The 288,358-nt window shown below is 30.6% G+C and overlaps 4 protein-coding genes and 1 long non-coding RNA gene across 6 annotated transcripts; 2 read left to right on the forward strand and 3 right to left on the reverse strand.

Moving 5' to 3' along the window:
• Positions 1-66,619: 66,619 nt before the first annotated feature.
• Positions 66,620-69,037, reverse strand: LOC113557212. The gene is made up of 2 exons (XM_026962597.1): positions 68,048-69,037; positions 66,620-67,917 (listed from the first exon to the last, which is right to left on the reverse strand). Exon 2 carries the CDS (start codon positions 67,904-67,906, stop codon positions 66,671-66,673), a length of 1,236 nt encoding a protein of 411 aa, XP_026818398.1. The 5' UTR covers positions 67,907-67,917; positions 68,048-69,037; the 3' UTR covers positions 66,620-66,670.
• A 10,568-nt stretch (positions 69,038-79,605) lies between these two features.
• On the reverse strand, positions 79,606-81,120 carry LOC113559003 (FAD-linked sulfhydryl oxidase ALR-like). Its single transcript, XM_026964592.1, has 3 exons — positions 81,084-81,120; positions 79,881-80,028; positions 79,606-79,768 (listed from the first exon to the last, which is right to left on the reverse strand). Exons 1-3 carry the CDS (start codon positions 81,118-81,120, stop codon positions 79,606-79,608), a joined length of 348 nt encoding a protein of 115 aa, XP_026820393.1.
• A 4,347-nt stretch (positions 81,121-85,467) lies between these two features.
• LOC113556321 (ras-related protein Rap1) lies at positions 85,468-95,118 on the forward strand. Of its 2 annotated transcripts, none has more exons than XM_026961188.1 (5): positions 85,468-85,850; positions 90,272-90,510; positions 92,909-93,037; positions 93,126-93,278; positions 94,108-95,118. In XM_026961188.1, exons 2-5 carry the CDS (start codon positions 90,328-90,330, stop codon positions 94,195-94,197), a joined length of 555 nt encoding a protein of 184 aa, XP_026816989.1. In that variant the 5' UTR covers positions 85,468-85,850; positions 90,272-90,327; the 3' UTR covers positions 94,198-95,118. The 2 variants fall into 2 exon arrangements, with proteins under 2 accessions (XP_026816989.1, XP_026816990.1); XM_026961189.1 differs by lacking the exon at positions 85,468-85,850 and adding an exon at positions 86,286-86,428.
• A 4,671-nt stretch (positions 95,119-99,789) lies between these two features.
• On the forward strand, positions 99,790-102,725 carry LOC113558638. The gene is made up of 3 exons (XR_003405674.1): positions 99,790-100,223; positions 101,825-101,879; positions 101,961-102,725. It is a non-coding gene; the product is annotated as an uncharacterized LOC113558638 (long non-coding RNA).
• A 19,165-nt stretch (positions 102,726-121,890) lies between these two features.
• Positions 121,891-199,541, reverse strand: LOC113556410 (sal-like protein 1). Its single transcript, XM_026961333.1, has 8 exons — positions 198,619-199,541; positions 136,848-139,640; positions 135,786-136,091; positions 131,974-132,110; positions 124,999-125,797; positions 124,262-124,407; positions 123,966-124,151; positions 121,891-123,522 (listed from the first exon to the last, which is right to left on the reverse strand). Exons 1-8 carry the CDS (start codon positions 198,767-198,769, stop codon positions 123,184-123,186), a joined length of 4,857 nt encoding a protein of 1,618 aa, XP_026817134.1. The 5' UTR covers positions 198,770-199,541; the 3' UTR covers positions 121,891-123,183.
• Between the last annotated feature and the right edge of the window lie 88,817 nt (positions 199,542-288,358).

Below are 288,358 nucleotides of genomic sequence, written 5' to 3' on the forward strand. Positions count from 1 at the left end.
TTTAACAAATTTGTCTAGTAAAAAAAATAGGTCATGTAAAGCACAATATGTAAAATAAAAATAAAAATAAATTAATATTCAATATCAGGTTACCTACCTATTATCGTTCATAAAGCATTTTAAATATTTTTTTTTTAATTTAACAATGTACTCAAACCAGTTAAAAAGTAAAAAATGTATGTACCTTAACCACCATTAATTCATTGCTTGAACTTTTACTAAACTTATTAATTAATTATTATATTAATTGAAACTCGGGTAACCACCGAATCAAGTAAAATATAACCTAAGTTTAGTTTAACCACATGTACTATAAAACCATGTTAATACGTATGAACTTTTGTACCCACTATAATATCAACTGTTTATACGATTCGTTTTTTACGCAGAGCTTTTATGAACGTTTAAACCGTAATTTATATTTAACCTACGGGTTTAATGTAAATTTCACGTAATTAAAAATACCATTTAGAAGGTTTATATTACCTGGGCAGGTACCTAATTGTTTTTTAATTTAGACGCTACACCACAAGAATTATGGGATCCGGTAAAACTCACGAAACTCATACCGCCGCATCGACCGCAGTATATATAAGTAAGTCGTTCAATTGCAAAAGGTCTCATGTCCAAAAAAATACAATATTATACGTTATAAACGAAAAACGATTATTTTTATTTTTTTTTTAATATTCTAATAAGAGACGTTGATTTGTTTTCGTTGTTTTTACCGCACGGCCCCATCAGTAAAATGTTAAGCCCGAAATCATAGCATACATATACTCGTCGTTCATGAACGCACGTTCATACTTAGTGAACGATACGTAAACGTCATTCGTTTTTTTTTTCAAATAAAACGTGAACGTGAACGACGTTTATATTTTTAATGAATTTTTTTAATTAGATTTTAAGACGTTCAATTAATTTAACATTTAATAAATATAAATATGAAATATGTGTTTTCTCATTATAATTCCTATGATATTTATTTGATTGCAACTCAAATGACATGTCACATATTAAAAATATAATTCAGATACCTTATAAATTGTACATGCTCTAATCTAAATTGTATTTTTATTTCTGAGTTGAGTCGTATATGTTTACGGGTTTTTATGTTAACTGCAGGTTAATGATTCATAAAAAAAAAATTAAAAAATTAAACGAACGACCCGTGAACGCGTTCATTTTGTGAAAGAACGTGAACGTGAACGCGTTCGTTTGAAAAAACACGAACGTGAACGTGAACCAGTTCCTTTTTTAAGGACTGAACGTGAACGAATTCATTTTTTAAGTGAACGTTCCGAACACTGCATAGACTATGGGCGTGTATACTATGGATATACCTACTTATAAGTTATGATTACCTATATATATATAATATAAATTATATGCGTAATACGGCATATACTTATCACTGCTGCCATACTTATATCTGCAGATCATTCGGATTGCGGATCGTGCGCGAGTGTTATCAACGAGTAAAATATTATGTAGGTACCCATTATTATTATTATTATTATATTATTCTCCGGTAATGTACAGTGCCGGCCACTCGAAATGCCGCCGCGTGGTCACACTCGACCCCCTGCAGATGACATGTGAAATCAAAGGGATTTCGCGGGAACTCGTTGCTTTTGATTAATCATATCGGGTTGTACCGGATGCGGTAAAACAATCGGATTAAAATTTGAAAAACATAAATATAAAACCGGCAGTACAATTAATTATCCGTCGGACCCGAAACCGATTGCTCGTCGCGCAATACAGTCATCGTCCCTCACTCGACATTATAACGGCACAACGCAAACATTAACAACCGTAGTATTATACATGCGTACACATAATATAAATATTATATAATAGCGTGTTACGATTGCGCTGCTCATTATATTATTATTATGGTATTATTACGGTTTACAAAGTACCACGGATGTATGGGGTACTGCAATATTATATGATAATGTCAATAAACAGGAATTTTCCCTGCCATTAAAATTATAATGAATTTAATCCAAAATCGTTTTTACGTTATAATGTTACATTAAATGATAAATACTATGCTTTGGAGTAGTAGTTGTATTATAATTTAACGCGAATTCGAGAATAGTTAATGCATAAAGTACATATTATTATATCGGGTAGTAGATATCGTTTGTTGCACTAAAAACACTATAGGTAAGTAAGCGTTGAAAAAAAAATACAATCAGAATCATTCATTTATTGAATATGTGCACTTTAAGTTTTATTTTAACGCCGTTGAATCACAGAGTAGTAGAGAAACACAAATATAACTTACATATTTTAGAAATAAATCACAGTGCTAAGAATTGAGAATGAAATGAGTTATCGACTCTAATAATCGTAATATAAATTCACGAATCCATCTCACTTTTTAAACATTTTAATTTTCATGACCAACTCATGCCTTACAAACTACGTCATGTTTTAATTTTCTCATAGTCGGCCGCCATTTGATACGTCGTACTCATATTAATCACTATTGAAAGACAACTAGTTTTATTTTTCAATAAATGTGACGAATGTATAAAAGAAAATTCTTGGGGAAATTTGAGAAATATAATAAATAAAATATATTAATAATAAAATAAAAGTAATGTTTTCAGCAAAAATTAAATTAACTAATAATAAAATAAATTCCTTTAATAGCAACGTCAAAAAACATTTTATAAAATATACGCTTTTCTGTAGGTTGCTAAAACGTCAGAACTGTTATTTTGTATGCATTTATTTATCGTTAAATTCAAATTTAACACATACCTAACAGCTAACAGTGATTTACTCAATGTCGAGGTACACAGCTTTCTGTACAGTAGAGCGGCTACGGTAATCGGCCAAAAAGTGCGGGGACAAAATGTCCATATTAAAAAAAGTTGAACAAAAATTCTGGGTTTAGTTTTTATTGTTGGACAAAAAGTCCGAAAATACAAAATATTTTATGCGATTAATATTTATTTTAAAAATTTAAAAGTATTTGTACACATATTATATTATTATCTTTATACATTTCATATTTTCATTTATAATAATTATTTAATTCATGATTAATTTTAATAGGTACGTAGATAAAAATATTAATATAAATTACATTTTTTTGGACAATGGCCTATGTGGTTTAAGAATTCTTCAATTATAAACTCATTTTTAGACATTTTAGTACATAAATCTTATAATCTTATACTTTTTACTGATCCGTGTTTTTTTTGTTTCTGGTCTCAAGTCATGTACATAGCTATTTTTGCCATATCTACTCCCACTTCCTCTCTAAATTTAATTATCAGCTTCCAAATTGTTGGATGACTATGCCCGATTAAATGCACAAACCTATTGTTACAGCTTTCACAAATATTATTTGTGCGGTGTCTGCAGTGTAATGTAGTCTCGTGTACGTTCCATGTTTCCGGCGGATACAATGGTTTATTTCGTCTAAATTATGAAACCCCGACTTTTCTGTATGTTCCAGCAACAAATGTCGCATCAAAATAATCAATTATATCTATATCATCAAGTGTACAAATTGATTTTGAGTACTCCATGTCTTCGGTCACTTTTTGTACCGGCAAAAAAGCTAAGCCATCGATCATACCACAATAATGGCTAAAGTTGTTATCATTATGATATTTATTTTGCAATCCTAACTCTTGTAGTTTTCTATGTGTGCTTTGACACAAATGATAAAAACAACCTTGTATTGTCAAGTGTTCACCAATAGCGGTTTTTGCTGCGTGGATAACAGATTGTTCAAAGTCCATATTTTGAAGTAAACAAAATATTGGTGTTATAAATTGATCATATATTTTTTATTCTAATGACATATAATTGTAAAAAAAATTCGGAACTCAATTTAAAGTTTCCGTCGCAGAACCACGTATCCGCCTCTGATAAATTAACTAACCCTTCATCCAAGGAAAAAATTATTATTCGCTCATTCGATTCCAGACCATCATCATAAAGTAATAACCGTTCGTCTTTGTACATTGTCCATTCATTATTAATTATAAGTTCTGACAACCATGATGGTTTTTTGGGATTACCTTTATTTTTTTGACGTCGTGACGTTCTTTTTGTTGTTTCTTCATTTGAAAAAGATATTAAAGCATGTTCTGGTACCTGATTTATAACTTCTGCGAAAATGTATGAAGGAGTTGACGTTGTTGTTGCAACACGTTTTAACATTCGAGATTTGGCTTTTTCGACTATTTCTAAATTCTCATCACCAGCATGCGAATGTCCAGTCTAGATATTATGAACAGTAGCACAGTAACTGACGGAGTCAATAGTCGGCAAATTCGATATATGCACATTGTTGATAATCGTCATTCGTCGATAACGGAAGGAAGCATAATATAATAATAATATATAAATTAGTATAATAATATGTGTACAAAAATAATGAAATTTTTAAATATTAATTATATAAGATAATTTGTATTTTCGGACTTTTTGTCTGACTATAAGAATGTGCTTGGACTTTTTTTCCGACTATAAAAACTGAACCCGGACTTTTTGTTCAACTTTTTTCAAAACAGACTTTTTGTCGCCGGACTTTTCGTCCGGGATTCAGCGGCTACTTAGGTACTTTCCCTTTTCATAATAATTAGTTCCGTGCTATTGTATATCTTGTTTCTATGAGTGAAATTACATATGCATATAATATAGTATACTGCGTAGAAAGACGGTCTTAAAATTGATAATAAATTAATACGCAGATTTTTAAAATTTAAAATACGAAAAATGATATCTAAAAAATTTGATTTTCGATATTCTAGTTTTTAACGAAATCGATTTGGCATTTTTCTTGTACTCGTAACTATAGATAATAAATTAACCATTTTACAAACTTATTTTACAAAATTGCAAATTATAAAACCAATTATTAATAATAGTCAAGTATACTGTTTAAACGTATCTATTCCTTTTAAGAATATTTTAATAACCTTATTAAGGCAATCACAATTTTTAAAGCCGGTGATTGTTATACAAGCTAAATTTTGTATGTTCTATAACTGTAAATAGATATTATCTATGTTTAAAAAATGATATTAGATCATTTTTTTCAACTTTGAGATATTAACATTTATAAAACTAATTGTATTACGTTTTAATTAATACTCGTATTAATATTAAAATATTTCGAAAATTTAAGCTTTTTTATAACTAGGAAATTTAACGGTAGACACTTTCGTGTTCAAACGGCAATTTTTATTGACAGTTTATTATTTATTAATATTCATAGAGATAAACGTCAATCGAATTTACACAAATAAAATAGTATAATACATAAAAGTGATATGGATAACAATAGTGGAACAAAATTACCAAGTTAATAGTTTTTAAGGACAAATATTAACATCAATAAACGATTTGAAAATTGTATTACCAAAAAATCGAAGAGTAAAAAAAAATAATAATAAAAATAAACAACAACACTTATTTATTTATTTCAATTAGGTATAGGCACAATACTAATCGCGGGCCCGTTGAACGTTTATACGAGTACCTATTGGGTTTGCGTGTCGTTATCTTCTTCGTGGATAACACATAGGTATACCGAGCCATCGAAACTTCAATAAAAACGGTGCAGAGTCACGCTTTATAAACGAAAACTTATCGTGCATTCCACTCGTGTACAATTATTTTATATTATTTGGGGTAGGTGGATACATTACGGCTCATAAGTTATAAGTAGTAATAACCAATCTATGAAACGATCGAATATGTATCTACCTAACGACTCGCGTTTCGACGGTAAGTATTATTATTTCGATAGCGATGCGACAGGCGATAGCGCACAATATCAAAAGCGCGATGACGCGTAATACAATGCGGCGAACATTAACAAGTTTAGAAGTTGTTTTTAAATCTAAAGTGTATATTTTTTCTGTATTACTTTCGATTTAAACAGTTTGTTTAAACTTTCGAAGGCGTATGGTTGCCCGCAAAAGTGTTCGCGGGAAAGATAATAACAATAGAATAAAAAATAGCGACGTGAAACCGCGATTATATATATTTCTCTTTTAGAATCATTTCCAGCTTAAAATAATGTATACGAGGCGATAACTTTAAGACAAAACATTCAATACAACATTATTCGAGACAGTTTTGTTACACAATGTTAGGTGTTTAGTATTTTAGAATGATTTACCTACTATATAGTCGAGTTACATAAAACGTTAATAAATAATGGTTCACAAGGTGTAATGTACAAATGGATCACTAAATCATGGTTGAGGAACTATAAAACTCGCTGTTGATTCAAAATATGTTCAGTGTTTGTATATGCGATAGGATTTTTTTAAATACTCGAAAAACCGAAAATTTTACGCAAAACCAGTTTTTGACAAAATCAAAATGACGTATTTGTTATTGTAATTCAAAAATGAATAATTGTGCAAACTTTACATTTTCACAAAATATTTGTATTACTGTACCTAGTATTGTTTCGATATGATACAGATTAAAAAATATTTTAGCTCGTTTTATACAATTTAAAAATATAAAGGTTTATTTGATTTTTTTTTACTTTTTATGTTTATTTTAATTGTATGTATATGATAAAATTTTCGTTTGTGAGAAAAAAGCTTGGAGATCCCAAATAACTTTTTCTTAGAGCAATATTGAAAATATATAAGCACAATTTTTGTTTTATAAGTGTGTGAAGTTGTTTCATGATTTCAACATTTTCATCAAAAATTTATATTTTTTAATTTCAAATTAATACTAGCTAGCGTAATAATCTATGGAATAATATTATAATTATTTTATAATATATTATACCTATACGATATATTTTTTTTCTTATAATAAGTTCAACCTACCGATTACTTGTGCCTTGTGGAAAAATAAATTAATAACAATATAAATATATAATGAAATATTATTTAGAAATATAAACTGACAAACTATCTCTACTCACAATAGTTTTCCATAAACAACGATTTATCCATGAATTCAAGTTCAACAATGCATAGAACTACAATCGCGTCCTAGATTGTATTTAACAGGCAAGTTATGTCCGAATCAAAAATGTCAAAAACAGGCATAGCAGTCTACTCGAGTCCAAATACGTATACTTTTTTTATAATCATGTTATATTCAAAACATTTAAATATTTTATTCATTCCCATACAGCGGAGCAACTATTGTTTGGTACTGAATAACTTTATATAAGAAATAATTAATAGGTGTAAGAGATATAAGATAGGCGTGCAACGGCTAAAAATAACTGGTAATACATTACTCGGTAGATTCGTTAAGGAAAAAAATATTAGTTACAAATTGTACGTAGAAATAATATTATCTTCTCTAACTTGTTTCAAAATCAAAAATACGTTTTATAATTTAAAAACGTCAAATACGAAAATATAATTGCGTGTGTGTGTAACTAAATACTGAAATACTTTAAACTGTTCAAAAATATTTTGATAGTAATATAAATAAATAATGATGATTTATGAACGAATCGGTGTTAAAATAATCACTCTAAACATGATACAGTCGAAACGGCTCTCTACATTCAATAATTCGAGACGATCCGTGATTCGTAGGTATAGATAGTAAAATGTGCTCGATTCCTATTGAATAACTCGTGGTAATAATTGAAATAAAACAGCAAAAATACAATGTAGAAACACCTCAGTAATTTGAAGTAAAATATAAGGCACAAATCAAATACCATTCTCCACCAATACCAAAAATAATCAAAAGTCAATTATATCTATAATTCCGTTGTGGTCCGATCGCAGCAGTTTACCCAATTTATTTACTTAAAGGTTTTTCGGGGGCATTAATAATATATCTATTATCTACAAAGCAAATAGTATGCGTACCTACTGACTTACCTTAGGAATGTACGCAATGTAATAATATATTAAACTTAGGTCAAGGAAAAAAAAAGCAAAAAGAAACGTTTAACCTCGGGAGACCCTATTAACCACGGGTTTTCCGTGACGCACTCTTCGCCGCCGCTAATGACACTGCCGTTATATTGTTACGTCTCTTTTATTATATACACTCTTTATTTTTTCTTACGGATGTTTCCGCATTCGGTCCGTCCCACTCGTGCGACCCTCGCCCCTAAGTCACAAAGGCATAATACATACGTATTTCATACTGGATATCTCACCGCAATGGTCTATCCCCACGAAAACTTTTTCCAAATCGTTTTTTTTTTTTTATTATTATTATTAATCTAATTTATTAATAACTAAATTGATATTTCTGCTGATCGGATGATTACGTTTATTCTATTGCTTTAAATATTACGTGGTGCAAAAACATATTATAAAGGTTAGTTTTATATGAAAATAGTAAATACCCCCCTATAGGCCCTAATTGAGATGTCGTTAAGTATAACTTGTCTCAATGGTAAGTACATTAAGTATATACAATAGTACAAGACTATTTGAGTATACAGAGCGAAAACAAATTTGAAAAAAATAACTAAGCTCAATAAAACAGTTTTGTTTAATAATTTTTTTAAGAACTAATTTTATTTTAATTTAATAATTAATTTATATTTAAATAATTTTTTCTCTGATTTTTTTCCTGTTTTTCCTGACTTTTTTTCTTAATATCGTTTAAATGTAAGTACCTAAATAAATAAAAGTAATTAATTTCCACTATGTCGTACTTACAATTTACTTATAGAAGTAATAGAATCTAAGGAGTTTGAAACAATAATAAATTATGTAAGTAGTAGGTGTACTGATGCTTGCATATAATATACGAATTTTGAATATGCACAACTCAATTAATACTAAAAATGGGTTAATAACGGCGTAAAATTAATTTTGCTTAAAGAAAACCTGTGCAACAAACTTCAACCTACTTTAAATCACAAACGTTTTAAAATATTTTCCCGAGAAACAAAAAAAAAAACATTCAACTATAGTGTGATGTACACATACATAATAAATACTTAATAACAGTAAATGTAATGTTGGTGTTTTATATTTTAAAAAGAAAAATTGATATTTCTTTTTTTATTAGAAATAAAAGGAATTATCAAATTTATCGAAATACATTTCAACAATATATTTCAATATACATCGAGCACCTGTTCAGGTTGTTGTTCTTTGCGTTGCAGCTGGTTTTTAATTTATCCAAGCTAAGGCCTAGGGCTGTCTGGTGTTATAAGTATCTGGAGTTTTTAATTACGGTTCCAAGTCCAATCATATAAATGCTTAAAGTAGTTAATTCTTTGATCACTATGACGTCTTATATTTTGAACATTGTTTTTTTATCACTTTATTATTTGTTTGTCTTATATACACACACAGACGACCAACTCTACGATTCCAAACAACGCGGTATTCACTATAAAATCGGAATCGAAAAAAAAACCGCAAAAAGGTTTCTGCGGCTGACCGGAAGTATATACATGTGTCGTTTTCGCGCAATTAAGTACTGCGTGGGCCCGCCCACAAAAGCCGCAAACGACACACGAGTACTCACCACACATTTTTGATTACCATCGCCACTATCGTGATCATTAGATATATAATATAGTTTTTATAAATTGCGTACGCGATATTATGCATAGAAACACCGGCACACGCATTAACGAGGCGCACGCGGGCCCCGGGGCGCAATATTATTGAACGTTGTCGCGGCGGCGGCGCGTCGTCGTCCCGCGTTTTATTTTTTCGACACGGCGGTCCGCCCCCGCACGATTACCAGTGAAACGGGCCAGTTAACGAGTCACATGTGCACTAGGTTTGTATACAAAATAATATGCGTGTCTATTGTGTGTTCACGTGGCACTGTTTGACTCGCACACGCCGGTGGGTGCAACATTTTAGTTTAAATATAATACATAAACAGTTGTAGGTATTAAGTCAAAAGTTATTATTTTTTTCGATATGAAAACTTGATTATGTGATGTTAGCTTCTGATGCTAACTATGGGCACTTGATTAGGGCTCTGGAAATCAACAAATCGATATATTGTTAAAATGTACAAGCTACTGAAAAAAAAAAAAACAATAACAATAATAATTCACGATGTTTTGATTATAATTTAATATTTCTATTTGCCCCCAATTATAATAATTTATAACTAATATAATTGTTACCATTTAAAAAAATAAATTTGATTCTGTTTTTAGTACAACAGTGGGTTTAAAAATTATTTGAAATTGTGATAAACAATTTGTCTGTTAAAATAAAGAATAACGTCTAATCAGTGACGTACGCAGGATCTTACAATGGAGGGGGGGCTTGAAAATAAATAATTACTCAGTTGTAACAGGCTCATTGGCTTAAAAATTAAAATAGTTGCTTTTTTATTTCTTACTTAAATTAAGCATAAAATAAACAAAAAATACAGTGAAAACTCTTTATAACGAATCTGAAGGGACCAAGAGATTTCTTTCGTTAAAGAGAGTTTTCGTAATAGAGAGGGTTTAAAAAAAAATAAAATTGTTGTTAGAAATTACGACGATAATAAAATGAATATATTCGATATTGATAATTATGATATTATCACGATATTAAAAGTAGATAATGAAAGAATGTAATCGTTCTTGGAAATTTCGGCATTTTTTCCGATTATTTTTATAATTTATAATACTTAACAGGTGTTATGAAACATAAAATATTGTTTCGTTATTGAGAGTAACTATACGTTATAGAGAATGAATTTTTTTTAATGACATTAATTTTAAGTAAGTTATGATCTTTTTGAAACTGTACATTTTAAAATGATCATAACTGTTAGATCCTTGCAGTTAACAATTGCTTGTGAAAGATCTTTTTCTATAATGCGAAGAGTGAAGAATTGGCTTCTCTAACAAGCATGCAATAAAATCTAGCTTCAACATGTATTGAAAGAGAAATTACCAATAACATGAATACTGAAAACATTTTAAATAAGTTTGCATTAACTAATAATAGAAAAATTAATTTATTATAACAATAGATGAGTATTATGATATTATATGCTATACTACATTAAAAATGTTTTTTTGTATAATAATTTTGTTAATCACAAATAATGGGGGAGGGGCTCTCATGTCGTAGGTACTATAGGTTTTAGCACTCCCATACATTTTACCCTAGTTGCGCCCATGGCTTACGTTATATAGAGTTTTTCGTTGTAAAGAGTTTTCACTGTGTATGAAAAAAATAACATAAATAATGGACAATAAAATACATTTTTATTTAGTCCAGTCTAATAATTGTAGTGGTTTAGGTGATGTTTTTGAAAATTGTTGTAGAACTTCCAAATCGGTCAGTTTTTTTTTTTTTATAGAAATTTGCTACAGCTAATTCATTCAGACGTTTTCCGTCATGGTTGTAATCACAGACTAAGATACAATACCTATTAATACCTGTATAATATTTATTAATATTTTAGTCCGTGGTTCTAATAAACGGGTAAATACACGCTTTGAGATACTATATTAAATCGTTGGTAGATTTAAAAATAAAAATAATAATAAGGGCAATAAGAGGGGGGCTTCAGCCCGTTAGCCCTCTCCCCCGCGTATGCACTGCGTCTAATATTGATTTTTTTTTAAACGTATGGTCCAAACATTTATTTTTACCTCCAATAGGAATATTTTTAATTTTGGTTGTTGCTAATTCTTACATGACGTAGTCTTACATACAATCGTTCCATAACGACCCTTTCATCTGCAAAATAATTAATATATTGCAATATTTATTTATAATTTATTTTTTTTAAACAGTGGTGAGAATCGCCAGGCATGTATATTATTATATAGTTTTTACAGGTATAGCATACTTATAGGTGGTAGCAACGATGTAGGCGGATTGCTCGATAGCCGTCTCCTATCGTTTGAAAATGAAAATCGGAACGAACAGAATGGGTTTTGTACATGATAGACGTTGGTAATAATTGCACGAAGCTACTTTGAATTGAATTTTGAGTATTTTTTTCTTTTATAGGATTTTTGGCCCATTATTGGATACCATTCATTAATATGAGCATTAGGTTTGGCAAGGGGCCTATAGTTATTTATCTTGGTTTATTTACTACATGCTAAATTCAAATGATTTGAATAAATAATATTAATATTTTTATAACTATATTTTGAAATGTTTATGCTTTCGAACCATGATAAAAAAACAACAAATTATCTACATTTTCATAGTTAAAAGTTCACATCGCAGGACGATTACGTTACAGTACGATATGCATGTTGTTATCTGTAATAGCTACCTATAATAGGTATTCGATTAAAATATACGCGAGAAAATAATAATTTAGATTTAATGTAATCAATTATAATACTGTAAGTGTACTTGTATAGTACATAGCTGTTTCATGCCCATGTGCGTGTGTTCGCACGCGCGTATTGTTACATTGATGTGTATATTTGTTAGTCGTAGTTGTCGTATTTGAATTGCTCATTTAAGCCTACGGGAAAAAACAAAAGGTACGAGAAAAAAAAGGTATTAGGCATATATTATACGTCTATATTGGTGACGAGGATAAAAGGCAAAAAACCCAATAGCACCGATTATGTCATCGCCATCGATGGGAGTCGGGAGGCGGCCAACTACGTGTGACGACGGGTCGAGGTGCAACGCGCATATGTGTGCACCGTCAACAGTACATAATAATATATTATAATACTATACAAACAGTGTTTATGTGCACATATTTTATTTTTTTTTATATATATAAACACAAAGGGGACAAGATAATTACACGTGTTATACATATTTACTGGAACGCCGCCGAGGGGCATTTTCAATAAGCGCAAGTGTGTGCGTACGCGCGTGTCGGTGTGCGTTTTTTCCGCGATTACACCCTCTCGCGGGCGGCGATAAATCGACATCACTCTCCACCGTGTAATACGACGACGAATGTGCGGTCGTCTCGGCGCGCGCGTCAACCCCTCGTGCCGATTACCGCAAACCCACGACGAGCGCTGTTTGTGTGTTCGTTTGTTACAAAATAAATAAAAAAAAAAAAAAAATGATAAATAATAATGATCACGACGAGAGTAGCAAAAAAAAACGAAAAGCAGTAGGTAGATCGTACTTTTTGTGTACCATATATATGTATAGGACCGCCGAGCGCTTCACTTCACCGCGGAGGTTTGCGCTCCGCAGCGCTATAGGTCCTCCGGGAACTTGACTATTGAACATATATGCACAGCGATTACATATATTATCGTTATTTGTGCATGTCGGCGGGAGGGCCAATTTCGGGCGCGGGTCCGGACGGGAAAACGATCTACATTATAATACTTGTAAGTTATTATAACGTACAATATTGACATTGCAGCGAAGAGCTGCAAACATGTTGTACGAATCGCAGTCATTTATATACACGTTTACATTGCACGGGTTTTATTAAGCCTACTCTACTGTATAATACTGTACGCGTCTCGCCATATGTCCGCAACAAGCCAAACAAACGCGCCATACTCGCGCCCGCGAGCTAGCGTTTTGAAAACGGCGATAGAGCCCAACGAGTCGCTTCGGGACTGTAAGCGGCCTCGGGGCGAGTCTACGGACGGATATAACATTACCGTTCACCGTGTGTTCTATAACATCGTTCGGAACCAATCGAACGCATACAAAATCCGCAAGCCATCTGACGTTTTCGCTGTATCAAATCGTCTACCTCATCCCGGATATGGCGGATACATATGACTACACCACTCAATAGACACACACAAGCACTATTAAATCTTAAATAGTCGTTTTTGGCATTACGGGACATTTCAAATTTATTTTGTATTCATTGGCTGTTTTATTCAACAATATTATTATTTGAATTTTTAATTAGTTACCGTTAATAAATTATTAAAAATTAATAATAATAAAAAAAAGAACATTTTCTAGTGAATAAACAAATTATTAATCCTATATAATGAACATCGAATACCTATAATGAATGAACAAACTAATTGTTTTGCTCAAAATGTAATAATTATGTTTTAAATTGTCATTCATGGTTAAGCTATGTAAAATAAATTGATAGTGGTACCACATACACATTACCTTAAAAATATTGAAAAATATTTATACGATCTATAATTAAATGTATTTAATTTTTTTTTATTTATAAAATTTATTATATAAATAACGATTTATACAATCAAAACAATATATTATTTTATAATACCTAAAATACAGTAAATTCAACAATTGTTATAATGATTATTTAAAAACAAATAATTTCTATTTTTCACTAATTATAATAATATTTAAACCATCTGTTTTTAACTATGTTACGCGTGTATAAGACAGATGAGACAACACATGTAGATATAGCGTCCTCTTAAGCATTAAAAAACATCAACAAACCAATATCGAATAGACTTTTCGGTTACTACAGCTCTATATTTTGAAATTATTTCAGTGTTTTGTTTTGCAATTTGCTGACATCTTTCAAGAAATAAATTTAACCACTTAATACCAAGGCAATCATCTGTGTAGGGATCAAGCTTATTTGATTTTTTTAAGATTTTTTTTTAATTCAATCTTCTAAAGTTTCTAGCAGTATTAGAAACCCTACTCTTCCTTTAACCAAAATCTATTCAACAGTTCTATTTTCCACAATATCTGATAACACAGTTGAAGTACCCATTTTCCGATACATAGGTACTTTCTTATTTATTTTATTGCTTAACGTATATTTGGGAATAACTATTTCTCCGTGAACTTTATTTAAAGTTTTTTCTTTATTTTCTATAGAAACAAGTTACTTCAAGTAACAGCACTAATAAAATCAGCGTTAGTTTATTTGATTTAAGAATATTATTTTTATTATTATTTTCAGCGTTATTGTAATAACTCAAAATATTGTAATTTAAACTGTATTAAGACGCTTAATAAATTATATTAATTCGCAACTATTGTTAAATTATATTCAATTCTTAAATGTAATTTAAATTAAATTAAGAAATAATATTTATTTTTAGTTTATCTATCGACACAACAAAATAATTTGAAATCCAATAAATGAACAGTTGTTCTTTCATTAGTTAAATACATTTCATTAAAATCAGTAATGAGTACCATCAAAACGCATAAATTCAGTTATTAGAATTTACCGGAACCTAAAAAATCTGATTATACAGCTTATATTCAATCAATAACAATTAAACACTAATTGAGTCCTATAAACTTTAAATTTTGTTCTAATATCAAAATCAAAAAAAAAAGATAAGAACTTTATCATGCCAACACAATATTATGAATGTTCTAGTCGTTTTATGTATTATAAATAATAAATATATAATATGGTGTACATGTACTTGCACTAGTTTTCTTAATAATACAATATAAAGTATAATTTGCTCATTCACTGGTAAATTCCATTCATAAGAGATTGGGAAACAGAGTCTTGAGAAGCTAGGTACGCATACGTAATATCGATGGGAAAATTGAATCCGATTAACCCGAATAATATATTCGCGTGGACCGAATGCGGTAAATTAAATAGTGAGAATACCGAAAACTTATTAATTATATTAGATTTATGTATGTTATGTTTTGTCATCTGGCTACCTTAAAAATAGTTGTCTTATGCTTAGGACTACCGACGACAGAGAATCGATGACAAAATTATAAAAATTGTGACCTGTGATGTTGTAGCTTATACTTAAAAATTATAAATGTTGCAAAAAAATTAAAAAGTTTATGGGAAACTTCAAACTATAGAGTAAATCTTTGAAATACTTCGTGATATTTCATAGGTAACGCAAATAAACTATTTAAAATTTAATTTAAATTTATTTAAGACTAAGTTCACTTAAAACTTCAAATAGTTTTAACACAATGGTGAGGCTTATATAAGTGTAGGTAGTAATGTAATACATGTTTTACTCAGATAACGATTTACTAAATCTGGTACCTATAAAGCGGGGGTGGCCAAACGCCGACTTCCATCATAGACTTTTGCAGCTCACATCTTATTGTAAAATTTTTACAAAAAAATTTATTTAATATGAATTTATGTATATTAATATTTATGTATGACCTTTTTATTCATTTTGGCTCTTCCATATTTATTAATATATTTGGTGGCTCGCGAGTCTCTTCTCGCTGGCCATCTCTGCTATATAGTCATATAGGTATCTATTACCTAAATTAAGGAGGTATTATACATGTAAACATAAAATATAATGTTTTATAGGACCTCGCGCATCACTCTAACAACTTAATACGCCTACGTTTACAGTGCTTCTAACAATAAATATTCGTTATTGTCTGACAGTATTAATATTTTCAAAAAAATATTATTTTTGATGACTTTAAATTATTTAAAAAAAAAAAAACAATTTCTAAAAACGTTAATATTTTTTCGAGATTATGAATTTTTACTGTTAAAAAAAATCACCATGTGCATGGTTACACACCACCACACCGGGCACTTTCACGTAATCTATTGTTGAGAGAAATGGAAAACCGTCTATTGTAAACAATTCAGTATTGTATAGTACTTGAATAAAACATTTGAGTGAAAGTATATTCAAATACTTTCCGGGTTCTAAAATACATATTTTAAATACTTTTTGAAAAGTGCTTGGACGTGAATACGTTAATATTTTAAATACTTTCTCAAAGTATTTAAAAACAAAATCTTATTTTTAAATATTTTTTTTAATATTATTATAACGAATAAATTACTATTTTATTTATATGGCATAAATATGGTTTATAGATAATAATATAAATTTGCTAAAAGTATTTTAATTTATACATTAGTCAGGCAGAACCCTCATAAATTTAATTAATTTAATTCCAAATGTTACTATAAATGTAAAAAAAACTATAGTTTAATTTTAAGATTTTGTAAACATAATTAAATTGAAAATACCTTCAATAATATTTCTTACAATATTTTTTACTGTTGACATATATTTTTGTAAGTTTGACTCAGTGAAACATTGTAACCTAACTTATATGCATTTTAAAATGATTAAAAATGGGTAATTTACACCATATCATATGATGTATATTATAAAATTATCTTTATAATTAATAAATATCCAATATAAATACCAAAAACATTTCATTCAGATGTTTTTAAAATTTAAAAAGGTAGGCAAGTGGACACCACTCTGCTGTACATTAAGTATTGAGTAGGTCACTATAGGGCCTATGGGTGTATTAAATTCAATGATCTGTCATTGAATACGAAAAATAATTTTGAGCAAAGACAGTCTATATAGTTAAGTATATTTAGTGATATGTTTTTTTATACATAGCTATTAAAGCCATTTATTTTACTTTTATAGTACTTAACGGTAGATTGATATAATTTTTTCTTAGATAATATAATAACAGTTATTATATACGGGTAAATATTATCCAATATTGTACAAATTTGAACTTCAAATGCTCATAAAAAATGATTTTTCTTTCTTGTAGAATTTTTTATATAGGTTAAAATACTTATTATGCAACTTGTATTTAATTTTCAAATCTTAGGTGTAAATAAAAAATTGTTGATTTATTTCTAACAACAAAATAACGCATTTTTCGAGATTTTCGCAAATTTTGTCCAAAATTCTAAGTTTAAATGTTTATAAAAAAATTATTGTAACTATAAATTGAATACCCTCAAACATTTTTTTTAAGGGACAATTTACTTTGTGATTACTTACAGACATATGAAAAAATACAGTGCGCTGACATCCTTATAAGTTATAACTAACATTAAACAGACTAAAAAATCTAAAAACAAGGCCAATAAATCCCATATTAACTAAATGGTCTGGATGGACAATTTTTATTTTATTTTATTTTATAAGTAATGATATTAAACATCTAATTACAATCATAATAACATATTATTTGTTTATTCAACATAAAATTGTGCCTGAATTATAATATAACTATATAGTATATATTATACATATATAAATAAAGGAGGTATAGGTACGAATTGAATTTTAAAACATCCGTTTTTTCAAAAACCTAGTTTAAAAGTGTAGATTCCTAACGATTTTTTTTTATTTCATTCATATATTCAAATGGTTGAGAGTTAAGAGGACCTACTTTTCTATAGTCCAATCAAATTAAATTTTTACAAATATTTAGCACACTGCCATTTGAAAGATTTGTACTGCTACGGTTTACTTGAAAAATTTAATTTTCCATGAGTGGGGCTGGACAATTGTTTCTCTCGCCTAACCCGCGAAAAAACTACTTTTTTTTTTAACGACTATAAATTATAATATACAACTTTTACTTTTAATTTTTATGATTATTCACGCAAACCAATACAATTTTTGAATGACGTATTTACTGGGAGAATCACAGGATTTGTCCCGGTTCTATTGAAAAATCATAAATACCTACAGCATCCACCATCGGATACAATACTTAAGTTTTGTTTTGTTTCCTTATTACTACACATAAAATAAAAACTTTTACATAATTTCGCGAGCCCGATTCACAGAACTAATAATTTCAATTGTTAAGCAGTTTTCAGATTAAATAAGTTGAGATGGTTAAAAAAATGGCTTCATAACAGGAGTGCTGTAATTGTGGTGTACAATATTAGTTTCGAAACTAACTTAAAACGTACTTACAACTTGGCATACTGTTCACTCGTAGTATCAATTACTAACAGCATGATACAATGATACATGTTATCATTAAGCAAAGCATATTTATTAATACATATTTTTAAATGTAACAACTTTTGTATCTACTGTAATATGGTATAATTATTTACGCAATTTGTTTACACGCAAAGTTAATGATTATTTTAATGAACGGTAATTTATTTTTTAAACTTAGCTAATGTATTATTACATTGTGTACTATTAAGAACATTTTTTATTACCGAGAAGAATAGAGGTATACCTCCTAATTATTTTTTAATTCAGACGCTACGCCACAAGAATAATAATATACTGTTAACATCGTGGGACTTTTAAACCGCCGTATAGTCATAGTAGGTACCGAAAGCCGATTAAACAGAACTTAATTACTCAAACGTTTAACAAATAAAAGCGAGAATGTGTTTTTAACGAGTAGAAATATTTTTAAAACATTGACAAACATTATTAAAAATAACCTATTATTTTTTGGAGCACTAACAATAAAAAATATTTATAGATAGTATGACCATTTGACATTTATTCAGCCATTTAAGAGCATTTTAGCATATTTTATATTTTTAGGAAACATATTTCATCAGCCACACTCCATGCAACCAAAGTTGCACAAACACGACTTAAATAATATGATTAAATCGCGATATCTTCATCTCCATCGCCACAACGTCGATCGATTGTAATAGAATATACTCGTACACAGCGTTAGATTCGCGACCCCGTCGGAATATATAGAAATTCTGATTGAAAGTCGAACTGCATATTATACGTGTAAGTATTTCTGTACTCGAGCGTAATATCAATATTAATATTATTATTATGTCGTCTACTTACAAGTGCGCGTTAAATCGTATAATGGAAAAACACGGAAACCGACGACGTATTTTGTAAGCGGCGCACGAAAATTGGACGGATGTTTATTATCGTTGTGGGTAGGTGGTAGGTACGTATATATATATATAGTATTTTATGTGTGTGCCTCGTGTGTGCGCGCGTATTGTTCTATGGGGGAGAGACTGCGCGTAGTATATTTCTATATATATTTCGGGCAAATCGAAAACATTACATTATTATCGTTCGTCTGCGCGCGGGTCGGCAATATTGACGACAATATTGAAATACAATAACAATAATAATATGTACAAAAGTATATCTGCCGTTATAATAATAATAATAATAAGATGATGATGATGTTATGTCATATGCGCCGTATAGTCGAAATGATTAGCAGTCGCCCCGTTCGCGCGCGCGCATACACTCGTTTGCGCACGGTAGTCGTAATGAGCCGCCGCCGCCGCCGTCACCGCACGTCAAAAATAATCGCATTTACCCGATTAAGTGCGTTGGCCCGAGGGATTGGGCCCGCGCGGAGAGCGACGTATATGCGGGTGGAGGAGGGAGAAGAAGAAGAAAATAAGGGTCGAAATTCTATTTAACCGCAACGGGCGACGGGACCGCGCATTAAAATATTTCGTTTCTGGTGATGAAGTGTCCCGAGGGTCCACTCGCGTGTGATATGTTTTTATCGTCATCGTCGACCTGAGACGGGAATCGGAACCGGAATCGGAGAGTCGCAGTCGTCGCCTCGCCTATACGCCCGTACACACCTCTTTTGTCCGCCCCCGCAAACCCTTCGCGGTCGCTGCTGACGTGACACACGTACGACGAGGGCGCGCGCGCGCGCGTGTGTGTGTGTGTGACGGAGGATTGGGGGAGGAGGGTATTGTCATCGTGTCCATTATTATGTTTTTTTTTCAGTCTGTTTTCAGACCGCTTTTTTTTTTATTTTAATTAAAACCCCGGCACTCGACCGCGTGTTTGTGTGAGCTAAAAAGGACAATTATTGTCATTATTTTCAATCCTATATATATATATATGTGTGTGTGTGTGTGTGTGTGTGTGTACACCGAGTATATAGACGTTGTACCGGGCGGACCGACGTGAATCGACAACGGAAGTGATTAAAAAAAATAAATAAATAAAAACATAATAAAAATAAAACCACGCGTCTCATAATATAGAGCACAAAAAACGCACGCCGAACTGGATTGGGAACATCATTGTAGTATATGCCGCGGAAGTGGTTGAAAAAAAGAACGATTTGTCGCCACCGTTTTTCTCTTAGTAATTTATATACCAATTGTAGTGCACGTTTCGTACCGTAATATTTTATATATATACTTTTACGTTAATACACACCTTCGATGATATAGCTGCTATGACAAGACTGAAGGGAACGTATGACACGCGCGCGACAGCTGCATCGGTGATCGAACTGTAGTGTAACGATAAGTCCTAGGTGGGATGACGACGAGTTCAAAAATATATTACCGGTATATATACATAGTGTTATTTATTGTATTGAAATACAAGACTTGTTGCAGTATTTTGGCGGATTTTTCAAGTACGGGTACTTATTAGATCATAGTAATAGCACTTATTGGTACCTACTTGGTGAAAAGTTATAAATATACTTTTAATACCTACCCAATTGATTTCTAAGGTTATAGTTACTTGCCGTCGCCAACATTGAAGAGTAAAGTTACGAGTCAATTTTTATACGAGCGTATCATACAGAATTACTTTTAATATTCTATAAAATGTTCATTATTGTTGAACCAAAAAATAATGTGCCCGAGTGATCGATTCGGGATCATCGTTCTCGTTTGTTATCATCAGTTGTTTTTTCATTTGATGCTCCGTCGATAACTTTTTGTTTTTCATTAACTAAAACTATTATTAAATTTATTTATGACGTAATCATCATTATTCATATTTTCATATCTGAATTACAGTGTTGCTTTAAAAAATTTAATTCATTATTTATTTATCTTATTTTTTTGATTTAACTAATAATACGACTTCATTATTTACTACCCGAGTATTTTCCAAAACAAACTAATTAGCATTAATTTACGAATAAATAAAATTAGTTTATAGTTAGTCACTTACTGAATAAATAAAATAATTAGACTTTCCTCTACATATAAAAATATAACTTAAACCCCTCCCCCCCCATTAACCACCACCATCAGAGGAAAATAATTACTCGAAACTTATTAGGTAGGTAGTATATATCTTTTCGACTATCTATAGTTCTTTACTGTTGATCAAATGTTCACTTTGTGATAGTACCTATTATGTATATGCGAATAGATCAACTATATTTTGGTGCTAGTTATTACAATAGGCCGCGCAGAAAAATTAATTAAAACAACTTCAATGATTAAAAATTACTTTACAAAAATGATCATTTCTCATAAGATAATTGTATTTTAGTTATTATTTATTTTTCTCGAACATTTGAAATATAAAGACGTTTATAATATAACGTCTGAAAATAGAGGTTTTAAAATTAAAGTTCAATCCGATTTGCATAAAACCTTCAACTTAAAAATAAAAATAAATGATCGAAATCTGACTGGTTCGTGAAAACGGTGTCCGAGCTTTTTAAATAAGGTAACTGAAGCAAATATTTGTGTTAAAAATGCCTGTATAATAACGCTTCATCTCATTTAAATGTAATACCTATTATATTGTGCAAGATTGAAATGGCATGAAAAAACGGTGTCGTACAATATTCCGTAGAGATGTATAGCTCTGTAATTAAGAAATTGATGATATGTAAATGCATATTTTTATTAGAATAAACTGTTTAAAGTTTGATAGTAAATTTTGACGATTTAAATTGTTCTTTTTAAAATGATGCCTATTTTTGTACATATTTTACTAGTTTGTAAATATATTGGAAAATATTTTTTAAATTTTTAGACAACCAATGAAATAATGATAAACAGACAGCATTTAAAAAATATATAATTACCTTAGATCTTCAGATATCAGTGGATATCATACAATCAAATATACACCGATAATAAATAAGACGGTTTAAAAATATTAATAAGCAACTATTTTAACATTCTAGCATAATTTATAATTAAATATTAGACTGCAGGATTTGAATAAGAATAATTACCCAAAACTAATGTTTTTCAGGTCATCATATTTTTTTGTACTTTATATTCATTTTTTTTATAATTATATTTAATATATTTTACAATATTGTACAAAAATACTATATGTAGTTAAAAAACGAAAATATTATATGAATTGTAATTTCATATAAATTTATTTACATTACATATACTATATAAATCTATTCCAGAGCTAAAATTTATCATCGGTTTTTGCCAGTTTAAAATTATAATATATTCCAAGTTGAAAGATTGTATTAGACAGCGAAAACCGATTACCACTTGGAAAACCTATTGCCTTAATCATTGGATAGCTCATATAGTGAAGGAATTATGTGAATCTCTTGTTGTCTGTTTAAATTATTACCATCGTAAGACATTGTAAATAAAAAATAATTATTTACTTTTGTTTGTAAAATACAACGGGTGTTATATACCTAATATTTTCAATTATACAAACATGGATCAAGGTAAGAGGGCGTTCCTTCCGCCCTTTCTAAATACGCCACTGCATTTTGTAAGTATAAAATGGCTTTATTAAATATCTTAAACTATATGCATATCGATAATAAGTAATTATAGTGGTTACTATTAAATTAATTTGTTAAATTTTAAGATATTCCTATTCCAATTATGTTAGAGTTATTATACGTCCTGGAACACGGGAACTCGTCACTTGCTTATAATTTCAGTGTAGGTTATCCCATTGTACCTATAGAATATCCCTGTAATTTGTAGATAGAATACTGTAGTCCAAAATTCTTAATTATTTTTATTCAAACATTTAATTCCACGATCAACATAATCATTACTGCATAAAATTCTTTTTAGAATTTTTCCTGTATATACCATCGATTGGAGCTTGGAGTTGATGTATTAGTAAGAAAACATAATTCGATATTAATACCCTGCAATTCTATACCATTCCTAATCACAATAAAAATTTAATAAAAAGATATTTTCACTAATTTTTTCAGTGGACTAAAGGACGCTCAATCATCTCAAGTATATACATTTTGAATATTCGATAATACATCTATAGTATAGGTACATTTTTTTAAATTTTAAATCTGAACTCTTGAATGATAAATTGAGTTGATTTAAATTAGGTATATAATAAAATAATATAAAATTACAATATTCATTATTATACATATATTTTATATATATTATAACAATTTAAAAATGGCTAACATTTATTTTCCGTTATAGTGTGTTTTTTTATTCAAAATTATTGTTTAATCAGATGTATGTGTTTTCAGTTATTAGTACGAATTACGTATAACGTAAATATATTAATATATAATGGCATAATGCACACGTTAAATTTAATTTATTATACAAATAAGTAGTAATATATAATAAAAATTAAACTACTATAAAAGTAAAAATAAAACCAATATGATCCACAATCCAGTACTTGCACATATTGCATATATTCACACCAGCTACTTACAGTTTTTCCAATTATATCAAACGGTATATATAATGCACTGACGCAGTACCTATATATTTTATTGGCAGTATATTTAAATCCGCAAAAATCAATCTACCCGCAACAAATATTCGTCGGTAAATAATTAGTTTTTTTTTCTTTTTGAATAATTTCACGCGTAAATTAATGGGTTTCTCGCAGAAAACGTAAAGTTGTCTGTGAGCTCAATCTTTTCCTCGTTTTTTTTTTTTTTTAACATGTTTTCGGACGGTTCCGTATACCCAATAACGATTTGCCAACAGGGAATCCATCCCTTCTTTTTATTAAACTCTTGTGCACAAACAACAATATATATATATATATACATCAAACATATTATATAAAACTACCTCGGAAAAGAAATGTAATTTGTTTTGTTTGCATATGATTGAAATGTTTAAATAATTAAAAAAAAATAAATTTATTAAAACTAAGAGATTACACGGCGATTGCTAACTATTGTCGATTATTTAAAAATATCGTTTGTGATCTAGATTTTTTTATCCATTCGTACAAAAGATGAGTTCTTATTGAAGAATACCTATATACAGGAATTGAGAATCTTTCTTCGTCGTTTTAATTATAATTAATGCTAAATGTTCTTTTCGTATTTATTATTAGCTTTAATTATATATTTATGTATATAATAGATAAGGTAATAATCTTAAATTCTCAACATATAAATTATCTCGAAAAATACTAACAATTTTGAAAATATTTTTTGATATTATTTTAATCTTTTTGTAATAGTAAGTGTACTCTTAATTTATTTACTTAATTTATGATACTTTAATATCATAAATATTTTTTAAATTTTTTAATTTTTTGAATAAAAACATACATTATGAATATTATATTCTAAAGCAAAATATTTTTCTGAAAATATTGGTACATAAAAATCTAATGTTTATTGAGTAATTAATTAGTTGAAACATAACCAGTTTAAAAAACAAAGCTGTGCACCAACATTACGTAGAATATTCCCGAGACTTATCTATACTACTCCACTTCGTTTATCAATACTTTTAATATTAATAACTTTATACCTTAAAAATGTAAGCATCTAAATTCTGCAGAAAAAAAAAATCTCTACTTTGGAATATGAAATTAAAAATAAATGTCATTTAAAAAAATAAAAACTTAAAAAAATTGTGACAATAAACATTTAAAAAAAAATGTTATTTTGTTACGAAATGACAACCTTTGCAAATACCATGGATAAGAGATAAATAAAATAATAAATAATAAAATAAAACAATAATTTATAATAAATCGAGTTTCAATTAATTAACCCATTAATTATATTATTATTATTAATTATAACCATTAGTGTGGAATAAAAATATAATAAAAGCTTTTAAAAACTTTTTATCTATTACGATTTATGAGCTTTTTTATATTAAATGTTTATAAACTGTTTATAATGAAATATTTTTATTTATATAAATTTGGATTTAATCTAATATAATTTGAGTTAAAGACAAAATTGTCTTTTACCACCTATTTATTAAAATTCGGCATAAAAAACTTATATGAAATGTACACAATCAATTATTATAGTCACAGATGTTTTAAAGAATAATTATACAACTCGTCAATGAGCAAAAACGCTCTTTATTATTTTAATATGTCGATCGAACTAATTGCGAATTCATCATGCACATTAGTTTTTAACAAAATCTTGAACATATCCTGAACTGAATACTGAATGGGATTATTATTAGTATTTAAACTAAAAATAACAATACATCACTGAGTTCAGATAACTACATTACTACACCCGTACACCGCGTGATCCTTGTTAAATATAATGACTAATAATGAGACAATTGCCCATCGACTTGGTATCTCTACAGTCTAAACTTCAATTTGTTTGATACTTTATTTGTACACACTACTATCTACAGTGATTCAAATAGTCACGTGTCGTTTAGCTTAAAATAAAAAATGACATTTAATGTTTTAAAATATTTTGATTTTGTGATAAGTATTTGTGACACATATTTTAAAGATCATTTTTAAAAGATTTTTCCTATGTATGTTATGTATCTATAGGTAGGTCGAAAGTGTATAATATAATAGTGTGTATTAAAACACTATTGATTTATTATTTTCAATAATTTAATACAATTGTACATATAAATGTACATATAAATGTACAATCAATACAAGATTTTAAACTCGTGTTCATCACTAGAGACAGAAAAAAACAACTGGATATAAATTTAAAGATAAAAAAAGCTAATAAAGCTATCACCTTACGTCCATGCTTAATCACGATTAGATATAATATATAATGTATACCATTTGAACGTTGACAAATTATAAACCCTAAAATTAAATATTAATCGTTATTTGTATATTTGATTCATCTTTTACTAATAAATATATCGTATTTAGACTCCGTAGCGATGTTTGATTATAGAACTGTTTAGAAGGACACGTGGCTACGATTTCATGCACCCTTTCACCCCCAATCTAACAATTCTAACACAATATTTGTACGGTATGTATAAGTTTAAAAAATGTCTAAATATTTCTTGCAGTTTACCTTTATTTTCAATTGAAAATCGAACAAGAGTATTGTGATACAAGAGGACTCCACTGCACTGCCAACACCGGATTTGTTGAATCCGGCTTACAATCGGCGCGACATAACAAATACGTAAAAGTATGAACCACTTTTTATAACACTGCAATCTTGACCATTTCAAATCTAAGCGAGTCAATAAAAATCTAATCTGCGGGGCTGTTTATTTGTATCGACATAGTATAAACGATCCGCCACTGATTGATATACTTACTACATTTAATGTTATTATATTTTATATTACGTCGATGGCGATGGGCAACAACTGTCGCCGTCGGTCTGTCGGCGTGAATGGTTGATGTTTATTGTTCGCGTGATCATCGCGTGCACCCATAGTGTGTCGTACGCTTCGCGGTTTATAAACCCTCGTCTCCATTATATTGCCGTCATTATATACAGATAGACGTCGACTGGAATCACGTCAAAACCAATTCAGGTAGCGTAAACACTCTACAATAAAACGTACATATACACGCACATGTGTGCGTTTCACACAAGAACACAAGGAGCGTTCCTTCGGAATAAACGACCGAAACGGGATCGCTCTCCCAAAAATAATATCCCTGAAGAGGGTTCATCAAAGTATATAAAATATATATGTAGGTGGTGTGTCGTTGACAAGTTCGCATTCAACGCCGCGTAGAGGATATTATTATTATAATATTATTATATTATAATTAAACGGTCCGTCTCGGATCACTCGACGAGCCCCCGCCTGTCTGCGAGTATTGTGACAAGAGTTTGCTCACATAATATTATTGTGGTCGCGTCCGTAACCTAGGAATTAATTCGTTTTGGATACGGTCCATCTTCGCCAAAATACAATTTATTTTTTTTTTCGGATCGTCCATTTGCGCCGAATTCACCTGCATTGTACAGTAATTTTACATGATAGTAATTGATTATTATTGTCATGTGAAAACATTGTACAACATCAGTAAATTTGATGCAGGACGGATGGAAAAAACGTACCTTTTTTTATTTTGGCACAAATGGGCGATGTCCCATATCCTTGTAATAAAAAAAAAAATTGTTTCTTTGTAAACCTTAGTGCAAATAAGGCTGCAATAAATATTTACGTTCATCCCAATCTCCCGTGACGGAAGAGCGTGCAAAAAAAATGTATTATAATTTATTTGCCCATGAAAAGGATTCATCTTAAATATTCTTTAACGCATAATAATATACACGATATAGATATTACACTATCATAGAATGCGTTATTTTTTAAGATAATTAATCAAATATTTAATGAATAATTTCTACGTAGAACTAAAGACTAAATGTAGCTTTTTTTTTTGTAAATTATCAATATCCTGGGTTTTATCATTTAAAAAAAAATAAATTCTATTTAAATTGATGAAATTGTTTATACTTGTTGACATTAAGTAAATAATGAATAAACTGGAATGAGTGGAACGTGCTTCACACTCATACTATAGGTTTGATTAAATATATATAGACAAGCATTTATGGAGTTAAGTGTTTGTATCTACAATTTCAAAATTTCAAATTGGCAGCGTATAGCTAATTATTTCTTAATTTAATTAAATCGCAGGAATTTGACTATTTTTATGTATCTAGTGCTATATATTATATGAATATAATAAGCACTCAAATGGAGTGCTGATAAAATAATTATGAAAACGTTTGTTAAACAATAATGTATATATCAGGCGCGTCTCCAAGGGAGGGGGGATTTTAATATATAAAAATTACTCTTATTGTCAACAAAATAATAATGATCAAAATTGTATATAATAAAAATAAATAGGTTCTCCCCCCTCCATTGAAAACTGTCTTGGGACGCCCACCCCTGATATATATATATATATATATATATATATATATATTATAATATAATAATTGATTATGTTACGAATATTGTAACATTTTTTATGTCTTTTGAAACGTCTTAGAAATCTAAGCCAATATAACGAATTTGTTTTGGGTAGCCAAGAAGCAAAATACAAAATTATTGACTATTAAAAGTTTCTGTACTATTTTGCTATTTTTAATACGAGATCGATGTCAAGGACCAAGGATATATTACAAAAAAAAATTGCTTATTGTATCCTGAGTACAACATACTACTCGTACAATATATATAAACGTCTTGAATCAAGACCCTTGACAAATAACTAACAATTATTATTTATATTACAGTTGAAATACCAATCATGTCGTAACACGATAGATTTCTGCAGATTAATCATAATATTATTATTATTACTAATATCGTCATTTCCGGAATTTTTCCTACTATATATGCAACACAGTATTACCACTTACCACAATATCGCCGTATCGGCACGCGTATCGCCGTCGAAAACGGCCACTGCACGACCTCCCGCGTGATATAATATCTATAGGTAGTGTACACAATAGGTCCGTGTTTAAAAACATGGTGGAAACGATGTGTTTCCTATTCTGTTTTTGTTTTCATTATTTATTTATTCTTTTATTTTTTTACAACGCCACACGCACGTACGCGATAAACATCTCACGTATTCGTTTTAACAGTCCGTTTAGTCGTCGTTATAATAATATGAACGTGACCTCGTCGGGCTCACGTTCAGGATATATATATATTTATAACTGTATAGCGTTAAGGTTTCGAGTATTGAAACGACGCTTATTGCTATCGCGCTGCTTCAATAATTAACACGTAACCTTTATCGAGTGCTATGGTTGTATGTAATATAATATATAGTATACGGTTTAAAAGTTTTCCACGTCTATATTAGAAGGTAGTAGGTACCGAGGTACCTCGAGGTTGCTTGTGCTCAACTATCCGCATACTTTTCTGTACACTATAAAGCCTGCAGGATATCAATGTCTAAAAAAAAAAATGCATATATGTGACTAAAAAATAAAATAATAAATCACTTCAAATTTAAAAAAGCGATAGAAAATGTGTGGGTATAAAATAAAATTTATAAGCTCCAAATTAATAAAATATATAAATTAAATTAATTCGTCGTCGGACACCTATGATAAAATCTAGATAATATAGCATTAATAATATTTTTGTCTTTCTACATCTATATATTTTATGATTTACTGATATTTAAATAAGCTTTACTATATAAGAAGAATACAATACATATTTCCAATGACTACCCAGCATGTTTGAAAATAATATACAGTGCTCGAATTGTGGTGGTGGTTGTGGCGGTGCGCAAGGGGAAGGAGCTCGCTACTATTTATTTTTTCACAGGAACGGGAGAACGGCACGAACTTATGTCCAAAATAATTTTTTATTAAAATGTGGATTTCAATTAATAATATAACGAATTTCATAATTTTTAGTATCAAAATTATTTTTGATAATAGTTTATTAATTTATTATTATTATTATTATTATTATCACGTCTATGTATATTTTTTTGTAGTTTGTTTATTAATTAATTATAATATCACACTGTTCTTTGCCTATAATTTATAGTAGGTAAGAACATATATATTCTGTGGATTAGTATGAAAGTAGAATTTAAATTACTGTGTTACTTAAAAGTGATATTCAAAATATAAGTAAGGTTGGCAGGGGGACAGAGCCCCCCGCGGGTCTGTATTAGGTAATTGTGCACTTGGAACACAGTTTTTAAATCATTTGATTGAGCTCCTCTACTTAATTTTTCCCAATTCGAGCACTGTATAAAACACTTAGGTGTATCGTCCTTATTAAATATATAAATATTTTGTTCAACTCATTAAGGTTGAATTTTCGACGGTAAGCTCTTCTCAATTTTTCTTCAACGAAAAATAATGTTTTTCACTTCTGTTTCGAAAAGACCAACACTTGCCTCAATGACGTTTGTAGAAAAAAAAATCGATGGGTGCAATTTTAATATTATGATTCACGCAAGTCTAAAAATTTAACAAGCATCAAACCATTTAAATTAATTTAAGGACACGATTGTTTGTCAAGCCAAGGATGGTTCTTATTCCTTTTTTTCAATGACTTCAATAATTTCACTATAGCCTGGAGTAATTTAATTATATCTATAGTATATTTTTATTAATATACCTATATAAGCTATACACAGAATCATCAAAACAATGAAATACTTGGTCGCCAAAGATGTCGTGCATGTTAAAAATATCTCTGTGGAAAATTGGTAAATCCAATTATTTTAATGTGAGTTTTCTTTTCTTAATTTATAATTCTGATCGAATTGAAAAATTAAAAAAAAATATTGATTCAGCTTATTAAATAATATTTTCTTTAATCATATTTTTCAAGCTATTAAAAATATATGTTAAAATAAGTAAAACTTTGACAAGGTAGAGCAGATTAAGTTAAAATCAAATTGGAATAATACTATACAAAATACAAATTTACAAATGTGTAATAATATGTTATAATTACTGAACAAATTAATGGTAAACGAACCACTAGTTTTCAAACCATTAAATAATTTTAAATTGTATTGAAAGGTAAAGATAATGAATAGGTCACTTTATACAATTTAAAAAAATGTATTATTTATTTATTCTCTTAAAATCCGCAAACAATCTAAATTAATTAAACCGAATAAAATTTGTTTTAATTTTTCTAACATATTGTTATTTTCACAAATATGAAAAACTTAATTTCACAAACTTCATCATTTTTACTCAATTTTATTTTAATACTTTTTGAACTTAAAATTGGATTTTTTCAAATGTTTCGGAGGAAAAATAAAATTTTAACATATTGATTTTCAATATGCTTTTAAAATTTTTACAGAATTTTATGGACATAAACTCTATTGCTACACATTAAACATTTATTCTCTATGGCGTAATATTTGATATTGGAATTCCGTCGAAAGCTAAATGTTATGCGATACACAATTAAGTACAATAATACACAATAATGCATGAACAAGCCTATAATATTGTATAGGTACAAAGAAAAAAATTACTCTAAGGCATAAACTCTTTAGTTTTGCGCATTTTTTTTCGACCCAGTATGCATTTGACGGCAGATGACAAGTAATATACGGATTAAATTCAAACTTCTTAAACACTCCACTTTTGTGTTTGACGCACCCTATTGCGGTAATCCTGTTTTGCACCAAGTGCCAGACAGTCAAAAACAACGTTTAGTAAGAAGGCGAAAAGTTCAAGTCAAAGAAATTGAGCAGTATTTTCGATAATAGAACCATCGAAACTTACAAATAAAGCAGTAATAGGTATATAAGCAATGTGTAATATTGTATTTATTGTTTATATTACTATAATGGAAGTAACGATTTTATATGTATAATTATATACATATAAAACGTAGAGACATCATGTTATAGATTATAATTTATTCAAACACTATTTTTTATTCTCTTCTCGATAATAAATAATTAATTATCTATTAACTAGCAGCCCCTATTATTGTTTATAAATAATTGTATTACATATTTTATTGTGCCTAAATCAAAATTATGTAAAGACGTTGGGTGCTTTTAAATCATTGTAATGTGAAAAAAAATTGCTTGCTTACAGCTTACATTAAAATCTTTCATTTTTTTTTTTATCAATTACAGTATTGAACTGAGGTAGTCACTTTATTTTTATTTTGAAAACGTATAAAATATACTTATGAAATAAAAAAAATGTACACGATTTTATGTAGGATATTTGATTTAAAAATTAATAATTTATCTAAGAGTGGTCATTTCATTATCCTTCTTATTCTGATTTGTTTCCTAGAAAACATCTTCATATTAATATTGTTCAAACTTACAAGACATATTTTATATTATACTTTTATACAATACCTAATTTTTATGTATACTTGAACACACCCCATACATTTGTTTAAAATTCGTCAAAATCGCAAAAAATGAATAACTGTTTTTTTAGTAAGAAATTCATAAAAAATTTTCTTATATATTAATATAATTGAATTAAAATCTAATATGGCCCATTTGACACTTTATGTACAGCAGAGCAGTATCTATTTTCCCGTCTTTATTATTATTATTCCATATAAATAATACATTTTTTTTAAATATAAAATGAATATAATTATAATGATGAGTGTTTAAAGATATTAATATTTTGGTGATAATTATTGATGTAATGGTGTGTGTTAATAATTAATTTTAATATTTTACCAATAATATAAAAGCTTTCTAGTTAGTACTTCCTTAAATTCAACTAAAAATGTCATTTTTAATTGACTTCAATTCTGACCACCTCCACTTTTACAAATAAATTGTCACCATTGTCAACACTCCGCATTTTTAATTGGTTTAACTGCTCGCGTACACTAAACTGTAGACAAATGTTTAGACCTATTCATATATTTTGCATTAAATAAGAACATTTTTGGCTACAACGGAGACCCCACAAAATGCTCAAATAGGGGGGGGTCTTCTTTCTTCGTTAAATGTAAGTGGGTGTGGCGGGCGGGTCCCATTAATATACTCTAAATTGAACACAACGCTTAATTTTCCACTATGTACTTTACTTGAGAATGTATTTTTACTTTATCTTTATTATTTTATTATCTTTACTCTATTATTAGTTAAACTTTAATGTAACATAGATATGTAGCAAAATTTAATGTCACTTTCAATGGACACAGATGCCGTTAAAAATTTGTTTAATAAAAAAAAAATGTTAAGATCCATATTATTATAATAACCATCCACAAGCCACAACGCTAACAACGGAAAGACTGTGTTATTGTAGTACCTGTAATATTATAGGTACTACTTATATTGTTTTATATAGGTATAAATTATGGGCGCATTGTCAGTTATTATTTATAGGACAGATAGATGTAAACGCGGATCGTACATAATATTTCCGGTATAATGTTATATGTATGTAAGAAAGCTTTAAAATACCTGTTTGTGCGCGAAACTACGACGTATATTATTATTTGGAGTTGTACAAAATGATATATACCTAGGTACGTTAGCTACGATCACAAATGAACGTCTGCCGAACAAACGAATGAACAAACAATGTTCTATAAAGTCAACCGCCTCCTACTCATCCACCGCCCATCACAACGACCACGTTCATAATTTTTGCTCTTGGGTAATCGATGCAAGCGACTGCGCGACAAAATATAATAATATAATATTTTTTCAGCGCTGCGCTGCCTTTCACGCACCGCCAGCAGAGGATAGGAGGAGTTTCATGCCACCGCCTCCGCATCGGTGTGCGCCGCGTTCTCTCTTACGCAAGCCGACCGGGGTTCTCTCCTTAGCACCCCCTCCTCTTACCAACACACACACACATACAAACCCCAATATGACCTCCCCATCGCGCCACTCGTTGACGTCGAACCCTGATATCTCCGTACCCCCGACGTTCACCGCCGACCACGATGTAAAAACACTCCCGACCGGAGGTCGGATCGGATAGCGCGATTGAACACGTTACGCGAAAAAATATCATTATTATATGTACAACATTATTGTTCGTACAATAATACAGTATATAACAATATGACGTATCACAATATATCGTGAAGGTATACCTCTATAGCTGCGATGGCATTCCGACCGTTCGAGATGACGCGACGAGAACGCGATTTTCAAAAAAAAAAAAAATGAAAACAAATTCTACGGGTATTATGCTATAATATAATGTATATAATCTATACCTGTTTAGCTATACAAAAATGTAAAATCCACGTACATAATGTTATGACATATAGTACCTTGTACCGTTGTCGTCGATGTATGGAATATTATTATTTTCTTAACGGCCTGGTCGAGAACTCTTGAATTATATCAGCTGTACGCGTCGACACTCGACAGAGTTGAACGATAATAATTAGTTAGATACGTCATGCATCAAAGTTATGTAACAGAATTACATTGATTGTAACTCGTGACTTTAAATCAGTTAATTATGTAATTTTCAAGTAATTTCTGTATAAATTATTAACATTTTTATTGTTGTCGATATGAAAATTATTTTTTTTTTTTTAAATGTCGACGTAGTTCTTGCATACGTGGATTATAAAACTGAAACAGCATTTTATATAATTTCATCATAAGTCATATTTACTGTACTAGATGTATTTATTTTTCTTTACATTCAATCTTCGCTTTACAAATTTACAAAAATAAATATTAATTGTTAAGTACCTATTATAATAAAATTGTTAGATGTATCTTATTTTATAATTTATAAGATTTGTAATATTGGTCTTTAAGTTTTAAATATTACTACCCTATAATGTAAGTGTTGCTATCCATACTTCGTGTCAATATAATGGATATAATAAAGTTTGGCATTTGATGTATTATATATTTTATCTATATATAATAGACCAAATGACATGCTCAAATCATGCATATTAGCTATTACATTTTATAATTAATGTTGTAATACACTAATACTTATATTAATTATAATGTACTAATACATTTTATAGTTGTAAGTTTATAATCAATATAATACATATCTCTCTTGATTCCGTGGTTGCAAGCAAATATCCATTATTTTTTTGAAAAAATAAACATAAATAATTGAGTGATTATTAACTTTTAACTTAAAATCCATCTAAGTTTTTGTAAGTGCCACTTGTAACATACTGTTACATATTTCCAATATATCTTATGTATCTTGTCATCTTGATACATAATTTAGGCGTAAATTATAATTTCAACCAGTTATATAACAAATTAAATCCACCACTAACTGTCAAGTGGAAGATCGTATACTCAGTAAAAGAATATGTTTCTCTGAAATTTATATTAAATTAACTTTCACGTTTAATGCTAAATTACAACATTTGCATAGTACGTATTAAACAATATGTTCCTATATTGTAGTAGTCAAAATGTATGTAAACGAGTCTGTACAATTTGTACATTTTACCAAGATTTAAAATTGAAATGTACAAAACCCAAATACATAAGCATATATTCTAGCTGTATATATTATATATATCTACGTATAAGGTTTGTAAATTAAAATGTTTGTGTAGAGATTGAACCACGAGAAATGTACTTATTTTTTATGCAATGCAAAATGAGTTCACAGAATTTTGACATACAGTGTAGTAGTGAACTCACATGTATATATGATATACATTCAAGTACGATGCTAATTTAAATTTACACAGAAATCTGTATTCACCTATTTTCAAAATGAACTTCCATATAATATGTGAATGCCGCTGTGTCTATATATTTTATACACAGCATTTTATGTTGTGATTAAAATTTAACAACGTTCTTTAAATCATTGTGTAAAATATACACATATTATGGCGTTGTACGACGTACAATATATATTATGTACCTATAGTAATAATCGTAGTACATATTATTATTGTGTAGGACGCTCCATCCGTAGTAATTGTTATAACCGTCTTACAAACGCACAATGACTGTATGCATTATACATTGCTGCAAATTTACGCGTTCAGTAGAAACCATTTAGTTTTGTTAGTTTTGATATCAGAAAAATTGACTTATTATGTCAAACTTAATAATCATTATAAAAAGTCTTTAAAAGAGCATTATCGATTGTTCTCGATTCGGTTCTGTTCGGATAATATTAAAATTAAATGATGGTTTCCGCTAAACGTTAATTTTCAGCGTCCTATATTTAAAATATGTAAGTTATGCGTGTTTAAGACTAAGACGACAATTGACAACACTCGATACAAGTATAACATCCTCACAGTATAAAATATATTATGACTATTATTATTATTATTATGCATGGTAGGTTACACACAATAATGTAAAAAATTTAAAATACTGTTAAATTGTCATCACAGTTATGCCCGAATTATAAAGGGAGAGAGTTAAAATTATTGGATTCAAAAGAGAAATTCTGTTTATTTTTTCAAATTTAAAATATACTTACTTTTCATAAAATATATCAAAGACAAATTTTCCCTGTACTATATAATGGGTATTGCACTATTTCCGTATTGGTATAGTTACTAACTAGTTATATATTAGTTACCTACCGCAAAAAGCAAATAAACGTTCGTATTTACAAGTAAATAGAAAGTGATCAAACGTTTTAATGTTGATATGAAATATGCGATAAACCGAAGTTTCTAAAGACTCAATTTATATAGTTACAGATAATTATCAGGCAGTTGCGTATCCCACACGAGTATTTAAGAAATAAGGAGTAGAACTTATATGCATAAGGCACAACATCTACTTATTTGTAATGATCGATATGACTTCGTTTGAAATGTTTCAACTTACCAACTTGTAGTAAAACTAATCTATGTTGTTTCTATTAATATTTTGTTTTAACATAATACAGAATATAACGTTTCTGTTTAATTTAAGCTACCTACTATAGATAAAATGAATACCATCATAATTTTGAACTAAAATATTGAACACAATATTATCTGTACTAAAATAAAGTTTTCCAAATTCTATAAAATAAAATTATTACTGTACGAATACCGAATTACCGCAATATCACATGTATATGAGTTGGTATTTGATATATTGTAATAAATTAAATACATTTTAATTTAGCATTTTAATGGATGTATATCAGTGAAGTTGTTTGTCCTTAAGTAATACACTAATACACACTTATACTTTTACCAATTATTTTTCTGGTTAATAAAAACGTTTTCCATTAATTTTTAAAGCTCTATGTAAACATTTTATTATTAATATATAAACAATATTTATTTTAATTTTTAATGTACAAAATTATGAAAATTGTTATCATAAAAATGTAACTGTAAATTATGTTAAATATAAATACTTATGACTATTCGTCTTTACGAATTATTTTAGCAATGACTAAACAAATTTACATTGAACTTTTAATGATATATATTAAAAAAGTAAAAATACTCATTATAATAATACGTTTTAAATTCTCAAAAGGTCTCAAAAAAAAAAAAATAAATAAATAAATAAATAAATAATAAAATGTAAAATAAATATTATTATAATTTATAAGGTACATCTATACATATAAAGAGGCATACAAATAATACCGCTGTGAAATCGTATTTTTATACTTTAAAGAATAAATAATCAAATGAAAACTCGTTGGTCAACTCAAGAAAGATTTTCGGTTCACTGAATATAAATAAATAGATATAAGATTATGCTCAAGTATGAATATCTTTCTATAGGTACTATTATACCCTTGCCTCAAACAATGAAAAAACCATTTGTCCTACACAAACCACTGCAAACCGCAGTAATGTATAAGAAATAGGTAGGTATTTGAATTTGGACCTTATATACTATATTATATGATGGCGAGATCGCAGCATGCCAGCATACAATAGCCAAACTTAATCTTATTACAATACAACTGTAAAATCTATCTCGAGCGATCTAACTTAAGACCTTTTTATGTATTGTTATATCGCTGTGCATTGGGTTATACGATATAATTAATGATAATAATTGGATCTAAATTTGTAAATTTTCAACGAAAAATAATAAAATTTAAGATATTTAGAATCTAATATAGATATATTTAAATATAAATATGTTTAACAATGAAAACTTCCTACGTACAACTGTTCAACTTTTTATAACATCGTTATATTATGTTCTATACTTCTATAAATACAATGTTTTTATGTTTCTATAATTCATACTTAAACCTATTTGGGTAAATATTTTTCTCGGACAATGAAGTGTTACCGACATTAATAACAACAATAATGGTTTTTTATTGAACATGTTTATTATTTTGGCCAATTGATCATAATTATATAAATCAGATACACACAAAATATGAGTACACCTATTTGTATTTATAATAAAATAAATAAATACATACTGATAATAATATCTAAAGAAAAAATCATGTCAGTGTACTAGAGAAATTAAAAAAGAAGAAAACAAGAATAATTTTTTATTTAATTTTAGTAATTATTTTAAAACTTGCATAAATTACGGGATATAAATATTTTAATTGTTTAATTAATAAAAATTAATTTAATTATTGGTAGACAAGTTTAGTTATATTATAATTTTTTTATTGAAAATATTAAATAATAGTTTGATATATTATGTAAGTATATCAAAATAATTATATTTTTTGTTAGTTTTTATATCATAATATTTTACATAAGTATTCAAATAATAATATTATTTAAATTTAAACTATAAATTATTTTATTAAAAAGGTAACATTTAGTAATTCACTGTAATTTGAATGACTGTGAATGCATTGATTGGTTATACGTAATATGTATCAATCAATACTGATATTATTTCTTAACATAAAATAACTTCTAAAGAAGTGTATAAGTCAATGCGACCAATATTACAATGTCCAAACAAGGATAAGTACAGGGCTGTATTTTTTTCCCTATCAATTAGACCCCACAATCAATTATCAGTCTAGACACTGAAAGGTCTTAATTAAGGCTTGTATTGAAGTTCAAAAGATAAATATTACATTCAACTATATTTTATTCATAAATAGGTAGATATATATTTTATAATTCAATTCTCGTGTTATTTAGACCACTGGATAAAAAATCGCCGCGACCATTATAAACAGAAAGAAGACAATAAATAAAAAAAAGTTCTCTGTTACAGGAAATCAATTGAAACAACCATAATTCATCGTAATTAATAAGTTTAAAATATATGTATATATTTTTTTGTTTTAATTTTGTATTTATTACAATATTATATTTTGTTATTAGTTTTAAACTTTCAAACTCTTGTTTCTCTACAGTTTTACACAATCAATTTAGTAAAATAAATTAAATAAAGCATTTTCAACTGTATTTATGTACTCGTATATTGTATATGTATATATATATATTGTATATATATTATATACAATTATTATATTTTATTATATTATATTATATATTATATTATTATTATATAATATATATGTATACGTACATATTTAAGATAAAAATTTATTAGTTGGTTGTTATATGATTCTTTCGATACATAAAATATTATATATTCATATACTACAAAGTACGCCTTTTCTAATGTCTCTTAAAATTATAAACTTTTATTTTTTTAACATTCCTTTTAATATCAAAATATGTATTTAATTATATTTTAAGTATAAAGTGTTTCGTGGTGCTTTGAAAAGAACTTTTTTGAAAGTTTGAAGTATTAAAATAAAGCACAGAACGAACAGCACTTAAGAAAATATAGCTGCACTGTTTATTGGTCCGTAGTTATGCTGCTATCGTTTATCATAACATTATCTAGACATTTATTATTAAAGTAAAAGTAAAAAATAGTTTCAAATTAAATTAAATTTTATCTATTATTTATTATGGATTGTGTTATTTATTGAAATATTAGTTTTAATAAATATATAAGACTATAAGACAATTTTAATTTTTAAATAGGCACAAAATAAATATTTTATATCTACAAGGCTTCATAATCCTAAGCATAGTATAATTATTTATATAATATATTATTATACTACTATATTATTCATATTATAAATAGTATATATTTTTTTTATTATTTTAAATACAAGGCCTCGACTACATTGGTCATTGGACGCTTATTAGAGTGTTATATTCTACGGGATTTTAATACATTATGTAATAGAAAAAAAATGAATTAATATAATTTGAAATTAAAAGAGAACATGTGTACATTTTGATTTAGTTCTAATTATATGGCTTTGTATAAATTGGTATGTTTGATAAATCTCAGCAACTTGTAGATGTTTAGAGGTTCGATATTGAGACATTCGAAGAGGTTGTTAAAATAAACGATTGGAGCAAGACCAACGGTTTTAATTTTGTTCCAACAAATCAAAATGTATAGTTTTTACGAAGAATACCAAAAATAAAACTTAAAAATATAATTATACCCATAGTCAGAATGATTTTCGACTAAAAATCTGAACTGAAACAAATACATTTCTATAATCAAATCAAATACTTCGAAAACTATTAACGTCATAGAATTGTTAACGAACGACAAATTGGGGGCACAAAATAAAATCCTACTAAATGTATACAAAGCAATCATTAAATCTAAATTATCTACAGTAGTGCAAAAAAACCTGTTTTAGACAAACTTGAGACCACACGAAACATAAACTTACGCCTAATAACAAGTGTACTCAAAAGCAGTCTGATCAAAAGTCTGCTATGCATTTTGGAGAAAAAATCTTTAGAAAAAGACGTCAATTACTTGAACTCAAGTACCTACGCTATCAAAATATCCTCATACCACGACAACCCAATCTATAGAACTCTATAATATTTTCAGTCGTTTATTTTTCATCTGAAGTTCACAATTCGAGTGCCCATATTAGGTGGCTTTTTTTAACCTTGTTAATATACATTTATATTGGGACCAAACCATTTTGACCATATTAAGCGGTGCCCACATTAAGCGGAATCCACTGTATAGTATACCTATTGTATTCTTATAGCCATATAGAGCGTAATCATTTATTGTAATTTCTTCTTTACAATAAATTATTATTATTATATAGTATAGTAGATGTATACAGTCTTGAATAAAATTTGTTAAAACTTTTAATATATTTTATTAGCAGACCAAGTTTACAAAGTATGCGGTCTCACGGGATGATATTTTTTTGTGGAAGGCAGCAAGTTTGTATTGAATAGTTGTTTTTATATTTTATAAAAAATGAAAAGCGATATTCTGTAACCGTTTAAAACAGCCTAACCTGTGTTACCACATTACATGAATTTTTACTATAAAGATTGAAATTATGAAAAATATTGTAAGACTTAAAAGATAAATTAATTTATGAACCAACTACTTTATTTTTGTTCTCATCAAATTACATGTTTTGATGGAAAGAAAACTACATTATTCTTACTACTATATACAGATAATTAATAAACTTAGTTAGAAAGATCAATACTCAAATATTAAAATTACCCTTCGAATATTTGTGTTTACTCCGCCCACTATCTACCACCAAACGTTGGTTTTCCTATTTGAAGAGAGTAAATTATTATTTAGTTTCAACTACATTTTAAAAGCAAATAAATCCAAATTAATTATCTGTACGCCATAAAATATGACATAACGTCTAAACTATACATGAATATATATAAATGTATATATATATGTATGAAGAATTATAATATTAGAAATTAGGTAACAATTACTAACTAAATTATATGATAATTAAATAGTTTTCGTATATTATTTTTAGTTAAAAGCATAATGTCTAATTTTAATTTTAGTTAATAAAAATAAATAATACATATATTTAAATTGAAACATTTTAGATTCTGAGCTAAGCAATGAATGAATCAATTTTATAATTATGTGTATTTTTCTGTGTAGGTATGTATAGAAGATAAGTAGTTGAAAAAATACTTCGATTTTAAACTTTGAAAGTGGTTTTTGATAGCAAACTGGATCTTGTTTGTATTTTATAAATTTCAAAATTATAAATTCCAATATTTTTCAAAATAATCGAGAAAACAAACAAGCAGTTTAAAATTGCTTTATTTAAAAAAAAAAAAACTGGAATTTTCACACACAACTAGTTTACTTAAACGAATAAGCGTAGATAATTGAAATATCCTTCCATTTATATTTTATTTTTATCACAAAATTCAATAATTTTCCCCGGGTCTAAATGCTTGAAAATAATTCCAACCATAAATTTTCTTATAGGCTATAGCTATATACAAATATTCAAAACAAATATGCATTATCAATCTTTATAAGCATTTTAAGTTCAAATTTCAACAAAATTCGTCAAAATAAATATTTTAAAATTGTTTTGCTGTTGAAAATGTATGAAATTTGTTTCATAGCTAAGGCTTAAAAATATATAAATAAGCAATATTTTTTTATAGACATTTTAAGTTTACATTTAGATGAAAATGTACATTATTCAAAGTATTATGAATGGTGATCATTAATTTGTTGATATTAGAAAAAATTGTTTATGTGGACTTAAAACTTTTTCATATATTATTATATTTTAAATACACAATGACATGTTTTCGTCAAAAATTAATTTAACCTAATATACTATTAAATTAGTAGTTTAGTAGTACTAATAGTAAAATAAATTAATTTAATATCAATATCAAAACACATAACATGAAATACAATTTATTTAAATTTAAATTTAACACATCCCTCACCTTTACCCTACCCGACACCTACTGTACAGCAGAACAGCCACAATCGTATTTTTTTAAATTTAATTTATAAAAAAAGTAAATAATTAAAAAAATACAAAATACTGAGGAAATATTTTGTTTTACAAAAGTTATTTTTATTTTAGATATATGTGTGGCAAATTAAATTTAGCATACTCTATAAATTATAAAGATAAGTTAACCAAATCCCAAAGACGCCTCTATGCAATCAAGTCTTAATTAGTTTTCCAAATATTTGTTACCTACTTGTTTAAATATACCATGACAAAAATTATCCACTTGTACAATTAGTTGTCAAATATTTTTTATTACACAGCTATGTAATAGCCATATAGTTATACATACATAAGAATACATCTCCTCGAGGAACATAATATATAATATACAAGTTAAAAGAAAATTATTTGATACAACATTATATTTTCGAATTTAGTACAGTTTATTTATGTTATTAAGTATACAATTAACTAAAATTTAATAGATATTATGTTTTACTGTACCTACTTACAACATAATATAATTTAGAATAACGAGTTAATTGCATAACAAAGTTATCTATTTGTAGATGTTAAGTACCCAACACTAAATGGTCTAAATGACCCTACTAAACCCGACTTGAAATTGTTAACTTAATTGTTAAATAATTTTAATTATTTCCATTTATTTAATAGTAAATAACAACATTCGTTAGGTAATAAAAACTAAAATTCAAATTAGTGAGTTTTTGCGTGGAAATGCGTCCATATAAATGAAAACTGTGGGTGATATTGTGAAAGTATATTATAAGTAAGTATAGGTATATATTACGATATCGCGTATAATATAGAATAAATTACTCTTGTAAACACTTACCGACTAAAACACGTGGACAGAATGTGAATGTACAAAACCGTACGGTGTAGCGATAAAACGCGACGCGTCGCGGTCAACAGATACTTTTATAGAGGAGATGGTACCTGTACGGAGACGAATTGTACGGAGACGGCGACGACTTTGACGGCTGCCGCGATTTTGGCGCGCAAACGAAATCGAACGCGGTCGTCGATCATTTCCCGGTGTTTATATTATTATTATTATTATTATAGTACACAGTAGCGGTTACCGGACGTGAAATAATAATAATTATTATTACAACAACAATTTAGTTGCAAAAAACTACCAATATTACGTAGTTAAAATGCCATCATCGTCGTCGTCGTCCTCGCGACGAGCGTCGATCTGCACGCGTCCGGAATAGAGACGCCGCGGCGTTGACGGTGCGTTTATTATCGTGTCTACTCGTCGCCGGCACGCGAAGTCGTCGTAATCGCGTCGGCGGCGTTTTAGTTATTGCGTGGGGGTGGCGACAACGACGGCGCAACAGCAGCAACCGGAGGCGGTTCGATTATGCGTGTTCTAGTGTGTAGGTGAGTGTGTGTAAAGTATATCGTCCGCCCCTGTAACATAATGGGTAAGTGCGGAGAAGGGGTGGACCGATAGGGCTGAGGGGGAGGAGAGGAAGAGAAATAAGAAGGAAAAAGACTCACCAGCGTGCGTACGAAGAGACGATATTATTATTATTATTATTAATGCGAGAGAGAAGGGTAAAAGCCAAAATCGCGCATCGACCCCCGGCACGGCGGCGGCGAGTTTTGTTTTCTTGTTTACACCGTCGTCGTCTACATAACTACCTATATATATGCTAAGCTCTGCAGCGCGCGTGCACCCTACGCCACCTCAACCCGCCGAGCTGTAGACCGGAAATATCTTCGTAAGCGGCTAAAACGAGCGCGGAGGCGGCGACCTCTTCCGGTCTCCCGGCCCGATCGTGCGGAAGAAGGTGACGGTGGCGGAAATAATCAATTACGCGACGACGATGACGACGACGACGACGACGACGACGTCGACTATGACGGTAGTGGTGGTGGCGGCTGGGCGATGGACGCGTGCGCGCGTGGACCACGGGGAGGGCGTGGCCGTGGCCGCTGGGCGGGACTCGCCACCATCGTCGTCTTCGTCGTCCCCTTCACAGACTTCCGGCGGCCGTCGTCGGGCTCGCACGCACGCACAAAACCTAGCCCCTCCGCCCCGACGACGCCACCGCGGATTGCCGGAGTAATCAGCCACGCCGAGGCGATATTATTATTGTGATCGCCGTAAAACGGAATAAATTTAAAACGTTCGAACATTTTATTTACATCGAATAATAATACACTCGCGCTCACAATAATAACACACGATAACGTGATATGGCACTGATAACATAAAGTTTATATACACGTCCGCGCAAACAATAAACCTCCTATACCCGTAGTCGTATAATACAGGGGAAGAGGTGTGTATTATTATTATTATTATTGTTTTCGAAACACAACGTTAAGTGTACCTACATGATATACGTATAGTATCGCAGACATTCGCATTGAAGACCTTCAGAGTGCTGCTATACACATTCAATATATTTTTATATTATACCTCCAAAATCATGTACATGTCATTGATACAGCTATAAACAACAGTAGGATTTTATATAAATTATTGTATATCCGCTCATAAACGATACTAGTTTGATTGTTCGACCAAACGTGTAGACATATTACAGTAAGTCATTTGATAGTATATATAGATACCTACTAGCAGCTAGTAGGTATTATGTACTTATAATTTATATAGAACTATATTTTGTGCAAATCGTGATCAATTCAGAGCGCAAAGTACTTAGCTCTAAGCTGCGCTTGAATTTTGATTTCGAATCTATATAATATAATATATCATGCTAACTCAACATCAGAACATATTGTGATCGTATTACACAACAGCCGACTAAAATTAGTCGAGAATTTTTAACGTCTCAATTCCACACATTCATCATCGTTGGATAAGGCAATTGATAGAATTTAACCTTCCAACCGGAGGCAGTCTACCCCCTCTTAATTTACGCTTGGGTATTTATACATGAAACTATTTGAACATTTTTACTGTTGTGAGTTTTAAAAGAATAAAGAGCACACCACGTAATATTGTAAAGCAAATGTCAACTATCAAAATCATATTGCAACAACAGGATTTAAAACATGAATATAGATAATAATACCTATATTTTATTACATAGAGAGAATGTATACCTATCTGCACAATTTCACGGTAAAACTATAATTTATGTTAGTCTATATGACTGTGGTGACACATATTCTGTAGACTCTATTAATTCAACCGGCCTATACTGTGCAATAATTTGTATCACAAACGGTTCTGTGATGTTGCGATAGAACATTTTACATCACAAATAGCGTTAGTGTACTTATTTAAAACATCCCAAGGACCGTATTTGTACCGTAATTATGTCACTTATAAGACATAATATACTGAACATATCCTAGTAACATCTCTACAAGGATCAAACATAAAGTTCTTTACACATTATAATATATGGGTAATTACGTTGATTTATAAAAACGATAATCTAAAAGTAAAAATATGGCGAATTACTAAGCGCCAAGGAGTACTGATAGTGCCGAAATATCAACACTCTATACAACACAGTAAAATGGACATATCAAAATTAATATTCTTATTGATACCTATATTATACCTATACCTATTATGTTGCTATAGAAATATAACAGATATTATAGTTTAATCTAATATTTTTGAATTATTAATTTACAACTACAATGATATATTTTTTGATTTCAATTTATTAATTATATGTATTTTATATGTATAATATTGTCATACTTGTTATACGTTATAACATGATTCCAGTTGCATTTTGGTTTTCAATGCACCATCAAATTATAATATATTTTCATTTATCGTCTGTCCCGTGAACGAGTCTATGGCTGTAGCCTGTAATTTTTATATATTAATTATTTCCTCTTTAATTCATAATACCTATATTATAAACATTGTTTTTAAAAACAAAGAACCTTATTGTCCGTATTGGGTAATAATGGTTTGTAAACTGAAATATAGTTATACGCGGTTATATTGATCGACATAACAAAACCACAATTGATATTATACCAAATTATTTTGTACTAAAATATAGTTCAATAGAATAATATCCGATTATCTCGATTAGGTATTTAAGTACTGTAATAACAAAAACTTCTACTGTTTCGCCGATAACGCTATGGATATTACATATTTGTAATTGTCTGAGATTAATTTTTCGATTATAAATAATATATTTTTTAATTTAATATTTGTTGCGCTGAATCGTCTCACGCTAATAAGTCATATATGCAATATGTGCATAATCGACGAGCCCGATGAGGATTATTGATCATTAAATAAAATGTCGTGTGCGCTAAATTATCATAATTACTGAAATTATGAAATTACTGCCCACAATTGACTATATATACCCAATAATAGATATTATGATGTACCTATTGCAAATTAATCAAAAAACCATTTTATTCACAGTGAATACACGGATGCCAATAATTGCCTAATGCCTAGTGAAGTTATTAAATTTATTTTAAAATTAACTAACTATTTAGTTAGATTAAAAATTAAACAAGGCTTTTACTTTTCAACTGATTAATGTCGGGCATTTATTGTTATTAGATACAAAAAATAAAATAGTTATTAAAATCTGCTATAATTTTAGACTTGTATTTTAAACTTAATCAAAACTATCCAAATGACTAAAAAAAAAAAATATGTGTATAGCTTACAATGCTTACATTAAACGCAGTTAAAGTCGAAGTAAATGTACTGACCTTCTTTAATTTTTTACGGGCAACGCTGAACGAGATCAGTTATTATATTTTATTGTCCCGTGCGAAGGCGTCACGTTGTTTTTGGCATTATCTGTGTCACTATAACCGTTGTGTTATTATAACACGATTAATTCGATTCGTCACCTATAATTATAAAAGAAAACAAACAATAGCGTTTTTACGCGCTATAATATACTCAGATAGTATTTATTATGGGATCTGGCGATTTTATAACCGATTAAAAATTAATGAAAATCGCAAACACGAAGCAATAATACACTTTTTTTTTATATTAATACGTATAGATACCACTGCATCAGCAGCGTATCTGTAATATCTGTACGGTACCGCGGCGGCGTGGTGTTTGCACTCGGTGATCAAAGTGTAGACGACCATGGTGATGATGATAATAATAATAATAATAATAATAATAATAATATATCGGGTGACGGCGGTGAAAACGGTGAACACCGTTATATACACACAATGGACCGTCAAAGGCGGCAAAAGCCCTCGAAAATCGCGCCGATGGTAAAAAGAGATTATTATATAAGCTCGTGAAATAAACAACATGCGCGAGTGTTAGAAAAAAAAAAACACAAAATAGAAATGTGTATATACGCGCGATGATCATAATCATCGGACGACACGTACAACACAGCGTCTCTGTAGCTTTTTTCCCCTCTATCATCTCATTTTCTATTGTATATATATATACATAATGTGTACAATAGTAAAGAGTACCTACACTCGGCCGTTGTGTATAATACGCGTATATGTGTATATAAATATTATACTTATAGAAGTCGCGTACAACATGTGCAACACCCTGCACATATATCTGCGTATATATCCGGTCCAACGATAGGCCTTTGAACAGATGTCGCTCGGGATCAATGTATGTACACACCACACACGTATTATATTATATCACTCGCAGTGCTATAATATAATTAATTGATTCCGACGCCATCGGTCGTCGTGACGAAAACACTTCGAAAACTCGCGTCGTCGTGTGGCAGAAAAAAACTAACTCAAATGGCACACGCAGTTTATACCTAAATAATAGAAATTATTGAAAATTTAATACAATGCTCCTTATAAGTTATTAATTTCTCAGTTAAAAAATATCTATTATCACAATATTTTTTTATAAATGTTTAAAGTCGCGAAAATTAGCAAATTATTTTGTAATTAAAAATTCATAATGAAATTTTTTGATTTATACCTACTACCTAGCTATTTCCTAATATTAAACACTTAACATAAAGTTATTTATAAGAATTTTAACCTATCCCAGAAATTAACTACGGACCTAACATTGGGCCAACCAGTGGCGTACTTAGACCTGAATTTGGGGGGGGGGGGGGTTAAAGAAAAAAAAAGATATTTTAAAATGTACGCTGTTTATTTTATTATGATAGACAATTATTATACCCAAGTAAAATACAATTAATTACAAGTACCATAAATTTTAGTTTACTCGTACTAAATAAATTCATAAATTCTAAAAATTTCGGTGAGGGGGATGATCCCCAGACCCCCCCCCCCCGTTAGTACGCCAATGGGGCTAATACTTATGGTCAATACTGTTTTTTTTTGTTACTGCTATAGTATATTGCTACAGTACTGGCGTAATGTTGGCATATTATGAGATGATAACACTGTGTTCTGTACTGATATTCCGGTAATGGACCAGTACTGGCATTTAGTATGTACAGCCTACCTTGAAAATCTAATATTTGGTATAAGCATTATTGCCATTATTCCTCTTTATGTATTATTAACTCATTATTAATGATTTTATTAATACAAAATATGTTATTTATATAATTAGATGATTTATAAAATATTTGTGTTTTGTACCTTACAAAAAAAATATATATTCAATTTATTTAATTTCACTCATTTTGATTGCTTTAATCTTTCTATTTTCCCTTTTTTCTATTCTCCGCTCCTGAAAACCAGCGGCTCAATTGGCTAGTAATTTCTTTACTTTTTAGATCCACACATTTTTTAACAAGTTGTTCAAACATAAAAATATATTGTACTTAAAATAATGTATATACATAAAAAAAATTCTACTGGAAAACCAAATTACATTTTTACTAGCATTTCAAGTTAAAATTTTTACGGCATTCAATATTTAACCATAAAAGAATTATTTCTTCTCAAACAATATACATATTTTGTTTTATTTCAAAAAAAGATAACAGCAAATACTAGCAATTTTCACCAAATGTTTATATTATCATTTTCTATTACATGAACCCGGGTAATTATCAAAATATTTTTACTCTTTTTTAGTTATTTAAAAGCTTGAGAATTTTTTAATTTTTTTTATAAATGCCAATAAATATAACTTTTTGGTAATTACAGAAAGATAGTATTAATGCTTTGACCCCCATGATATCTAATATGAGATCTCATCTAACTTTATCTTAACCGCCACGAAGGTTTTATATAGGTTTACTAAAACAATTTTAATGAAAAAAAAATTTCTAATTTCATTCAAAATTTTTACCTATATTGAAAATTGTTCTGTTAAAATGTTCTTTTTGGCTTAATTTAATATGAACTGAAATTTCAAATTAAATCTCATGGCCGTAGGATGTCACTATTAACAAAATTAATTTTTCGATTATTACCATCAGTTCTCAAACTAAATATCTCTTTGAATAAGTACTTAAATTGAGACTTAAAATTAAATATCAAATATTATTATTTATTGCATCAAATACATTATTTGAGTTATATGAGAATAATATAAAAATAATATACATATAACTTATGAGTTATGTTGCCTTTAGTTCTATAAATCACAAAATTCTAAACAAAAAACATAACTTTTATATGATAAAATAATAATTATATGAAAAAAAAACTTATTTATACTTTTTATTATGAATAGTAAAATAATATTTAAAAACAATCCTAAGAATAAGAAAAATTAACCAATACAAGTATAACAAATAATAATAGTATATTATGTAATATCCAAATAAGGTAAATTAAGGTAATTCCATTACTATTTTTGTCCCAATACTAGTTTCAATGCAAGCCTCTTTACCAGCATATATTTTTAAAATAATTATGCAGAATGGAGGAATACACAACTTGAACTCTTCAATACCAAATCTATCACGTTTGTTTTTAATATTGCTTAAATTTTGAGTCATATAAGTTGATATAATATGATATAAATATTTGAATGATAATAATAATAATTAAATATTAATAAATTGTATAAGTATTATAATATTATTAGTAATAATATAATAAATGCAATATTTTTGGGGAAAAATATATTAATCTATACTATAAGTGAAATAAACGACTTTAATAGCAATATCAAAAAAACATTCGCAAAATGTACTTAGTGATATAAACCGTCTTTACTCAAAATTGTTTTTTGTATATACAATGATAAATCATTAAATTCGAATTTAAAATACACTTAATAGTGACCCACTCTTTACTTAATAAATAGGCGAGTAGTATTGCCTACCTTTTTTTGATAATTTTTAATAAATTTACTCAATCATCAATTTATGCCAAATCGTATAATTGTACGATATATCACTCGTGATAATTTCCATTTTTTATTAACAACTACTGTTTATCATTGATAAATTCTGCAGACAATAGGTCTATATAGGTATCTATATACATACAAGGCGATTCTTTTATCATAAAACACTCATTATTTCAAAAAGTATTCATGTTTTTGAATACATTTTTTTATATAGTTTCAAGTTGTTAAAAAGATTACATTTTTATTAAAACATTATATTTTTTTATCTATATATTTTTTTTATTAAGTCAAGAGCAACTAATAAGTGACCGCTTAAATCATACCTATCACGTAATATTTTTGTTTTTTTGTTGTAACTCTTATCACATAAGCTCATTGTACTAAACTGTATAGATTGTATATACCAAATAAAATTTAAAAATAATCTTGCGAGTGGAGTGGTACGGAGTTACTCCGCAAAATATTTGTCCATTACTCCGGTTGTCTAAACTTTAAATACGTATAACTCATAAACTACTCGCCCTAAATTCGATTTTTATGTATCAAAATACTCAGAAAATTATTCTGCTTTGGAATATGAAATTAAAACTCTATGTTGTTATTCAAAAAAGTAAAAAACTTAAAAAAAATATTTAAAAATAAATTTTTTTAATAAAAACGTAGTCTTTTTAACAACTTGAAACTATGTAAATAAATGTTTTCAAAAACATGAATAGTTTTTAAAATGATGAGTGTTTTATGATAAAAGAACCACCCTGTATAACATATTGAAAAAGTAGGTTAGGTTTTAGTATTTTACTATTTTTGATGATATTGTCATATTCGTGAAATACTATTTTTTTTTCAAAATAAATTTGACTTGAAGGGATATGCTTAAATATTTAATTTTATTATGTATTAATTTTGTTAAATACCTACAAACCATATAAAAATTATATTTAATGATAGATTTACCACACAAAAACGTTCAAGTCAAATAAAATGATAAAATCGAAGTATAAAACGTACATAAGTTATAAACATATTTGCAATAGGCATCAAAAATACTGTTGGTTTATTGAATACACAAAAACATCTAATATTATTTGATTTCTCTTTTCAGCAAAAATTAAACATCACTATGTCATTATAATTTATGATCATTTAATAATCCATAAGCATACTACATTTCACAATAAATCCTTATTCTTGATTAATTCTATAAATTGTATTTATACAAAAATGTGTAGTTAATTCATGCATATCAAAATAATATTATATACATTTAATTCATACATTTTATACATTTATAGAATAATATTTTTTACAGTCAATATCTGCCTTCTTTATCCTTACATTCTAGTCGTATAGGCAATATAATATACATATATCATTAAGTTTAGCCTATACTATTACGCCTATGTTATGAAAACTTCAAATATTTTATTTTCGCGGTTCACTATAATATTAAGCAAAGACAATTTTCTAAGTTCTGTGTACAGTCATATTAATATGTGCAAAATACTTATGTTATAATTAGTTTGTCATGGTGTATGACTGTATAATGTGAATTTTACACTCTTATATAGAAGCTATGTGTTTCCTTCCACACGTGCAAATATTATATTTGTTGTATTTACTTTTTGTCTAAAAGTATTTATTTTTTTGTCAATTATATTAATTAACTGAATTTTCCGATAAGATGTTTGAAACTGCATTTAAATTCGTTCAGAAATTTATTTTAAACGAGCTTCTCACATTTTTCTCTGAATATATAAACCATTGGAGTAAATGATTAAAATAATAAGAAGCATAATTAAAAATGCACTTATATGTTTAATGTTTATAATATACCAATACCTCAGATAAATAAATTGTATATCTGCAACTAGAAACTAGAAAATATATTTTAAATGAATCTTTCCTTTTTCGGTCAGTAGATTATTTTGGTCATTAATGTAAAATCACACTATTATAAAAAAATATATGAAATAGATATATTTAAAATAAATATTTAATCGGTGTACGTTAAGTCAATTTGTTTTCAATAATAATCAATTAATTTAAATATAAAATAGTTGAACATTTGTAAGAACATTTTTTATAAATAAGTATAAAATAAATATTAATTCGGTATACGTATACTTAGTATAAGTGTCTATACAATTATTAAAATAAATACAAATGAATTTTTAACACTTACTTATGTGAGCTTATGTAGCTAACTAATAATATATATACAAACTGCATACGACTCTGCAATGTTTAAATCCTTAAATTATAATAACGGAAAATCCCTCCAGTACTCGTATAAGATATACTACAGGTTTAATATTGTATAGAAAGATCGTAATTTTTTAATCGTACAAACAGCTAAGACAAACTACTAAATTGGATGGTATCAATGATATCATTTTAAAGATAAATTAATAATACAATTTTACATTATTTGACTAAAATAGTATACCTACTAGCCGATAATAGTTATTATTACAGAATGGCCGAAAAGTTACACTGCCGGAAAAGGGTCCGCCCAATAAACTGCAGTGAAATAATGCGTTTAACCATAATTGAAGTATAATACTATAATATGTAAGATTTAATTCAATTTATCATTATAGATTTATTATTGGCCTTTTATTTGGGTAACACGAGTCCACTGAAAATACATTTTTAACAATACGATTCCGCAAATTTTTACTATACGAACAATTTATTTTATTTTATCTAATATATTGTTTATAAATTCATTATTATTGCTGCGATATTAACAATGGTAAAATAAAGAATATTATATAATGACTATTTTCAAATTCTGTTGCATTAAAAATCAATACAAATTAGATAAAACAAAAAAATTAATAATTAATAATAAATTAAATATAAAATATATTATATTATAATAAGTTATAATAGTCGATTTAAATATTATCCCATGATATCGAGGAACATCTATTGTGATACAAATTGAATGCTAATAGTGTTAATTGTTCGAATTGATTTTTATTAATTATAGTATTAGCTATCATTTCGATGTATACATTTGTTTTTAAAATAAAATTTCTCGACAGTGTCAGAATAATTTTGTGCGGAATCGTGAAAAATCGTGAAAGCGTTTTCGTTTTATCCATCGCCTGCAGCACTCGACAAAAATAATCGAAAACAAATTTGTTATATTCACGAATAGTTTGATACATTTCCGAGAAAAACTATAACGTTTTTTACTATACCATTATTTCTGTGAATTTCTCATCGCTTTTTATAATTCTTGCTCTTACTGAGAAAAACGAATTTTCCACGGTTCGGGTTTTGTTTTTTTATCCCAGCCTAACAGTTGCAATCTATTTACTATTTTTTCATACATTTTATTAGATTCTGAGCAAAGTGATGAATGTATTGATTTTACAATGATGTGGTGTGGTTGTTTTGTGTATGAGTATGATAGGTCATCGTTTAAACGGTTTGATTTTTAACTTTGAGGGTAGTTTTGGATAGAAAATTAAATAAAATTTGTATTTTGAGATGTCAAAATTAAAAATTCCCAGCATTTATTTTATAATCGGGAAAACACACAAAAAATTAAGGGAAAACGAGAACTTTTACACTAAACTAGATTTTGAATTAATTTATTTCTTTATTTTGTTATAATTCAAAAAAAAAAAACCACAAAGCTTGAAATTTTCACCGAGTATTTAAATTATCATTTTCTATATTAGGTATAATTTTTAAAATATTTTAACCTTTTTTGAGCTATTTACAGACAATTGAAATTTTTTAATTTTTAAAAATAAGTCAATTGAAAAAAAATATTAATGGATAAAAATACATACAAATTAAAACAAAGTCCAACAAAGATATTAAAATATTATAATACTGTGTATCATACAAAACACAGAACTAAGTTAAATTAAATTAGATTTTTTTTAAATCTCACTAAATACAAGTTATTTTGTAAATGAAAATTCGTAACAAAATTTATATTTATACCTTAGATTTTAAAATACTAATAGTATACAAGGTTCTTTATAAGGTTTTCATATATATAAATAATAAAAATTACCAGAAAGCCAAATTAATTTTTTATGAGCATTTTAAGTTACGACATTAAATATTTACCCGTATAATAATTGTTTCTTTCCAAATAATTTTGAAACTAGTATAATTTAAAAATTAATAACCACAATTAATACCTAGGTATATGTCAATAAAAAATAATTTTTTTTTATACCCAAGTTTTGAAAATTGTATGCAAAATTCCTCATGGATATTATACGTCCAATAACGATCTAAATTATTTTGTTATAATTTAAAAACATTATTCTTTAGAACTTAAAAGTTTAAAACTTTTACGTATATTATATGATTATAAAGTTTACTATAACAAGATATTTTTTATTTATTTTAAAATACTATTTAATTAAACTATTAACCTGTTTTTAGTGTTTTTACTGTTTTACGGTATTTACAGAAACACAAATTTTGAGTCATATAAATTCATATACGAGTAATATGGTATAAATTAATATTATTTTAAAAATTAAATATAAATAACATAATAAATACAACATTTTCATAAAATTTATATCATCCTACCGTAATACTAAAGTAAAATAAATGACTTTAATAACAATATCAAAAAATACATCACGAAATACACTTAATGTATATTGAGACCGTCTTTGCTCAGAATTATTTTTCTTATACAACTTATTATAGATGGTCGTAGATCATTGAATTCAAATTTAATGCACTCATAATAGTGACCTACTCGACACCTAATGTGTAGCTGAGCGGTACCCACTTGCCTACATTTTTTTTTTTTTTGAAAACCCAAAGTACCCAAACTTTATGAAACACTAGAAGTTTTTTCTGGTCATTGTATACAGTTCTAATTTGTTAGCTCCTTTAATTGTGTATTTGTATAATTCAATCTTACCTTATAAGTTTGACTTTCCCGATAAAAGGGTAAATCAATAATTATGAAAAGCTGGTCAGAATTGAGTACTTATCATTCATACAAAAGTATAAAATATGAAATTAAAATTGTAGTGGACGAATGAGTTACGTCTGTACGTAGCCATACGAGTACATATATTATATTGTATACGACTATGATAACATCAAATATGTAATATAATAATATGTAGGTACCTATGTCTCTTTTTTATAGTGTGCCTACGTATTTTATATTTATTTAAATAATAAAATGATGATTATAATTTATAGGATAGGTACTCACTATGCTGAAATAATATAGTTGAAACGTATACATATTTTTTTTTTCGTGCAATGAGAAAATAATCAAACGCTCGAGATCGAAAAATATACGGAAAAGTGCTCGCAAAGGTCGAGTAAATAATATTATAATAATAATAATAAGTTGCGCACAGACGCATAATTTTTACTCGAACCGTAAACAAGTGCTTTGCCCCAGAAGTGCCCCTCGGTGTATACGACGAGACGGGACACAAACGGACGTAGGCACTTCGGTTGACTTTGTCGGCGGTGCCATAAAAGACTGCAATGCATAATATAATATCATACATATATAAATATATATATATATATATAATATGCGTATGTATATGTAGGTATACCCCCACTAGTCACTACCCACGTAAAATATGATGTATTATTAACGACAGCGGAAGAATAATCACATCAAACACTCCGCGCGTCTCTTTGTGCGCGAATACTTCCAAATAATTGTTAATTAATGATATTGTATAATAATATGCGCCGCTAATATAATATTTATAATTTCTCGTGTACCATAAACTTATTCGCGCCGTTGTTTACAGACACGACGTTGACGAGTAGGAGGTATCTAATTATGCCGTGAAAAAAATTTAAAAAAACATAAAAAAAACTATCGATTTTGCAGTGGCGAAGCGTCATAGGAGACAATGAGACAACGTCTACCCACTAAGAAATTAAAACACACGACAAATAATTTTGTTTTATAAAATATTTACAAATTTAAAGTCATTTACATTATAAAAATGATATATGTTTTAATATTTGTTAAAACTGGTTTTTTTGTTGTACAGTTATAGTCTTTGAGAATTATTAAAATAGATTAGATGCGCTCGATACGGCTGTGCGGGTCATTCCAAATATTATATTATATCAAAGAGACGTTACGATGCAATGTCTCCCAATTATGGGCGCGCAGGTACAGGGGGGATTTTAATGTAAATGGGGTTTACTATCTTCGCTATGAGACACGTCTCGCTATTCGGATTTCCTTAATTATCGACATCGCCATCGCCATCGTCCCCTGTAAATCGCTATTACTGATAGCCAATAGGTACCTAAGTGTTTCTTAATATTGTTGTTTTTATGTTATAGTTTGTCCTTGTGGCTGATGATTTATTTAATGTAATTTTGAACGATGGAATTATTAATTACTCATATGAAAAAAATGTATTATAGAATAGGTAAAATAAATAGCGAGGAATTCAAGCGTATTAGTGTCTAAAAATTCAATGTCTCCCCAACTAAAAACTTAAGCTTCGCCACTGCGATTTTGCTAGACTCGTCTTTAGCGTTGCGGGGCAGAGGATATGGGATTCCCCTAGGCCTTTGTACGCGTTCCGAGAACGTGTTTGTTCATAGTTCATGCATAGATGAGCGCATTTTTGTAATAGATCAAATACGCGAGTTCGTAGAAGTATTGTTTTAACGAATGTCAAATAATAATAACAATAATACAATACGTGCAAATGCTCCCGATGTCGATTCCAAGAAAACGAACATGGTCTATTCTAAACGCAATATCATAATGTACACTAAATGGAAATTTATGATTTACATTTTTGACAAAAAAAAAGGAAAAATACATGATTATTATTTATATTACTATGTAAAATATTATATCATCGCGTCAGGGGTACTGTATAGGCAGTTTTAAAACGTCTGTGTTAGTGCGTAACCCGTTCAAGGACACCTCAATAATAGTTATTAAATTACTAAATGTTATATTTTAATAATTAAAATTTGAACCTGTCCCATCTTCTATTGGTTATTTGTTTATTTCCGCGGGCTACTGTCGATTCGCTCGGTTTAAATAATCGTATCAAATATTTCAGTACCAATTCTAAAATCAAAACAATTAATTTTAAGTAATTATTGTCTCGTTAATCGTACGGTGTTATACATATTATTATTATTATGTAGATAGGGTTATTAAAAATCAATTATTTTCCATATTTTAGATTAATTTAAAGTATTAGTTCCAACATAAATTCTTCTTTTTTTATTATTTGAACAATATAGTTGATTAACACTAACGATTCATGATGCATATTGCATTTAGATTTAAATGATTTAATATATAAATGTATAATTAAAAAGATAATTAAAGTTATTATAAACAACCATTAATACCTTACTAATATGATATTTTGTAATTTTAAATTTCTTTTGTTTATACAGATACTTACACTAAATTCGTTGTTTTTCAAAGTTCTGTTTTCCTCTTCTAAATTTTTTATTTCACTCGTCTGTATACTATCTAAATAATGAGGATTCATATTTTTTCTGTACCATTTAATTGGCATTAATTAATTAAAATTGTAAAAATAAATTATTGATTATTATTGTAATTTATAAGTTATAAGTCGTAGATATAAGTTTATATTTAACTGATATTTACATTTGGATTGTGATATTATCAATTTAATTTTTAACTTTGACTTGTTGTTCTAATAAAATATAATATTACCTTTTTATCGAACAAAAAATATTATTTTTGATTTTAATCAAATTGAGTTCTATTTTTACAATTAATAATCAATGGTTTTTTAATTAACATAATAATTGGCTGAGAAATCTAAAAATAAACATCAAATACAATTAACAAATTACTTATACATGAAAACTGATAACATATATTTTATAAATTTAAGTTGAATCTAATTTAAATGTTTGTTACAGATTAACATGGTAATTTTATACAAGAAACAATAATTGGCCAAATTTAAGAAAGAACTCTGTAAAATTCAATCAAAAACCAGACTATAAGTTTTTATTCACTTATTTTCCATTATTTGAATTGATTAAATATAAAATTAATGTTAAAATGGTACATCTTATGATAGGTACTATCATATACGCTGTATACCACCTATCAAATTCTTTTAAAGCAAATTATGTTTAAATCATGATTCTATATTTTATAATATCCTTGGTAAATTATTTACATTTTGTAACTTATAAATAATGCATGTTTGTAAATTCTACTGATTGAGGTAAGTATTCAATTTGAAGATCAGAAATTACAAGTAAAAAACATATTAATTTTACTATTAGTACTAAATCATTGTAAACTCATCCAATATTATTTAACAACAAATCAAACAATAGATTTATTTATACGGCTATCTTTTTGAAAACTGCATTCATTTTAATAAAATTTGCCCAACTATGATTATAATAAATTAATAGCATATATTTTATTTTTCACTAGGTTAAAATTAATTATTTGTCTACTCTTAGATATCATAAAAAATTATGCTTGTTAAATATAGATACAAAGTAAAAGATAGGTTAAATATTAATAAAATAATAGATTATTTAAAAATAGAGAGAACAACTCTCTTACATTTATAATAATGCTTATAGATTAAGGTATTTATAATACCTTAAAGTAATCAAATTTAATTTTAACTTATAATTTTGAAATTTATTATATTGTTTCTACAAACAAAATGCCTAAGAGTTTTATTTAAATAAATTACATCAATTTATCAATAAATAATATCAGTGGAATTTGAGTATATTTAAGTACATTTGAGTACAATTTTCGATTTTTATCTACTTTTAATTTATATATTATAAAAAAAGATACTATTAGTAGAATTTACAATCACCCTAATCTATTTATCATAATTATTTTTGTTTTTAGGGTATCCCGATATCTAGTATATCCTTATTATATCCATATTTGTATGATTTTACAGACTATAATAGAAATTCCCAAAATTTTAAAACTACGACTCATTTAAGAAAATGTTTAAATTTAGGTAACCACCTACAACATATTTTCCGTTTGTGGGGACATGCCTTTGTCACCAAGGTAGTCACCCATCTGAGAGCTAGCAATGCCGGCCAATGCTTAACCGCAGCATTATTTAGCGACTGCAGCCAAATACTATGACACACTTGCACCCAATTAAATATTTTATATTATAAAAAATTACTTCAAAACTTAATGCGACCCACCAAAAATACAATAGCAATTCACTTTTTGGGTTTTTATTTTACACTTTTTTCAGCCCACAATTTGGGAACCTTAGTGCTATAATATATAATACATTAATTTATTATATAAATTTCTTGTTTTATTATTATAATAATTACAATATTTTAATACAAAGTTAAAAGGTATTATAATTTTTAATAATGCATTGTATTACATGAAAAATCAAATATATAATAATAATATAATATATACTAAAAGTATATATATATATATATTAGTATATATATATATATATATTATATACTAATATAAAAACAAGTACCTTAAGCATTAGTATTAGTCGTATTTGGTAATAATTTATAGTTAGTAAATGTTTATAAAACTATATTATGAAAACAAATTGCAAAAGCACAACTAGAGATTTTTATGAATAAAATGGGTTGGTAATTTGGATTGAGGATAAGCATCAAATTGAAAAGGAATACATTGTTTCCCATTTCTGTAGCCTTAAAGGATTTTTTTTAAATATAAATTTTAGTATTCATTTAATAATTGCACAGTTTATACAACTTTAAAATTAAAAACATTTTAATAATAGACTTGTTTAGCATATAAATGTATTTGTATTGAGCCGATTAATCTTTTGATCACCAATATGTAATAAAGAAATTAAAAGAACTATTAGATCATATTTTGACTGTTGATTTTAGATTAGACATAGATAATTTTACAATAAAGTTAAGGCATTAAGGGGATATGATATTAATCTTTTTAAAGCCATCAGTATGGTCAAATTGCTAAATGTGTATGCGCATAATATAAAAAGTGCACAGTTAATGATTTAATGATATGTATATGACAATAGTGTAAAATAAATAGCAGTCACACAAATACTATTAATATAATATTATTGGCAATTGTTTTCTTTAGAGTAAAGAACACTTTTATGTTCTCCAAAAGTATCAAACTTTTCTCAATTGTTTAACTAACCTGATTATCTAATAGCATTTTTGAAAACATATTTGAATTTTTCATGAAGTTTACTTGAAAACAACTATAACAATTTTAAATTAATTTTTTTAGTTCAATATTATTACCTAAATATTACATTTTAAAAATTCTTAATATTTAGAATATTGAATTCTTATTTTGAATAATCAAAATAATTCAATAATTTAAAAGTTTATTTTCAAAAAAGTTGAAAGTAGTTATCAAGTAAATCCATGAAAAATTCAAATATGCCTCCAGACATTTTATAAAATTACTAATATCAATTGACTTGAATATTTATTTTAGTATAAAACACAACTGGGGTTCGAGATAGAATTTTTGTTTTGTTTATGTTACCTATTTTGATTTATTTTTATTCCAATAACCTAAACCATCAATAGGATTATTATATTTTCAACAGGTTAATTGATTTCCAATAGGAATAATAGGATAAATATGTTTTTTACTAAAGAACAAAAAATATTAGACAATGAAATAATAAGGAATAGGTAACCATTAAATGTCAAAACAAATCCTCTGAACATTTAAATAATGCAGTTATAATAAGTTACTTATTTTAGCTGTTTTGTATGGTAGTTAAACATTTTTTTTATAGTTGTTTTATTTTTATATTGATTTTAAACTATTAGACTTCAATTATAATATCATACTTTGTTTAATATTTTAGGTTTATGAAATTGTATTATATAAATTTATAACTATTCTATTTCTAACAAATGTTTTGATAAATATGAGTGTATGACATATTGAATGTTAAAAGTAAGGTAATAGAATATTACATTGTTCAATAATTCAATATTATAGTATTATTCAAACTATATCTAAATCTAATTCACACAACATATAATAGGTGCCTACTACTTAATAATTTTAAGATGATATAATCTTAGCAGAAAAAAAATTATCAGTAGAGACAAATATAGTATAATGTAAGTAGGTAATAGACAATTAACTTTATTTTCCTGTTTAGGTACTAAGTTGTAATAAATATTTATATAAAAACAATTGAAATTGTTTAATTATTTAATTTAAGTTATTTCTTTATTAATATTGTTAAATATTCTGTAAACATAGAGAATTAAAAGATTTTTTTTATTTACTGTAAGTATTTTAATTATTTTTTAGATAGGTATTTTAGTTTTATTAAAAAAAAGTCCAACTTTTGGTTAGAGTAAAACACTTCAAAAGGTCAATGTTTTATTTTCATAAGAATACTCTTATTTTATTAAATACAGTTATTATTATTTAAAATAGGTTTACTTGTTCATTATTATTAAGCATTTCAATTAGGTATTTCAAAATTATGTACAGTTCTTTATCATGTATAATAGACTAATAATTAGTTATAGCTTCTATAGATATAAATTTTAAAAAATATTATCAGTAAGTAAATTGACTTTTGAAAAATGACCATTTAACTTTTGTATTTCTATTTAACTATTTTACTGGTCTAGATAAAATTACAAAACTTAGAAATTATAGTTAACAGACATTGAGTTTTATTAATTTATCTTAATATTCATCACGAAAAATATATGAATGGTAAACTCTGAACTCTAATAGATTAAATATCTATTTTGAAACAAAATACACATAAAAATCAGTCATCATCAGTATATTAATCGACATTTGATAATAATTTATAGGTACTAAATTTTAAACTATACATAAAACAAAGACCAGTGAAACAATATAATTTTTAACTTTGTATAGCCTCCTACTAAAATTAAAAAATAATATTATCATTTCGTCTTTCAACTTTCAAGTCAATTCACTTACTGATAAATAATTTTTTTTATATTTAAGCTAGTTCATCAATTAAATCTAACATGATTATATATAAATATATAATAATAGTAATATATAATTAAAAATATAATATTTATGTATTTAAATTATGATAGTGCTAATTAGGTATAGATCTGTTCATTATGTACAATAACGATAAAATAAATTTATAAAAATTATTGAATATTATTTCCTCTGAAGTTTCAATATTAACTATAAGAAAATAGACAGTTAAATGTTTTTTTTTATTATTTAATTTAAACCCATAATTTTTATATGTGTAGCTAGAAAGCCAAGATTATCTAGACTTTCTACGCACAGCTAATGTATGCATCATGAAGTATTAATGTTTATAATACAAGTTACTGATTCAAGCTTAATAAATAATAATTTATAATAATTAATATTAATTAATAAATATTTTTAAATAGATGATTACTTTATTAGTATTGTTTGAGCATTTATTTTCTAATTTTAAACTACTTATAACTTATAAACTAACATTATTTATATAAAGAAAAAAAAGGTAAAATAATATAACTTAAAAAAATTAATTATTTTTTAACAAATGAAAAATGATATTGATATTGTAACTGCATATTGTTAACATTTATCGAAAGTAAAAATATGATAACTATTAGCTATAGTCTTGAGCATTTATTTTTCTACATAAAAGTTTTTTTGTTATTGATAAAATATTGACTTACATATTCTATTCAATAGCAAAATAATATTTTTTATAATATAAATCAATGTAAAATTAAATATAGTAATAATAATATAGTGTCTTATAAGTACACAAATTTTGTTTAAATCAATTTATTTTAAACAACATGATGTATAATGAGTTAAGAAGATATCCATGGGTTAAATTGTGAATCAAAGAATAATAATAATAAAAAAAATAAATGAATCTATAGTAATGTAAATTAAATTGTAAATTACATTATACTAATGAATTTTAAAATTAATTATTTTTCATAGTATATATAAATTAAAAATAAATATAAATAATTTTTTTTTACAACATTTAACTATGTTGAACATTTAATTGTATACATAATAATATCACGCAATTTATTATAAGTGTAGTTTATTAAGTCTACTTTATGAATAATAAATAATAATGCATAGAAAATAATATTTTTATATTTTCACGAGAGAGGTATAAACAACATTTTGTTTTTAGATATATTTACAATAATTAACACTAGTGAAAAATAATCAATATTACTTTATAAGTAAAAATATAATGTGTGAGTAATTATGTAAAATTAATTTTGACTATGTAATTAGTAAAGGCTACTTAACCCTGTTTTTTTTTTTAATTTTAAACAATTGAAATAGTTTTTAAGAAATTTCATACATTTTTCAATCAAAATATCGGATATAATAAAAACCAATGGTTCACAATTTATACATGATAAAAAAATAATAAAATTATGTATTTTGACAAATTTTTCTCAAAAGAATAAAAACAGATGAGAAAAATGAAGTTGGATTAAAATTTAAATTATAACCATCTTTATGTTATTTTGTAATACAGAGTATTTTTAAATAATAATTACTTAAAAATTCAAATTTGATAAAATAATAAAATTATTGTAGATACAATATATTAACGACATCATTTTATAAAAATTATATGTTGTAAAAAATAATTCAAATATTTTTAAGTCTTATGGGATGCAAACAAAAATGAATACATATGAGTAAATACATAAAATTATAAAAAATTTTATATTAGTATAAATTATAAATTTAGTATTATGAATATATAATACATACCTAGGCGCGTAGCCATGAATTTCAAAGGGGAGGGGGTGTTATTCAAAATTAATTGACAAAATTATACACATCAAATTAATAACTTTACAAACGCATTACAAGTGATTAGATAATAGTTTATGAGAGAAATTGTAAATAATATTACTATTAATAAAAAAAAAAATTTTAATCTATGAGTATACCAGGACTGAGAGGGGTGTTACTACACCTGTAACAACCCCCCTGGCTACGCGTCTGTATATACCTACTAGGTGGGAATCAAAATATAAATAGATAATAGTTTATTAAAATAAAATAACAATTTCATATTTGTAAAATAAATAAAAATATAAAATTATGACTTAAACAATATTAATATACATAAATGATCATTTAATATTAATAGTTTAGAAATTTTATAAATTACTAATTATATCAAACACAAATTCTCAAGAGTATAATAACTATTAAGTCTTTTAGAGCATATTAAACATACAATTTCAAGATATTCACTATAGTCTTTCAAAACAATTAGGATAAAGATAAAAATTACTTTGGGAATGATACATTTTGAGATCAGCTCATGAATCACTGTACTTTAAAATATTATATGAACATAGTCAGACAAGTGTATTGTGTCTTAAAATAATTAATCTAGCTATGAAAACATATTTTAATTATTTACCTAGTCTTAATATAATTAATAGCATTGATTATTAAGGTATGCATAATTTAAAGAATAAAATTATAATAAGTGAAAAAATGCTGTATCTTTTTTCACTGTCAAATACTACAATTCTTAAAATTTCACGGTTTCACATTTATTTTGAAATTATATTCTTAAGAGGGCGCAACACTACATGTGTTTTTTCCGTCTTACAAGTGTGCAACATACCAAATTTATGCTTAGTAGATCATGTTTAACTCTGTTAGTTTAAAAATTGAGAGTGAATCAACCCATTATAAAACTTGATTGTAAGAACATTATCTGTTTGTATGTTGGATTTTTATGATTATTCAGTTTTTAAGTGAGTTATGAGCATTTTTAATGCTATTATAAACGCATAACTTACTAAAAATGTGACCATCATAAAAAACCAACATACTAATACAGATAATGTTCTTACCACCAAGTTTCGTAATAGGTTGATTCACTCAAATTTTTTAACTAACGGAGTTAATCATGATTTACTGAACATACATTTGCAATGTTACAGACTTGTAAGATCAAGACAACACATGCAGGTGTGATACCCTCTTAAGTTACAATAATTTATTTGTCTTTGCACGAGCATAAAAAAAAATTTACTATATAAAAAAAAAACAGCCAAATAACTATATATAAAATATAGTGTTTAAAATTATACCTATGTAAAAATATATAATTCAAGACATATTTAATTAATTAAATTCAAAGTGAATGCAGAATTTTTATGAAAATTATATCAACAAACCTAAAATTATTCACAATAAATATCCTAAGATTGTTTAAACTAATAAACTAATTTGAATTATTTTGTTTATAACAATATTTTTTTTTAATTTATTACAAATTGTGGCAAAATTAATATTTTCACAATCCATAAAATGAACATAATACTTTTAAAACAATAATAATAAATTATTTGAAAGTCGATAAATCACGAATCACGCACATCAATAATACTTTTTTAACTATGAATAAGTTGTCTAGAATATAAATCATAAAATAAAAATAAAAAAATAACAATAAAATAATATATATCTGTACATAAAAGATGTTTCTTTTCATTTCTTAACTTCAGACTGAAAGTGATATTATATATTTAACATTTTGCAATCATATTATTTAAAATTAAAATAATTGTCAATTAAATATAAATCTGAAATAAAATAAACTATTTAACAAGAAAAACAATAAAAATTAATCAAAACACTAAAAACAAAGATGAATGAAAGTATTAAAATACTTTAAAATAATTCAAGTAAAATTATTATTAGATATTATTGTTAATCTATAGAAACAATCATGTATGTGGTTTTAACTGAATGCATTATAGATAACTTTCTTTTTTTAGGAGCAAATTTAAATTCATTTGTTTTAAAAGACCTAAATCCAATTTCACCCCAAGTTTGCATACCAAAAATTGGTATATTTGGAAATGTTTTTGCTATATGAGCATTATCTTCAATAGGTAATGAATGTCTATCTACACACTGAAACATCATTATGAATGTCTTATGAATGTTCAATTTCCCAAAAGTCTTGTTAACATACAGTGCAGTGTGTTTTAATCCTTCTAGTACTCCATCATCTGTAGTAGAACCAATGAAATCTGACACACAACGTATACCATCTCCACGAAATATGATTGCCTTCAAAACACCAGGAATATTTTTTTTTGGTGGATTATCATAATCTAAGCTTGACACGTGTCCACCAGACAATGCAAATGGTTCAGACTGATTGTTAGATACCATTTTCACAATAAACCTTATCATTCCATCAATATGTGGTGCACCAACTTTCAAAAATATTATTCCTTTTATAGGGCGTGGATCACTATAAAAAAATTCACGTATTGGTTCTTGTGTAAATGAATCGGATGTAACTACGCGTGTAAATACACTTACATCATAACTGACAGTTGTAGGCAAATAGAGAAGTGCTAGCTTTTTATGCATCATAGTCTGAACAGATATCAATTCATTTTTTTCATTTTTGTCTGGATAAATAATACCTTTAGCACCAATTGGTACAAATGTTTTAACTGATTTTGGCACTATGTCACTTCTGGGAAAGAAACGGTTATCGTTTCTATCTCGTAAACGCATACAAATTTTCGGTCTGGATCTAGAGGAAGGTCCACCAGCCATACCTTCAAAAGTAAACAATACTTTTGGTTCAATTCTTAAATCAATAAAATGTCCACTGTGTATGGGCTCTGGTCGATGATCAGTTCCATGCATATAATTTAGAGAAGCAGCTTGAATCCATGTACGTTTTTTTAACAGTATATCAGTAGCTATTTTTAATGAAGTGTTGACTTCTCGAAGAGTATTAAGATCATAATAGTTTAGATAAGAAAGAACCAACTTTAAAACAGAGTACTGTTCAGAAAAATATTCACCAAAATCACCAGAATAAGGTGACTGTGGACCCACCGGAATAACTATGGACTTAGATGTGTTACTTGAATCCAATGAACAACTGCTTGAGCTTGGCAGATCTTCCATTTCGTACATATATACACCACCTAAAAATCGAACAAAACGATTTTGGACCCGAGTTTTATACTTGGGGTTTCAAAGGTATTTGGTAGCATAATAAATCACAGAATATTAGTTAAGTTATCTAATATATTTATGAGAATATGTTGTTCTCACCTACTATAAGCAGTTAGGATTAGTATTGCAAATTACGTTTTCGCCAATCTCCCTCAATTTTTGCAGCGCACGTTTAACTTGATGTAGATAAATAAAACGCAGTTGACCAAACTCTCATCAATTAAAATATTCAATATTGAACGGTTTGCATTAGGTCAAAATGACATTAGAACAATATTGCATACGCCGTACAGAAATAAAAACAAAAAATAATAATTATCATAGGTATGTGTTATCACTTACATACTCACTAAAATATGTAGCGTTGTTGTTCCAAATGGCCACGGAGGAAGATTACACACTGATTTATTCCTCCAAACGCGGAGGTAAAATAATAATTAGATATAATCAATATTACCAAAGGGTACCAACCCGTTTATAATATACCTAGTATATAAGATAAATGATTAAGTACAATTTTCACGAACCTAATACCTACTGAGTAAATAATGTTCGGTAAACGATTGAATTTGTAGACATCAATCGTACTTGCTAATAAGTATTTAACTTGCGGTACAATAAAATGCAGTAATTGACAATCGTATAAGTACAACAAATAAACATAGATAGGTAGGTAAGTAACGTGCGTAATATTTGTTGTTTTTAAAACTCAATGCACAGAAATACAGAAATATGTTTGGTCGTATGAATAGTGGCCTAGTGCTAACGTTATTTCAAAGGCGGTACGACAATGACATACTGTTTTTAGTGTTCGGTACTTATTATGTAGACAATTATCACAATGGCAGGTACCTATGTAATAAAGATGAAGATATACATTCTAAGGTAGGTATGTAAGGTGTGCATAAAAAAAAGATTAAAATGGATAGGTATTGATAAAATAGATTACGTTAGTTTGAACATCGGCCACACGTATTCATAGTTTTTGAAGAGTTGTGTTTTGTTTAAATTTTTGATCAAGACATGTCAATGGTGAAAAATTCTGAAATATATTTTTATTAACTTTCTTAGTAACATAAAATATTCAACGTTTTAACGAACTTATACATTTCGCGACGCAAACGAAACACGATTAGGTAACAGTGGTAACACGTCTACGAATAAGGATACGCTGACGTCTATATTATAGACTAACACAATGAAATTAAATAATTTAACGAAAAGGTAAACGTACATATCTAATGCCCTATGGTAAAGTAGATATGTGTGCTTAGTGTACGCTCGATGATAAAATTACTGACAAACGACTATAATATTATGTCCTACATTTATATGAGAATGTAGGATTAAGACCTGCAAACATTCAAGCCACGAGTAACAGTCATAATTTATCAATATTATCATTACTTAGTAATGTGCAAGCGGTTCCCACGGCGTCGTCAGTTCAAACAAAAAAAAAAAAAAAAAAATTATAAGCTTAGATACTCAATAAGTCCTGGTTAAAATTATTGAATGTTGGTAATAATTAGTTTATTACCTATTTATTTCAAATCTAATTTAGAGTCCTCGCCGGATCTACGACCAGAGCTTTATCTAGGACTTTATGATCTTTATGAGACTCGGGTTGGGGGTGTAAAAGCAAAAGTAAAATATACCCATGTTATTATTAATTGGTGCGTCCGAATTGCGTGCCAAAAAAATAAACATTAAAATACCTCTGTGTACCTAATACACATTTTATTTAGAATAGTTACGCTCAAAGTTGTTATACTATATTAATATAAATCATATCATTCAAAACTATAGGGAATAGGGATATTTTTGGCTATTCAAAATAGATTGCCATTCAATGATATAGGTAATATGTATAAAATATTTAGTATATAAATATTACAGCTTAAATTAAAAATATATGACGTAATAATATTACTTAGAGTGAGAATGTTACATGATAGCTGGTAGATAAAACGATGTTTATTTCTGATACGGTGTAGCAATGACAGAAACCAAATTGGAGAACATGAGGATTTAGAATTTAGATGTTAATAATAGCCACTTAGTTAACACTGATTATAATTTAACGTAGGTACAGTAGAACTATTGTAGAAGTCGCTTATTACTTATTAGGAACACTTTTTCGACCAAGATGAAACGTGACAATTAACCGATTGTTTCTAATATGCAATTGGTTTTATTTAGTATAAAAACAATGCGTGCAAACTGTTTACAAATTAATTAATTTAGATAGTATGTAAAATATTTATCGAACGCGCAATATTGGAAAATAAAAGTGGAAAAATATATAGACAAAGCGGATAAAAAAGGCTTTAAGCAACATTATTATTATAAAAGCATTACAATTTTTAATTTTTACTATATTTTTTTCACGATCTTTCAAAATCCATGATTTCAATGTAAAATGTAAAATGAAAAATATTAGATCGAGCAAATCTAATTTTTGAAAGCACATCAGGGACTTTAAAGACGCACTTCTGTGGCTCCGACATTTTTAGATTTTTAAAAAAACGAAACACTAACCACGTTTACGTACGCACACCAAAGCTGAACTAAAACAATAATAGTACCTAGAGACTAAAGAGCATAGTAATTAGTAGGTACGACTGTACTTACGATAAAGAAAAGTAAAAATAAACGAAATTAATTTGTCAAGTGGAATTCAGTATTGGTACGTAACGGCAGTAAAGATAAGATAATATTGTATAGTACTATATTATAGTATGTAGTATAATAGTAGTAGTACCTACCTTGACCCTAATGATAGTTTGAAACAACCAATGTGTTGTTTCAATAATCCTATTGATTTTTAATGTTTTAATATACAGTCCCTAGACATTTGATTTCAATAACGTGATTGTATCAATTATCGGTGTTCCTAATAAGTGGCTCCTACTCGTACCATATATTGAAATTGAATGTTAATACAGTATATTAATAATTTCAAACTAGATCCAATTTGTTATCCAAAACTACCCTCAAAGTAGAAAATTGAAGCATTTTATCGACATTTAATCATATTCATACACAAAAAAAATATATCATTGTAAAATCAATGCATTTATCGCTCCGATTAGAATCTAAAATAATTCTTAATGAATAATAATATGGTCTGAGTGATCTGAGTGTCTGACAGCTATATTACAAAGTATACTTTATCATATATTTATATTACTATTATAATTATATAGTAATTAATTTTGCCATTAGTAATACTATATAAACAGGCAACAGCTTACAATTAATCTAAACATTTTGTAATTCATTGTGTATAAAAAAAAATGAGTCATAATATTTTTAAAATTATACCATGTCTATTAAACGCTTATACAGTTATACATAAAATATGAATATTTGGTGAAAATTTAAAATACTATTGTCTGTTTTATTTTTAATGACTACAAAATAAGAAATCGATATTGTCAGAAATTGGTTTTGAGTAAAAATGTAAGTTTTCCCTACATTTTTTCGTTGTTCCTAATCATTAAGAAAAGTACTTAACATTTTTTAGTTTTGTACTCCCTTTTTATATACCCACCAAATTCACTTTTCAATCAAAAAATATCTAAGCATTTTTTTTGTTCACACAAACAAAAACACATTATTAAATCAATATATTATTGTTGCTTCGCTCAATTTTGTAAAAACATTCATGTGTTTCCTATTATATTATTAAAATATAGTAGGTATTCGTGTCTGTGCGGCTGTGCATTAAATATATAATTCTACAAATATATTTTTTTAATATTACAGAAACCAATTAGTATTTCTGAGTGACTACTGTTTGTCTTTTTAAAGAATAAAATATAGGTACCTATCAAATAAATATCTTACAAATTTTATAATTAAAATTGTTTAGTAACATGTCATAAATTAGTAGATATTTCAAATGCGATGGCATAAATAATAAGCTAAAAAAGAAGATTGATTGAGAGTCTGTTACTGCAGCACCCTATTTTGTTTAATGTTTATTGATTGATTGAAACTTAAATTATATATATTTAAAAATGTTGAGCAATATAATCATTAAACTGCTTTATAGGTCCTTAGTTGTTCGAATACACGCCACATTAATTTTAAAAACGGAAATATTAATTATTATAATAGGATTCTATAATAACAAATGTATTACTATGCTAGTAATAATAGTATGAATAGTATGACATTATATTACATTCATAATTATTATGGAATGTTATAGGCTGTTATTATTGGATAGCGCAAGTCAATGTAACAATCAACTATAAGTATATATACTACTTTATATTCAGATATATTACTTAATTGATATTGATTATGGTTATAGCTTATAAAGTTATAACGTTATAAATTTATGCATAGGTCAAGTATTAAAATTTAAAACAATTAAAATTGAAAATTATTGCTTGAAAATATTTCAAGGAAAATAAAATTATAGTTTAATATATATAAATATATATACCGCATTATTTAAGTTTACATTTTAGTCAAAAGTTTTCTGATTCTACGAAGTAATAGTATCTAATAATAACAGTAGTAGTAAATCAATGATTTTAATCTTAATTCTTATTTAGATAAATAAAACCTATTGCATTAACTATTTTTTTGTTTAATTATTATTCACTTATATATTTTTTTAATTATTATTTTTATAAGTGTCAACAAACTAATAATGTTTTTATATTAATTTAATTCAAATTGTATCGATAAATAATAAAAGCTAACAGTTGGTAATAAACTTATGGTCCCCATAAGTTGTTAATTTCTCAATTAAAAAATTTACAAAAATCTATAGTCATACTATGTTTCTTTATAATAAGCTTAAGTTAGAATTTTGACAAAGTTCGCCAAAATCTTAAAAATATTCAAATTAATTTGCAATTAGAAATTAATAAAACATTTTATTTTTATATCTATTTTAAGCTTTTAAAATTGAATACAAGATTCCTCTACAGTAGTTCATATTGAAATCATATAATCTAAAGAATATGTAAAGACAATTATTTTTTATAGATGTTTTAAGTTAAAATTTGGACGAAATTACTTATGTAAACGATAAATAACATGTTATAATTCAAAAAAATTATTTGTGGGACTTTAAAATCTTTTATGTATATTATATTATCATACGCAATGATATTTTTTATTTATTTTATAGTATTATATTATTATCTACTTATACTATAAATCTTTTTTTTTCTTTTACGGCATCTATTTACAAAAAGATCTTATTACATTTTGAGTTATCTAAGTTGATATAATAGGTAATGGTAAAAATATATATTATTGTAATAATCAAATATTAATAATATAATAAATTCAATATTTTCGAATAATTATATCAACTTACCTTAACATTAAAACTAAAATAAATTGCTTTATTAACTATCATCAAAAAAAACGTATTATGATAGATGTAAGATGTATACATGTATATGTTATAAATTATATATTTAATAATACATATATACGAGTACTTTGTAATATAAAATAATTAACAGTCCACTCAAAATTGTTTTTGTTATTCAATGATACCTATATTTGTATATCATAGAATTCAAATTTAACAAGATCATATTAGTAATTCATTCGACTCCTAATTATAGCAGAGCGGAATCCAAATAAAAACATACCTTCTTAAAATGTAATAATTTATCAAAATATATAACATCCATTTCTATAGTAACCTACTCTATGATAATAGGTACACACGACTCTAAAGTCTAACTGTACAGCAACTTCAGAATTTTTGATGGCTTTTTTAAACACATATCTTTTTGATTTTAAATGCTTTAAATCGCAAATCCGCCGAACCCTGTTAATAAGTATACCCTGATCATAGTTTATAAGTAGTTCTGTAGAATTTGATTGATTAGTTAAATACTTACATAATAAATAATATAGTATTTCAAGTTTGAATATAATAATAAAAATATAATTTATTTCGAATTCAAAATCATCTAGAACCATGCTTATATTTCTCAATAATTATTTAAAAAATAGTTCAATGTATAAGTAGGTAATTAAAATTGGTTTCGCCATTATTATAGTTAAACTTAATCGTTTTAAGTACCATCTGTTGCTCAATTTAGGTAGGTAGGATCAATTGATAGAGGTTCATAAAACTTTTTAACCACTAACAAAAGTACGAAAATTGTTTGCTAAAAAAAAAAACCACATACAAGAAAAAACGTTATTGTAAAACAGAATTATCTCGGTTCAAGTTATTGATATATGTATTACAATATTTTCGAATTTTAAAACAAAGATAAATCATCTCGCATAAAAAAAAAAATAACAATTCTGAACAGAGTTCAGACTTCAGACTATTACAGTGTGTTTATGACGTAAATAAAGTAAGTGGTGAGATATAATAACCAACCTTGTATACCCACGCTTTTTGTATTTTGTTTTTAAATTCAACTATATCGATATGGAACATTAAACAAACTTTACACTTTACACTTTACAAAGTAAGATTAAGTATATCAAAAAGCATATACTAGTAATTACAAAAAAATATAATAACGTATTTATAATAAATATTATAGCTGGTATATGTGTTCTCTGATGTATTGTATCAAACATAAAAATATACTATTATTATTGTTTATTATTTAATATTGCATAAATTATTTTATAATTATAAATGAATATGATATATTAATAATTAATATATATATATATTTACTTAAACATAATAAATAATTAATAAGTAATTTGTACTGCTGTACTGCTAATTAGCAGCCTGTCTAATGAAGTACCATCACGAACACAATTACGATCTTTATTTTATAAATTTTAAAAATAACTGTGATTAACCTAAACATTTTCAAATTATTAATATTATTATTACTTACCTAGAACTGTAAATTGATACAATATAAATCTAAAATGTTTAATGTAATTATTATTATACTCTATCAAATATCAAATACTTTTATAATAGGTACTTTTTTAAATTTTTATTTATATGCGTTATACCTTAATTAATATTGATGTTGCATTCGTATTTTGTACTTGCAAGTTGCAAGTGAAGTGGAGCCAAAAATGCTCAATACTTTTCAAAATAATTATGAAAAACAAACTAAAATTAAGGAAAATGGGATTTTTTTACAATAAACTAGTTTTTAACAAGATTAATGTTTTGGTGTAACTTAAATACGAATAACCTTAGATACCTGTAATTACTTATGTTAGCGTTTTCTAAACATGATATAATTTTCAAACATGTTAACTAAAAAATTGTTTTAGTTTTATTTTTTTATAGATGACAATAAAAGATTGAACGCGAAGTAAAAATGTTGAAAAATTTAATATAAGATACTACATAAAATACTTATGTTCTTGTATCTGTATAATTATAAAAATACATACACAATTTTTTTTATGCATTATGAGCTTAAATTTTTATAAAATCGTTAAAATCACAATAATTTACAAACCACAAGTATTTTGTAGTAAAAATTATAAAAATTTTTAATATTATAGTTAGGTTTAAAAATGTAATACAATGTTTATTTTAATTAGTTCATACGGGAACCTAAAGAATCTATAAAAAATATATGATCACAATTTTTTTTTTTTTTAGGTATTTGAAGTTCAAATTTTTACGAAATTACATTTTTAATGATGAATAACAACATTAATTATTTTGTCATATTTCAAAAATACTATTTGTTGGACTTAGAACTTTAACATACATTATGAATTTAATTATACCACGTCTCAAAAGAGTAATAATCACTTTTCGCGCATACCAGCTGACGGTTCCAGCAGTGGCGAGCCCAAACTTCCACCACTTTACTAGCCAACGTTTCCCAAAACAACCTATGAACATTTATGACTAATATTTCTAATTAGTAATATTATTATATTTTATTTGGGGACTATCCAATAGTAGTCGTTGGTGGGAGATGCGCGGAAATGGACAACAATCAGTCAACCAACTATATTAATTATTCACTTTTATAAAACAGGGTACCTATATTTTCCAAATATGTAGAATCATTTTAAAATATTATTTAAATATACTATGATCCTATTCTAACTTTTTTATGGTAAGGACATCGCCGGCGTGAAAGTTGGACAGGAAGGGCTAGAGATCCAGGGACCGTATCTACGGAAGGGCCCGAGTTTCGTGACACCTTTTATACAAAGTTATTTTATAATCATTCGCCGTAGCATAAGATACTATTCTAGAAAATTTTATCTATTTAATTATAAATTAATCTATTGTAGGCGATCAGATACTATCTCAAGAAGCTAAGGATTAAGTAATTGATTTTTATTTAATTTTAGTGTTTGTATTTATTTTTTGCCCAAAATTATTTTAACTAAACCAAATTATTATGGTTTTAATGTTCACATATTATAAAACTTGAATATTTGTATTATACTAAATTATGTATAAATGTGTACAAGAGGTATATATATCTTGGCGGAAAAATAAGTGTAAATAAAGGGGGCCTAGAATCGATCAGCCTAGGGTCCCGAAAAAGTTCTTGCTGACCTTGGGTAATAAGGTGGTATTGACTCAAAAAGTAATAACAATAATATAACATGGTATAAATATTTATTCTTATTATATAATTAAATATATATTAATTATTAATAATATAGTAAATACAATATATCTGAAAATATTATTAAAATAAATGATTTAATATCTATTTAAAAAACATATCATGAAATACTTAGTGATATTATGATACCTACCAACTCGTCACCTAATGTTAATGTACAGCAGATAGGTTTCAACTTCTTTACCTTTTTTTCCTTGAATTTTTATACTATAACATGGTATTTAAATATTACAAAATAAATAAAAACAGAAGGTTTTTAATAAGTTAAAACTTTTATAATTATTGAATTGGCAGGTACACGAGTTATTAACTTGTAACTACTATAATTTAAATAAAATTTTCTTTTTTGTATACATATAAAAATCTTAATAAAGTAACATTAGTATGAATTTAAAAAATAATAATAATTAAAATAGCAAGATAAAAAAAAGTTTAAATAATACTAATACGAGTATAGTAATATAATGTGTATACTTAAAATGAGAATGATAAAACAATTATTCATTTCAGCATAATAAACAAAATAATAACTTATTAGATGAATATATTATTTATAAATATACACATTTATGAAATATTTTAATGTTGGAGTGAATTGATTTTTTGACAAATTAGGGAATATCGAACATCATATCGGTTTTATCTTGGAAAATTAGAAGTGAAGGTTATTTTTATATTTTACAAATTCTTAACTCACTTAAAAGTTCTAATATTGTAAATTTGTATTTATTATTTACTATTAGTCATTAGTCACCAACGTCATCGTTACTAATGTTAAGAAAAATCACCGAAATTCCATAAAAAATAAAATTATTTTAACTGATTTTTATAAAAGTATATTTTATCAAAATTATCACGAGAAAACCGTTTTTGGTTCGATTTAATCCTCCTTTTCTTTAATACATGCCTCTCGTATAGGTATATATATATATAGCTATACAACGAAATGCGTGCGACAATCATAATGTCGATACGATATTTGACATGCGCACAGAATAATGTATAATGTAAGGGCTTTATTGTTATAATAATAGAAAGCGACGATCATATTATTATTAAATATTGACGAACCACCATTATAGTAACCGTATATATATTGTGTGCGAACGAATGACGGGTGGGCGGTTAAGTAAACAAGTATAAATTTGGCGACGGGGTAAATCGATTTTTTGTTGAAAATATAAATCTGTCAACCAAAACCTTCGCTACACGTACAACAAATACACCCACGATCCACAAAGCCCCGTGTGTCATGTATATATTAAAATAATTTAAAACATTTTTATAAACGCAACAGCAACTGTTGTAGTAGATGCTTGTTCTGAGTTGTACGTGCCATCTCTAAAATATTATTAAATACATAATAATTTATAAATGTACTTAGTCTGAGAAGTCTCGTCGTGTTTGTTTTCGTTTATACGTCCAGACACCTATATATAACCACAAATAGCACAAATATAATTAATAATTATACATATTAATTATTATCTACCCACCACTTTCCAGAATTACACAACTAATATTAATTTTATTTAAAAAGGGTTGTCAGGACATAGAATACTTTATCAAAATATTTACATAAATTAACTCAATAAATAAGCTGTTGTATGAAACACTGAAACAAGAAAACAAAAAATAAAATTATACAGGTAAATTCTAAAAATTATTGTTTTTTAAATTTCCAATAAAGTAATAATTTCCTTAAGCAATATTTTAAGAATATTAATTGAAAATAATCACCCAGGTACATTTTTATGCAGGGGCCACCAACTAATTTCTATGGAGGTCTGTTTTGAAACTTACTATACTGGCCGCGATCCCTATCAGTTTTAATAATTTAATAAATTCATTTTTTTTAAATTAGTATTTATATTGATTTATTTATGCATTTGTTCAATACAGATTAATTTAATTATTTTTCGTAGTATAAATTGTATATGACACTTATAATTTTTATTAATTTATATTGTAAAATTTTTAAAATCTACTCCGCGGATAAAGGTCCGTAAAAAGTGTTCGCGATCCGCCAGTTGGTGACTCTTGGTTTTATGTATACACAACTAAAAATTAAAAGCTAAACAAAACTGAGAAATTTTCGAGTTGGTTGAAATTAAATGGTAACCAAACATTGCACAAATTCAGGAATATAAAAAGCATGGTCACTGGTCTGAATTTAGGAGGTATACGATCCAATGTCCAGAGTTCCGGCTCTCGAGTAGCAACAAAATATTAACTGGTCCTCTACAAGGCTATAAGTATATTTTCCTTAATTTTCTATTTGTTGTAAAAACAGTAGATATACGGTATACCTACTAATTAGTAGGTATCTAATTATTTTTGACAAAATTATGTTCTTGTTTATAATTATTAATAAAATATTCAACTGTTAATAATAGTTCAATTTTAGGTAGGTACATGTCATATTTCTAATTTAAAAAGAAAATGTTAATTTCATAATAATGAATAAAAATGATATCATTTTTATTTTTTTTCAATTATTTTGAAAATGTCTGGGAATTTTTTTACTCTAGACTTCCTACATCAAAATATCAATTACATCCAATTTTCTTCATGAAATTACCCGCAAAGTTTCAGTTTGAAGCATTTTAATTTTTAAGTACACAAAGGGTGATGAGCGATGACTAATGACGAACAGAAAAAATTCAATAGGTATATTCATTATAGAATCTGAAAGAAATATATAATTAAATCTAAAATAAAAGATTTCCAAAATTAATAACTAAAATATAGATATAGTTATTGTTTTATTTATATTCTTTCTTATTGTTTACGGTTTATCTATGTATAAATACCTATCCGTTATGATTTAATCGTACAAACTATAAGTTATTTAAACTAAAAAAGACCATTGAAATTGAGCATTACTATTTAGTTTTTAAAGTGCTTACTACAGTGTCAATATGACATATATACCTACATTTAAGTTTAAAATCTCAAATTATATTATTATATTTAAAAATAAATAATAATATAATATATACAATTTATGTATCTAATAATACAATTATATAAATATATAATACACACATGTATATGTATATATTATAAATTTATATTTTAATCACAACTTCCATCATTCCATCCGTCTCTCCATCTTTCGTTTACTCTATTACAATCAAAAATTGATTTTCCAATTTTTTGATTGACATCATTGTGTATAGAACATAGCCATTCAGATAATGTATTTTGAGAGTTAGTTTCTGGTGGTCGTTGGGTTAACCTATTAATGAAAACACTAAATCAACACTTGTAAAATGTGAATACCTACTGACCTATACATATCTATAAGACATAAGTTCTATAACATCGTAATTCATATATGTATAACTTACAAATGAGTAAAATCACGACCACATGCTTGACAAGGGTACAGACGTCCGAGTAGTTCAAAAAATTGATTTATATCTTCCTGTTTTTGAAGAGAAGGTTCGTCCGGATAGTTTGCCACTATGGTATGAAGCAAATTCCAGGTATGATATCCTATAGGTAAAAAATATTTTAAGTTTTAATAATGTTTTATTATTTCAAACATTCTAGGATTTGCATTCTTTCTGTAATAATGAGTAAAAAGCATTTTTAATTGATCTTTATAATGGTTTTAGGTTTATATACGTGTGTATAGAACAGATACTTTATAATCTCGGTGTGTCTACTTGCTATCATATCGATTCGTTGCTGTGGTTACCAATATCGATGTTAAGGTAAGAGTGAATTCAGATATTATGATTTACGAAGAATAAATAATATAGGTACTCTAGAAGTGATTGGCAATAATACAATTAAGAAAAGTTAAGAAAGTCTACTCTTCAGGCATGCTTTGAAGTATTTTGCTTGACGTCAATAAATTGTTTTTACTTACAACAATGCTTTTAATATTCACTATTTTCTTTTCTACTCCTGTATTTTAATTTGTAAGTCATAACCAAATTAGTAATCCCAATTTTAAATTTAGAATTAATGACTTTTAAAAAAAAAAATGAAAAATGAAAACTAAATTAATATTTATTTTTATGTCGAAATTAATTTGAAATAGATTAAAATGATGAATGAATTGATGAGTAATTGTTTATTGAAAATGTTATATAAATGTGTAAAGCCGGTATAACGATACAAGATACAACATTAAATGTATAAAAATCACCTTTAACTCTTTTGCATATGTCAATAACACATTATTTATTAGTATACGTCTAATATAATAATTATTATGTAATAATATTATATTGTTATGTACTTTTAAATATTTTATTTCCATAGTATAAAACACTTGTATTACTAGAATTAGCCATTAATTCGCATAAGTTGTAAAATAATTAACTGATAAAAAGAATAATTTACAAATTAAATTAAATCCACATATAGAAATTGGGAATTTAAAATGCACGCAAAGTATATAAAATAAAAATATTTAAAAAAAATATTTTTTCTGTAGCATTATTGTAACTTATTTTTTGGGTAGAAATTTTAAGATCTCAACAGATGGTGAACTATTGTTAAAAAAACTTGATTTAAATTAATGTGATAATTTTACTTACCGAGTTGAACTTTATTCAACGGGCAATTGTGTTCCATTTAAAATGTATGCACCAGAAATAAAATAAGTTTTTAAAAATTTACGAAATTTGAAATCGTTGGAAATAGTATAGGTAGGATACACGTGTTACTATAGGCAACAAATACAACTTGCGACAGAAATATTTTATTTTAATATTTGGTATTTACTATTTACTTTATTTACGTTATTTTAACACATACAGTTCTAAAGCATTGATTTCCAGATTCTAAAATACTCCATGATTCCTAATGTTACAAAATACAATATTTCTAATTGTATTTTAGAATGGGATATCACCGAAATCATGTGTATCAACTAAAACCATAGTTCTATATAAATGTTAGGAACAAAATTCTAAATCCACTAAAAATAAAGACTGGCCAGACTGGGTATTGATTTGAAAGGAACGTATTTATAATTAATAACATTTATAGGCGTTTCATAAGTCATAATCTTGTACTTACTATGAGTAGTTAAAATTATGCCAAAAAGTTTAGTCTTTTTTAGGCAGGATGCAGAAAAAGTAAAAAACCTATCACTTTTAAAAATAACTGGGAATAAGAAAAATATAAAATCAAGGAAAAACAGGAAGTTTTGCGCAAAACCATTTTCGAAAAAGCAATTTTAAACTACTAAATGTACAAACGGGTGATTCGATATACACAGTTATTTAACAATAAATAATAAACTTTTTGAATAAAATATGTCTTTAATAAGTAGGTCAAATTCATAATTTTAATCTTAAGTAACTAATAGGTAGGTACTTAATATTTTGTAAAATCAGAATTGTTGTGACATTTTTCTGCCATTATTACCCATAATAAAACAATGGTCTAATTAAAAATTTTGTAGAAATAAAAAGTGCATTAAAAATAAAAAATATGGCTTTTATATTTTAGAAGCTGCACTACCTCGTTTTATTATATTATCAATTATATTGATGCCTGATGGTAGATGGTAGTGTATTTAAAATATTCATTTTTAATTTAATTAAAATAATCATTGTATCAACAATATAAGTAGTTATTATATATAAATATTATAAATAATGAACACAATAAAAGCTATAAACTATAATAACCACAAAAGTTTTAAAAATCTTTAATTTCATGCTTTTGAAAAATAAAAAATTTACACTGTTATTATGAGGAGTAATTTTGATTTACTTTATTATTTTTATATTATATATATAGGATATTTTAATTTAATATTCTATGTTTAGGTATGTTCATGTCCATAATAAATTAAATCAACTAAATTTTCTATACAGGTAATTCAACCTGTTATGTGATAATTATGAAAATATTAAAAATAAAATTCATTTCCAGATATAGGTAGTTGAATATATTGAAATATACTGAATCGTCAAAATATGAATAATTCAAATTTGTTGCTGTGGTAATAGGTAGTTCAACATTGGGATATATAATAAATATTATACATTTATAACAATTAATGATATTTAATTAATTAGTAGTTTAATTTATTTTAAATCAAGAAAATTCACTTTACAATATTACCTACTCAAGTTGATTAATTGACTTCAAAATTAAATAATTTGAAACGGCAGTTTACTGTTTAAAATTATATAAATTAATTTTATGCTTAAAATTATATTATTGTAAAAACAATTTCCAAATATGAAAATATTGTCTTAATTTAAATTACAAACTTAATACAAATATGTACCAGCTGAAAATATAATTGTGTTCATTGTTGAAATAAAAACTAAGCAGAATGAGAGAATCTATAATTTTTTTAATTGTAATCGTATCATACCACCATTCAATAGTTTGATAAATAAACATTTAATAATAGTTGTAATATTCTTTTGAATGTCCCTATACCTACTTCTTTTTTTACATTACATACTAGAAGATCATGTTAGGTGTACTTTTTTAATACATGTTATACATGTTTATTATGTATAATAAACAAATTATGTTTGTCATCAAAATCTGTATCAATATCTTAAAAGGACCGATTTTTTAAATTTAATTTTGAAAAGTAATAAAATTTATATATTGACCGATAAAAATATTTTATATGATCTCAGGTATAATTAAGAAATTATCATTAAACTATTCTCAAATGTCAAATTAAAATCAGTACTGTTATCATTTGAAAAGGTAGCAAAGTAATTTACCGATATATTAAATTTACTGAAATCAATGAAACTATTAGTAATATTTATATTTGTATTCAAAAACTTGTGGAAATAGTAATAAAGTTTCTTCTAGAACTCTTTGTCTTAACTAGTTTTTCAAGATTAAATTTAAGGTTTTTCTATCTTTTATTTAAACTAGAATAAAAAAGATATAATTGTTTATAATTGTTTATAGAAGTTCACATATTACATGTATAATAAGTATCTAGTAAATAATTATTTTATTTTAATATTTATCAACTAAATAAATGAATGCAGCAACTATGTAAAGTGTGAATTAAGTAAGCAAGTAAATTTCAATACCTTCATCATATATTTTCTAAATAATTTTGAATTAAATAAAAAATTGTACCTATTTAAAATATATTTCTTTATATCGTATATAGATAGAGGTTTTTTTTTGTTTTTGCTATATTATATTTTTATTCTAATTGTCTACATTTATAATTTTACTATATTTCATTAGATATAATAATTAAAAACAGATATGGATATGGATTACAAATTATTATACACCCATATTGACCTTACAGTTATTACAATTTGTTTATAATAATATATCATTACCAATAGTTTTTAGTTTTTTTATCATCTGTTTTGTTAAAAGTGTTACAACATTTAAAAAACAAAGTTCATTTCTTCCAATAAAAATTTAAATTATTAAGTTATTTTCTAACTTAAGTTAAACTGCCATTTATTAATTGCTAATTAATAAAATTATATATTTACTGAACATTATAATTTATAATAGAAACAATAGCACTAATAACCAAACAGTTACTCATACAATTTAAATAAATTGAATACAATTTGTCTTAAATATACCAAATCCACCTGTCTATTAAACTACATATTGCATTAAAATGTTTAAATAAATAAATTTAACAAACAATTTTTTCAAATTAATTTTATTTTTAAATATTGATAATTATTATTTTTTCAAGGCAATAAACTCAATAAAGTATAATGAAACATGTACATAAAAACATGATTTATTCATATTAAAGGCCCTATTCCCTAGGTACCCTTTATTTTTATTACCCTTATAATTTATAGAGTAATATCAATAAACCTAAGTTTTAGATAGAATTAATGTGCATTATTGTATTAATAAATTAGGTATACATAAATTACACATTACATTTTAACAATTAATTGACTATTTGCATTTCAATAAAATAAAAATTAGTAGGTAGGTACAGATCATCGTATTAAAACCTCCACTGGCCACTGGGAAATCTCTTCATTCAGTGTTTCCTAATTTCCTATGATGTCTGTAATGTGTGAATAATATATAAATGAAGCTTATTGTTCTATTATTGTAACATATTGCCCAATAAAAAATATCGTTATAAAGGAACAAAAAAAATATATATCAAATATATCGACCGTATATGCACATCCCGCACAGGGATCCGCGTACGCAGACGTTAGAAATATAACCGTGTTTTTCGACGGTCTCGCCCGGTTACCGGCGATGGGACGCGACGTTGGTAACACGGTAGCCGGTAACCTTTGCAGGGCGTCCGATTTAATATCAAGAGTATTCACACACGCGCACGCACACGCTGACACACGACGACGCACGCACACGCACAATACGCATCTCGCGCGGCGTGCGCCTTACCCACACCACCACACACTCGCAAATTTGTAATGTTCCGTTGTGATCGGCGTTCGGTTAACCGATTATTATAATCTACTGTAATCGAAATCGTCATCTTTTCCCCGTCCGTTCCCCAAAAATCACACCATCGCCAGACGTGTTTCAAACGCCCTCGTTAGCTTGCTGGCTGTACGCCTATAAATAATGCCTATCATTATACATAATGGTTTATACCGTCCGTACCAACCAACCACCTTGCGATTGTGATATTATTTTTACAACAATTAAAAAACAGTTTCGGACGGCTCTCCGGCCCGTTGGGCGGCAACAGATAAAATGTTTCGATAAAACGTGTGTGACGAGATCGAAACGAAATAATATTATATTATATTATAATAACTGCTGTACAATCATATTATTTGACCGCGCGCGCACAGCAATTCGCTGGTGTACGCGGCTTGGCCTCCCGAGGTCGCGCCGATCCGACATACGGCCGACTCGACCGAATACCGACGGCAGCAGCACCAGCGGCGGCGGCGGCGGCGTCGTCGTCGGTCGTCACTCGTCGTCATTCAGTCGGTCGTAAAAAAGCGCATCGTTCACATAGCACCGACCGCTTCGTGTGTGTTTGCGTGTGCGTGTGTGAGTGAGTGTTCGTGCGTGCGCGCGCGTGTGTGTCTGTGTGTGTGTGTACGCGCGTCCGTTTGTGTGTGCGTGCGTCCGTCGGTCGTGTACGCCGATACAATACCATCATAACGCGATCCCGATACCGACTCGCCCGTCCACTCGCGCAGTCCGTTAATCTCGTTTAGTTGTCGTTTTTATTGTTATTATTATTACTATCATCTCTCGTTACTATTATTATTACGTTTCGTCTCTTTGCGGTTTTTTTCAACCCACCGGCACCGTCAGCTTTGCATGGGATCGTCGTCTGTCTTCTGCTGTCGCCGCTACACCCTTCACCGAGCTCAAAGGTACGTCTCGTGTCGTCCATCCGCACGTCAATAGCGTAGCGTGGATTATTATTAATTTATCGTTGTTATTACATAAGCACACACACCTATGGTATTGTCGTCTTAATCGCGTTACCATTGTCGTCTATTGTGCGCGATCGGCGGATATCGTCCGCCCATCCTATACGTTTCCGGTCGTGCCGTATCCTTTCCGCGTCTTACGTCGTTCAGCGGGCAGGCACGTCGTCTCACGCCCGTCCGGCGGCGTTTCACGGTAGCCTTGCGCCGAAAACCGCACGACACCGACACGACCGGATTCTTTGCGATTTTTCATTTCGATATTTTCAATAATATCATTCCGTTAGCGTGTCTCTCTCGCTCCTCCTCTCCCCCTGACCACCCATCTATAATCATCTGCCGTTCGCGTCCGCTCCGGTCCGGTCAATCGCGTAGTCTTATCAGCACGCCGAAACGCCGTCGTTTCCGTCGTTTGTTCTCGCTAATTTAGTGTTTGTTTTTTTTCAATTTTTTTTTCTTCTGTGTTCCGGTCATTTGCGATTAACATTCACGACGCCTCGTGATCGGATCGATTCTCGCTGGTATGTACATTCCCAAACGCGCGTCTATACGAATTTATTTTCGCATACCCCGCCCCTCGTTGTTGGTCCACTTGAGTATTGAGCCACCTCCCCCACCCTCTAACATCGTTCTTCACTTTTCTACCAGTGGTTGGCTGTTTTATTAATTTTTTTTCGTAACTAATTTTCCATACTACCACATTTAACTAGTTATCAATCACTCGTCAAGGGTGTACCCTGTACATGTCTTGTAGCCTACTAGTGCGGGAGTACCTGCTTTTTTTCCCTCGCTCATACTAATTGAGCGTAATAGTGATTTCATGTGTTTTATTCCTATTTAAGATTTAATTAATTACAAAAATGAATATGCCTACAAATTATATTTAATTGTCATCAATATTAAACTAATTCAAGAGCTTGGTACTTTTTACACAAATTTATGTTTAGATACCTACAATTATAATTCACTAAGGTACCCGGTAATTACATTGTCAATTATATATATTTTTCAACTCTTGAAACTATTTTCATATTTGTAATAATTAAAAATTAAGTACATTTTTATTTATTGTTTAGATTACCTAGATATTTATATCTAAATGATACATAAAATATGAGTCACTTATACTTATTAGTCTTATTAGTACTTATACATTAGTCAACTAATGTGTTTCAATTTTGCACATTCATCATTTGTAGGTACCTATTATACCTCATTATATGTTTTTAAAATATGTAGTGTTTTTTATATATATATATGCATGTATACAATAAATTATCAAAATACCTAGTATTGCTACAGCATCCAACTCTAAACAATGGTTCCAAACATTTTGTGATATTTACTTAACCTCAGATTTAACCTATATAATATAGCTTAAAAAATACTTGCATATCAATATTTATGTAAACTATTTTAATTTTAGGTACATCAATATTTGGTTTCTGAGTAATTACTGAGCAAAAAACTCTTCTGAAAATGATTGCTAATAAACGGATGTGGCTTAACTTAATTGGTTTTGCTGGCTGTCAAGTTATTAAATCAAATTATATGACAACAACTGTATATACTTACAAAGAAAGTTCTATAAAACATCTTCCCAATAAATCCCAAAATAATGTAAAAATTATCTGACCTTAAATTAATAGTTCATATTAAAATATTAAGAAAAAACATTTATTAAGTTGGTGAACTAAAAAAAATGTCAAACGCAAAGAAAAATTGTTATAAAATTTAATAAACACATTTTATTAGGCACCTACCTATATATTATGTATAAATAATGGCTTATAGGTACTCCAGCCCATGAGAGAAGTTAACTGTTTTATGCTCGCAGATTGATATCAGTGACAATTTCAAGGCATCGTTTCTTTGACTTCGAACTTTCCCGTTAGTATACAAAAACAAATACAAAGTTGCTTATTGTAATTGAACAGGTTGTTGTCTTTTTGATCATAAATGGAAATTTGATGTAATTATTGTGTGGAGGGGAGCTGAGCTTATAATGCTCGTTACATCTATAAGTACGAAGCGACCTGAACGCTCATTCGTAGTTATTAATTTCACTTCAATAACAAAATTTTACAAACTAAAAAATTTAACTATAAAAATAATTGGATACCTAATCTTGAACATTTAAAATTTTTTTAATAAAAAAATTCTAAGTAGAAATTATTATGTTATTGAATTAGAATTTATTATATTTCTGTACAATTATCGATTGTTATTAAATTAAGTATAAACTATGTCCTGATTATTTTTAGGTATTTATTTATTTACCTTTTTTTATAAGATATTGTTATTAATATTTTAATTTTAATTTATATTCTGGTTCATAAGAGAATACAACTGGTCAACGACTAAAATGCATCCAAATTCATACAACTCCACTAACTCCATACACCTATAACGTTAGCATTGGTCAAAATTAGTTGCTGCCATCGTTCTACATGTGTTATGCGGGTGCATTCTTTTGTGGGTTGGACTTAATCAACCAGTAAAATTGTTTATATTGTGAAATTACTAAGTATGTTGACCAAATCAGCCAATTATGCATATGTCAATAAATAAAGTAAATGTATGAAAATTAGAGGATTTTAGAAGTTGTTAGTCAATTAAAAAAATAAATGAATAAGGTATCAATTACGTTTATAGTATAGGTTAGGTATACTTTATGGTAGTCAATAAATAATTAGCTTTTTTAAAAGTTCAATTGAACAAAATTATTAATTGATTAAGCCATTTTCCAACTTTCAATATAAAGTTGTTTTTTTATCATACATTCTAAAACTTAAAAGTATGCCTTTACATAAAAATAATCTTCATTAGTAACATTATCAACTTCATTGGGTTCTTCAGCACCAATAGTAATAGTCAAAACATAATTATTATTCAAGGATAGGTATGTTGGTAATAATAATTTTATTTCACTTTTTGAACATAGTTGTTTTTTCTGCTTTTTAGATTTTTCATTGTATAGATTTATTAATGTTTATTTCCTGAATCAATCAATACTAACAAAAGTAAAGATAAAATTGAAAAGTTTCTATCTATGATAAAATATTATTTACTATACAATTGTTAATTGTGTGTTTTCTATGATAGAAAAATAAATCTCTTTTAACATGTTCACGTCCGCGTACATTTCAGAGGTCAGGTGCTACTAATTGCGTAAATATTGGATAACATTGCACTCGTGACGATCAGGCAAATTATAAACATAAAAATACCGGTAAATGAAAATCAGCTGTTTGTTTTTGTTCTAAATGTTCTAATACTTATACAGAATGATCATTCTAAATAAAATAATTGATCACTACCAGCCAAATATTTTAAATAACGAATAAAAGTAATTGTCCTATGACGATTATGGGTTGTCATTGATTGGTAGCGCCCAACATAGAATGACGACTGTGTGTCGTCATTGGAACTGAACGTGTTAATATTATACATATTTAAAATTTGATTTATTTATCATACGTAACATTAATTGTTTTAACGTATATTTCTAGTTCACATACATTATGATAAGCATGCTAAAATTACTTAACAAAATAGTTATGTTCAATGTCTAGTAGTTTCAATAAAATCTGTTTATTAAGTATATTATATTTTTTTGAGTAAAACATTTTTAACTTAAAAATATCTTTTGAACTAAATTTTAACATTTTAAATTCTTTTGACTTCAATCTTTCAATAATTAGGTATATTGTCTTAAGTTGGCCTTATTCTTGTGTTAATTTAAATACCTAACACATTACTTTGCAAAATGTAACTGTTTAATCTGCACATATGTCTGTAGGATCTTCTAATCAATAGGTACTATTGTTTATTTTTAAAAATAATTACATGTAGATATATATAGATATCTATATAGTTAGTAACTTGTAGGTTGTTAGGTGTATGATTTCAAAACCTAAGTAGTAAGTAGTTTAAAATTTGTTAAGTATTATGTTTGATTCAATTCAACATTTCTATTTTATAAATAAACAACATATTTCAAGTGATATTATACAAAATGAGGCTATTTTTTTTTTTTAACTATTTCCCAGTAAAATAGTATGCCTACCTCAACCATTGTCCTAACTATATTATTAGTAGCTATCTAGCTATTTGATCTTTAATTAAGCATTGAACTTTGTTTGTAGGCTACTTTAATTAAATATTATCTACCAACATACACGCTCTAATTTATTTTTAGAATTTGATGAATTTTTCATTGTCTATTATTATTTTTATGTACATAATTTTCATAAATTATATGTATATAATATAACTAGTAATATATAAGTTTATTTTTTATTATATCATATTAATAAATAATTTGTCTTCTATTAATCATGATAAAATATTTTTTGTTTTAGCACATAAAAGATACATTTAAAGAATTTAATATATATTTGAGACAATATCAAATAAAATGCGGGAATACAAGATAGTTGTTCTGGGCAGTGGTGGAGTTGGTAAATCTGCATTGACAGTGCAATTTGTGCAAGGTATATTTGTTGAAAAGTATGATCCAACTATAGAAGACAGTTATCGTAAACAAGTTGAAGTGGATGGACAACAATGTATGCTTGAAATTCTTGATACAGCTGGAACGGTATGTATTAAAATAATATATTTTATGTATGTATAATTACCAATTAAATATTTAAAAATAAATGTAAAAAAGTATGAAGTTTCAATTTTAATCCTAATACATGATGTGTATTGTTAACTAATGAATTAACTTAATATAATAATACTTTAAAGACAGAAATGTCTTAAGGCCCGCTATGACCAATTATAAAATATTTTATAGACTCTATTTATTTATTAAGGAAATTGAATTAGTGTTATGATTTAATGAACACAATTCAATAATTCTTTCTCAAATTTGCAGTAAATAAATTAAAGTTTGTGGTAAGTTTTAAGTATAATTAATAGCACTTTCAACTCATCAGCTTAGAGTTAAAGTTAGAATTATTGGTTGAGTAAATTAACACAGTTAATTATATATTAAAATCTGTTAAATATCTTTATAATCAAAATAACAAATTTGTTATACTGTTCAGTAACTTTTTTATTTTTATTGCTATCAGTAATATTTATTTAAACTGATATGTATTGTTTGATAGTATTAGAAACTTCAGAGTCACTAAAAGTGTTTGAAATATAAGGTAACCAAGAGAAAATAATAGGTATTATATTATTGGTAAATTCTATTCATATATTTTTATAATTTTGATTGGTAGTACTATATGGTTAGGTATAACCTTATATTTCTAATATTTCATACATTACATTTATAAAATTTTATTATTTTACTTTAAGTAGTATTTATTATCTACTTTATCAATCATTTTATGTTAAACTAACACTATGGCACTGTTAAATATTATAGGTTAGATATTCTTAGAGTATCAATCTTTAAAAATATTTTTTTCTGTCATAATTCTAAATTGTACTATAGGTATTTTATGATTGCACGTGTTAGTTCTGAGACTAAACAGTTAAATAGGGTAGGGGTATTTTAGAAAAAATATAAAATGATGAACAATTTAAATGTGTACATTGAAATTAAGGATATTTAATATGAACTTTTTGTAGTTAACAACATATTAAAGTTGTAAAATATATTTATACTTGAAACATTTTTATTTTTTCTTGTAAACAATCATTTTCCAATTTATTATTATAGCTTAATATATTTTTAAATGATGATTGATATGCAGAAATAGACTATAAATAATTATAGTAGGTATAGCTATTTAGCTGTACAAGTTTTTGCATTCTTTGAAATAAATGGTCATTGCCATCACCTTGATTACAGTTAATAATTATGCGGGACACATTCATTAATTTAGTTTATAAAAAAGTACGCTCGTATAATTTTTTTTTCAAATTAAAGAATAGTTTTAATTTTTGAATTAATAATAAATCATTGAAACAAAATTTTAAGTTTAATTAAAAAATATAAATATATATATATTAATATACATATATTGTTAAGTTTAACAATTCATTTTTATAATATTGAAATGCTAAGACCCTTAATGATTCTATATGATTGTACATAATATAAATTTGTTATATATATTTTTTTACTTAAGATAAATCAACAATTTGTTACATAACAGGATGGGTGGGGTGAAGATGGGCGTAATTTAATGACGTTATTCAATGATAGTGCTTTGGCGTGTTTATTTAAATACAATTTATATTAGAATATTGTTAAAGTTGGAGAAAGTCTCTTGGCCATTGTCATTATTTTAGACTTCGAGGAGGATACATAAAAATATACATTAAAAGCGAGTGGTTAAAACCAAAAATTAATTAAATGGGTAAAACTATGAGCTAGGTACTGCCAGTTATGAAGAGAAATCATCATATTTAATTGTATAGATATAGATTGCTTAAAACTATGAATAATGTATAGTATGTGACTACTGTATATGTACCTATATACAAAAATGTTTTTACAAATATTAGTGATTTTAAATTATTTTTATAAATATTCTGTCATGTGAAAACTTCCAATCATATAGGGTTATTATAAGTTAGGTATCAACCTTAAACTCCAAGTTCCTTAATTTGTTTATCTAATTTTTTGTGCAAAAATTAGTTAATCATTAAAAATAAAACAATAAAATGATTCTTCTCTCTTTTTAATTGGCAATACTACTCTATCTCCCTCACCCCAAAAAAAAAACAATTTTGACTCACAACATCAATATGCATTTCAAATTCAAACTAAAAGTTTGGTCCATTTTAGATTTTAATAATGGATTAGTTAATTTTTACCTTGTAAAATTATACATTATTAATGCAGTGTAAAAATATAAACTTCTTAATTTAGTTTATGACTATTTTAATGTATAAATTCTTAATTATTATGTATTTATTAAGTATCATTTGTGCATAAAAATTAAAATAAAATTTTTTTTTTATTATTAATATCAAGATATTTAGTGTAAAGTGTATATTATATCGTTACTTACATAATTAATTGTTTCCAGGAACAATTTACAGCAATGAGAGATTTGTATATGAAAAATGGCCAAGGATTTGTTCTCGTATATTCTATTACAGCACAATCAACATTTAATGATTTACAAGATTTACGAGAACAAATTTTAAGAGTAAAGGTACATCACTTTTAATAATTACATATTAAATAAAGCATCTATTTCTTTTATAACATGCCATGTTAATGTATAAAAATTAAAAATTTAGGACACTGATGATGTCCCCATGGTATTAGTGGGAAACAAGTGTGATTTAGAAGAAGAAAGAGTAGTTGGTAAAGAACATGGTGTGAATCTTGCTCGTCAATTCAATTGTGCTTTTATGGAAACATCCGCTAAAGCTAAAATTAATGTCATTGATGTAAGTATCAATATGTATTAAGATGTCATATATATATATATATATATATGTATATATGTGTGCGTGTATTTTATTTTATTGATAGTGAGGTAGTTTAAATAGAAAAGATTTGTTTGTATATAAATATCTTAATTTCATTCCCTATATTATTATTATATTTTTTTTTTTTTTTAGAAACATCAAAGTGTGAGTATTTAATAAATTAGTATACATTTTCATTATTAATATTATAATAAACTAGTAATTTGTATTGTATTGGCATAATATTGAAAATTTAAATATTAATTTATTTATTTGTCATGTTATGTTTTTAAAAATAATGAATTTTTATACCATAAAAAACATTTCTTTCAATGTTTTAAATTTAAGAATACTTAATTAGTTATTAGTTATTTTTTATGATATATCTATTATTTTCTTGCTTTCTTCATTTTTATTTTACTAGTATAGACTTAACTATATTACCACTAAAATATTTATTATTAGCACAAATTATTTCAAATAACTGAATTTTCAAAATTAATATGATTTTTGTCATGTAAATTTTGAGAATAAAAAATCTGTAAAAACAGTTAAATTGATTTTATATAAACAAAAACTAATAACTTTTATTTATATAAATATAAATATATATAATATATATATGATTTAAGTTTAAAACAAAAGATTTAATGACAGTGCTACTGCATGATTGTGAATATAGTTTTTATTTTTTATTTAATTTAAATCCTTGATAAATATAAATACATCTGTGTACAAAATGTTAGTTTATTTTTTTTTTTCATTTAAATTGGTTTATAAAATAAAAAAAAATATTTATTTGTTTTAGATATTCTACGACTTAGTGAGACAGATCAACAAAAAAAGTCCAGAGAAAAAACAGAAACAAAAAAAGAAGTCGCTATGCGCTCTTCTTTAAATAGCTTAATAACAATGATGAAACAACAATCAATGCCAACAATCCACGTAGAAAGAAAGGAATGTTTAACAATGTGGTAAAAATATTGTTTTATGAGTCAATGCTAAATTTGTTATTGCTTACTAATTTTTATTTTAAATGGCTAAATCGACTTTTCCAAATTGCTTTTGTACTTTTTTTTTTTAATTTATAAGTACCTAATTATTATTATTATTATTATTATTATTTTATTGTTCATTATTGGATATAGCCAAAATTGTAATATTTTCTGAGGCCTGGATCTTTGTATATACCATTAATTATAAAACATTTTACACAAATTAACAACAATGTGTAATTGGCCGTTTTTGTTTGTAAATCTAATGTGTCAATAATCCCTTATTTTTCTAACTGCATTTTTGAAAACATTACCTTTTTTTTTCTCTATTTTTAAAATGTTAATTAAAAATATAAATATTCTTAACATAGTTTTCCATATAAGTGCCAACATTTAAAGTTATATACAATTTTCATCTATAAATTAAATCTGCCGCGTATTATTTCTGAATTTGAAGTTCATAACTCATCAATCACATATTATGTTAAAATATTTACTCATTAACAAACGTTCCAATTTTAAAATTGTGATTATTTTGAAAATTATGCTGCCAATAATAACTGTTGTTTCTTGGTAATTTAAAAATCTGCACATAAGTTTTAGATTCGCAATAAATCAACCATGACATATTGATGAATTCATTAAATTATTCATCAACATTAGAAGTACCATAAACTTAAAACTCCCATGGCATAATACACAAACTTACAATAATATATTTATCCATTCCAGTACTAATTTTATTACTAACTATTTCTTTTTTCAATATTATTATATGTATCTTGATTTAAAATATATATATATATATTATTATATATTATTCATAGCACATCAATTATAAAATAACTGAATTACCAATTAAAGTAACGTGTATTAAAAATTGTTTGCTTGTTAAAATATTTAAATTCTCTGGTTTTTAGTGTAGTCATATAATTATTGTATTTAGGCCAAAAACTAGTATGAATATATTATTTTAGTTGATCTTTTTTCTTAACTGAGCTTATGATTATTATCGTATTATTTCATTAATTGATTTAAATTGCGTTTTCAATCATCCAGGGTTTAAGATAAACACCAGTTATAAGTATAATAGGTCTACCTGTTAAAACTTGATGAGTATTTTCCAAATATTGTGTGCTTTGCTATCTTTCACAATCCTAATTACCGATATTCATTTATTAAACTTATAAATTATAACTATAACGTAAAGGGCAATTTTGAGTATTAATATTCTTGTTTGGAAAACCTTGGATTTCATTAGTCTTGAATTATTTTTTATCAAATTATTGAAAACTTATTTTATTCATTCAAGACACAGTTTTATGTTAACATACATGTTTGCACTATAAAAGGCTAATAGGTCCAATCCTACTCATAAGACAAATTTTTTTTCAACTAAAAACATTGATCGAACAATTCCTTATTCATGTACTATATTTCAATCTGGCATAATATTCTATGATCATCCATCTTTTATTTATTTGAATATTAATTAAATGGTCATAGTCTCTGTATATTGTACCTGTATGTATGACGCACAATAATATTCTTGTGATAACGAACAAACATAATCATTTATAACTTGTTATTACAAAATTTGTACAATCACACAAGGTACTCATTTATAGTTATTATGACTAAATACTATAGAGTAAAAATTAAAATTCTTTATTCTTTTGTTCTTATAAACAGCATTTTTTTGACACTTGATAAAATTGATGTTTGTAGCTTAGAAAAATTTAGCATTTACCTAAATAAAATTAATTTTCTTTTTTTTTTTTTATTTTAATAATTATAATAATATATGTATTTTGACTTGTTAACAATTTTCAATTCTAATAGTTGTTTAATAAATATTACTTAACAAACCCATAATTGTAAGGATGTGCAAATACATATAAATAAAAAAAAATGTTTATAAATATATATTTAAATATATATATAAATAATTCTGTGTATGTATTTATTAAAGAATTACAGAAGTGTAATTATAGGTACCATTTATGCATTTATATATATCTAACATATAAGTGTTTGTAGGCCAATATTTAGTATATTCATTTATAGTATGAGAGCCCTAATTCCTTTAATATTGACAACATTAATTAATTTAAAATAAAATTTTTAGAGTTATTGTTAACTTTTATTTTTTTTTTTTGCTTATAAAACAACAAATCAATGGAACCAATTTTTAGACAATATTATTGTTGGTAGAATAGTAAAGTTTTCATTGGTGGTTTAATTATTTATTTTACTATTACATTTTTTTTATATATATCTATAAATATATATATATATATACATAATTCTTCATAAACATGTAAATTTTAATATTATTTATTTATTTTCTATCTAATTATACATTTAACAACAACTAATTCCAATTACACTAAAAGAAAAGAAAAACTTTATTGTATTCGTACTGATAAAATGGTTTTTATATATTTGAACCATTATGGTTTTCTCTTAATAAACATATTGTTTATTGTGTTCTGTGTGTTGTGCAAACCAGAGGACCAATTTAATTATGCAAAACTTTTTAAGTGTGTTCTCTAATCGTACTGTATAATATTACATTCTATGTATTGTTAAACCCATTTTATTGATTTATTGTTTATATAATCTTATTTTATATGTCTGTATACATACATATATTATTTTTATTTATCAATGTATTGATTATTTTATTATTTATTATTATTATTTATTTTTATTTTTTACCTAGTTTAGATTCTAAAAGCAAATAATATGAAATATATATTGGACCCAAGTTACTAAAGAATGTGAATTAATAACAATAATAATAATAATGATAGTTCATTTTATGTTTTATTTTATAAAATAATCAAACAACTAGTAGGAGTGTTAAATGTACAGCACAAACTAGTGCACAAACACCCTACTGTAGTTAATTTTTTTTTTTATGTTATATATATCTTATTATTTTGTAATTGAAATTGCACTCGCAGAGAGTGTACAACTGCGATATAAATTGATACTATTTCTATATGTCTTGTAATTACACAAGGTGTTTTATTCTTATTTTTAAATGTTTATTTAACTAAATATTTCAATTATCGTAAAAAAAAGTGTCGCATTATTCCTTTCACTTTGATCACTATTTATCATTGTAATATAAATTAATATACAAAATATATTGTAGTAAATTATTTTTCAAAAACAACTATACGAGAAAATATATAATATTACACATACAATAATATAATACTCATCTAGGTTTTAATAACCTAATCAGATGTTTCGATCATTTGTTATGCGATTGATCATAAGATTATATGATATAATATAATATGTATACGTAAAACGTTTGGGTCTGTGTATTAATACAATAACTATACTCATATAACATGTATACTTCTAAACGACTTGCTATCGTGTTTTTTTTTTTTTTAACTTGATGAGTAATGAGAAAAGTGTATTAAATTATATTATCGTGAAAAGCAAACTCGGTAAATGATCTAATATGTATGTAATAATATTATCCTCTGAATGTTTATCTTGTTTTTTTTATAAGAATATTATCATGTTTACCATGATGGCTATTCATATTGGACCGTTATAGTAAAAAATTAAAAAAAAAAAAATATTTATTAATTTATTCTTAAATAAAATATGTATACCACTATTTAGTTTATTATATTGTAATTAAATATTATTTTTAATTTCGACCAAAAAAAAAAAAAATTTATTATATTTGTATAGTTACAAATTAATTGTATTTAAAATTCCTATTTTGTATTTTATATTATTAGTTTTTTTGAAACAGCAGCTACAAGCAACTCCTAAAGTCTACCACTTACTGACTGGTTTTAGGTGAAATGAAAAATGTATCATTTTTACAATCATGTTTTATTATTATTATTATTATGATTATTTTTTTTTTTAATAATTATAACTATAATTAATATCTTTATTTGGAAAATAAGTGTTGTTCAATAATGTTGTCGAGTAGAGAAACTTAAACAATATTCATCTAGTACTCACATATAATGTAAATACTGGAAATCAACTCGAGAAGTAACCAAGGAATATTTTTATAAAGTAATCTCAGCAAGTATGGTTTTAACTGGAACAGAGCTGAAAATGTTTCTTTTTAAAATTTATTATTAATCACACAGCTAAAATATATTGATTCTGTATTCATAGCATATTTGATGATTTCTTTACACATCTATCTTACTTGCTGAGCTAGTGAGATGATTGTATTCTGATTATTGCTCAGCATTTTATAGCTGAGAAAATGTAAATCAATAAAATACATTGCCTTTCCGCGTCAAATTCCACTAGTAACTTGAACATGACATAAATATTCAATGGTTTTAACACAAAAACCTGTAAACAGTAAGCAAAACGTTAACATGTTGAATGTTCAACTGACGAAAGTTAAAAGATCAAAAAAAAATCATTAATATTCGTCTACAATTACATGATTTCAACGTCATATTGTGATTGGCGTACATTTTTTATGATTGTATATTTATGTGTGTGTGCATTTAAGATAATATAATATGCAATGAAATTGTTCATAGAAAATTGTACAGGGTAATTAACTGGACAATGATTTAACAATAAAAACAAATTAAGTACCTACCATGTAAAAATAAGACAATTCAATTTATATTTTTAAACACCTATCTAGTGCTAAAAACAAAAACCGGAAAATGTAAAATGCAGCAACTTCTTTGAGAGTATTTTTTAAGAGGATGTAGTATCCACATGTGTTGTTTCCGTCTTACACACGTACAACATAGCAAATTTTCGTTCACCAGTGTCAGTATTGTGCTGTTAGTACTTAGTTTTGATATTTGAGTGAACTGACCTATTATAAAATGTAAAGGTAAGATTATTATCTAAGGCCCCACGTAGTCTTTTATTGATATTATTTTTCTTATCTAAATTATGATCTTTTTGAAACTGAACATTTTAAAATGACCATCAATCATAATTTATTTAAAAATAATACTATCAACTGAATAAAAAAAATCCAAAAATTCGCTTTGGTCCTAAACTAGATCTATACCAAATGTCCAAATACATAAATATTGTCTATTTTAAATTCACTTTTTATTTGATATTTTAATTTTTGAACTAAACCACGAGTAGGTAGGTAGGTGTATAATAAAATATTAGTGAATTTACAAAGACACCATACCTGTACCTATGTGTTATCTGTCTCCGTTTGAAACAACTAACATAGTCAATTTTACGTCAAGAATAATCCATTTTCCTCACGTTATTATAATTAGACAGTGATATTTGACCGATTATCCAATAAGTAGGTACAAAATATATTGTCCAGGGTCCCACATTACCACATACCTATTTTAATTTTGAAGCAAGTCACGTCCGTTTTAAAATTTATAATTTTTAAAATATTGTTATCAATAAAATTCAAGCGCGTGGATATTATCTTGATAACAATGAATAATGATAACACTCGGGAGTGTTAGCATTTTTCATATTATTAACACGGAATATCTTTTGAATACTCTGCGTCATTAAACAGATTTAATCTATGCCACTAGTCAGTCACAAAAGTTGTAAATTGCTGAAATTCGTGTGAACCGTATTCTGTATTTCTGTAGTACCTGCCTAGAGTTTTTGTTTAACATTTATCAATTTGTCCGTTTTTGAATGATGGAAAACTTTAAAAAGAAGCTGGAACGCGATTTTGAGTGCTCCGAGAAGTCAGTCCCTTTGGATATTGTTTCTGAATCAAGGAGTACTGATGGGGCTACTGTTAAATTAAAAAAAATAAAACGCAGAGTGGCTAATAATTGCTAAGTATTCATCGTAGAATCATTAATGCGCACAAGAGATAGCTGCGGCTTGAAAATGCTGTTGTAAAATGTCTAAACTTGGCCTGTTGGCAATTTCGGCAATTGCTATGCAAATGATGATACTACAGGTAATTTAAACATTAAACAAACCTATTACTTATTTTACATCAGGTGATTAGGTATTTTTATGAATTGGTATTGTATGATTTCGTAGACGTTGGTAAAGCTATCAAAATATCAGTCGACCTAAAATGGACATAGTAGTGTAACTTATTCGATTACATTTCAGATCCTTTTATAATATATAAATGTTGACAATTATGAAGATGTTACGCGAATAATATTACTCTGGGTAATATAGACCAACATATTACATGATAGACGAGAAATGTCTGTCTACATTTTTATTGCTGATAATTTTATTCAGTTGTCGTGTATTAATTTTACCTACCTTAAGGAGGACTGTTTTTGCTACAGATCACGATGAAACTCTATTGCAGAGGTTACCAATAAATATTTTTAAGGACAACATTAGAAATCTGAACATTTTTTGCGGGCTATCAAAATTCTAAGTACATATAATAACATAATATATAATGTTGTCGTAGTATACAGTGGAACCTCGATTATCCGGGATAATGGTGGGGAGGGGGTCACAGGGATAAATGAAAACCACGGTTAATCGAGACTTTTTACAATAATGTAATTTTTAAAAATTATAATTTGAATGGTACAATTTTATAATAATGAAATCTTGAAAATTTTTATTTAATTATAATTAGAAATATATACAATAATTTTATACATAATACATCTACAGTCCATACTTATTTTTAAATTTTCGGGACAGGGAGCACGGTAAATCGCGAACACGGATAATCGAGGTTTTACTGTATGTTATTTATTTTTTGTCTGCTGGCCGGATAAAATTTGTTCACAGGCCGCCATTTGGTGACCCCCTGCTCTACAAGTTATATAATTATTAATTTTATTTTACATAATAAATAGCAAATAAAAATCCTGGTACATCTTATAAATACAAGTATAGTACAATTATATTACATAAAATACTGTATAAAATCACATACAAATAATATAGTTTAATTTGGTATAATAATTTGCGACCCACCTTCATCCTAAACAAACTTATTACAGGGTTTTTTTTTTAGAGAATTCACAAAAATATTACTTGCACAGTTGCTGCACAGTATAAACCATTAAGAATTTTAGTCAAAATTAAAATCAGGAATTTCTCCTAAAATAATATATTTAGCTACAGCGACAGAACACCAAAATATTTTTTTAATTTAGGATAAAAATGTGTATTTAAATATTTTTTTTATAGCTTGTACCGTACTCTATTTTAAATCAAAACATACCAGGCAATATATTAAAAACTATGTCATGTGTTAGTACATTTATCCCCACTACAGCTGCCTCATTGCCCAGTTTAAAAAGTGATAACTACCTATTTACGACAGCGGGATATCGATGATAATTTCCAACTAATAAACAAATTGGTTGGCAGGAGGTCAAGCAACATAAGAGCTCAATTGTATACACCACACAGTCAATTCTTATTCTTAATAGAGTATATATTATGTATTTTATATTTATAAAATTAAATTGTATTGGACTATTTTTTATAATGTTATAAGTACTAGTTTACAATACATTATTATTATGATATTTTTTAAGATTAATGTACTAAACTTTCAATTTATTACAGATACTAATGCGTTTGAAGAATGTACTATGTCTATGAAGTTGTGATTATTCATAAGGTCAGTACTATCGGTCATTATTATTAATTAACTTATATTTTGGCATACATCGTAAAATCATTAATTTTTATGTTATTTCAGACTATTGAAAAAAAATGATATTTTATTACAAAATAATGATTGATCTGAATACAACCCTACAATGATGAAAATTTAAACGTCTGCTGTTCCTTGCCAACCTTTACCAACGGTTTACATACTGTTGCCGGACAAATGTCAGGATACGCATTCGCGTGTATTGGATCCACTAAAGCTACTTTACCCTAGATTGTTTTCAGTCAGTGTTATACTGTTATGACTGATTTTAAAAATAACCAGATAAAGACATTTGCTTATGATTTCCCAAAAATCAAAAACAGATGTTGTTTTTTCATTTCAGTCAATGCATCTGGAGAAATATCCAAACAATCACTGATGTTAGATCCAACTATGAAGAGAAGGGTAATTCGGACTTTGCATTGAACGTGTGAAAATTAGATGGTCTTGCATTTGTTTCGGAGTTTAATGTCATTAAATGTTTTGAAAAGCCTAAATTTTAAATTTTAATAGATAACGAGGACCTACTGTTTAATTTAGTTGACTATTTTGAAACTACATGGATTGGTAAACTCCAATAAACCGCTCTTGGACGAATGCTTTCAAAATACAAACTAAGTCTTTAGAACTATTATGAAGCATCATTGAATGACCTGCCAAAAACTAATTACGCCGTTGAAGGCTGCCATCAAGGATTCAATTTTCTATACTAGAGCTATATTCTATATAATGATATATAGAAAATTACATTAAATGTTTTATGTGCATTTTTAGTTCAATTTTTTACAACAAAGGATATTCACGCGTAAAATACCTAACTACATTTATCCTTTAACGTTAAACGATATTTGACATGTTATTGTTATTTAAAAACAAATAACTGTAGATACTTAAAATATTCACCATTTCACCAAAATTTGTTTAAATTATCATTTTCTATAAATGATAAACTTTTCAAGATATTTTGTTACTTTTCTTTAATTAATAAGAAATGTATACAATAAATATAGTATAGTATAGTACATGATAATTTGATAGTAAAGTTTACCTATGTACGTGTAGGTAAAATACTAAAATTTAAACTTTATTAAAAATATATTTATATTAGTTTTAATGTACTTCATTTAAAATAAGTTTATCTACTATTGAAGTTTGTTTTGGAGTTTTTCGGATCATGGGTACTTTTATCTTGCATTTTTCTTTGTACATTTAATTAAATATTATTATTATTTCAAGTAACATACTATTACATAGTATTACATCAAAATTAAAAATGTTTTTTATTAACTTCAAAAAAAAAAAAAACCTTTAAAATATATTGATATAAGTACTTGTTTTGTATTCTTGTTTTTCTATTAAAATATAAATTACCTCATAGGCGGAAATCCATTGAAAAAGTTGGGGGGGGGGCTACAATTCTTCTCATAAACCAAAGCCGTTAAAAATGTATTAATTGTATGCAATATTTATGTATAATGGATTTTATTTTCATTTTCATTTAGTGAGATAGATCTCTGAAACCAGAGAGTGGATTTTGTTGTTTGGGGTCTTGTTAGATTCACATTGGCTAGGAGAAGTACAGTGAAGATTTTCAGAACTTTATTTTTTATAATTAATTTACTACAAAGCTTCAAAAAAAATTAAAACACATTTAATTAGGAGTTTTTTTTATGTTTTTCAGCTTTATAGCTTTGTAGTGAGTTAACAATTGAAAATAAAGTTCTGAAAATCTTCACAACACTTTTCCTAGACTAAGTGAATCTAACAAGACCCAAAATAACAAAACCAGTTCTCTAGTTTCGGTTCTATCGCTTTAAATGAAAATCTAGCAAAAAATAACAATTTTTTTAACTGTGAAAAATTATTATTATACATGGTAATTCTTTTATCATAAAACACTCATCATTTCAAAAAATATTCATGTTTTTTTAAAAAACAACGTTTTTATTAAAAAATTGATAGATGCGCGAAGTGGAGTGGTACGTGGTTATCCCGCAAAATGTTTGTCCATTACTCCGTTTGTCTAAACTTTAAATACGTATAACTCATTAACTACTCGCCCTAATTTCGATTTTTATGTATCAAATTACTCGGAAAATTATTCTACTTTGGAATATGAAAATAAAACTCTATGTTGTCATTCAAAAGAGTAAAAATCTTAAAAAAATATTAGGATACAAAAATATTAAAAAATATAATTTTTTAATAAAAACGTTGTTTTGTTAACAACTTGAAACTATGTTAAAAAGATGTTTTCAAAAACATAAATACTTTTTGAAATAATGAGTGTCTTATGATAAAAGAATCACTCTGTATATTTTATTTCTAAATTAATATAATTTTATTTATTTTGTTTTATTCGACAGAGGATAAAACAAATCAATATAGGACAGTGTTCTAACTTATAATATTAATTTTCGTATACAATATTATGTAAAATATTATACAAACAAATTTATAATATAAAAATGAAACTACAAAATGTTTATGCTTGCAAGAATGTTTGAGGGAGCTTGGTGGGCTTTTTTTTTGGGAGGGGGGGCTATGCCCTCTCAAGCCCCCCCCTCCGATTTCCGCCGATTTTATATTTATATCACCTATTTATATTTCAGGTTATTGTGGAACTCTAAAGGAATTTAGCTACTATTAACAATAAAACAAATGAATCATAGATGATAGCATTGGCATAAATGTCTAGTAAAAAAGCTGTTACTCAATTATCTAGTTTTTTCAAAGAAGAAGATCGAAGAAATTGCAAGTATATGTCAAGTTCAATTGAAATAATTTTATATATTGCAAAACAAGGCATTGCATTAAGAGGACATAATGAAGGGAAATTATGTTTAAAAATAAATTAGTACTTGAGCTCAATTAAATAAAAAATATTATAAATATACATAAGTAATTTTAAAGAATTATGCAATGTAGTTTTTGCAAAGTTTATGCCAGAATTTCAAAGCTTTTATCAAAACAAAATAAACTTGACCAGCTGGAAAGTTCAAAACGAACTTATTAAAATTAGTGCTGACTTGGTAACAGAAACTATAGTAAGAAAAATTGTTGACACTGGGCATTTCGCTAAAATGGTCGATGAAGTTAGGTCTCATAAATAAGAACAATTATCTGAATGTCAGATGCAGCCAGTGTCAGCCGTATTTTTATCAGAAATATAATGTTTTTTATGTTTATAATACAGGAATACAATCATTTGGTCGTGGTAAAATGTATTCTGTTATGCCATATCAAATACTATAATATATTATTACTTATAGTATTTATAGTATTTGGTAATATTATCATTGAGATATTTATACCATAAAATGATGATAACTTTCATCATTTTGAACTGATTTTAGTACTTTTGGTCCTAAATATAACAAAAACATACGATACTCGGCAGCTATCCAGCGTATGATATCCTGTACCCTCCTTATTTTTCATGCAAAATCAGATGGTAAACAAGTATTTAAAGACAAAAGTAGGGTTACCAGACGTCTTCTTTTGACCGGACATATTGTCCTCTTTTTAAGCTTAAATAAAAACGTCCTGGGATTTTTTTTCAATAATGGAAAATGTCGGGGTTTTTCATGAAATGGGAATTTATTAAATAATCACCTCGATATATCGATATCAGTATAATATAGGTATTTATATATGTTCAATTTTCACGATCGAGATTATGGTCATAATCACATTATTGGAAAAACAGGAAAATATTGATATTGACAAAGTATCTAAACCCTAATGTACCTAATTAATATTATAATTTTTAAGCTATGATTTTTTTTTTTTTATAATTACAAATATTTGATAAAGATTACACAAATAAAACAGCATATCATAATAAAAATGTTAGTACTTTTTAGTACAAATTTTATTACTTATTATACATAGAAATACATTATTTAAATTATATAATATTATTAATATTGATAATAAATAATAATATCTTTACTTGATCGTCATTGAATTATAAATGTAAAATAATTGGAAAAAAACTTTCCAAATAGGAAACAAATTTCAATCATATAGCACCTACGACACAACAGTAAATAACGTTACAATGGCATCGCAAAATATAGATATCGATGAATTAACAAAAGAACCGAGAGCTTTCGATAATGACAATGTACATAAGGCTTGATGAATGATCTGTTGTCGCATCCGTTGTCCAGCGGAGACGACTCAATGGCTGGCAGCGAAGAGTAGGAAATAAAAACGACCGTTATACCAGAAAAAGTGGAAGATGCATTTACCAGTGATGGCGACTCTTTGCGACGGCGGTGTAGACTGATGCGCACGGTGAGAGTGATGATTGTAACTAGGAACCCGGAAGTCGTTGAACGTTAAATTTCTGAGCGTTTCCGAACAATATATTTTACCTATAAGTTGCTGTACTTAGGGGCGATCTCTGGATCTACCGAATCGATTTTAAACATTTTTTTACCAATAAAAAGCCACATTCTCCGTGAGTGGCATAGGCATTCATTTAGTCCGATAAAGTTAATTATTAATTCAAAAATGAATTCAAAAAAACACACGTAAACTACGTTGAATATTCCAGTCCCACCTGCACAGCCGCCGGACTTGGGACACTTAGATCTGTGATACGTTTACGTGTTTGTCGTCCATTTCGATCTTATGCGGTTCGTAAATTTTGTTGATCTTCTCTACGATGACCGAAGACGGATAACTAATATACCGCAAGCCACGACACTACCATATAAACAAGACGATGGGCATTGTTTTCTTCATGAAACCGCTCGGATGAAATAATTACCGACGCTTAATAAAAAATATTGTTGCAATCATGATCGCTTGGCTAAACCACAAAATGTTTGTTTAGGACAGACCATTCGATTTATAAATATAATATTATACATAACTAGTAAGTTGCTATGGAACCAAATAATTTTTTAATAATATTAAAACCTGTAACCCAGCAACATTGTAGCGAGACGCAAAAAAAAAAAATAAAGGAACACAGATTTGGATTTTATAATTTTATTTTATTAATAAAAATAAAAGTAAATACGAAACAATCTGGCGTTAATACATGATACCAATTTTGTTCGTAACATTTGATGCATCATGCATCCCGTGCTAATATTTTACATACGCTTTCTTTTTACCGTCGGGTCTGAAAAATAAATAATAGTTGATAATACAAATTAACTAATTTCTCAATAGCATTTTTAACCCCACAATATTCTCAAGCTATACATTTTAATGAAAACTATCAGAATAAAATATGTTCAATTATCTATTACAATTTACATGTGTCGATGCCGACAAATAATATAATATGATATATATATATATATTTATGTATGGGTCAAATGTTAGAATTAGAAATAAATAAATAAAATGTTATGTTATCAACATATTTGTCTCATAGGAATAGGAATAGAAATATGAACAAATGAATCGTAGTATTTCGGCGGAGTACGATCGAGCGCGTTTTACCTTTTTAGGTATACGATTGCGCGCAGTGCCAGAATAACAAAGAACATGATTTTAACTATTCAAAGGCGTACGATTGCGCGTGAAATCGGGTACGACGTTGCCAAATTTTTTATTAAACAAAAATTAAGTTATATCATAATTATTTTTAATATTTAAATACAGAATACAAATACAAATACATTTATTCAGAAACTAAGAATGATATAATATTAAAAAAATGTTATCATACCGGCACAAAATAAATAAATTATTATTTAAAAAAAATTATCGTTAAAAATATTTCGTTGAATTTACGTAAATAATACAAAATAAAAAAAGTTAATAATTCAAAAAAGTGGACAATTTACATTATTTAATATAAAATTTAAATTAAATTTGAAAACCCTGATACTTATTTCTAACTATGACCAAAAGCTTAAGTAAAGTTTCTGGTGTTTTATTATTTATATAACGTTTGTGTTCAATTTTCAAATTTTCAATTTTTTGTAATTCTTCCTTCGATTTTGGTTTTATTTTTCTTTTGGAAATGGTAAATGGATTTACCATAAACCTAAATAATTGGCAACGTTGCTTAAACGTAAAAATAATATAGCGCGCGTAATCGTATGCTTAAAAAGATACCACCGATAAGGACCGCATGCAATATTTTTACAGCAGAAATATAATTATAAAAATAATTTTAATAATTTTTAAAGAAACATTGTATAGTCATGAATCTGGAATAGAATAAAGTTTTGTTTTTTTCCTTCAAAATGCATGGTTTCAATATTTCTTGGTCATTACGATTTTATCAATTTATTTATTTTTCAAAATATAGACAGGAACCCAAAATATAGAAAACAAATACATTAAATAATCATAAAACATATTGTACTACATAAATGTGTAATCATCAAGGACAAATAAGAACAATGTGTTTATATGTGAAGTAATTAAACATACTATTTAACTGTAGTTGATGGGTACAAATGCATAATACTAGAATTTAATGATAATTTATTTACCTATGCAGGTGTAATATTATGTATGAATAACATTTTAATCGTATCAATTAATTTAACTTACAAATAAAAAATTTAACTTTGAAATGTATGTTACAAATTTTTAATGGCGATTTAAAGATATAGGTAAATTATATATTTTTTATAATTTATATATTTGAACAAATAGTTGTTATGATTTAAGATCTTGATACTTATCTGATATGGAGGTCAAAAGTGATCACTTAGGAAGTTCTACCTCTAGAGAGGCATTTAGTTAACTGGAACTTTTTAAAATTTGTATAAATTTAGATCATAAAATTACTGACTACTGTATTTCGAAAATGTATGTGGCCGATATTTAATCGACGTTAATCATGTTATGTATTAAGTTTAAGTGATAATAGGTGATTTAAATAAATAAACATTTAAGTTTTTGATTATAATATATATAAAAAATATTCTAACAATAAATAATTGATCATTTGCTAAAAATTAATCTAATAAATCATATTTTAGCAATACAATTTGGATTAAATTGGACTAATATTTCAAATCAAAGAAATCGAACCAAAATTACGAATATCAGCAAGATACATGGCATTTTGATAGGTTAATGGATTAAAATGACCCTCCCGATTCCCAAATGTCATATCTGTGGCACTACTGACAATTAAAAAAATCTTTAATAAATGTAGACATTTTTAAGCAGATTTTAATCTGATATGTATGATATGTTTGAAATGTTTCAAAAATAAATATCACTTCAATAAAATCTATACAACACTATGTAATGTGATTATAAATGTTTGAGTTAGGTATCATATAACTATTTTAATATGTTATGTTATTGGGTTATCACTATTTTAATTATTATTGTTACCATGGCTAAATATATTATTTAGTCACGATTGTTACTACATTGCATAGAAATGTATTATTGTTATTATTTAATTTGGTATGGAAGTATTTTAAATATTATAAAAAAAACATGTACCTGATATGATGAGTGGTGACAAATTAATAAATGAATAAATTATAACAATTTTTATAATTCTTATAAACATTGGTTACAGTGGTCTTCGACCTTTTTGGACTCGCGACCCACTTTTTAGGCCTACAATTTTCGCGACCCACGTAAACTTTGTAAAAAAGCTAAAATTGCTTAATGCTTTGCAGTAGCACTATTAAAACTGAATAAATAAAAATTACATTTTAGTAGGTATTTTCATTTATTAATTTTTTAAGTTTAATAATTAAAAAATTATTTTTACCTTATATAATTTTTATTTTAAAAAGAAGACTTATCGTGATCAAATTTTAAAGCTGACTGATCCACTGGTTTAAGACCACTGCTATAGTATAAGGTCTATGCTACATTGCTATAATAACAATAGTTGTTATTTGTTATACTACTAATTTTATTGGTTTTATTGAATATAAATAGGTATTATTTTAACAATGTCATATTAGTTATTTAATCAATCCGTGTATGTAAATGTACTGACAATATTTTCCTATTGAAAATTGTAAATAAGTAATTTTGTTTAAAATCATGTTTTTGTTTTATATTTATTTTTTTATTCATATGTATTCGCATTCAAAATATATAACTTTTGTTTAAAGAAATCAGGGAAAATGGCAAAGAGTTTCCAGTTTTGAGGCTATTTATTCTAAAACGAATAAAAGATAATATTTCTAGTCTTATAGACAGCCAATTATAACACTTATACGGTTATACGACGACAAATGACAATATTATTCCATTTTAAAAAACATACAAACAACGGCGGGTTTTAGTTAACTTGTTTCATATTATAGCGACACCAAATATTCAAACGATTAAAAACGAAGTGTCTCTTTTATTGTGCATAAACAAATTAATTTCTCACTAGGATTAACGACCACGCGGTTCACGACTGCGGGAAATGCTTTTTTAAAAACTATTTATGAATACTTATGTGACGTCTCGTAAATGTGTATTACCTGCACCATAGTTTAATAATATCATTAACTATCGTGTTATTACTTATGATTGTAATTGTAGTTTTTTTTTACACAAAATAAACGTTATATTAGTCGAGTTATACGATATCATTAAAACGGGTTTTATGATAAAAATACAATAAAAACTCTCCGTATAGCGATATGAAAACGTACCTACCTATATAAAGGCTGTGTCTATATACAAGTTATGTAGTTTCTTTTATATTAATGAACGACTGACATCGGACAATCAGGTGTGTACTCATTTAACATTTGAATTTACTTTGTATAATTAACTGTTTTTAAGCTAATTAAAATAAAATATTATTACCTAAAGTAGTAATCTACTCGGGTTATCGAATAAAAATAACAGAATACAGGTAAACTATCGTCTATTATGGACGCAAAAAGTCGTCGTTTACTGATTGGTATCAATATTATAGTGTGACGATATTATTGTTTATTCATTATAATTTATGAGATTAATTTTAAATGTCTCGTTTTAAAAATATTCCATTGATTATTATTTGTATTGTAATTTAATAACTTGTAAAATAATAACCATTTAAAGGCATTTTAAACAATAAATTAAAGTGACGAAGGAACATAATATAAGTGTAACGTGTAAATACATAATTAGGTACACACGTCAAATGATAGTATTGATAACTATCATTGTTATACGAGTAGCTAGATACAGGGCCGTTCAGAGCGGGCGAGGACAACGGAACCATTATTTATCTCAGGTCCCGTTTTAGAAAAATTTCGAAGGCCTCTAAAAAATTTCAGATGAATCTCTATGTTAGTCAGATAATAATACGTAATATGATTAGGACTACTCGGCATTGTTTTTCATTTATTAAATTTCAATAATTTCAATAATAATTTCGTTTCTAAACAGGCTATACTTTTCGTAGTTATTGAAGACAACGTTAATTGTCAATTATTATTGTGACGGTGTCGGAGTGTAAAAATTAATTATACAAATATTCAAATTTCTTTTAAAAATGAAAACCCATTTCGAGTCGTAAACAATTTGGCTTTAGATAAGTCTGGGTACCTCAGTGGCTTAGTATTTTCAATTTGAGAAAATCGTTTACGCAATAAACTGAATTTAATAATAATAAATTAAATTAAACGTAAGAAGCATTACACTGATGTCATTATTTTTGTTTTCATGTATTGGACACATGTATTGAAACAGTTAAAATGTTTTCGGGTCCACTGTGGATCGTTTTGGCGACGTGGGTTATATTCAATCAGGCGACAAGAGCGGTCGAGAATAAAAAAAAAGATTTTAACTATGTCATACACTTCGATAACGAAACAAATAATGACAGTTCATTGAAAACGAAATCACGTCATCCCGGTACCGTGGTTGTTACAAACACATCAAGATTTGACGAAACCGTTAAACTGAAAATTCGCCAAAAACACCACAAAGAAAAGCAAAGTAAAGTTTCAAGCTACATCAACTCGATAATTGCAAGTCTGATCAAACGGATAACTGATTTTATAAGTTCCTTCTTGAGTACTAGTTGCGAACAGCTGGGCGAGAAACGTGCCAACGATGAAGTTTGCTTGTGCAAAAATTCAACGGTTTTATATTACATTACACGAAACGTTTGTTTTCTCATAAAAATAAATGTCACTAACATAACGGTTAAACATAAACTCTAGAGCACATAGTCCAGTAAAAGAGCAACCTACACGTTACTCTGCGACCACTGCGGATTCGGCGACCTGCTCTCGAAATCGCACATACAACCCCAGCAACCACACTATAGATTCAAACAACACTACCTACCGGAGTGGATAACTTTCATGAAACGGACACTATAGAGTTTCACAGTCGTCTGATATTCGTTATCGTCTACAAACCACACCGGCAACTACACGTCATACACCTATTCACTCGACCTAATCTAATGTGTTCGAAAAGCATAGCGATTTACTGTTAAATTATCTCAACGCCTATGTATACCTACGGATTTACTTCATGTGTCAAAAATGATCAACTATACTTCATGTCTTATAAATTGAACATTACATTTAAAAATTTATCTTATTAACGAAATGTCGATGAATAGCACAACAATGTCTTGTAATAAACGTTTAATTATTATCATTATTATAGTCACCACTTGCTTCGAAACATTGTTTTTGTTTATGCGTCCTTTTTACACCTAGGTATATATTTTGGTGATTTTATGAATTCGTTTTATCAACCGTAATCTAAATCAGAGTATAATATTCCATGACAACTTATTAATGTTAATTTAATATTTTTTTTTTACATATTATAAGCGTTTAAGAATTGAGATTCAGAGTTAAGAGATTCGCGACAAGTAAATGATCATGACATTTGTGGTAGTGGTATCGATATTTAATAATACACAGTATTGATATTAATATGTAGATAATATAATAGTATTATTACTTTCAATAGAACAAAATACATTTAAAGAAAACATAATAAAAATCATCAAAATTATAAAAATTATAAAAATGGGTAAATTAGTTCAACCTATTCGAAAATATTCCACGACTTAAATAAATTATAATTCAATATTAAAAAATATATATCTGATAACAGGTGATAACAAAGTTTAAAACTATCTACTGGTTATTAAAAATGATATACTTTAATTAATATATTTATTTATACCAATTTTAATATTGAATATTCTATTTATAAATTAATTAATAATTATTATACAGTACACACACATATCTATTATATTTAGAATAAAGATCATTATTCATAATAACTAAATTTACTATTAAATCAAATTTAACATTTTCTTTCAATTAAAATCCAAAAATTAAATTGATTCTAACCGATCATTTGCTCATTTGTTAACCATATTATTATCTTTGAAATTGAAAAAATAAATAAACAAATATAATAATTCTTTATTTACTGTAGATATTTTATATAAAAATAAAACAACTATTTATACTTAAGTATTTTAATAGTAATAACCAAACTCTTTTATTTGAATTATGTACAAAATCATAGGATATTTGTTTATGGCACTCATTTCTTTTAAAATACACAACATAATATTATATGTATTAATTGATAATCATATTTAATATTAATATGATTGATGTAAATACTGATTCAGAAGTTCTAATTCACAATTAGTTTATAATTAAAAAAATTAATATAAAATTATACCAATAAATCTCATGTTAGCAACAATTGGGCTATCTTGGCAAGTTGTAACAAAATAAAAACATAAAAAGTATTTTAATGTATATAAGAAAATTAATAACACGTCATTTTTGAGATCTTCAACATAAATGCACTTCAAATGTGTTGTCGTTTAATCGATTGTACCTCGGTGTTAAGACCTGTATGTTGTATGGACCTACTAAATAACCATTCAACTGGAGCTGATGATGGTAAAGTTGTAATATACTTTTAAAAAAACTTGCTGAATAATCGCAACACCAGTTGTTTTTCTCATAATTTAAAAATATTTATGCTTGAATACTAGCAGCATTTGATACTTATATTATCATCAGTTGAATCATAGTCTTGAGTTTGTGTAGTCGAATTAATATTTATCGTGGATTTAGAATGATCAGATAAACTATTGAAGAATCCATCACTATCACATATTCATTGTAAGTGCACTCGGGTAATTTATTTTTAGTTTTAGTACCAAATTATTGTCTCACATTAATTTTAAAAAATGTTATTACAAATTGTTTTTATACCTAACTAGTAACTACAACCAAAGATAACTTAAGCTTAGGGTGACTTGTAGATGCAATAATATATCCTATTTTTGCATCATTAAGATTAAATACATAATTAAATATTTAATTTAATACTATTAATGTTTGCGTAACATAACCTAAATAATTATGTTTTTCTCCTTGTAGCTTATCAAGAGAATTTGCTAATGGCTCTTTTATACAAATAAAATGTCAAAAAAAAATGACACTAATTTTTTCTTATGTTCCAAAACTTTTATTATTAGCATCATGTTTTGAATTTCACCTTGTCATTACAGGAATAGAAAATTTGCATATGCATGTTCATCAGATGCCTTAGTACTTCTGCTTAATAAGTTCCAGAATGCTTGTAGCTTGATAAACGTTTTTGTAGTTAAACTGATATAGGTGACATCTGCAATTTTAGAAATATCAGTAGTAGCAGCTAAGTTCAATAAATGAGCGACACAAGTAATATGTTTAGGTAAACAATAACTTTTATCATTTTCTTGCTCTTCGACATCTTGATTACAAAAAAATTGAGCAATTCTATCGATATTCTCCATTGCTGTGTTCAGAGTTAGAGACTGAATTTTTAATTTTTGAATCCTAAATAACGATTGACGTTTATATGCGATGTCATCAATATGTCATATACATGTTTGCTATTGAACAAAAATAACTCTGTTTTTGTATTAAATCAGCCATTATATTTACATATGTTGAGTACTTTATTTTCAAGTCACTAGCCAATTGTCTTCGATTTGGAAGTAATGATGAATCAGATATTCCAGATGATTCCATGACTGGTCACAATAAAAGAGGGGTCTTATTTTTTGAATAATGTAATCAAATACAACACCTTTCACCTAAAATATTAAGTAAGTACGAAATAATAAATTGCAGAACAATTAATTTAAAAACACGTATATAATACCATAAACTAGAATATAGTAATTTAGTTTTTTAATTTTACAATTGTCAATTTGTCTTCAAAAGCTGCTAATCTATGACAACTTTATTATTATTTATTTACAAAATTGAATTTGTATTAATTATTAATTGTATTTAATTTATTAATCAATATTCTTATTTATTTATTTAACTGATTAAATAAAAAATTATATTGAGAAACTACATAAAAGATTTTCATTTCATTTCATTTTTTGACAGTACTTAAATAAAACAATACAATTAATCCTCTCCTAATATAGGCCAAATCCTCACCGTGGACCCAGATGTAAGTCGACCGATTCGGCTACACTCAATAAAATAATATCAAAATCTAATAAAAAAACATACGTAACACGGTAACCTACCCACCCTCATACACGTGCATAAGGCACCGCAAACACAAACCAAGGGGGGCAGGGTACTCCTTATACTCGAATATATCGAATATAAAAATAGGCATAAAACATAAATAAAAACAATTGATAATATATATGTAAAATGACGGACCCAACAGCACCGCCGTACTATTGCGGTAAATAATAAATAGGCGTATAACAAGGGAAATAATTGATTCCGCCGAAACTACCTGTTTAGGAAAAAGGTTTGTATCGATTCCGCCGGATACCGTTTATCCCCCCTCCCTTCTGTACATGTATTTTAAAATATATAGTATTTAATAAGAATAAAATTATAATAATTGTACGATTCACAACAAAAAGTAAATTCTAATTAATACGTGTATGTTATATATTATAAAATATTAAAATGTTTATAGTCTAAACTGTATAAAATGATAGGTAATAATAATTGTATAAAGTATAATTTAAAATTAAAACGTATAATCTAATTAATATAAATGTAACTACTTTTGGTAATATTTAGACACATGTTTTTAAATTAGTGATCTTAGAAATGTTATTATCATTCAAATCATTTGATAAATTTTTAATACTTTGTTTTTTTAGTAAAAAGCAAGAATCGTCGTTGACAATTATACGTAGCGTAATACGTTATTGCAAAACGTACGGGATAAAATAAAATATATTGACTCGTTTTATTTTTATTATTTTATACAAATTAGACTATACATTTTAGTTTTTAATTATTATACAATTGTTGTTATTATTATTTATTACTATATATATATATATTATATAGTATATTATGTAGGACTGTATTTTTTAAAATACATTTACAAATTACAAGGGAGGGATAAACAGTAGCCGGTGAAATTAATAGCCAGTGGAATCAATATGTAGATATTATTATAAACTGTAGCCGGCGGAATCGATATGCGCCCGTATAACAATAATATCTGGGCGCCCCCTAACACCTATATAACATAAATGTATAAAAATTCAACGCCATAACGGCAATAATTCAAAATAATAACGATATAAACAGTGTTGTGTACATACAGTGGCGGATTTAGGGGGGGGGGGTGTTTGGGTGCTGAAGCGTCTCCCGTTCCGCGTATTTTTATTAAAAATTACTAATAATTCGCCAATTTAAAAAAAATAATATAATATGTTAAATTGTTTACAATGACATATAATAGAATAGGTATTGCTTAATTACGATTAAGTACCGATTTATCAATTTTTTTTCACCCAAATCATTCATAATAAGTACTTTAGGACTATTATTATTAACAAAATAGCACCCACCATAAAAAAAACCTAGATGGTCTTCGTATTCGCCGCCGATCCGGGTACTGTTGATACGACGATATTATAAGTTCTCGCACACTGTTGTCGCTGTAGATAACCTCGCGACGTGTCAACTTATGAACGAGCGAACGGGAGTCACGCAACAAGGCTGCTTACCCGGTCCGTAAGTGCATACAAATCGCACCGATAACGCCAGGAAGAAAGTTCGAATTTAATACCGAAATCCACTAATTCAAATTGCACACAATGTAAAATAATGATGTGTAAAACGATCGCGCGGCGGACTGACGCCGCCACAAGCACTAATAGAGTCGGGGGACCGGGGGTACCGGCGAATTCGCGAACGCGTGTAAATCATAATGTTGTGCAACGGCCCGACGGCCGATGTCTGACAATGATATGATAAATAATTGCTCGCGGTACCGTTGTGCGTATATAGGTATGTGGTTCAACTTAACCCGCCGATACAAGTTGAAGTTACAACTTTTAGGCCATTTTTGTTATCTAGAATTTAAAAAATTTCCAATTTTATACAATACAAGCTTTAATACAAACAATAACGAAAAGGGCAAGGGGGTACGGGATACCGCTCTGTTGTACATTAAGTGTTGAGTGGGTCATTATCATGAACGTGTTAAATTTGAATTAAAATAGTATTTTTAAATAATGATAAATGCTTATAGTTAATAATTGATAAAATGTTTTCATTTTTATTAGAATAGACAATTTTCATTATGATTTTGGTATGTACCTGTTTTCGTTAGACGCACAGCTTTATGTTCTCCATACGGTACGTTTCGTAAGAAACTCCTCGTTGTACTATACATGATAACGCTTTCTTAATAACGTTAACAGGACCTATCATACCAGGGGCGGATCCAGACCAACATAAAAGGGGGAGGGGTTGCTTAATTTTGATTAAGTATTTATTTAGGTACATACGTAAGTTACTTTCCACAGTCTCGTGTAGAACAAAAAAAGTATTTTTATAGTAGACAATAGTAATAAAAAAATATATCACTGTAATTTTGTTACCCTTGAAGTATAATTCCGTCAAAAACTAAAATCAGGGACTTAAACTATTTTTTCGGAGAGAACGGGGGAGAACGATCGCCCCAATCGCCCCCCTCTGGATCCGCCACTGTATCATACGTCGTCTTTTGGTAACTTTATGCGGTCCATTGAAATTTTCAACATAAATACCCTATAATGGTATAGTTATTTAGGTATATTTAAATTTTTCTCAATATTTTTAAAGATAAAATTACCTTGCATTTTCCGGTGATTTATCTGTTAGATGCTATTCCTTTAAAATGTGATTCGCAAAAAGAACACCGCCTAACAACAGACAGATAGCTGTTACCATTTGATGAAACTTTGACGTAAAGAAAGGCAACACGGTAATTGGGCGTGAATCCAAAAATGTTCTCCTATAAACGGTGTTCATGTGTTTTTGGGTAAAACTTCGTAAGGTTTAAAACGCTGGTTTGGTCGTTTTTTTATCAAATATATTATAGATAATTCTTCGATGTTGTACAATATTACAAATTTTTGTAAGTCTCATCGATAGATTCAGAATCTATAGATGTACAGAGCAAGTTTATTTAATTTAAAATGCATTAAATTTACAAATTAAATTTGAACAAAAATGTAACTAACCATCACCATCGTCTAAATTGCTGATTTGATCGGTGCCAACTCAAGTTTTTCTTCGATTCCGTGATATCCTTTCTAAACAACTAATACACGCACAGCATTAACCGCTTATAAGAATAAATACAGGAATTTAGTTAAAAATATTATTAGAGCATTATTGAGTACCTATACGTCATATTTTAGTCGCGGTAATTTCGTCGAACGTCAATTAGACGCGGTCATTCACGATTCTAAGGGCGTGTACGAAATACATTGTCGAATGTAATTTCAAAACAGTTTACATTTTATATAATTTTAAATATTTTTATACGATCGTCAAAAAGAGAATTCTTAAACAAAAAAAAAAAAAATAGTTTATTAAATTCAAACATTTGTTTCATGCAATATTACAAAATAAAAGTCCTTTTACGGTTTTCTTGTCTTGCAAATCGATCAATAATATTTACATAAGTAGTAGTAGGTAGTGCTAATCCACTAAGTCCTCCGGTGTTCGCCATTCTTGACCGCAGTCATTTTTTTCAACTGCAACATTAGTTTCGTGTTTCCGTTTACATTTTGTTGTTGCGTTTGTATCAAAATATTAAGTAATTTTATTTGTTGGCATATAGGTATTGATTATAAGTATTAGAATAATACAGCAGCAGCATTAAAAAAAAATTAACTACGACTCACGAGTCTGCGAACGGACGAGCACGAATAAGTTAAACGTAAGAATACGACATTATCGATATACAACGTGCTCATCCGTGATAACGGGCTCGTCGTGCCTCGTTCGCGCTGTATCTCTCTATAGCGGTGTGTGTGTGTGTGTGTGTGTGGTACCGTCGGCGTGCCGTTCCCGCCACATTACAATGGCCCTAACACAGGATAGGTGTAATCTAGTGTTGCCAAAAAATAATTAAAATCGTTGATTTTTTCCCGTTACCACAATCATATAAAACAATGTAAAATCATTATCAGGTTTTCGTTGTAATACACCTAATATAGGCCAAATGGGGGGGAGGAGATCCAACCTCCCCGTAGGACCACCACTGGGTCACGCGTAAATTAGCCGCATGAATGTATAAACAATTTAATACCTATTTATATAATTTAGTTGTATTTGTTTTGACGATTTCAAATACACACATTATAAGTGGGTACCTACTTGTCGTCACAACTGAAATATTAATTATTTATAAAAAGTAAAATTAAATTAAAACTATTGGTAACACCGAATAAAAGTTTGTCTATCGGTTGATACAGATACGACTTGTACAGTTCTCTAGGGCCCGTCGCTAGTTGTTTTTAATGTCTCTGAAATTTGACTGACTAGAGACGTTAGAGGGAGGTCATTTGGCTTCCGCCCATCAAAATCGCTCACGAATGCTAGTGTAACACCGCAGACAAGCTAAAATATGATAAAAACTCAAATCAACAATTTCATGATAATCGTCTTTATTTTTGCACAAATATAATTATGTCAAGGAAATGTTTACATGTCGAAACAATAAAATCTTATATACTAAAAATGTCTAGTAAACTCGTATTTTGTTTACTATATTATATTATGGTATAATGTACATACATATATGATTAACTAATCAAATAAAGTTGGGTACATATAATATGCAAATAATTGAAAATATAATTTACATGTTATTATAATATTATGTATGTATGAATTAAATAAATGTTTTAAACCATTATTACGTAATATATTCTATTTACAATTAATGATATACAATTAAACTGTAAATCACAAACATAAAAATTAAGTATCTAGTTAACTAAAAAAAAAAAAAATTAATAATAATAATAATAATAATATACTATAATATTATTCACACACCCTTGCCACATTTAGGAGTGCGATTTGAATTATCACAATGAAACTCGAATAAATAATCAAAGTTTCATGTATATAATTTATAAATATTTCAATAAATTATGTACAAATACTTTCGTGATGCAGGGTTTAATTTTAAAGGAAATCATCATAAATCATAACAGTTAAATGCTTTATACGTTAAAAATAGATATTTACAATGAATAAAAATGATAATAAAAGTGTATAGCTTTGCATATTATGATAATTTTTATTTTTTTAACTTTAGTCGTATAATTATAATATAAATGAATACTATATTAAACCAATGTTTAAATATTATCAAGAGGTTTTTTTTTTTTTTTGTTTTTAATCGAAATAAATGTAATACGTTTAAAATTTCACACAAAAATTGTACATTAAGAGGCTATAATAATAATGTTTTATATTATGACTGAAAATAGTGATCAATTGCTAAGTAGAAATTACCAAGACAATGATTGATAAGTAAGGTTCAATTTTCCTAGTGCCATAATTATTTTCATTGCTAGTGATTGTGGACATTTTTAAAAATAATTCTATACCTTAGGTCCTAATATTATCATGTATATTATACGTATATAATTTATATTTATATATCCACACATACATTATGCATAAACAATGAACAATATATAGATATATGTATATATGTATACACACATTTACAATCAATAATACATTCATTTTTTTATATATACATATATATAATATGTAAATATGTATATAGTACAGTAAATCACGGTTATTTTATACAAGTCATAAAAATTACAATTTTATTTTCGGACTAGTAAATTTAGGAACATTCATCAATGTATTAATAATATGTAAAAAATGTGTGTATAGATATAGAGCATACAAACAAACACTCGTAATATGTACACAAACAATGGGCATTAATAGCATACTTTTATCAGTATAGTCACATAAATTTGAACATATAGGCAAGTCATACAATGTTGGTATTTTCGATCCATTTACCAATATTATCATACCTAAATAATTGCGCTAAAATATGATTATCTACTTTTTTTTTTTAATTTTTAATTTTTTTTTTTTTAAGTTTGTACATATGGATTAAAATAAAAAGTTATCGTTATTAATTCAAAATTAAAATTCATTAATAAATTATTTGTTCTGAAGAATTATCGAAAAAAATGTATAATCATCATGTTTCATATCATAATGACATATTACGAGTACCTATGAAATTAGTATAAACAAACATGTCTGTTTGTTTTGTTTTATACATGAGGTTACTGTGAATCGTATAATAATTTACAGGATGTACATAACTTAACTCAAATATTATATTTAAAAGCATTTTATTGTAACAGCTTTATAATCTGATGCCAATCAAACAAATGAACCAACTGGCAATCATTATCAAAATTAAAATAGTAATACTTAAAATCTAGCAAAAACTGCACCATGATTTGGTATTGATATACCCAGAGATATGCATGATACATTTTCCATACAATAATACTTTTTAAAACATAAATAAATATTAATAGTAAAACACACAATGCTAATAATAATAATATTAATATTAATAAATAAATTAAAATTAACATAGTATTATCGTTTGACACTAATAATGATCTAATCTACACTATTTATTTTTTTTAATAGGTCAATCACTTATATTCAGAGTAAAGGTTTAAAAAAACATACCTATGCGCATTTGAATTAAAAAAAATCATTATAATGGTATAACATTATGATGTCAAAAAAAAAGTGATTATAGGTAGTAATAAAAGGTATAAACTAATAAATTGTTATTCAAATAAACATAAGTAAGTAGTTATAGATACTAACTACCTAAAAAAAGAAAAAATTATAATAAGGACAAATAATTCTTCCAAAAGGAAAGCACAAAAATGATAACTATGATCACTAACAGTCCTAAACAATACATAGGATACACCAATAATAAACAATGATTCTAACACATACGAATAATAAACGATGATACTAACATAAAACAATAAGACATTTCAATGATTTGATCGTCAAAATAAAAAAAATTAATGGATAATGGTAGATAAATATATAGGTACATATTATTATATAAATAGATGAAACTTAGTATTATTGTTTCCACTAATAATGATTCATTAGTCACTGTCAAAATAGCTAATATGACTTATTCATTAGTTATTAAGACATGTTTATCAAATTAATTATTGACCAGTGTCTTGGTCGACTTCACTGTAGTGCATATTATTATGAGAATGGTTCAAGTCACGGGTATACCATATGACTTATTGAATGGCGAAAAATTTAATCGAATAAAATATCCTTTATTATACAATTACTAAATGAGGATGTCGAGTAAATTTTGAACAAGATTTCATTATGTTGTAGCGTTTAGAACAAAAATGTACCGATAAAAAGCTCGACACAGTCGGGTAAGTATTTGAAATTGCTGACAGTAATAAAACAAAAATATTTTTTAAATACTATCAGAAAGGTGTTTTTGTTTTTATGTTTTGCAAGAAAAATATAGTGTTTACAAAATATATTTTTAAATCAATTCTAAAATAATAAAAAAAAATTAAAAGGTTAAAAGAAAATATTTTGTAGACATTAGTTCAAGCGTTTTTAACATGTAAGAAAACCCTTTCTGACAATATTATTTTCAATAATTTTGTTTTATTTCTGTCTAGAGTACCTAACGATTCACAAAGGCATAGGGACCAACAGATGGCAGCTCTGCGATTTTTTTCCCGCGTGTCGCTCAAGAGCGTCTTATAACATTATTATGACGTATTGACGTCAAGTCATTGAAAAAATAAAATTATAGTAAGATCCATTACTAGTAAAATAATAATAACATAAAAATAGTATTAATAATAATAGTAAAAATAATGATGATAGTCACAATGATAATAATAAAATAAAAATATACAATGCGATTTGAGTTTTATCATCGGTTAAAACGCAAATACTCGAGTAAATGTTATGTAGCCAGACCTTCAGGTGCGGTTCTGGGAGATGTGATTAGTGTGTGCTATCGGTGACGATTGTGGCGATTGGGGCGCACAGTTGTTGAGCTGATGGTCGTCGGCGGACTTGATGTTGACGGCCGTCTGCCGATCGTAGTGTAAGTCCCAAAGTGGTGGTGTCCTTATATGATGGGAAGGTGGCGATGAAGACGACGACATGACGTTGTTCTGCTTGTCGGCGGATATGCTAGGTTCCTGTTTCATCATGTCACCCGGAAACGTACCGCCACCACCAAAGTTACCGAATCCGCCCAAAATGCGATTGTTGACGTTGCTGTTAACGTTCTGGATTACAGATATCTCGTTGATCTGAAAGGCAAAAACGTGAACAATAATTTAACAAATTACTATGGTATGTCTAATAAAGTTATTATTATTTTATATTGTATTGTTATTATTGTATTAGTATTGCCTAAATTTTATCAATATCTACGGATCGGAATGAAATAAGAACAATAGTTGGACAAAACGCATCGATAATAATAATAATAATAATAATAATAAAACTTAAAAAATAAATCTGTGACAATAATGAATGGCACAAATCGCAGTTATTATTTATAATAAAAATGTATTATGACCAAAATATTTAACAGGTAGCGATTATTTTCCATACGCGAAGAAATATATTCAACGACACAAGCCTTATCTTGGTAATAATATTAGTCATAATAACATTCAAATATTTATAGTATTAAGTACTATTGAAAAATAATAGTTAAAAAAATACCATAAAGGGATCGTATAATTACCTTTTGTTGATGAATTCCATTTAAAAAGGGACTGGGTAGAAACGGATGGTAATAGATTTCTGGTCTGCGTTGTAGGAAGTCCGTTTCTTTGACATTGTTGGCGATTTGCAACGGCGGAAGCTCTAGAGACATTCTTCGTCCTCTCCTGGACGTTCCATTTGTCCACATGTGCGTTCCCATGTGCACCTGTACATCAGCAAAACGAACAGAGATATTAATAACACATACGTATACACATATTTTTTAAACAAATCTCCTCCGAGACACTAAGGTAAATAGCCACCGAATAAGCTTACTTTGAGATTGCCTTTAGTGGTGAACGCTTTCATGCACACCGTGCAACGAAATGGCTTGTCACCAGTGTGAGTTCTCATGTGAATTTGTAGTGCGGATGACGAGGAGAAGTTCTTGTTGCACACGTGACACAAGTGTTTGGGCGAACCTTCAAACGAATAAGCAATATAATTTTAGTTATTTCATTGTACACAGTTATGGTATTGATTATATAAATACACATTACACAGTCATCATTAGACTTAAAAGAAGTAAAAAAGTTTTGAATACTAAAGGTTGCTAATCTATAACGATATTAGGACGGGTATAAGACCTATTATAGACAGTATGCATAAGTCATTTAAATATATATATATTATAGTTATATTTTTGCCTTTTGACTATTTGTCTAGATCGATTCGTTTGGTTTACATTATTATAGATGATTTTTTTTTTATCTTTTGATGTGAGATATTTGGTTCAATATAATATGACAGTAAAGAAAGAATTATGTAATAATTAAAACAAATTTTAAAAAAATAATTCAATTTTGAGTTACGGGTTGAATATAGTTTATTTGTTCGTAGCAATTGCTTATTTTGCCACCACTAGGTGATGAGCAATCGCAATGTTAATCCCTACCAGGAATAGAACTATAATTTTTAAAATCGGTTTGACGAGGGCAGATCAATCAAATTTCCGATGATGGCGGTGATATTATTTTAACACCTATACTACTACTACTGTACTACTAGCTTACTTGTTTGTCTCTTGGCCGACGGCTGGCCAGCTTCAGGATCGGGCAATGAGCGTTTCGGCGACGATGACGAAGAAGACGACATACCGCCCTCGGTCGCGGTTGGCGGTCTTCTGGAACTGGAGCCCGAGGCGTTGTACTGTTGCTGACCAACAGTGGGTACGGACAGTGTAACCACCGGTTGGATGGAGGATTTAGTCGACGGTGGTTGCGACGGGGGCGTCTGAGCAGACGCGGACGCTTGTTGTTGCGCCGGTGGCGGGGACAAGTCGGCCACCGACTGGACCGCGGTACTGGTCAACGACGGCCCGGTGCTCGTGGACGCGTTGGCCGATACCGTGGTCGAGGTACTGGACACCGCGGTCAGCAAACCGTTTGTAGGCTGTTGCAATACGACCTGCTGTGGCGGCGGTGGTGGCGGTGGCGGTGGCGGCGGCGGCGGCGGCGGTGCCAGAGACCGTGGCCCGACTCCGCCGGTCACCGTTCCGGACGACGCCGGTCCATTGGCCGCGGCCACAGCGGCGGCGGCGGCGGCTGCTGCGGCGTTTTGTGCTGCTACGCTCAACAGCATGATCTGCTGTTGGTGGTGGTGATGCATCTGATGCTGGTGGTGCTGCTGGTGATGCAGATGATGCTGGGCTGCGTCCCGGCTTTCGGAGCTCGCGTTGCTGGCCGTGTCGTCGTGGCCGCAGCTAGTCGAATTGTTGCCGTCGAACATGTTGTTCGACGAGCTACCTCCGCCGGCGCCCGTCGACGACATGTCTCGTGTCTTATGCGTTAGCATGTGCTGTTTCATATTACCCTGCAACACATGCAGAATACATACTGAAAGTCTGTTGTGCCATTATGTCGATATTTATTTTATAACGATGACGACATCACGAGTCATGTCGTGGTGGTGGTGTTAGGGATATTAAGGGTTGGATGGGGTGGTGGACAATATATATGGTTGGTGTATCGTACGTGACGGAGCAGAGTAAACCGCGTGTTTCAATAGTAACGAACAAATATATAAATACCTATACTATACAAGTAGGCATACTTAAATAAAACACGGTACAACGTTCGTCTCGTCCCGTACGGCAACACGTTCCTTTACATCTATACTTATCTATGATGTGACGATAAAATGTACTAAGAGGCGGGAAACTTTATTACACGGCGTGGTGACGCATACCGGATTCGGAAAAATCAATTTTTACACCTTCAAATATAATTAAAAATATTAATCGATGAAACCTCATGACGAAGGGAAGGCGTTTTCATAACAAACACTTGCACGCGATCCGACAAGAATATTTGTAATAATAATAATAGAGTCGTCTTGTAAACACGTCATCTCCCCTATCAAGGCTATAAAAGCTCGTGTTCAACGAGTTTCGAGTGACGTGCGTTTACCGATCTAATATAACCACCGGCGGTCCACGACTGAGGAATGGCGTTTCGAATAACAGTATTAAAAACTGTTATCGTTAGGTTTTGTCATGTTAAGTTACGAAAAACTTGACAGCGAAAACGACGGCAGTTATGAATTTATGATAATTGTTTTGCCTGACGTTTCGTAGGGTATGCCATCTGAAATGCATGCTCAGGAACGTGTAAATTGTGTGGTATGTTTGCGCGGCGGCGAGTTGATTTGATTATTAATTTTATTATGTTGCCTTTAAATAAATATGTATAAATTCCAATTTTTCGTACGTTGATATATTTTATTATTTCTCAAAATTGCTTTTTCGCGGCTGTACATTTCAAATCAGAAGTGTACAATAATAATGGCGCGCAGGAATGTTTCCCGAAAACTTAAAGACTCCTCAACAGCTCCATCGACAACGTATAGTTTTACCACTCTCGTCTACATTGTTACGAGCACATACAAGTCGTTTCGAACGTAATTTCGGCCAAGTACGCATCTCTATTCGTATGCACGCACTTCGAGGGGCACCGCAAACGTCGTGCGGTTTCGGTCTACGAACAGATATATAATACGATTATTAGCCCAACGTATTCGCTCCGCTAGAATTCTCTGGTGCTGTATAATATTCGTGAAAAATGGCCACGATATAAAAATTTCGAAACTCAGTTTCTGGTACAAAAATTTTAAATCGCAGTTCTATACTATACCTCTTATATTATTATGATAAAATACATTTTATTGTTTTGGCTGAGCATTTATGTAAAATAAAAATAGTTTTGAAAAACTTATTCGGTTTATTTCTTTTATTTTCAATAAGTGAGATTCAAAATAATTTCGCACCAAATGCTGCAGCACACGGTCATAGATCGTAACAATATAATTTCCGTCGCGGGATATGAATATGGAAAACATATAATATCATAAAATAACATACACACGTGAAAATATGTATATAAAAAAATACGGTCAAAGGTAAACAGCGTGAATCCGGCCAAAAAATCCAATCACGCATACAAACCGTCACACATTTTATTGTTTTCAATTAAAAAAAAAATTCCATTTCCGTGTATGATGATGTATAATAAGTTGACTAAAAACCGTCACTTCGCCGTCGGCAATATCAAGTGGAAATAATTTCGAAAACAAACATATATATAGGTACACATGCACACATATATACACACCACAGTGAAATGGAAGTGGTACACCTCTGCAGTTCGCAGAGTACGTTACTACTAAATGAGCATCCCAGCGAAACATATTAAAAAAATATAGGTATCCGAGTGAAGAAAAAACAAAGAGAAAATTAGTAATAAAAAAGAGCAACATTATTTTACACGAGAAACCGTATAGAATAGAAAGACAAAAAAAAACAAAACAAATTGCACTACGAAACATAAATGACTGTGGAAATTAATCCACGTCACTGCCGTTGAATTTTACTGTACGTTTTCTTCTACGAATAAAAAAAAAAACAACAAAAAAACGCGATGAATCGTGAAACAGATAATACTGATAATAGTAATATGCTATACAAGACGTATAATGTGTGATTTGAAAAATGACGGATGTATGTGACGGATTTGTGTGGAAACGTTTTCGATTCGGTATTGTAGACAGACAATGATGATTTTAGCGATCTCAGCTCGCAATTATAAACCGTTTTCGTCGTTTCCATCGTCATACAACAAAATTTTATGGATTTGACGACCGTTCTTTGTAGAGACGCACGCACACCGATATCTCAGTGTAGGTTAACGAAACGAATGATGTGTAAAATTATCTACGGACATATTATGGGTAGGGATGTACTAAATGTAGTACCACCTATACGGACAACACAATTATTTACGTCTTTAAAAAATATCATTCTTGTCTTATGTTAAAAATAAAAACTGTATACCTAATATTAAAAAGATAATAATATTTTTAAATAGTTGTGGGTTGTTATCGAAAAACGAGTAATATTGTTTTGTAGTAATAATGCAACACTATCATAAACGTTAAATATTTAAATCGATACAAAATTTGTATCTCGTGATTTAAAATAAAAAAAAGTCAGATTTTTAATATACAATGCGAAACAGCTAAAACAATAATTGTAATAAACTGAAAATAGTAGTAATAAATGTAAGATAAAATTGTCATCGCTTTAAAAATGTGAGTTTTGGGATAGTGTGGCTCACTCGCTAAAATCTAAATACGTCACCGTATATACATACTTAATGTAATAATAATATAATATAATATATAGGCATGTGCTAGGATATTAATAGGTTAATATCATAATTTCACATTATATAATAACGTGTCAGGGAGAAGAAAAATAACATTTTATAAAATGTATTATAATTTATAGGTAAACGGTGGTTTTATTTTGTATACAGAACTAAAATTATAAACTATTTCGAGTCACGAATGGTGATTAAATTAATGGAAGGTGACAGATACGATTATGGGCAGAGAATTAATAATGATATAAATTATTAGTATATATCTATACATGATTTGTATAAAATACTATGTATAATAGATACTCGTAATAACTAATAAAAATATACGTTGAGTAAGGAACTTAAGATTATTTAAAACGATATGATTTTTATGATTTCATTCAACTCATTTGCATGACGACATAATATAATAATAATTGTATTTTTAGCATAATATAATATTATATAAGCAATATAATTTTAGTTAAGGTACTCCTACTCTAAAGTCACTGAGATGAAGCATAGTAAGATTTATACGTATAAATTCTGCAATTATTTATACGTATTGTAATATTATGCTTTAGTACTATGGTTTCACAATAATTCACATTGCGCTCGCCAAAACTAATTACCTAATTTTACGAAACTAGATTAAAAACTATAATTTTTTTCTAAATTTTCTAGTTTCTACATAACAATATTATGTAAAAACAAACTAGCATAATATTCGTTTATTAGTAACGATTGCGTAATTAATTATTTAAAAATAAATTAAAATTATATTAAGGAATTATGTAATGAAGGAATAAAAGAAAAGACACTAAAAATAGTATTGAAACAATGAAATATGATGATTCACATTTCGTTTAAATTTATGTACGATGTCGTCAAATAAATGGAATCGTTTGTACCCATTAGATAACCGGTAGTGGTGGTCTATTGTTTTTGCTGTTTTTTTTTTATATACATACACATTTTATATTTGAATATTTAAACAGAATATTATTCGTCTTCAAATACGAGTAGCAAGTCTTTTTTTCCGATTCGTCGATGTATTTATTTTTAAACAAGTAATAATAAGGTTTTGTATTGTACGGTTAAATTATTTGTGCACGTTAGAGAACAATTCGAAAAATACAATATAAATAGAAATGCATTATAAAAAAAAAAAAAAAATCGCGATGAAAACCGCCAAGAGAAATTTAAATAATGTTGAAATGTCCATAAAGGATCACATCTGGCGATTATTTTGCAAAGCGGTGATATGCAGTTAAACGTATTGTTATAGGAAAAAATTTGTAACAAATATAAATATGTTTATTTATTTAAATTAGTTTATGTGACCGATATTATATAGTTATATTATATTTATATATTATGTAATAATGATGGCTATAATGTCTGATTCGAGTCGGGTATTTAGTTATTGAGATTGCTTTGTGACAATTTATATCATATGAATGTGTTTTATATAATATGTGTGCTTTCAAATGTCAAATATTATAAATGTATTTAAAATAATATTTTTTCATAACAACATACACCGGAATCGAACACTGGACCGTGGGATAAAAATGAAAATCGTTTCAAAATATTATTCTACTCGCTTTCGGAAGGACCCGACAAACGTAAATGTCAAAACAAAATTCACATAATATGCATAAAATATGAACGTCCTAGTTAAATAAATTAACCAGCGCACACAATGCCGTTGACGTTGGAACGCTCGAGTATTTATATTCCACGATGATAAACATAGCTGTGGGTATGTATAGGTAAAAGTAAAAGTGTAGAATTTTTTTTTCGTTTGTTTTATATTTGTATTTACTATTTAGATCAATATCGTTCTTTTGCCCGTAAAAGCAACAGGTTTTTTTCCCACTATTCGTTAAGATGGATCGAGAAATTAATCCATTATTCAACCTTCAGCAAACGACAGCGGGGAAAATGAGAAAATATAGTGCGATAGCTGCAGGCTCTCTCGAATCCGCGACGATGTTACCTGTCACAGAAAGCGAAGCGTATAGGTATACTACCAGGCACCAGTACTTGGGTGTATCGAGATGCCGACCAACAAGCGTAATATTATATGTTATATTAATATGAATATTATTATCTACCAATCTATCATCGTGTTAATAAAGTAGAGACAGAACGGTTGAACCCAATCGACCATAGACAATTCAACATTGGTTGTGTTAATGTTGTAAACATTTATTTATAGCTATCAATTATTGTTAAAAATATGAGAATCGATTGGTGCATTCAGAATACAATGCGACTATAGGTATGACACTACATAATTTTGTTGTTTGGCACCAAACTCCTTATAACAACAATAACGGAACTAAAGCAGCAATCTATCCAGTGGACGGATAGACTTTTGTTTTTTAAATTCATATTTTTTTCACCAATTAATTTTATTGAACAAGTAGCTAAAAAAAAATTTAGGATACAAGTTATAAGTGACTGAAGTGAATGAAATCTCTTCACTAATAATAATAAATACCATTAAGGTATTTTAAACGGTTATTCATACAACAGAGAACAATATGTCAATGAATATTATAATATCAAAAGATAGGTATTGATTTTAACTATGAAATAATAATCAAGTAATTTAAATGGTATTGTAAACCTATTTGGTATCTCATATTATATACAATAAAATACGTGTCGTTGTTCATTCTAACAATTGTACTGTCATTTTAGTTGTCTGTATGAAAAGGAGATAGATCGTAGGTTTTTTTTTATTTGTAAGAGAAGATGCAAATAACTGTCGATTGACAAAAAATGTTCGTTTGTTGGAACGAAAAAATTAAATGGTTCTAGTCCTCACTAGAATATAATATGTAATATATATAGTATTAAACACGAACAGGAAAACGATCTTTTTACAAGTATTGTATGTACGCGAACAATACTATTCAAGCAGTGAACAACCTCATCTCCTAAGGCCGTAATCGATTTTACAAAAAACACAATACAATTTAACACTGATCGTTTGAGAGTATTTTTTCGTTCAATTTTGCGACGAACTGTTGATTTTGACAGGATAAGAGATGGATTCTGGGTGGAACGAGGGCACAACGGATTATGGATATTTTTTTAAGTGCAATATTGCGTATCGTTAATATTTATGTTGGATACATCTATTTACTAATGAATAATTAAATATGTTACATATAATAATTGTATTTTTCACATTTTTATGTTTCTTCAATAAAAATGTCTTGAAAATGTGAGTATCATTCAGATTGTTTATTTTATAGTGCCATCGGTCGAATCCGGTCATGCAGAGGCTAACGGTTTAGGTTCTAATTTATTAATTAATAATCGTGTTGATCATACCTTTGTCGAGAATCCTCGGTCGCACACTGTACATTTGAACGGTCGCTCTTTGGTATGGCTTCTGTAGTGGATTTCGAGAGCAGAGTGGCACGCGAACGTTTTGAAACAGATGTTACATGTGGTATTTCCTCGAGCAGCTAAAACATACACATAGGAAATAATTATTTTGCATAAATTTTGTCGCGCACGTGGGGTAGTAGGTAACAACCCCGACACACAAATATTAAAAATAATAATAAAAATAAGATCTAAGCACCCGGTCCAACAAGTCCCGTCAACGACGGATACGTGCGCCGGATAAGTACTTTGCACATGTGACGGGTGAGAGGGGGACACAAATCAAAATATTAATGATAATAATTATTATTATTATTATGCCAGATGATATCGCGAGTTCGCATTTTTTAGCGGAATGAATGTCTTACATATTATTATAATATCAACAATATCTTACGTTACCGAGACATGGTATAATGTATAAGGTTTTTTTTTTCCCGAAATGTGATTTTTCTAAAATACTGTTTATGTGCAAGCAAATGTTTCAAATATTCGTTTCATCTTGTTTTCGGTATAAAAATAACCCGCATCTCACAAGTCACGACATTCGTTTATTTATATTTTATATATACCATTTTAGATTCCGTGCAGAGCGAGGGGGCGGTTTTACAATGAAGTGTACTCTATTTTTCTTTCGGTTAACACTTTTTGGGGCAATAAAAGTTTCAAATTTTTCACGTATTCCACTAAATCAACCAAATTGAACACAGATGGTACTTTACAAACGTCATTTTCGGGAAATATCTCAGTAAATTACTGAACGCATTCGGCCGACTGCGAATAAACGGCGGAAAGTATATAGATAAACAGAAAAACCCGTTTTCGTCGATATCTTGTCCGTTTTGGGTAAACCTAGTTGAGCCTCAGCAGAATGGTTTTTGTGTGCTAATTAGTATGATTTATCGTATTGATCTCTTATTGGAAATAATTTCATACTAGCTTTTAAGCGCCAAGGTGAGCAAACTGAATGCATATATTATTATTATAATATACTAAACCTACACTGCTTTCGATGTCTGATCGCAGATATACTTTTTTTTTTTTTTTAGCAATATTCAGTTGAAACAAAACTGTAATGTATTACAATATATTAAAAAAAAAATATTTAAGCGAATGAAATATTTTTTAGAAATAAAATCAATGAATCACATTTTTGACTGTTGTATAAACAGAGTGACGAGTAAACGAGTAAACTCATGCGAGTATTCACAATACACATATTATGTACATTTTACATAAAATACATAAAAAATATTATTTTTAGTAATTTAATTAAATTGTTTGTTATTTATGAATATATTATAATGATTATATACAAGTGCATTAAAATGAAAAAAAAATCGAATTAAAAAAAGAGACCAGTTTTATGTTATTGAGACATATTATAATTAAATAAATTATAAATAAATATAATATATGGAATTCATTAATTCGATCGAATTTAACGACATAATATTATTTCCCATCGCATAATAATACAATCATTGCTTAGGAGAAAAAATATTTTATAATAATTATTCATATTCAAAGACCCTTGGGAAAAGCTGTATACTATCACATATTTTGATATTTTATAACTAAATATAAGTATAAAACTGTACTACACAACACGTTTGGTGGCGTAACGTAATGTTTATTGATTAATTACTAATTAGGTATATAGATGTTTATCACTCGAGCTGTTTATTTATTTTGAGATCTCATGTGGTATCGCTAATATTATAGTAAAATAGTATAGGTATAACAGTTGCGTAACACTTTCGTAAAACCATTCACAGCGCGCGGCGGGTTTAAAATTTTGAATTTTATCAACAGATGAACTCAACAAGCTGCGCGAGTATACAAAAACAATAATGATAATAATAATAACAATAATAATAATATTATTATTATTATAAACCACACGAAGTTCTGTCGGTGAAAATTTGAATATTGTGTAAACAATAATCTCATAAAATTCTAAAAATGTTATAAATAAAAATCGTAACAATGTTTGTTTTTTATCGACTTTAAATTTTACCGTTCATTATTAATGGCTATGGCGTCTCAAACATGTATAAATCCGTGTTAATTTATACCCGACGGCAACGATTTCGAAATAATAGCGGGCGAACAAAATTCTTCCGCGCGTCGGCAAGCAAAATAATTATAATTTATGTTTTTAATTAAAAACAAAAAAAATATGTATATGTAAATACCGATAATACATCATTCGGCGTGTAAAGGCATAATGAAAATAATAGTAACATTATATTACAGTGTTTTAAAAAAAGACATGTGACGCACATGTGGTCGGTGCTTATATACGATAATAGCACGATAAATAATGGCAACGGCGTTTATAATTACTTATTTATTCTCCATAAAAACAATAAAATACAACGAACGTGCATTGGAAGAACGAACGAAACAAAGGAATGATACTACGATTTATCAGTTGGGTGCGTTGAAAATAATTTCCATCGTGTTATTATCATCAATAAAATATTATGCGACGGCGTGTGTATCGAGTGTACCGTGAAATGGATATTAATCGACACGAAAAAAATTAAATTAGAACAAAAAATAAAAAAATGGTTTTCCAATGAAATCACGGAATACCATTCGCGTTTACGAGAAAAAAAAAATTGAAATGTATCGGCCCACAGGAGAGAAGTGTAGGCATCTCATCTCGTCACCGTGTACAATAAAAACTTCAACTCGTTATACAGTTTATTATTGTTATTAGCGGTAACTGGTAATATTTCTATTTATACATGTCGAATACTATTACTACTACTTTTAATACTACGCGCGTACCTACTGTTTACACCAAATCTTAACACATCTGTTATGGTACTAATTATACCATTTAATAACATATTAGATTAGGTGTAATAATGATGTATTATAATTTATAATCATCTTTTTTAAGCTACTTGATTGTATTATAGATGGGTCATGATTATGATAATAATAATAATAATTTTATGCCCCCACTTCCGCACACGTGCCGGGATCGTACGCCGTTTGCCAACGAAAAGAAGACAAACAATTATTAGAAAAAATTATTATGCACAGCATTATAATAATAGTAAGGTGTTAACTAATAGATATATAATAAAGCTTATATTTTGATAGCGTCATTATCGAATATCGTGGCTACTATGATAAATATTAAATGATATTCGGTCATAGAAAAGATTCTAAGCGGTCAAACTTAAAATTATTATTATTTTTATGATCATCATTATTTATTATTATTATAATGCGCACATGGTTTTGAAAAAGCTCGTCTCGGACGGTAGTCGGCGAAAAACAAATGCTCGAGATTCTATTGATTTAGTCAACAAAGTGACAGAATGCATCTAAATATAAAACTTAATGACGCGATGAACATTTCAACGTTTTAAATGTCAATGCATTTTACCAGACAATAATGCGATGATAATATAACATAAGGAATTCAGGCGTGATGTATGCGACGCGTTTTTCATCCGAGCGTGCTTGACACGGTGCCAAAAAGTGCGTGCAATTTATTCTCCGGGACGAAAAGAATAGTTATTTTACACGAATTAAATTGAATTTAGAAAAAATGTGTACGATCGAGAGTGTCTATTCATAACTGCGTGCAATGGCAACACGCAATGGCACGTGATGTGCGCGGCGATGGTCTAAACTATAAGCCAACGCCAAAATAATAATAGCGAAACGGATGTCTCGGGTTTTTTTTCTTTTAAACATTTTTCTACAAATAAACGGCTTATGACACTTACCGGATGGTCCGAATGATGGTCCGTGGCCCGGAAGTCCGGCTGTGGAGTTGGCGGAACCTGACATGAGCCCGGCGAATGCCGGTGGCAGATATGCGGACATGATGTGATTGGCAGTGGTGGTCAATGCCGACTGTTTGGGTGTCAAATCAAGAGCGCAAGGTGGCGAGTATCTGCTGTTGTGGAACGACATCGATGCAGGAGATCCGGCCCGGGAACCGTGGTGTCGTGAAGACGACGATGTCGGCCTCGGCGAAAAGGAGTCGTCCGAAGTGTTAAGTGGCGGGCTGGCCATCATTACTCTACCACCTGAAATCATAATATTACGATATTAAAAGGATTAAAGTTTATTCAATAATAGATATATTGATCGGTAAATTCACATAATAATCTATTCAAACAGTCTGTTTTCTAAGGTTGTAATCAAACTAACTAATTGATACTTAGGGTTGCAGTTATTTGGCTGAGCTGATCGGGTAAGTAGTTAACTAATAGACTTAGATATAATAATTTTTTAAGTGTGCAATTATATTTACTGCATCGTTAAAGATTTTATATTGACAATAATTGTTACGCAAAATGATTTTGAAAATAATTAATAATAATAAATAATTATTTTGTAAATCAATGTATACAAGAGCAATGATCGTTGAAATAACGATAATTAATGAAATAATATTACACTGGTTTTGCCTAATCATCTTTAGTATTTCCAAATAAATATGATTTCTGTAAGTGTGGCCGTGTAATTTTATTCAAACAATCGTCTATACATTGAGTATATAACAGTAACGATCGTCGAAATAAGAGCCTAAACAATTAACTTGTCACTAATTTTTTCTATAGTTAATTTTCATATAATCGTGGTAACAAAACGGTGTGCATAAATCATAATAGTAATAGTAATAGTTACGCCCGTAGTTACGTTAGGTTAGGTAAAATATGTACATATTTTAACAAGGTGTTGATAAAATCTAACTAAATATAATAATTCGTGCATGTGTATATTTAACGCATAATTTTAACTACGTGTAACTATTAATTATTATATTATGAATTATTTACTTTTGTTTGACAGGTTTTCGGGTTGGTCTTGTAACCCGTCGTTCATAGTTGGGCTGTTGGTTCGTTCCTCTTCGCCACTGTACTTAGTATCTACGCTAAAGTCGTCAGTGTTGGCGTCAATATCATGTTGACGTCCATCTGCGTCAGCAGAGTCGATGTCCACGGCCATATCGTCGATGTACTCGGAGCATGTAGGGTCATCTTTGTTGTTGCGCGTCATACTGGAATCGGAGAGTGGCGGAGGAGACGGAATAGACGATTCACGCGATGAGCAACCAGCGTTCGCGGGTTTGCTCAAGTTCTCGGGTTGCTCTTGTTCGCGTTTGAACTGAAATAGTTGTAGTGATGATGAGTGATTATTCGACAGGTGATGTTGCTGTTGCTGCTTATGGTGGTGCTGGTGAATATTATGTTGCTGTTGGTGATGATGTTGTTGATGGTGGTTTGTCATTAATAACTGTTCGGCGGGCTGTAGTTGTTGCGAGGGTATTTGAATATTCGATGGGAGTGCTATGTCTGTCGAGGACGACTGATGTTGTTGCTGGCCGTGGTGGCTGCCACTTGGTCGGAATAGATTGGACAGAGCCGTCGGGAATGACGAGGCGGACGAGGCCACGGAAAACTGATGAGACAACGGAGACCGTGGTGTGACGGTGCCGGTGGAGGTGGTTGGCATTTGTGAGTTGCTGCCGTTCTGGTGGTGTGGACTCTGGTTTAAGTGCGGTGGTATCAACGCCGGAAAGTCTCTGTCTAGGTGCTCGGGAACCGGCAACGGGTTCATTTTAACGTTGGGAAATTTTGACGTGTGTCTCTGGAAATGGACTTTGAGGTTACCCTTAGTGGTGAACCGACTACCGCAAACGTTGCACTTGAACGGACGTTCGCCCGTGTGTGATCTGATGTGTATTTGAAGGGCTGAGTCACTGCCGAACACCTTGCCGCAATAACGGCACCTGTGCTTGTAAAAGTTGTCGCCACGGCTTCCGCCACTGCCACCGGCGGATTTACCGTCGTAAGGTGACAGCGAACTGCCTTTGCCACCGTTGCCCGAGCACTTCCTGAACGACAGCTCGTCCGCGAGATTGTTGGCCAACATTCCTTGGCTGGCTTTGTCCAACACTTCTTGGGCACGGCGCTGCAGCATTTCCAGCGAGTTGGGTTCGGTGGGCGATGGTTCCGGGTCTAAGTTGGTGATGATTGACGATGCAAACGCGGAAGAGACGGAACACGACGGGATGGAATGATGATGCGTTACGATTGGCGACGAAGTATATGGCGTCAGCGAAAACGATGTCGAAGACGACGACGAAGGCTGAGGCTGTGACTGGAGCGAGGTCGGTGGTAGCGGCTGCGCTGCACTCTCGGTCGTGGTCTGTGCGGAGTTCGATGCAAGTGGTTGCGGCGGTGGCAGCGGGGTTTGTGCCGCGGACGCTTGTAGAGCTTGCAGTGGCGACGGAACGGGACGCTGCAGTTCGGGCATCATTATAGCCATGATCGACGCCGGCGGGGGCGTCGGCGAGCGTGAGGTGGACGGCGACGGAGATCGGCTGAGTTGAAGCAGTGGCGTTTGCGTGGTGCAGTCGCCGGTGGACTGTTGCGTGGACAGAGACATCGGCACGGGGACCGGGATCGAAAGCGGCGTGACTGCCGGCAACAGCTGTTGCGGGACGGGCGGGGGCAGAGGCGGAGATCGCCCGGCCTGTTGATGCTGTTGAACCATTTGTTGCAACATTTCGTTCCGAGATATGGCCAACAGCGACAAGGGCATTTCGTTGGGCGATGCTGCCATGGCCGACATGACCGCGGCGCCGTCTTCGTTTCCATCGCTGAGCAGCGGCGGCGACACGGACAAGGTGCCGTCAACACTTCCGGCACCGCCGCCGCCACGACGGCTTATCTGCAACTGTTGACGGAGCTGTTGGATGAGACTGAGCTGCATCATCTGTTGGTGTTGCAACGTGAACAGCGACGAATTGACGATGGCTAAGTCTTGCAACACGTTCTGGTTGCTGACTGCGCCGTTGTTGACGGCCATCGCGGTGGCCGCAAATTGCGCCACGGCCACTTTGGTGTGTTGCAGCGCTTCGAGCGTCACGTGATGACCGGCGGCCGCTTGCTGTTGCTGCTGATGTTGGAGCGCTGGCACGTCGGCCGCGGCGGCAGCCGCCTGTACGGCCGCTTGGTAAGCGGCAAACGGGAAACCGGCGGGCACTAGTGCGGACGGATCGTCGACTGCCACACCGCCACCGGCCACGATATCATCGCCGCCGACAACGGAGTCTTGTAGGGCGCCACCGTAACGGCGGTTGTTGTTCTCGGCGTCTTGCCGCTGTCTACGCTGCTCTTCGTGAGCCTTGTTGTTGTTGTTGTTGTTGTTGTTGTTGTTGTTATTGTTGTTGTTTATGTTGTGACGGCCACTCCTCAAATCGGCCACGGCCATCGCCTGCAGACCGGCCGCGTTATAGTGGTGTCCGCGACGGTGATAATCGTCCATGTCGTCCATGTCGTCCAAGTCGTCGACAACGTCCTCGTCATCGTCCGCTTCGTCATCGTCCTCGATGTCGTCGGTGTCGTCGTGATCATTCCTGTGGTCAAAGTCGTCGGATGTGGCCGCGTTGTTGGCGGCGCCGGTGCGGAGCACGCACGTCTTGTTGTGTTCAGAGAGCTCGGAGAAACTCAGAAATCCCATGGCACATTGCCTGCAGGTGTTCGACAACTTTCTCGGCAACTTTTCGCCGTGCATCGGACCGTTTTCTTCGTCGTCTTCGTCGTCCGAAGTCATCGATGTCGCACCTGCGCAACAAAACGAAACACCAACATTAACATCGCAATCGATCTGGTCGCGGGGTACAGGACCCGACGCGTTTTTAATAAGGCGTTTACTAATTTTATTGCGCATGATGGGACTGTGATGGCACAGCGTCTAACCTAATCGGACGTGATTGTGCAGTGCACCTAACTCAAATCTGTATCTCTAATAGCGCTATGTTAGTAGGACGCGTATAGGTATGCCGTGATGGGACTGTTGTTTTTATTTTATTTTTTTTGGGGGGGGAGGAAGGGGGGTTGGTGACGAAAAACGACCGCACTAATCGTATAACACCGCAGACTTAAGGGGAGTCTATGTCTTATATGTTGGCGATCGCCACGTGATCAACGAACAAAATATATTAAAAAAAGATAGACAAACGACCACGCACGCGACAATACACTAGTATGTACCGTATAGACTCGTCGCGTGTATAGCAAAAGGAGAAAAAAGGAAAGAAGATAAAAAACGTGTGGTTAATTAAAAAAAAAAATAAAAACTTTTGTATGATTTAAACACTGCTCGACTCGCGTTTAATTTCCGTAAAAGTCTAGACGTCATTAATACCAATCTCGCACGCGCATTAATTGTATAATGTCACAATGATTAAATTTGTACACGACTTATACGTATATACATAAATATATATTTAATGCACGCGCATATAAGCGAACGAGCGAGCGCATTGTACTATATTAAAGTAACCTTCGTTAGTTTTTTTTTTTTTTTTGTCTCTTCTTCTTATTCTTCATTCTTTTTTTCGTTCTCACTGCGGGGAGAGCGGACTACTGTAATTATACCGTATATATTAATACGGACGAGATAAATAACGCTTAAAATATCCCGTCGTGTACAATACAATTATCGTTGCTAATGTAGGTAACATGTATACACGAAAACTGCTACGGGCGCGCGCGTCATTTCCACGGTAGATAAAACTTTGAAAATACAGAAACCCTACGACGGATTACTTTTAATGGGATTACCCTGCCGGCCTACCAATCGTTCATCCGTTCATCGCCGTTATGATGTCAAACAACGTAATTATCCGTGTCGTTCCTTCCAAAGTCACTCGTCTTATCGGTAATAAGTCGAGTGGCATCGTATTCAGGCGGTAAACAATAACAATAATTATTTTACGGGCTCGTTTAACGTTATTATATTGTTATACGATTATATAAAAGCGAAACTGTTAACGGGCCAGCGAAAAATTAAAATAATATACGTGCAGTTGCACAATTTCAGTTTTAAAACAGTGCAACATTTTTAGGCAAGCCAAACTTTTTTACCTTAGGAAAACAGAAGTGACAGCTAGGCAATGACGGGGGCAACAACGGAGTCGTTCTGGATTTTAAATGAGATACAAAATAAATTTGTTGTATCTTTTAAAAGCTTGTAGATACCATAATAATACTACAATAATCCTTAATAAGTTTTTTATCTTTTCAATTTTATATGAAACAGTAGTCGGTAAGCTACTTTATTTGTATTGGTAAGAATCGTATCCACAAAGAAATATGTAATTTTAAAATTACCTTCCAATACTTTATAAAATGTTAATTTTATTAAATAAATAACTCAAATTTGACTGTACTGGTAATAGCATAAAATAAAGGCCAACCAAAGGTACGAGTAAAATAGTGGCACTATATGTACCTTGCGATACAAATATTAGATATGATGATTTATCAATATATGTTATGTCGTTATTGCACAATATCGGAATATCGACTCCCAAGTAGTTTTTCGATTTACACAAGGTGAATAGACGGTATAGTATTTAAAAAATACCAATTTTATGTTATATAATATTATATATTATTTAACAATAAAAATAACCCGAAATCGCAAAGAAAATGCTGTCGAGTTTTTTTTTTTGTCTTTGACATTCTACCATTGAAATCGAATATAGGTACTGCAAGTAGCCCGCCGTTGGTTTTTTGACCACACGTTTTCACGTTTTTATAGTTAATTAATATTCTTTAATTTTTTTTTTATCGCATCAGTCTGGGCGGTGCATACAAGCCGCCCGCCGGACGCCGTTCATCTGTTGTCACACAAAAAATTAATAATAATACTAAACTCATCAGTGAAAATATAATTAAAATCACGACCTAAATGAGACCAGTTCGTTTTGTTTTCATTCCACGCGATTGAAACGCAAAATAATTTACAATTGTGACGGACGACTGTCGTAGTTATTATTGTTACGAAGAGTGTATCATCATCAAATTATAATTATTATTATTATTATTGACTACTATTGTATGTTATATACTTAATAAGTATTACTTATATATTATTATACGCAACGTTTGGCGCGGCCACCGTCCGCACCGATCATTCCTCGTTAATTTTATTGTACTATATAAGTGATAATCGTAAATCCGAGTAGAAAAATAATAATGGGAAAAAAGCGGCGAGAGAGAGAGAGGGACAGCTATTAAAAAGGTCGTTTAGTATAGTTGTTGGACTGTTGGTGTCTGTACTCAGTATAATAATAGTGGTGGTGCAGCGGTGGCGGCCAGGCCTCCCTCTCTCTGTCTCTCTGACGCGGCTCGCTGCAGCAGTTATACCGAGTTCATATTTCGCATAAAATATGTAGGCAGTTCTTTAAAACAGAAATAGTAAAAAAAATAGTATAAGATAAAAACTAATTTATTAATACCGCAAGAATGTCAATCGACGTTGGTCGACGTCAAATAATGAGACGTTTCCTGTAACGACGACGAGTTCCAGGAGTAGGTACGCGCCAATGTCCTATACCTATACTGCAGCAGTAATTTGACGTATACATTTTTCGAAGAAGCATATTTGCCATCGTTGTCATCGAAGTCGCGGCAGTAACATGACATGACAATGAAAAAACTGGTTCGCGTCATACCACCAAAGACTAAAATCTATTAATTTTGTTTTTTAGTTGCATTTTTCGAATGATCGTTTGAGTTTTTTATTCCGAGAAAAATTTTCATCGATATACATCATATAAATACACACGCACGACAAGAACCCTCGAAAAAAATATAAAAAAACCGTACTGCATATTATACACGTACAGCATACCTACTACCAACGATAATTTTCGTGATCTATATGTTCCATAATGGTTATAATATATATAATGATGTACTTATATACGTTCCCACCATTACTCGTGTAACTAGTAGTGTATACGTCTATAATAATCTATAAATATAATTCCAGAAGTTTATGACAATGTTAGGACTCTCAAAAGATACGTGGTATATTAAATACAAAATTTATAATTTGATCGATTTTTTCTGCAACTTCTCGTCTTGTACACACATTACAGAGCATCATACTTCACATATTTACATAAAATACTTCAAGAAACGTGCTTGTAATACATAAATGTTAAAATGAAACAATTATAAGTATTCAAGTACGAAAATGATAAATACTAAATTAATTAGACACCGATTATTTTTATTGTTAATTTTATAATTACAATTTTTTTTTTTAAAGGATTTTAATATTGGTGTAACATTTTAATTTCCCGAAAATGTTGAAAAATCATTGTTCCACTCGATAGCGGATGAAGCGAGTGTGATATATAGGACCGTCGATCATAAAATATTATAATGAGTGCATTTAGTGCACAAAAATTCAAAATAGATTGATCACACCCATATTATATATAATATAATATTATAATGTGTACAACGCCGACGTATTATTATTATTAGGCATATTATATGTATATTAAACGAGAATCGTGAGGTCCACAATATTATGTTCTGTACTGTTGCAGTTGTACGATAAACGCGTGTAATATTATAACGAACAATAATAATGTATGCATACGGTATAAGTGCAATGTATACATCATGATATTATATAATATTATACAACGTACCTACGCGCGATAGGACTTTCCACAATCGTTTTCTGTTAATTGGATTCTGCGACGATCTACGCTTTTAATATTACAATGTAACACAGGTGTGTGTGTGCGTGTAATACCGGGTTAGTATCTCTCCCCCTCCCTTACCACGCGAAACCGAGCACTGCGGACAAATACCCGTATTAATTACCGTCGTCGTCGTCGTCGTTCGGTTACGGTCACAGTTTTCTGTTTTTCCGATATAATAATAATAATAATAATAATAATAATAATAAAAATAATAAGCAGAAGAAGAATATATAATTTCAAAAAAAAAAAAAACAATACCTCTGTACAGCGGGTATATCTGTATAGGAAATAGTATATCGCGCGTTTTGGTGTGTGTCTGTGAAAATAAGGAGTGATGTACATAATACTATTATCTACAGAGGTGTTGTACAACGACGGCGGCGGTGCGCTCGCGGACCGGAAGTATTCGAATTAAAGCATAAAGCGTCCGCGTTTCGGATGAATAGACCCGCCGCCGCCGCCCCCGCCTCCGCGGAAGGATCTAGTTTGTCAGTCACTGTCTCTCGTCGACGTCGCGCATAACACACGCACAAAAACGACGGCCGGCGACGGATGATGGCCAGCCATGCGTCAATAAATATGACTAACACCGACGGAGCTATCGGTCGGTTAGGCATATTATTTTATGATAATATATATATATATATTACGGCCGGTGTTCAGGTCTTCTCCGCGAGTGATGTGTATAATAATAATAATAATAATAATAACAGGTACGTCTATAATAATAATAATAACCGATACGCAAGAGTTTAACCTCACAAATTATTCCTACACGTCGCCGGGGTGGGAGCGCTAACCCCGTTTTATATTTTTTTTACCATTATTATTATTATCAGTCCATTTCTTGTATTACCTATATCCCCCCGACGCCACGCACGAATATACATATATATATATATATTATTTCGTTTTGGTTTTTCGTCTATGGTCGCTGGCCCGCATATTTTACACTCGACGATTTAATTTGTTATGCACGGTTTTTCGAACGAATTGAAAAACTGGCGGCGGCTGTGGCGGGACACTACGACTCGAACGCGTGATGGATGGATGAATGCAATAATAACACCCGTCGTCGACAGGCGAAGAAATTATAAATCGACGACGACACACACACACTAAAAACAAACCCTTCACGCGGGAAGTACCTATCGATTGTCGATTTTTTAATTTTTCGATTTTTTTAGTTGTTCTCTTAAACGCAGCCGTGGTTATTAAACGACCCAATGACCATTATTGTGACGGGAAGAGGAAAGACTGCGCTTGTATAGTATAGAGACCTCCCGACCTGTGAGAACTTTGTATATAACCATACTCGCGCGTAGAAAATTTGTTTTTTGGAATAATCTTTGTCGATGATTAATGCTATAAACACTTCTGTCACCTCTGTCCGTATCCGTCATCTGCTTCTCAATACGATAACTAAACACCAACAGATTTAAAAACGCGGTTCGGCGTACGGTGGATTTTTATTTCCATACCGTTCCCCTAACTCTTATTATCCTTAATAGTATATAATATATATATTAATGTATAATATATTTCTTAGAGGCGGATAGGAAGCGAGAAAAAAAAGTCGCGCACAACGACAACGAAAAGTAAAAAAAAAACATCCAAATGGGGGAAAAAAACCGTAAACCGTAAAATATATATTTTCTCCTCTTTTGGTTTATATTTCAGGAAACATTCAGCAGATTTTGACATATTTATAAGACTCGAAAATCGTGGGGAGATTTATATACGACGTAACGTACGCGCCCGTACATATATATATATATATATATACGTACGATCCGCGGCTGCGATATTAGGGTTGAATCGTACGCGCGCGCCACAAAACGTAAGCCGCCGCCGCACTGCAGCTTTGCCTTAACATGCTGCAGTCGGTCGCGGGGGAGATGATAGCTGCTGCCGTATAGTGTGCTATAGACGTATATATGGGACGAAAGAATTCCTGTAAATCTGGAACCCGTTGTGTGTTTGTATTATATCATAGTTGACATCTGCCTCGTGCCGGAAAGAGAAATATTTTAAAAGAATATACGTATATATATATATGTGCATTATGCATATATATACTAGCACGAGCGTATATTATTAAGAGTCGAGAGTAAAACGCATGTAAAATTAGATTTCGTACAATATATTATTATTATTATTATTATTATTATTATTATATGCTGCGTCGTCCCGCGAGCTAATATAACGTTATATAGAGCTCGCGCTCTCGAATCGTGTATTATATTATATTATTTGTGAGATACCTCTATCTGGGTGTGCAGAAGAAGTGCGGGGTGTACACGTTATATATAACTGCGATATATATACACGATATATTCGTAGTATTATTATTACTATTTCGTTGTACCGAGAGGCACACACCAGTGCTGATTAAAAAAAAGAAAAAAAACAAATCACATATGTTCTTCCGCAGCAGTGCTCGCATCTTACGCAGTTTTTTTATTTTATTTTTAAGCATTATCAATTTCAAAACCCTGCAACGCGTTTATAATATGTATATATAAGCGTTTGCGATATAGAAAACGTATAAATTACCTCCTCGTGCCGTCGACTTTTGTTTCTGTAAAATATTATTATGTATACGTGTATAGGTAGTCGAGTCGTGCATTTTCGAGCGCGCGTCCGTAAAAAGATCCAAAGATATCCAAATAAGAACACTGTTGGACGTGCCTCTTATATACACTCTCGCGTAGTACTCGTGTCCGACGAGAGCAGGAGAGACGCGGAGACCGGTTCGCGCGCGCGCGCGCGCTAGTGTGCGAGCCGTGAAGTGAGTATATATTATATATATATATCTTATTCCCCCAGTGTCTCATTATATAATAATTTAATGTATAAATTATTAAACTCGGACGTGTGCGTCGTATCCATGTACATATTATATATTATGCATGTGTGTGGACTTGCGAGATAACAATATTCCACGTGCAGGTGTTACAGGTGGCACCTCGAGTTAAGGGTGCTGGTTCGGAGGATCTATTGAACGACCGTCCCGCCCAACGCCTATGGTTAAATTGGGTAAATAACGTACCTACACCACGAACATTGAATCAATACAGTAGTTGTCGGGTGCCTATATATGCCTATATAGTATTCGTTCGCCCAAATACATCAGTGCAAATCGCCGCAGTGCGAGTCAAGCTTAGATATATTTCAGTGCAGTATTTTGCATGTCGTAAATGAACGGTCCAAAAATTGATAAGATTAGCTACGATAAGTATGATTCATATAGCTATAGCTTATGGATAACTAAAATGAAAATTTTTATTAAATTTCTGAAATACCTAAAGGCTTTCAAGTCCATGTTACCGACGGTCTAAAAAATAATTATATTCTGTACTTGTAAAAAATGCTCTCGGCAGCGATATAAATTGTCTAAATCAATGTTTTTAATTTTTTCTAGGTATATACATTCAACGCAAGTATTATATTTTTACTAAGATACTATTCCGGTGCCGGTGTTTGGTGAACATATTATTGTTTTTTTTTTTTTTTTTTTATCTCTTTCTGTGTAATTTTAATATTGAGTTGATGAATTAACAACAGTGCGAGAATGAGAAACGGATAAACGTAAAAAAAAATGAATAAATACGCGTCAAGTTACGAGTTACGACGCAACGGAGGCGGCGGCACGTGCTACGAAAAATCTGCAGAACGATGGGGCGGCCCGGGAGCGCTATTATTTTCCCTAGCCTATTTGACACGAACCCACTTGACGGTAAGTGTCACAGTCGCCGCTGACGACGACGACGACCCTCTCGTTTTGTGTTGTTAATTTCAATGTTTTTTTCTCCCCCAATTTCACTGCTGCTGCTGCTGCTGCTGCTGCAGGGTTTCCGTCTTTTTGGAATATATATCCAAAAATAGACAGAAATCCTACCAGCTCATCATTTACGTCCCGCTAACCATTAACATTGACGTCTTTCATCTGCGAGCGTGGCTTTTACTACTGTTATTATTAATAATATACATATATACATGTAAATATGTGCGCGTGTGTGCGTATACTGTATATTTGTTAAATTGAAATTCTCCAGGCGTTCCGGGCAAGGGGCGGGTAGTGGAACTGCAGTGGAGAGTTACAAATATATATATATGTATATGTATGTACATTCGTGTGTGCGTTACCCTGCTCTTGCTCTCCCAACGCGCGTTTATAACGTGTGTGTGTGTGTGTGTGTGCGCGCGTACTTGTTGAAGGGTAAACTTCAGTTTTTCGTTTTTGTGTTATAAAATGAACTGCGTATACGACGCGCACGCAGCGTTTGTGTAATAATAAAATAATGTATAGTAACCGCATCGCAGTTATCGCGGTGTGATATTATAATAATAATATATTTTTATCGTCAAACCTGCGGGGCGAATGGGTCGAACGGAATCCGTCAGTCGATGGGGTTGTGACGGTGGCGGCGGCGAAGACGATTTGTTCCGTTTAAACTCAAACACGAAACTGTAATAATGTCCCGGACGATATTGAAATATTAATAATCTAACACGATATTATAAACTCGACTGCCGATGACAGGCAAAAAATGTATAACGTTTGAACCCGTTCTATATATATGAAAGTACCTACGTATGACGTTCGGAAACGATTCTTTTACCCTAAAATGATTTCGTTCGAAATGAGACAAGTGTTTGCTCGCAGCACATTACTTCACAGGTTTTTATTTTTATACGCTTCACGATTTTCGTTGAAAACCGACGAGTAACGAAAAAAGTGATACCAAAAAAAAAAAAAAAAAACCATGTCATCTAATAACAGCCCCTCCGTTCGCGGCTTAAATCGTATCTTGACAAATACAATTTTGTCTATTACGTGCATAGAGGAATACTCGACGAAGCCAAAACACAAATGAAACTTATATTACGCAAAAGCGATCGCTACCTCGCTATCCTCACTCATCACGCGAATTGTCATCAGTTAACGAACAAAAGTTATGAAATATATATTATCATATTATATATTGTGTAACTGTCGTGACGGAATCGGGGGTCGTATCGATCGTGAAAATGTACATTACAAAAATAATATTAGATATAATAACGTATTATAATACGTATCATTGTTATTATATTCTGACACAGAAATACGATGTTTGATAATAATTATTATTATTACATATTATACGGTACATATACGTTTATACACTCCTAAGGTTTCCAAATTTTCCCCTCTTTGTTTTCAAATTAGTATCGCATTTCTCGTTGACCCGTTTATAAAAAAAAAATATATAGATATGCCCGAGTGTTGCGTGTGTGTGTATAAACATAATATACATTATTATACGTATACAATATAAACATATATTGTGTATGTATATATATTTACTCATTGTGTACATCAATTATAAACCCATAGTGGACGGCGAAGCCTTATTTTTACCAGTCACACGGTGCAACCCAATACATCAAAATATTGATATGTCCACACATTATTATAACGCATATACATGCAAGTATATTTTTTAATTAAATAATTTTATTTTCCACCCCCAATCGGAAGCTCTGTAAAACAATATATAACGTCGCGACGGATGAATATTGTGTTTGTATGTATGTTGGTTTTTTCCCCTTTATTTTCCGTAATAATATACCGCGAACGGACAAACGCTATATAGGTACATTATACACCTTTATCCAATTACCACATATACCTGTACACTATTCCTGATATTATTGTTCAATATTATTGCGCTTATGATTTATAATTTTTATTCGTGTAAGACATAAACAGGTATTATGCGTGCAACAGTAAAATGCACTTTCTTTTGAGAAAACACTTAACGGAACTCGACGAGATAAACTATCATGTCAATAAAAACATAGGTTAACAATTTAAAACTTAAACAAAATATTTATTTTTTTTTTAATTGAGGTAGGTAATTAGTTTAACTTGTAATTTTTCAAAAATCTATATAATAAAACACTTTGATAAGTAGTTAATTATCATTGAAATATACATTAAATAGTAATTAATTCTATTTTTTGATATAGACAAATACTGGAAATTAAAATATTAACTAATACTTGTATAAAATGTATACCTATAAAGAGTATTTCAGTTGTAGGTATAAACATGTGAGATTTTTAAGTTTAACTCGATAATAATTCGTTTATATTTAGCATCGGAACATTTGTAATAACATTGAGGAGTTCATTAACATTTATCTTTTCTTATAAATACGATTCATTCTGTCATTTTCACAGTTTAAAAGTCATTAGGTTTTTTTTTACTCGGGTAAAAATCTACCAGCTATTTTTTTCTCACCATATTAACATACACGTATATAAACTTTAAAGGTATTACTTTTGTTTTATTAATATTAGTATATACGAATTATTTTTTTAGTATATGGAGAAGAAAACGTTTGGAATAGCGTACTTACAACGAGAATGTACAAAAGAATTTACCACAGAAAACACTGGTCGCGGCGGCGACGACGACGACACTGCACAATAATAATAATAGTAATAATAATAATAAGGGGACGAAGATACGACAGATGATAGAAGGGCAGCGGCGGCGAAACGGGAGGGAAAAAATGCGCAGTATTTATACACGAGAAATTTGTCGAATCGGAAAAACATGCCGACACAATAATAATATAATATAATATCAATAGCCGGCGTGTCCTCGCCCCGTCTCCGATTTCAAATCTCTTTTTTTTCTTTTCTCTTTTTTTACTGTATGTGTATAATAAAAGTCTTTCCTACATATTATATATAAAATATATATATATATATACACGCATATACGCGTACATATACATGTCCACAGCGAGCGCACAACAAGGGGCTGAAAACTACTGTCGTCTGTCCTTTTTGTGCATGTATATAACGGGAGCGAAGAGTTTTTATTTCAATAGAAACGTCACGCGGCATCGGATTTGATGACCGTACACGCATTATTGACACTGGTGTGCAATAATGTTGACATTGCAGGCCCGATCCGATGGTCCCCTTGGGGTCACGTCTGCGAACCGCTCGGGGAGAGGAGACGACGACGGCGACGACGACGACTATGACGAGGACGACATCCGTCTAATAATAAAAGAAAGACGCGTATTTTTTTTTTCATTTTTTTTTTTTTCAATAATCGCGAACGATCCTCCCGATAATGTGTTTACATTGTGTGTGTACACGCATGGAAGATGTAAAGAGAGCGAGTGAGAGAGAGTGAGCGAGAGTAAAAGGGGGTGATGCAAAAAACATAATAATAATAATAATAATAATACATATGTTTATTATATGTTTATATATATGTTATATTATACAACAATCGCGGGTAATATTATGTCCCCGGTCGAAAACTATTGTGATTGATTTGTTTGCATGAAAACCATGTCGGTGTATAATAATATGATATTAATAATAATAATAATAATAATAATAATACAAGGATCATAAGTATAATAATAATATATGATGTAGTAGGGTGGTTAGAGTACTCGAGTATTGTATTTCTAGTGCAGCGCCTGTACGTATATATACACTATAATACCTATATTATGTACACGATGTATACCTGCTGTAGTCGTACGACTAATTTCGTAATTTTTTTTTATCGAAATTAAAACGATGCAGAAATGAAAAACTGTTCGGAAGACCATAAATAATCACGAACCGACAATAATATCGGGCTGTCAATCTATAAATATACACTACGGAAATGCATAGGATACGTCAACGTCAAAAACGATAACACAATGATATTACATCAAACGCCGGCGGCGTGGTCCCACCATGCGACAATATTATTTCGTCGTCGACGAACACGAAATGCAACTCTGGATGTTTGAACAGGGACGAAACACCGTAAACGATTCTCTGAAATTTATAATATCTGACGCAGATATCGTTGTCGTTGTAGTCGGGATGAACATATTTTATGCCAATGATAAGTAAATAGTATGTCAATGCGTAACATGACGTATGATTATGATAGTATGATTCATAACCATAACTTTACAATCAACGGCATTTTATATACAGTCCGGCTGATATTTAGTGATGTTGTAACAATAACGATAAAGGGCGCATACAATTGAGTCCGTCGAAACAAAACAATCATAAGTCATTTTTCAGTTACGCTTATCAAAATGATAAACACAAATGTACCTAGATAATGTAATATTATAAATGTAAAAATCACGTTATCGATTTCAAATCGTATTATTATTACTGCATTATCGAACTTTTACAATATTAAACAATACACGCTTAGTAATGTCGTTTTTTCACGGCAATACACACATAATCGTCCGGAATTACAATACTCTCTAGTTGCGTTTTTCAAGTGTATAAGTCTGTAAGTAGGTATATTTGTATGTGTTCACACGTGGTAAATTGATACGTATGCGAAATTGTTTTGATCACACGTGGGTGAATTTTGTGTCTATATGGAGCATCTATCCTACAAACACACAAACTACTTAAAACTTCTGGAGTATATATACGGCATACATAATTATTTTTGTATTTTGTGCATGTCTTTAGAACATTCTTAAGGGAGGGATAAATTTATACACTTTATATTAATATTCCAATTAATTTATAAAATAAATAAAACTTTTTTTTTTTTTTTAATTTTATAAGAAATAATAAAAACATATTCTTTTTAAATGGCACGCGGGGTTCGGGGACTAACCACCCAATCACTTCTGCAACTTCAAACAACTACACAACGACGTACCCGCGTCACAAACAATACAATATTATAGAATATAAAGAATATTTTTTAAAAAAAAAGTAAATAAAAGCAAGCAAAAAAACTGTTAAAAAATATTTATTAATTTCTAAATACATTATGTTATTGTACTTATTATATTTTAACACAATAAAATCGAAGTATTAAAATTTAAAATCAAACATATTAAGCATTAATTAGATGGGTTTTAAAAATAGTAAAAGAATATTTTGCCCTGCAAGTGGTCGAACATTAAGTCCAGAACCCACGTCACCTAATAATATATAAGTTGACAGTGCCGTCAGGAGATATATATTTTTGTCGTATAACCATATAATAATATCAATATATATACACTGCACCACAGTTATCTGTGGTATGTACCTGTCATATATATATATATATATATATTACAACCTCTAGACGTGCTTATTGTCGGTGAAAACCGGTCGTCGCGATGGCCGATATCGTTCCAAATATACTAAGAAAATAAAAAAATGACGAATTATATTTTTGACATATTATTGAAACGATACCTACTCGTACTATAACGAAAAAAAAAACTAAAATCCAAACGAATATTATGAATCCTAACCCTTCGTTATGGACATACTACCCACCGCTTGTTAAATCACGACATACTTGCGTTTTTTACATTACCGTCAACACGGCGTCAACGGACCTCCCGCCGACCACCATCGAATTTATACTTATACATTGTATATCATAATTAAACATTGTACCTACCTATCTAGATGTATAAAGCACGAAATACACCTCGCGACACCGTCCTTAGTCCTAACAGTATACGGAACGACTACCGCGCAGGCGCCGAACTGTGAATTTTTTGAACCGATGATATGCCACAAATGACACTGTGTTATTGTATGATATATTGTATTTATAAACGTATATAGTGTAAAATATTGTTATAGTATGTGGCTAAAACCTATGTATACGTATACCGTCTGTAACTCAGCCCGCCGCCGGCTGTTATATTGTGGTAGAAAAAAACGACCGAAAAAGGTAACGCAACAGATGAGGCTATTTTATCTATTGAAAACAATCAGTTAATAACTTTAAATCGGTATTAAAAAATTGTATTTATTGGTTCTTGTTTCTTTTTTAAACTCGTAACTATCGTTACAATATCATACACACACACACACTTATGTGTATTTCATTATCATATTATTTTATCTAAATACAACAATACCCATCAAAGAAATGTACGCGCGACATTATTTTATATATACACTCTTAATTAAAAACCTGAAACTCTCTTTGTCACATGTACACACACACACATACACGCACGCACGCGCATCATAATATAATATACATTACATACACACACACACACACACACACACACACACACACACACACACACACAAGCGACAGCGCAAACGCGCGCGCGGACATAATAAAAACAAGACGAACCCATACTACATAGATTTATCGTCTAGACCTGAACGACAGTGGTTCTCAAGGCAATTATAATAAATTATTGATAGTTGTTGCTATTCGAAGTGTATAAATATGTGTGTGTGTGTACACTGTATATACTACATACATATAATATAAAATAATATAATATATACACACACTAACATATTATATAGTATATCTATGGAGTATTTATTCGAGCTAAAGATAATTACAACAAAAGGATAACTTTAGATTAAAAGAGAAAAAAATTATTATACTACAACCGTGGGAGAGACACATTTATACTTACCGCGCGCCCGCTCGTAAGAAGCATGTATCGCGGCGCGGTGGGGGTGGGGATGTATGTGCTGTGTACGTATATATAGGTACATTTGATATAATAATGCGGTTGAACTCGTCGCGTACATGCAGAATACATATTATATTGTTATTATTATTATACATAGGTACACCTATGCGTGTATATATAAAATAATAGCATGCTATATGTACAGGTATATAAGTTGTATAAAATCAAATCAGCGCGTTTGAATCGTAATAACGCCGCCGTCGCGACCGAGTATCACGTATATCGCAACAATATTGAAATACACAGACAGTATTTTAATATTCTCAGGAAAAGCTTGTCGACGGAAAACGAGGGGTTGGTCAAGATTTTAAGCCCATCCGTCCAATCCACGGTAAGACGCCCGAAAGGGGTATATATTTGCAGTACCTATATACAAACGGTTCTATTTGGAAAACGTTTCAACGGAATACGCGGTTTTAACTGTTCGACAAACAGTTTTTAATATTTTATTAAACTCATTAATCGGCAGTGGTTCTGAAAGTATATATTATATACCTATTACAATATAGTGATCCTTAACGATGATTTTTGTCGTATCTATTGGATCCGTGGCCGATACGCCGAACGCGGTTAAAAGTAGTTTTTACTTTTTTAGTAACATTTCAGTTATTCGTCGAGTACGTGCTATAGCGATACCGTAGAAAAAAATTATGATCCGTCAGATATTTTATGTAATAATTATAATATTCGACGGTACCCGCATTGATTAAAAATATCGAGTTTTTGTCGAAGCGCGGGACGTACACACTATAATATAACAGGTATTTTTGTTGATTAATAAAATTAGGAAGTGGTTTTTTTATACAAAATATGACGCGTCATAGTCCGTTGTCGTTTCGACTCGTGTGCGGTCAGTGATGATACATGGTGAATTATATCATAATAATATTATAAGAGGACGACGTCACGACACCGAGACAAAGGTATATCGAAATCCCATAAAGTATAAGAATCAGGTATAGGCTCTCATGTTCACGAAAATCTTGTCGCTTTTAAAAACTGATATCAAAACGATTATTTAAAAACAAAAACCGATATTATCGATTTTTTTTATTAATTTATTGTATACGCGGTGCTAATATTTATGGATAGATTTTTATTCTTTTCCTGGTAGACTTAATTACTGTCATAATCTGATCATAAAATAAAATAATGATTAATAATAATAATTCTTACAATCACGTTTTCTATAAAAATAAAATAGCATTATTAATTATTATTCTTGAAATTCTATCACAGATGCGTAGGCGGACTAAACAAATACACATTAGCAGGATTTAAAATACATGTGTATTATATACAATATATAGGTCTTGGAACTACTTGCTTCAAAAACTTAAAAAATATCATTGAAATTACATATCCAAGAAAAACATGCAAAATAAAACATTCATCTAAATTAAATTAAAACAAGTTCATAAATATTCGAACTAAGTGTATAACAATAATTATTTGTATAAATTAAGCAATTAACTTATTAACTATAGTACCTAGAATCTATAGATATAAAATATATTGAACTTAAGTCGTATTATTGCATATTAATACACGTTATTGTTCATAGTAAAATATACATTGCATTTTTATTCAGTTTTCAGTTTTCCATTCATCTAAATAAACCCGCGGACGAAAAAATCAATTATACGATGGTCGTACAAAAACTATAAACCGTACTTATACACTATGGCTGGATACATAATATATACTTCGTACTATATAGCTTTTCGTTATCGTCGATAACTTACAGGGCTACAGCAAACATAATCTTGTAAATAAAGAATTGACAAGTCATTATTCAATGAATTAAAAAATAATAATAAATCAATTAACAAATAATGAAGAGCTGAGTAATTTGATATAGTACGGATAAAAACAAATTTTAAAACAATCGAATAGTGAAAATGCCTTTAATCAGTTAATACTATTCTGTTGTGGAATGGAATATAAAATGTATTTTTTCAACAACAATATATTGCCTTACATCGCAGCTTTTTGAACTGATTGATACAAAAAACAACAACATATTATGCAAATTCAGCCAAAACCTGGCCCCAATTAAAACGCGTGCCATAAATATTAATTTAACATCGAATTCGCCGTCTGCATAGACAGTGACGCGCGGCAGAACGTTGCAGTGCGGGGCGTGTTGACGTACGAAACAATAATTTAGAAACCCATCAAATTAGTATAAATAATTTATCGTTGCGCCTTTAACAGGAAGTGATGCTAGTATGTACGTGTGTGTGTGCGCGCGTGCGTGTGCGAGCGAGTGTTGGTGTTTGCCTTGCCTATAAAAATGACGTTAAATAAAAATAAAATTAAATAATAAAATAAAACCTTAAAAACAATAAAAATATTCTTTAACGCGAGAAACATATTTTTATCTACGGTTTTTCGATGGGACAAATGGTTGCGGAGCGCATCATCGTCGCCGTCGTCGTCATATTATTATTATAGTGTGCGTGTACATATATGTCTGGCGCCAAACATTTTAACATTTTACACGGCAGGCTTAAGTATATTATATAAAATTTATATAGTTTTTGTTTGTTTGTCGTTTTTTTTTTTATTTTATAGTCGTGTGTGTGTATATTATTTATATATATAATATAATATGACGACGCGGTGTACAACAGGGTTGCTCGTAAATTACTCTCGGAAACGCGGAACGTTTCTCAATAAAAAAAAATATGTTTATATATATATATATATAATCATTTACAGGTAGGTATAACCGTATAGGTACCACAACTGCGGTGGTAGTGTTTACACATATATATATATATATATATATATATATAATATACGTAGTGTCTACCATCTCATTGATCCGGTCACATTATCTGGACGCAATCTAGCTATACGTTGTGTTATCTTAAACTCCACACGCACACATACGCACAATCGAATGTTTAACTACCCTAGGTCGAACAGTTGTGAAAAAACAAAAAACAAAACCCAACCGTGCGTGGGGGACCCTATTTATCGGATACGCTTGCGAACAACCACCCTTGTGGGTGCATCTCGCGGGGATCTCATCATAATACACACATTATATTTCTTACATACATATTTCATAATATTGTTTAACCATATATACGTGTGGTGTATGTGTGTGTCACTGGATGTGTGTATATGTGTAGGTTTACCTTTAAATATACATTTTATAATGATCACTAGTCGTTGTTTAATGGTATATATACGAATAACCACCTGTACGAGATATAACGATAACAGGCGTCAAGATGTGTCGCGATTTATTATAATAATTATTATTAGGTATTTACCTACAATATATGAATACCTACTTCAATATTTGTACAATATAATAATAATAATATATTAACCGTGAGAGTTGTTCACAACAACAAGCTGTTTGAATAATAATAATAAAAAACTGGTTTACCTGAGAAGGAAATTATTAATACCTACCTATATAAACACAGAAATAATACTTTATAATATAAATATTATATTATTACAAAAAAAAAAAAATGTTCAATGTCACTTTTGCAAAATGGTTTATGACGTTATATCATATATCAAACATTTATAAATATTGAATATTATTCAAATTACATTCAAACAAACGTAATTATAGCATAATATACAACAACGTATAGGTACTTAGGTATTTATATATAATATATATAAATTAATTATACATTTAAAGTAAATAAAAAATATCACACTTGCGCAGAGCAGAGGAGCTGCTACCTACGCTTAACCCTGTCACTGTGATCCTTTATCGACAACGCGTAACTACATTATTAGGCATATATTCGATCCTTATATAATATGTAACGTGAGTACACACGGACGTACGCATTGCAAACTCACACATGCATACATACAACCGTGTAGCGTGTACCTATGTACATACATATAATAAATAGATATTATTCGATTGGTATCCTTCTTACTCTAATTATGTATTATACGGCGTATATCTGTAGTGTGGAAGAGATTTTTTTATATATTATTATTATTATTATTATTATTATATATTATATATTATATACAAGACTTGTAACCACACACAATGTAAAACTTAACAGCCAAGTCACCCGCGCGCTGTTATAAGGAGACAATTTAAATAAATATCTTTTTTTCTTCATTCTTCCATTAACCCCAGACAGATTTATTGGTTTTCGAACTCAACTATATACGTGTAATATATAAATATATACATATACGCATACATATACATACATACATACGTACGTATTATTATAATAAACGTGCGCGCCTTGTGAATGGGTCTCGGAATAACAGTCCAATTAAAAAAAATGTGTGTGTTTAAAACACATACATATAATATATAATAAATATATACATATACATATATAATACGCACCTATACGTACACGATATGTATATGTGTGTGTAAATAAAATAGTTATCAATTTCGAACCGGTATAAAATGAGTAATATTTTAATGCTATATAATAAAGCCTTATTATCTAGATCTCTAAACACTCATACATACACACACACACTCACACACCATATACAATATATACATGGAGTATTTTTTTTTAATTCTCTGAATATTTCTGGTCGTATGAGTGTGTGTATGTATGTCCACGACAACGAAGGTTTCCCGCTAATGAAATTTATTGCCACGATCGGGGATAAAATGCTTTTTTGATATTTTATACCGTGTGAATAAAAAATAATAAAATAAAAAAAATAAGCTACTTGAAATATACATATATAATATGCATATTATATTATACATATATACGTCGATACAGTAATATAAATGCCTATATAACCGGTATATCGAAATCGGGCGTTTTTTCGGTTAATTTATTACGGGTGTGTATATTGGTGATACATACCTTCCTAATATACTAAACTTATGTAGTTATATTCTATATTATACACCATATGATATACGTAAGCAGAGGTAAGAGTAAGACTGAGCGATAGGGTTATTATATATTATATATTATATTATATGGTCCGCCATTTGTATAATAATATAACGTTCATTATTTTTTTTTCGTTCATCATTAGGTAAGACGTATAAAAAAAATAATAATAATACATAATAATAATGGTATAGTAATATAGTTCCCAAATTTTAAGTGTCTTTGTTTTTATTCTTTAAAAATGTTATAAATTGAAACTCGCCACCGTGTATACGATATAATATAATATACGACGAACATCCTGCATAAATAGACGGGTAAGTTATAGGCTTATTGGAGGAATACGGCGGACGCTATATCTCATACGTATACGAGTACATTATAATAATTAATATAAAATATATTTATATATTATGCATAAGGAAAGATAAAGACACAATACATGCGTATAATAATGATATATTATATTATATCAAAAAAGATAATGTTTAAGGTCGTCAAACACAATACGTTTTTATGCAAATCGCTAAATCGAAAGAGAATTATTTCAAGTTAAATTTAAATTTTTAATGCGGGCGTACAATACATATATGTAAGTTATTCAAACGATAATAACTCAACGTACCATGTTATATGTATATTATGTATTTATTGTACCTATATGTATGTAATATGGGAAAGATACTTGCAATCGTTAGAAGGAGGTCGAGGTGGATCGCGGAACGGCTACAAAAAGTGTACCTATTAGCTATATACATTCAAAAACATTTTGAGGGTCATCGCACAGTGCCATATAATTAGCCGTGAATATACATCACAAACGATGAAAATAATTTTCAATTTACATAAATTCAACAGAAAAATATTTAACCAATAAACGACACTATAATTCGAATGTAAATATAGTATATTACGTGTACCTATATAATATATATACTCAATACTGTATATACATCTAACACCTATACTCCATCATAATATTATATTAATGACATTTATTAAATGACATCTCAAACAATTTACACGTTGACACTACGTATAGTTTACACTAGTACCACTACACACATATGTATAATTGTATACTTTTATAGATACTGTGTATATAAATAAATATATATTTACTTAATATAAAATACCAGATCAGTTATTGCGCCTATAAATATGATTGTAACTGTAACGTAAGAATGGTATCAATTAAAATCATATATATATATAGTGACCGTGGGTCGCAGCGACCAGTGTTTGAATTATATTATGTATATGTGTGTACAGTGCAGTATATATAAATTATAATATTATGTATAAAATAAATGGTTATAAAAATGATAAACTACGTGGTTTTGTCAGCTTATCATAGTTATTATACGCTTATAGGCCTTTACCATATCTTATAGACTATTATAATAACGTGCGGTATGAGTACACAATAGTATTAATGTATTGTGTTCTACAGGCGGATTAGTTTTTATGAGGAGTATATGCTCATAATTTTCACGACGATAATAAGGGAAAATAATATTGACGCAAAGCGATAGTTGTTGTGTATCATTAATTAACATATTTTTAGTGATTTCAATAGATCGTTTTCACTGATCTGGTGCTATACAAAATATAATTTTAATGAGAAATAATAATGTGGCACTTCAGTATATAAACGACTTAAATTTATATCTATGAACTATATTTTATGGTTTCCTGAGCACGTTGTATTTTTAACGCCGAATAGTTAATACGATCACTTTGAAATAAAAAAAAATTTACATAATATCATATTTATTATTTTTTAGTTGTGACACTATTTACTCTCGATCAATTATATTTTTAATAATTCATCTATGCTATATATGTGTATAAACACGGAAAAGCGACATCTGCAATGAGTAATAGTAATGTAAGTAATTTTTACACATATTCCATTCAAAACTGAAATAATATGATAATAACCGACTATTGCAATAATCAACCACAGAACCGAGTATTTATTATTTTTATTATGGTATATGCTCAAATAAATTTATATGTTGATAATAAAAAAATTAAAATGCGATTTCAATAGGAATTATTCATAAGTTAAATATGTATAAATCGCAGGACAGACTTTAATACGTCAATTAAAAATATAGTTTTACTGCAGCAACAGCGCGATATACGTCACCGCCATCTTATATATATACCTACCTATATCGGCTATCATGTCTGTAAACACGCGTGATGTGTCATCGGACGAGACTCTCAGTCTACCACTTAGAATACTTGAGACACATTATATAATACAATATGTACACCATAATAAATGGACAAACAAAACGTAAACATCCGTACAGGTATAGAGAAAGTTATTTATTATATACCTATTAGTTGGTTTCGATAACAGTATTATACCTAAGTCACGTGATGGGTATTGGGTATATATACATGCATATGTGGGACATGTACAACCGAAAAATCTGTGTCGTATAAATTACCACCGGCGCGATAATGGGCATATTATACAATAAAATATAATATAAGTTATTAGTATATATTATAATGCTTTATAAGACATGTATATTTAAACATCAACTATCGTAGAAATTTAATACGAGGATGAGGACGACCCATATGCAGCGCGTAGGCATAATATATATTACATTTTACATTGACGACGATTTATTCCGGTGCTGTAAAATTATTAGTAACAATAAGTATACTGTATACCAGCCGAGTTGAAAGCACATAACACGAGACGAATTACTTCGGCCGTTGATCGTTTTTAAATTGTACATACGATTGCGATTACCAAAGTTCAATAACAACGGGTTCGGTTAAATAGCTATATATATATATATATATACTCCACCGAATACAGAATAATAATAATTTATGATCATCAATACTATAAAATATACTAAACGATCTATATATATATACATTTCACTTTTTATTTATCGCGCGTTACGTAAACCTGCACTGTTCTGTTATACCCAATAATAATAATACTTTATCAAACGCGTGCAGACTGCAAATCGCGGTTTCATATTTTTTTTAATTCGCAGTGGCCTCTGGCGGTGAGCGGACAGTGTGGAGTGGGGGCTGCCCGTGATTATTATTGTAATCGATAATGTCCCGGCGGCGGCGTATGTAGTCAGGAAAACGAATATTATCCACGCTCCGCCCGCACAAGGGTTATACATTTTTTTGCGGTTCGCGAATTAAGTAGAAAACGGAAAATAACGTAGTTTTTTATAATAATAAAATGACGTGAAAAATAACGCGTGAAATATTACGAGGTCGCGACGGCGGCGGCGAAAATGTACGTCGGTCGTCGTCGTCGTGGCAATGATGTAATAATAATAATATAGTCGCGCGTGCCGCCGCGCATTGGCCGTCATATTTATTTCTCTCCCACTCGAGGTGCGCGTGCGCGCATCGCTCTGTATATACATATATATACGTATATATAATAATAATAACACGCGGCGCCGCCGTCGCCGGTTATTGTTGAAAGTTATGATATACATTATATACACATATATAGACGTATACATAGTGCGCCGCGTTTTCTGGTTGGTGTACGGCCGGCCCCGCCCCGCGCCGGTACCGAATAATCCGTCGTTATACATCATATATATATATATGTGTGTGTGTGTATGTGCGCATGTATGCATGTATAATATTATGTATATACGTATATTATGTACTATATATGTATAGCGTGAAGCGTTATTATAGTCGTCGTAATATTATTTTCCCCCGCCGTAGCCGCGGTACACGACCCCTCGTCATCATACCGCGCAGAATCCGACGGCGCCGTCACGACGATCGTCTCTCTCCTCTCGTGCGTGCGAAAAGCTATTATAATAATATACACGACTCGCTCGTCGAGCTGCACTGCAGATATAGTTTACCTGCAGCCTATACACACCTACGCGCGCTACGACGACGACAAAGATAATAATAATAAAATAAGACGACGGAGAGATAATAATATTATATAGGTACGTATGTATAATAATAGGGGGCCGCCACGGCTCCGGTCGGGTGTGTAATTATTATTATACGTCGCGAGTTTATTACAATACGAATCGACGATTGCTGCAGAGACGACACGGGCATGCTGCAATAATGGTCACCCGTCATCATTTATTGTGTGGGGTGAATTGTCGATAGGTATATAGGGCAACATTACCATCGATCGGCGGTCGACATTTGTGCAAGCGAATACGCGTACAGTGTATGCGCGACATACAACAACCAAAACGGAAATAAAATCACAAATTTGCAAATTTGTCTCACTCTTCAACCTCTCCTCTCATAACCGCCATAAATATCAGATCATTTCGACTACTTGGCCTTGTCTGCATATAATATATTAAGTATGATGGCACGTGTACAAGTACTTTTTAGTTTTAATTTGATACCTTTTTTTCAACAAAGTAATAACCGTCTATTGACTCGGCTCGCTGCAATAATCGTTTCGGCGATCATCAATTCTCGCGTACCAGGAATAAACCGCGGAGCGCTTCGTCCGCTATAAATAAAATTTCTATATAAGCTCGCGTTCCGTCACGGCAGACCGGATATATAAACGCATGCATGCAGACACAGAGAACAACGAGATGATTAAATTAAAATGCTCGGTGTAATTACGTAGCATGTATTATAATATTATTATAAACATATCAGTTGCACATTTTACTTTATAGTTTCGTTCCAACGGAGATATTATTATACAATTGCAGCGAGTACGATATAATGTCCGATAGATCAAACTCTATATAATACACAGTTTCAGTGATAGTGCTTTCTTATTTAACGCGATACGTACAAAGCACACCTACATTCGAATATTCAGTTCACCTATAAAATTTATCTATCATAAATATTTTAATGATTTTTTCGGTTACAGGTGCGCGAAATAATCAACAAATCGTCGAGAACGTTTTATAGGTCAAGTGTTTGGCGTTCGTCTGCATTTATAATATATATCGCCTATAGTGTTGTACTGCAGTTACATATTATTTAGAAACGATATATATATATATATATAGTAGGTATATCGTGGTACAAAACGTGCTACGTAGCCGACGAAACGATTCAAAATGTAAGGAAAAACCCGATTTATACAATCGGCGGTATCGACAACAACGTCGTTTATCACCATTTCAAAAGACCGTAAAAAATATAATAAAGAAACTAAATAATTTTCGTTGACGGCGCTTGAAACAAAATGATCGAACGACTAACGAGCGCAACGCAATCGATCTAGGTATATACACTGCAAATATAATATATAAATAGGTACACGCGAATCTTACGCGCGCATGTAATATACAGGATCGTTTCTGACAAATATAATAAGTAAAATAACAAATAACAATATACGATAACTGAACCCGTCAATCCAAGACTGCACTTTCTACAGACGACATTATAATAACAATTGTATTGTAATGTATTGTGCTGGCAACGGATAAAAAAGAAAATCGGTATAGGTCGAAGAGATATTTTTCGGCATAATAATAAGGGCAAATTATATTATACATAAGGGTATACCGCCAATAATAATAAAATGACTAAATTGTATGCATTATGAATATATTAGGTAGGCACCTATATATAAAAAACGGACACATAAAATACACGATAGCGGACACGGTGTGAAAATTATATTCTCGAATACAATCAAGTATTACAGCAAAAAAACACTGACGCTGCAATGTAAAATGGTAGGTTATTAGAAAATGCGATCTCACGCCACATCCATTGCGAATATATACAGTATACGTAAATATATAATATCATTAATATCCTTCACGTGACTCAGTATGAATGACGATATTATATTATTTTTTTCGTCTTTTTTTTCATTTTTTTCTCCAAACGACGACTTTTTTACATTATTTCATCCCATGCGTACAATAAAACACTACACGATTTTATTATGGCGGATGAACATATATAACATCGCATTATATATTTCGTCGGCTGTATAATAATAAGTATTATATAAACGATAAAGACACGATGAAGACGAAGATGATGAAACGCGCAACACTACATGATATTATTATTTATTATATCGTCGTCGATCGTTAAACAACGTTGTGCACCCATAATATACCATCAGTGTACAATATTATTATTATTTTATGGATATACGAAATAAACGCGTCGTCACGCGCGATACATGGACGCCATAAAGCAATAACGTCCTGCAGGCGAATATTTATTATATATTTAGGTACCTCTAACCCATATAATGACGATATTATATAGTATTATACAAACTATAATCTATTGTAATACATATTGCATATTATATATTATACAGGTATAGGGTGCACAAGTTACAATAACTGCAGAAGAAGTTATTCGTGAACCCCGAAATAATAAAATATAAAATATATATACATGACGTATGTCAGTGAAATACGGTCTATCTCCGTTGCAATTGAAAAATAAATCATTTTTATATTGTGCAGATTGAGATTTCTCGAAAATCTTATGGTGCACATTATATGTACCACCTTTCAATATACCGCTCTTGGAATTTTTTATTTTCAAATCGGACTTTTATGCGTTACCGGATTATATTATTATTATATTTTATATTATTATTAAAACGGGTCGAAAATAATTGCTGCAATATAATAGTCTGCGGTGTATATATTATTTCTATTATTATTATTATACTATTATTATACTGCGGCACAATAGGCAATAAAACGCCGGTGCAGCGTGTACGTCTAATCATATATACATATTATAGGTATGTATAAAACGTATTATATTATTACATATACACGCGTACCTATATGTGCACATAGGTAGGTACTATAATAATATTATGTCGTGTATAGGTACATAACGCGACGAAACATCCAATTATATATACCTAGTCAGGTACCTAGGTACCTATGTATATATTTTTTACCGCTGACTGCTACTCGACGTTAAACGGGTTTAAAAACGACACGATTCCCGCAAAATTGATTACGCAGTAGCCGATTATTATTATTATTTCATATTAATTTGCTTTCCGACGGGGATCCGTTTGCACGGGTTCCATGTATGTTTAGTTCAATAACATAATAATAATATATAATGACATCACGATCATATTATAATATCGTATCTAATAAATTAAATCTTCGTAATATCATACACGCCCTGCAAACGTACCTAGGCACGTCTTGAATTTGCCGGAAACGATTAATTGGAATACAGAAAAATACAATATGGCATGTATATTACCGCAATGATATATTATAATATATATTATTAACTATAGAGTATAGACGTAGGTTAGGTAACCTACCTGTTATAGTTAAATCGATTCGTTAAATCACTACAGTCAATCATAATATACGTAATCCAAAATATAAGTATACATATATGTATATATATTATCAACATTGACGCATTGTTATTATAATAATATTAACCCGCAGTCAATATAATAGTATGTCCTACGGTGTGCATGTACATAATATGAAGCACTATCGTACTTGGCGGGTACCTATAATATGCGGTTGGTTACATTATAATACTCGATACAATACAGCGCATGGTGTAGGCACATATATGTTCACGCGATGACGTGAAATTTTTTCAACTATTCCTCGTAGATATATCCGAGATTATCCAACAATCTATATATGTACCTATGCCTGAAAAATGCATAGAAATCTACGATTCCAAGTCAGTTCTGAAGTCAACACGTAATAAACGTATAACAAGTCATGTGTATGGGTAATTGATATATAAACGAAAACAGTAGAAGTACATCTGTATGGTTTTTATACAAGCCAGTGAAACCACATTACTACGAGTCTTATTCGCGAACCGATTAAAAATTGACGAATAAAACCGTGTTGGATACCTATGTGAAAATAAATATTTAATATTATTTAGTAATTTCTGAATGATACACGAATCGTGCCAAAATAATAATACAACAGTTGTTATACGATAATGATGTATGGGTAGTTACCGGGACGTCGTGTATATAAAATTATCATACATTATATGATGGGACAAAAACAATATAGTATATCCAATGTATAAAAATACAAATATAAATCGGACGTATGACGGCGGTGGCAGTGTACCCGTGGTTTATCGACAAAACGTCAATAAATTCAGCCCGACGTGGTTAAATTTAAAAATAACAGAAAAAAAAAACTAGTTTCAATTCGCGGTGTATACGGGCGAATTATTTATGTAAAAAGTTTTATGAAAAAAGTTTGTAATTTTGTTCCTCTTCTCCTCTCCGCAGACTCGGACGGTACGCGCGCCGCCGATGTTACACACACACGCGAGCGCGCCCTCGCGAGCGGCTTCCCACAGCAACAAAACGTGTGATTTCTTTATGTTTTAAGCTTGTGGTAGACATGTTTCGACTCGCCCTTGAGCGCGCGCGAGCTCACGCATACACACGCACACACTCTCACTCGCACTCATACACACTCTCAACTCTCTGACTCTCTAACCCGCGCCGTAATGTTTATCCTTTTCGCCGGCGATGAACATAAACAAACAGCTATTCCGCCGCGACATACACGTAGGTAATGTCACATATAATATACGCAGGCGCGTGTATATAAGAGTGTATGTGTTTGTGTGCGTATACATAACTATATATATAGGTAACCAATGAATGTATTTTTCTTATAATCGCGATATTTTATAAAGAGAAGTGTGTACATCCACAGGCCGCCGCAGCCGCATTCTGTTCCGATTAAAATACTGCGAAATGCGAGTGTTTTATTGTTCTTCAATATATAATATACAATTATAAATAAACACGCGTAATATATTACACTGCATGCGTAGGTAACCTACCACATATTATTTATATATTATTACAATATGTGTGTGTGAAAATCGTATAAAATGTAAAAACGTATTAAAAACCGATATCGCATCGAGCCAGAGTATATATTTTTTTTTCATAATTTGATCGATAAAATATCATGCCGGTTTTGCAATATATCCAAAAAAGAAAAAAAACTATACAGATAGTAGGCATCAATGATTTTACTATAGGAAATTAATTTTAAATAATATATTATTTATTCACTTATATATCCTTACGCTTATTCAATCACAGTTGGAACAAATGTAATCATAATATTTTTTATTCAAAATAAGTCTCGTTTTAGGAATAGTTGAAGCCCTGAATATCGTATTTAACTCTAACACTTTGCATATGATAAGAAGGTGTTGACTAATATTTTTTAGTGACTGTATAAACGACAAATTACATGAACGTGCACAAGGGAGGGAGCGATAAAAATCTTAAATACCGTCGTGCGTCAATATCCTTGGTTATACTCATCATTTTTATATTGCATACAAAATGTACAGCTCCGCATCGTCCCACGTCTGGTGGGTATGACTGACGTTTTGGACCGTTAAAAATCAAATAATATCAATAATTAAAAACCGATAACAGCGATGAAAAGAAAAAACAGAAGAATAAGAACCGTTTAAGCGATTACTGAGCGTTGGCGTGCGCACGCGCTGTGCGGTGTTTAGTTTTATGTATTTCGGTGTAACTTTAAATAGAAAACACTTGGCACCGTGTTCGACGGACTTGGACGGGCGAGACTAGCGCAATTTGTTTCGGCCGGCGAAGTATTTAAAATGTACAGTGTAATATATTATAATTAATCTTTTTTTCACTATTATTATTTTTTTCTCGCAACAGTCCATTCACTACGCAGTCAGATGACAGAAAATAATATATGTCTAACGCGACTATTTCGAGTGACACGTTGTCTCACAAAATAATGTAACGATAAAATAAATAATTAAACCGTACAACGACATTATGTATTGTTCATTCGAACTGTAGTTAGTATTTTGTAGTAACAAATGATAATATCAGCCGCGCCATATTTTTGACGCCTCGAAGTAATTTTATACACTGCAACAATTCGTATATTATTATAATTACACTCTAACTGCCTACAAACGTCTGATTTGAGTGCGAATTTTATCAACAATAATATTGACTTTTATAGTTATTTTGCTATAAGCAGAGGTGTGGTGACTACAGGCTAATATATTTTAATAACGAGAAAAGAAAAATATCATATGTTTTTTTATGCTAAATATATATGCTTTTACACATTGTGAAAATACAAAAATGTAATAATCAAGAAATTCAAAGGAACAGTTAGGATGACTCGGTGAAATGATGCCTAGGAATACATCTAGAAAAAATTACTCAAAAAACTTAACTAAGGTTACCTATACAAAGAGGAAAATCTTTTACCCTTTATTAAATCACAGTTCAACACTAAGTTAATTTTCATAATTTTTCAAATAATACTTAATACAGCAATACAGACTAAAACACTATAACAGCATAAACATTGTAGTAGGTACTTACATAAAACTATAAAATACCTATTACCTAACAAACAATGCATTCAAGAATTTACAATAGTCGTATACCTCGTCTCAAAATCAACAATATATAGAATGGTTTTTATATGAACATTTAACGTTTGGTTGAATGAAATAATTTCTTCTTAATATTAATACGACGAGTAGGTCAGTACCAAAGTACCTACATCATACATCCTATTTTTTGTATGGTATATTATACAATATAATAAACTCTGTCCTCGTACGGTAGAAATCATTTTAACCGCACGCGTGCTGGGCCGCAATTGCCGTAAATACCCTGCAACATCTGCCGCACGTGTCTGTAGTTTCTCTTATAATAAAGAGACCCAAATTAGGGTCCTTGACTAAACACACATACACGCGCGTGCACAATCGATAAATATATTATTGGCATATTATACTGAATACACGTTTGAGTGTGGAAAGATAACATTTAAATGAAAAATGGTCCGCGAAAGACGTCCGAACTGATTTCGGCAATTTAACACTGGTGACGGTGCAGTGTACAGCTATAGTATAATATGATATCGAATACTAACACGAAATCCGATTTCTACATATTCCTATTATAATAAAATTACTATACGGGGTTGGGTCATGCGTGCAGTAAGTTATCTCGTTCGTAGACAAATTATTAGTGTTAAACGACGATTAAATGAGTAGCTGGTAGCTCGTTTTTAATGCCGATTCTGTCGAATATATTATTTGATAATAGTATAAAGCACGCAGCGACCAAAACGTGTTCTACAGAGTCCATAAAATGGTATGAAACGTAAAAAAACTAACGGGTTGCTATTGCAGGACGACGGCGACTAGGTTTTTTCAATATAACAAATTATTTTTGCGGACTCTAAGAGTATGTAGGTAAATATTATTATTATTATTACTATAATGGTCGCGAGCATCGTGTTTAGATAATAGGTTAGATATAGGTACCTCGTGTTCGTCGTAGCAAAAACAATAATATTTTCGGAAGACGTGTAATAAAAATCTATTTCGCAATTAATATATATATATATATATGCTTTACTGCTGGATAGTTGGTAATTTACGAATTTTTTTTTTAAAGGTCACTGTAATCAATGCCAAATACTGCAAGTGGTCGCGTGTATACGAATAGTGAGGACATAGTGTTATTCTCTATATATACGGACAAAGTTTTTTACCCGATAATCAGTAATATATTCTTAAGAGTTTTGATTTTGTCAATGGCGGTCCTAGCACCACACCTTGTAGCACGATGACATTTTCGTTCAATCTTATATAGTGTGTTCGATGTATGCTGGATAGACAGAACTTTATAGCCGCTAAACGGTCGTAGTATACAAACGCGCTAAATCACCGGCGAGCGCGAATCCGCAGAACTCCACGTGTCCCCTTTTGTATATACACACGCAGTACAATACGAAGGTAATAATATTTTATGAGTTAACCCTCCCACTAACCCCTCAAAAAGGGGGAGGAGGGCAGTCGTCTGTATACCGTCCCGACGCCGATCAGATCACCGGCGTCGGGTTATAGGTCGACAACAACACACAATATAATATATATAATAATACGCGCGTGCTGCATATACTATTATATTATATTATTCGGCGACAGACGTGTCCCGTGCGTGTACATTACATATATATGCGATGTATACACACACGACGACCGCGGCTGCTGGTCAGTTCACACCCCCGCACGGGCTCGCGTGCCCCGCGCACAGTGTGTGTGTGTGTTTATTTGTACGCGTGTTTGTGTGCGCTTTGGTTTATAATGTACATTATATTATTATTATATTATACGAGTTTTAATATAAAAATTTCCAATACAAAAGTGCCATTATATTATACGTATAGTATTGGCGCGCACGCGCGGGGGTGGCGGCGCGGGTCATCGTCGGTCGTCATCATCAGCGGCGGCATTGATACAACGGCCGAATGGACACACACACACACACACACACAGACTCACGCGGGCGCGCGTACAATATACGCGTGACAATGGGCATGATGCGGAGGACCGGTGGTGTGCGTGGGCGAAATTGACGTTAAAACTGTAAATTATATAAAGCCTCTCTGTCTCCCGTCCTTTTATTCTCTCTCGCGCACTCTCCACGATTATATATATATATGTGTGTGTGTGTGTGTATGTGTGTAAGTATTATTATATACGTGTGGCCCGCCGTCTCACTCCCCCACAGATGACAATACGCTCCGCCGCCGCCGTCGGTCAAGCTGCTAAAAATACGTGATAATATAATTCATCAAAAATCTACGGCGGACGCGAGAGCGCGTAAATATAGCAGATGTTTGACCGTTGGCGAGCGACCGGTCGATCGCGCGGGCGCGCGCGCGCGACTGGGACAGTTTTGGTAATTTATCGAATAATACAACGCCGTACGTGCGCTATAATATATATATATATCATTATTATTATTATTAAGTATTGTCGTTATTTCGCATCCGGAGGATAATAAAAATCTATAAAAACCGAGTTTCGAAAACGAGCGCATAAAAGATAACAATAAATAATATTATACTGCAACATTGCAGCAGCATTAGCAGTAGAAACGATTGGGATGGACGACAATTATGTGACGAGTGCGAAAAATCGAATTTAATTCCATATTATAAAAGTCCTCTATCGAATCGACGAATCGCTCTTGGGCATTGAACATGGGAACGCGTAAAAATGCGGTGGTAATGAATTTTCATGAAGTCACAATAATATTATTATTATATACCTGATCTATATTTTAACGATATGCATGCAGGCAAAAAGACGGCCGGAAAATGTATGTTTAATATTATACAGTGTGTATTATACCGATGATAATAATTATGTATATGCGAACTGCGAAGTCTCATTATATCATAATATTTCTTATCATATAATATACTCGTAAATGTATCATACAAGTCGTGATAAAATGTCTACAACGGACGAATTTTACCCGGGATACGCGCGCGCACATGACGTGTTTTTTCTCCGTCATCATCATCAAGTCTTAGAGTAAAACACTCGGGAGGAAAAAATAATGTTGCCCCTCTCCTTAATATTGTGTATCGATACACCGTAAATACTGCGGAAATGTGAATGTGCGCGTGTGTGCACGTGTGCGTGAGTGTATCGGCTACTATACATACCGCGATCATAATATACGCGCTCAGCTGATCTAGACGTGCGATAATAACAATCTCGGTTCTGTATATGCGAGTGCGTATAAATAAATATAAAGAGTAAAACTACGAGCGTGCATTTATATTTTTACGATCCGCTGCACGACACCGCAGCGGCGGTGACGACTACGTTTTCGTCGCGTTCGTGATGGTCGTATATTCGTCCGCGGGAATATTGAAATATAATTGCGTCTTAATGATGTGTACCTACCTCTACTTGTACTATAATACGTAACATGGTATTATTATTATTATTATTATTATTATTATTATTATACACGGGAAAACGACATTATTTTGTTGTATTAGATACGTAGCTTGTTGAATTTCGGGTGATGATGTTGTACAGTATATTTGATCCACTTAATACTCAAAACTATTTTCAAAAATTAAACATTTTTTATGTTAATATTATGTTACAATGTTTTTTAATATTTTACCACTAAATGTTATCGGTCCCGCCAGATATAATTTTGGCTATTTGTACCCGTGAGTTGTATAATAGTAGTGTTTGTATGTATATTTACACGCCCAGTGAGTTGAGACGATGACATGTTTATGCATACTGCTGCAGCTGTATCGAGTACGTGCGCTGCGGGCAACGAATGTATGAAATATGTCACTGTGTTATAATAGTCAGCGCCGAAAAGTTTGTTTTTCTTTGGCGATTAGTGGCAGCGTGTTTGGCGCTCAAGTGAGAAGGAAAATAGTTTTTACAGAGTTTCGTGTGCGACAATATATACAGGATAAGCTTAATATGGTGGCATTAGGGGGGAGTTGAGACGAGTAACTAAAAAAACAAATGAAATGTTCCGTAATTAAATATTATACATAATAGTCGGAACACGCGCTCTCGTTCGACTGTACATTATTTTATAAGATATTGACATAAAATGAATGTTCTAGGTACACGTGGCTGTGGATTACCTACAGTTTTAGTATATATAAAATAAATAATAATATTGTTTTTATACAATAATTGTGTACTAAAATTATTCTAGTTATTATTTAAATGAAAAGTTTCGTTTTGTTATGAATTGTTTTATTTTGAAACGTTTTGAAATGAGTAAACAAATAAACAAATCATTTCGTTCGACGAATGACGAGCATAAGAATTGTTCTCATAACATTTCCTATAGACCATATGTGGCGTATGACATATATTTTGTCACCCCCATTTATCACTATAGGTTTATTTCGTCCAAATAAAGGAAATATAACATGGTAAAAATCGAACTGTGGATTGCAACCACTCAGTTTAAACTAACCGAAAATACAAGAAAACTGTATACAATTTAATAATTCTTTGAAACCACGTTTATGTCCAAAATGATAATTGGCAATTTAACCATGGAATTATTCCGTTGTCCCTCAACCGGAAACTACACAGAAACGCGCGATAAAAAATTTAATGGAATGTCGCCCCGTTTTTTTGCACATAAAGCCCTCTGTCGGTTCACCCACTCCCCCCTCAACGAACGGTCGTCCGAAGACACCGAACAATCGTCGCGTGACGTGTGACACGGGAGACGTGCGCGCCGACCGAAATTGAGGTGTAAACCGGCAGTTGATATAAATTACATTATTATATTATTATACGTTTGCAGACGAAACGTGTGTCGGCGGGATGGTACGGAAGTGAAGGGAGCGGTAACCACGAGGTATTTTAGATACTCGACCCGGATTACGTATATACCTAGGAGTACATGTTAATACATCATCGTACAATTAATGTACTTTATTATTATATTAAATTATGGGCTGCATTTGAAGATATCAAACATTTCAAGGGCGAGAAAATGGTCACACGTTCTAAGACACCGTTTGCTCGATAGACAATATATTTTTTTTTATAATATTATTTAAGATTCCATTTACGAACTGTAAAATAACAAGAAACAAGTTTATATTTATATTCGTTAAAATTTAAAACTACTACTTTTTCATAATTTATTGACGTTTGCGCGTGAAAACATTTTGTAAAAAAAATGCTTACATTTTAATAATCATTAATTAAAAAGTATAAAATATTTTTCATCGGATCACATTTGTAATTTTTTTTTTAATTTTTTAATTTGACATAGTTTAAAAATATAAAAGTACTTAATACTTAAAAATTTATACTTGAACATTGAAATTACAATATAATAATAGGAGAAAAACGGCTTTAAAATTAACCGGATACTATGGATGGATCACCGTGAAACATATAATAAATCATTCAACTGGGGGTAAAAACGTTTATTTTTCATAAGATTTTCAAATTTAATACCTAACATATGTGTAACATGTTCATAAAGTATGAACGCATGAAGTTTTCTCTATCTGTCTGGCGCGGATAAAATAATAAATAATAATAGTAATAATAATAACACCGACAGCGGCGGCGCATTATACTCGAGACCCTGCTGCTCTCCAACCGCGCGACGCCCCGCTTATAACCGTTTTTCGGGATAAACGGCCGATTGAATAATGTAGCGCGGATAACGAGGACCATAGTGAGTCGGAAGAAACCCATTTCCTAATGAAATTACGAATTTATACTATTCAAGTATCGATTTCGGAGCTCGTTAATATAACATATATTATTATATATAGGTAAGTCCCTTCGCGAGTGTACAGCATAATGTACGACAGGCAGTCGTATTCGAGCGGACTACCTCGAGACGCCTTTGGCTCATATTTCGACGTCGAGTGCGGTCATCATATATATTCGGCATTAGATGTCAATTTCAATTGCGGTAAATATATATTATGTATTTAGGCCCATCACGTGGTCTATAAAATAATAATGCAATCGATGACTTTACGATCTCCTCCTCAGCTCTCTTTGCAGGTTTATCAATCATTTGGTTTTCTGCGCGGTTACTTATACGAACTTCCCTAGCCATTGTAACTTAATTATTTCAGTTCCCGCGGTACCTATTAGTTTCAAACCTATTCATATTTCTCACGTCTTGCAACCGATTCGGGTTTTTAAACGGCTTTATTCACATATATCACATTCTTGTATAGCTTCCATGCGATTCGTCAAATATTTTAAGAATTTATACTTCTCGTTATGAACATATCTATTTATTAGTATCCCAATCCTTATAAACGTGCACAGTATCAAAAGTATTTAGGCTTTCTTTTCATCAATATATAGTAAGGTATGAATTGTGCGTTGAAAAAAAAACCGGATATTGGTTTCAGAATTTTGTCCAATACTATTATAACCCCACGCTATTGAGCGGGTTTAGTACTAGGGTGAGTTGTTTTTGAAAGATTTTTGCAACCATAATTTAACTATTAGTACTAAAACTGTATGCTTATTGCTTGTTATCCTTGTTTAAGGATCATCGCTTTTATCTACTACCTATTGTCGATCATTCGGGTTAAATATTTATCCTTTATTGCAACTGCATTTCACATATATTTTGTTTATGTATACGGCGATAGTTCGTTCGTTGCTACGCCAGAATGTTACGTTTTCGCTTAGTTGCGCGCAAAACATGTATGACATCATAACCTTAATTTCGCGTCTTCTAATCACACCCGACTATGCTGTAGTGTTGTATCACACTCGTGCTGCAAGAAAATGCAGTTGGTGCATTCCGCCTGTAATGGTAGTATAACAGGTCTAGAAGTGTTCTACGAGCACGCTGCACGCAGTTGATGTTGCACGGACTATTTCGTTCCGACTCTCTTCCCCCGTTCTAAGTATAGGTAATAACATTTAATTTCGATATTTTATTTATTATTATTTTTCGCACCGCAATTCGAAATGCGTTTCGTGCTATCGTGTATCCAATGACGCGCGCGCGCGCGAGCTGCACGACAATAATATGACGACGACGGCGACGACGCCCTTATACGGACCTATACGTTGTTGAACGGGTTTTTGACGAGACCAATGCAGCAATATAATATAATATTATCGCATCACCGTCGTCCCCGAGGTATATTATGAAAAAATACGGTCAATAATATACCGTTTACAGTTACATGCGATGTGTGTGTGTGTGTGTTATGTATATATACATAGGTATTAGGTACATCGTATACATATATACACATACACGTGACATCCCAACTCTGTATAAGGACTATGGTCTACATATATATATATAATACGCAACCGACAATAAGCTGCTGTTATATTATTATTATTAATGTCGAGTGTGTTCTTTGGAGTGTATTATTATATTATATAATATATATATATATATATATATAGTAACATCATGTCGGACATGACAAATAAACAATATGTACGTTACAATATATATATATACATATATAATATAATAGCTCAACATACATAAACTATAGGATTTTTGAGTATTTTCTTTAATCTCTGCAGTGATTTTATATACAGTGTATAATATATATACACGTCAAAACGCATCGGATAAAACTTCACGTGGTTGATATAGTGTGTTATACTATAATAAATTAATAAATATCATATATTTATTTGAAAAATGTAAATATTTAAATCTTCGAATATTAAATAATCGAGTAAATAAAGAATATATTAATCGATTACATAATAATATAAACAGCGCGTCTATAGTCAGTGAATATAGTTTTAAATGTATAACATTTGTCCTACATGTTTTATTTATACGCAGTACCACTCGAGTGCTGCTATTCTTATTTTATATAATGAATAGTTTTGATTTTGAAATGCTTATTCATATTATGCACTACACACAATATCGATGTGTTGTCGACGATAAAAATATATGAATAACGAAGAAAATAAATAAATAAAAATCGACACAACCCTTTTTGAATAACGTCAAAAATGAAATGGAGAATTATTTTTTTTTTCTGGTTTTTGTCCAAATACCCTGAAGGGACAGGGTACTACGGTGTGCGCTCTGCAGCAACACAATAAGTCACCACAAAAATTCCACCATGGTTCCGCAGCACATGTACACGCATTATGATCTATACATACTATTATTATTATTGTTATACTTTTTCTCAAGGCCCCGAACTCACGGACCAATAAATAACAGTGAACCGCGGCCGTAAAATTGTCAATGATATAAACACGCGTGTGCACAAGACTCGAATGTGTCAGACCCCATTGTGAGCCATTGCAAGATGCACAATATGTTCTCATACACAGCTAAATTACAACACACTGTGTCCACTACACGATGAGATACGTATATATGTATACATAATATATGATATATGTGGGTTGGCCAAAAAGGCGTCAGATACCCAGATATTATTATATATAACGTCCGTAATAAACTGAAATATACTGAGTACCTGGAATGGGCGTAATGCATTATAATATTCATCTCGTATTGTATAATAAATGTATATAACGCAGAGTCAACTCCGGAGGATTTTTATAATAAAATCAAAAATTGTACCTGCAACGGCCGCAACCCATATAATATCATCACTACGATATTATGCGTGTATATAATATAATATAATAACAGCGGTATGTCCGGCATTACATAATTGTATTATATTATTTAGGCGTCATGACGCAATGGGTGCGATCCGTTTTTCAACCCTATCGGTAACTACCTGTATATTGATACGTATGAATATAACATAATAAAATAATATCATGTATACAATAATAACACATAAAATTCGTCACGATATAAATAGTACATATTATATAAGTACCTACACCTACATAATTTAAAATGAACAAGATAACAACGAGCTGGTCAAAGAGAAATTATTCACGGTCGACATGCAGTTTACTTTTCGGGTCATTATGTGCCCACCGCACATAAGTGCGCACATTCTTCCCAGGGACATCACATGACGTGCGTATATTATAATGTAATGTATGTGCAGGACACGACCACCTTAATAAGACGGCGGTGTAACATAGTTTCGTATATATGCGTAACCGACACGACTGCATCATGTGAATATATTACAATATTATAATTTATATATAACGTGTGTGAGAAAAATTAGATTTTAAAATAATCGTTATTTATAAATATATATGTTATATACCTATATACAGTGTCTGATTAATGTCATTTGGATTTGTTTTATTCGCGCGTATTATTTTAAAGACGAAAAAAAAATCCGAAGGTAGAGATATAATATGCGAAGGCAATAAATTGGCTTTGTCAATACCACGGCGGCTGCGGTGGCCCCGTCAGCCCCCGTCCGCTCTTGAATATTATCGAATTAAATACAACAAAGACAAAGAAACGAGAAGGGAAAAAAGCGTTTTTAAATTCGGAATATTTTTTTTTATTTTTTTTTTTTTTGCGAGAGGTAACAAGAATATAGCGTCGGCAGTCGGCGGCGGTAAAACACCCTATTATTTAAATGTGTTAGCAAACAACACGAGTCGCACCGTCGTCGTGCCGGTCGTTTTATACACTATATCTACCTATATTATAATACGCGCGCAGTGGCGACAGTGGTGGTGGTAGTAGTAAAATATTTAAAATTAATTCCAAACACTCCGGAATAATAAAAATAAATAAATAAATACAAAGTCACGAGCCTTATAAATATAATACGCCGCGCGTTCTCACTTACAACGACGGCGGTGCGAAACGATTTCGCTTCATTTGCTTTACGTTTTCAAATCAAATGTTTATGAGACGAACGAGGAACGCCGAATTCTCGTCATCGGCGGGGAATAGAATATATTATGTAAAAACGACCGTAGACACTATAGATCGTCGTAGATCGTCGTAGATCGTCGGGTAAGAGAGGTTGCCAAACTTGTAACAGAATATGATAATTTATCATTGCCATAATATTATAATTTATTTTAACAATCACATTACATATTATACATGCTAGGTGCATAATAGGCTATGATACAAAGCCACGATAGCAACCTTGCAACATATGCTATGTAATTTTGGTGATCTAAAATTTGAACATAATTAATTAAATTCAAACATAATGACATTTAAATGATATAATCATTAAATTATTAAATATAAAATGAAAATATATGATTATATGAATATGAATCCAAAGTTGCTATTGTGCTTTCCTAAGTATCATTACATTGCGTATATGAAAAAAATCCTTTACATATATTCTCATGAAAATCAATTGAAACGTTTAGATGAGTATAGCATTTTTTAAAACTTATCACAAGTTTTTCGATCTTTTATCAAAGTAACGCGACCAAGCAACGCAGCTGTACCCATTTCGTATTCAGTAATGCGGGATATTATATTATCAGTACCTATCACTGCAAGATCACATGAGACACATTTTATCTTATTGTGTTTAAACAGAATTTAATTACTGAAAGAAAAGCGTAAAACGCTTACGAAAGAAATATAAACATTGCGAACGGATTCTCAATGAATCCTTTATAGTATGTTATATATTATCTAAAAAAAAAATGTAAAAATGTATTATACGCAGCGAAATAACGGTGTATCGTATTAAAAAATTATCATAGATATCGTTTTGTTATTACTTATTGTTATTGTTATTATTATTATATTTTATTTTTTCTGTTCGCCGCAGCAACAATAGGCGATCCGATACTCGCGAACCGTGAATTCGAAACGAGCGCTGTTATTAATTGCCGTGCGGGTAGGTAATGGGTATTGTTTCTCTGCTACAGGCCCGCACTCCACGCGCGTAATTGAACATGAGCGATTTCGTATAAATTCAATTGTTTTTTTAGCGTGAGTGCCACTGAGTGTGTGTGTTCCCGTCGTTGGACTGATAAAAATGATGCCATCCAAAATTTTTACGGAGTACAACGATGACGGTGCACAATAAAATGATTCAGTTTTGTATCCAATATATTTGGAAAGAAAACCAATTAGAATATTATCCGACGGCTGTGATTAAATTATTTTTATATTATTATATTCTACTGTTGGACGACACCCGAACGCCGCCGCTAACTTAGTTTTATTGAACAAAGCATGAAGTACTGCGTAAATTCAATACCAATCGTATAAGAATTCAAAATCAACAGGATATCCGTAAAAAATTAAAGAGCCTCGTGAAATGTCTAAAATCGATTATTTAAAATAATTTTGTCCAGCGTGCTTAACAATGATTGAGCGCATTCGAAGGTAAAAACCAATTTTTATCGACCACCAATTCGTTAGTGTCTCCATCTTACACACGTCGTGATATCATAAAATAATTACCTAATCTGGAACGAAACACGGTTCACTGCTAATCACCGAAGACGGAACCGGACGCGAGACAGCCGGACATACAATCATTTTGAAGTTACGTACCAGTGATGTGTCGGCCAAGCTAACGCGAAACGCAACAGTACACTCAGTATAGTAGGTACACCGGGACCGGCGGGACACATGTATGATTATAATTATAACAGTAGCACAATATTATAATCGGATATTGCCTTTCCGTGTACTCAATAATGATTACAATGTAATAATGTATGGATTTTGTCGTATATACGGTTAGTAGCTTGTTGGACTCTTTATGCGTTCCAGAGTTCTACGCAATATAAACCAAAACCACTTTTATTTTCGTATATGAGAATACAATACCGATCGTCGCTCTGTCGGAGTCGCGTGTGACGGTCGATTCTGTGGACAATAATTGTGCTAGATATCAATATTGGAAATACGTACAGCGTACTCGAACTTCCAGGTTGCGTGCTTATAGTATTATATATAATCTATACAATAATAATAACTGACCGAATCAGTGTACATTACATACAAGATTCAACACAGACGAGGGCGGTTTTACTTTCTTGTAACGAAACCGTTTAGGTATAATAGTGAGCATCATAAACAGCTAATACATCATATTCATATACATAATAATATGTTTAGGTGCTAACTAGCAGTGGTACTAAGATAGGGCGGGGGTTGTCGTATTACGAGTATGGTCTTCGGAAATGCCGGAAGAAACTGAAAAATAAAACCGACAGAGATAGAATATTGTCGAAAGCGATATAAATGTAATTAATTACACATATTATATCTACATGCCAAAACGGTTTTATAATATATTAAAATATCATATAGTTAGCATTTTTTTTTATGCAGCTTCATGATGGTTTATTGTCAAAGATATTTAGAACGCATTTAATAATATTATTTACATAAATTGATTTTGTGCAAAAGTAGTAAGTTGGTATTAGTATTCCCGTCCCGTCGTGATAGTGTATGGTATATTATTATATAATTTGGCGTAAACGGTTTGCAACCTGTAGTGCAGACTGAAACTAAACCCTGAACCACAACACCTCTTTCCTCCTACAAATCCAGACGCCTGAGGGGTAGTACACGACAAGGGCGGTTCAGATGTAAATACGTTTTTAGACTATTAAAAGACGTAAACAACAACAACTGTAATAATACATTTATATATATAAACGTCGAGAGTGTAAAATATAATATTATGCAAGGCGACGCAGATTGTATAATATTAAAACGTTTGTGTGCAGAGACAGTTATAAAACTTAATGGAATCTGCGCGACAGAGACCAACGGGCGGGGCGGAGCGGCAATATGAAAAACGATCGCGCCGTCGCCGTCGTCGGAGTGAGATTATAATAATATTATAATATTGTTAAATACGTCTATATACACGGGGGTACAGCTGCGATCCGCGGATGCAGCGGCAGCTAGCAGTTGACGACGTCGACGGCGCGACAATATTTATTATAGAGAGAAGTACTCCTCTCTTGTGCGTGTGTGTGTATTCATTTATATACAACTGCAATATCAATCGTTTATTTAAATTTCTCGTGAGTGTCAGCGTAGCGATTACCATGTGTACATTTATATATTTATATTAGACGTGCATAGAGGGAAGATGCGTTGTAAATTCGTATACAAGTATATATAATACTATATATTTATATCTATATAACATTATATAAGTAATACGTTTATAATTCATGCGATATGCATAATTAACTGTAATATTATAGTATCATTTCAAATATAATATTCCTTGATTACAAATTCAACGTTTTTTATTATTACTTCTATTTGATTTTAAAATAAAAGTTAAAATATTAAAAATATTTTAGTATAAATTAATGACGCTCAGAAAGTCAGAATAATATGTTGTAGGTATAGTTAAATAGACGAATAATAATTAATATAATATATTATATTACGCGTTATAGGCTGTGGCGAAAAATCCAAATATCTAGATAGTCCTCTTAAAGATCTTAAATCCAACCGATCGTTGTTAAATCATTTATGTGCAATCCACACGATGAAGACCGAAAAAAATCTCAATTAATTCACAGGCGCGCGCGCGTAATACAAAAGTGAATATATATTATATTTCAAGTATTACTTTACGTATGGGCATATAATAAATAAATATATATATATATTTACTCCTGATGCGCGCTGAATACCAATACCTGTATAATAATCATATGTCTATTGAATACACTGTATATACCTATATAATATACACACACGCTAGTCGTAAATTAAAATATACGACTGTTTCGACCGCTGTTTTATGGCTTTTGTCCTTATATTCGCCGCAGCCACATGACATATAATAATATAATATATAATACTCATATCATAGTAATAATAAAAAACGGATACGATAAAGACACGATGATGATGATGATTATGGTACAATTAACGGTGAGCTGAATAATATTCAATAGGAATAGATTTGCACGAGCAGTTTTTTTGTGTGGTGGGCGAGGAGTGGTTACCTATATGTGCACCGCCTTTGTGGCCGTATAAATTATTATAACCATAACAATAAAATAATTATTAATACTATTAGCATTATCATCATAATCGTCATAATCGTCATCATCGTCGCAGTGCGCGCGCACATTATTTATTGTCGAAATGTATAAGCAGCGTATATATACAAGAACACGGGAATGGGAAAAACGATAATCGTCTTGCGAGTACAGTTTTGTGTAATTGAACAAATTATGTGTCGTTCGTCTACGGCGGCGTTAATGGCATATTGTGTTTAAATGCAAATTGGCTCCGAAAGAGGAAGTACACGTAAATTTTAAATTAATCTAAACGTTTGAACAATGGATATGTGTGTATTCTTGCGCGCGCTGAAAACGAAAATGACTATTATACGGAATACGCGCAACGCCGTGTCGGGGAGGGTGAGGGGTAATAACGAAACCGGATTGGTATTGTGTGTGTGTGTGGTGTTATCTACTATATTATAATACTACTACTGCTACTTTACTACAACTATTACTATTACTATTATTATTATTACTACTACTACTACTACTACTACTGTTGCTATTACTATGAAGTATTGTCGTATATAATTTTTATTGTAAAGTGCACACTCTCTTTCGTTGTCCCACACACGCACATGCGTATATTATAATGTACATTCCGCGCCCGTTCTCGGTATAATCGCGCGTTTCCGGTAAGCGCGTTGTTGTTGTAAGACTTTACCGGCCTAGTGACTACGTTTCGAGATATTATTGTTACGTCCGTATTACATACGTAAAATATGTACACAAATATTAGACGGAATAAAAGACTACATGAAACGTTAATTGTAACTGAAAATATTTGCATATCTTCTTCCATATATTATAAACGTGTTATTTATTCCACCCACCCTTTCACCCGTGGGGCTGACTGGCAGCAGTGGCCGCGCTCTATCACCATTATTTATTTCAACAATTATTACATACACACACATACACACACACACACACACATGGGTATAACAAAGCGACGACCAAAGCCACTATAATTATAATAATATAATAAACAGCGCACGCATTAGGTCTGCATTAAACGCATATACACACGATGGACCTAATTAAAAACATAAAAATGATACGCGTTAAATCAATTTGCATATTATAATATAAAACACATACACACATTGTTGATTTAAAACGTAACAAAAACAAATGGCATCCTATGCGAGTCGCTTAATTTTGGGTACGATATTGTTATAAAATTATGCGATGTTGCACCGGCATAAAGGGAACAATCGACGGGAAACGCGTTTATAACAATATAATATATCATATTGTATTATGCACTAAGCAATGATGGTAACTGGTAAGTAATACTTTTATTTTAGTTTATAATATAGATTCATCGGATTACGCTCGTGAAAACTATCTTTATACTATTATTAAGTAACTTTAAATCTTTAAAATATAGGTAGTGTCGGAGATTATTCGTTGAGCATTTTAGCTCCATTTTAGGTGGTGGGTTGAAGGAGGTGACCAAGTATGTAATTTTTTGATTTAGACTGATGCAGCAGACGCCACGACAAGTATTGTAAAGGAAAAAATAGGGGCACTGGTTTTGGTGTTGATTAAGTTTTTCTGGTTAACCAAGTTTCGATCGAAATCGTTTTTGGAACGCAACGATTCATCACAGCTGTCAGACATTAAGACGCCCGTCCCACCCAAAGGGCCCACCCAACTCCAAGGTATATTGATGCGCACACACACACTTCATGGTACGATAATATTAAAATATATTAATGTAATTATATCAACAGTGCAAATCGATTTTTTTGAATAGTCGCGGGTCGGTCGCTCGCTTACCGACCAATATAAATTACCATCGTCCATCACCATCGGTGATTTACTGAATTTTTAAAAGATATTTGAAAAATATTATCAGTTCGTTAATCACGATAATTAATTTTGTTTTTGAATGCATATAATCATGTCAATATTATCGTAATAATCATTGATGTAATACCTAGTATATTATAGAATTCTTTCATATCAATTTATGTTTTTCACTTATCTTTCTTGCATTGTATATATTATATTAATTTTAAAAATACTTTTTTTTTAATCAGTTGTGACTGTTGGTTGGCACAAACTCAACAAAGCTCTTGAATTAATAAAGATACACAAATTGTTTTATAATAATTATTATTATTGCATAATAGTTTTATGCGACATAATTGGATACTACGTCTCACAGTGGGAATAGTTATACCAGTACAATATATTTGGAGACAGATAGACATTATTATGTAGCGATCGTGACGGACCAATAAACCCGGGTTTTCGTAAATTTCCAGTTCGTTTTTTTTCTTTGTTTTTACACACAGAAAATGTCCGCTAACTATATTAATTAAAATTTGTCACGGTTATTGGAAATCAGCACTACCACGCAGTGCCGATCACCGCGCGGCGCGCGTGGAGAGAGACTACACAACAGTATAATAATATTATGATATTATATAGGTACCTGCGAAGTTTTTATCGCCACCGCGGGTAGGGCAGAACGAATTTTTATATAATATTATTATTGTCACGGAGAAATATAGTGTTCGATTCGTAAGAAAAAAAATGCAATCTGTATTAAATATTTGTATAACGAACTACTGCGAAATAAAATCCAAACGATATTTGTATTATATATATTATTATACTGCAGCGGCTTTATAAATAACGATTATAATATCGAACACGGTAATCGCGCCGTGTTCAAAACGGTCGGTCAGCTATGGGAATTATTGCGGCGAGCGAAGAGAAAGTGCAGTGCAATATTCTCAAATCGTGTAAGTCGCGTATTATTACTGTGCGTGTGTGCGTGCGCGCGCGTCGGTTTTTACCCGAACTAATAGTTACACTAGAAAAGTGCAATGATCATGATAATCATGACATGTGCGTGTGTGTGTGTATGCGGCTCGAATTATAATAACAATTATAAATGGAACGGACCGCGTATACGAAGGGGCGTTGTTGTTAACAAATCGCGCGCGATGATTGCGTTCGTGATCAACGTTAATAACAGACGAATATTATTAGGTATTATTTATTTATTAAGTTTCTTTTCCTCTGTCTATCTCTTTCGCTCATTCTCGCACTAACTATCTTTCTCAGTTTTATACTTTTTCGACGCAGCGCGGCAAGTTGAATTATTGACTCTACTCCTCGGCATTATGTCAGCGGCGGGCGGTGGTACAAGTTTTAAGTGTTTAGATTAGACGCGGTATAATGCACATTTACTTTATCGTAATACATTGTAATCGTTATATTATCATGATTGGACGGGGTAGTGGTGGGGGATTGGTTCTTAAAAAAAAAAATCGGCTAAGTAGGAATCGGTTGATGATACGTTTATACACTATGCGTGTGATTATATAAATCGTTATTTTTAAGACTGCTGAGAAAAGTAAATCATCAACCATCACAGAGCTTCATAATGGGTACACCCATATAATCAGATGTGTAAATCCTTCGTTTGTGAAACCGTATACCTACGACGGAAAATTAAAATAATAAATTATAGCAATAAACGGGCGAAAAGAAACAAAATTATTACGATTGTGAATTGTGCCGGAACCACTAACTCTGTCGCCGTTGGATTTAACTTACGCATAGAGTCCACGAATCACGAACAACCTCACCAGCACCGGCCGTTCCGCCGACACCGACCGAACTATAAATGTGTACGATTTTAACTTCGCGATCAAGCATGGTTTATTTACATCTAAATCAACACGTTATAAAAATAACCACACGTCGCTACATAAATTATTACAATAAATATTATTATACGCGTGTGGGTATTAAAAAAATTAAAATAATTTTATGTTGGAAACGACTTTTATACGCTATACACCATATATTATAACACGCGAACGAGTATAAACGGTTAACAAATTTTTCATCTGCACGTATGTCTAAATTTATATACGCGACGCGAATATAATAAAATAATAATATAAAAACGCATAAATCGTCTGTATGATTTATAAGTCATTAAATAATTTAAAAATGAAACGCATTAATAAAAGAAACGCGGTCGAGTGTATCATATGAGGAAAATTTTTCGAGTACAAAATTTTATTTCTACCGAATTTTGTATAAGTGCGTGATATATTAGTTGCAAAGTTCAGAAAAACCGTTTAATAAGTGTATAGTTCTTGTCGCGAACCAGAAATTAATGAAAAATATCATCGTACTAATCGATCCACTTTTGATACCCAATTTAGTCGAAATACCATACTATATAGTCTCATCTGATTATATACCTGTTTCCGACCAAACCGAGAGACAACAATGGCTGACAGATACAGGTATCATTAAAAATGAAAATAAAGTAATTAAAAAATAAATATGTCTTTTTTAAACGAAAACTCATGTTTTACTTTTTATTACCATACCATAACATCATTATAATATATTATGACGTAAAAACATATTATAATTCTAGTCGATCGGCGCAAGGTCTTCTTGTGACGGGTACCTCTTCCATATACACAATGCTCATAGCGTTTATGTTACACTTTTTTATTATTATTATTATTCGTGAATCTCTATAAAAGTTATAAAATATATTATTATTATAGTACCATTATGAGAGACGGCGGCTGAGATTTTTTTACATCACGCGTGTATATGATAATATAACAATAATAATAATAATAATAATAATAATAATATAAAAATTTACTATAAATATCCGCAGACAATTCATATATGTAAATACCGTAAAATCGTCTACATTGGTGTATAATTAATACGTGCAAGAACTCGCTTCTTCGCAAACGTCAAAACGAGTGGGATTAAATAAAATCAACTATCAAGTACCTATCTAGTTTTTATTACGTCCGCTATTGACGACAATGGTGTGCCAGAAATTTTGTATGATAATACAATTAATCAGTATATATATATTTATGTAAAATATTATACACTCGTGTCCTTCCATGGAAGCGGTGAATTCGTAACTACGTTATATCACGGCTGTACGGGTGATATAACATTTAATAGTCACAATAATAGTAACAATATAATGTCTTTAACAGCGGTGTATGTGTGCATATATAACACGAATTATTGATGTATATATTATAACGACGAGTTTTCTTCGCGCGGGTCATTGGAACGGGGCACGCAATCGGACGAGTGGGTAAACACACAAAAATTAATTAAGTCTCATCGAGTCGTGTGTACAATAGGTAGTTATAACACGGCGTAGTAGTATACATTGCGAGAGACACGAACGCAGAGGCACCTGCGGCACAACAATAGTTTAAACGCGCAAAACGATAATAATACTAATACTAATAGCAATAGTAATGATAATAATAATATAAAAGCGCCCGCTACGAATTACTCGTCGTCAAATGAAAATAAATAGTGATTAACTTTTCTGGGCGTGGGAGTGGGGTGCGTGCAGCAGGGAGCGACGGGGTCAGGTATATACACAGTGCAGTGTGTGTATATATATATATTACACGACGAGTGGCGACGAGTGGCAGTAGCTTTTTATTAGCTTTTCCGAGTGTAGAAATGGGATATGTTATTATTGAAACACAGCACCGCGTGCCAGGCGCGAGTAAATCACACGTTCGTATGTATATATATTATTTATACATAGATATATACATACATACATACCCGTAGTAGGGTGGTGCCGCCGTCACGAATAGTGAAAAATGTGTAATAGTGTTATAACTCTCGTTATAACCACGAAACCGTAGCGCGTATTGTTTCTCGTACAGTTGGTGTATGTATACCTCACCCACACACAAGTAACATTAACAATAATAATAATAATAATAATGATAACGATAGTAATATCGATAGGTATAGAATATTATATCGGAGGCGGTGTCTATCTTGATATTTACTATAACAAACCACGGGATATTATATTTATATACGTGTAGGACGCATTATAAGTGTGCGGTTCGCTGTATAGTAGTGTATATACAGTCAAGTCGGTATAAAAATAAAACATTACCGTTATTAGTGTTATTATTTTTTAATGATATTGGCCCGCGCAATATGTATTACGTATATATTATTATATATACGCGCTGTATATACGAGACGTGGTCGTGGTAATAAACGAGTTTTCATTAAATATTTTATTTTCAACGCGAGGAAAAACGTGCCAGAGGTTCGTTTATTAAATTGCACTCGTATATTACATACGTATAATAGGCACGGACGAATATATAGTCAACCCTTAATCGAGTAAATATATGTATATACTATATAGGTAGGTAGAATACAGACTCAAGAGCGACTAATTGGTTTGGCATGTGTAGGCGTATTTTATGTACACGAATATGCAGATTGCGGTTGTGCAGTGAGTGGCGCAGGGTAAACGGTTTATAGGACTTTTTCATGGTGATTATTTTTATTATTTATCATGTACTGAAATAATTCCGATACAATTGTGATGAGTTAGATTTTGAGGATGTGATTATAATTATCAATGCAGCTTATATGATATCATAAACGCGTGATCTAATATATATATTATCTAAGTTTATCATCCACTTATAAATATAGGTTGTGTCTAGACCAAAATAGATAAGATTTTGTCAAAAGAGTTATTATTGTAGCTTAAATAAAATTATCATTCAATATGTTCATAATAATTTAAAGTAAGTAAATATTTTTATTTTTTTGACACAAGTTACGAGTAAAATACTATAGCCGCTAATGTCACCAATCAAATGCACCGTGGATTTTAGTTTTTAAAATTTTACTTCGATAATTTTAAATTATATTAAACCTCAAAAACTGTACATGTTAAGCCCATAACGGTACCGGAAACTTTCAAAGTTTAATAATAAACTGTATACAATAAACTGCGATAATACTGAAATTATTTTGGCATTAAGACATAATTAATCTTTTCTTGTAAATAATAATATTTGGTAGAAAACCCTGGAATTAAATTCGATGAGTTTTGTTTTTTATGTCAAATCAATAACGTTTATCTACTAATGATGCGTTAAAAGCACTCACGTAGTTATATTATGCCTAGTAATTTATTTAATTTCGATATAAATTAATAAATATAGGTAAATATTATACACATTTGCAGAAAACAGACACACTTTGAACGAAGAGAAAAAAAGAAACGCTAGTAACGTTTAACAGGTACCTAGATGGATATGCTATGGTGAAGGCGGCTTTTCACGGCGACAATTGACGACAGATGATAATTAGATAATTTGCGTTACAATGGATTTGGGAACTATAAAAAAAGACGAAAAACTCAGAAATGGCAGCGGCGTTTAAAAAGATTTCGTCATCGATATTATATTATTATTATTATTTTTTTTTTTTAACGAAACGTTCGCGAGGTTCCAGGAACACGCGATTTTTATCCATCATAAATATTCTATTTTTGTGTTATTTACGATACGAATTACGGGAAACGGGAGAAGGCGATTAAATTAGCATTACAATTTAATATTCAATGTACGTATACGACGACGACTATGATGGACGGACGGAGAGAAAATGCGCTCGGAGTGTAATACATTATAATATTATTATTATCAAGCGACTGCCATCGTTTCCGAGGCGGCGGCGCGTCTCCTCCCTATCGATAAATGTCATTTTACATCATCAGCCTCGCGGCAGCGTGCAGGAACGGTTTCGTGAAATCGTCGTCTCCCCTTTCCTTCCCCCATGCACACTGTCACCGCGTCTCATTCTTTCGTTCTTCCTTTCTTCCTTCCTTCCTTTATTTTCCCTTTCCCCTACGTGTATAATATATATATACGTATAATTTTCGAGTCCATTAAGCAAAACGAGGCTCATGCAAATTCGACGCCATCCATCCCACCCCCCGCCCGCCGCCTTAAAGACCACTACTGTCTTGCATAAACCACTCGTGTACCCTATACGCGCGCGCGCAAAAGCTGTTTATTATTGTTGTATGCCATCATCATACTCCCTGAGTGTTATTTTGTATTATTATTTATTTTCGTAATAGGTATACAGAGTGATGCCAGTCTGCGCGTCAATACTATTTCATTTTTCATCTGACTCGTCGTTATAGATTGTTATTATACCGACACTAATTATTAACCGCAGAAATAACATAGTTAATATAGTATTCATGTGCAAACGTTAATTTTAGCGGGTTCGAGAAAAAACCCGGAGTAGTAACTACTAACTATGGATCTCTGAGATTCTAATCGTTATTATTATATGTTAATCTAGATATTACATTTAATTACTTTGAATACTTTTTTTACTAAAGCAGTTTAATGTAAATAAGTATGTAATGTTTGTATATAAATGTTTGTAAGCAAGTATATTAAACAAGACAGAAAAAAAACGCAAAATCCCTTAAACTGCTAAAAAATCATTATAAAATATAATATATATTTTGCCTGTGATGTGATTTTTAGAAAGTAAAGTACCTGCAGTACAGACTATAGATTGGTAAAAAAATGTCCTAGTTGAGATAATAATTTTACAATATATTATACGATATACGTATAGCTCCAAGTACCGGGAGAAGCGTGAATTATACATTATATACATTTTTTTTATCGAAAAGGCATGCCGACAAACGAGGTCGATGTGGCACGTTGCAGATATGTCGTGTGCGCAGTTTTCTCACCATTATCATATTATTTATTTATTATTATTATTCGAATAATAGACACGTCGTGTAGGTACGTTTGTAAAATACGCGTACCTATTGTCGTCGGAACACTGCAATAGCAGTGCGAGACGACGCGCATTGTCGTGTTGTGTTGCGATCGGCAACTATCGGTGTAACGTTTTTCGATATTATAATACATAACAATATAACCTTATAGCAGGTAATACGCACACTTATATACTATCTGATCCCAATGATTCTATTAGAGTTCTAAAATCTAATAAAATATATCAAAAAGTGTCGTGGGCAAGAAAACAAGAGCAAAAATTATTATCCAAAATAAATTTTGGTTTCTGGTAACTGAAGAACTGTAATTTTTTAATATTTCACAAATTTTAAGATTGCAATAAAGCACTTACCACAGAAGATGTTACCTAATATTAACAATAACAGGTACACTACACGCGCGTATCGATCTCCGTCACATATTATTATTGTAATGCGAGTACCATCATTGTTCTCGTAAAATAAAACATGTGTATTACTCGTTAATCAATGTGTTTTTTATACATATACATAAAAGAAATTATATATGGATCTCTACCTATAAATAATATATCTATATCGACACACGCACACACGTATATATTATATATACATATGATAAATTATTGAGAAGTTACGTAGAAATAAAACGAATAAATATAGCAATGGGGAGCCAGTTTTTTTTTCATTTTCCATTTCAATTACACATAATTGGATTGGCCGATGGCATTGTGAGCATAAATACACAGAGTACCTATTTTATGTTATATACTTATAAAGGCATCCATAACTACTATTTGATAAATTAATTAATTGCATACCAAATACGTTTTAGAAATATCATGAATCATTTAGAAATTAAATTGAACGAAAACAAAGATCTAACTAAACGCTAATTTATGTGGTGAATCGTTGAAACACTCAGCATAAATTAATGCATCTACGACATACACGATTGACATTCATTCGTTATCCTCAGCAACGATAAAAAATATTATTTATTACTTGTTTAATGTGGACGAATACAAACATTTTAATAATTGTTTTCTATAAGACGGGTTATAGGTATATACTATAGTATACGCTTTAATGGTATAAGCCTTAAAACGTAATATTTAAGTAATATTTTTATTCTTCGTCAACAGCAGCAGCAGCACCTAATGAAATATTGAAATAACCGATTCGCAAGAGCCTATAACAAGCACGCGAAAGACGCGCAATAATTTATTTATTTTTCAACCCAGTATATAATTGTACATCACTGATCACTTCAATCACGTTGATGTTATATGCATACTATTTTATATTTTTACTATTACTACTAATAATACCGATTAGAAAACGCAGACATAGGAAAGTTTATTCATTTGTTTCGCGATAACTATACTATATACACGATTTTTTATGATCATTACGCATCAAAAGAGAACTGTAAATTAAAGGTGTGACAAACGATTGAAAAACGCGTAGTACCATTTGTATAAACGTAAGTACTACTATGTAAGTAGGTACTCAGGCTTTAAACGATTTTGTTAGGCGATTTGTCGATGGTTAGTTATTTTTAGCCCAATATATGCCCGTTAATCCAAAGGTAATCACAGACACTTAAAAAATGGAGTTTAATTAAAATGTAACACACGCCGTCGCCGTTTCCGCGATAGCCATGCCATCGTTTATATATACTATATTTATATATATATAAAATATATTTGTACAGCTATATCGCAGTGATAGGACGACGGTAGCAGAGAACGTATAAGTATATGTATGAATACGAAATTATTTCACGCGGCATTACGTTATAGGTATAAAATATTAATAATATCATTATCGTTAATTAATTACCGTTAACACAGTAGATACCGCCAAGGTAAAAGTTGGCGAAAGTGAGACTATAGCAATAAAATAAATGTAAAAATACGGTTATCAAAGGTTAGGAATTTTCTTCCGAATACATATCCGGCCGTTTATTCCTATAGGTATGTATGAAAATCATACTGTTTCATCGTCTTTGGTGATCTTTCCGAGGATTTAGGTAAAATACTGGCGCGGCCGCCGCGTCGCGTCGTGTATACATCGCGAGAAATGTAATCGATTTCCGACGTCGTAGACGAAATCCGTGCGTGACCGGTATACGTACAGACGCGTTTTTCTGTTGTCTCCGTTGTTAAACAAACCATAGGTACGCGCCGCGCGGTAGGCCAACCTGTCGGTCGGCAGACACTAGTATTAGTAGTAATAGTAATAATAGTAATAGTTGTAGTAAAATATAAAAAATATATTATATATACCGATATAAAATATACACAAGTATAATAATAATATTACACAAGTATAATAATAATATTACAGTGCCGCTGCCGAGTAGATATACTTATATGTTATAGGTATAATGTCTTTCGGCGGCGGTAGCAGCGCGTAATATTATTATTATTTTTTTTTTTTTTAAAGACCGTTTTTTCCTTCTTTTCCTTTTTCCGGTGTGCGCGCGTTTTAATTCCAATAAGCGTCCTAGAGCAGGAAAAAAAAACTCCCACGATTCTTTTATGAATGAAACGACAACGCGCGCTAGGAAACAACGCACTACGATCGATATATATATATGTATATTAAAATATATACATATATCTATACACATAACGATTTATACCCATAGTTATTATAATATAAAATGAATATTATCGGAAAAAAATTAAACGTCTTTCTCCCCACCACTACGTATTCCAAGAAAACAATGTGAGAATCGGTTTTCCATCGGTTTCACGACGCGCAATGCACACGCGCGTTACAAGTACACTTATATTATAGGTACCAACCTATTATAATAGTGCTGCTGCTGGTGGCGTCGACGTTTCATGAATGAAAATCGTCAAGTCATCATCACGCTAAACATTTATAGTTTGTACATATACAATATACCTATACATATATACGTGTGTAACAAACACACACGTATATATTTTTTTCGTTCTATTGTTGAGAACAGTCTTGGGCAAAAAAAAAATTTTGTCGTTTATTTTGTTTTACGGAAACACCGGAAACGTGGAAAATTATCCCGCTCAATAAAATACACTTGCGCACACACACGTTCAAAAACGAAATAACGCTATTTGCATCAATGCATTTCGATTTTTAAACACTTATTCTTGGTTCTTTCAATGAAATCGTGCCCATAAACTGTTAAAATAATACTTACACATCATACACACACACAAACATTAATACACACAACCATGTGAAAACAAAACACAATGTCGGTGGATCGAATTTTGCGTGTATTATTATATAAAACTGGTATTAAAATTTAAAAAATATCGCGGTGGGAATTCTTCTGTCGCTACTATTTATATGTACTATTGTTGTCTCCGGTCGTCGCCGAAATTGATTGATTTATGAATATTATTATAATTCCACAAATTCCCGGGTCTGCTCTTGGTGGACATGTAAATTTATGTCACAGTTGCCCCGTCCGTAACAATCGAATCGATTTTTTTCTCTTTATACACATACGCAATCATTATAATACTATTATACAATTTTATCAGTTCAGTCGGTTTGTTCAGCTGTGCGCATGTATAATATAATATAATAATAATATGTAAGAGGGTCTCGGGGCGTATTACAGGTATAGGTACATATATAATATAATAAAATACATATCAAATGCTTACACATTACATATTATATTATTATTATGACTATTATTATGTGGGTACATGGTACACTAAATCAGAAACACAATTGAGCAAAACAAAAACCGAGATAAATTGTAAGCCAATTCACTAAATAATATACATAGTACATTTGTAAATATTATACAGAGGCTGCGTATATATGAATGTGGCGCATTTCTGACGCCAAGCGTATAAGCTCTGTATTAAACAACGGATGAGATGTGAGTGCGGTAAGGTTAGTACCTAACAGAAACGAAGACGTGTTATAAATGTTCGAACGTATATGACGTGCAGCAGTAGCAATATATATGATATAACATATATAACACAAAGTCAGTGTATATATAGTTTGTAATAAAGACCGATAGCTATCCCTCTCCTGCTGCAGGTCCATCGTATATATATATATGTATGCGTGTGTGCGTGTATACGAATATACACATATAGTGACCGGTCGCGCGTTATCCATAAAAGTCCGCAAAAAAACGAGCCCGGTGGGAAAACTCGCCCCCCGTCATATATATATATATATATGCTCTACGGAGGAGACAGGCGGAGAGAGAAATAGAGAGAAAAAGAGCTAAGGATCCGCAGCAGTAGCAGCCCCGTAGACCATATACTAACTTCATGTGCCGGAACACAGTGAAATCAGAATAATATACACGAAATACGCACACATTGGCAAACCCGTACAGACTTCCTCGGGTGAGTGTGGGAGTGGGTGGTGTGAGCGCGCGTGCGGGCAGCGAACGGAATAAAGTCATCGTCGCTGCGACGGAAGTACTGCCTGCACCACACATGCCCTTGGGACGAATAACACAAATAGGACCTATACACACTATATGCTCTCTTATACGCGGGTGTAATAGCAGTAACAACAGGGCAGTAGTGGTAGTTTTCATGGATTTACTCAACGAGTCCGAGTCGTAATTTTCGTCCGTCCTATCCCCACCGCACTACACTTGCACGCAAACACACACACACACACACACACACATATATATATATATAAATATATTATAGATATAACACTGCAAGAACAGCGAATTTATATATATATATATGTATGTGTGTGTAAGTGTGTTATGTTATGTTATGTTATGTTATGTTATGTTATGAGATTTGTACGAGTATATGGCGTGTTGTGGACACCACGAATTTTATTATTATAACTCCAAACCTCGCTCCGGTTTATTATTATGTGTCATCGCGCTGGACGCATCAGAAAGAGTGTAAATAACACATAAAACAAAAACCGAAAACGGTTTTTCATATATACACACCCCGCCATTGTCATATAATAAAAATGCATATACTCGGGATGAGTGTGTGTAGCAATAGTGTCTTTTATATTCAAAACCATTTCCCGTGTACAATAATATTATATTGTGTGCGTATATTCCAAATTTTATTCAGTAGTATTAAATTATACTAATAATAAAATGTTATAGTAATTATTTATTTTTAAATTTCTGTTTATATACCAAAAAAATTAACTTCGTTTTAAACACCAAGTTTTGAACAATAAATTTCCACCGGAATTGCTTAATAAGTCTTTTAAAGAAAATAATAATTTTGTATTTAAAAGTGAGTTATTTTAACAACGGCATAACTTTTGGAATATTTTATTGTTTTCGAATTTAATGTAACTGAATTATAATGAATTAACGGGGCAGTATAATTGTACAAGGTGAAATATAATGTAAAACAAAAAACTTTCTAGCGTCGTTTTTGAGATACACAATTCATTAATATTATTTATATATATATAAGTTAAAATTAAGTTATTCTGTCAGATTGAAGTTCAAATTATCGGTGAATACTAAATGTGTAGAATTTATCATGAATTAATAAAGTTTTACAAGATAGCAAATTAATTAATTTATAAATTTGAAATAATTTTACCGGAGTGAATAACAATAGTCTATAGTTAAAAATGGTATAGTAATATTACCTGAACATAATAAATTATTATACCTAATAAGTATAATTATTAATTAATTTATAATAATTAGAATTTCATTGTATGAAAAAATATTGAAAAAATAATTTTTTATCTGTAAGCATTTATTATTTATTTATTTTAGTCTCATATTGATAAAAATATGCAACATTGTTTGAAAATTTAATTTTTTAAATATTAACTAAAAATATCAGAGTTAGATGTCTTAAAAGTACGGATAATTGAAATTTTACATTTATCTAAAATATTTCATTCAAACGATATCAAATTCTATACGATGTAGATAAACCTTAGCAATACAAAGCCAATATTACCAACGGCAATTTAATTGTATTGCCAGCAACTATTGTAAACACCAGTTTTGATTAAAAGATTAAAATAATACACAGTAATAAAAATGTTTGAGGAGATAGTACGTTTTATTATTTTGTCAAGTTTTACAAGAAAGTTATAGTAGAGTCAATTTTGTTTTGTCTCATACTCGTACAATAAAATTAAATATTATCAATGATGATTAGTTCGATTGTGCGATATCATAAATATACTGTAACATCCGAATTTTTATACGGTATCATATAAATATATAATACTATTAAGTTTTTATAACAGAAAAATAAAAAAACCAATGTATAACCACCATCAATCTGTGACATTCAATGAGAGTTCCAAAACGACCAAAATAATACTAGAGATATCAAGTTATAATAACATAATAGCAATATCTAGGTACTTTTACGATCGTAATCATATCGCGCTGTTTGTCGATATTTCCTACAGTTTTTTCTAAAAATACATTTTATAGATCGTCGAATTATCGCGGCGACGACGATTACGAGGAGACTTATTTACTGTATATAGATAATTACTACCTGAAATAATCATAAAAGTGATCGACGCGTACCAAAGTTTGGCGTGCGTGCTGGACAAGAAAAACCTGTACGTGGTGGTGTGTGTGCGTGTGCCCCTAACGATTGCCTTTACGCACCGCGTTAACAGTGGAGTAGCCCCCCTCAAAGGCGACTTAAACACAATCTTACAATATTGGACATATCATTCTGATTAACGAGTAAATAAATTATATTTCTAAGTACATACCGTCATCAAATCGACGCGTGGACGTGGAGACGTGGTGCCCGTTGACAACGACAGCCGCACCCGGTTCTCCAAGAGAGACACCGCTGATGCACTCTTCCTCTGATCCATCCTCGAGGACCTTGACCGGTCTGGATTGCTTTCGGCGGGACATGCGGACGACGGTGATGGAGCTCTTCTGCGGATACGACAATGAGCGACGCGATGACGGTCGGCGCGAATTTACGTTAATCGTGTGTATTGCGATTATGACGGTTATTGATAATTACGCGGAAATACGTGTCTTCTGTTTCGGTGGCGGTGGTGCTACTGCTACTTAGCTTCGTGAAACGCGGACTTTGTAAAACCGAAAACGATGGAGAAAAAGGCAAAAAGCAAAAATTCTGTTGTTATTTTTCGCGAACACTACGAACCGAATGCGGCGGCATCATCGGACTCGTCGCCGCCGCGGAAACCCATCTCGTCGGGGTAGGGCTGCACCTACACCGCCGGGTGCCGGTCAACTCTCGTCGATATTGCTAGTGGTGCCGTTATAGTTCGTACGCGGAAACGAAAAATTATTATAACGATAAAAAACACTATGAAATATTAATTAAATGTCAATGGCTTGAAAAAAAAAAAATGTAATACGCGTAAACACGTTAAAATCACCTGATACTTGAACGACAAACGACGAAATCACAATATATCTGCGGTGGTCCGTTGTAGCAAAACGATAATGATGAAAATTATAATAATAAAATTAATTACAACAATAATAATAATTAAAAGTAATGTACGTAATAATTAAAAAAAAAAAAAATATAAATAATAATGTACCACTGTTATATCACGTTGTTTAAAAATAAAAACGAAATTGCACGCGCGCGCGAGACGAACACTACGACTCGTTCGGCAGCGGAGTGGCGAGTGAAACGACGATACGGTTTGCCGGGACGCCCGTGTACGCGGCGCGTCGTCGTTGTGGTGTGTGTGCGTTCACGACTCGGGCCGCCGCCGCCGCCAACGTCGGGCGCGAGAGAACGTGTGCTGCGCGTGCGCTGGACAACACGGTGGGGATGACGCACGGACGAGCTGTAGGGCGGACGGCGCGTGGTGGAGACGGGTGCAAGGCGAGAGAGAGATGGATCGCGGCCGACCGACCGGTAAGCACGCCCGAACGAGACTGACGGACGGGGGACGGCGCGGCGGCCGTGGCGGTGGCGGTGGTGACGCGCGCGCCTTTTCCTCGCCGCCACGGTGTCGGCCGAGCTCTCCGTGGCGGTGGAGGGCCAGGTTAGTGGGGGTCGTGGCCGGCCGGTGGGCGTGCTCGTCGTCCCGTCCAATGGATGACGAACCCCGCCGCCGCCGCAGCCGCCGCCGACGACGACGCGGCGACGGTGGCCGCCGTGGCGACGGTACCGCCACCGCGCCGCCGCGGAAAATGAAAGAAAATATTAATTTCCGGACGCCGCTGCCACCTCTATGATTATAAAGATCGTCGTCGATTTTATACTCGCGCGCGCTGCTCCCGCGACGAATTAATATAATTGCCATTCGAATATACATCTACAGTACAGTAATTAAATAATATTATTATTGTCAGACTATATATGTATATATACCTGCTATTTCCGTTGCTCCCTCAGAAGATGTGTAATGCATAATATTATATCTACGTAGGTACATAACGCATACAATTTTTTTTATTTTCATTGTTGTAGTGCGCGTGTACATTATACACTGTGCAACGGTCTAAAAAAAGTAAATAGTTTTGTCATTTCGATTAACCAAGCTTAGTACAGTATAGGTACATTAGGCTTTGCATTTTGATTGATTGTAATATATATACCTTCTCGATTTGCAACAACGTATTTAATTCCACCGCATCATTATAGGTATTTAAAAATTAAACCATTGAGATGAACATATGTATTTATTATACGCGATAACTGCTATCATAAATCAAATTCCCAAATTTGTATTAAACACCTCCAATATATAATATAGATCCATGTATACATACGAAACATTACCTACAAGCCTATAATAAAACCGTGTTTTTGAAACTTTATGTAACCATATCACACATAAATATGGTTAAATCACTCGAAAATCGAAAAACTGTATAAGTACGTTCATTGCAATGAAAAATCTATAAGTACATATATTCTATCGCTATATACTTACGCTGACCCTAGTTCTTTATAATATTTTGTTATATATTGTAACTTATTCTAAGTGCCTATATATAATATGTATAAATATAGTATATAATATATATAGATATAATTCCGTAGTATTTTCAAGTGTTACCGCGTGTGTGTTTATTTATTAGTATTAAATATATATTACAGCGACAATTTTATATAGGTATACAATATATATATTCATTCAATTGAATAACGGAAAGTATACGAATTTATTTAGGTAAGTACAACATTAATTTACAGTCTGAAAAAAATTAATGTAAAGCAATTATAGTCGAAATTTCTGTTTTTGACGTACCTATTATATATACATCAGTGATGCGGTTCGACGCGATATGTGTATTGGTCACTAATCAATATTAAACAATATTATTTTTGACGCGGGAAGTGCATATGTTTTATGTAAAATTAACACGACGCAATGATGATTATTATTGTTCACTATTATATATTTATATTATCATTCCTTGTTTAACTACCATTACAGTTTAATTGTTGTATATACTATATTATATATTTTACACGTGAATTATTATAAATTTATACAGATCTGAATTCATCAATTTATTTTCACTATAGACGTATCTATATTCTATACAATATAATATAATATATTATATTATAATTTATAATTTACAGTTCAGAAGTCTATGTATTACTTCCTCCCCCCCTTAAACAGTCATACCAAATGTGTTTTGTTCATATTATTCAATATTGATTTTTTTTTTACAATAAATATTAAGATTTATGCTATTATTTATTATATTATATATTTCATAATATCGTAGTTTTTAGTTATTTTTGATTTTTTCCCTAGGCTAGTATACTCAAGTAATTGTAATAGTCTACTGATTAAAGTTAATACATATATAACTATTATAATCACTCTGTTAAAAATTTTTAAAATGTATGTATAATATGTAAGGCTATATGCTCTCCGCAAGCATACAATCAATAGTCATGTACATATTACTATCTATGAATTTATATCTATAAATTACAAATAATTAGTAATTACACTATATATATGGTGAGTACGGTGTCGGGTATATTACGATACCTATAAGTATTTATATATTATAGGTATATATAACCTATATTTAGGAAAAGTATACAATATTGCGTACTATTTGGTTATACTATTTAGTTAAAAAACTATTATATTTATTAAATTAATTTAATTTTAATTTATCTGTAGATAAATGCAGATGTACTTATATTTTATATAGAAGAACATTCTATAATAGGCGCGTACAATTATTATTATATATAAAATAATTATTTTGCAAATTGTTATACACGTATATATTTAACACTATGATAGGAATGCTGTTTGTAATATAGATAGTAAATGTACATTAATACATAAATTATAACCGAATAAGCATTCTAACAATATTGGCGGGGTCACGGAATTTGTATTTCCACTATAGTCTGCAACAATCTTCATTTGAAAAGTCATAACACTACAACACAACGCCACATATATACATTTAATAGTAGGCAGTTGAGTGAGTATATATGGAAAAACAAAAGGTAAGTACCATGTATATATAATTATAAAAAGGGCCTGTATAAATAACGCAAATTCCAATATTCTGGTCATATAATATATACACAATATACATAGTATATAATAGTGATTATACGGCTTATTATTATGTTTATAAATTTAATAATACCTGCACAATATGCAAGTACTCGAGTCTTGAGTATTACATTTTAACTATATATATGTAGGTATGATGATAATATAATATATATATTATATTATATACAAAATTATTTAATGATATAAATGCAAGTACATAATATGGACGAGTATATATTATTATAATATAGATTTGTATGTGCATTAAATTATGTGCATAATAAACTGCGACACGCATATACCAATATATATCTATAAGTTAACCCGCATGCATATATATATATATATATATATGTTGTACATATTAAATATTAGGTATTCGATTTTTAAATCTATATTTACCTATATACTTTCGCACGATTACTGTCAAGATACTCTACACCGCACGACTTAAGTAAATATATGTTTATATACCTGCAGTGTAGTGTATATACTTATTTAATTGGTTTCTATCGTCGTGAAAAATAAAAAGTACTATATTTTAGTTTAATTTAAAGTAAAAAAACTTAATTTGTTTTAGTATGACAATAATAATAAAATAACAAAAATTTGTTTGAATAATTGAATATGATGCGCACATCTTTTTTCCTCCCAAAAAAAGGAGACTAAAATAATTATTAATTCAAAATGACAATTCAACAGACATTAAGAATTAAAAACGGGTGAAATAATTTATAATGCACCTATACCTACTTACTTAGCAGTTAGATATTAATGGCATCTGTTTTAAGGTAATATTACGTATAATTTAAAATCATGTTTATAGTTACTTAAATATTATTCTATTGTCTGATATCTATTATATATAACTATATAGTTGTATAATGGGTATACATGTACAATAAGATGATCCACCCTGTTTGTCCCGTCGATGACAGTTCATTTGTTCATTATATCTAAATTTCAAATTTGAAAAAAATATATTGCACATGTGTACAACATGTTATAAAAAGCCATAGTTATTAAGTTTTGCGGTTTAATTTACCAAGTTTTAAGAATAAAAAGAATAAAATAATTTTATTCGTGTTATTTAAATATCTAATAGGTACAGCTAATTTGTAGAATTATTTATTGATGTAAATCTGTTAAAAGTCAAACTTTTAATTTCCATTAATAGTGCAAATAGTTCTGTAACTTTAAAAGTTATAAAGGAAGGGGTGGGATAAAGCACGTGTTTATAGACGACGTGTGGTTATTAGGTATATATATATATATATGTATATATATTATAGGTATACATTTGAGAACAAACGCATTAAACACCTTGTATAGTTTTTTATTTGTTCACAATAGTTGAGCACCAGTACATTGAACATTTTGTAATTTAAAGACTTGTATTATTTGTACATTATCTTTAATGGTTTTTACTCACATTTCATGGTGAACACAAGTTTAATTTTTTTTCACGTTACATTCGCGTGACGTGGCATAGTAAAAACACAAAATCATCATTTTTGGTGTCAAATTATATAGCATTTTAAAACTAATAATAATATGCATACATAAGTAATACTATTCATACGAAAAGCACTACATTATAAAGAATATCTCGATTTTATATAGTTAAATTTTTAATTATAACAAAAAAGTATACATAGGTATATATATATTCTTAAGCTCTGTAAAACAAATTCGTTTAGGTATTGTTATACATATAGTATATGGCTGTAGGTTGTACACATATTTTTCAGTTTTCTTTTGGGAAATACTATTAAATGGGGTGAACATGCGTCTCGTTTTGTCAGTTTATCCATCGACAATATAACAGCTGTAGGGATGGGATGTGGTGAATATTCAACACGTATATACGACTATAATATTATATCATCACGTTAACGGTTAACATAACTGAACATTATTATTTTAATGAATTGATAAATAAACATATATGTTTTGTATTATTATATATAAAAAGCTTATAATACATATAATATAATATCATATATACGAAATTAATATCGCTCGTAAATTTAGGATCACATACATACCTAACCTGGGTGAGAGAGAAGAGAGAGAGAGAGAAAATTGTGCAACTATAGGTGCATTCGATAACTTTATGATTTATCGTCTTCACTCCAGCACAAAAACTCTTAATAAGTGAATCGGATCAAGTATAACTATAATCCTGTTTAGGTTATAGATTTACAAAATAAGATATTGACATAGTACCTATTGCCGTTAGATGTACTTACATGCATATAATATTATGTACTAATATTGTTATTTTTTTTTTTAAAGATTCGATTATACATTAATAATTTCTATTATTATAATAATATATTTTTATTTTTATTTTTTTTAATTAATGACGGCGGTTATATGCAATTTTACCATCGTCAGCATTATCAACGGATGAAATCGTATGAGAATGGCTTTATATAGTTACAAATTGAAATATTTTGTACAATTGCTTTTTATTCCACACGCTATACAATGCGATACATAATGCGCATGCGTTATTGTTTTATTATCACAGGCGTGATCGCAAATACGAGAACAGCATATTATACACGTATTATATTGTAACTGCAATTATTTTATATAGTGAGTATAATATACAATTATTTTTGTTGTACATAAATCGAATAGATCTGCACAACGCACACGAGAATTGAAAATTATATATTATTTAATTTAAGTTGGAAAAATAAATACTACGATTATATAAATTATTTATACCTATAAAAGTATAAATATACTCGTATATATATAATATATTAGATACAGGGTTTTAATGCGTTTGCTATTATTATTTTTGTTTTAATCCCCTGTGCCTTCCCACCATTTTAAAACGCACGCGACGGGTTTGAATAAATTTGAATTAGAATTACTTATGTATTTCGTAGTTGAATTTGAGAATTCGAAACTATATGCACATATATATACCTATATAAATTGTGGCGATCTACATCGACTGGCGACTACCTGCGCCATAATATATATGTATATTGTATATATGGGTATTATATAATGCATCGTATAGGCAGTACAAGTATCTATCAGCATTCATATAATGTATATATAAAACGGTATACTTTTGTGAATAATATGCGTAATCTAGAACTTGTTTTAATCTATTATATATTTAAATTCAATAAAATTTGTTTTACAAATTGTTTCGTTTAAAAAGTTTGTTCGAATAGTATATATAATAGTGTAAAACGAGTTTTTTTCAATTCTGTCCTTAAAGTTAAATATTATTCAGTTATAGTCACCCTATTCCTACCTATTGCATTAACTACAATTTAAACTTTTTACGAAGGTACCTATATTGACATATTGTTCACACTGCACATAATACGCTATAAATTATATATATATATATATATATATATATAATGTATTTATGTATGATCAATACAATTTTACATTTTAAACTTAAATATTATGGCGTATATTATATCTGTACAACTCAAATATCATTCGAATAATATTATATAATCTGAACTGTCAATACAATATATTATATGTGGAGAAAAAAAATAATATTTCTATGTAGGTACTATATATCATTGTCCATTATAAGTAATAAATCATAATAATTACCGTATATATAGGTACACGATACACACATGTATCAATGTATGTATCCGCTTTAAGTGATATATATCACGTACCTATATATTATATTTTATTGTATGACAGTAAACCTCTATATATGGTTCTATATGTGAAACAACGATATATTTTTCGATCATGACAACATTAACGAAGTTCAATTAGAGTTATATGTTAAATAATTTAAAATTTAAATTCAATTAAATAAAAAAATCGTTTACTTTTTAACAGCTGCTGTTTCCTCACATTTAATAATATTCAAAGCACATAATAATTATATTATCTAGAAACGTTTTAATAACAAAATAATACTAAACAAGTATACTCTATACTATAAAAATATAATATAATTATACATATAAATCAATATATTAAGTATATCAACGTGCACGTACACTTTAATTATGTATAGGTATAAATTATGTTAAGAGACTAATGATATAATTAATCGTCCGATTATTGAAATCGCAAATACGAGTAAGTATATATATATTATAGCAGCATATTATATGGTTATACCTATCTCACTTTCACACTCACCTCTATATATATATATATATAAATACATACTATTCTATAACAACCTATATCACGGTGTTCACGGTCGAAATGTTTTATAAATTTTTTAATTTATACGATTAAAACATATAGGTAGGCATCAGGCGCATATATAATAGTAATAATAATAATAATAAGGTACGCCACGCGTGTATTATAATATTGTATAATGAATAATTTAAATATAACTTAATTTCAGTATAGTCAAATAAATAAGGTAAGTAATGCACAAATAATGAACTGCGCCGAACACATTCAAATATTTAAAGATGTATAAAAATTCTGATTAAATTATATATCTGTACAGATGAAATATAGAAAAAACATAAAATAAACGAAACAAAACAAAACGGTAAGAAAAAGAAAAGAACAAAGAAATATAAAATGCAGCATATCAAAGTCATAGCTCCCATAATTTATTCAATTCACATGACACGGTTTAAAGGAGAATTGTAACAACTATTATACATAGCCAAGTTGGCGGAATAATATAAAGTATTACACGGTATTACAACTGCTATATTTTTTTTTTACTACGTTTGTATATGACGGTATATTATGTTTATTATTACAAATATCATCCGCGGTGTGCAGTAATCAGGAAAATTGGTCGATGCCGAGAAACGTTTTTAACACCACAGGGTCCGACCAATGTCGGTTTTGAGGGTATAGATAATATTGGCGATGGTGAACAACTTCCCGACGATGGGCAAGATTAATTCCGTTTAATATTTAAATAATGAAAAATAATAATTTATGGCTATCATATTAACAGCAAGTAAATATTATAAGAGTTTTGAAAGATGGTGACAAGATTAAAACATAAACACGCTTAGACGGTAATGTTTGACAACAGGATAATATGAAAACAAGTGTTTCGAATATTTTTTTTTGTCATGTCTTGTTTGCAGAAGTTTTGTCAAAATCGCTACTGAGTCCGACAATATTGCGCGCGAATCAATCGTGACGATTTCTGCAGTAGCTTTATATGGTAATATAAATAGTTTGACTCGTGACTGCAGTTATTAGTAGGTACCTGAAACACGACGAAAATAATAATTAACAACAAGCCATCATGTCATATTCAAAATCCAAAATAATAATATTGTATTGATCGTCTATGTGCATAGGATATATTGTAGTATACATTTATACATTATGTTCTGCGCAGGACGTGTCGTTTTTATAATTTTTTAACAATCCGTTATGCATTCTTTCGTGACGTTCGCACTTTAGTGCAATTGTGCTGACTGAAATTTAATACAACGGTATACAGGAACACCCTCGATTTCGCATGGCAGCACGATATATATAGATAGAAATAAGCGTGCCGCTCATAATATATATATTTTATGTTGGAAACGGATGTCAGTGCACTATATTTGCGTTCTTTCTCTGACCCACATAGACAAAACAGATTAACGAAAAATCATTTTTAAGTAATCTTAGATTAAAATGACTTATTTTAAAAATCATAGAGAATAATATTATTAAGAATTTGAGTTTTGTATTTTTATTTATTATTTGGGTTGGTATTCGACTACAAAAATACAAACATATTATTATGTTGTAAATTTTAATGGATATTAGTACCTCTATATTCACTATGTATCTCATTCATTGATAAAATATATTTGATAATAATGTTCTCTTAAAAGTCATAGCAAAATTATTTCGTGTAAATGTGTTTTGTCTATATGATGCACGTGAGTCAGACTGTCGGAGAAAAGAGATAACATAAAATAGTGCACTAACGTCCTCCTTTATCGAATAACAGTTATGGCCGAGTTGAGAAGTAATTGTATTTTATCGTTATAATTTATAGTACCTATAGTTGATACCTATTTGTATTAAAAAAAATATTATTAAAATATTGTATATGTGGATAGATATGATAATTATTAGAACGATTAGATTGTGATGAACATCACGCGATAAATGGTAATTACTCATCGGAACATTTTCGACCGTCCGGAAGATAACATTTTTCACGGCTAAGAGAATATAATTATTGCGATATAATAATATGGTTTAATGTATGATTCAACTTTTTTATTTTTAAATATACATTTCGTATCGGAGTATCGGGGGAAATGTGTTTCTCCCTTTATGTCAACATCGTCAATCGATACAGCCGTATTTCGGTACAGTAGTGATGACTGATGACTGATGACAAACAAAAATAAAACTGTTTTAGTTTTAATATTATTTATTATATATATTATTTCTCGTGGCCAGCATAGAAAGTGGGTGACAGACGACAGTTTGACATGTACCTATTACAGCACGACGATATTAAAATGTTGAAAATCGACGTCTCGGTGGATTCACGGGAGTCTCGTTTATATAGCCATAATCGATTTTCGAAATATTTTTTCATATAAGTGAAATCCAAAATCTCCTTAAATATTGTTTTCTTTGAAACGTTCTAAACGTCGGACGAAATTGTAAGCACTTATTACCAATAGTTTTAAATGATGTTTATTTTGCGTTGGTGTTACTTTTTCGATTGTACATAAAACCGTTTTCAAGAATAAAACGTCAATAACGTCTTTACATTCATCGACTTTCAATAGAAAAAATATGTTCCGGCCAATCCTCTATGTAAACTTTTCGATAAATACACTGTTGTATTATGTCGAACCACGCATACGGAGTCATACAGAGTATAGGAATAGGTAGCTAAATGATTGTCTGGCATTTATGTCGCTTTAATAAATAATTGATGGGATGTGCTGCAGAGGCATATTAACGGAACTCATCGAAACACGTCGTCGTTCGTGTATATTTTTCAAAGAATTCTATTCATCTTAACTGTAGGTATTATACATGATAGGTGTGTGGCGAATAAACGGTTTTTATATTTCACTTTAATATAAATGTAATTTTAATGGTTTTTATTTCACTCTTTCTGCGCATTTAGCATAATATAATACAAATTACAAAGAATGTCGAAGCGTTCGGCTTCCGGGAGACATGTATTTATTAGATATATTATACGCTCGTTTCAAAACCTATTATTATTGTTATACTATTGAGTATACTATATAAAGAAAAACGCTTTAAAATTAGCAGCTTAAAATCAAATAACACGACCATATAGATAATAATAACAACATATAATACTGCGCAGTTTGTCTGCACGGTCGACAACACAATACGCGCCGCACTGCATGGCGTATGCTATTATATTATTCGCTCTGCAGTAATTCACACGACCGTTCTTAATACACAGTAAGTAAGTATATTATATCGGAGGACGTCCGTAGTCTATATGCCGTGGAATATAATGATGATAATACGTATATATAACGACGAGGACGAATTGACTCGTCCGAACAGTAACCATAAGACGTATATGATATACTACATATATTATATTATATTCTCCGGTCTTCGTTCTCGTCCTTGGGGTCCGCTCGCATTGTGTCCGAATTCGAAAACCACGAGGACGCACGCACTACAATAATAATATGACTTTACTGTGTCAACTGTCGCGGCGGCGGCGGTGAGTGGGATATATTTTGATACATAGGTACGACGCGAATAATACGCACCGGAAGATAGGCCTTTATAATACAATATAATATACTGCAGAGGTGGCAGAACACAGTAACATATTATAATGTGGGTAGAATAATATTATTGAGATGCCTCTATTTAACGTCTCAGGTCCCGTCTACATTATACACGGTTTATGTGCCTACTACCTGAGGGCTGAGACACGACTTGCACATTCGGCTAAGCATTTTTACAATACGTACAGTTTTTACGCGTGAATTTTTAAAGGTATACCAACTGTATAATACGGTCCGACTGACGATGTTTATTATTTCTTTTTCTTCACTCGTGTACAGTATCATGTACAGTTGTATTTTGTACATATAGTTATATGGTTTGTAACTCGACATGTGTACAAAAATAATCTTGAATGGTATTTATTTTTTATTTTGTCTCGTATGCACGTATATTTTAAACGGGAACAAACTTCAAAAAATGCAACGTTATATTCTATAATTTTAATAGATAATTTTGCACAACAAAAAAAAAATTGAAATTACTTAGGTACGATTTTTACCCACTTTATTATTTACACAATAATAAATAATCATTAAATGTATAGGGGATGAATTCTAACAGAATGATTCAAATTATAAACGGTAGTCAGGGTACTACTGTATACATGAATAATGTGTGTGGATGAATTTTATCTATTTTAAAATTAAATTTCTTTAAATTTTTATTTTTTTTTTAAACGAAATATGCGTCAACAAGTTTTTGAATATTATGTTGCTTTCCAAGAAATATCCGAGCTCTAGACTTATTTAAATATCACTATATTATATAGGTACATATTATATCTACAAATGATGGAAGCGTTGGTTGGCACAGCATAATATTCTCTTTTCGAAAAAAACTAATAAAATTAGGTACATTTACGGGAATTATAAACGAATATATTATTATATTCATTTCCGCGTGGAACATAATAATATGTTATATTGTGTCTACGTTATATATGTTAACATGTACATATATCATACTCTCGACTTTTCACTTTGCGTTTTCGTGTAACTGTACATATTATGTGTGTTATATACGCACCTACTCCACACTCGCGCGCGCATAAGTGTATTATTATATTTACACGATATACCTTTTCCGAAAATATTTGTATGTTTCATAATGCGTACACGTCGTCTTACTCTCATACATTGACGGATAATCTCGGGGGAACGAAAAACTGTTACGATGTGCATATTATAATATATACGACACACGTTACATAATATGTGTACCGACTGCGTTGCTGACGAATCAATAATATTATTATTATTATCATCATCCGTTTTGCCTTCGTGCCATCAAACGTCGGGGTGTATAGGTTAGGTAGTTAGCACAGAGGCGCCATTTGGGGGGGGGGGGGCGCAGGGTATACTTTGGCTCTCCTATTTATTTCCGAGTCTTATTGGCCTGGATTAAAATTTACATTGCGCCGACGGCGCACGGCGATGGCCTATATGGCCCTGTGAGTAAAAATTAAAATATATTATTAATTATTATGAACAGGTACTATGTAATGCGTAGGTATAAAATATAAATATATAGTGTAATATTATTATGTATGTATCTACAGGTAATAAATAATAATGCATAATATTTATTAATTTTAAGTTCTTGTTAGATAATAGCATGAACTATACGTCTATGATCATTGATCGAAGCTATTTTCAACTTTCCAGATAATGCTTTTTTCGTTAGTAGGTATAAATGCGGTATAATAAAATATATTATAAATATATAATAGGTATAGCGTATGTGGATATTCCATTATACAATTATGCTTGTAATTCAGAATAATTCTATATTTCTAACATTTCCATGATGTTGTTACAGACTACCTACGGTTACACTTAGTATAATATTATATCTTCAATGGGTGACAAACGATTACCAAAGTGATTTAATGGTCATAGTGATAGAAAAAGAAGATGCTAACTAAATATATTTAGACGAAGCATGTAGTAGATAGATTTTCTTATAGAAAATCTATAAGGTATAAGGTAGAATATGCATTTTGTATGGAATATTGTATTATTATTTATTATAATATGTTAATAAATAAATATAATTTATTAATTTTATTTGGAATAAATTGCATTGATTAAATGTAAGTACCTATATTAAATATTTTTAGATCTATACCAAAAGGCAAATAATTTATTAATGAATAACTTGAATTCATTAAAATATACCCTTCAAGAGTTTAACCCCATACAAGCGACTTACACACAAACCATAACTGTATTGACTGTATCTACTATTTTGTAAAAAGTAGCATGACGAAAAAAAATTGTCCTACTTAAATTTTGGCACTCCTATTATAAAATTCGAACGGCACCACTGAGTTAGTAATTGTTTATCATAATATTATAATATGAGTATACTTATACAATACCTATATTTGCTTATATTATGTATTTACATAAAATAAGATACCTATACCTATATATATGCTAAAATAATATAATTTACAGTGATGATGACCATGTGTATTGTGACTGCAGGTGGACACATTATTATGTCGTCATGATAAATAATAATATTGCATTTAATATGTATCTATACATATATTATAGATTACTATAGGTTAGGAGTATACGAAAAAAAAAACACGAAAATAAAAAACTAAATTTGTATATTTTACAAGACATTATAGTTATAATTTAAATATAAATTAAATAAATAAAAAAAATTATTATTCAAATCAATAATAATCGTTTTTAAATTATATTTAGGAATCTAAAGTTAAATTTAAATATTTGAAAAATGTTCTTGTATTTAACTAACATCTTTTTTTATTTATATTTTTACATAAATATTTTATAAACAGGATAATTTAATGCACCAAAAACTATAAAACATGCAAACACTCAAAAATAGAAAACATGGCAAACTTTTTTAAAATAATAGACATAGCAAAACAAACATAATAATATAAAATTCACATTTTATTTATGATCTTAATAGTACCAATATAAATTCATTATAAAATATAAAAAAATGTACTAAAAATTAATTTAATGAAAATATTAATAATATATATTTAAAATTAATAGAATTTTTAATTTTATATTAAAATTATATAAAATGAAGGTATTTCTATTTCGTTATTTTTCCCCAATTATGTAATAAGAACATTTAATTTTATTTTTATGCATAAATAGACACTAACGCCTAAAATATGTAAAAATATACAAAATTAATGTTTGAGTTTACACAGAATGGAAATATATTCAGTCAAATTTGTATTTTACTAATTTTAAACGACGAATCGAGTTTATTGACATGTTGTGATTTATCGTTAAATTATTCACAGCTCTGATAATAATTTTATCACGAAAGCATAAAATAGAGGTATGACGCAACAACGACTAGTAAGATACAAATTTATTTTATAATATAACTATCATCGATCGATGATAATTCTGCCTCCAAAAGACGAATGAAATACTCGCAGTTTGCCTTCACGCGTTACACGTTCAGCTTTTGTTATAATTAGTTGTCCGCATTAACGTTTTAAAACTCCTCAAATTTCGAGCAGTCGAATTATATAGGTAATAATTAATTTCACTTCTCATTGTATTTAATATACTCTTCCGGTTATTACTAAGAACCGTCCGAGTGATTTTTTTTTATTTTGTTCACGCGGGTCATCTTATTTGTATCCGTAAAAACTCGCAACACTTTTACTACTTATTTAAACATAATATAGATATACCTACCAAGGTAAAACCTTTCACCGTTTATTGTTTTCGCTCTCTTTATTGTTAAAATTACTTTTTGTCCGTTCATTGTATTCTCGAAATTTATCAATTAATAGTAACGTTGTGGGATTATATTGTATACAAACAAACAATTATAATAATATTTACATGTAAATATTCAAAAAGGGAAAAACAATAATAATTTCCACGATAAAAAAAAAATATTACATTTCATATGAGAAACTCAAAATGCTAAGCTAAGGGCGTACTTTAGGAGGTGATCATTGTCCACTTTAAGTGGAGTTAATGTTTAATTTGAATTTTTATTCATAATATGTTTTATCACAATTGCTAATTTTTAAATAAAATGGTAAGTGCGTAATTAAATATTCTATGAATAATAAGTATTGTATACCGCATGGTGGAAAAAGTATATCGTTATTTTTTTTTTTACACAAACTCTACTTTTATCATTTCATATTATGTGGCATTATCCATATTTCTTCTTTGAAAAATTTAAAAAAATAAGGTCAAAAATGGGACAAAACTGACATGTCAGGGTTTTGTTTGAAAAAATTTATATTTAATCATATTCTTTTACCGTCAATAAAACAACATCAACAAATTTGCGTGAATGTTAAAAAGAAACGTGGACTTTATGATTTAAGTTTTTAAATAACTTACAACCAATGTTATTATAATTTTAAATAATTATATAGTTTATAATTATCTATTTATCGTTATTAATATATTTTATAACAATTTATTTACTTGCATGAAAATATGTTTTAGATTATTTTCTATGATAGTCTACAATGCATTTTGATTGTGCGTGACGGAAGAAAAATATAATAAAACATAACGGTTTATAAAACCTAATTAAAATTATGTATGATAAAAAATCGTTCTGTTATTTTATAGGTAGAACAAAGGTGGCTGAATTAGTCCAGCAACCCAGGTCAAATAGTAGTTTACTGGATGTTGCAGTAAAACTTTTTAAAAAATGTGGACATTTTTGTGTTAGACATAAGGTAGGTAATTACAAAGTTAAGCTATATGAAAAACTTTTTTAAATTAGTTAAATAATCTTATGAAATAACTTACATTTTTCCAATTAATTTGAAAAACAATACTTACCCACGTTAAAATCATATTAAAAATATGACAATAACATTTGATAACATTATATATAGGTGTAAAAAAAAAAATGTACTAAAGTACATTTTTATGTTTAATTACCTGCTGTATACGTATATAAAATGGTCTTAAACAAAAACGAACAAATAAATATTCCTTGATTTAACGATTTAGTAGACACAAACGTATGATTGCCCAAATCATAATATATCTGTGTAATAATAGAGTACATAATATGCTATATTATAGAATATGCATTAAAGTTTTAACAAAACAATTAGTTATTATGAAAAAAATATAAATAAGTTAGAAATTAATACACGAGTGACCCAGATATTTATTTTAAAAAAATTGATTCGCTTCATTTAATTAACTATATTAATATTTAATATTATAATATTTTTAATATTTATAAGTTTTAATATTTCATCTTTGACTTTTAAAGCTATAAATAAATTGTTTATTAAATATATTAACTTTTAGGCTTTAGCTTAACGTTATTATGTTGACTTTACTTCACTAAATCAATTTAATATGTTTCATTAACTAACTCACCTTCGCCTATAAGTATATATAAGTGCAACTACTTGTAATAAAAAATTATTTTATTGGTAGGGGGTGATGTACACTCACTTGGATTTTTTCAATTTTAACTTTATATCAGCATATTTATTATTCGACAATGATTCTTGAAGGGTGTTTGAAGTGTTTTCTTAAGGAGCCCTCTTGACTCTCCCTCCAAGTAACAGCCCCCTCGTGTATACTAATATATTATGTTTATTAATAGAGCCTGAATACCTTGAACTACGTGCATTTGTATATTTTTTCTAGTCGATCATAATATGCCAAGCGAGCGTATTATATAGATGTTTCATAACGTTCCAGTGAGTAAAAACGAATGGTCATTGTTTAATGCATATAACAATATGCATACTGGGCTGACTTTACACACATAGGTACCTATATGTTTTCAAATTTTCTCGTTGTTTACAGTATTGTAACGGACTAACTGCATATATTTTATTTTTTCTACACATTTTTTCTACAGACATTCGTTGATAATTCTTGAAGAATGAAATTAAAAAGCACATTGGGAAAAATGACGAGTACCTATTTTAAAAAAAAAAAACAAAAAATTTTGATGTACCTTCATATTACATGTACATACTCCGGCTTTTATTTAAATATGGAGATTATATAATTTTACAATTTAGTTTGTAAGTGATATTATAACTATTAATATAATACGTATAATAAGTTATATAATATGCATCATCACATAATTTATATTACGATTTTCGATCGCGTATAATGCATTTGTTTATGGTACATATAAATTCGGTATTTATTTTATTAATAATTGAACAGTTGAATATTCAAAGTATATTAAACGATTTGCATACGGCGTTTACACGCAGTGCGTGCGCTACGATACGATGTCGCCGTCAACATATTATTATATTATTATATTATTGTTTGTGCGTCGTGCCTGTATACATATACGTAAAACAAGGGCTATAATTATTTAGTTAGCCGTTTTTATGTTTTTTATAATTATTCAAATTCTAGCATTATGATGCAGCGACTATATAGCGGGGAAATATAATATGATATATTATAATATAAACTGCACGCATTGATGAGAACGATGATGATGATGATGTACTCGGCACGGTTGACGCGCGCGCACATGCCGCCCGTACAAAAACAACAATAATGTTTATATTTTTTATATAATATACACGTTGTAATAATATCGGAATCGGTTTATCGACTGAGCGAAACGCACAAATTAGCATATTAATGCGTATCGATATAATAACATAGAATATTAAAATATATACAATGCTCTATTAAGAGACAGGAAATTAAGCTTCCGCGTTGTATAGTGTTTATATAATATATATATATTTTATTCCGTTCCTTTTTTTTTATTTTTTATTATATATATATTATACATGGATTACAGGTATATAATATATTTTATGTGTATACGTACGTATAGTTATATTCATATTGCACAAATTCCGGTAATATTTAATTACAAACGGATATTATTAGGCGTTACTGTTGCCGGGTCGACAGGAAGTTTCGATGTTTAAATTACCATTTTAATGCGTTATTCGTCAAATAATATATATATAGGTAAACATGTATGAAATAATTCGTCCGAACGTTCGGGATTTACGCGTATATATACATATACAGGCGAGTTATATAGAGTAATACGCGTAAATCACCATATATGTATGAGGGAAGGTACGTTACATATATTGTCAATTCGGTAAAACACCGTGTACCCGCTCCTCCGACGCATGTATAATATTATTATATTTTTGTAATGATATTTTAATCGAACTATGTTGTACAAATGAAATTTAAGCGTCGCTCAGAAGACGGATTTCCGTGTGCAGTGCTTTAGTGCTTAATTTGATTTTAATAACAATAAATTGACACCGTGGTTACAGTATATCCAATGTCAATTCTCTACGTATGCGCTATGAATACAAAACGATATAACAGCGTGCTGAGTGTGTAGTATGTATATGCATATATATATATGCGTGTTATAACTATCAGCAGAGAGACTATTTTTTTTATTTTTGTTTTACACACTTTTTATAAAAACAACTAATCGCGTTCGTGACTTCACCCTTAATATTTAAATCAATTTCCTAATTTGTATCTCTGATATCAAATCAAATTAATATAAATGCTGTCATAAATTTGTCATTACACACCACATTTTATGGTGTATTAGACCTCGAGTATACCTACTTGGGCTTGTGTGGACTTCATTGGCAAGGTGTACACAAAACAAATAATAGAACGTTTCCATTGTAAAATTAAAAAAGTGCAAATCGAAAATTATTGTCATTAAAATATACAACTTGTTATATAGTAACTTATTTAGCATTTTGAACTCGTGTATAACAACTTTAATATAATAAATTTCCGAGGCGGCAATTGGAAACGAAATTTCAAATTTATAAATATTGAGTTTTCTAAGAAAAAAGGACTTTCAAAAGAATACAAATAAGCTCTTTCTTGGAGTGGAAAGCAGACCGGCGGACCCGACACGTACATGAAGTGACCCACCATTCCCATCATAATGACATTCCTCACACGAACTTTAACAGATATTAAAGTTAGTTATATACGCGTGTTAATACAACACTTGCTTATTTATTTACTTTCGAAAACTGTTACTTATTTATCGGCATATGCATTATGTATCTATGACCTATATTACTTTATGAATTACGAAAAACTTAAATAGAGCACACGAATAAAAATAAAATATTGTTAGAGCTCCGCGTTACTATATATAAAAACGATCAATATAGTTCATAAATGCAATCTATTAAAGGACAAAATCATATCATATTCTTATATAAGTATTTAAATAGATCAATGTCCTTCTCGTGTAGAGATGATGTACTCTAAGGGTTTAAATAGTAAAAGGGGGGAGGGGAGGGGTGATAAGGATGGATCTATAGAGCGAAGATCTGTTATATGGCCCAAAAACAGCTTACCGTTTTGTATTCATATTCCAAGTTTGTATTGTATTCTCGTCCTTTATATTTTATTTCTAATATATACATATTTAAAAAACGTAGTACTTAATATGACGGTTCAACTGTCAAATACACGATTTTGAGGTAGCGATTTTAACGTAATAATAACTTCGTTTTTCAACTTCTCTTTGATAACAGCTATAAATTTAAATTTAAATTCTTGATCTTACACATGCTCGTATACACCCTATCATTTGGAATATTCGGATAATGCGTTGAGGACACACTATATAGGAGTACAAAATATGTATACGAAACTATAATCCAGCAACCAGAGCGTCGTGGTTTCCCGTTTAAGTGCTGCAGGTCTCACCATTGCTCGCGAGTCGCGACCCGTCGATTTATTATATAATACATACATACGGAATAAGTATGTGTATGTATATATATATATAGACGTGTATTAGGGACAAATGGACGCCACTTGTACGGATTTGCGTAAAACTTTCGCGGTACAGTTGACCGCGAGTTTGCTAATTCTGGAGTTGAGACATCCCGCGAAATAGATGAGCACCACTATGCGTGCGCTCTGTATATAATATATAATACGCGTACGACGTAAAAAGCCCTTCATCCCTCCCCTTAATCTGGTAGATCGAGATCACCCGCGAGACTTCACGTCAAAATCGTCTAATTTATAATGGTTTTAATATCATTAGTCGAAACATTTGGTTCGCACGCTACCCGCGACGTAATAATATGCACTACAATAATAGTATACTACTTATGCGCGATTTTCTTTGGATAAGCTTATTGGCATAATATACTGCCCACAGTGAACACTTTCGATAATATTATAGTATAAAAATCGGTATATAATCATACATATTATAATTTATAATATTACAGAAGTTTTGAGTAAAAATAAACGTTTTATTCGTTGACGAAACTAACTAGCACTCATAATGTTTAATCTGTATGAACATTTTCCCTACACTCACTACTTTTCAATAAAGTTTCAATATACTTGTAAGTTGCTTAAAAAAAAAAATACATTAATGTTTATTTTATGGATATAATTTTTGTGTATATTTTAATCAACTGATTAAAATTTAGTTTCTTTTAAATTATAATTTAATTGTATCGTTATTCTTCATTACACTGAAAACATTCCTTTCGATTTTCAGAATAGCCAAATTTGAAAAACAGTCTTAAAACATACTGGTACATAGCCAATTTTTGCCACGTTGAAGAAAATCTTTTTTGTGACTTATTGTCCAAAATATATGTTCAAGAGACTTATGCTAAAATTTGAGTGGCATAACGGGGCTTAATACTTAGTACCTGTTCTAGGCAATCCTCGTATCACCTCAAACTAAAATGATGATGAGATGTTCAAATTACATTTGATCTTTGATTAAAAAAATATAAATATCAAATCAAGAACGCCACTCCACGTGAATGATTACTACTGTTTTCAAAAGCGTCAAGTATGTGTATTATATTATATTTTATCGTGAACTTGTGTGTGATGTTCTCATTATCACACACATTATTTGTGTACTCGTGTTATGATTTATAATAATATGAAACTATTGGAAAAATAACATCTATAATAATAATATTATCTTGCGATTTGTGAATTCGAAACATATATAGCATATATTATAATATACATGATATATATATATATATATGTATATATAAATAGACTACAACATTGTTGGTCATATTATAGGCTTAAAGCTTATATAGGTATCTAGTATTACACTTTGCTCGTTGTCTTTTATTATTATTGTGTGCGCAAACACGTTCTTATTGCTGTAATTACTTTTACAAACTATATATATATAAAGGTATACACACACACACACACACACACACACACACACACACACATAAATGTATAACAATAAAACTAATGCGATAAATCTGTTTGTGACAGCCTATATATTGTAAATATATGTGTGTGTGAGTGTGTAGGAAGAGTACATTTATATTATATTATATTATGTGTGTGTATGTGTGTGTGATGGTGCGCGCGCGAGGGAGAGAATTATAAGAGTGCGTAGCCGGGTGAGTCATAGGTATTCATCAGCTGTCCCGCTGTCCAGTAATATATAAGATCGTAACAACGACATATAACGATAACGATAATGATAAGTGATAATGATTTGGGGTACGCGAGCGCGGGTTACATGACGATAATATAATATACGCTGTCTATACGTATAATTCCGGTGGTAGGTAGGTATTATTATTAGTTATTATTACACTCAAGTGGTAGATGAACGTAAGTATATGCCGTAAATATTAATTTCTAAAATTCGAAAATCGCCTTTTGTTCTATTCTCCGCAACGTCGACGGCGGAGGTAGACGATTTATCTTGTAGAATTTTGAAAAAAAAATAAGCCAATAGACTATATATATTTTTATATTATATTAGCATAATAATAAAAATGGATATTTGACGTCGGATACTAGATTTTGTTTCTACTTCCTATGACAGATGAGGTGATTACTGTTATCATTGCAAAAATTAACTATAGTATGAGTGAGGGGCGGTTCCCAGCCTATGTCTCCGCGCTGCAGTCTTACAAAAACTGTATATGTACACCATAAATACAAATGTATATGATATTATTATAATTATCGACGAAAAAAGTTTTGTTCACTGCGTTACAAACGCGTAGGTATAGCGAACGATAATTCATTAAATTCTATTAAAAAGAAATTAATATTTTCTTCGATCAATAATAAAATACAATATTCTCAAGTGTGACTGTGTGTGCGTGCGTGTGATTGTGGAATGCATGAAAATAATTTAACAAAAGTCAACCGTCAGTAAAACAGCTCGGCATCCGCTTCACTTTGAAATACTCTCAAATTTAAAAATTATTAACATTTAAACGACACATTGTTATATTTAATACAAATTAAATCGAGTACATCCGTACATTCATCATAATGAAAATAGCATATTAATATTGTTTTTAATTAAACGTGATATGGCAGAAGAAAATCCAAGAGATATTTTAAAATAATTAATATTTAAGTACTTATTAATTATCAAGAAATATTTCTAGACGCGGAGAATTAAAATTTATGAAATGATCGTTTGTATCATTAAAAATGTTTAAAACTATCAAAACGTTAATAATTGTGTTAAGGTACAGAAACCGTACCCTAAGTAAAGCGTCTACCACTGCATGTTTCAACAAGACATCTAAAGAATAAACCGTATAGAACAGTGATGGCCAAACCGCGGATCGCGTCATAGAACTTTTGCGGCTCGTATCTTATCGTTACATTTTTCCAAAAACATTTTTTAATATGAATTTATGTATGACCTTTTTATTTTTTTTTTACATTTAGGCTCTTCCATATTTATTAATATATTTGGAGGCTCGCGAGTCTCTTCTCGCTGACCACCCCAAAAACGTGCTCTTTGGTCGAAAATTATTATGAATATTTTCCGAAAATTATATGATTTATTACCCTAGTAATTACTATATCATTGTTTATACTGTTCAGTGTTGATATTATAATTTAAAATACACTGAAAGTGATTCTTGGTTTGACTAAGTCATGCTTCGTTTTTATAGCATAGTATAATACCGTTATTATGTGTCTTATGGATAAAACCACAATTTAAAAAATTTACGAGTATACATTGTATACTCAACATACCTATTATAATTTATAATATTTATTATATATATATATTTATAATCCGAGAATTTTAAGTTAATTGTGAAAATCTACTATTTAAAGATATTAAAATATCATAACGTCACAAACCGTAACATATTAATATATTATATTATAATATACGCTATATACGTAGACACGACAGTCGTCAAATATGCACTGAACGGGTTATAGGTAAACTGACGATAAAATGTTATAAATATACTCAATATAGGCGTTGTGGCAAGCGGTGTATTATAATATGCGATCGTGTAGGAACGCGTTTAGACTACAGCTAGGCATATCGATATCCATGAAAACCATATACGATACTGTCGATACTATATAGTTACATATTATTATATCACACGGTATTACAGTCTGTTGTTTTATTATACATTTACACTATCGCCATCGATTATTTATGTTTTAATTTCTACTATACGGTTCGATACGCACGAGAACGGCACGCTATTTACTCAGACCAACATAATAATAATTACAAACTGATTGTATACGCACTTAAACACATATATACGTTATACGTCGAGTTATTTATTTAGACGTAATACTCGCGGTGTATGCCTCGGTTAGAAATAATACAAAACTTAAACCGAGTGACGTTGAGAGACTGCAGAGTTATAAAATTCGAAGGAGTTGGAGAAAGAGAGAGAGAGAAGGGGGAAGAAAATAACGATCTTCACAATAGGCGTCTACTCTCGTTTTGGAAACGAAGTTAGAACGACCAACATCGTCCTGTATTAGTCAAAGAACCAGAAATTGACGCATTTGCACGTTTTTACTAAACGGTATGTCAGATGATTTTTTTCGAAAACCGTTAAATTATGTATAATATTCTTGCTTGTGTCATTAAATTTGAATATTTTGCATATTTTATTTTTATCAGTGTCTGTGAATCCGTCTTGTTACGAATTAACTTTAATTAAAATTTTGGATGGTATATAATGTTACGTCGAGTGAGTATTTATGGACTTGCGACGACGGACAGTCTTATAATTTTACCTATACATAATACGCACGTGTATAAAGTTGGACCGACGCGGTTGTGACCGCAATGTTGGTCGCGTCAGTCGTCGTCGCGATCCGGGAACACGGCACATGGCGACGTTTGCGAACAAAAAAAAAAAAAAATGGTCATAATCACATATTATAAATGTGATGCGAATACCTTACACGGAACACCGGCAAAAACCGAGAGAAAAAACACAATGATATACAGCCATATAGGTGCCTTTATATACGCACTGCAATAATACAGTGTACAACATATTATATATGTGCGTAGTCGTGAGCCGATATCCGAGGCGCGCCTTGGGGGAAATATACACGTGCCCGATTAATAACTTTATGGTATATAACTGCACACACACACACATATACAACTATTATATTGGCCCGATGTGTCGGGTGTGATCTCTACATTATTTTTATGTTCGTGTTTTAATAATATTGATGACTGCCGTGCCTCCCCCCCCTTTGGCCCCCATCGGTCCCGCGCACGACAAACGCCCACGCGACGGATTATATTATCGGTCACAACACGTCTTTAGCTTTTCACACATTTATAATAATATACGGCTGGTACGGTTATTATATCACGTCTGATTATTATGGATTAATAATAGTGAAATATGATCGAGATAACGACGACGACGACCCGATGTTCACCATATGTGCGCGCACACACGACGCAATGATCCGCATATACATCACGCATATGCCTGTATAATATATTTGTATAAACCGAGAACCGATGATGATGACTATGTAGTCCGAGTACAAGTCTTGTGTGTGTGTGTGTGTGTGTGTGTGTGTGTGTGTGTGTGTGTTCTGTGTGTATACATCGGATATCATTGGGATCCCGGAGACTTGATTTATACTTATTTACATTTTTATTCCGCTCGTGTATGCGCGGACACACGTTTGCAAACGAGCCTGTCAATATTATACCACGCGCTACACGCGTCTGGAATGTCCGAACGCATTATAATTATAATTGGGTTCATATTTTGTTTGAATCAATTTTTTTTTGAATTTTTCTTAAATAGCATTACGAACAATTATATAATATCAAACACCGACTTATTATTATTGTTATACATTTATAATAACTGTTGTTGTTTCTTAAAACTATATATGTAATAAAATTAAATATAAATATGAATTGAATAACTTCGGTATATTATGTGATGTATGAAATTTCGTGTGTTGAATAAAACTGTACGATTGATGTGACAAATCATGCTATACAACTTAATTACATAACAACACTTACGCAGATAAATGTAGAATACAGAATAAGTAAAAACAATAAATATTTTTAAAAACAAAAAAGTCAACCGAAAAACTATACCACACTAGTTTCTTATAATATAATGATTACACGCTTAAATCGTAATATATAATATAAATGATGTGAATTCACAAGATATTCAAGTCGGCACATTAATAGATCAAATGATTTTCTGTCGGGGTCGACCCTTCTTCAGAGAATAGTTAACACACAATATACAGCCATCACGGGATGGGTGAACTGGGAAATCTAACGCGTCTCCCCTGAGAAAAGGTATCAAACCATAGTCATAAAAACACTAAAACAACAAATTACACGGCAAAAATAAAAATATGATTTCGAAATAATTTTGGAAACCTTTAGTACTTGAATATACTGCTCTCTGAACTATACTGATTATCGAAAAACAATAATCAATAATAATAAAAAAAAAAATCTCTGGTTTTTTCGAAAAAATCGGTCAAGTAGTTTTTGAACATATTAAAACATTCTTTAATTTTTTCTCGTGTACCTATATATATATATATATATATTATTAATATAAAAGTATTTTTTACGTTAGTACATAACTAATGACAGCCATATATATTATATAAATAAATAATAATTTATTCCATTTTCCTGATTCAAAACGAACTTTTTGTGTGAGCCGCTCTCTAACAATTTATATGGATTGAAAAACGAAACTATAAACATTACTTTCCAAATCTCGAGGAATTATGTGTGTGCGCAAAATTTTGTGCCAATTGAATAAGCGATCCCGGAGATAAGCCAGCTAGTGGTCTATAGCAAACGCACGATAATTTTTGTATAATATAAATGAAAATAAAAAGAAGATAGGTATATTTAAATAATATGTGTATTCATACCATTACAATAAATAACTGTCAATAAGCGTATGTTATGAATGTACGAGTATGTCGAAAATCTATTAAAAACGAACATGATTTATAATACCTATATTGCAGTAGTGTAAATCAGTTGACTCCGAGACGCGCATTATAAAGAAGTTATCTGTAAATAATATTATATATTCATTCTTAATACTTATATATATATGGGCAAATCAATATAAATTCTAAATTTTCGACGGGTAAAAAAAAATAGTATACTTTCGGAGCCGACGTGAAAACTACTGCTGCAGTTCAGATGTATTATTTCATATATAAATACGTTATAATAGTACCTTATAGCGTGCGACCACTGCAGCGTCCGTAGCTCATTGGTTAGCTGTCGACCGGAAGCCTGTCGCTTGTTTGTTGCACGGTGGTCGTCTTTCAAAACTGCAGTCTCTCCACAAAGATTCGATACTGCGGCTATACGCGGTCTTATTTATATATAAAGTTCATAATTTTTTTACTCGTATATAAACCACGACGTCCCCAAGGACCGCGTGCGACAAGTAAAATTGAAACGTATGACCTATTTGCGGGCATCCCTCCCGAGGCCTTTGCCGGCGTTCTCTCTCATATCACTCGCTGTTCATATATATCTTTATATATATATATATATAAAGGTGACCCCTGTTCGCTATAATATAACAGCTCACTTTCACCCTTTGTAAGTACCTATATATGATGCACGGAGGCACATCGTCCAAACATGATGTATGACATTCGGTATTTTTTTACTCCAGCAGCTTTTTCCAATGGCTATCCGTTATATCGTACGCGTATAAACGTGTGTATGTGTGTCTGTATTACAGCGACAAGGAGAATATATATTGACACATATTGTGATATATATATATATATATATTTATAGATGATAGTGTTGAGCCGAACTCGGCTAGCCCATTTATCGTCAGATATTTCTTCACCACGTTAAATATATACGATGATATAGGTACCTACGTATACAGTGTACATATATACCGAGAACTGAAAAGTTTTTGCTTCTTATTGCCTGTCTCGTATATTATACGCCTATTGTCGACACTCAAACGTCTTCGATCAGGGACGGCCTTGAAAAACATTCCGTGCCGGGGGAAGTTTTGTTCGTCCAGACCACATTTTTTTTTTTTGTCGATGTCTTTAAGTTATCAAACCCGCCATTCGGGATAGGGCGAGAGCAAACTTTGCTGGTAGCTATAATAGCTTTTCAAACATTTTATAACTTATATAAATAATAATTGTTACAGTAGCTTTAATAAGCCTGTCGAGATGTTATCCTATAGTCGGGTAACTGTAAGAGATTTTTTATTTTAAAAATATAATATGTAAATTATTTTAGAATTTTAATTTTAAATAATATTAAAACTAAAGTTACTCGTGTAAATGGTTCTGATATCACTGTTATCGACATTAGTATACACCACGATAGATGATCGTGTTCTGTACTAAAGATTTAAAAAATATATATTTGGAAGCGGGCACGGCGGTCAGCTTAGTATATCCTATTAAATTTGTTCACATTGGATAACATTGAATGTGTAGTTATATGCGTATACACGCAGTGTGAAATCCAAAATGTCTAAAATCAATACTGAATATTTAATACGAATAAAATATATTTTAACCAAAGTCCGGTGAAAACAATGCCAATATAGGCCAAAACGCCAGAATCGCTGTATAAATTGCAATCCGGACCCATACGTCACCGTGTACACTGCGCAAATCAAAGTCTGCATGCGTATATACTGTGTACAAGGTACCTACTAGCTACCTACCTACTAAATAAATTATAATATGTATGAGGTTTACAAAACAGTCTATTTTGTTTTTCCGGAATAATCGTCGAGACGTAATATAAAAGTTTAAGCCACACACACAACATAATGACTATACGACGCCAGTGACATTGTATAGACATTTAAATTCGCCGTGACATGTAAGTTTAACCTACGTCACATTACGACGTATATTATACTTGTTGCAGTCGAGCAATCCGATCACTGTTCGATTGTCATTACGCGTAAGACTATTATACGTCCGACGTAAAGGCTATATACGCTGTACTATATAATATGCTGATTTGTATGTAGTTAATGCTGCTACGACTTATATGCTATAAATATATATGTGTGTGTGTGTGTGTGTGTGTGTGTGTGTAGCAGAGACTACATATCGGTCGGCTGATTTTCCCGGACCGTACTAAGTCCGCGAACATTCCAGGATTTATCTAATACAAACGACGGTATACAATAATATAATGGCGCAGAATACCACATTGCGTCTCGTGTACCTTTTGGCGGATGAGTAAGGTCCCCAAAAAGGGTATATAATATATAGACTTTAGTTGTGTCCGGCTTATTTGAAAGAGATCGTTTTAACATATAATATACATACGTTTTCGTACCGTATCAAAAATAATTAAATACAAATATCTGGTAAATATAATCATTAAAATATATATATATATATATATATTCATAACATAGTTGTACTGCTGTTATTTAATTTGACTAATAGCACAAACGACGAAGTACTTATAAGAGGTAGGTAGTTGTAAGTACTTTTTGCTTGTAGTCATTATCGTATGTTATAGAAATCAATAGACTATTTAAGCTCACTGTTCAATGCACGTAACAGTTGGCCTAAATAATAAATTATTATATAAAAAAAAAAAATATATCATAAATAATTAAAATATGATTATACTTACATTATAATATGTTTCCATAAATCTTTTCTATTTATTTAAAAAATATTAGGTCAGTAAATTGAAAACCGTGTTGTCTTATCGTTACTATCTGCTCTTTGAAATAATTCATTTAATGTCATAATTAATATATAATAAAAGTGTCTAAAAAATTTGTTTATATTTATTAAAAACGTTAAACGACAAGACATTTCAGTTTGTTGTTGATTGATAACCAACTCGATAAAAATATGACATCAAATATTCGAATCAGTCGGTTACTTATACATCCGTTATAATACTGCGCGCAATGCAAATGACAAATGTAAGTGTACCTGAACAAAACTTGTGAACGGTGATCTGGCGGGACGCAACTAGCTCGGCTCCATTATACTAGTAATAAAGATAGTACCACTGCGTATATAAGTTAAACCAGATTATCGGAAAACAATTTGAAGGCAAAACGAAAAAAAAAAAAAGAAACACCAATATAATTATATTCGCATTTTATTCCTCGTACTTCCAAATCTCAGAAATCCTCAACCACCTGCAGCAGCAGTCGTTAAAAGTTAGACTCTTTACGCAACGTTGCATTCGCGAAGACGCTCAAAGTCTATAATTCTGAAGTACCAACATCGGAGTGAGGATTTTATTGTAAGGCGCGATGGGAGTGTACTTTTTATTTTTACAAACGGCGCACAACAGAGATAATAGTTTTGCCATTTATGTACACGGCATGCGTGGTAAACGCCACTGTGTGTATAGAATAGGGGTGGCCAAATTGCGGCTCTCTTCATCGACGTGTGCGGATCGCGGTCTCATTTACAAAAACCAAAATTTTTATTTATTTTTTACATACGTTTATAAAAAAAAAAAAAAAATGTTTTTATTATTAATATTTTATAATTTCATATTTCGTGATTTGATGTGTTTATCGGATGTTGCTATCTTTATTATTTTTGTGGTTTAAAAGTACGGATTAGATAATTTGGCTCTTGATATAATTGCATTAATGTATATGTGGCTCGCGTACATAGTCATGTTGGCCGCCCCTGGTACAGAATGTCATATATTTATTTACACAGTATATAAACACCGCGTAAAATTATATAATATACACTCGTAAATACAGTTATTAAAAACATTATGTCACCGGTAGCTATATAGTATATCAACTATTGTTAAATCAACTGACTGTACGCAAATAATCAAATAATTTATAATGGCAAACGCGTACGGTATAACAACTGATAATACCTACAACTACTGCACTTTTGTTTATTGTCACTATTGTTCATTTTAGCACATCGCATCTATAAGCGCGATTACCTATGATTTAATATATTCATCATCGCAAAACATAATGTTATCTATTTCCACGCACGGTGTCCCGCACATACCATAATATATATGATATTAAACCAATCTAATAAAATTTATGAACTTCGTGTTATATCTTGTCCGTTATAACATATTATTACTGCACACGATAACGTATAAAGAGCGGTACGCTACATGTTAATCCGAAAACTACTGCTATTACTACCCGATAATGATTACCGTGGACCGAAATTGATTAGTTCAGCTATAATTATTATTTACATTATTTTTTATTACCAAAAAAATATCATAATGTAAAATTCTAAAATAATAATATTATATTATTAATATGCATATTGTAATATATTAATAATTATTAGATTATTTATTACGATATTTACTGTGTTGTTTATAATTGGTGGTATTCAGATAAGCCTTTTAACCAATATTTAATTTAAAAAATATCCATTTTTTTATGTGAAAGTTATAATAGACTTAGAACCTATGGAGAACTCAAGTACACTATAGATAATAGTCGACATTATAATATGTACATGTCTACATATACATATCACACTGTATATTATCATTTCGTATGCATATATTTACAAGTTTTTGTGTAAATGTACACATTTTATGGTTCTGAATTTGAAATATTTCAATGAATTTATAAAAAATAAACAATTTTTTAAATGCGGATTCTGATATGAATTATAAGTATAATGATTATATTCTGTGTATACCTTATAAGTTATAACCGTTTTAGACGTTATAGTATAACTATTTGTATAACTCATTCACTCGTTAATTGTGTCAATATTTCATGAAACTATAAATCTCAATATATTATCTTAAACCAATATACCTGCGGAAGGCCGTGCATCAAACAAACGAAACCCCATAGAGTTCATACACCAATACCAAATATAGATTCAAAGTAAACGTTCAATAATTCTCTAGATAAAATTATTTGAGAATTTTCTATAGCAATATTTAAATTTTTATAAAAGGGCATAGCACGATAAAAAAGTTTCGTATTATTCAATCCCCTCTCCTACAAAAAAATAAAATCAAGTTTCGGATCCACGCTTGACTGTAACGATGTGCGCGACGAGGACAATGCGACAATATTATATACGATTACCCGTCTAAACATGTACGTGAATAAGGTTATAAGCAAACTATACATATTATAATATCATAAAATTGTCTCGGTCTGCAGCAGCAGAATTCAATAAAAACAAAACGAAAGCAGCCACTGAAAAAAAATCAAAAAATATTGCGTAATACGCATTTTATACAGAGTGATTCGCCAAACATGCACACCTCCATTTTTTCATTTAATAATGAATTTATTCAAATTTTTAATTTGGAATTTTTAAACATACCTACTCAAAAATTATATTTTAAATTTCTTGATTTTTTTTTTTTTCGTGTTTTCCATAGATTATCCTGTATCATTGTAACATTGTGTTTTTCAAATGAGAATCCACGTTTCTTAATGTTTATATTTTAGTACATAATGTGTCTTATTCAAATTTAAACGTGTAGTTTCTCAGTCACTTAAATATTTTTACTAATAAAAGTAGTCCTTAAAAATGATTTTATAGATAAACAAAATATAAATAACATAGGATCTACTATTTGAACCATTCTTATAAATCATTCGTGTTATTAAATTGATATTAACCGCTGATTTCCAAATCAAAATTTAATTACAGTGGACTCATTATCGTTAACATAAAAAGTAAAATAATTCAAGAACTACTCGTTCGAATTTTGATTCGAATATACGTCAAAATTTTCATAAAACTGATCGGCTAAATAATTTACATTAAAAAGGCGGGTTGTTGTAAAAGTTTGTATCTCCGCAGAACACTCATTTAGCACAAAAATCTCGATAATTCGAAAGTATCGTATCTTCGAGTATATATACTTAAATATTCCCAAAATCATATTTTAAATAACTGCACTGAAGAAAAAACAGAAAAATGATCAATGAACATGTGCATGTGGTGAATCACTCTGTAAATACGTACGTTTCACAAAAAAGATATAATAATATGCAAACGACTCAGGAGTTACGCGCGCAGATCCCGCGCACGGGGAATCGATTGATACAATAAATGCGTTATACTCGTACTATGTGTATGTGTGTGTGTGTGTGTGTGTGTGTACTCGAGTGCTCGCGGAGATCGAGATAGAAAGAGAAAAAGAGCTTGTGCGGGCGAGTGGGTACGAGTGGCGTGTAAATACAAATGGGTCAGCAGGCGCAGCGTGTAGTGCGGCGGCGGCGGCGGCGAAGTGGTCAAATATTGCTCTGGTACAGCAACAATTTTCTTCCGTCTCCGCGTGAGTAATGGGTGCAGATTTTCTTTTGATATCTGCCGGCGATGGAGGAGGGACGACGTACACCGCGGCGGCGGTCGTTGCCATAAACTATCCGTTATTATCAATCCGCCGGGATAAAGGTATAGTACGACCACACTCCGTCCGCCGCAGCGGCGATATTTATATATATATATATATACAATAATAATAATAATACGACCCCACGTCCGTGTGTGTATATATCGATATCAATATCAATATGTTTGCGCGCGGTGGTGGGAGGAGAATGATATAATATATGTTGCGCGTATAACGGAGAACCGCCGCCGCGGCCGCTGTATACGTACGTATAACCAAACTGCAATTTCGGCACGCGAAATATGGGGAAAATATTATTTTTACAGCTATATCGATTTCCCGACTTCTCGTCGCGGATTACCGAACATTTTATATCTCCTATTTTGTTTTATATCTATATCTATCTATATATATATATATATATATATCGGCTTATATAGATTTTTATCAGCCGTATACCTCGCGCGCGCACTTGCAGCAGCGTGTGCCAACGGGATATTTTTGTTTTATTATAACGACCCGGGAGCCGCTGCCGCCGCCCGCCGATATTTAATCAAAAAACTATATCGTAAGAAGAGAGCGAAAAAAATCCTTAAATCTCTACTCGAACTATATAAATAATGTTACAAATAATATCGCACAGTATTGTCCGGTAGGACAATAAATAAGAAGGGGATTTTTTTCCTTTCGGAAAGACAGAAGAAACTAAACATGTATACACAGCGTATACCATATTATATGTATACATGTTATATATATATATGTATAGTACCATATGAGATATGCGAATAGGACCCCGTCGCAGGGTTGTTAAGATTCGTGGTGGTTTTACACAGTTATATTCTTTATAGTTTGTTTTCGGTCGATGTTGATATTTATTTAATGTATATAGTACCTATACGCGGTTTCAATGGTTTCGTATTATATACTATACGTATATAGCAAAAAGTTTATGATCGTATAAGAAGTATTTATTATATAATATGCTGGTATAAATCGCTGTATGTCTATATTTTATATCTAAGTTATGTACAGTGGCGTATATTTAGAATTTTACGACGAGGGGCAACAACGGTTTTGCTGCGGCTTCATTCACCCCTTCTCACGAAATAAAAATACCAACATTGTACATTTGTTAAGAACTATACGACGACTCCTTGCTTATTGAATTATTTCTGTATTAAAAAATATTTCTATATTATCTAAAATCGTGTGTATAAATATGGTGATATATGTAACGTATTGATAACTCAGAGCTCTTGTGAATGTCAGCATTATAATAATTATAATATCATTGAATCAATAACATTTCCATAAATTTACATTTATACATATAGGTAATAACGATAATGACCGGGATATGTTAAAAATATAAGGTTTTCATATTAAAAATGTTTCTTCACATTATTGAATTTCAAAAATTTGAAACTGTACAATAATAAATTAGTTCTATCGCTAATATTTAAATATAGAGATATAAGTACATGTAGGTGTAAAGATATGGACGGTTATAATGTCGACGCCTCGCATTTATTTATTATGTACATTTTGTGCGATTCCTATAATGAACAACAACAACCTATTATTATCCACTGGAATTGTTTAAGTACTTATAATCTATAAGTTAACTCAAACATTTACAAATCAATCTAACCTCATCAATAACTAAACTTTCATTCTATAGGCTAATTTCAAAAATTCATCGAAGACTATAGTACTATAGTACGATGCAAAACAGGTTTGAAAATCTTTCACGCATTGATATAGAGGATTTGACAAAATAGTTAAATAACAATTATACACACTTGTAAAACAGTACATTTGTATTTTAATTTATAACATACATTTTCATGTTATACAATCCGTATAATCATGCTTTATATATGCACCATTTTTGCGTCATGTATTGTATTATGGTTTTAAAATATAATAAAAAGTTTTAAATTAATTGGGGACAGGTGTTTATATATTCGTATTGCTCTATAGACCTCAAAATTATTTAACTATGAGTGTACATTTTATCGATAATACCAGTAGAATCTCAATATTCTAAAATATTATTATTATTTTTTTTTCAAATTAAAATGAAACACTCATAAATCGTATCAATGATAAGCTATTTACATAGAAAACTGTGTGTATAATTGAAGGACTCCCCCCAAGTTGTATACTAAATGTGTACCTAAATAAACTCCATTGATCGAATCGGAAAAAATAAGAGTGTTGTTTGCGTTCCCCGAGCCTAAACTTAAGCACCATATGTATTGAAATATACTAAAAACCAAAAAACTGAGTTGAAATATTTAACAAGACAAAAAAAGTTACACGCGTTTTCATTTATGTCAACATATTTTTTACTATTGTCAGTATTATTGCTATAACAAATATTAATATGACTTCGTTTTTAAACATACCCATTACTCATTAAACACCAATATATATATATATATATATATCAACTACCATTCCAAAAAAATAAATTTCACGTCAGTAAATATACTTATATATATATTATTTAATTCATTGGCTGATACCTATTGAATCTGTAGCTCGGGGGTTATTTAATTTAAGAAATATATATATACGTATATATGAGTATAGAGAATAGTGAACGATCAATAAAACTTAGAATTTAGTATCGCGTTAAGGGGAGGATTTGCGGAAAGGCGTCGGATGTATGGTAAGGGGATGGTATAGTGTTGGTAGACGTATAGCATTAAAGGGGATATTTTCCTCGTGCGTGGCAAATCTTTCGGTGTGCAACTTTTTATACACGTATATTGTTTTCCCTCTTCATTTGTACAATAAAGGCTAGGTAGCTGTCGATAATAACTATACACAACGAAAAATGCGGCGAAAAAGAGGGGCCGCACGACTGCAGGATAACTGTTGAGTACAACCGATGTTTGGACCATCGTATTATGATCCAATAACAATCTGTACACATTAGGTAGACAGGTAGATGTGTACATTTATATATCATTATGATTGTCGTGCACATCGTATAATAATATAATGTCTCAAATAATAATTTGCCACTTGCTATCTATATGTATATACATCGCTACTAATAAAGTGTCTGGCGTTCCGTTATATACGCTCGGTCGACTTACGGTGAAAAAAAATCACCCTCAAAACGTACGGTGCGTATGACACTATACGTCAAATAATACGAATTATGACTTGTAACCACTTTTGTTTTCTTCGATTATTTTCGAATTTTACACTGTTCACGAACAATCCGATCCTGTTTTACGTGTTAAACTAACCGGATTTAAGCGGAAGAACGCGTCGACTGTGCCCACAGTTTGCGCAAATTACAAATCGAATTTTCAACCGAAAAATTATCGCACTTTTTTTTGGTAAAAACATTTATTAGTGGTGCAAATAGGTACTTGCTACTATTTAATTGTTGTCTTTATCTTCGTCGATACGATTATATTTACTCTAATATTCAAACCACAACGAACCTCAATGATAATTGCTGCATTTAAATATTATTTACGATTGACTACTGCGTAACACAATACCTATATATCAATTCGTCTTCCAACCGTTTTCCAACGTTATTTTTTCAAAAAGCGTATGTTATGGCTATAGTGTTTTTCACTGCAAGCCTTTAATATTTCTAAATAGGTGTAAAATTGTATCATACATAATATTAAATACATGTAAACCGCGCACTTCTGTGATGGGCTGTGGTCCTATTTAACCGAAATATTGGCGGGCCTGCCCAAGACGTATACCTGATCGGTGTCCTAAATAATATAGTCCTGCGACCATGTATAGCCGATACGGCACCCGCACTGACACGCACTGCGTACAATATAGTAGCTGCGGTCTATTATTATTACGCACATAATATTATATAGAGGTGTACCTACTCGGGATTATTGAAAACGTTACGCACGCGCACTTACGGAACATAGAGCATATTATACATATACGTGTGACGGACGCGATCTATATGCAATATACACACACACACATATATATATATATATATTCGTTTATACAATTTATATTATCCAGAGTTAAAACGTGTCAGTTATATATTATTCTGAATGCATACACGTATACAATACGCGTGTACGACGAGAAATATATTCCGCACCACGAACACATAATACTGTATACTATATATATGTATATATATATACATTATATACGTATACGGGAAAATAGATGACCAAAAAGTTAGAGTGCAGTTATTGGTCTGCCACACTGTGCGGGATGGCCATTAATAAAATTGAAGCTCGGCATATGCCAGCCACCGAAATCGCGCGCACATTTTTATAATCAATCACTTTCGCGGGAAAGAGCCGGGCGATATATATTTATATATATATATGCACGCGCGCACACTTAAAAAGCATATATATATATATATAATAATAATAATAATATACGCGTATACACATCGTTACGTCGTGGATCTGTGTACCGCTGCATGTACTGCAGGGTTTATAAATATAAATATATGTGTATATATTATATATATATATATATACACACACTACATAGTTACTATACATATAGTATATACGTATTGAGTACGCGGTCATTTTTTTAACCGTTGTGGATTTTTTTTTACGATTGTCCTATATAGCTCCACTCGATTATAAAAGCTGTCGAGGGTCAGTCGGTCCGAACGCTCGGTAAATAAAATATAATATATTTTATCGTTTTGTGTAGTACCTATAGCTATATACTGGTATGACCGTACAAAATCTCGTGACAAATATAAGAGATTTTCAAGTCGGCTGAGACTGAAAATGTCCACATCGACCGGTCACGTCTTTTTTTTATACGAGTTATTTGTGTAAACCTTGAATTAAGGATTTAAAGAAATAACCGCATTGAGACGCAAGGCAAAAATATTTTCGTTTCATGTGAGTACATATACGAACAAAACCACTGCACTGTAATATATTAAAATGTGTAATAAAATTACTTTAAAATTTGACTACTTATATATTATATATATATTGTATATTTATGTATACTCGCGAAATCATTCGTGTTCTACGTCCAACAAGTACTCAATCGTCGAGGACGTATAATCATATAGTCGTTTCATAGTCCTGCAAGTTATTTATATATTACGACAACACGGAAGAACATATATAATTTCGTTTATTAAACTAAAAGTATTATCGTACGTTATCGCGGTCATAGATCTCTTACAACAGTCGGCAGCATGCAGCGTCACGCACCTGTTCGTTCGCTTCACACACTCTTCCGCAGCAGTACGCTCACAGGTGGAAATCCGATTGGAAGTTGAACACAGAAACCAAATATTAGTATGATATTTCTTAAGCGAAAAAAATATATTGTCTATTATGTTCACTTATCCGGTAAATTTATAAATGTACTATTGAATTTGAATTTTTAATCAGACAAAAAGGTACCTACACGCCGTTATATATTCGAATTGACTATTTATTAGTAATCGAAATTAAAATTAAAAGTATTTCAACGCCATTAAACTTTTACGACGGAATAAATGTTTATAAACAACGAAACGCTTAATAAAAAAAAATAAAAAACAAAATACAATTATTCTAGGTATTGATCTACAATAAAGGTACAACCACCGCGATAGAATATGTATAGTCCACATTCAGGTCACCGAGATTAAAAATATTGCAGCACACATTTAATCAATACAAACCAGAAAAACTAGAATAAAATTAAGATTGATGAAATAGTGGACTCATCTGTTTGTGAATTGTATATACAACATTATATTGTATCCATAAAGTCCCGTGATCACTAACGACTGGTGGAAATCGTATCCGAAATTTCAAAACTACATCTCTTTCACTCCCTATAATCACTGTTTATAAAGAGATAATATTTGCATTTGCAACTTCGAGGTTTCTATCCTTGTTATTTTTATTTTATTTTATTTTTTTTGCGATGACGGATTAATAATAATAATATAAAGAGGGAATAATATACTGTTTCTCCGGGAGACTTCCTGCGCATCGGCAGCATAATAGCATAATAAATTTAATAATACATTACATAGGTATACATATTATTATATTATATACAGAACGTCGTTGTCGTACGAAACGAAATTAGAGAAAAAATCGCGGATGGTGACGAACGAGTGGAGGAGGAGGTCGCGAACTCAGTTTTTTTTTTTATAACTGACGTGTGTATAAAAACTACTTAAGGCTTATATAGATGTATGCGCGCGCGCGCGCGTGTGTGTAGAAGAAAAAGTAAGCTCGCGGTGGCAGTTCACCGAGATGGATGAAGGGTGCGGCGGCAGATCGGTTGTATATAAAGGTATAGAAAAATATCGACTGGCGATGTGAATCCCACGCGCGTCGACAAAGTAGCTCTTATATACACGACGTCCCGCGGGACCGAAGGAATACTTTATATATATATATATATTTAATATATAATACACACACACACTTCTTCCCTCTTTGCGCGCACACATAACTCACTTACACACTATTGATATCCGTCACTCAATATTTCTGTACATATATATATATATATATTTGCGCGCGCGTGTGTGTGTACCTACGCGCGGAGTGTGATACACCTATAATATTATATCGGTCGACTACGATTTATTCTTGTTTTTGGTTTTCATTCCATCCCCGTCAATGTGCCGACGTCAGTCATCATCCATTTATATTGTATATATATATAAAAGTCATTTTATATCAAAACGGGAAAAATAAAATAGCACTTCGATATAAATAAATGTGAGTTAACCTATATACCTACATACCTATATATATAATAACATGTAATAAACAACTATATAAGTAATACTGCATGTATATATATATATATATATATACAACCACCCACGCCCGAGAGACGTGATCACTGCAGTCGTTGCGGGGTAACGACATGTTTAAACATTCATTGACGACTGACGTAAGTTGGTATATATTATATAGGTATAGGTATTTTGCACAAATTTTTTATGCTTCACCGTTTTATCTACAGAAACGATTATTAAAATATTCAAAACTATTTTTATATACCATAATAATACAGCTAGGTACGTTATAGTATAACGTTGTATATGTTCCAACTAAAAAAAAAAAAAACATAGTACGTAGATTTATCGAGGTATCGAATAATATTGTTGTGGACATTTAACAATTTTAATTTCAGCAACGAGGGATGAATTTATGCGTAATATTTTGAAATAATAAATTGATTTAAAAAAAAAATTAAACCTATTTTTGACATAATATCAAAGTAATAAAAATAACTTTTTTTATGCCATCACAGACGAACATAACCCTACTTTCTAAGCTTTCTAAAATAAATATAATATTTATAATTAGGAACGAATCAAAAATATGACCTAAATAGAGAGTGGACTAATACATTTTTTAAACATTTAACAAAAATATGGCCAAGCGGTGTACAATTACAGAATGAAATAGTTCAATATAGATTATATACTATAACTATATACATTTAATATTAGCGATAACATTTATTATCTGCAAACCCTAATTTAGTAATTTCACATCGATCAAATTGCATGTATTCGAAAAATCGGTTGATAACATCCCAGACTTAGACGAACAGCCCCAACTATATAAGGTTGATAGACTTATACTTATTAAGTTATATATGTAGAGAATAAAGAGTTTGACACCCTAATTATTTTTTTTTAATATCTTGAAGCTAATGTCTTCAATCTCTTGGTTGTACGTATATATTATATAATACGTTTATCGTAAATGCTTCGATTTCTTTCATATTTCTGTTCGGGTATTACCCGAACAGAATTTCAAACTCCGAATTTTGGAGTAGTACCGAAAATCAATTGATTTTTCTACAGACGACTAAGGAAAAAAATATAATATATATACCTATTATATCTTCTATATAATATAGTATTATTCAACTCTTCGTGTACGACAAATGTATTTAATATAATGTGGGATGTGCACTCTGCAGTGTCTCGCTTCGTCTGTCCACAGGTCAGTGCGTTTATTATAGTGTCTAAGTAATATATATATATATACATGGCGAAGGTATCACGCAGTGATTTAAGGAGATTAGACGTGACACACCTATATACCTTATAATATTATAACATTTATAACATTAAGTTCCTAAGGTAAAAAAAATATTTTTTACCCATCGGATTACTATGATTTATATTCGTGTCGACCACCGCCGATGAGCGAATTACAGTTCTCGGAAAAAGTAATAAGAAAATTCGAGAGAAACCGCCACATTTTTGGACAGATACACATAAGATTTATATACTAACAATAGCCAACTTTATACGCACGTGTACACGTATTCAATGGGGATGAATTTTCAGTCGGTTTTCTTTTGTCGATAATATAAAAACGCGCCAAACCTCGAAAAAAAGAGACTCTACTAATATAATAAATAATAATGTTCGATAGATCGGACTACGACTGCGTTCTGATTACGTGACAAAAACGCAATTCTGAAATAGTATAATAATAATAATATCACATTATCATATTGGCGGATATATTATAACACAAGTTATGGGCGATATACGGTTATTTTATACATGTTTTGTGGCGCAAGTCACAACATAGGTTTGCTTCTTGAATATTTTATGGAAAACAAACTATATTTGACATTCGACAAACTACAATGTGCGAATGCTGTTTTATCGGTCGTATACACAGGCCTTTAGATCGGTGGGAGGGTGTTTAAAGAAACATTAATAGAAATTTATATCTATTGTTGGACTTGTTGTTATTAAAGATTATTAATCTGTTGTAATCATATCCTTGAAATTTCAATCTGACCAACGCCATTCAAGTTTTAATGGATAGGAATTTAACTTCACGAGCTTTGGTATACTTCATCCTTTATAAAATCCGGACATGCACGTATTCTATTTAAAACTTATATTATGTTATTATCGTACTAGGCGTGGATCTATATATTAAAATACTATATAAAAATCATATATGTTATATTTTTTTTATATTAAAAAAAAAGTTTCAATAAACCGTTTTTAAAAGTCAGCACCTACATTAAAAAAGTGAAAAGAATACTTTTTATTAAATAACTACAGTTTACAAGTGAATAATAAAAACAAAAAATTAAATGCGTTTAATCTGAATTCGGAATAATAAAATTCTGTATATACTATTTACAAATAAAAATAATATTATAAAAATAAAAACTTTAAAAGGCAACTATACTTTTTATTATCATTATATACTACAAGATATGCTATAAAAAATAGATATTTCAAAAAAACATTTTTTTTTGTGTTTATAATTTAGATTATTCCGCCTTATCAATCGACGTGACAGAACATTTAATGAATTTTATTTTAAATTAAAAGACCTGTAAAAAATGTATAATTATTAAACACTGCAACAGTAAAAAAATCATTTTACATAAAATATATTATAATTTTATGACTTAGTGTTAATTTTATGTATTGTTGTGAGTTCTTGTTAGTGTATTATGTATTTACATCAAATTATAATAATTTACATACTCGTCTATATATAAATCATTTTTCGGGATGGATATTGTGTGGGGGTATAAATCCCAAGGCGCCTGTATCCACGCCCTAATCGTGCTTAAATAGCGATCGCATATTGAATATATGCATTACGTTAATAAATCTGCTAAAATAATATATTCTAAATACCTGCTTAAGGGTGGAAAATTTACAACTAAGGGGTTGCTATAAGGAGGGAGTATGTATATATATATATTATATATATATAGCATCCCAAAAGATCCAAAACTCAGTTTTATGTATAGATTATTATATTTTAAATATAGGTATTTAACTGAAGTGATATCGCAGGATTTTATCGTACACACGAACATGGCAGATATCTTTCTTGCTTAATTATTTAATATTTTATTAAATTATTATAGCTATCACTTTATCAGAAATCATTTATATATTTTTAATTAGTTATTTTTTATTAAATTAAAAAAAAAATGTTGAACTGCGTGATTTTGAATCTAAGAGGACTTTTGTTCTGAAAAAAAATTATTTTATTATATTAATTTACCATTGTATAACACGAATCCGTTCGAAAAATTACGATTAATAATATTGGTCTGTAGGTAAAAAATGTTCACATTATTAGACGTTTTAAATGTAAAAAGACAACATTTTTACCCTAACCTACCCTGTACCATTTTTTTAAGTTTTTAATATTTTTATCGATAGAAAGGTACCGCCTATATTTACATTTTGAAATTAATTTTCTGGAAATTACAATATCGAATAAAAATTTAATGTCGAACAATAGGTAGGTAGTCGTTAATTAACTATAATTGATAATAGTATTCAAAACTTAAAAGAAAATGCCGTGGAGTTCCCCTGTGCCCCGCTCCGCGTTGCTCATCGTAACTTTGTAATTTTAATACTTATGACTATACAAATTAACTACTCGTGTATTTAACAGCTATACTATTGAGTCCTTTCAGATCCGATTTTTCGATAAATATTTTCAAAAAACGTTCATATATATTTTGAGATAATAATAAGAGTTTACCACTTTCAAAAGAATCACCTTGTAGAACGACACACGGTCTCGGTATAATTAGAAATGCAACGTTCCCTATCCTGCGAGCCACCGCCGCGAAACTTTAATCTAACATATTATATATATATATATATATACACAAACACACTATGTATATAACTCAATGTAGGTACATAATACATACAACTATATAGGTATATATATATATATATATAGTGTGTATAACGCGCGTGTGTACGTATTATACACTTGGGCGGGGGCGATATTCTCAAAGGCTTCTCTGCAGCTCCTGCAGCGGCTTTAAACGGGCAAAACCATTTGCATAATTGAGAGGGTTAGCTTTAAATCTGTAAATCTGTCGCAAAGTAGTTATGTTATTCGTACGCTCCGTATGCGCGTACATATACATATATGTGTGTGTAAGTATGTTATGTACGAGTATATACATACACATGTGCGTGTATATACAGTATTATAATATATTTCGCTTGGAAGCCAGTTATGCAGAGGCGGGAGACGACCGTTCCCCCCCCCGTACGCGGTGTCGTTGGCGCGTCGACAGATTGTGATATTTCCGTCAGCCGTGAAAACTTCTCTTTATGTCGAAGAGTACTTCGTCATCGCACTTTCACCCACACGTCACCCCCTCCCCCCTAACACCATCGTTAACATATTCTTATCCGAATATACACATCACTCGCTCGTGTTTATAATACATTATACCGTATAGGCGTACAGAAATTTTCGGCGACAAATGACGTATTAATATATTATATATAGTATGAGGAAAGACGGCAATGCGCGTTACCGTCAAAGCCTGATCGTCGATTACATGGATACTAAGCACACGGTAGATTATAGGTTTTAATAAATGTAAAAATAATATTTATTATAATATTTTAATCGTGGCAGGGTGATGACTATCGCTGTGCATAGACAAACAATACATTGGATGGTATATATTATACATGGTATCAGGTACATAGGTACATAATATACAGTTTCTCAAGACTCAAATAATATAAAACGTATATAACATGACTCAAATGTGACACGCATTTAATTAAATTCCAACGATAGATCAACACCTTAGAATAACAATAAATAAATTATGTTGATAATAAAAATAATATTAACATCATCGTCTTCCGGCATTCGTTATTATTTAACTATTAATCATTTATTATACACTTAACATTTTTATTTTATTAATTGGTATACTTAATAAATAAAAACTATACCTTCCTAATTTATATATTATTAAATTTCAGTAATTGTTATACTTGAATGGATGTCACTCTCGTCTTAGTGATTAACAACCGTACAACATACCAACCAAATATGAGTTTATCAGATCCAAAAAAAGGTCGTTAAAATGGTAAAAATCAAACGCACAAACACTACAAACATAGATAATATATATTATAATGTTATTACTTCTACGTTTAAAAATAGGTCAATCCACTATAATGAACACAAATAACATGAATTTTCTGTTGTACGTTTATAAGTTTATAAGATGTAGACAGCACTATTATAGGTGTGGCGTCCTCTTTAGAATATAATAATTATTATTAACAATGATTATTAATACCTACTGGTATTTATAATGGATGGTATAGGTATGATAAATATTAAATAAGTAGTAACCGCAATTAAAATATTATTATTTTGCATTTATATTGATAGTTACTTTTATAATAGTTATACAAACATTTATAATTTATAAATTTGTAACTTACACATTTTTCAAAATAACTCATCATAACAGTAATATCTAGTCTTTATTTTGTTGTTTTACTATAAAAACTTTCGAAGGCTGCACTTATTATGGTAAAAAACAATCTCGATCATAATATAAGGAAAACATTGAAACCGATATATCCTGCCAGTTGCCGCTCAGATATAATGATCCATTGAACTATGTTAGTTAATATGCTATAGAGTTTAATGGATATATCTTGTATTAATTATTGTTGCCCATCGGGAATATTCAATGTGTATGCTTTATCATCCATTTGTCATCATTGAACTGTATAAACAGCGATATAATATACACTTGTATATGGACGTACTTATACTTGGAAATGTTTAAAAAACAATAATAATGCAATATATTGTGTACAGAGTACAGACAACAAATACGATCGTACACCTCTAGTTTTACCATCATTATTAACTATAATTAGAGCTGAGATTTCGATATACATTATACATTGTTTTTCAATGATTTAGTAGATATGTATCATGAATTATTGAATCAGAATAAAAATTATATTAATATATATTAATATTTTGCACATTTTTGGCAATTTTTGATTTTATGATCATTATAAATTTAATTTTTTATAGCATTTATGTTTTAGGGCATTTATCACAAAAATCCAGTATTTTAAACGTATTTTTTTAAAAAAAGAAGTAACTTTGTATAACGTTAAAATAAGTAATAACTAACAAGATTATTTACCTAAAATCGAATAGTTTTCGTATGACGTAAAAATTGAGATTACAAATGGCGACAGAAAATTAAATGAGAATTATTTTTTTTTAAATTATAAAAGTTCATATAGAAGACTTGAAATATTATGCAGCAGTCCAGAAATGTATATATTTTTAATTTAATAGTGATATTTTTTTTAGTTTAAAAAAAAAATATACATAAATAAATTTAATAGATGCATTATTTAGGACTATGCAATTTTTTAAGAAATTATATTTCCAACCCTAAATCTATACTTATTAATTTATATTTTTGAATTAACTTATTTTTACTGATACCTTGGTAGGCACTGGATATCTATTGATTTAAATATTATTTTATTCCAATACGTCGAATACGAATATTCTAATACGAGTCAGTCGACTGCAATGGATTTTACCGTCGTTAAGTCAAAAATAGTCTCTACTAAACATCTCCACGTGAACTAATTGTGTAGAATACAATGGAGAATAATAAAATATGTCCAGTGGATACAACAGACACGCCGATCATGTGTACCAGTGTACCTATAGTACCTACAATATGTACAATACAAAACCGTGAAAACGCTATACAATAGAGGTATTGCAATTGACGATCGTTTAACGTGTTTCGTAAAAACCGACAAGAGACACGGTATAGAGCGATGCAAATATAAATGAAAATTGCAATGGGTAAGGACAATATTCTGGTATGACACAATATGGTACGGTGGTCCACTATGTTTATTGTACATTAGACGACTATACTGCGGCACTCTTACTGCCCTCTTGACTAACTGTACAAACAACTACGACGATAATAATATATCGACGGAATTGAAAATATCATGATTTGTACGAAAGCCGACACGTCTCGATGTGTTCAACAATATTGTATTGTATAAAAGCGTATTATAGCTGTTCGGTGGCGTAGCCAGGGAAGGCTGCAGTCATCCCAGGAAATTTCAAGAAAATTTTAAAACGCTTTCAGCGTTCGTTGAACGCATTAAGGCGCTATTCCACTTCGGTCGTGTTCGTTTAACTGTAGCAGTGAAACGATACTTCCTGGTCGATTAAGTCTTTTATATCGACAAATATAGATACCACAAATTGTCGTCATGTATTTGAAAGTTTATCAACAAGACAATAACCCATGGACCATATAAAACGACTGTAAACAATATTAAACGTAATACACCAAATCCAGATTACAAATAACCACAAAAAACGTCATAAACGTACACATGATATAAGCTCCCCCCCCCCCCCCCGAAGTAACGTTTATTTGGTTAAATTTCAAAATTATTAAAAAAAATTATAGTTGATCAGTATTCGTTTGACGAGGACTTGATTTGGGGGGGACCAGTTGATTTTTAGGGAGAGGAGGTGATTCGAGTCCCCTAAAAAGTGGTGATCCCCCTTTTCTATTATAGACAACGGACATCGTAGCATATTATTATACCGGAATGATTATTCTATTATTAGTACTATAGTGTCCGTATTCGGCGAGGTAATTTACAAGAATTCGCGGAAATGAATAAAACGGTAAACACAATGATAATAAATTATATTATATACATACTAAACAATTCCTGTGAAAGTATCTCAATTGAGTACCGATAAAACTAAATGTAGATAATCGCGTACGCGCGTGTCGTTCCATGTACCTAATATTATATGCACGTCGTTGGTAAAATAATTAATTATTCTCAGTGAACAAAATTCGATACTACCTACACAACAACGGCGAATGGCGAGCCAAATTATAATACGGGATTTTGTTTACCCATCACGGATCGATAACAACAATAATCGTCTGAGTATACAATGCACGTTTACCAAATTATTTATGCACAACGTCGTGGTTATATTTAACAAAAATTCACAACATTTATGTTATTCACGAGTAATGATAACAAAAGTTGTGCAATACATGTCGAGTATATGCCACAACACAGGGACGGAAAAATATTTAGGTAAAAATGTAAAATTATACAATCATTAGAAAATGTTTAATATAAGTACAAATAAACAAGTATATTATTATTCAGTCAATACTTTTTAAATTTGTAGTCGGGAAAAATCTTATGAATCATCGTATTACAGCTATGTATATTATTAATAATTAATTTATCAATTAACTTTGTCAATAATCAATAATGTAAATATAACAATATTTTCAAACAAGAAAACTTCTCGAATCACTCATTGTTGATATTTATACAACAATTATTTTAAAACATTATCAGTATAATTAAAATCTTCATAAAATGAAATATATTTGTAGCAACAATATTTATAAAATGTACAATTAATGAATATGTAACAACTTTTAAACAAAAACAATTGAAAATGAAGAAATCTAAAATAAATATATACCTATTATGTCCATTTTTTTAGAAAATTGGCATATTATTATAATAATATAATAAATATAAAATACTGAAGTTTCATTTTGAAGAAACAAAATTTGAAAAATATTTAATTTTTTCCTGTTTGTATCATAGTAAGAGTAGGACCGAAAATGAAATGATTTCTCTAGAGTCTAGACTGCTCTGGAAAACATAATATACCTAATGTAAAATATGTAAATAAAATAATAAGGATTACAGTTGAATTTTAAAAGGTTTATTAATATTTTAGGAAAAAATTGAATAATTTATTTTGGGGGGGCCTATTACAAATTACGGGCAAGTATAATAAGTATTAAACCATCTAGTTGCGTTTATGGCAAAGTGTGTGCATAATATCATTATACACATATAAAAGTACATATATAAAATGTCTCGACGGAGGTATCACGCGGCGATTTAGGGAGAGTACATCAGACGCAGCATATATCTTGACATTATGATTTATAAGTTCATACATAGGTTACCTAAGCAAAAAAAATATTTTTTATCCATTAGATATATAGGATTATGATTTGTATTCGTAGAAGCCAATGCTAAGAAACGAATTGGGATTCTAGGAAAATGGTGAAACTAAATAACTAACAATAGGTAAGATTGCCGATTGGGGATGAATTTCCGTTTAGTCGGTTTACTTTATTGGCAAAGTAGAAACACGCTAATCCTCGAAAGAAAGACGATATTAATAATATAACCATTGGATCTGCGTGCTGTGGCGATTCGCTACATTCGACCAGATCTGTGTGTTCATTGTAATATCTATCTATATACATATATACGTACAGCTGAGGTATCATGTGGCGATTTAGAGAAGTATATAGTATATCAGACGCGGCACACCTTCAGTATATAATATTATGACACGGGTAGCACAAGCGAAAAAAAATAAATATCTTATATCCGTCCGTCGGATTAATATGATTTATATTCGTATGGACCACCGCCGAGGAGTGAATTGTAACAATTCTTGGAAAAAATAATTGAAAAAAAATTCGACATAATATACATACATACGATCTATTGGTTAACGGCAGCACATATTGTTAAGTAAGTTCTGCTTGTTTATAGTCCGGACGTACATATTCACTAAACACATATATAATATCTGTCATCGTACAATTCAATAGCTGTAAGTACAATTTTGTAAACCGTTAAAATATTACACACGTGCGTGCGTTTACAATGACGGAGGAGGTGAACAATTTCCAATCGGTTTTCGTTTGTCGGTATAATGAAGATACGCGCCAAAACCTCGAAAATGTATTTTCACATTTCAATGTAGTACTGTTATATACGCGTTTTGTGCTGCAAACCCGCAACACATACTACAGATTTGGGCTTTAAATATTTTGTGATGCCAAACTCTGTATTAGACGGACGATGAACTAAAATGTACAAAAGCTGCGCTTTATTTATCGTATAGTCATTATGACCCAGCCCCCAGGAAAGGGTGCGTAGAACAAGACCTAAAAACAATATATATTTATCAGTTATCAAGTATTATTGTTGTATAGCCAACTATATAGTTATTAACTATATATACATCCTATATTAATAAATATATGAACAATGTTTGTATGTTTTCGTTAGCGATCCACATCAGCCAAATCTATCACACTGGTTTTTTTGAAATTTGGTAGGTACTGATCAGTAGACGAGAACCTCGACACCAACTTCTTAAATACATTTATAATTTCAAAGAGGTGCGCACGTAGAAAGTTTACTAAAAATGAGTGTTCGTTTGTATAATTATTAAAATTGGATATAATTTTGAACCTGTAACGGGTCAAGACTTGCACCAAAATGACCGTGGTGTTAAAAATATATGTAGTTAACATTTTTATAGGAGTCTAAGACGGGATAAATCCACTGACGTTATTTCTCATGGACATCGCCGTTCAGGATCAGCAAGTAATCTTTATTAATGAATTGTGACTTGTTTTTTAGTCATGTCCTATAGAAGTTGCCGCCACCCACTCCCTAAAAAAGTCATCGAGTCAATTCCAAAACCATGCCAATAATTTGCTACTAATTCAAAACTATTCGCAACCAAAAGTTTTCGCCGCGATCTAAGTTCTAGGAAAAGCCGACTTCAAAAAGCCCTCCACATTTTGGAAATCTCAAGATTTGCGCATAGGAAGACACTTCTACCTCTCCCCCCCCCCCAAAGCTTGACGGTCGCCGCCAACGCGACTGAGGGTAAACAGAAAAAACGTATACATACAGCACAACCCATCGGTACTAATTGTTCGTTTAACGTCATACCGCCGGCAGACCGGGCAATCCGGCAAGCGGTCGTCCCGGGGCGGTGACCCGCTGTTTTAACCATTCCCCCCCCCTTTTTCGAATCGTAGTAATTATAAATCGTTGTGTAATATTTATTATTTAATCGCCGTCGCGGTCATTGTGTTGCCCCGAGTGTAGGTATTATAGTTGTTACAACAACGATTATATCGTATACACAACTCTGCAGTGTGTATACGGTGCACACGATATTGTTGTGTTATTATAAATTATAATAATGATGTATTGCGGACGACTATTATACATATAATACAAAACGCAAACAAACAAACGAACACGGAGCGCACCGAACGCCAACACCGACGACGACTCTCCAGATAAATGCCACCGATAAGATAACGCGCGCGTCGAGTATGGGCGAGTAAGTAAGTGAGCAAGTAGTAAGTGTAAGTGTGTGTATATATAATAATAATACTGTTATGATACTATACACGGTACACACACACACACACTATCCGTATTGTTGTACGTACACCTTGCTCGTCGGACACACGCACAGACGAACGCGCGCACACACACACACACACACACGCGCGCGCGCGCGAGCGCGGGCAGAGAAACAAGCACCGACTATATACTATACGGCCGGAAACGAGTAATAATTTCACGGATCGGTTGGTGTGTAGAGCGAAAGCCACGCAAGACACGCAAACGTTTCCGGTCATATCGCGGCGGCGATTATCCGTTTTATACACAGTGCGCACACAGACCGCCGTTGTCGTTGTTGCAGGTAACGATAAATTAAAAGCGTTATGATAACGCGACCGCGCAAAACGAAACAAAACGAAATTGTTTTATCGCGTGGAATCTACATATTATTATTATTATTATTATTATTATTATACGCCGCGAACGCGCGCGCGCCGCCCGAGCATTGTGTAGTTTCGTGGCGGGCCACGGGTGGATAATGGACATATTTTCGAATTACAATAATATAATATCATACAGAGTGTTTCGCCGAGCACTCTTGCCCCGGTCGATTTCGTCTTTCAGTAGATTTACTCGAAGATGACATTTTGAAAATTATGTCAAGAAATTTGCGTTTGAATGATTTTCAGAGTAATTTTACGTATCTTGTAATCGACTATAATATTATTATGGGGATGCCCGTGGGTTTGCAAGATGATATAATAGCGGAGACTACGATGATTTAAAAAACGTTAGTAATTATTTTATAATGAATAAACAATTTTCAAGTATATTAAATACTAGATAGAATATCACTCCTGTTTTATATTTAATACTTATTGGAGTTACCGTAAATTCAGTAAAAAATAAAAATCAAATTTGATCCAGAAGTATATTTTTAAAGATTCCGTAAATCAGAATAATAGATTCATTAAAAAAAAAAATAAATAAAAAAATAGGGGTGAGCATGTTGGGCGGATCGCCCTGTATAACCCGCGCCACGGCCGCATTAATATTGTTGTTTTTATTATTACCATTATTATCGCGACCGACGATCCGTTGAAACAATTATAAATTTATAACATATTATTTATATTCATCATCGACGACGGCCGTCAGTGTGGCTGCTGCTGCTGCTGAACAACTGCGAAACGCCTCGGGTATAAGGTAGGTATGTGATGTGAAACGGCAAACAAACGCGGAGAATATTTTCCAGGCCGCGGGGCAATCAATTATCTTATACACACATTGTTATTGCGCACATGTATAATTGTAATAAACGTATTTTATGTACAACTATATACACGACCAATGCTTATAACAATAAAATCATTCCATGTGCGCTCATTTTTCACCATTGGGCATTGACCAATGTAAAGAAAATATGATCTAACAGCAACGGCCAACGAATGAGTGAGAGAGAGGGAGGAGATACGATACGACATTTTTATAAAAGAATAGCTTACACTTAAGTTCTTATCATACCTGTTATATGTTTTAATACGTGTTTTTTACAGTTAAGTAACATATAATTTAACGTTATCAACACCATCGTATAGCTTAAATTCGTTTACGCCTGACAAGTTATTATAAACAATGTTAAATTGGTAAGTCACTACTATGACAATAATTTGAAATTGTGATAAACTGATAACATGTAATTTTAAATTATCATAATAATAACCACCTAACTACGATTTTGGTTTGTACAACCAACTAACAAGCAGTTAGTCTCAGTGGTGTAACCATGGGGAGGGCTGAGGGGAGCTGAACCCCTACCCCCCGAAATATCAAAAAAATGTAAAAATTATTTTAATTTTTAATGGTCTATGAAATCGCTACAAAAATCTTAAATTATACTTTACAAAAATTGATCAGCCCTCCCCGAAAAAAAATCCTGACTACGCCACTGTTTACTTTGACGCACCGCGGCGTTTAGAAAACGGACAGACATAATTTTACCGTTAACTACAATCGTTTTTCACTATCGAATTTTTTTCAATATTTGCCACCGTCGACGCTGTAGCGAATTAACCTGATACCAGTTACCTGCTTCGGCATTTCGTCGAGACGCATAATCGCGTCATAATCGTCGCTGCCCTGAAAACAATTATTATCGCTGTCCTTACGCCGAAAACGCGTCGTAATTATCGTACGGTCGACGCTTACGTCAATTAGCGGCGAGTTATAGTACGGGTCCGAACCCTTCCGCCGGGGGCCAGTCCGACAATGACCACCCCTTCGTCAACGAAACGATTTTCTGCACAAGTCGGAGCTCGCATGGCACACGCACGCAAGCAATGCGATAATATCATATAGGGTGATTCACCAAACATGCCCATCATCACCTCCATTTTTCAAATTAAATATTGTATTAATTCGAATTCTGATTTTTTGGAAACTATAATTATACATTTAAAGACCACATTTTAAAATTCTAAAGATTTATTGTACTTCTTAAAGGGTATAAGTATTTATTATACTCTGACCATTTTTATAAACAGTAAATATTGAAGATTAAAATAAATTAATACATTTTTTTAATAGTCACTATCGTATTTATAAACCCATTATATTTGGTACACAAATTAAAATAATTCAAAAGCTACTCGTTCGAATTTTGATTTTGACACGTCAAAATGTTCTGAAAAGTAATTTCCTAAATATTTTACTGTTTAAACGGAGGTTTGTCATTTAAAAAAAACAACAGAAATTCGTATCTCATCCACAGTACACTGCTTAAGTGCTTAAGTAGTAGGTACTAAAAAAATTACAAGAATTTGAAAATATGTGTATGTGTATTAAGTTTAAGTGTACGTAACGATTTCAAAATATCAGAATTTTAATAACTTCATCGTTGATGAAAAAGGGGTTGAGCATTATCGGTGCATTACCCTGTACATGTACGGTTGTTGATGTGTGTGTGTGTGTGTGTATGTGTGTTGGCATACAATATCTCGTTAGTACGAACAGTGCGTGTGGTCAATTGATGACGCCGTTTCTGCGCGTGTTGTGTCGCGGCCGCCGAGTGTTTAGTGTGTGTGCGTGGTATGAATGTGTATGCGAGTGACCTTTTGCTCGCACTGAAACTCGCGGCTAAAACTCATTTAGACAACACGCACTGCGAAACCGCCGACGCCACCGCACCGCAAAGGCGTTATTATTATTATATCGTCACGATTAATCATATAATACAGTTAAATCAACTACCCACCCCTAAGTAAACATAATAATACTATAGCACCAATAGTCTACCAGAGACTATGCAATTAATAATACGAGAGTATGTGATTTAGAAATTAACTTAAGTAGGGCGAATTATTAGAATTGCGCGTGACTAATAAGTTTTTCAAAAAGAAAATTATCGAAAAATTTAAAAATGTATATACCTATATAGGTATTACTATAGTAAATATTATTTACAGTTTCAGTGTTAAAATTAATTTTCTGGATATTAATTATACCGAACTCGAGAACCTTGCATAATCTGACATTTAATGATGTTTAAAAAATTATATTACAAGAAAATATTGAATAGTAACAAAATAAATTAAAATTAAAACCAGTTGAATTTTAATATCTCATAATAAATCCAAAAAAATGTCATTACAGCTATGTTTATAGCTCGCAAAGAACGTTTCGCCAAGTCAATTGCGTTTTTTCTTAGTACATATTCTACTCATAGACGTGATTTCCACGTACACGAGTTTGCACGAATCGCATTGGTATGGAACAGAACACCGACTGATCGCAGTTACCGTGTCCGTCACAGAACACGGGACCGGCCGACAATGAGATATTCATAATATGATACGATTGGAATTTTCTATATTATGCGATTTTGTGGGACTTTTCAAAGTATATATGAACGGCGAACAATGCACGTATCACGTGTGCAAAATGAACTAAAGGTCAGGTACGGAATTGAAGAAAACGGAAACAAATTATGATAAAACACACGTATGGTAGTTTAATACTAGTATTATATTGTATTAATATTCGTATTAGTAGTATTAGTCGTCTTGGCCATTATTATTGATATTATTAACATCTCGATTAACATTATTATAGTGATAACAATGACGGTGTGTCGGAATGTGGGCATGTTTTCAAATTGCTGTAAAAGAATTCTCTTATTATAGGAAATAATGCTCCATTTTAAGAGTTAATGAATTTATATAAAGGTCCAAACTTAAATACTCTAAATACTATCGAAAAATGCTCTAAATAATATCTAAAAATAGAAATTTAACTAATTAATAATGCGCTTAAAAAATTACCCACATCTATAAATTTTCACTTACAGCATTTTTAACATTTCTTTATCACAACATTCATAACTAAACTAACAATAATATACATTTAAGGAATGCATAATATTTAATTAAATTTAACCTGTTTGTTGTTGAATTACTGCCTTTTTTAAATATTTCAACTGTTTTTTTATCTATCAATAAAAAATTAATTCTTTTAACTGTTGAGCTATCATAGTTGTATACTTGTGGCTTTTTAATAAAAATAATTAAATATTATTTTGTTGTTTTAATTTTCTTCAACTACGTCACTACATATAGTCGTCTCATTCTGTAGACGGACCAAAACATGTAATTTTCGTCAGCGTTTGTCACACACGATTTCTAAACGCCGACTGCAGATATACCACCTACAGGCTACAGACAAAATGATAATATTATTATTATATTTTTAAAGCGGTGAAAATACAGGACGCTCTGAGCGCAGGATACCGATTGTCCGTATAGGTATATTGGCCTTTTGAACACCGCATCGCACCGCACCGCACTATAAAATAGACATAGCAATGTATAGCACACGTTAATAATATCATATATGTATATGTTACAACAATACCGGAGTCTGGACTCCCGAGTGGCCATTATATTATTATTTTCGTGTGCATCTCGCGCCGTCTAGACTCATTTCGGCGTAGACACACCAACGTCCGGCGTGCCGCAGACCCGTGTCATCTCGAAAATAGGTATTATAATATTATAATATAATAAAATAAATCATTATTGTCGATACCTGCCGTGCGGATAGGAAGGCGATTGTCGTGTGTACCGTGCATCCGAACTATATTATACAGATACACGTCGTGGCTTATACAGTTATTTACAACTGTTTGCCGTCCTTTTCGCTCGATATAATAATAATAATAGTAATATAATAAACGCGTACAACAATATAGTAATACATACAATATGTATATACACACCATTACCGTCTTGTCCGACAACCGAAACCGGGAAAATAATAATCCACTCAACGTGTGTCACACCCCGACTGCAAACCGTAGGAGTATATTATATTGCCCGCGGGGTGTTGGCGTATTGTGTTAACTTGTCGTCCGAAATCGGTAAGACGTTTTTCAAACATTAATAATTTATTGTCATTGAATTTTATTTTTTTCTCCCTAACTCGGCGGCGACGACGGCGGCGGTGACTTCGGTTGGTCCGAAACGATCAAATGTGTGTGGAGGTACTGAAAATAAAATATAGTAGCATACCACAGTCTCATTCGTCCCCCCAACAAACGCCGCCGCCCGAATCCAGTTACGAAATCGACAATAATTTTTTTTTATCGGTTTTCTACGGTACGAATACGGTCGTTTTGATGTGGGACTAGAGCAAGCAAGTATAAAAACACATTCAAAGTCAAACAAACCGGGATTATTGAAATAAATAATTATTTTTACTCGAAACAAAAATATAAAACATACGGCATAATTATAGTAATAAATTATTACTAACTATTAATTATTAACAGTCACACACACACACATACACACGTTAAAATACAACGTAATAATGTAACAAGCCGAAGTCAGACCCCACTTTTTTTATATCTATATCGATAAAATAACAAATCGGACGACAAGTATATGCTGTGAAAATGTATAAAAAAAAATGATTAATAATTTATTTATCAAAATTAACGCGAAATATAAACAACATAATATATAATTTGCACCAAAATAATGATATCTATATAGTTTTTACTAACTTGGGTAGTAGAAATATGACACGTTACGATAGTCGAGCATATTAAAGTATTCTTTAGTTCATACTCGATAACACAAAATATTCCATTTTAGATTCTGAGCGATTATTTCAATCAGGTCTATTCATTGTGGTTTTACGGTACGTTAGCATTGTCTTTAAAGCTACCTAATAAAAACAATACATTGAAAACGTATGTAATAAATGCATCGTTTTTGTCGAAAATTTATAAATTTAATACTGTGTAATAATGTGGCGATTATGATGGAGAAGTAGGCATACTTTATAATGATTACAATTATTATATTGTGATAAACAATATTATATTTTGATATAAATTACAAGCACTTTATTTTCGACAACTCGAAAGTGGTGCATGTTACATATCTTTATTTTGGTGCAAATTACAAGCTCTCGCGTGTGTATAAGATAGCTGCTTTGCTGTACATTAGGTGTCGAGTGTACCTACATCATTGAGTAGGTCACTGTAAACTGTTATGTGCTGAAATTCAATACCTGTAACGGTATGTCATCCTACATGGCTATATTATTAAGTATTGTAACTTGCTTGATATCATGGTAATTACTTTTTTTATAAGTAATACGGTAGATAAGATTAATGTATACTAAGAACATCGCATTTATTAATTATTATAGTAATGCAACATGGCCTGCAGGTGATGATCAATTAACATAATATATTCAGGGAGTCGGGAGAGTCGTACAACCCAATGGATATATAGTTACCGTAGCCAAAAGAAGATAGATATAAGGAATAAAAATTTAAAATGCATTTAAAGAACTAGGACTAAGTAACTGCAGTTATTATTAGTTATAAAAACGTATAAGCTCTTAATACTTACTTACAGAGTTACAAAGTACTGTGTAATATGTAACTTAAGTTGTATAGAGTTCTGTAATCTGTGATGTGTTAAGGTCTAATGTGTTCACTGATCTGTCGTTCATACACGGTGTGTATTGGCCTTACAGTTAATTATGTGTGAGTATGTCGTTGTATCTATCGGTCAGCAGTTAATCGTATCGTGTCACGTAACATAATTGTTATAATTGTAAAATATAGATGGGTATTACAATTATAAATTATTGTTATTAAATTTCGAGTCAATGCACCGATCTACCGTAAAACGATGAGAGTAGGTTCATAGTATAAATAGACAATAAGATAAATTAATCTAAATATTTTGAAAATTGTATTGTGTACCTATAGTAAACTGTAATAATACATCAAGACAACACGAACAATATTTTTAAATTCAATACAATAAATAAAATAATATAATTATTTTAAGTAAACATTTTGTCAAAATTTTTGATTTTTAAATATTTACTAAACAATTTAGCGTTATAGTTTGTGGGATAACCCAATACACAGGAAATAAAATAAAAAATAGTATCTAATTATATTTAAATAGTTATTAATTAAAAACCATTTCTTTGACTTATCTAACATTTTTGTTTACAAAATTATGCTTTATATTATAAAAACAAAACAATATATAAGGATCACTGCAGGTTGATAGTAGTTTGACCAAAAAAACATAAAGGTAACAAATCATCTTCTTACACAGCTCTAAATTTTCTAGTAACTAAAAGTCTAAAAATATAATTAAACTTTTATACATTTAGGTTACGTTAGAAAAACATTTAAATAAGACCTAAATCAATTCTAAGTAATGTATTTTGAACTTGTAAGTTGTTACATAGTCGAATAACACTATTTATTTGATTATTTTGAATTTTGATTACAATATTAACATTTTTTATTGACACATTTTTGGTGAAGTATATGGTTGTTATTGTCAACAATAGTCATTTTCTATCAGGCAGCAACATTGAACTTCAAGAAAACAAACAACCAAAGACGATAGAAGAATCAGCAGAACTATATTACTTACTCGGAAGTCCACAAATAAGTAATATAATATCTGACACAGTAAAGAGATTACTAATCCAGAATCCAGATGGCAAGAGAAAAACAAGCAATGATAGAAGAATTCGGTGTAAATATTAGTATTATAACCCACTCACCAACGAACACGACACTTCGTATGAACACAACAATATTTGTGAATATACTAACACACTACATATTATACACGTTAAACACAGACATACACAATACACACACACACACACACACACACATCCACACACATTTTTTATTTTACATTTTTATTATTTTGAAATTAAAATTACCGTATTAATATTATACTATTATACAATGTAGTATTAAATTTAACAGTATTCAAACAGATATGGTAATTATTTAGACCATCAATCCTGTATAATAAACGTTAAAAAAGAAAAACAACATTTTTTGACGAAGGATCATCTTCAATATAACGATTCAACAATTAAATACTTTGATTATTAAATAAATTATAAATATCGAAAATATTCTTAAAGTATAAAAATGTAAAATAAAAATTTCGTTTTCAAGTTTTTTTACAAATAAAACGAATGTCGTGCTTGAAAATCAATATGTATTGGAACTTTCAGAAATAAAATAAAATTTGATTTTAAATCTACACTTTAATAGTTATGTGTATTAATAGAATAAATATATAGTTTATAAATATTTGAATATTATATGAATAATATTATACGCATTAATATATTATATTATAATTATATAAAAATAAATTGGCCTAAAGTAAAATATTTTTTTCTATATTATTTACTTGTTTTACTGTTAACATATAAATTTAAGTTCATTGACTTAACTTTAACAACTCGAGTACATTTTCTTATTAAATTTATTATTTACCAACCTTTATGAATACGTACTAGTTTATTTCCTGCCTGCGCTTGCGCAGGTATTAAGTCTGTTATAGAAAATTTATCGTCGAATCATTTAATCATTTTTGTGGTTATAGCACCGCGGTTGATATTGATTTTTGTATATTTCTTCCTTCTCATTTTATTGGTCTCGTGTAACTACTGTATTATATACATATAAAAAATAAATATAGGTACCTAACCTACACGTATACACTATACATACATACATCAACGTAATATTTTCATACGTTATTCGAGTTTTATTACCGGAAAGAATCTCTTCCGTGAAACATTAATCTGGTATCTCATACGGGATATGCGCCCTACATAAATATAGATGGAAAAATATAAAATACTAATAGCGGAGACAGAGCAGAGAGATGGAAAAAGAAAAAAACAAATAATAATAATAATAATAATGATAATACCGCAGCGGCGTTTTTATTGCCGTCCGTCGGCAATATTTTCCCCGTATAAATATATATTATATTCCTCGGTGTGTACTTTATTTCAAGACCGTTATTTTCTATTAAATAATAATAATAAGTGCGTGTATACTCAAAGAATTTGTCTGAGGAGGGCGGGTAGTTTGATAGGCGGTCAGGAGCAGTACCACGGGTACTACCGGTGGCTAAGAGAGGACTACTGTGAGCAAACTGAAGACATTATACATAAATATGGGTTATAGGCTATAGCGAACGATTGTCGCCACGTCCACGCACTTTAACGGATTCGTGTACGATATATTTTAATATTCATATTATATATGATGGTTAGTTAATAAATATTATCCCTATTCCTTAATCAATATATATATATGTTATACATAGTTATGAATGTTATGATATGCGTTTGTCGTGTAAGCTGGTGAAGTAGAATTGCAAGCCCAACACAAGCAAACAAGTGTACAGAACCATGTTTAACTAAATAAATATCCAAAATAAAATTTTGAACTAGTTTTATTGTAATCGGCCATGAACACAATTTTTCCGTGACCATGTTCCGAACATGAAATTATTGTTTTAATGATAACATTATCTCAAAACAATGTTGAAATTATTGTAAATAAAAATACTGCAGAAAAAACATAAAGCTATAATTGACTCGCAGAGTCACGGAATACCGATGCTCTCGAGCAGTACCTATACTGTCGAGTAGTAATAATAATTGGTCAATCCTCTAATCCTTCGCCGCCCTGTTCATCCGTTCGTCGTGTTATTTCAAAGTTCTTTGTATTCCTACGTATTAATTGAACTAATAAATTTATGATGGGAAAAGATAATTTATTCGGTGCATTTTTAAAAAATTACTTATCTGTATTATGACAGTAATAAACGAGCTCAAGCGAATTTCAATTTATTTTCGTGATTTTTACGAACATATATACATACATTATATTATACATACATACTATATATTAATATATAATAATATCTAAAAAAAAGTTGTAATATTGAAATTTCACCACTCTCCTTGAAAAATTTCTGCGGACATCTCACTCCGTTTAATGTGTGGTTAACGTCTCAGACGTTATGTTGATTACCGACCCCAGTGTATTAGCGACAATATTTGAAAATATGATTTTTGTAAAGCCCATATAAAACGTTGGCCACTATCGAGATGGACGCGTGTTATATAAATGAATTATAATTTTAAAAAAAGGTATACAGAACGGGGGAAAGTAGAAAAAAAATAGCACCAAAACGAGTCGTAGCTACCGTTAATATACGCGCATAACATATTATAATAATGATATGTACTTTCATTGGTCCATCGGGATATGATATAATAATGTAATAATAAAGCGAGAGATGATAAACCGCAGCAGTTTGGCGCGCCCGCGAACGTCTCGCGAATCGGTCGCCCGTCCACATCGTCTGCACCCCTTGCGCGCCACAGCCTTCACTGCGGCTACGCTGTATGTATATATATATATCTGTATAATACGTTATAATTAATAATATTACTCGAAACTAAAGTTATTCCGTTCAAAAGTCGCCCCGTAAAATAGCGCCGGCACCGCCGAACGTCGGGCGATTAATTTAACTCGACTGCGCGCATATATATATATATTTATATATACATAGCACACTTATATATGTATATTATTATAATATATATATATATATACATATATCCTCCCGACCAGGGCGGTTGTGGTGGAGGGGCGGGAAAGGGGTCTTAAAACGCCGAAACTTTACTCTAAACGACCGCCACCGCCGCCACTATACCGGCCATTATATTATAACCCTCTCCTGTTCCGTCTTCTCCTACCGCCCCCGCCACCGTTTAATATTATTCGTGCTCGGCGTGTGCGTTCTTATGCAATGACGTTTGTTGTATATATTCGCAGCGGATGCCGTTGCGCTCCGGTCGAAGAGCGCAGATGTGGGCGGGGGAGGGTATTGCGCGCGGCACGAATAATTACCCAGTAATTCATTCGGGTAATTAAAATAACCAGCATCAATACGGTATGGCTGCCACCGCCGCAGTTGCTGATGTTGCTGCTGCTGCTGCTGCGGAGAGAGATGAGGTGTTTTCGCGTATCATAATTTATATATATATATATATATACGTGTATATATAGGAATAATACATTATTATGCAGTGGGTAGTATAATATACGTAAATACGTGTGCGGGTAACGACCGTAATTTATTCACTGGATCGAGTTATTTATAAACGGTTTTTCGTATTATCGGCGGTAGTTCGCGTTTAATAATATATATATATTATAATATACTTTCCTCTCCGCTCCGCACATTTATAACACATTTATTCAGCCTTATAGGATACTCGGACCCGAGTTATAAAATTCAACGCGTTTTTCTCCGCCTCGCCTATATAGTGTTAGCGCACAGTCTATATAGGCGTATGTTATTATGTAGCTGTAGTACCCCTCGCGGGAGACGATCGAGGTATATAATATGTACCATATGATACGCATTAAGCATTATACACCTGCTTATGTCTTACCAAACACCTCGGAAATAATAATACATAGTTTCATTTCACCATAAATAAAATTAAATTCGAGGTTTTTCGAAAAAAAAAAAAAAATTAATAAATAAATAAATAATTAAGACGTGATGAAAAAAAGAGGAAATATTTCAGAAATTGGTTATAGACAAGTTAAATTCGTCGAAAATCGTCGAAAAGTTTCATTTGTATACGTACTTTGCTCGATCGCTTTAGATGCTGATTTTTAAGGAAGAGCTCCAAAAAGTATTTAAAAATAACGTCATTTTCACGAGACACTACATGTTTCCTTACAACCGTCGACCGTATACCCGCGGTTTTTGTTAATAAAATATATAAATATACAATTTTATAAAATATTTATATATTTCACATCAGAATATAATATATAGATACTATTTGGCACACGCTTTTTATTCGATATAGCATTGTTTTGTACGTTGAATTTTAAAAGAATCTACTATGATGGCGAAAATTCAAAGTGGGAACGTCATATGATATTTTCGCAGTGTTATTGATGCGTGTATGTGCTTGCCTGCGGACCGCGGCGAGAAGTCCCATACGATTATCGATTAGCAGCGTTCGAACTAATTAGGCGCTCTATATGTTATAGAAACGCGATCCCCTCTTGCCTCATCTACTCTACTGTGCGACACGACGTCGAAGAGCGCGTGAATCACGCGCGATGTAATAATGTTGCAGGATATATATACGAAAAAAAGAAATCGGAAAAAATTTTGGCCTCGGCGCGGCGGTCTTTTCTTTTAGTGACCCAGCCGAACATCGATTTTCTCTCGACTGTTCGATGCTGTATAGTATATATTATATCATATAGTTTCCCATTGAATAAATCGTCGCGGTATACCTTTAAACGGGTTTAAAAATACAAAATTGAAATATATATATATATGAGAAACCGGACGGGGTACGCATCAGACCGGTTGTCTAGCGCTTCGATCGCCTCGGAACACTGCAATAATATAGTGTCGTGTACATTATAATATTGTGTACTATCTGTGACGTATTGACGTACAAGGGAAATTTAATAGTGGAAGGGGGTTGAAAATAAATAAGTGCTTAGTTGTAGGCACTTGATCGGCTTTAAATTAGATTAAATTAGTTGAGTATAGTAGTCGCTGCTAATATGGGTATTAGAATACTGTTATACGTTTTTGAATAAAAATACGAAAATAAATATAACTTCTATTTTCATTTCATCGAGTCTATTAATTGCATACGTACAAGCTAAGCGTTTGAATATTTTTATTATTTTTTCTCTTTAGACGAATAGAAATTTTATATTTTTTGCAAACATTATAAAATGGTACTATTTATGGTAGTACACAAACTATACGATAGTATAAGCGATTACAAAAATACTAAGCATGATTGTGTTAGAAGAACAATCGTATAAATAAAATAGCAAAGATTATATTGATTTCCATTATCAGCAGTTACTGCCGTGAAAAAAGCACAAAAAATGTTAGACACCGTGGAGGCTAGTACTGCTTACTTAAGAAATAAAGTATTTAAATACTTTGCTCACAACTATAATATTATATTATCACAACCACGTTTCAAAATAGTATAAATTATACAACAAGGGAGCAGGGGCTTCGTCTATAAGTCCCCTGCTTACCCCACTGTGAAGTATTATAAATGTATAAATTTAATAATAAAACATCATACAATTCCAAAAAAATGACATCGAATCCTTACATGACTATTGGTTTACATTTAGGTACCTTTAGGTTGAAAGAATATTAAATAAATTAGGTTATATCAATCAGAAATCATTATCTACTAACTTATCACTGCCTGTATGCTTCCGTTTTACAACACAAGCAATTTGAGTTCGACCAATTGTTAAAATAAATGGTATAATAACAGCATTAATAGTTGACGAATTGTGCGTGTACGTTATTTTTGTACAATGTTTCAGTTTTTTAACGAATAGTGAATATCTATTACATTATAAAATATTCGTAATTTTGTAAAAAATTTAAAAAAAACCAACATACAATTTTTATATTGTTACAGTATAACGTGATAATGGATGTTCAACATATTTTATTGAAGATGCGGATAATCTTATTATATATTATTAAAGCGTCAAGTGTATTAATACCTGACAGCTAAAGCTACTAATTAAATTATAGAAGGCTCAAAAAATAGCGTTCGGAGTAAAGTTTAAAAAAATCGAATTATTCAAACTTTAACCCCTATCGTAGATAGCTTTTTGAATTATGAATAAAACGGTTAGGTAACATATATAATGTCATTAATTGGGAATTAACTAAACAAAAAAAAACATGGTGGGTCGGCGTTTAAAAAAAAAATGTTACGCCTATGATAATACGTGGAACATGCCGTACATGGATTTATTATATATTATATCTTTTGAAAAAACCGAAAATCGATCTCGTTGAAAACGGTCTGCAGGTTTTATTTTAACGACGTCGTTACGTGTTTCGCGATATATACTTTTCGTGTATACTCGCGCGATTCGGTCTTTCCGTCTGGCGTTCAACCCCACACCATTATATATATATAATATAATATGTGCGTCTGATGCTGCAGCCCCGCGATGTTATGTGTACGTGTCGATCATTGCCGATACACGTGATGGTCGGACGAGGGGAGGGACGTCGACGGGCAATCATCGTGATGTAGCTGTCCACCGACCACCAGCACCACCACCCCTCCATCACCTATGTATGTGTGTGTGTGTGTGTGTGTGTGTGTGTGTGTGTGTGTGTGAATAGCCGACCTGCGAGTAGGGGCGGTTTTCGCAACTTCATGAGGTCAGTTGCCGCCGAGGCAAAACAGAACGGCGTTCCACCCTGTATATAATAGGTTTATATATAATACACGAACGTATACGACTATACATACATACACATATATATATCTATCGTACAATACACGCACAACGCCCCGTATACGAACCACGACGATGATGATGATAATAATAATAATAATAATACGCACTCCGATTATTAGTCCCGAGTTACACATTAACCGAGGGCACCGGCCGCGGCGATTCTCTCGTATAGTCCGCCGTCGTCAAAAATAAAGACCGCCGCGCCGGTAATCGCGGTCGTTGGCGTATACGGTATAATGTTCGCGGGCGGCAACACGCACACGCACACCGATAACGTGCGTGTATATATATTGTATGTATAGTTTGTACAGCATTTGTCGATTACCGACTATTTCCCTCGTCGGCGCGATGCAGTTTTACAAGAATCATTCCCATTATATTTATATATATATATATATATATAGTATGTTGTGAGTGTGTGCGAGAGAGAGAGAGAGAGAGAGAGAGAAGATTTGGCAGTTGGGGCAGTGGCAGAGTGTATATACGCGCAGTGAAAGTGTCTCGGCCGGCACTTTCGGGTCCCCGCGTTCACTGCACGACCGTTGCACAGCAGCAATAATACACTAATAATAATAATACACATAATAGCACATTACGCGAGAAAATCGAAACGATTACGTGTCCTGCGACATTGGTCGTTACCGTCGTTTCGCGCCGTAGTATTTCACTGCCGCCGCGCTTTGATGTGCATTTTGCTCCGGTCCGATCCAATCAAAGTTTTCTATAGTAGTTGGTGTATATATATATATATATATAATATAATATAATCGTTCACGCGGGCCGAGCAAAAATTTATGAAGCGTTTTCGCTTTCTTTCCGCTGTTTTATATATACCGCGTGTGACCGACGGTGTACAATATCTACACAGCCGATCCCGGATACCTCGCAATTATAATTTGAACGAAACGAAACCACAACAAACGCTTTTGGTTGCGAGAATAGTTTTTTCGTAAAATCGATATGAATGATTGTAATAATGATATAATACTATAGTGCAACGTAATACGTAATGTTTTAGTGTCGTTCCACGAAAACACGCGCATATACAAAGTACAAATTAAAAAAAAGAAATCTGACTATTTCACGGGGGACACGGAGTTTTTCCTGCAGCAGTGAGGCGAGTTTTTAATCAAATAAAGACGCATCGCTTCTGACGCACCACTATAATTGATATGCAACTTTTTTCTTTATTGTCTGCAGATTAACAAACATAATATATTGTATATTATAATAAGTAATACACGGTATTATGGACTATACCTGCTATGAACTTAATTTTTTTTTATGACTTGGGATTATTGCCATATTTTTTTTCAAAAATAATTTATCGGGAGGCGCGTGTACGGACTGTTGTGCGTGCACGCGGCATCATCTATATACATATGTGTATTATATAAAACGGAACGAAATCGACTCGCCACAATTCCACTTGGGACGAAAATACCGTTGCGAAATTACGTTTTCCATCAAACAAAATCACTCTCTACGTATATATAATAATAATATACATGCCAGTCGGTCGACATACACTTTATAATATGTCTATATACGCATACGTGGTGTTTTGGGTAGGTATGTCATGTGTGTATATAATATACTTGTGTGAGTGCGTGTACAGAAACGGTCACGCGTGTATGGCGACAGAAAGCTTTTTGTGAAATATTTACAAGTACCTGCGGTAGAGGGTTTTTCTCTTTAGTTTTCTTCCTTTCTTTCTTTCGTTTTTTCGAACGCCTCCTCTTCTCCTCTCTTCCCTCCCCCCTGCCGACATTATTCAATTCGACCGCTGTATAAATGTACCACCGCGTACAAGCGCCGTATCGCTTGTACTCAGAACTACCTCCCTCCACACTCCGACGATCACCCATGACGGAACGGACCGACCGACGGACACAAACGGAATGGTTAAAAAGTCGTTGGACCGTGTTACCCCACACTGAAGCAGACAACCGCGATCGTTGCAATACATATATATGAAAGGAAATATACTATATATGTATATATATATTAGTATATTACATATACACACGCACGACCGACTCGCTATACAGTACTATATAGTGCCTCTTACACGCATATGTATATAGTGAACTATATACATATAATACACGGGGGCGAAGCGAACGGGTGTTTAGATGGTCGTGACGACCTATAAGTGTATATTTCATATGAAACAAATTTTCCTGATCTCAACGACGATCTTAGCTCTATATACTTAAAGAAAAAAAAATTAATAATGAGAAATAACTATATGTATTTAGTGTGTATACGGAGTGATCCATTTAAGGCTTTCATTCTTTTAGGAAACATAAATAGTTTTAAAAATACTTCTTTTACATAATTTTAAGTCATCACATTTTTGGAAAAAAAAATGATATAATGTCCAAAAAATGCATTATTTATGACGTAAAAACTATAAAAAAATGCACTAAATAATTCATTTTTGATTTTATATTAATGAACTACAAATATAACGCTATTGAGTAATTTTAATTATTTTATTTTTAAGTGAGACTTACCTATAATGTTGAGAATGACATATTCAACGAAGTTTCAAATTTAAAAAAAACGGTTAGAAATAAAAAAAAAAGAAAATGAAAATTGAATAATTAAATTTTTAACTATTTGGTTAACATGGGATGAGAGGTTTTATAGTGTGAAATATATTGAGCGTCTGAACTTAGCCAAATTTATTTTATTCTCAATCGCTGCTAGACTTTATTGCTATATTATGATGTATGACGTTCATTTCTATACTAAATATATATACGTATATAAAGCACGGGTAACCGAAATGCGTCGCTTCGTGTCACATAATATTATACTTAAATTATATATGTATATGAACTAGAAACACCACCCGCGCTCGTGATATCTTCCATGCACTCCAGTGACACATTGACCTCCATTTCTAAAACTGCATCTGGTGTGACCCGTCAGCAGCAGTGATCGACTGCGTATTCATAATAGGGACGACGTTGTATTATATCCGACCCTTTAAAGCTTTTGACACGAATCTATATTTCCTGATCTATTTTCGTCAACTTTTCCGATCCAATTTACTAGAGTGCCCGTTAATAGATACGTCTGTCCGACCGAAATAGTCCCAAAACGTAACCGGCCGTTGGTGTAGATCCAGTATGAATTCTAAGTAAATTAAATATAGATAATTGGTAAGGGGAAGCTGCGGCCTTATCATTTGAACAGCGCTGATCTTTATACGCAACGGAAGCAGCACCATTAAAAATTGAAAATTAAATTTCCTCAACTGAAGGGCACGGTATGCGGTACATAATATTATTTAAGACTTTATGGCATAAAGTGTAAAAAATTAATACTTATGAAACAATATAATATGATGTACCAATATTATATTAGAAACACAGTTCTGGTGATTATATTTTAAAGGTATATATTAAAAACTATATTTTTCAAAAAGTATGTTATTAAAAAATACAATTTTTGAAATAGAATTATTGACACGTTTAGTGTATACATATATATATATATTGTATATGTGTGTTTGTCAAATGCCATTTGTTGAATACTTTCATTTTTAAAAAAATTTACAAAAATGTTACAGTATTTTTTGCAGTGAAACTTTTGTTACCTATCTTTAAAATATGGTCACCTGAAATCCTGAAGATACGTCGGTAATCATTTTTTCTAATTTCGTCCAGTATTATGGAGAAAATTACAACATACGTACCCTATTGGCAATTTCGCATTTTGAGCAACGAGGTAACCGTCCGCGGTCGGCGAGAGTAGTCTGAGCGGCTGACGGTTACCTCGTTGCTCATAACGCGAAATCGCTAATAAGAAGCGAAAATGCTAAAATGACGGGAAAAAAAGTTTAAAGTTGTGTTTAAATGTTTTAATATGTCTACGTTTTTATTTGTTTTGCTGAATGTTATATTTTTATTGAATTTTTACGAGTAATTTGTTATTGTAATTAGTTATACACAATATGTGCTGTTAATCGAATTTTGAATCATAAGTAGTAAACCTAATACACATCAATTTTAAATATTATAAATATATTTTATTTTAATTTTAATAAATGCCAAACTGAAAAAATAAACAAAAACAATAAATGTCATAAACTTATATAATCAGTGCACATCAATAATATGGTACCCACGAATGTTTTTTGAGAGAAGAACAAATTCCAATTAGTGGACAAAGTACTTAAAAAATAGTCTACAGAAATTTATACGAAAACGAAGATCGATAAAATGTGTTTAGGTATACTATGATTATATTATTATATTATTATTATATGTTTTAATTGATTTGGAAAAAATCCGTTTGTAAAGATCCTTTTTTTTTATATTCGTTTATATAATATGGGTTCATGACTTCTATTAAAAAAATAAAATAACTGCCCGCTAAAATGAAAATATTTTGGTCCTTTCTGTCAAATTGAAGTTCCACTATACGCCTATACATGCACTATATAGGTATTACGAGGGGGGGGGGGAGAATAAGATGCTTCGTATTATATTTTACACTGCTGTACAAACCGTCGTACGTAGGTTAGTATTATATGCGCGTCAATAATATTATAAGGTGTAATGTATTATCCTACTCAAACCGCAATCAAACGTATAAAAATTATATACTCATTCACGCGATATATTTCGACATTATAAACGGTATACGTATAAACCTACAGGAACCGGCGAAGATTTGTCGGAGGGCTGTTCATCGCTGATGTATGCTGGTCTCAATAAGATAAATGAAAAAAATCCGATTAACCGACCGCCGTTTTTCGGTCGTCGATCTGTGTCCACACACACACACACACCGTGTATAAACGCGCGGATAAAACGGACGACTCGTGCGCCGTTTCGCCACGGACATTATACGGTGAAAAGCGACGCCGTCGATTATATATATTATATTATAATCGTGTAATATATACCGTCGATGATTTTGTCAAGTCCGTTTTTTTCCATTCTCTATTCACACGCACACACACACACACACACACACCCACATTCAGTATTTTTTTAACGTTTATAATTCAATAATATAACCTCTGCAATGCGTCAACACACGTTAAGTGCGTATTAATCGGACGACGACGACGACGCTGGTCGGAGGTAAATCGCGACCGAATCGCGATTATACACGGAACCGTCGCCGTATACATAACCTATACAAATAAACGTACCCCGTCCATATATTATGTATACGCACGGGCACGCGTATTTGTGTGCGCTTGTCTGTGTGCATGTGTGTGCCCGGAGTATATACCTGTGTTGGATTACACACGTTTACGCTTCTAAACGCGGTAGGTACCACCGCCGGCCCTATCCACATAGAGTCGCGGCGGCGGCGGCGGCGGCAGTATGTATTCTTGTTTACCGGAACGAATCCCCAGGTGCCCTCCCACCTCCGCCCCCGCACCGGTATAGTGTACACAAGCGCCGCTGCGTGACTTTATATTTTCGTAGGTAGGTAGGTAGGTAGGTATATAGTAGTAGTAGTAGTACCGTACCTACCACTGTTTTTGAATACATATATTTTTTATATACACATAATAAGTACACATTATATAATAATTATATATGCATTTAGCGTATATAAACAATATATGTATATAATATATACTATATGTCCATTTTATGTGTGTGTGTGTGTGTGTATTTCTTGTAGAGCTGCGATATGCGGATTACACGTCGCCGGCCGCCGGTGTAATAGCTTTTTTTTTATTCGAATTTGTCACGCTGACCAAAACGCTGTCCGGATATATATATATATATAATATCTGTGTGTGTGTGTGTGTGTATATATAACTATAAAAAAAAGACTGATTTATATATTATACTCGTGCACGCATACTCGCACACATATTATGTTTATTGTTATTATAATTCGAGCGCCGCCACCGACGCCGCGACGGCTTTGCAAATATACGAGTTGAAACATATTATATATACTAGGTACGAGTAATTTATTATATTGTTACGTTAGTGTGGCGTCGTGTGATACCAGCTAGCCGCTACATATTTATTTTGTAGTCTCCGCTGCAATAATTATTACTCTGCGGTGCAGTTTTAAACACGCCATAAGTACCTATAAACCTATAATAGTGTTTTGAATTATACGCACTACGTCGTCCGGTAGACCCTTGGACTGCGATATAGTATATAGCTGTTATACTTATTTGAGCTTCACCTGGTCACCTAGGTAGATAGAAGATAGGGGCGAATTAAGGAGTAACGCGTGTGCGTGGAGGGTAGAGTCAAGACTATTTTGCCACCCCGTGTAACTAAGAGTATGTTGCTATATTATCTATAGGTGGTATACACATTCGTTGCTGTATAGGCAAAAGAAACGTATTAGTAACTGCTACTACCAAACAAGCACCGCTCGAAATATAAAATTTTGCGTATACGACTAAATGTGCTATATAGTATAAGAAATTATAAAAAATCTTTTCATCCGTATAATATATATATAGCACATTAGAATTAAAAATCATAAAGTGTAATGTAAATATTTACTCTGAACACTATCTATACACAATCAGTGATATTAAATTGCTTTTATATTTTTTAATATAAATTTATATAGTGGTTTTTAACTGGCCGGTATAAGATAATGTATTGCATAAGAACTATATACAAAAACGTCAATCATTTTCGGAATCTACGAGTGCTATATTAGATGTTAAAAGAATAATAGATAAGCTGCAGTAAAAACGTTTTTTTTTTTTAATGCTTGTTTTTTATTTAATCCACAGTCGCAGGCCAGCCCACCGCGCGCGTATAAAACATAGCCACTGATATGTACACCGAGAACACGAGCTCAGTCAGTAATTATTTGTGTATATACAAGCGCAGCGAGTGAAAAAGGATATTATTTTGTTTCGTCCCACAGTTATAATAATATAATATACTATTTTGTACACTCGAAGAATATATTATACGCTGCACATAATATATATAAATCGATGTGTTTTATATATATAGAGTCGCGTCGCGTTCAATTCAATTAATTTTATTATATAAACTTCTCTTGTTGACTTTGTCGAGTACGGTTTTATTGCCGTATAATATATACATGCAAACGCTGAAAGCAAAAAGTTATACACGGAGCATGCAGCGAAACACCGCGATAATTCTATATGTAAGTCGAAGAAAAATAAATCCCGCAAACTCGGTTAAAATGTATAATATACGTATATGTATATGGCGTGCGCGACAGTTTTCGACAATTTCTCCAGTTCTCCTCGACCGGTCCTGCGAGTTATAGTTGTGTACGTACATGTAAGTGATGCGATACACGAGTTGGGCGAGCCACCGCTGCTGAAGGGGCGGACAATTTCTATAAACATTCAAAATAATTGCGAGCACGACGCGATAAACCGATGGTGAATGCGGTACCTAACTATATCTCGCGAGCTCTGCAGTTTATGCCAATAATAGTAGAGATGTTAAAAAATGGATTTTTCGTTAATTGTTTTATACTCGACGGATATTTCGAACAATAATTACCTCTCAGAAGTGGGTATAGGTATACGAATTCTGTGTTCGATATAATTGTACCTATAATTTATATATATATATATATATATATATAGATAACTTAATATGTACAGAATACTGCAAACTATAGCCACTCAATACAGAGGAAAATGGTCAAATTGCATTCATTTAATCGAACAGTAATAATTGGGTTAAAAACAGATAAACAGTTAGGACTGACTACAGTCTGATCTGGAAATGTAGATATTAGCCACTATAATAGCCAGTTGCCAATAATATATTTTTTTTAATCGTTATGATATTATTATAAACAATTGTTTTATAAATAATAATACACTTATAATAATAAAATATTTTATTAATTAGGTTATTATTTTACTTAATAATACGATTCGATTTACCTATTCGTTTTTAAATGTTTCCAATGTATTAAAAATCCTAATTGTTAACCTCATCACTCATCAGTAATAATTTTTATAACCAAAGCCATTATACAACTCTAATTTATAAGATCGGAATGAAAATATAAATTCGATTATGCTTTTGGTCAGCTCGGTATTAAAAATACTCGACTTTTTACTAACATCGACATATTTTTACGAGTTAACTGCTCAGTATCATTTCTTTTTTTTTTTTTACGATAATATTGATTATTCAATGTTAATACATCTATTACAGCAATTCACATCACATATGAGGAATATTTAAATCAATTAAATTATTTGTAAGGTTTTAAAGATTATGTATGTATACATTATGATACTGTCTAATATACATTATTATGCCTGTGGACGACGTCTCTATAAATACTAGCAACACGCACTTGTAGTGTATTACTACTCGATTTTAGAATAAGTTATTTTTTATTCATCGTTTATTTTAAAGCTTATTTAGTATTAATTATTATAGATTAAATTAATTTTTCTAAAAACATTATTTTTACTAAATATATTGTTACTAACTTTTAAGTCAATACCATCAGCATAATGACGCGTACCGCAGACATTTGTAAATAGATCCATAATAAATTTATATTTATACATATCTACGTACCTAAATAGTTTGCAATTAGTATAAATTAGTTATTGTACATAAAAAATAATAATATAAGAAGTAATAGTATGCTTCGAAATTTGACAGTTAATATTTTTTTAATAACAAAAAAACAAAATCAAAATCGATGTTTTTGATAGATTTTCCAAATTATTAAAAAATGTTATTTTCAACCAATTAGATCTAGTTGACTTATAGAAACCAGTGAAACCACTCTCAAAGAAAAATTGTAGTAATTTTTTATTCAAAAACATGATTACAAAAAAAAAACAATTTGAATAGTATTTATTTCTAGTATTATTTTCAATGCAAATTAATAAAATTCAATATTATACCTATACAATTTTATCTTCTAACTGCAAGTGGCTACATAGTTTAGTAGATATCAAAATGTTCTAGTTTATAACCTATTCAGAAGACGTCCACTCCCCCTCCTCCCAATCTATTCGTTTTCTGTGAATCGTGTGATTCAACTAAACCACCTTTGAGCCAGATCTCTATAACTATCGAACCAACCCCGTATAATATAATATTACGCTCGTAATCTTGCATATTATTTACTATTTACTTGTCTAAAATCTAAATATTATACTGTATTATAATTAGGTAGGTTCATCAATTTTTTTATGCTTATTCCCAAAGTGCAGTACTTTTATATCTATTCATGAACCATATTTAAAACTATGTGATGGTTATGATGATTTTATAAATAATTATACTATAATATTGTATAAACAAGTATCGTAAAAAAAATTATTAAAACACCATGTTTTTGTTATAATAATATTCTGCTATCTACATAACAAAATTATTTTAAATATTTATTTAATAATTATTATTAAAAAATATAATTGATTATATATATATCTGAACAAAATTCTCTATATTTGATAGAAATTCAAATCAATAGGTATACGTGCTCAAAATACCGAATTTATGCGTATACACGATAATTTCACTGATGATATGTAAATGTCTAAAACGAAAATATGAAAATCGAAAATATTCGCTTGAGGTTCGAGTCGATATAACTAGATAAATACACCGATGATCTCAATTATCAGCAATTTTTTTTTTTTTTTATTTGTTCCCGATAAAAATGATTACGTGCCAAATTAGTTTTTTGGATAATCTATAACCTGGCCCAATTAAGTGAGGACAAACCAATTTCAAGATTATTTCGATGTGTCGGGCAATATTTAAGCCGACCCATTTTTAAATGCTCGACAATAATGAGTTCATCCGTTTTGGTATTCTTGGAAAAAATTAAAAAAACAATTTCTTATAATGACGACGGTAATAATATAATGACCTATATGTATATTATATCGTTGGTCAAATGTTTGCCACCGCGCGGATATCAGTCGCGCACACTTGCTGTGATCCACCAAAAAGCGGCAGTATGAGGAGGGAGTGCCGTTCGGCGTATAAGTGTCGTAAGGAGAAGGCGAGTATTCGACGCGAGACTTAACGATTTTTACACACGCGACCCGGACGCACGCACCACTGGGTCCGCAGCGGCGGCATCGCGGCGACTGGCTGCAAGATTACCACCGCCGCCGGCGACGACCGTGCATAATCCTTAATCAAAATAGTTTTGCAAATTCCCAAAAGTCCGCGCGCCCGCAGCCCACGACGACGACGACGAAGACGATTTCTCTTCGCGATCGCGAATTGGTTAGCGGGGTGGTACGCGGACGACGAGGAGGAGGATGATCGTCGCGTTACGGTGAAAAACTCGATTATACTCGGATATGCGCGCGCGCACATACACATACACATACACACACACACGTTATACACCACACCTCTCCACGCTACCAACAGACTTTGTCATGAGTGTGTGGGTACCAGAGCTATTATATATAATAGTTATGTATATACATACATGATATATATTATATATTATGCTGCACAGTGCACACACGCGGAGGGCGAAGACTCCGTGGCGGCGAACGAGACGACCTGGCTAAGAGACGTGAAATACCTTTACGTTAATTATACATACATCGTATAAATATAATATATACATATATATACACACCTACGTAGAAAGCGGGAGCGCGGACGTGCATTATCGTCGTTATAATGCACACTGGTTAAGTATATACCTATACTATACTGGCGGCGGGTTTCGTCGTTGCACTATAATAATATGATATTATACAGCACGATTCTATAGTGTAAACTATAAAGCATCACACGCCACGATATTTCTGACCCGAACAAACCCTTATCCAATCCTACAACTTGCACCGACCAAAACTTAACTCTTTCCGACCGCCTGCGACTGCCTGCAGGTATACTGGAACGTTTTTCACGTGGTATGCGTAAAAAATATTTGCGAAACCGAGTTTGATGAAACGCAAGTCACGAAGTATTCTCGTTGATTATCCGTCGTGGTAAATCACATATATAGCAATAATATATTACATGATATCGGGCAAACCTGATAAAATCATCCCTTTGGCACAGTAATACTTTCAGAAAAGCTTATTTTGTTCCATGTACTGCTGCTCATAGCTATAATAATTGGAGATGTGATACGCATATTATATAGCAGCTGACAACTACTATGACTTCTTTATGTAGTGTTACTCAAAAACTGCATTATTATTTTTGCAATAATTTCGCACTGGGTCTCGCAAATCCTAAGGGCGGCTTCGATACTAGATTGTATAATAATAAGTACTAGATACTCTGAGATCAAGTTACGTCGTAGCGGGTCGGGTATATCGATAATATAATATAATCCAAGTCTCACTATAAAAGAAGTATCAACCCGTGGTATATACATAATATATAGTGCATAATATATACGACGCATACCAATGGTTAGGTCGTTCGCACGGGGGTACGTAGTATCATGTGTATAGCCCGCGATGTAGTTGCGAAAGACGACCGCGGAAACAAAAAAATAAAATTGGAAAACCCGACCGAAAATCCTCCCGAAAGGACTTTGTAAAGTATTCGGCCCGGTCTCGAGATTTCCATTTGCATCATGCTGCGAGCACACCGCAAACACACACGCGCTCATAATATAGTGTACGGTCTGAAACTTTTCGGGTATGTCCGTCCGAACAATCACGGCCGGGCGATTCGATGACGTATAAAATGTGTCCGTGTAAACATATAGGTCTGTGATATGCATCACTCGCTGTCACCCGAATACCTGAAGTTCACTTGCCGTACGCGATCGGTAGATCGCCGACGTTACACGTAAAACGCAAGCGGCCGCACGACGTGAATAATTAACATTTTTTTCCCCCCGTAAAGTAACATTGCACTAGCACTTAATTAGTTTGAGAATACTAATTATAAACAATAATCGAACATTCGAATACCGGATATACAGCCTTTGGAAATTTACAGGTGTATAGCTGATGTCTACAGATATAGCATGGAAACATATACGAGGTGTAGGTGTAGTCAATTATTGTTTTCATAATATACAATATACATATGATATACTCGTTTAAATTCATGTAACTGTATAGTGATGGTTTTACCGGTATTTGGACGTTTCCCCAAATGTTTAGTGATACTGGACGTTTTCCTTCTAGACTGAGACATTTCCCCCGCTGAATTAATATATATTTTCTCACACACATAATAATTTATAGGTTGGAAAATAAGTTCTTTAGTTTTACGATTGATACGATCATCATATTGCCATCATCTATCGACTGTCATCATTCACGAGACGGATTCGTTATTCAATTTAATGGGTAAAGATTGATAAACCAAACTCAAATTATCTAAACTATTAACAACATATTGCTTTTAGGCCATCTAGTGTATTATATCGGGCTCGTATAACTGTTCGTTTTTGTAATGAAAAGTGATTGGATATTTATATTAATGAATTTTGTATTGGCAACAGCGTAGTTATTAGTTATTATGATATATTATTGAATTATATATATAATATATTATATATAAATTTATCAAATTGTATAATTATTTAATACAAATATCGTAAACGTGCAGTACTCATATTTATTTATTTGTATTGTACTACAAACATTGATTAATATTTAAACTTGGATTTCACTACTATACACACTTATTATTATTTACTGTTCATTTATTTCTTTTATCTTAAACCTTAAAATTTTAAAATATTGTATAATTTTATAAAACAATAGGCATATTTAATGATAATAGATAGTATTTAATTAAAATACAACGACTCAATAAGATATGTTATTTTATAATATAAAAGTGTTTATGTACAGGGTCCTATTGTGTTAAAATGCTTATTATAATTGTAAAACGAATGTACCGATTACTTAATAGTATATGTAATTTCTTATTTCTTTTTTCATTTCAAGGGGCCTCGTAAGGTTATTATTTAAGGGACAAAATTTAGGCAATTCATAATCTCGTCTTAGCCACCCGAAATCTATATGTTAGTTGTTAATGATTATTAGTGTTAAGTGAAATTCAATGCGGGTACCGGCTGGAGTCACCGACGGTTGCCACTCTCGTACGTGCATGCACATGTCAATAAATCAATAACAATAAAAATTCATTATACGAATTTTACGACAACTTACTTACTGATTTGACAAAATTAAAGTTAGTTAACGTTGTTTGACCTTAATTCTGAAAAAATATTTAAATTCAGCAGAAAAATGTCTATAGATCGTACGAAACATTCCGGATTTAATTTTAATTTTAAATTTAATATTATGATTTGAAAAAATTCATATTTTTAAGTTTTTATTACCACTTCATTAGAATATAAGATTTAATTGTTACAAAGTATTCCGTACGATCTATAAAAAATTTTCTGCAGAGTTCAGAATTTTTTCAGATTCAAAATCGAATACCTTAAATTAACTTTAATTTTGTCAAAAATTTACGTCTTTTAAGCTCAAATTGACGGCAGTAGCGAGGCCCCGAATTAGAGTGCACTGCTGAATTTCGTAATAAGTTTTCAAAAAACATGACAATACTGAAGTCCTTTTTTCTGCGTCCGAGTCGAACTTATAGACGTAGCCAAACTATCTGACCGGACTGAACAATCTCTCTCTTTCTCTCCATGTATACACACACATACGTACACACGATATCTTTGGTTTGTAAGCAGTATAGCCGCACAAGAGAGGCGTAAGCGCGGATTACGAAGCACGGTCTAATCTTCGGGCTGCCGGTTTTGATTGTTTCCCCGTCTTTATCGGGATGGACAACAGCGAACGTTTGGCGGACATATGAACGGAAACAATTCCAATTTCGTCGAGATTTTTCTCACCGCAGGAAAACTCGCGAAAGATAACGAACATTCGGACGGATTAATATCGCCCCTCGTTCGGGCGCTTTTGTTGCGCACCCGGCGGTCGTTAAATTAGTTTTAGTTTTTAATTTTTCCGCCGAACACACTGTCCTCGTCATCGGTTCGCAATACATAAGCCATAATAATATTACGCCTGTAGATGTTTTATTATTATTGTGCGGTGAGTTAATTCTCGAGTAATTACACATTGTGCCGAACAGAATATTAAATATTTTTCGTATACCGAACAATGGTGCTAAAATCGTCCGAACGATGATAAATCGTACTCACACAAATTCACTATGACAGTACATCATTATTATATTATATAGGTATGGAAGCATCAAACGATTTGCATCATTTTCTTATCACATCCACGTAAACGCATAACAACTACTGTTAAATTTTTGAAAATATTAATTTTATTTCTTGAGAATTATTTTCTAGGATTAATTAATCAAAACTGAAAATATTATGTAAACACACGCAAACATATTTTTTGAATAAACAGAGGTAAAATTGATTTTATATAATTATTTCAATACGCATAAATAATAAAAATTAATATATATTATATACGTATATATATAGCATAATTTTTTTTCAATATTACTGGTAAAAAATTTATAAAAGTTATACTAAATAAACGACAACAGATTTTTATTGCCCAAATTTCACAAAAGTTAGATAAAAATTTCACATTCTAATAAATAATCTTTATTATTATGATTAATCTGATTATTTTTAAATGTCAATAAAATAATTCTTTATAAAAAAAAACTGTTTTAACTAATAAACTAATATAATGTAAAGCTTAATTAACTCTATAATAACTAATAACTAAAAGCCCTGCAGTCTGCAGTAGTTGATACTCAAAAAATACAACTTTTAAAATAGGAAAAATATGCATAAATCAGAATAACAGGATCCGGAACAGTTGTATTTTTTTTTTTTACGGTTAAAATAATGATAGCTATAATAATATCACTACTACTTTTACTCTATCTATACATTTCGTCTAGAGTCTAAGGTTTTTTTTTTTTTTATTTAAAAATACTCTTATTATAGGAGTTTATAAGTATTATATAGATTACAAACAGCATAGATAAAATATACATACGTATAAATTCTCAATCTTAATTTATGGAAATTGACACAAAAAAAGTCGTATCAACTTTTTATCATTCCAAAAATTGGAGAGTCAAAGTCGTACACAAACATAAGTACTAGATCGCTCTTCCAAACAAGTAAAGATTATAAGCATAATTAAAACGTATTAAATAACCAATACTTGAATAAAATATTAGGTGGTGTTAATTACTTGAACATTTTTTTTTTTGATAATACATTAAGTTTTTTTATTATTAAAAATTTGAACTATATTAGATACTATATATAAAATTAATTTTGTTACTATAGAACGAGTATGTGTATAGATAGGTTCTTAAACAAATAATGTTTATGACAATAGCTTATTTAACACGCGCTTATTGTTATTAAAATTTAAAAAAAATTGTAATTATGTTACACTAGGTAACATCTGCTTGGATCAAAAACAAATAACAATACATATGCTCCTCATCTATAGCTAAGTGGCGGGCTGTGAATTGAGAAGGTCCTAACTTAATTTTAATTTATTTAAATTATTAATATATAAAGTAAAAAGTTAAGACATTTTTCAATTTTAGATCGCTAAAACTGTAGATGATAGAAACAATTATTTATTTTGTTTATAATTTTATGAGTGATGACATGTCTATAGTGACTAGATGTATCGTTTTACAGGGGAAAGTTTAGTATTTTAGGTCTGTTCCAGCGTCCTAATAAAAACTTCTCGGACTATTAATGGTCCTGTTTTAAAAATATATTCCATTATTAAACTGGATAAAAATATGTAAAGAAAATATTTTTTATTTTTAAATTCTATTTTTAACGCAGTGTGTATTATTAAAAAAAAATTGTATTAAAGGGTAATATTTTTTGTTGATCAAAAATTAAAGTTATTTTAGTTAATCTAAAAAAAGTTGTATGTGTTTTTGTATTTAATATCTGGCCACCAAAAACGTGACGTACTTCGATAAATCAAATTTATTATTAATAATAAAAAAATTATAGAGCATAATTTTGTATTTATCAGTTGTATCAATTATATCAATTATAATTGTTTTTAGGTGAATATTTTAAAACTTTTTAGTATATATTATAAACTTTTTTCTATTTTTAATACATAAAATCACATTCCTACTTATTATTATATGATTAATTGAAACATTTTGATATTTTTTTAAGAAAAAATAATATTATTATATTACTCGTACTATTATATTTATAACAGTTGGAGATATGTTACAGAAGAACGTAGACTAATGATTATGATGAGAAAGATGTGCAAAAAGGCTGACGTTGTAAATTAAATTATTTTCGTCCCTACAACCGCAGGTACCTACGCAAGGGATAATAATAATGGTTAATTTGCTCTCTGCCCTCCACTGAAGCGTGATTTGCTGACATCTCGATATGATGGCGAATGAAAATGTCTTGTGAAAGACTAAATGATTTTAAGAATCTTGTCAATTTGTTGAAACTCCAGCTTTAGCTTAAAAGTACAATGTTCAAAATTATTTTCATTGTGCAATGGTGATTTTCTGCACATTCATACTTTGTAAAGCCATTCATGTTTAGTGTAATTTTAGAACATTAAAGTTTAAAAATTATATCTACTTTTTTTATTATTAGTGCGTATCACAAAGCCTTAAAACTGCTATTTTGGTTTTTTTTTAATAAATTATAATAATAATTTATTTGTTAAATTGGTATGATCGTGAATCGTGATTGTTAAAAAATAATTTGGTAACCGCGAGTTAAAATGATATGTATAGCTCAATATGTATATTTATTTATTTATTTAAATACAAACGGACAATTATTAAAATAATGCTGCACCAAATTCAAAGTATGTCACACAAATACAGGTATTCCTGTAAACTGTTTGATAACATTTATGATAATTTATTGCGTTTTTTCACGTTAATAATATTATGAAAATGTATGTACCTACTATGTAGTAGTTTGTATAATTTTATTACTAATTTGTTATACTGTAGTGAAACGCAGATAATCTGAAAATCGTTATTTCGTTACGAATAAAAATTAAATTAACAGATAAAAATAATTGTACTGGGAAAAAATGTAGTGGTATATATACCGGCAAATAAACCAAATTACTTTATCAGACCATTATATTTTTCTCATTTGACAATTTGTATTTTCAATGTAAAGTAGTTTAATTGATTTACTATACATTATAATTAATTTCACTTACCATAATGACATACAACAAATGGCACTTTTGGCATGTAATAAATATTTTGAAATGTTCGCACGCTACATATAGTATTATTGTACCTAATTTGAAGCATTATATTATATTAATATAATTATTAGGTATTTGTATATTATAAGATTTTGAATTCGTGCACAATTAAAATGCACATACCTACAATAATTATTATAAATCGATTACATTTTTGTCAAATAATGATCTACAAATCATAATGATTAATGACCATAGATATATACAGACGTTTAGCCATTTAAGTTTCCTATACTAATGGTAAAACCGAAAAGTATGTAGGTATAATGAAAACGTATTATAATAGTTCATTTTTGTACATTATTTGAAAACTAACAAGACAAATTAATATTGATTTAACAAAACGACGTCCAAGTATACACTTTCTAATCATGTTTTTAAAATCGAAAAACGTATAAAATTAAAAGATTGACGATATTTTAATGACTACGAGACTATTCATGCTATAATATTCTATAACTAGTGGTCATTTCAACACTATACGTTATTTTTATATGCGTAAATATTATTCGAATACGATCCAAACGATTAATTATTATGGTTGTTACTACTTGCCACAATCGTCTAAACCATGTGATGCCTCCATGAGTGGTATACATTTCCGATAAGACCAGGAGAGCAATCGGGAGCATCGATACTCTACAGTCTACGACTTTAACCGGTTGTTACCTCGAGTTTGAAATGGTTTATGAAAACAGCGATTGCAAATACGATTCACGATGTAGATCAATGTGATGGTACCTATATATTGAATGTTTTATGCGACACATCCAAAGACGTTAACGATAACAGAAATTTCAATAATATTTCGATCGGTCGCTTACGACGCTATCATTCAACTATACACTTCAGTATAGTCTTGAACCAATGGATTACGATGAACCGTTTAGGGGCGGCGTAAGTTCCAGAATTTTGTCAAAAATCACAATATACTTTATTGGAAGTTAGTACCTTCATCTATTCGTTTTTATCAATATATATATATATATATTTGTTTCTGCAAAAACTAATCATAATATATACCCGCCATTTTTGATATATTTTTAATAAGACTGTTTTTCCAAAATTTTAATATTTTTGTAAATTTTAATTGATTTTTATGTTATTTGGGACACGGTTTTCAATCTATATTATGTGTTTTCTTTATCTTTATTGTTTTGTGTGATAGCATCATTGATATTATTTATACGAATGCATTTACAAACAATTGATTAATTTGTTAATTATTCACTTTATCGGAATGATAAACAATAATAACCAGAGTAGCGGTTACCTATTCGGTGGTACGCACTTTTACCTATAATACCTACTATAACAAGTCGCGTGGTTTCCAATTCTACTTGTTATCGTATTCGACGGAAACGATACTCGTCGTGACCTTGACATTTTATTTTTCCAACTTTCGAGCATAAAAACGGCAGTTCTAAACAATCATCAAGCCCAATCTCCAAGTACGGTTCCCTCGTTCCCTTTCCCCCAAACATCTCGAGACCCAGTCGAACTGCTGCAGACTGAACATACCGCGGTGGTGTACAAAATATGTAAAACGAGTCGATGCGCTGAACACTCTGGCGAGGTCAGGTCAGGCACCACTGGACAGCGGGCGATAAATCGATTAAGACCGGCGATCTGCAACGGAAACGTATTATAATACGCGCGTAGTGCCGCCGCCGCCGCCTAAACGTACCGCATAATATATTATTTTAATAACGTTACACGACGATCGTAGTCCGCGGCCGCTGCTGTGGACTCCGTCGGCCTTTCCACCGTCCGTCGCCGACACCGCGGGCGGCTATACGCAAACGCGCGCGCGTAACGTCAGGCGATATAATAATAATAATAATAATAACGATAATAATATATAGAACAGCCGGGCGACGGCGGCACGCACAGGTAGGAGAGGTATGATATATATATATGAAATATATAATATACGAATGAAAAACGCGTTTCGTCCGGACGAGGCGATTCATACGTCAATCACTGTTGTTTCGCGCGTAATTGCCCGCACGGACAGGCGGCGACGGCGGCGGCGGCGGCGGCGGACCAAGAACAATGCGCGCCTGTTGTATATTATATACACTTCTTGTATATTTATATATGATATGTACGCGCGGGCGGGCGGGGGACACTCGCGCGCGCGGGAGAGTGAGATAAAACGAGATTGATTGGTATGTGTGCGTATGCTGGTCGGGCGAACGCGCTCGCCCGCGTGCGTGCGCATGCGTATATACGCTTTTGCATTACCGCGACCATGTCGGCAGTAATAATATAACGAAAATAATTGTCCGTTTTTGTAATACAAGCAGCAGCACAGTACAACGCGCATGATATATTATTATTATTATTATTACTACTATTATCGTTATTATTATACATACGCGTATGTTATGTGTGTGTGTGTGTGTGTGTGTGCGATAATATTACAACGCACACACAATGCGCGCCCGGCGTTCTCGAATTACTACTATTACTATTACGACGAGGCCTCTCGGCCGGCCGGCTCGACAACAACAATAATAATTACAATACGTCGGCGGTGCCTTTGCAGCACGCCACCGCCGCCTCCGCCGCCGAAACGGTCGCGCCCGCTCGCCTTTAGCTCGCACCACACACACACACTGCACAACCCGAAACGTCCCATCATTATCCGTCCCGATTTCGTTCCCTTTTTATCCCTCAGGACCCTACGCGGGCGCGAGCGTGTTGTGTGTAGGTAGGTACCATAGGAGTGTTTCGTGTGCGCGGCAATGACGACGACGACGACAAGAGATCCTTTGAAATCTCACCCTCAACCCTCTCGTCGCACACAATGCCGACGGACGATGACGAGCGCCGCACGCGTTACACACACGTCTATACGCCGCGATCGACCTGTTGCTGCGACTTTCGCCATTCGATTCCGCTACACCGTATGTGTGTGCCACCGGTCGGGTGGGGTGTGTGTGTGTGTGTGTACGGAAAACGAGCCGGTCCGTTGCGATTAATTTTTACCGTCCATTGTACACGAATAATGATGATGAGGATAATAATACACTATGCAGTAGACGAGAATGCGAGAAAGACACACCGTGTGCACTGCCGTATGAAAGGAAGAGTGGAATCGTGTCCGAGTCGATAAATGTGCAAAGAGATTATCTGCCGATGAAACTGAAATCGCCCGGCCATAACAATAACAAACCCTAGTGGCAAAGAAACAACAGACACGGTCGATAAAACTAATAGAGACTTGAGAATCATAACATTGCGATGAGGAATGTCCGAATGTGAAAACGAAGTGCGGAATAAGGGGACGCGATTCAATGGTAACGTATATACGGCATATATTTAATAGAGTAATGGTGATCCATAATAATTAACACGGTTGACCGTTTAATGGATAAGTGCTTAAAATTGACTAATTTGTTTTTGAAATATTGCAGTTATCGATATATAGTATACATTTAGTTCAACATCGTCGTGTTTGTCGAGTATAAGTAAAAACATTTTATATTTTGGATTTTAATAAATAGCTCGTCCGTATACAAGATACTGCGCATAATATAATACTCGCACTACGATAAAGTATTCGAAGTGTGCTTATGTCACCCACTCAGTTTTTACCAGAGTCGTTCGTCGAAACGTTAAGACGATCGAAAAGAAATATATATCATATAAAAAAAATTTGAAACGGAAACACGAGAAATCCCGTGTACAATAGATACGCGTACTATGCATATCACGTCTGGTCGTGAATACCGTAATATAATAATAACAGAGAACTATGCAGCGTATTATGGAAGGTATATAAGCCGCGTCGACGTCTCCAAATTTACGATCGTCAAACCTGGGGCATTGTGCAAAAAAAAAAACCGCAGTTTATTATTGTTATCACTATTGTCACTGCCATTATAACGAGTATATTATTATTAAATAGGATTGAGATATCTCATTGAAACTGTTTTTTTTCTTCACCCCGAAAGAGATTTGCTGTGCCTGTTAACGGGTCACGATCGTTAACGTTAATATAGACGGAACGACAATAAGCCGGACGAGCGATAATGATTATAATCCCGTCTACCCTGGGTGCGGTAGGTACCATATAAAATGTTCATAATATATTAAATATAACATGTCCTTGATGGGAATTGTGGTCCACGAAGAAAAACGAAATAAATAGGGCTGAACAAAATATTGTTCCGAAAACTACTGCGAATAGTTCGGTTTCAGTCGTTATAGGTACCTACTGCTGCGATGACCTCGTAGGAGTTTTTGTTAACGGTATAAAAGAATTTGAAGTCCCGGAATATAACAATATATTATAATATAAAATGTATACATTATATATACATTAGGTACAGTTGACTACGATAATGCCGTCTGGCGAAAATGCGATACCTTCAAACGGTTCCGTTTTGTCAATATGACCATTTTATTGTGATCAAAAAATACCTTAACGGAAATAATATTATTAATTTAGTTTTTTGCTTACCTATATACCAAATTTATATCGCTTACTAATATAACATAAACATTTTCATAACTTGTAGACACATTATGAGGAGGGAAAACTTATTTTAAGTCGTTTTAACAATATCTGAACTCTACGTTTATTATAGGCGTATTCCGTATAAAACTCAAAAACTTATTTGTGTGATTGATGGTACAGGGTTTTCAAATATATAAATTCTATCTATTATAAATTTATGAAAATTAAATTTAAAAAAAAAATTATAACCATCCAGAAATAATCATATACTAAAATTATATATATATTTTAGATTCTACCATTCTGGCAAAATATTGCATGCTGTACTTGATTGATTTTAGATTAACAGAGAAAATACTGATAGAAAAAAAAATACATGTTGTTAATTAAGTAATTTCATAATGTGTTATAGTAAATGAAAGTTATAATTCATAAATAAGTAGTGATTAACTTATAAGTTATAACTGTAATAATAATAATAAATACATAATTTTGATTGTATCATAGTGTGGTGTTTAGAAGGATCAAATAAGTCCAATTGATTTAAATTTAATATTTTTTTTTTTTTACTTAACATCTCATTTATCCAATTTTGGGTCAAGATTAAATCAATCAATCCAAAAACGATATTCAGTAAATTTAAGTAATAAAGTATACTTTATTGCGTGGGCGGTATAATATATTATAAATTGATTAATATACATAATATGCGTATATCTATAATATCTATATCATACACCCACTTTATAAATAAAATAATTTTTAGATATTCATAATTATTATTCAAATTAATGTATTAGGTAAATATTTAAGTTTTTTGTACTTTGTACACATTAACAAACTAATAGAAATCATTAGGATAATAATTTTTAATCTCATTGGCTTGTTTATTACTAAATACTATGTTTCCCAAAAAATGCTTCAAGTTCTTATCGCATAGTGTCCGTAAATAATCTTAATTTTAATAGTACCTTAAAAATAGAATATATTCATTAAGTGAATAATGATTTATGGATATCTTCAATTTATGTCGTGTAAGTCGTAACTATTACAAACGTAACTATAACTTCATTATCATATTGAACAGTTAATGTACTGAATGAAAAAAAAAAGCGAAGTGCACTTATTGAAGGCTCTACTTCCTTCCCCTTTGCGGACAAAGAAAAATATATTTAAGCAGCAAATATTATAAATAATAGAAATAAAAAAGGTATACACGCCAGCTAACTATAGAAGAAAAAAAATACTTTTTAAATATCTTTTTTATTCTTACGAAACTATATAGATATTAGCAATCTATATACTGTACATACAAGATACAATGTATAATGATAAGTGTAAGTCTGATGATAAATTTGACAACCACCTACCTTGATTTGCAGTGATTTTGTATTCATCGCCGCATAAGTTTTTAAACGATTGTGGTCCTCGTAATATTGTTGTCGCCATATTTTATTTTGTTTAAATATTTTGTAATAGCCGCCACTTTTTTTTTGACATTAATCTGGTGCCAATTATTTAATATTCGTCGCGATTTAAAAGCATAAACGAAAAACTACGCAAACGCGCTTAGTCAACTGAATCCGCCGAATCGGGTTAATGTGCGCCTTGGCGGTCTTCACTCTTCGGTGTTTACGTATTTAGTGATAACGACGCGGTTCTTCTCGGTATAGATTTTCTGTTTATAAACGGGACTTTCCCATAAATAGATTTCAGCGAACCGCATCGATATGGAACAAAATAAAAGACCTCAGCCACAGCAATGAGATATATTATATATTATGTTGCATGTATATATTACAGATATTATATTGCATATTATGTCAGTAATGATCAAGCATTTTTGTTGAAGGCTAAAAAAGAAAATTCTTAGAGCTTTTGTTATTAAACGGAATATTTTGTTATTAGGTTATTTTTAATGTTTTTTTAGGTTTGATTTTTTGCAGAGCTCTATATTGGGGTGCTATACAATATCTAAATTGATTGCAGAAGCGTTTTGTAATGATTTAGTTTAGTGTAGTGTCAGATTTCTGATTATGTTGATTATTTTAATAAATAATATTTTTATTTTGCATTGTCATGTATTTATTGATAAAGTCAACT

The sequence above is a fragment of the Rhopalosiphum maidis genome, chromosome 3 (assembly GCF_003676215.2).
Source record: "Rhopalosiphum maidis isolate BTI-1 chromosome 3, ASM367621v3, whole genome shotgun sequence".
NCBI lineage: Eukaryota > Metazoa > Arthropoda > Insecta > Hemiptera > Aphididae > Rhopalosiphum > Rhopalosiphum maidis.

Coding starts and splice junctions, on each gene's coding strand:
- LOC113557212 (XM_026962597.1), bottom strand. CDS start 67,906: ATGTACGAAATGGAAGATCTGCCAAGCTCAAGCAGTTGTTCATTGGAT.
- LOC113559003 (XM_026964592.1), bottom strand. CDS start 81,120: ATGGAACACAATTGCCCGTTGAATAAAGTTCAACTCG. Junction 80,029..81,083: donor GTTGAATAAAGTTCAACTCG/GTAAGTAAAATT, acceptor TTTTACCTATAG/GATATCATACCTGGAATTTG. Junction 79,769..79,880: donor GGTCGTGATTTTACTCATTT/GTAAGTTATACA, acceptor TTTCATTAATAG/GTTAACCCAACGACCACCAG.
- LOC113556321 (XM_026961188.1), top strand. CDS start 90,328: ATGCGGGAATACAAGATAGTTGTTCTGGGCAGTGGTGGAGTTGGTAAA. Junction 90,511..92,908: donor TTCTTGATACAGCTGGAACG/GTATGTATTAAA, acceptor AATTGTTTCCAG/GAACAATTTACAGCAATGAG. Junction 93,038..93,125: donor AACAAATTTTAAGAGTAAAG/GTACATCACTTT, acceptor TTAAAAATTTAG/GACACTGATGATGTCCCCAT.
- LOC113556410 (XM_026961333.1), bottom strand. CDS start 198,769: ATGTCCCGCCGAAAGCAATCCAGACCGGTCAAGGTCCTCGAGGATGGA. Junction 125,798..131,973: donor ACCGAGGATTCTCGACAAAG/GTATGATCAACA, acceptor CATGTGTTGCAG/GGTAATATGAAACAGCACAT. Junction 123,523..123,965: donor ATGGAATTCATCAACAAAAG/GTAATTATACGA, acceptor TTTGCCTTTCAG/ATCAACGAGATATCTGTAAT.